This window comes from Lynx rufus, unplaced genomic scaffold (genome assembly GCF_022079265.1).
Source record: "Lynx rufus isolate CCGP_SWC_20201006 ecotype Redwood Valley unplaced genomic scaffold, mLynRuf1.p SCAF_10, whole genome shotgun sequence".
In the NCBI taxonomy this organism is placed as follows: Eukaryota; Metazoa; Chordata; class Mammalia; order Carnivora; family Felidae; genus Lynx; species Lynx rufus.
This window is the reverse complement of record NW_025814824.1, coordinates 86,269,880-86,545,806: the sequence shown is the minus strand read 5'-3', so window position 1 is coordinate 86,545,806 and position 275,927 is coordinate 86,269,880. Positions and strand designations below refer to the sequence as shown.

Sequence of the window (275,927 nt, the reverse complement as noted above, 5' to 3'; positions counted from 1 at the left end):
AGAGCTACGACCTGGGCTTCGGGTTCTGTCCTCTCCCCCTGCTGTGACAGGAGTATCGTGTCTCTGATGGTCCCCCTCTCATTGGAACAGCCACTGCCTCTCACTCGGGTCCTCCCTCGGTTTCATGAGCATCCCCAGGCCTCCATATAAAGGACTGTCCATCAACCGAGTAATTTCCTCCAGGTCTCTCCCCTTCGTAGCCAAATTCCGAAAAGGGGGTCCACATCTGCTGCCTGGATTTCCTCCCCTTCACTGTGCTCGGCATCCTTCCTGGAGGGCTAGATCCACTCCGACCACCAGTGACCCCATGTTAGTCTGTGACATCCCCCTGGACGCACCCTCAGATGCTCTCAGTGTCTGTGATGACCCATTCTCGTACTCCTGCCTCATGCTCCACTTCTGCCATGAGACAACATTGGGCTCTTTGGGACTTGGTCGCGAGCCTTCTCCCCACATATCCTGGGTGGCCTCGTCCTCATCCAGGCTCGCCTCCCAAGCCCCGGTGTATTGCATATGCACCAGCTAACTGCCACCGGATGTCGTAGTGGCACCTCAGATGAAGCCTGTCATGATCTGAGCTCTCAGACGCCCCCTCAGCAATCTGGACCTCCCCTCGTGCCTCGCCCCCTTCCGTGACTGGCATCATCCTGTGACCCTAACCCCAGCCAGAAGCCTGGCAGACATCACTGCCCTTCCTTCTCCAAGCCCCCATCCACATGACCTCAAATCTTGGCAATTCTCCCCTTCTCTCCCTCCCCCACCCCAGTCACCTTCCTGATGCAAAGCCACCATCCTCTCCCCTAAGTCACCAAAAGATTCCTCACCCGCTCCCCCCACCCACCCACTCTGGCTCCCTCCAATGTGACTATGCATGACAACCATGGCCTTTCTAGAACATCTGAACATCTTTCTCATACACATTTAGAATGCTTGTCTGGGTTCTCCACTCCCCTCCCTAAGATGGCCTAAGAGAGCCTGCATGGTCGCTTGTTCGATTCCTTCTCATTCCAGCTACCCTGGCTGGGACTCACTGGCCCTTTGCACTCAGAGGCCCTTTGCACATCCTACTCACATTGGTTCAACATATACTTGTGAAACACTGGTTTGTGCCAGGTACCAAGCCAAGAAATGGACCCAGCCTGGTTCCTGCCCTCCTGGTGGTCCCATTCTGGGGGTGGGGGGGGGGAGAGATATAAGAAATAAATGCACAAGTCAATTTCCTACAGTGTTGAGTGTGATGAAGAAAATTAAAACTAGGTGATGTGAAAAGCATGAGAGTTGGGGACACTTCGAGTCAGTCAAGGTCACAAGAAAGAATAGGGCAAATGAGAGACTAGGGGAAAGGATTTCAAGCAATGGGAACAGCACCTGCAAAAGCCCCAGGTGTGGAAGAATTTTATTCCTAAGGACCAGCGGGGTGGGGGGGGGGGGCGTGTGGCTGTGTGGTGGGTGTAGGGAGAGTGGTTTGAGATGGGCCTGGGGCCATGGCCGGGGCGAGGGGTGTGGATTTTGTTCCAGTGCAGGGGGAAGCCACTGGAGGTTTTAAGCATGAGAGTGACATCATCCGATTTATGCTTTTAAAAGATCACGCTGGCAGCTGTGTTCCTCCCTCTCACCACTGAATCCCCAGGGCCTAGCACTAGCCCTGGCCCAAAGGGAGTGTTCAAAATATGCCCTGAATGAATGCGTGCCCGGACTTCCTGTGTGACCTGGAGATACTCACTTCTCTCTCCGGACCTTAGTTTTCTCACCCGAGAGGCAGGCAGTCGGTGGGGATTTCACGCCAGAGTGGGTGGGCCGGAGTGGATTTAGGTTTCCCGCCTTCCCATGCGGCCCCGAGACCCGAATCCCCCACTTCAGGAGACGGACTGAAGTGGGGGGGGGGGATCTTCCCTCCTGGCGACCTGAAGCAATGCGCGGCGGCCCCGCCCCGGCCTGGACCGAGGTCTGAAGGATGCTGCAGCCCCGGGGGCGGGACCCGCAGGCGATCCCCGGCGCCTCCCGTGCGGATTGGGTGCAGCGGTGACCGGCGCCGCGCTATTGGTCGGTCCAGAAGCAGGGGCGGGGACCCGCTCCTGCAGCGCGGCGGCGGGGACACGGCCAGAGCCCGGGAAGCTGCTGCGGGGGTGATGGCCGCGCCGAGCCCGGGGCCCCGCGAGGTAGGTGCGGACCCAAAAGAGGACAGGAGAGGAAAGGGTTGGGGGTCAGGGTCCAGGCCTCCCCTCCCAGGGTAGCGCGGACACAGACCCCCAATCCAAGTCCCGGAGGGGTCCTGCCCTGGGCGGGGACCAGGACACGCCCCACAGGGGGCCGCAGGTATGCAGGGGAAGTCTGGCGGTTACCCCCAGAGAACTTCCTCAGTTTTCTCATCGCGAAAATGGAGGTGATTATAAAAGCTCCTCCTTCATAGGGCTGTCAGGAAGTCAGACTCTCAGCCAGTGCTGGGCACATGGTGGGTGCCCACTACTAATGGGTCAGCTGCTGCGAGCTCAGCTTCATGCTGACCCTCCGCTCGGCCTGGAGGAACTCCAGTCGAATAGATGCCCCCGTCCCTGGCTTCACAGCTCCTACTATCAAGGGTTCCTGGGCATGGAGCTCAAACTGCCGCGAAGGAGTTATTATAGTTCTCATTTTACAGAGGAGAAAACGAGATGCAGAAAGGTTAGGTGACTTACCTAAGATCACACAGCTGGTGAGAGACAGGTTTGTCTGCGGAAAACATTCTCTACCTACTGATAATAATAACCATCGTTCTATTCTGGGTGCTGACTGCATGCCAGGCACTGGGCGGCCCATCACAACACCCAGTGAGGTGGGTACCAGCATTCTCCCTATTTTGCAACCGAGGAAACGGAGGCAGAGAGTGATAACAGGAGGGCTCACGAGTACCAGAGGTGGGACGCAAACCCAGGTCTTTCCCCTCTGGAATGCTTCTGTGGGCTCACTGCTTCTTGTGTTTCCTGCCACCAGGTCCTGGCCCCCTCCCCAGAGGCTGGATGCAGACCAGCCACCTCGACCTCTGGCCGCCGTGGCCTCCTCTGGCGTCTACGAGACAAGCAGGCTCGCCTTGGCCTGTTTGAGATCGGCCCGGGGCATGAGCTGCACCAGCTGACATGTATGATGCAGGCAGGGCTGTGGGCTGCCACTCAGGTCTCCATGGACCACCCACCCACAGTGAGTGGCTGATCTGTGCCATGCACCTCAACAGTACCAAGGGCAAGACTGCGCCGATGCCCTGTCTTGTTAATACTGCAGGACTGGGGATGAGAGGGCTGTAAGAGGAGGAAATCGGGGGCTTGGGGGTGCAGGGAGGGACATGCTGGGGTGGGGGCTGAGGCCAGGAAGCCACACAGCCCAGTGTGTGTTGGGGAGGTGAAGGCCCCCTTAACCCAGGTGGTTGGCGTGGGATCTAGTTGGGCCTCTTCTTCTTTGGGCCTCAGAGTCCCCATCTGTATAATGGGTAGGGGGGACTGTATTCCCGGGTCTCTGAGGCCCTCCTAGCTCTGCTAGGGTGCATGGCTGAGAAAGGACCCCACCCCCACCCTGCCAGCCTGGCCCATCCTCCCCGGAGCTCAGGCTGGGGCCAGGCTGGCTCAGCAGAAAGGGTCGCCCAACTGCAAGCTCAGCAGCTGGATGGAGCCCGAGCAAGCACGCGTGTTGTTTGTGTGTGTGCACACATGTGCACAGTGTGACCACAGCCCGTAGGCCAAGTCCTGGCACATGGACCTAGAGGTCCAGGAAGAGTGTCGGAGCCCGACAAGAGGTCCTCTAACTCTCATCGCCTGCTGCCAATCGAACATGGCTCCCCAGTACTCAGCATGGCCTCAGGACCTTGCTGGCTCAAGGCCAAGAGCCAGCTGTCCAGCTGCATCCATACCCCATCCTTCCTTTACCTACTGCAACCACTTGGGCCCTCTTGCTCTTCCCGGTGGCCACCAGTGCTGTTCCCCCTGCTGTGAGCACCAGGCACGTCCTCTCCACCACCTTTCAGATTTCAGCTTAGAGGTCACCTCCCCCAGGAAGCCTTCCCTGATCCTGCCTCTCTCACACTGAGTCAGGCAGGTCCCTTGGCTTTAAGGCCATCCCCTTTCACTGGGATGGCCTCCGGCTTCACTTGGCCAACGTGCATCTGGGTGAATGGACCAGGCTCTGAGTTCTGGCGCTGGTTGGCTGGAGCAATCAGACTGTGGAAAGGGGGTGAGGCCAGAGGCAGGGCTCTTGGAGATCCTGGGGCTGAGACTTGCCCTGAACCCCTCCACCCCTCCCTGTAGGGACCACCCACCGAGGAGGATTTCTCCGAGGTCCTGACCCAGGTTCATGAGGTAGGAAGCCCAAGACTGCTGCATGGGAGGGGCGTGTACTGGTGTTCCTTCTCTGTCCTCGGTCTCCCCCTTCGTGCAGTGGGAGTGCTGACTTGCCTCAGGGCCTTGTGGGGAGGATGTGATTACCCTGACCCTCCCACGCTAGGGCCAACTGCACACACCTGGCCCCCGTGGACACTCTTGGGCCTGCTTTTCCTCCCCTGCAGGGCTTCGAGCTGGGCACCCTGGCCGGCCCGGCCTTCGCCTGGCTACGCCACTCCCTAGGCCTGGCTGAGGGAGACTACCAGGCGGCATTAGGCCCAGGTGGCCCCTACCTGCAGTTCCTCAGCACCTCCAAGAGCAAGGCCAGCTTCTTCCTGTCGTGAGCTGGCAGCAGGGGTGGGGAAGGGGTGGGAGTGTTGTTCTTGGGTGAAGGGGGGGGGGAGGCGGAGAAGAGAAACAGGATGGCAAGGTCGGGGAGGGCCAGGGGCAGGTAGGGATCAGACGGAGGAGGAGAGGGAGGACGGGAGGTGACAAGGGTGGAGGTGGGGAGACCTTCAACCTGGGCCTGGGGAGACAGATACACATTCGGGCAGAGGGCCTGATGGGGGCCGCTCCAGCCCTGCCTGACCAGTGACCTCTCCCTCCACCCCAGCCACGATCAACGCTTCTTCCTGAAGACCCAGCGCCGCCGGGAGGTGCGGGCGCTGCTCGCCCACCTGCCCCGCTACGTGCAGCACCTGCAGCGGCACCCGCACTCGCTGCTTGCGCGGTTGCTGGGTACGACCGGCCAGGAACCCGGGACTGCGGGGCTGGGGGAGGGAAGAGAGAGCGGAGGAGGAGGGTAGGGAGTGGGGCGGTTCCCGGGGGGAGGGGGGGTGTAGGGGATCTGAGCCCGAGCGGGGCGGAGGGAACCGATCCGCCGGCCGCGGATAGTTCCGTGGGGGGCGTGTCCTAGATGTTCCTGTAGGGGAAAGGTGGTGTCTGGATGGGCGGGGCCTAAAGGGGGCGGTGTCGACTGACAGTCCCTTGTGGGGAGGGTATGTGGGTGGAGTCACGCCTGAGGACCGCGCATCTCTGGGGCCGCCTAGAGCCGGGCCCAGTCGGGACCTCTACCCAAGCCGCGGGAGAGGTCTGGGGGCGCGGCCTGGAGGGGCGGGCTCGGGAGGCGGTGGACCTCGAGAAGGAGGCGAGGCCTGGCGCCGGGCCTAGGGCGGGATGGGCCCAGGGGTGTCGAGTTTGGGGCCCCTCACCTGGCGCCCTCTCCCCTTCCAGGAGTGCACAGTCTGCGGGTGGCTCGGGGAAAGAAGGTGGGTGAGGCCGAGGCGAGGGGGCCGGGTCAGAGGGGGCGGCTGGAGGGTGAGATCCTGTCCTCCCTCACTCCCTACCCCCGTCCCCAGAAATTCTTCATCATCATGCAGAGCGTCTTCTATCCCGCCGGCCGCATCTCTGAGAGGTGAGTCGCCTCACAGGGCCCCGGCCCCACGCGGGACGTGCCACCTGCAGCACCCATCCCCCCCTAGATAGATGCGAAACTGGAGGCCAGGGAGGAGAAGGGGCATCCCCAAGGTCTCCTAATGGATCAGAGACAGTGCTAGGCACGACCAGCGTCTCTTGAGCACTCAGGATGCACTGGGCACTCGAGTCTTCGCATTCATTGCCTTCTTTATTCCCAGAACGGTTCTGAGGGGCAGGTGTGGTTATCATGCCCATTTTATAGATGAGAAGCTGAGGACAAGGAGGGCCAGCTACTCTGCGAGGAACAGGGATTCGAACCCAGCCTCTTATTTCACATGGCCTCTGTGCCTCCTAACCCCGACTCTGCCTGCAGGGTCTCCATTAGTGCTCCCCTGGGGCCACGGACTTCCTTCAAGCCCTCCTGGTGCTGCTGTCTAGGGTTGGATGCCTGTGTCTGGAACACCTCCAGGGATGACAGGGTGCTAAGAGGCAGGCACAAGCAGGGGTAAAGCCTGAACTGGGCTTCCAAAGGCCTGAGTTCAAATTCCTGCTCTGCCTTCTTTTTTTTCCTTAGTTTATTTATTTGTTAATTTTTAAAAATATTTTATTTATTTTTGAGAGAGAAAGAGTGACAGCGGGGAGGGGCAGAGAGAGAGGGAGACACAGAACCTGAAGCAGGCTTCAGGCTCCAATGTGATGTGGAGCTTGAACCCCCAAGCCTCGAGATCATGACCTGAGCTGAAGTCAGATGTTTAACCGACTGAGCCACCCAGGTGCCCCACCCCCACCCCCGCTCTATTCTTTACTTACTGTGTGGGCAAGTCAAAGAAAACTCTGGGCCTTTTTCTTCATCTGTGACATGGGGACAATAATGGAATGGGTTGTGCTGAGGATTTGAACATCCACCCAGTGGAAGCTCTTGTTTCTTGGTTCCCTGTGTGTGTCAGTCTGTGCCAACCTGAATTCTGTCATCCCCTTTCTTTTTTTTTTTTTTTTTTTAATTTTTTTTTTCAACGTTTATTTATTTTTCTTGGGACAGAGAGAGACAGAGCATGAACGGGGGAGGGGCAGAGAGAGAGGGAGACACAGAATCGGAAACAGGCTCCAGGCTCTGAGCCATCAGCCCAGAGCCCGACGCGGGGCTCGAACTCACGGACCGCGAGATCGTGACCTGGCTGAAGTCGGAGGCCCAACCGACTGCGCCACCCAGGCGCCCTTGTCATCCCCTTTCTGTCATACCCCCTCACAGGTATGATATAAAGGGCTGTGAGGTGAGCCGATGGGTGGAGCCAGCCCCTGAGGGTAGCCCTCTTGTCCTCGTGCTGAAGGACCTCAACTTTCAAGGCAAGACCATCGACCTGGGTGAGCCATGGGGACAGTCAGTGGCTGCTCTTTCTCCATTCCGGGTGAAGTCAGAAGGGTGTCCCTGGCACTGCCCTCTGCCTGAGTCATTAAGAGCCCGGGGTCTAGAGTCAGGCAGAGCAGAGTTCAAATCCTAGCTCCACGACTTACTAACTAGGTGACCAGGGCAAATTACAGATGAGTTTCCTCATCTGTGACGTGGGGCAGTAATGACACCTGCCCTCTTGGGGCAGATATGTGTGGAGCCCTCAGCACCTTGCCTGGCACACGATGAGCACTCAAGCGGGGGCACTGATGCTCTGGCAGGGCCCCAGCGGAGCTGGCTCCTCCACCAGATGGAACTGGACACCGCCTTCCTCCGGGAGCTCAACGTGCTGGATTACAGCCTTCTGATGGCCTTCCAGCGCCTCCACGAGGACGAGAGGGGCCCGGGCAGCAGCCTCATCTTCCGCACAGCCAGGTGGGCCCCCCTACAGGGCAAGGGCAAGAATGAGGTGACGGGAGCCTGAGAGCGATGGGTGGTGAGGTGGGAAGACAGTACAGACAAAGGCTCAGAGACTGGAAAGTGCAGCGTTTGTGTGTCCGTGTGCGCGTGTGTTCCACGTGTAGGGTGAAGGGCTGGAGAAGCCTGGCTGGCAGGGTGGGGGGACACATGCGGACAGCAGCAGAGGACAGAACAGGGGAGATCCAGCTGGACAAGGACTTCGGTGCTGATTTAAAGAATCTGCCCACTTTCCTGAAGGGGTGTGGAGCCATGGGAGATTTCAGAACAGTTTTCAGACCTATTTAATTTTTACTTTAGAAGGAGCCCTTGCCCTTTAACCCAGTAATTCTACTTCTAGGACCCTGGGGTCATCACCATGGGCACCATCATCATGGTGTCCCCCTGCCTTGTAGTAGCAACTGTTCTTTGCATGCTGGCCACGAGCCTCATTAAGGTGGGCTCCTTCCCATTTTAGAGATGCGATAAGTGAGGTTCAGAGACGGGAAGCGAGGTTGTAGAATGGCTTCTGAGGATTCATGTTAGTCCTTGGTTGGTTGCTTTGATTTCAGTCCTCCAAGGCCCACCTTTGTGACTGAACAGGATTAAGTAGGGGTTAAGGAAGGCACATTAAGGAAAGAAGCCCAACCATCTGGTGGGTGGAAAAGAAAAGTGAAAGATGATGTCCTCTCATCTGGCCTCCGAACCCACCCTTTGGAGGAAGACCTTGGGATGGGTGAGGCTTGGGCAGAGCCCAGATTAACGGCTCCCCACAGTCCTGTGGCTGGGCTGACCACATCCTGACCAGAGGGTGAAATTCCTGCCATGGGGCACAGACGGGTCCCCAGCCAAGTCTGCCCATCCAAACTAGGTCAGCTTCTGCCTTGCCCTCTGCCCCCATCTGGGGCTTAGATTACAGCTGTCATTCAACCGGTAAACCCTAGTGTGCATATAGTGGTTGTTGTCATATTGAAATTTGCTAGCTGGTAAGTTGCCACTGTTCCAGCCCCACATCTACCAGTTCCCAGCCCCCCATTCAGAAAAAGACCCCGCCCCGCCCCCTCCCAGCACCGCACCGCACCGCAATGCAAAGGACACTAGCGGTTTGCCCAGTCTCCCACACCACTGGGTTCTGATTGGTCGATGCCTGGGCAGGGCCTGTCTTTCATTGGCTTATTTCCCTCCGCGACACTTCCCCAACTTCCCTCCACCTCCAAGAGGACGAAATAGGGAATTGAACCTGCTTTGGGCTGGGACTGGGACCCAGCCAAAGGCATCTTCGGATTTGGAATACATTTGGAAGGCATCCCATCCCCCAACACACACATCATCTATAAACCGGAATTGGACTTTGTTCACAAGGTTTCTTTCAGCTCTGCCACCCCGAAACCTCCAGAGACGGACGACCCCAAACAGAAGTTTGGGAAATACCCCAACACCAGACTTGCCCAAAGTGACCCGGCGGATAAAATGCAGAGCCAGGGTCTGCGTGACCCAAATGCTCTAGACAACAGAAATGTAACGCGAATCACACATGTGGTTTTAAATTGTCTAGCAGCCTCTTTTAGAGAAGTAAAAAGAAACAGGTAAAACTAATTGTAAGAATATATTTGTTACGCAATACACCCCAAATTTTATCGTTTCATCATCTAATCAATATAAACATTTATGAGGTATTTTACATTCTTTTTCTCATACTGTCTTGGAAATTCAGTCTGTATTTTACTCTTAGAGCGTATCCCAGTTGGGACTGGCCGCAGTTTAATGCTCAACGGCCACATATGGCTAGTGGCTACGTATTGGACAGTGCGACTCTAGACCATCATCCACACTTTACTCGGCCTCCCAGTTCGTCTGACGTCATAGGCCTGGCACACAGGAGTTGTGGGAATGAGCGGAGGAAGCGCAGGGTCAGCGCAGAATCACCGCGGGCGCGCCGGGGCTAGGCTTGCGGGAACCCTTTGGCTGGGGCCCCCCTGGAGGAGACAGTAGCCTCACCCACCTGTCGGCCGCCAGGTCTGTGCGAGGGGTACAGAGCCCGGAGGAGCCGGGATCCCAGAACCGCCGGCTGCTGCCCGACTCCCCCAACGCCTTACACATCCTGGACGGGCCGGAGCAACGCTATTTCCTGGGTCTCGTGGATCTCTCTACGGTCTACGGGCTCCGCAAGCGGCTGGAGCATTTATGGAAGACGCTGCGCTACCCAGGTCGGACCTTCTCCACCGTCAGCCCCGCTCGCTACGCCCGTCGCCTCTGCCAGTGGGTGGAGGCTCATACCGAGTGACCCGCGCCCGTCGCTCTCTCGCATCTGGACAATGGGCACACGCCGGGAACCAGGGTTCCAGTCTGGCCCCGGCGGCGGGCCGGCCTCCCTTCACCTGCTGTTCCTCCCTTTGGCCTCCAGAGGGCAGCATCCCCTAACTAATACCATGACAACACAGCCTCATTTGGTGGTGATGACTGGTTCGGCGTTGTGCCAGGGACTCCCCAACATTAGCTCCATTAATCTTCAAAAAAAAAAAAAATGCTATTATTCTCTTTTTACAGACCATGAATTGGAGGCTCAGGGGGTGAAGGTACTGAGCAAGATCATTCAGCAATAAATGCTGGAACCGGGACTCGACTATGCCTTTTGGACTCAGGAGCCTGTATTCTTACCCAGCAGCTCCCTTAGCCCTGTCTTCATGCTCTGGGGAATGGTGTAGGCTGAAGGCTCCAGCCAAGCCCCTTTGTCGTCCAGATGGGGAAACTGAGGCCCAGAGACTTTAATGGGCTTACCCATGGGTAAGTGGAAAGGCCAGCCCAAGATCCCAGGTCTCCTTACCTCCTGTCCACTGGCCTTTTGGGGTGGTTCCTGTAGCTCCTGCTTCTCTAGGGATGCAGGCAGGAGAAGGGGAGGTTTTGGGGGCGGCTGCATCTCTGGAAGACACTATGTTAGGACCCACCATTGATCTTGAGTAAGTTCTTCCTTCCTCTGGAAGTCTCTCTTCTCATCTGCGAAAGGGGGACAGGGGTTGGTGGTCAGACCAAGGGCCTGGCCGCACAGACAATACCAGCAGCAAAGAAGCACAGTGCGTGCACAGCCCCTGATCATCCCTTCTCCTTCCTCCAGGAACCTCCAGCCTGGCCTCTGACCCTGGCCCAATCCAACCATACCCAAGTGGGCCTCTCCTCTAGAGCTGCTCTGGGGCCTGGCTGTGTGACCAGGACAAGGTGCTAAACCTCTCTGTGCTTCAGTGGTCGAATCTGTAAAATGGAAAGGATGAAAGTGGACTTCGTTAACTCATTAAATATTTATTGAGCACCTACTATGTGGCAGGCCCTCTACTGGGTGGTGGGGACCTGGGGAGCAAGATCCATAGATTCCACAGATTCCACAATTCTCTCCCTCACAGAACTCACAGTCTAGGGAGATATTGTGACAAAAGCGGCCCAGTGTGACAGAGCCTCATGAGGGAGCATGGGGCCATGGTGCTGAGGGAAGGGGCCTCCACCTAACAACTTGACTCTAACGTTTTAACTGAGACCAGAAGAGTCCGATGCAGCCCTGGGAGTCAGGCCAAGGTCATGGCAAAGGTCTGGGGTGAGAGAGAGCGCCTGACACTTGAGAGAGAGAAACATCTCACTGTGGGAGGGACAGTGTGTTGGTGGTGGGATTTTGTGGGCCAGGAGCTGACCCCCCCAGGACTGGAACTTGACCTTGGGAAAGCCCTTCAGCCGATACCAAACATTGCCATTCCACTAGCCTTTAGAGGAAATGAAGAAAAATGGTGGGGAGGGAAGGGAGAGGGAAGGGAAGTTGAATGCCACCGCCCTGGAGTGTGGGCTTCTGGAATGCGTGTACAATTGTCCTCACCCCTAGTTGTCTGGGTGACCTTGGGTGATATTCAACCTCTCTGAACTGGCACAAGCCACAGAGAATTTCTTGTTTGGGCTCAGCAGGAAGTTGAGACATGGAGGCCTTAAGGTCATCACTCAGGAGGTGGGTGGGTTGAGGAAACTGTGGCTGTGGGGCAGCACAGAAGGTTTGGCCCTACATTTCCCCAGGGTCTGGGTCTGACAGGACTGGAGCCTGAGAGTCCTGCACTCATAGATAAGCAGGACTCAGCCCCTCACCTTGCTGGGGTCTCTCACAATGGGCTGAGCCAGAGCCTGGGGCTGGAGAGGGACATGACTTATCCGAGATCTCACAGGGCCCGGGACTCCTGGTTGTCCTAAATTGCTCATTCAACAGACATGATCTAGCACATCGTGCTGGATGATTACTACGAAAAAGACCAGTCAAGGTGAAACTTAGAGGGATGGGCATGCAGTGTCACATAGAGTAGTTGGCCAGGGCCTTTCTGAAGAGGTGACAGTTGAGCTGAATGGCCGGAAGGAGCTGGCTATGTGAATAGAGCAGTCCAGGTAGCGGATACAGCAAGTGCAAAGGTCCTGAGGTAGGAATGAGCTCAGTGTGATTGGGGGTCGGAAGGGTGACCAGGGTGAGCAGATGGCGATTAAGAAGAAAGCAGGAGTTCAGACTGTACAGGGCCTGGTAGGTCAGGATAAAGAGTGGACTTTTGCAAAAACAAAATTGAAGAGCTTTATCTGAGCCTGCAGGACTTCCCGGTGTCAGTTCTACTGTGGATTTATGATTCTCATCTGCTCTGGGAGCCCAGGACATTTGGGCACATCCTTGTTTCCATGTGGCCAGGAGGGTGATGCCTCTTTAGAGAAAGAATCCTCACATCAGGTCACCGGCCATCGTGGGTAATGAATGGATCTGTAGGGAATTTCTCACAACTGTCCCCTTAGGGTTGAGTCTATGAGGAAGAGAAACGTGAAGGATGAAGACTGGGGGTCAGGGGCAGAAGGACTCAGGCTTTGTGTGCCTGGCCTTGTGTGAATGGGAGACCACAGAGAGAGTTTGAACTTGGGCCACCACCCTTGAGCTATGCCCAGACTAGGGTGCAGGGACAAAGTAGGCCCATGCTCAAAGGAGGCCCAGGGACAGGGCTTGCCTCAGCGTGCCCTCCCCGCAATAGGATGGGGAGAGTCATGGCCGACTTGGTTTTGCACTTGAGCAGGTAGCTTTGGGAAGTTGCTGATCTGGGTGTGGATCAGAACGTGGATACCTTGGCATCATGCCCACGTCAGAGCCTTTGAGAAAAAGGTGAATGGAGTTTGAAATGGGGTCTGAGCAGGAACCTAGCCTGGATCCCAGGGGAAGGCCCCATAGAGGGAGGTGGGTGTGGTGGAGGTGGTAAGACCTCCATAGGTAAGACCTTTATGCTGGCCCATAAAGCATTTTATATATATATATATATATATATATATATATATATATATATATACACTTCAGATGGAAAATGTGCCCTCTACTTCACCACAGGCCCACTATTCCCTATTGCCCCATATCTGCTCTTTCGACCCTTTGTGGCTCCTGACCGTGCTAGAGTTTGAAATCCCCAAGGGACCCCATTTGGGCCTTCAAATGGGACACATTGCAGCCTCTGTGGGTGTGCAACACCGAGTTGGTTGGGGTCTGGAGGACACTTTGGGAGGGGGTGCTTGGGAGGTGAAAATAGGTGGCCACTACGTGGCAGTGAGACTGCCCGGGGTTCGAATCCTAACAGTGTCACAGCTGCTCTGCACTGTACCACTGGCAGGTAGGTGCTGTTATTATCCCCACTTCATAGAGGAGAAAAACTGAGGCTCAGGTGTAGGTCACACCACCAGAGACAGTCCAGCTAGGGTCGACAGAGAAAATATAAGACGCCCCGTTACACCGGAACGTCAGATTTTTAATACAATTATACACTGTTTATCTGAAATTCCAATATAACTGAGTGTCCTGTATTTTACTTGCTAAATCTGGCAACCCTACCCGCTTGAAACCCAGGGCTGCTTGACCCCAAGCCCCTGCTTAATTTTCCTACCCACCCCCCCCCCCAATTTCAGAAATGGAGAAACCCAAGTCCGGAAGACTAGGCAGCCACGGAGGCGCCCTGGTTCCCACCCCCGCTAAGCCTTTTCTCTCAGATCCCCGGCAGGAGCTTGGGAGAAACGTGGTTGGGCAGAAAAGGGGAGATGCGGGAGCTCCGACTCCGCCCACGGCCTGCAGGCCTCGCCCCCATCCCGGAGGCCCCGCCGCCAGCCACGCACTTCCCTCCCCAGCCGCGCAGGCGGTGCTCGTAGGTCCCGCCTCCCTCCTCCCGGGCTCCGCCCCCAGCGCGCCCGTCTCCTCCCCGTCCTCGCAGACCCCGCCCCCGCTGCCGGCGGCGCACGTTCGGTTTCCAGTCTCCAGAAGCCGCGGCCGCGGTGCCGCCTCCGCCCCGGGGCTCAGGCTTCCAGCCCGGCCCGCCCGGTTTGCGGGCCATGGAGCTCCGAGCAGTGGATCGAGAACAGCCGGAGCGCCCCAGCCTACCCGTCTGGTTAGCTCCCGGCCGGGGGAAGGGGCGGTGGAATCTGGGAGAGGGGTGGAAATCTCTCGTCCTATCCCGCCTCAGGCCTCTCCGTTTCTCCCGCCCGTAGGGAGGTAGGAAGGATGGGGAGGCAGTCGGGGCTCCAGGCTGCTGGTTGTAACTGACCCAGACTCGATGGGTGACCTTGAGCCGAGGGCTCCCCCTCCCTGCCTCTCTTTCTCCATCTGCACAATGGGGATTGGGTTGGTGTGAGGTTTCCCGAAGGTCACCAGCTCTTTTAGGATGCGGACAGCGCTGTCCGGTGTTTGGGGACTTTAAGGCGTTTGACTCCCGAAAGCCATTTGCCTTGACCCTGGCCCCATACCCTTCCCTGCCTCAGTTTCCCTGGGCAGGTTCCTCAGGGGCCTGGGACCTAGCTCTGAGTTTCTGGATCTTGGCAGGTGCCTGGCTGCCACCCCTTCCCAGCCTGAGCCCTGGAGACAGCAGCCCCCAGGCTGCTGAGCAGCGGCAACAGCATGAAGGCTCCGGTAAGTGGTGGAAGGAGGAAGGCTCTTGGGGAACTTCCGGCCCAGCAGCCTCATAGCCTCTCCCACCCCAGCACTGACTCACTTTTGACCCACTGCTCCTGAGCTGAGAAGGGGAGACTGGCCTCAAAGCCCTGCCTGATCTGGCAGGCTGTGTGCCTTCAGACAAGTGGTGTTCCCTCTCTGGTCTCAGTGCCCTGTGCGCCTCCCCTGTAATGAGGAGATAACAGTACTACCGCTTGTGGGTATCCCCTAGGTCACCCAGGTGAGGCACCCACCTGGGAGGGGGATATGGTGCGAAAGTTCAGTTTAGCTGCCCTCAACTTTATTTAGGAGCTGCTGGTTGTGGGAGAGGACCCTGGATGTTGTGGGGAGTCCACCACCACTGCCTGAATCCGGGTCTCTGGGCCCCTTGTGGGCAGGGGACCAGATGCCGGGCAGAGCCTGAGGCCTCAGGGGCTGAACCCCCTCCCCCGCACAGCTGGCCACAGACAGATTTATTTTTAGAAGCTGATGTGGCTTGTGGGCAGAGAAGGGTGGGCCTCCGGCAGGATATGCCCTGGGAGGGGGGCGGGGGCGGGGAGCTGCTTTTCCCACCTCCGATTTTCAGAGTACCAGCCAGCTGCTGGGTGGGTTCTGCGGGCCAGCTGGGGGACCTCTGCCTTGGGCGGGCTGGGAGAATATTAGAGCCCAGAGAGACACAGATGGTGACCAGGGTGGCCCAGCACATGACGGCAGCCGCAGGTCGTGCCCCCTATCAGGGGGCTCCTCGTTGAAAGGCTTGGTGGGGGCACTCCCTAAGAGGGCCAGCGGGCCCCCGGAGGGCGTCCTGCTTCACGTGGCCTTTGGCGCATGCTTTCTGGAGGTGGGAGCCTCTGAACCAGCAGCTGTCAATTACTGAAACCATTTCTTGAGTGACACTTCCCTCTCTGCCATCCTCCTTACTCACCTGGGCTGCTGATCCGGATCCGGCACCAAGTCAGCTGGGGGAGGGGACAGGGGATGGGCACCCTGGCGGCCTCAGTCCAAGGTCTGAAGGAGGAGGGTTTGCCCTCCTGAGGGGCCACTCTTGCGTCTTCTTGTGCACATTATAGTCTACACAGCACTGTTACCGCTGGCCTCACGGTGAGCTCACAGGTGCTACGGGCCCTGAGTTTTTAGAAGAGGAAGCAGGTCTAGAGGGGTGGAGAGTTGCACCCAGGGCTACAGAGTGCACCTAGGCTTCTGGTTAAGAGTGTGGGCTCTGCAGCCTGGATTGAAGGGCCCATCCTGTTTCCATGCTGTGTGGCCTCGGGTTTTCATCCCGGATCCCTTATCTAGAACATGGGAGGAATAAAAGGGCTTGTCTCCAGGGCCTGAGCAGCCCAGAGGAAGCCCTGGTTAACTCTGGGCTCTGCTGATGTTCTGGAAGCTACCGAGCTGGGGTTTGGACCCACGAGGCTGGAGCATGGCACCCCAGCATAAGCTTCTAGGAGCCCCAGGGACACCCCCCGCACACACCCCATGACTGTTTGTCTCCCCCAGGGTCGGCTCCTGCTTGTCATCCTGTGCTCCTCGGGCTTCTCAGCTGCCTACATCCTGCTGTGCTGCTGGGCCTGCCTGTCCTTCTGCCTGGCCCCCTGCCTGGACCCCCACCCGTCCACCAACTCCAGGCCCACTGTGCCAGGGCCCCTGCACTTCAGCGGATATAGCAGCGTGCCAGATGGGAAGGTGAGCTGGCCGGACAACATGTCGAGACAGGCCGGCCAGGGTGCCCCCTACTCTCTGGGCATAAGTGAGAACCAGGCGCGTGCCAGGCCAGCCTGGACCCCAGGCTTGGCCCCTCTGCTCACCAGCTGTGTGACATTGAGCAGTCACTACACCTCTGTGAGTCCCAAGTTCTAAGAGGAAGTGGATTTATTTTTTTTTTTTATTTTGTAATTTTTTTTTTTTTTTCCAGAGAGAGAGAGAGAGAGTGAGCACGAGCAGGGGGGAGGGACAGAGGAAGAGGGAGAAAGAATCTTAAGCAGGTTCCACACTTAGTGTGGACCCCAGTGTGGGGGCTCAATTCCATCATCCTGGGATCATGACCTGAGCCAAAATCGAGAGTCGGATGCTTAACCAAATAAGCCACCCAGGCGCTCCAGAAATGTTTTTGTTTTTGTTTTTTAATTGAGTAAATATTTTAATTGTATTAAATATTTAATTGTATTTTAATTGAGTAAATATCTCAGCTGGGTGCTGGAGGTAAAATAGGTGAGTCGGCCAGGGTGCTCACCCCTGGAGCTCCCAGTCTGGTGGGGGAGACAGACACCTTCACATCGTGGTGATCTGTGTATCATTCTGTGTATGTATTTTTTTTTTTAATGTTTATTTGTTTTTGAGAGACAGGCGGAGACAGAGTACGAGCAGGAGAGGGGCAGAGAGGGAGGGAGACACAGAACCCGAAGCAGCTCCAGGCTCCGAGCTGTCAGCACAGAGCCTGACGCGGGGCTCGAACCCACGAACTGTGAGATCGTGACGCTTAAGCGCCTGAGCCACCCAGGTGCTCCTGTCTTTAGATGTAACTATGTTTGCACATAAGCCATTCATTCGGCAAGTGTGTATTTGGTGCCTTGGATGCGCCCTGTCTTGTGCTGATGATCGCTGCTGGGGATGGAGATGATAGAGAAAAGTCATGTCAGCCCCAGACCTTTCGTCCTCTCGTGGACGCTGGAGCTCAGGGGTGATGAGGCAGCTTTGGCCCCTGCCCCGTGACGCCCCCCTCCCCATGCTTGCCCTGCCAGGTGCAGATTGGAGTACGTTATACCCCTCACCCTGATTTCAGTGGCCCCCCATGGTAGCTTTCTCAAAGGCATCCCATACTGACACCCAGCACAGAAAGCTCCCGGCTCTGAGTCTGATGGCTCTCTGAGCACAAAGGTCAGAGGGAGGCATGTTCAGGGACCCCGGCTCGGAGGAGACGTATTTTGGGCCTTCATTTCTCTGAGTCTTGGTTGCCTCCTCATCGGTAACTTCTACCGATGAATCAAGAATCTTCTGGTTTCTACCTCTGTAGAGTTGCTCTGCTGATCTAACTGGGTGATCCGTGGCCAGTGTTCACAACAGGTGCCATGTAAATATTTGATCAAGATGTAAAACCACTGGGGGTTTGGCCACATGGGACAAGAGGTGGGGTGGGCCGGGTAGATGCTGTCCCATCTTCCGTGGTGGTGGCCAGCGTTTATTTCAGACACTCGAGCTCATGCGGATATGGGCTCGAGGTGGCCAGATCCTCTGGGTTTCTTCAGAGAAGCCAGAAATCCAGGTTTTGGATATCCGGAAAAAAATCTGATCGCAGTTAAATAGTTTAAAGCCCTTGCGTGGGACAAGCTGAATATCTCCTGGGGCTAGCAGTGACCTCAGATCTGAATAGACCACAGTGGGCAGGATAGGCTCAAACTGTGGGCAGAATAAAGGAATCGTGCTGTCTTTTGGAGGCATGGAAAATGGGCCTGTGAGTCCCTAAATCAACATTAGGTCTGATATAAAATATCTCAGAGAGGAATACAGGACCATCGTAAACCCGTGTCCTCTCGGGAGGGCATGGAGACATGGGGTGGGGAGCAAGTCTTTTTCTGGGACCCCTGAGCCCTGACCGCCAGTGAACATTTGTAGACGTGTTGGCTCAGCTTCAGCTTCTCGGGGGATAATGAGATGGTTGGGCCCTCACTGTCCTCCGGGTCTGGGCTAATCATTCCCCAGGCAGTTTTATTTTATTTTAATTACTATTTAAAAAAATTGTTTTAATGTTTGTTTATTTTTGAGAGAGACCGAGCATGAGTGGGGGAGGGGCAGAGAGAGAGGGAGACACAGAATCCGAAGCAGGCTCCGAGCTCTGAGCTGTCAGCACAGAGCCCAATGGGGCTCAAACTCACGAACCCTGAGATCATGACCTGAGCCGAAGTCAGACACTCAACTGACTGAGCCACCCAGGCGCCCCTAATTATTATGTTTTTATGAGAGAGAGAGAGAGAGAGAGAGCATGCACGTGAGTGGGGGAGAGGGGCAGGGAGAGAGAGGCAGAATCTCAAGCAGGTCCCACGCTCAGTGCAAAGCCCCACTCGGGGGCCCGATCCCACAACCCTGGAATCAGGGCCTGAGCCGAAATCAAGAGTCAGAGGCTCAACCGACTGAGCCACCCAGGCACCCCTCCAGGCATTTTTAATTGAGTCCTCTCACAACCTGGTCAAGTAAATGCTATTTTCATCCCCATTTGACAGATGAGGAAACTGAGGCTCAGAGAGACAGAGGAAGTGGCAGAACCAGGATTCAGGCTCCGAGCCAGACGTTCTCAATGTTGTGAAACCCTAAAGACTAATGACCCTTCTTTTACTTACAAACCGGGCACAACATGAGTGGGGCTCAGGCAGAGGAGGGAGTGGCCTAAGAGTCATTGTGAAGAGCCGAGGTTCATGTTTACTTAACAAGCACATATATGACCCCTGGTACCAGTGTGTGCTAAGTACCGCTTCAAGTGCTTTATAAGTGTTTGCTCACGTAACCGTAATAAAGAACCCACGATGGGGCGCCTGGGTGGCTCAGTCGGTTGGGCGTCCGACTTCAGCTCAGGTCACGATCTCGCGGTCCGTGAGTTCGAGCCCCGCGTCAGGCTCTGGGCTGATGGCTCAGAGCCTGGAGCCTGCTTCTGATTCTGTCTCCCTCTCTCTCTGCCCCTCCCCCGTTCATGCTCTGTCTTTCTCTGTCTCAAAAATAAATAAATGTTAAAAAAATTAAAAAAAAAAAAACAAAACCCACGATGGAGGGCGTATTAGGACCTCAGCAATAGGGAAAAGGGACATGAAGGTGGCCGATGAGGAAGCATGGGGCTCTGAACACAGAGTCTCAGCCCTGCCACTTGCTATCCATGTGACCGTAGGAAAGTCACTCCCCCAGCCCAGCCTCAATTTCCTTACCTGCAAAATGGGTTGACGCCGTGCTTGCAGCTGATACAGGGGCCACGTGAAGGCGGTGGCTGTTACTGGGTGGAGGGACGGGGATGTGGGAGCTGTGTGCTCATGCCTTTCTCTTCCTCTCTGCCTCTCCCTGCAGCCGCTGGTCCGAGAACCATGCCGTAGCTGTGCCGTGGTGTCCAGCTCCGGCCAGATGCTGGGCTCGGGCCTGGGCGCGGAGATCGACAGTGCCGAGTGCGTGCTGCGCATGAACCAGGCACCCACCGTGGGCTTTGAGGCGGACGTGGGCCGGCGCAGCACCCTGCGCGTGGTCTCGCACACGAGTGTGCCCCTGCTGCTGCGCAACTACTCCCACTACTTCCAGCACGCCCGTGACACGCTCTACGTGGTGTGGGGCCAGGGCAGGCACATGGACCGGGCGCTGGGCGGCCGTACCTACCGCACACTGCTGCAGCTCACGAAGATGTACCCGGGCCTGCAGGTCTACACCTTCACGGAGCGCATGATGGCCTACTGCGACCAGGTCTTCCAGGACGAGACGGGCAAGAACCGGTGAGCCTGGGGCCGGCCTGCGGGGGGGTCTCCCTGCTGGCTGGGGACCTGCCTTCTCAAGCCGCTTCTTGTCCATCACGGGTCTGCTCCACCGGGCGCTGGGGTTCAGCAGTGAGGGAGGCAGACGTGCTCCTGCCTCTGATGGGGGACAGAATCAGAGAGACTGTCGTTCGTCGAGTTAGCACATAGATCAAAAAGCCCCTACAGTGGCCGGCCTTACGAGCGCAGGCTAGGGGAGCACTGCCGCGGGGAGCGGTGTGGGGAGCTCTGGCCTCGGGAGGGGATACTCCCTGAGATCTGAATTGGCCTCTGAAGTCCCTGCCAGATGACAGAAGTAACAGTGACGGTAGAAACGGCCCTCTTCCTGCACCAGGCACGGCCTTAAGCCCTCTGGGTTGAGGATCTCCTTTCATCTCACACTCAGACTCCTCCCAGCCTCCTCCTCCACACGCTGGCTCCTCCCACCCCCCACCACAGCTCTGGAAATCCGGCTGCCAGCCTCCAGTTTCCCAGCCAGAAACCTGGGCTTTGTACCCGCCTCCTTTCATTCCATCACCTGCGGCACATGGTGGCCTCTTGACTCTCCTGTGCCCACAGGTGCCACCTGGACCCAAGCCGCCATTACGCCCCAGCCTCCACTGCGCTTGTAGCAGCCCCTTGCTGCCGCCACTCTTGCCCCCCTTGCAGTCTGAGCGCCAACCGCCTGCAACCTGACGGAGGCTTCCCTTCACGTGGAGAATAAAATCCAGGCTCTCGTCCCTCCCCTCCCCTGGCCTGTAAGCCTCCTACGAGGCCCGCCTCCGTGATCTCATCATCTCCCTTCTCTCAACCTGCCAGTCCTCTGGGCCTCCTCACATCTCTACACTGGCTCTCACCTGCAGGGCTCATACATGTTTTCCCTCTGTCTAGAATGTTCTCCTCTCTGCCTCCCTGTGACTGACTCCTTCTTGCTATTCAGGTCTGGATGGGATGTCACCTCATCAGAGAAGCCCTCCATGACCACCCCGTCTGAAGGTGCCCTTCCCTGCCTGACATTCTTTGTCCCCTTTTTGTCTCAGCATTCCTGGCCCTCCCTTGAGAATGTTAGCACTGGCCGTGGCAGGTTCCTGGCCACCCAGTTTGAAAGAGTGAGCCACCCCATAACCCTTCTGTCAAGGTGGATGTGAGTAGCCCTCGTCTGGGAGGGTAACCAGTGCTGGTGCATTGAGAGAGTTGAGCCCTGGGCTGCCCACACAGTCCCTCTCTCCCAGTTGGGTGTGGGGACCAGGGGAGGTGCTGAGCTGACAGTGTTCCCTCCCCATAACTACCTATATAATTCTCCCCATTCCACAGATGGGTCAGCGAGGCTCAGAGAGGTTTGTGAGCAAAGCTGATACCCTAGGGCAGATGTAGGGTTTGAATTGAAGACCAACTTGAATTCAGACAGGGGTCTTCCCCACTCTCACCCGCTGTGCTCGGTAGCCTTACACGATCGTCTGGGGGTTTGCTCAAGCCCCGTGTGGGTGGTGAGGGGCTGAACGAGCCTGGGTTGGCGTCCAGCTGCACCCCTTTCCTGCTGCGGATCTCGGGCTGGCTCTGTCCCCTCCCCAGCCTTCCCCAGGGCCCCCTCTGTAGGGGGTCAAGGGGAGGGCCCTTGGCTGGGAGGATGACCAGCGCTGTGCCTGGAGACAGCTGAGGCTGGGCCCGTCGCACAGCCCCTTCCTTGCTCAGACCCGCGTTGGGGAGGGACGCGGCTGCGCTGACTGTGCCCCTTCCCGCCAGGAGACAGTCCGGCTCCTTCCTCAGCACCGGCTGGTTCACCATGATCCTCGCCCTGGAGCTGTGCGAGGAGATCGTGGTCTACGGAATGGTCAGCGACAGCTACTGCAGGTCAGGCCACCTGGGTCCTGGGCGGGAGGAAAGGCCGGGGCGGGGAGGACCGTGGGCCCCCTGTCCTGGCCTCACCCTGGGGGAGCTTGGGGCACGGGGTGTGTGGGCTTCCCCGTGGGCGGCTGAGGCTCAGACACCCCTGGGGCCCAGGGCCTCCCTTTCCTCATATGTAAAAGAGAGAGCGATCACACCTTCCCCGGAAGGTTGTAGAAACGTTTAGAGAGAGAATAAATCTACCGAGGTGCTCAGAATAAATCTACCGAGCTGCGTCGAAGCTGTTGCCGTTGATATCACAACAGTTCAGTATTATTGTAAGGAACATGTGCACAAGGGACAGGACGAGCCCCGGGCCTTTGTTTTCTGTTCTCTTGGAGCTTGCTTGGTGAGCACGTGGGCCAGATGACAGCCCATGTGCGCCCTCTGCCATGGCCCCGGGCCAGACGGCCAGTGTGCACGGTGCTGATGAGCGGGTGGGGGTGCAGCCGCGGGGACTGACGGGACGCTCACCGGAAGCCCAGAACCCGCAAGGCACTTTGCAATCTTACATCTTTTTGACCCGTGGTCTCAGGTGACCGTCTGCGTTTTACAGACGGGTTATTTATGCTCACAGAGTACGTCTCCAGCCTAGAAGCGGCCAGCTTGCAAGAGCGAGAGCCAGGGTCAAACCCTGGCCCGTGGGATCCGTGGGCTGCCCTGCGCCTCCCCTGTCTGTCCTGACCTTCCCCGGGACCAGGCATGGGGGTGCTCCGGCGGGGAGTCCCTGGTGAGGGGCTGGTCGTGGTAGGTGGCAGGGTGTGGCGGGAGGCAGGCGAGCTTAGGTGCCCCACGCCTGTCCCTCTTCCCCACCCGCAGGGAGGAGAGCCACCCCTCGGTGCCTTACCACTACTTTGAGAAGGGCCGGCTGGACGAATGTCAGATGTACCTGGCCCACGAGCGGGCGCCCCGCAGCGCCCACCGCTTCATCACTGAGAAGGCCGTGTTCTCCCGCTGGGCCAAGAAGAGGCCCATTGTGTTTGCCCACCCATCGTGGAGGACCCAGTAGCCCCATCGCCTAGCCAGCCACAAGGCCCTCACCGGGCCTCTGTTCCACACTCCACCGGAAACATTTAATTTATGGATCCTGTCTCCTGCCACATGCCTAGTGGACCTAAGGTCCCTTCTGGCCCTACCCTGGGGACACTTGGAGCCATCTTAGGCCTCCCGACTTGAGGGGGAGAAGAGGAGGACTGTGGTGACCTTTGCAGCCCTTTCCTGCACCCCACTTTCTGAGTAATCCAAATCTTCATTTTGGGGTTCACCCCCCCTCTGGGTCTGTCCAGTGGCCTTTGCCCCCGGGGCTGATGGCCCCTCAACTCACCAGCATTGTGATCTTCGATCTTTCAACAGCCCCGGTCCTTCTTCACTGTCCCCCCTCCACCTGCCTTTGGTGCCACATTTCCCAGGCTGGAGCTTGGGGTTCGTTGAGCGAAGGGGCCTTTGAACTGTGACTGCCAGGGCCGCCTCTGGAGTGTACGGGTAAACATGGGTTTTCTGGAAGCCTGTCTGAAGTGTGGTCATGTGTCTGGGGGTGGGGATTGGGGCTCCTCTCCCTGCCACAATCCCATAACCTGTTGACTCGAGGGCAGGCTGGGTCCTTGGGCCCCTCCGCGGGCCCTCAGCCGGCTGGACTTCTGGCATTTAACCTGCCCACGTGTTTCTTCCCCAGGAGCCTACCTGCTTCCCCGCCAAGTCAGGAAGCCTCTTCCTCACCAGGCCGGGAAGTCTGGCTCCCTGGCTGCACTTGGCACGGGGAATGCCCCACCTCAGCAGCTTCCAGGGTACCCCTTGTCCTGTACCAGCGGGAGGAGAGGCCAGAGCTTGGGAGGAAATGACTCAGGGTGGGAAGGAAAGTGCCCCACCCCGTGTCACCTCCCTGCTCCGTGGGTTAAATTCCAAGGATCTTGCCAGTTAAATCCCCTGTTAACTCTGAAGTTGGTCACACTGCAAGAAAGGCAGGCAGAGCTTCAGTTTCCTCACCTGTAGGGTGGGAAAAACAGACTCACCAGTAAACAGCAAGGGCCGGTGAACAAGGGTCTGTGGCCACCTTGGGGAGCGGGACAGAGTTAGCACATTTTACAGATAAGGAGAAGCCACTTGGCTGAGCCAGGAGAGCAAGGGGTCTGAGTGCCTGGGCCCTGCACCAGAGGGTTGGGGAGAGCCCGTGAAAGTACTTAACTACCCCTCCCTCCCTTTTTCCTTTCCTTTCCTTTCCTTTCCTTTCCTTTCCTTTCCTTTCCTTTCCTTTCCTTTCCTTTCCTTTCCTTTCCTTTCCTTCCTCCGCTCCCTCTCTCCTTGCCTCCTTCCTTAATCTGGAGACCAGGAAACTAATGAAAAACCAGGACCTCAGGCTGTCAGCTGCGAAGGAGGAGCCCTGGGGTCCTAGCTCCCCCAGCTCCAGGGCTTGGGGCCCACCTCACGGGCATGTGACTTGCGCAGTTGTTTAGGATCTTATTTGTCAACCTGAAATTCTTAACAGTGCTTTGTCATAAGGGGCTGCACACTTGCATTTTGCGCTGCACCCCGCAAACTATGTGGCCAGTTGTGCCACGGAGCCTGGGTGCCAGGGAGCACACTCCCCCCTGCTGCCCCCAGCCTTCTCAGGAGAGCCTGGGGACCTGGCCCCTGGCCCACGGCACTGCTTTATGTGCCCGGCCTCCCCCGCCCCAGTGCCAGGCAGGCCCAGAAGGCTCTGCAAGCGTGGGAGGAGCGGGGAGAGCCCTGAGCTGGGGAAGTAGGAGCAGGCTGGCAGCCGAACGCCAGCTGCCGGCCTGGCAGTGGCCAGTGTCTCTGAGCAGGTATTGGGCAGAGGTAAGGGTGGGATGTAACCTGGCAGGCAGACGGTTGGTGGGGGAACTTCCAGGCTCGGAGGGAGGGCTCTGGAGTGAGACCTGGCCTCCCTCAGGCTCCTGCCGTGGGATCCTGGCAGATTAGTGCCTTCCTCCTGGCCTCAGTTTCCTCATCTGTGAAAGATATTAAAGTAGTCCTCACTGGGGCGCCCAGCTGGCTTGGTAGAGCATGCGACTCTTGACTTCGGGGTTGTAAGTTCAAGCCCCATGTAGGCATGGAGTCTACTTTAAAAAAAAAAAAAAAAAAGTAGTCCCTACCTCATGGGATTGTATGAATTCACCGAGGTGGCCCCAGGGATGGCACTTGATGTGTGGGACTATCATTTTCAATGGGATCTCCCTTGCTCAGCATCGGCCCTGCCCTCCTTGGCCCTGACCAGCTGCCTCCCTGCTCACAGTCTTGTCCTGGGTCTCCAAGGACAGAGTCTGCTGTTTCTGGGGAGATTTGAACTCACACCCCTTCCGAGAGGTTGCCTCCTCCTCCTCCGTCCCCCAGGAGATGCTGGCTCAGCCCCTGGGCCCAGTGCACAGAGGAGCCTCTGTCCTGGTCCTGCCCCCGGGTGGGATGTTTATTGCTGGGTTGGCCTAAATAATGTGTCTTTCTGGGATGGTGACCTGGCAGGCACGGTCCACCAGTTTCTTCCTCCGGGCCAAAGACAATGACCCCTGGCTGCTCTGGTGACTGGTTCTGGGCCTGCTGAAGGCTCTCCGAGGAAGCCTCTTCTCTGCCACTGCAGTTCCAGCAGCTTCCAGGAGGTGAGTTGGGGGCGGGACCTCCCTCCCAGCTCTGAGGAGTGTGGCCGGGTGGGGCACCGTGTGTGCAGCCCCCCCTTCGGGGATCTGTTTTCCTGTCCACACCCCTGCTCCTTTGTCCCCTCGGCAGGCCTGCTGAGGACTCATCTACTTCCTCCTGAGGTCAGAGGGGAAACCAGGTGAGCCTCACAGCCTGGCGGTGTCTTAAGGGGCCTCTTCTCAGAAGGAACTTGGGGCCAGCTACTTCCTGGTTCCAGACCCACTGCCCAGGTCGTGGGAACATGCGCTTGGGAGCAGCTCCTGTGTGCAGGCCCACACCTGCCAGAGACGCTCACTGGCTTCTTCTTTGTCCAGAGGAAAAGAGCCTGGAGTTCCCGGGCTTGACTCCCATACTGGCTGTGCCCAGGACCCAGGAGGGAGAGACCTGGGCAAGTCTTGACCCCTCTCGGGGCCTTGGTTTGGGTCTGTGTAAATTGGGAGCTAGTGTGGCAGGTGAGGGAGTCTCTGAGGGCTCCTTCTAGGGCCCCGCGGAAGGGAAAAATCCCAACAGTGCAAAGATTGCTAAGGGATAAGAAGGGAAGGTGGTCACACTCAGGACCCCCACCCTGGGACAAGAAGGCCTGAAGCAGAGGCCATCTCCCCCACACCATGGATGGGCAGCTCTGTGGGGAGGACCAGCTCCGGGCAGAGTTGGAGAACAGCACCAGAATTGGCCACGGCCACCCGTCCATGAAAGCCCTGCTGTGGGTGTGGGGCAGGCCTTGGGCTTTGGGGCAGAATGACTTGTGGTTATTCAGCAGATAGGCCTGGGGGAATCCCAGCCTGGGCACCTGTGCGCACCCCAAGTGGCACTTTCTCCCTCTGGAGGGTAGTAGTACCCATCGCATAGGTTATTTTAAGGATTCAGTGAGGTGTATCTGCAAAGTACTTATTAGCACAGGAGAAAGCACCTGGCGTGCGACACACTGGAGCTGTTTTTCTTATCCTTGTTATTATTGAAGTGGTTCTTTTGGGGGGGCCCAGGAAAAGGGAAGTCAGCCCTACAGCAGAGCTTCCTGGAATAAGCCTTGGCCCGGCAGGCCTGAGGGGGGAGCTCCAGGTCCGGGTTTGGTCCAGGAACTGGTTCTGCAACACTCTGATCTCCCTAGTCCCTGTCATTGGCCTGGGGCAGGAAGAAGAGCTGGGGACAGGACACCCCCACTCCTGGTAGAGGCTCTAACCGGAGGGGTGACTTTGGGCAAGGGGCTCCTGTTCTCTGAACCCCCATAACCAAGCTTCCCACCCGGCTGCCCTGCTCCCTGCCCTGTGGTTTTGTGTCCTCCTGCTGGCAGGGTGAGAGGTCTGGGGCTGAAGTGGGGTGCGGCTCAGGAAGCGGATGGAGGTGGACACCAGAGGGGCAAGAAGCCTCGAATCCACCTTTGGCCCTCCCCACTGAGCCCCACTGCCTGGTGGGCAGTGTCTACACAACCTGGAGGAAGGACCTTGGGCACGCCCCCCCCCCTTTGGTTTTAATTTAAAACAAAGTGGTATTAACAAATGAGTCCAATGTAAACAGCCTGGAACTTTATGAAGCAGAAAATAAAGGTAGCACCCACCCTTCCTGCCCCACATCCATTCTCCAGGGGGAAACTACTGCCAGTGGTCCAGTGTGGATTCTTCCAGACTTTTTGTGTACGTTTACAAATATATAGGCATAGATAGTTATATACTTTAAAAAAATTTTTTTTAATGTCTATTTTTGAGAGAGACAGATTGCGAGCGGGGGAGGGGCAGAGAGAGAGGGAGACACAGAATCCAAAGCAGGCTCCAGGCTCCGAGCTGTCAGCACAGAGCCCGACACGGGGCTTGAACCCACAAACCACAAGATCATGACCTGAGCCAAAGTCAGATGCTTAACCGACTGAGTCACTCAGGCACCCCCCCCCACCCCGATAGTTGTCTTTTTTTTTTTAAGGAATCATGCTATAGATGCAGTTCATTTTTTTATAAGTTAAAAACTCAGTTTTTAAATATAAAAACATTGTGGCTGTTAATCTTAAAATTTCTGGAAAATACAGTTAAGCCAAAAAAAAAAAAAAAAAGCAGCCCATAATCTCATCATTGCAGAAATAACCACTCTTAACACTTTAATCACTGATAGGCAAAAAAGTATCTCCTTATTTTAATTTGATTATCTCTGTCCTTTTTTCACTTTTTTTAGTGCTTTTTAAAAAAAGTTTATTATTTTTGAGAGAGAGAGAGAGAGAGAGAGGGTGTGCTTGCATGCACGAGCAGGGAAGAGGCAGAGGGAGAGAGAGACAAAATCCCAAGCAGGCTCAGCACAGAGTCCGACTTGGGGCTCAGTCTCACGAATTATGAGATCATGACCTGAACCAAAATCACGAGTCGGACACTGAACCGACGGAGCCACCCAGGCGTCCCTCTTTCTTTCACCTTTTAATTACTGTGCTACATGGGGCACCTGGGTGGCTCCGTCAGTTAAGCGTCCGACTTCAGCTCAGGTCATGATCTCACGGTCCGTGAGTTCGAGCCCCGCGTTGGGCTCTGTGCTGACAGCTCGGAGCCTGGAGCCTGTTTTGGATTCTGTGTCTCCCTCTCTCTCTGACCCTCCCCCGTTCATGCTCTGTCTCTCTCTGTCTCAAAAGTAAATACACATTAAAAAAATTTACTGTGATACATACAAATGGTGGCATAGATCATTCTTGTAAATTATAAAACATAACAATATAGTGAACCTCTCAAAACCCACGTCCCACTTAAAGACCAGAGTGGCACTAGAAATGCCCGCCTCTGTTTCCTCCTTCCCCTTTCCTGCATCCCTGCCTACCCCACAGAGACAACTGTGTTCTTGCTTGTAAAACTTTAATCATTCGGATAGGCAAAAGCTTACCCCCTCCCTGGCTGGGAGAAGTAGCCTGCTGCCAGCTGTATGCTTAATATAGTGTGTAGTTTTGTCTTCTGGGACTTGTCTTTTTCACCGCTCGTGTCTCTAAAACCCATCCATGTCATTGTAGCTTGTTCGTTTTCCCTGCTATATAATATTTCACCGCCGCATATTGCAAAGGAAACAAATCCAGTCTCCTGTTGATGGATATATAGGCTGTTTCCAGTTTGGTGTTATTTCAAGGACTGCCACTCAGGATTTTGTTGTGTACAAGTGAAAGAATTTCTCCAGACTACACACATGCAGGAGGGGAAAGCAAAGTTTTACAATTTCCTTTTCTAGAATGGTTAACTTCTTTAAGTTGCTTTCTTCACTTAAATAGCCTGTAAATATCCTGCACATGCCTTCCTGTCAGCATATGGACCCTGTATCATCCATTTTAGCGGGGCTGTGCCTTTATTTAACCAGGCTCCTAGAATGGTTACTTAAATTGTTATGTTTCGTTATCACATGAAATGATGTCATGTATACCCCAGTACCTATAAGTAACATAACATTTTGAATCCTTAAAACACCCTATGAGGTCGTTCTTCCTGTTTTCCAGAGGCAGAGGAAAGGTAAGTAATGTGCCACGACCCAACATCTGGTGGGGTGGCACACAGCTGGACTTGAATCCACAGGAGGACCGGTGAGTTCACCCACGGTGACTCCTGGATGCAGGGCTCTGGAGGTCCTGGGGAAGGGGGCCCAGAGAGGAACTCAACTGGTTCCAAGCTCAGCGTGCTCCGGGACTCAGTTTCCCCATCCGGGTCGTGGCGGCAGTAAACGGGCCCGACCCACACTGAAGGTTTCCAGAAGGCTGTTGCGGTTTTCATTGCCCCTACCGGCTGCCCAGAGGGGCAAGCGACGCGCCAGCGCGGCCGGGTCCCGGGGTCGCCCGCCCCTCGCCCTTCCCTGCCGGCGCCGCCCGGGGGGCGGAGCTACCCGCGGCCCCTCCAGGCTCCGCCCGCCTCCCCGGCCTGGGCCAGAGCGGCGGCGGCGGCGCTAGGACCCGGCGGGCGTGGGCTGCGGCGGGGCCTGGGCGGCCGGAGCAGCGCGGACCCCGGCTCTCGGCTCCCGGCGCCATGTGAGGGGGCTCGGGGGCCGCGGGGGGCCGGGCGCTCCCCGGGGGAGGTGAGCGGGCGCCGCGCAGAGGCGGGCAGCGGGAGGGGGGGCTCTGCCTGCGCCCCGGGGCGGGGGCAGGGAGTCGCCAGGGATGGGGAAGATGCGGGGCCTCGGGGCTCCTCCAGACCCGCTCGCTCTCGGCGGTGGCGCCTGGAGGTACCGGTCCTCGCGCCCTAGGGCTGCCGCGGGGTTCGCGGGGCCCCCGCCACCGACTACCCCATTAGAGCTCGGGGACCTGCCGCCGTCCTGCCTCCCTCCTCGTCCCAGCTGGCGCTAGGGCTCCGGACCCCCCAGAGTGCGGAAATCGGGGGGCTTAGCGCAAGAGGGGGCGCAGAGAGTGAGTCGTCCCCCACTGGTGGACCCACGGGCTCAGCGCCCTCCCCCATCTAGACGTTAGGAGCCCCCTCCCCCTCCTCCCCGGAGCCCTCCTCCCGAGCGGCTTGTGGGGGCTTCTCGACCCTGCAGGAGGACCCCACCTCCCCCAGCCCCCCGGCCGAGAGAGGCAAAGCCCCCGAACAGAGGGCAGGGTGTGGCCCCCACCCTTAGCCCACGACTGAGCCCTCTTCCTGAACGACCAGCCTCGGGGCTGAGGCCACGCTCCTGGCCCGGTGCTCTGGGCTGCCGCCTCCCCAGCCTTAGCAAGTTGCTCCCCAGCAGGCCTGCTCCCTGGTGCTGGGCCAGGTGCTGGGCACACACTTGGTGGCCTCTGGCCCCTTCCAGCGCGAGGAGATCCTGGAAGGAGATCCTGGCAGGCTCAGCCCTGGGCTGCTCGCTGCAAACAAGCTGTAAACAAGGCTCCCCAGCAGACTCTGGGCAGCTGTGCAAGGAGCTTGGCCTCTCTGAACCTCACTCTCCTTATCTGTGAAATGGGAAGTAAGAGCCCTTCCTTTGCAGCGTGGCCAGGAGGATTGGGTGAGTGCGTGATGCATAGTGTGGCTCCCTGCACGCCTTCCTCGATATTAAAGGGAAGTGGCTAAGCCAGGTGTCCAACAAGGGGCAGCATTTAAGCCGAAGGTGAGGCAGGCCTTCAACAATGAATACCCACAAGACTCACAGCTACTGTCGGGCACTGACCCAGCACTTGCAAGCTCCTTGCTTCCCTTGCCGCAGCTGCTTGAATCCTTTCAACAACCCCGTAAGTCACCTACTCTTATTATTCCCATTTCAGAGATGAGGAAACTGAGGCTCAGAGAGGTCACATGGCTTGCCCGAGGCCCCTCAGCCAGTAAGTGGTGGAACCGGGATTCGCACTGGCACCTGAGATGCTGTATGACCAGGACCTTCCCAGAGCAGGAGTGTGACGGGGCTGACCAGGGGGTCGGTGGTCCTGGCTGAGGTCACTGCTCGGGCAAAGGTGGGAAAGTATTGGGTCGGCCTGGGAACTGGAGCGCTGGGAACTGGACACTGAACCTGTGTCTGGAGCTTGGGGCGTCCGAAGGAAAGGGTAGCAAGAGGGGAGGCTGGACCGAGATGGCCTGGACTGTCAGCCAGAGGGTCGGTGCTCATAAGCGCGACCCTGGGATTCTGGACGCCCGTCTTGCTCTCTCTCCAAAGGGCTGTAAGGCCTAGGACAAGCTGCTTTTCTCTTCTGATGAGCCTCAGTTTCCTGATCTGTGTGGCAGGCACTGTACCCAGTGAGAGTCCCCAGTGCGCCCTGACTGGCCCTCTGGCCTGGGGGAAATCTGAAATCTGAAACCCGGCTTGGGAGGAGGGGGGCTTCCGCGGAGAAGGGGGTGGGGTTGGGCAGTGGGCGGAGTCATGGTCCAACCAATCAGGAGCGGCATGTGGGGGGAGCCTCCTTTGGCCTGTAGTGCCGTGGCTATTCCTGGTGGCTGTGTAGGAGTAAACAGCCGCCAGGTCAAGGGGTGGGGATAGTGGCGGGGCCGGGAGGCCACTGGAGGGGAGGACCGAGCTGGGGAGCCCTGGGCCTCCGTTTCTCTTCTGCACACTCTCCCTCCCTTAGTGCCTTTTGGCCTTGAATCTGCTGGAGGTGGCTGGATGCAAGTACTTACTCCCTTTTGACAGGTGGGGAAATTGAGGTCGGAAACGAGCTAGGGCCTGTGAGGAGGTACCCTCGCAGCTGCAGCTGCTAAGGGCCGACTGGGGCAGGAAGGAAGGGCTGTTACTTGAGGCTCCCCACGTACCCTCTGAGGGTGCGGCTGTGGTTATAGCGGATTGTCCAGTCTGTGCCCTTAACTCCTAAGGGCTTGTTGTTAATTAACTAAGTCATTCAGCGAACCTCCTGCACCCACCTCCACACCTTTGGAGGCACAGTGGAGAATGTGAGTGAGGATGTGTGCCGGCTACACGCTCGGAGAGCTCTCAGCCTAGCGTGAGGGGACACGGAGGAAGTTCCTGGTCTACCCTAGGCTTGGACGCTGAGAGGGCATGAGCAGGGTCCAAGAGGGCAGGGTATTCTAGACAGAGGGACAGTTGATGCAACTTCTGGAGGGCTGCCTGTGCAGAGGAGTTTGGGGACCTATAAGGAATAGTGCTTTATTCCAAGCCCACAGGGACCTAAGTCAGAGTAGGAATATACAGTGGGGCACTTGCTGCGTGGGGGGCAAGCCCCCCAGCTTGGGAGCCAGCTTTAGGCCCTCCAGCTGCCTAGGAGAGCTAATGAGTGGGAAGGTCCCTGCTCAGGAAGCAGAGTGGGAGAGAGAAAGAGAGAGCAAGGAGAGAGGTCAGGCTCTGCACCACCGGGCTGTGTGACCTGAAGGCAGGTTCCTGCCCGTTCCAGGCCTCAGTGTCTCTCTCTGCAAAATGCATATGACCCTGAGCCTTGAAGTCATGGGTGGGTAGGAGAGCTGGCGGGGTGGGGAGGGTGTAGCCTTTGACCAGCTGTGGCCATAACCCTTTCTGTGGCTTGCAGGTGTGACCCCACATCCCTGCCCCCTGGGCCACCTGCAGGACGCCGGCCCCTGCCCCTCAGCAGACGCCGGAGAGAGATGAGTAGCAGCAAAGTAAGTCCCCCTTCATTTCTCGTCCCGATCTCGGCCTTTTATTTACCCAGTGAAATGGGCTCCTTTGGATCTGTGCCCCAGACCCAGACAACCACCAGTGCCTCTTCCCGGCCAGGAAGTGCCTGATGCCCCGGAGGCCCTGGCTGGAGCTCTGCCGTGGCCACTGATCTCTGTGGCTTTGGGCAAGCTCCTACCTCTCTCTGGGCCCATATCCACCTGTGTCTTCCTAGGTTTGACTGGTCCATCTGTGGTAAAGGATTGGCCCATGTGATGGACACAGCACTGGGATGTGCTGGACGGAGGGTACTGCTCTGAGCAGTGGTCAGAGTCAAAGATGACAAAATGTTGTTTGCCTCACTCTGAGGCTGTCAGAGTGATCGATTCGTTCCTGCTTTCCTGAGCACCTACTATGCGCCTGGCCCTGCACACGCCTTTCCTGGGATCCACTGCAGCGAAGCTTTGGAAGAAAGAGCCTGAGGGTTGGGGGTGGTGTGGTGTGGACGTACCAGTGTGGGTCCAACTGAGAGAGAGAAAGCACACAGTAATTTGAACAGGGAAAGTTTAACATAAAGAATCATTAGCTACAGCCGGGCATTGGAGTCACGAGGGATGGGCATTCTGAGAAATACAGGAATAGCCAGTACAAGGAACAGCCACCACCGGCAGGGCCGAGACCCAGGCCTTGCTGGAGAGGGCACAGCTCTGGCCCACCGGGTGGCAGAGAACTCACTGTGGCGGTCTGCTGGTGGAAGTCGTCACAAAACCACTCCCTGGGCTACGGGGAAGGCTGCTCACAGGAGACGACTCCCAGGAGGCACTCGGAGCTCATACAAAACTGCTCCGGGGAAGCTCATGGTCTCTGGGTGTTGTGTGTGGTTGAGTGTATTACACCCGCTGAGCTCTAGAGAGGCTGTGATCATAGAAGGGGCCAGAGACACTCTGCTCCCAAAGTGCCTGAAGGCACGTACAGGAGGAAGCTGCTGGCCACATGCGCTGTGGAAATCATGTGCTCTGGGGGAAGCAAAGGCACCGGGACCAGGCGTCAAAGCCACCAGACGCAGGAAGCCAACTCCTTTTCTCCTGCACTGCCTCTCCAGCGTCCTTTCCTGACAAAGCTTCATCTGCGTTTAGCTGCCAAGGACGTGCATCTAAGGGCCCAGGTCCATTTGCACAGACAGGCAAAAAGGGTGAACTTGGAGCTGAGAAGCGATACATGAATAACCAGCACAGAGGGGCGGTTAGCGCAAGGAGCCAGGATTTCCAGGCCTTGCCTAGCTGTGCCGACCCTGGGCAGATGAATCCCAAGGGACACTTTGGATATCGCTTTCCTGCCCTGGCAGTGACAATGCATCCCACTTTGTCCCATGCATCCCACTTCCTGACCAGATCCGTCCCCTCCAGCTTTAATGAATGATAAACATGACATTGGATTACTGTTTGGGGAAGACCTGGCTCCCCTCCTTTGAATGTCCCACCTGTCTCCAGGCATCCTTCCAGCTGTAGCTGGAGGGGTCCTTCTGACACCCACATCCAGTCCGATCCAGCAAGCGTTCTTTGAGAACCTTCCGTGCTTCTGTGCTCTGGGAGCTGGGATACGGTGGCCATTGAGGCCATCTCGGTCCCAGCCCGCGGAGCTCATGGCCTCACTGGGGGGACAGCAGTTTGAACAGTGTGACCGGCGCTGTGATAGGGGGTACTCCGGGGCCAGACGAGGTGGTATCTGAGCTGGTCTGGAACGAAGAGCGGGAGTGAGCCAGGCGTGGTGGGTGGCAAGGATGAGGCGGGGGCCTGCCGGGCGGCTGGGCGCTCACCAGCCTCTCCCCTCTCCAGGAGCAGCGGTCAGCAGTGTTCGTGATCCTCTTTGCCCTCATCACCATCCTCATCCTCTACAGCTCCAACAGTGCCAATGAGGTCTTCCATTATGGCTCCCTGCGAGGCCGCACCCGCAGGCCTGTCAACCTCAAGAAATGGAGCATCGGCGACGGCTACGTCCCAATTCTTGGCAACAAGGTAGCATGACCACCTCGGGGCGCTCCCTGAGACCGGGCTGGCGGCTGGTCTTTCCCATTGCCCGCCGTCACTGTTCCCTCCTCCTCCTCCTCCTCCTCCTCCTCCTCCTCCTCCCTCTGCTGCCTCCATTCCTTCTAAAGGAAAGGGGGGACCCCAGGAGTCAAGGCCATAGCTTCCAGTGCCTTCAGCCCCTTGTTTGTTTGTTTTTTATTTTTTTCTAAATGTTTATTTCAGTGGGGGGAGGGGCAGAGAGAGAGGGAGACACAGAATCGGAAGCAGGCTCCAGGCTCTGGGCAATCAGCACAGAGCCCGACGCGGGGCTCGAACTCACGAACCGCGAGATCGTGACCTGAGCTGAAGTCAGACGTGTAACCGACTGAGACACCCAGGCGCCCCATTCGGCCCCTTGTTCGCTGTGTGATGTTGCACAAGTGCCCTGTCTCTCTCTGGGCCTCAGTTGTCTTCAGGGTTCCATTTTTAGTGCTGATATCCTACTGCCTCCTGAGTCAGAATTCCTAAGGAGAGATGTCTCTGGTTTTCACGGATCTCCGTCTCTGCTGGGTAGTCCACACAGGGTTTGAGAGCAGAAGGCTCAAGTATTTGACAACACAAAAACAGTCCTAATAATGGCTGCCCTTTGTCAGTTCCCCGCTGTGTGCCGGGCACTGTGATTAGCAGGAATGAGCATACCAACCCTGTAAGGTCAGCATTGTTATTCGCCTTGAAGAGATGGGGAAACCAAGACTCAGGGAGGCAAAGTCACTTGTCCAAGTCCACACGGCAAGGGAGGGGAGGAGCCAGGGTATTTTTTGCCCCAAACCCCTGTAGCTGTAGAGAGCAGCCAGAAATCATTCCTGGGGCTTCTGTTTGCCTTGGGTAGCCGAGAAACGCAGGCTGTATTTCTGGGGTTCACCCCATAATCCTCTGAGCCCTAGATGTTTTCTGGGAGGCCAAGTAGATAATCATTGGCCTGGAATATGAACTCCGCCTCCCAGGAGAAGGTGGTCTCCCAATCCCTGCCTGCCTCCTTCCCCTCCCTCAAACCCCACCCCCCCAGGGGTACCTAGGCAGCTCAGTTGGTTAAGTGGCTAACTTGGGCTCCGTCACAGTTCCTGAGTTCGAGCCCCACATCGGGCTCTCTGCTGTCAATACGGAGCTGGGTTTGGATTTTCTGTCCCCATGTCTCTCTGCCCCTCCCCACCCCCCCCCTCTCAAAAATAAACATTAAAAAAAAATTAAAAACAACAACGACCCCTCCTAAATCCCTCAGGGTCTTTGCACACGTCGTGTGTGTAGAGCCAAAACCAGGGGCTCTGAATGCACCCTTGCTGGGAAAGGGCCCATTGGCAGGTGTTCAGAGACGGATTAACACCTAACTGAGACCCTAAGAATCCTTGAAAGAGAAACACAAATAATGGGACCAGGGAGAAAGTGGAACAGCCTGAGTGTGGGTGACACCAGCCTGACAGGGGAAGCCAGTAGAGCTCGGGAAAGCTGGAAAAGCCATCCGTTGAGGTCCATGGGAGCTGTTGTTAGATCTTGGAGCGAGGGCTCAGAGCAGACTGCCTGGAGGAGGTGGCGCCTGAGCTCACACTTAGAGGGCGAACAGGAATTCCATGGGCAGAAAACAGGCCCCGGAGAACACGTGGTTCCAACTCATTCACCGGTGGGGGAAACAGAGGCCCAGACGGGCTTCCACACTCTTTCCTTTTTGACAGGTGGTGTCTTACGTGTGGATGGTGTGGAGATGTCATGGGAGGTTTCCCTGGGGAGGTTGCCCTCTTAGGAGAACTGGACCAAGCCCGGGGCTCTGTGGCCATATCGACCTGGGTTCATACCCCAGCACTGCACTCCTCTGCTGGGTGACTTTGGGGACATCCCTGCATAACTGTCCTGTCCTCCTGTTCCTTCACTCGGCTCCGGACAAGTGGCCGCCTTTGGCTTCTCAACACACGGTGGCCATTCCCACTTCAGCACCTCTGGTCTTGCTGTTCCCCCGCCTCAGTTATTTTCCTATGTGGTTCCTCTTCATCCTCCTGGTCTCGGCTCCGACAGGCCCCCACTCCTCCTGATCCCTTGCCTCTGTTGTATTGTCTTCGTGGTACGTTTTGCTCACCACCTGGCATCATTTTATCTTTTCCTTGTTCTCTGCCTAACTGTACCTCTTGAAGGCAGGACGGGGCTCTTTTCCTCATAGCTCTGTCCCTGGTATTTAGCCATTAGCCAGCTTGCTGGAAGTGTTTGTTGAATGTCGAGCGAACAGCCTTCAGCTTCCCTGTTTTTAAAATGGGCGAAATAATTCCTGCCTCCTGGAGGCCTGGATATGTACAGAGCCTAGGGCCTGGCACCGAATGGTCGTGATAGTGTTGACTTTCCTTGCTGCCTCCCCCCCAGACGCTGCCCTCCCGGTGCCACCAGTGTGTGATTGTCACCAGCTCTAGCCACCTGCTGGGAACCAAGCTGGGCCCTGAGATCGAGCGAGCCGAGTGCACAATCCGCATGAACGACGCGCCCACCACAGGCTACTCAGCCGACGTAGGCAACAAGACCACATTCCGTGTGGTAGCCCATTCCAGCGTATTCCGTGTGCTGCGGAGGCCTCAGGAATTCGTCAACCGGACCCCCGAAACTGCGTTCATCTTTTGGGGCCCCCCAAACAAGATGCAGAAGCCCCAGGGCAGCCTTGTGCGTGTCATCCAGCGGGCAGGCCTGGTGTTCCCCAACATGGAGGCCTATGCCGTCTCTCCCGGCCGCATGCGCCAATTTGACGACCTCTTCCGGGGTGAGACGGGCAAGGACAGGTACCAGCCTCCTGCCTGCCCCCTCCGGCCGGCCCTGTGCTCCCCATCAGCATTCTCTGCCCAGAGGGCCTGTTGTTCCCGGCATGCACTACTCTGAGGGGGTGGTCACTTCCTGCTGCTCTCTGCTCAGGTTTTCCTAGGGGATTTTCATTGTGTCCAGCCCTTAGCATGGGTCACTTCCAACGTGCTCTGCGTGGTCTCATCTCCCCAGGAAGGCTTCCCAGCCTGCATTGCTCTGAGGGAACAGGGCTCCTAACATGCTCTGCTCCCCGTAGTCTGCCTCTGGAAGGTATTGACTGTACCCAGCATGTCTTGCTTTAGGCACACGGTTGCTCCCAGCATACTCTATCCTAAGGATACGTCTTTCCCAGCATGTCCTTCTCTGGCTAATCTCCCCAGAGAAGCTAGGCCGATGCTATCCAGTAGAAATATAACGCAAGCTGTATGTGTAATTTATATTTTTGTAGTAGCCCAATTAACCCAATACATTCAACATATAGACCCTGTGCTTATTTTGTTTGACTTATCCCTAAATATTTATTTTTATTTTTTTTACGTTTATTTATTTTTGAGAGAGAGGGAAAGACACAGCGTGAGCAGGGGAGGGGCAGAGAGAGAGGGAGACACAGAATCCAAAGCAGGCTCCAGGCTCTGAGCCGTCAGCACAGAGCCCGACGCGGGGCTCGAACTCACGGACCGTGAGATCATGACCTGAGCCGAAGTCAGAAGTTCAGCCGACTGAGCCACCCAGGCGGCCCCTGATTTATCCCTAAATATTTAAAATTTGAGGGTGCTATTGTAAATTGTATTTAAAATTTTGGGGGGTTCCCAACTGTTCATTGCTAGTGGATAGAAATACAATTGGTTTTTGTGGGTTGACCTTATATCCTGTAATCCTGCTAAATTTCCTTATTGGTTCTGGGAAATTTTTCTAGGTTCTTTGGGATTTTCCATATACGTGATCCTGTTGTAAGGACAATTTCCAATATGTATGCATCTTATTTCTTTTTCTTGCCTTATTGCACTGGCTAGGACTGACAATACAAGGTCAAATTGTATTGGAAGTGGTGAGAGTAGACATCTTGCCTTGGTCCTGGTCTTGGTGGGAAAGCATTCAGTCCATCATTGAATATGATGTTAGCTATAGAGTTTTTAGCTGCTCTTTATCAGGTTGAAAAATTTCTCTTTTCTAACTAATTTGCTAAGAGTTTTTATCATTATTGGATATTGAGTTTTATCAAGTGTTTTTATGCATCAATTAATATGATCATGTGGTTTTTCTTAAGACTATTACTATGGTGGATTATACCAATTGATTTTTGAATATTGAATCAGACTTGCATTTCTGGAATAAACTCCACTTGGCTGTGGTGTATTATTCTTTTTTATATACTGCTGAATATGACTTGCTAATATCTTGTTCAGATTTTTGTGTCTGTATTCATGAGAGATCTTGATCTGTAGTTTGGTTTTTGTACTGTTTTTGTATGGTTTTGGTAGTATGGGTAATGCTGGCCTCTGAAAATGTATAGAATTGGTGTTATTTCTTCTTTATTTTATTTTATTAAAATATTTTTTTTAATGTTTATTTTTGAGAGAGAGAGAGAGATAGACAGACAGACAACACAAGCAGGGGAAGGGCAGAGAGAGAGGGAGACACAGAATCTGAAGCAGCTCCAGGCTCTGAGCTGTCAGCACAGAGCCTGATGCAGGGCTCGAACCCTCAGACTGCGAGATCATGACCTGAGCCAAAGTCGGACACTCAACCGACTGAGCCACCCAGGCACCCCGGTGTTATTTCTTCTTTAAATATTTCGTAGAATTTGCCAAACCCTCTGGGTCTGGAGAGTTCTTTTTCAGAAGGTTTTGAACAATGAATTCAATTTCTTAATAGTCACAGACACTTAGGTTAATCTGTTTCATCTTGGCTGTGTTTCAGTAGTTTCTGATTTTCAAGGAATTGGTCCATTTCATTGAAGTTGTGAAATTTACGTATGTGCTTGTTTGTGGTTTTCTTATTGTCCTCATGTCTACAGGATCTGCGATGATGTCCTCTGTTTTATTCTTGATACTGGTAGCTTGTATCTTTGCTTTTTCTTGGTCAGTCTTGTGAGAGGTTTATTTTCTTTCCAAACTTTCCAAAGAACCACCTTCAATCAAATATATCCAAACTATTTTCGGTTCAACATATGATCAGTATCAAAAACTACCAGTGACATTTTCTGTGTTCTTTCTCTCATACTAAAAAAATCCCAGGCATATTTTACACCGACAGCACATTTCAACCACACATCGTGTGCCCACATGTGGCTACTGGCTGCCGTAGTGGACAGCGAAGGCTCCAGGTCCTTGGCTACCTCCCATGCCTTGCTGTGAACCCGTGGTCACTCTCAGCATGACCTTCTCTGATTAGTCTCCCTTTAGGCGTTTGCTCCTAGCATGGGCACAGCTGTTCCTAGCAAGTTCCATCAAGCAAGGCCATGAGTCTAGTGAGCTCATGGTCACTTGCAACCTGCCCTACTGTGACCAGTCTCCCCGGGAGTCTATTCCCAGCGTGCCCTGTTCCTTCAAAGGCGCTCTCTCCACACCCCTCATCTCTGCCCAGACAAGTCCTCTGCCAGCATGCACGTGTTCCCACAGTAGGACTGGGCTGCGGGGTGGGGGGTGGGGTGGTCACTGAAGTTGGGGGAGGGCCCTGATGGCGGGAGGAGTTCTGAGAAACCCCAGGTGGGTTGACCGTTCCTCCCTGCCTGCCTGACCCCTCATCATGCCCCCTCTCTGCCCGCAGGGAAAAGTCCCATTCGTGGTTGAGCACCGGATGGTTCACCATGGTGATTGCAGTGGAGTTGTGTGACCACGTGCACGTCTATGGCATGGTCCCCCCTGACTACTGCAGGTGAGCCCCCACCCCAAACAACGCCCAGTCACTAGCTGCAGCTTGGAACCCAGAAACATTGGCTGGGGGTGCCTTTGAAGCCTCTGTCTTAGGATATTCAGACTGCTCTGCAGAGATCTAAGCTCCTTGGGGCTAGCTGCCTCGGGGGCCTCTCCCCAGCTCAACCATAGTCCAGATTTTGTATATTAATAGTCACTATTATTGAGATGACCACATGAAAAGCCCATGTACCAAGCGTGGCTTCATTCATTATCTCATGTACTCCTCACGGTGACCCACATGGATAGTTGCATTACTCTTTCTGTTTCATAGATGAGAAAAACTGAGGAAGATGTTTTGTGAGCGGCCTAAGGCCCCACAAACAGGAAGCAGTGGGGCCAGGCTCCGGAGCCCATACTTCTTACCGCTACCCTACACTGCCTCCCTCTTCAGGAAAGGAAACGATTGGATCATATTTAACCCCCCCCCCCCGCCCGCCCCGCCGAAATCCTATAGCAAGTCAGGGGCTGGAAAGGGTGAGGGCTGTGCCGGTGCCTGCCCTGCCCTTACAGCCCCTCTCTGCTCTGCCCCAGCCAGCGGCCTCGTCTGCAACGCATGCCCTACCACTACTATGAGCCCAAGGGACCGGATGAGTGTGTCACCTACATCCAGAATGAGCACAGCCGCAAGGGCAACCACCACCGCTTCATCACGGAGAAGAGGGTCTTCTCATCCTGGGCCCAGCTGTATGGAATCACTTTCTCCCACCCCTCGTGGACCTAGGCCGCCCTGCCTGTGGACCCCTCCTAAGGGACACAGGAGAGGCCTCTCTCCTGCCAGCCACTCAACCAAGGGCCGTCTCCTGACCAATCAAGGCTGGTCGGAGCGTCTTCTGGCCAATCAGGGCCTTGTCGGGGGTAGTATCCTCTGGCCAGCCAAGGCCCGGGGGTATCTCTTGACCAATCAGGGATTTGAGCTTCTATGTGGTTAATCAGGGGTGTTGGGGGTATTTCTCGTCCAGTCAGGGTCTGAGCATAGTCAATCAGGGTATTTCTGAAGTTATCTGAGGCTAAGGACATGTGCTTTCCCATGAGTCCTTGGTCCAGAGCCCCAGGATGGACCTCCAGTCACTCCCTGTGGCTGGGACGGTGAGGTCCTGTCCTGAGGAGCTGGGAACTTTGTGTTGCTCCCTCACTTCCCAGAGCCAGAAAGAGAAGCTGCATGGGAGTGGGGCTGTCTGGAGGGCAGGCCAGACCATTTGGGGGGTTGTGGGGGATCCTAGAGGTGGGAGCCAGCATCCGGGTCTTGGCTCTGCCCTGAGTGGCTTTGGACAAAACCCTTGCCCCCTCTCTGGTCGCCCTTCTGCCCGTGTCAGGTTCTAACGTGGAGTCTGAGACCCCCTCCCACTTTCCCCATTGACCTCCTTGGGTCTGTCCTCCCTGAGACTGGACTCCTCCAGCCACCACTTTTGGCTGGGGGGCTCAGCTCCCTGGGGGACTGGGGTTCCCTTCCTCACCTCCTTCTGGAAACTTAAGGGTATTTTTGCGCAAACTCCCACAGAGTTTGGGGGGAATCTAACAGGAAAGGGATAAACCTTCAGCTGTTTTCTTAGTCCCTCCACTCAGCTGCCATTAGTTTGGCTCTTAAAGAGCCAGGCTCCCTTTTCTGCCATCCAGCAGTGAGGATTTCTACCTATTGGAGGAGACTTTGGGGCTGAGAAGGGGGGAATCCCAGCCAAACTGGGGTTTCACATAGCCCCTTTGCAGCTGCTGTAGTTGTCCGAGGGCCTCCCCTCCGCTGGGCCTGGGAGGGCTCTAGGGGGCCAGGAGCTGTGTTGCCTGGGTTCTGTCCCCTCACTCTACATCAGGCACTTTATTGCTGGACCTCAGTGGGGTGGGTTCGCCCCTGCTCTTCCAGAGCCTGGAAGGGAAGACTGGAGGGCTTCCTGGAGGAGGCTGTGGAGTGGGAGGGGTCAGGGGGAGAAGGAAGAGGCCAGCAGCAAGCCTTTGCACATTGGGGTGGGGGCTGGGGACCGGCAACTACCCCAGACTCGGTTTTGTAACGATTTGTACAGAATAAATGCACCTAAGCTCTGGTTCCGTTTCCTGTGTCTCCCAGATCCAGCTTGACTCCCTCTGGCCTGGCTGTGGGCTTCCTCAGGACAGTGCCCACACCCTCCAGCCAGCCTGGAAGTTCATACACAGGATGGCCAGCTCCTTCAACCGGCCAGTGAGTCATGCGTTTTGCAGCTTGGGTGGAGACCTGGCAGCCCCGGAGGTGTGTGGCGTTCCTGGAGCCAAGCCCACCTGGCTTTTCCAGTCCCTCCTCTCCCTTCCTGTGTGACCTCAGGCACATCACTTCCCCTCTCAGAGCCCTGGCTCCCTCATGGGTGCGACAGGTCCAGACACTGCTCTTGAGGTTCTAGGGAGGGGAGGGGCCGTGTGGCAGTTCTGTCCCAGACAGGCCGCAGAGGGTGGTAAGGACTACGAGACAATGACACAGGGCACTCTGAAGAGGTGACGTGCTTCCCTTCCCTTCCCTTCCCTTTGAGGCCTGAAGGAGGAGGAAGAGACCTGCGGAAGTTTGGGGGAGGTGCTTCTAGCAGGGAGGAGTTGGGGGGGTTGGAGAATGACATCTGTCACAGAGAGCAGCTGGGGGGCACTGGAGAGAGAGAGCACATTGAAGGGGAGAGGACAGACGGGGCTCAGAGGTTGACTCTAGGGCCTGGGGACACTGAGGGCAGGGAGTGGAAATTTCCCGCGGGGCCCAGTGGGAAGAAGGCCGCAGGGCTGCAGCCCTGGGAGGGGCCTGGTGAGTCCTGGACCGCACGAGGCAGCCGCCGCCTTCTCGGCAAAAGGGTTTGTTGACTCCAGGTTGGCAGGAGGACGGGGGTCGGTGACTCTGGCAGATTACAACCTGTTTAGGCAGATAAGATGCCCCTGGGAGCGGAGGCCTAACAAAGGGTGACTGTGTAAGACAAGGGCGGGCGGCCTGCTGGGACGGGAGAGAGTGCTCCCCGGGCACAGGGCCAGCTGGGATGGTGGGCCCCAGAGCTGGGAGGCGAGAGCTCGCTCACGGACACGCTCCCGCAACGGGTAGCCGCGTGCTGTGTTAGGTGCCATTGGCGAGGGAGGGGATGTCAGGTGGGAAGAACGGCCGGACGACAGCCTGGTGGGGGCGACCCACAGCCTGCCTCAGTAGACAGTGAGTCCACAGAAGGAAGGAGCGGTGGGAGATGAGACTGCCCGGGGCTGGCTGGGAAAAGGCCACGAGTGCCCGTGAGAGGGGGGCAAAGCCACAGTCGTGTGGCAGCAGCAGGATGGGCAGGAGGCTGGGACCGACCAGGTACAGTAATGGTGGTGATTGGCCTGTCAGAGGGATGGTGACCCCTTGCAAAGTCCTTATGTGGGGAGCCTAAGGCCCCGCATGAGAATGGGGAGATGGGAATACCACCCACTTCCAAGCCCACGCAAAGGCTGCTGGGGATCTGGGTCCGGGCAGAGGTTTCTAGGTAGACTTTCTCCCAGAACACTGAGGCCCTTTTGTCTGCCCACTGGTGGGCATGAAGGGAGGTGCAGTAGGAAAGCATCAGGAGGGGGTGAGTTGTTGGGGGTGGACCCTGGGACCATTCAGCTTCGCATCAGAAGGTAGGACTCGGAGGATGCGGAGGGCAGGAGGCGTGGGGCTCTCAACTCCACAAACTCACCCCCCGAGATGGGACCCAGCAGAGACTGGTCCACACTCGTTGCCAGAACCAACTTCCTAAAGCCACCTCATCACGGTCCTCTTTGCTCTGGAAGCTTCACCGGCTCCCCACTGTGCCAGGACCAAACCTACCTCTTCCTTTGGGGTTCAGGGCCCTCTGACCTCCATTCTTCTTTCCCAGTTACCCCACTGAGGCCCCAACCTCTCACCCCTCCTTGGCGTGGGGCCATCTCTTACCAGCTGTAGACCTGACATGTGCTTCCTGAAGTAGCCACTCCAGCCGTTTCCTGCCGTGTTCGGCCAGTGGGGACAGCCAGGCCCACCTGGGGCAGCTGGGCTATGCGTGGTTCCATCCGTGAGCCTCTGAGGGAAGCCGCCCCAGAGTCCTCCTCTACTCCACCCCCTGCCCCGCCCCGCCCCACCCCAGCAGGCTTGTCTTTCAGCCTTGGAATTCTTTCTTTAACCAAAATATTTTTTAAATATTTTAAAAACTGGTTTTCACGGGGATGCCTGGGTGGCTCAGTCAGTTAAGCGTCTGACTTCAGCTCCGGTCATGATCTCAGGGTCCGTAGGTTCAAGCCCCGTGTCGGGGCTCTGTGCTGACAGCTCAGAGCCTGGAGCCAGTTTCGGATTCTGTGTCTCCCTCTCTCTCTGCCCCTACCCCGCTTGCACTCTCTCTCTCTCTGTCTCTCTCTCAAAAGTAAATAAACATTAAAAAAATATTTTTAAACAAATAAAAACTGGTTTCATTTTATACGTTTTTTGTTTTTGTTTTTTTCTTCATGTTACAAAGTAACATAAGCCATACAAATGTACAAGATAGCATCTCCTGGTCCCATATCCTGTTAACAATCTTCCAGATTTTTCCCTTATGCAATTTTTGCCTGCCCCCCCCCCGCCCCCTTTCCTCCTTCCTCCCTCTCTTCCTTTCTGCCTCCATTTTTCTTTCTTTAAGTTCTAGCTGGGGGAAGAAATCCCAACACTTTAATATCCCAGCATTGGTGAAAAATCCACAGATCATACACGAATGAATAATTAAAACAGGTACTCAAATACGGAAATTCGGTAGGTTGGAGAGCTCGTTGAACTTCCACAAAAGGCAAACTTGTGTTTTCACATAGACTTAAATATGGCTTAGACTTGAATGCAGAAGAAAACAGGTACTTAAAATTGGATTTCTTTCCCCAATTTTTAAGATTATGGAATTTTTTTCATTGTGGCAAAAACCACAGAAGATTTACCACTTATCCGTTTGGGTAGTGTTAGGTACATTTACGTTGTCGTAAAACATCTTCAGAACTTTCTTATCTTTCGTGTCCGAAACTCAAAATCTGCCAAATGGCCAGGTCATGATCTCATCATGGTTTGTGAGTTCGAGTCTTGTGTTGGGCTCTGTGCTGACAGCCTGGAGCCTGCTTCAGATTCTGTGTCCCCTTCTCTCTCTGCCCCTCCCCCACTTGTACTCTGTCTCTCTCTGTGTCTCAAAAATAAGTAAATGTAAAAAAAAAAGCTTTAAAAAATCTGCTAAATGGCAACTCTGAATTTCTCCTCCCTGCCCCACCCCGTTTCCCATTCCGCTTTCTGTTTCTATGAACTTGAATACTCTAGATACTTCACATAAGTAGCATCATACAATATTTGTCCTTTTGGGGACTGATTTCACTTAGCATTGTGTCCTCAAGGTACATCCATATTAAAATTGTTTTATGTGTAAAGTAATAGGTTGTTTTAATACAAAGAAGAAGCAAGCAAGCACGGAAGCTTTTAAGTAAGAAGTGAAAGTCCCAGGGGCGCCTGGCTGGCTCAGTTGGTTAAGTGTCTGACATGTGATTTCAGCTCAGGTCATGATCTCAGGGTTCGTGGGATCAAGCCCCGCATCAGGCTCTGCACTGACAGCTTCGGAGCCTGCTTGGGATTCTCTCTCTATCCCCCTCCCTCTGCACCTTCCCTGCTCCAACTCTCTCTCTCTCAAAACAAATAAATAAACATAAAAAAAAAAACAAGTAAATTTTTTCAAAGTGAAAGCCCCACCCCCACCAGGGAGGGTCAGGTGCACACCCTGGCCCCTCTGTTCTGCTTCATTTCATCAACTTAAAGACACCATCAATTTGATTATAAGACAACACGATTTCAGAGAAGTTAAAAAAAAAAAAAACCACCCTAGGAATAGATTTTACACACACACACGCCCCCGCATGTTTAGAATTATTTTCACTGGGCTCTTTGCCTGTTTCTCTTGCTTCGGCAGACACACGGACCTCTGGCTTCCTTTCTCATGCCGATGCTACCGAGGACCATGACCCCACCCTGCCTGGCTGCACCACCGTCCCTCCCATCAGTCAGGCCCTTCTGGCACCTGACACATTTCGTGCCCACATTTCGTGCCCACATTTCGAGCCCATGTGTACACACTTCGTGCCCACGTGTGGGATTCCTAAAAGTAGGAGGATGTTTAAAATTTTGATTGATGTCAGTTTGCTTTCCCCAAAGGTTGTGCCGGTGCAGTCAGCCACCTACAGCTTTTGAGAGGGCCTTTCAAGCAACTTTGAAGACAGAACCTCTGGCCCAGCACCCATCCCTCCCACAGATGGGGAAACTAAGCTCACAAGAGACAAGGACCTTGTCTCATGTCACAGGTGGCAGAGCTGGGACTAGACCCAGGCCTTAGTATCCTGGCTGTTGTTGCTCAGAAATGACCCACCGGAGGCAGTCTCAGTCTCCTGGTACTCTCGCTCTCTTGCTCCAACACCTTCCATGGCTCCCCAGTGCCTACGAGACACATTCTAAATTCAACTCACCGTCATCTGGGGCTACTACCTTCAAGGTCATGAGTTCTGCCACTGCACGGTCCCGGTCTCTGCCCTGCTGCATTATTGAGCACCTACTGCTATGTGCCGGTCTCCATGAATAAGCATCACTTCTACCTGTTTTGACCGAGAAAAGAGGAAGAATCGAAATAAAAAGCATTTATTGGGGGTCTGAGAATTGCAATTTGGGGAGCACAGATTCAGGGAGCAACCCAAATTGTGTCCCTTTGAGGAATAAAAGCCAGGGGGTCTTTATTAGCAAATTGTAGAAGTATTAGGAAGACCACGCAAGTTGTTTTCCAAACATTATGATTGGAAGAGAGAATGACATTTTACAGTGCATCAATTTTCTAGTACATTACGACACTTACTAGGAAAACATCCAGTTTTTCTCAAGAATGAGGGTGCAACAGTTCTGGGTTCAGTCATATGCCTTTGTCTAGTTTAACAGTTCAGTAGCTCCTGTGTCAAAAGCTGGATGACGTTTTCAGCCGCAAATAAGGTTTCGTGTTCAGGGATTTTTCTCAGGTTCACGCTGGGGACCTCAGGCAAGCTATTTTAAGGGTATGACCCTCACTTTCCTCCGTGCTTAAGGATTCACGGACCCCGTCTGAGCCCCAGCGCTCTGCCCAGTGCCTGACTCAGTGAGTGCTCGTTAATGGGAACTGTCCTTTTTATCAGGATTGGCGGTCCCCCATCTGGGTGCCCACGTCCCATTCAGCATTCTGAATGTCCCACATTCTCACGCTCACCTCACGGGAGCTGCCTGGCAGTTTTGCGGAGGCAGAGCTGATATATATAATCTACACAACCACTAGCTGGGAAATGGGTACATGGATGGTCTTTGGGGGGTCCCGAGAGAGTGCGAGTTCCAGGGGTTCTTGGGCCCCTTCTAACGGAGGGGGGCAGGGAGTTCCAGGTGGGTCTTGGCCCAGGGGTCCCTGGGCAGGATCTGAGGAGGGCAGGTCCTTGGGGGTGGGGAGGACTGTTCTGGCCGGCAAAGCCCCCAGAATCCACGCAATGATTGCCTCCCGCGCTGGGTCTGGCCTCTCTCTGCCAACAACTGGCTGTGGGATTTTACACAAAGAGCCTCTTCTCTCCGGGTCTCAGTTTCCCCAGCTGTCCTACAGGAAGCCGGGTCCTGTTCCCCCGCCGAGATGTGGGCACACCGGAGGTCAGGCAGGAACGGAAAGCCCTCTGCAAACTGTTAAGTGCCGTGCTGTGTGCAGGCACAGCCAGCGGGGGGGATGCGCGGCGGGGAGGCGCCGGCCTTGCTCTGGCTTCCCATCGGGGCTCACCCCGGTCCGGCCCCCCACCCCCCTCCCGGTCCGCTCTCCCTCCCTCCTTCCCCCCTCCCTGCCCTCGCGGAGCGCTGGCTCCCGGCATGCTGCGCGCTGCTGACAGCCTTATAAATAGTCGCCTTTGCGGGCGGCCGGCGAGGACGGGCAGGGCACCACTGGCCCCGGCGCCCGCCGCACCCCTCCCCCAGGTCAGTGTGTGCCCGTGTGCATGTCTGGGCGCGCGGGGGGCGCCTCTGCGGGGCGTGGGGAAGCCGCGCGCGCCCCGGGGGGCGCCAGCCTGTGTGTGTCGGGGCATCCTTGGGGTTTGTGCGGCTGTGTGTTTGTGTCGGTGGTTATGATCCGTGTGTATTTTGGCCTGTCTGTTCTCCCCAGGCTCTGCTCTGGGTGTTTGTGCCATCCTGCGTGTGCCCCTGCGGGGGGGATGTGTGTTGCCGTCCTTCCTAGCCTCCTAGACAGTCGCCCCTTTGTCCCGGCTGGCACTCCCGGGGCTGGGGCTCCAGGTCCCTGCCCTTGGCACGTCCCAGCTGGGGCCCGGGGAAGGGGGCTGTGGCCTGACTCCCTGCCCCGGAGGACCTGGCAGGGGCAGCCTTTGTGATTGGAGGAGCTGTCCTGCCATGTCATTTTGAGCGCTGGGGGGACGGGAAGCCCCCCGGATGATTGGTGAGGGCTCTAAGGGAGCCCTAGGGCCACCTTTTCTGAGCACTGCTCAGAGATCCACTCAGGACTCTCCAGCAGGAGCGGGTCACGGCCTGGGGATACAGGCCCAGAGAGGGGACACCAGGTGCCCAAGGTCACACAGCTGAGCGATGGGCCCTTAGGTCGCTGTCCCCCCGGGCCCCTGTTCCCCAGGCCCCTCGGCAGACCACCCAGTCATGAGAGGAGTCGCTGCAGCCTGGCTCGGGGGCCTTATAAGGTCTGGGTGCTGAGCCTGTAACCCAACTCCGTCCTGGACCCCTGGCCTCTGTGATGCCTCCTCACGACTCATGTTATTTTGGACGAAGGAAGTGGCAGGTGCCAGCAGGACAGAGGGGCTTAGGTTACTGGGAAGAGGCAGGGCAAGGTGGGTTGGAGGCCACTCCTCAGGGTCACTGCAGGCTCTCCCTGGCCTGGGGACCCTCCTCCTCCCTTGCCAGCTGCTGCGGGCCATTGGCAGCGTCTGCCCTTCCCTAAGCACACTCAGCAGGAAAAAGGCTATAACTCATGGCCCATGAGTGGTAGGACGGCCAATAAACCTGCTGAAAGACCTACTGGGTGCCAGGCCTAAAGCAGCAGAAAATGCAACCCTGAGTTTGACCCCAGCCTGGCTCTGGAGCAAGTTTCTCCTTCTCTCCGAGCCTCAAATCCATTCCAAGACAGCTGGGAGGTGGAGTGAGGCCCCCAGCCCTATGCTCAGCCTGGGGCCAGGCCCGGTCTGGTGGGGCACACGGGCCTGCAGTTCCACAGAGAGGTCCGATACCGTGTGGTATGTGCTACGCTGGGGGCGTTCAAAAGAGGCACCTGCCAGTGTGGGAGCGGAGGACGGAGTCCAGGAAGACTTCCTGAAGGAGGTGACACCTGAACTGGGTCCTAAACAATAGCACCTGGGGAGAGGCATCCAGGCATCAGGTGCAACAGTAGCTGGGCCTGGAGGTGGGACGCAGTCATGGTGGGTGAGGAAGCTCCAAGCGGTTCAAGCGGTGGCTGTGAAGGCTGCAGAGGGTGGGGGGGGGGGGGCAGGTTACTGAGCCCTGTCAGCCATGTTAGGGGCCCAGGCTTTATCTTGGGAGCCAAGGAGCCACAAGTGGAAGGGTTTTAAGCAGGTGAGCGATGTGGTCTGATGCTTATCACAGAAAATCCTGCGGACTGCCTGGTGGGGTATGGAGAGACCCACGGGAGGCTGGGGCAGTGGCCAGGTGCCCTGCTTGGAACAAGGAAGTGGTGTTGAGGACACAGACTGCAGAGAGGATCGGGAGCAAGAGGGTTGGGATGTGGGTGTGCAGGGTGGAAGTCGGGTGTGAGAGAAGACAGGGCCTCTGGCTGGGTAATAGGGCACGGAGCTGGGGACGTGGGAAGGTCTTGGGGCCTGTCCAGGGGCTGTAGATTCACAGGGCTGGGGAGGGAGGCCGGGGCTGCCTGGGCAGAGGCAGGGGTCCTGGGAACCTGGGGCCAAAGTGAGAGCGAGGAGTAAAGGGCCTGGGGTTGCGGGCATGCCAGGCGGGAGGAATGCCGTGGCGGGTGTCAAAGGCCAAGGCAAGAGTGGCTGTGATGGTAGCTGGTAGCCTTGGGGAGGGCCGGCGGGGGGGGGGGGGGTGGGGAACGGAGGCCAGAGGTGTGTAGGTGGTAACTGTAGGTGGGAGGGGACGTTGAAGCAGAGTGGGGTCCCCAGAGGGGTCGGGGTGGAGTCACATGCTGAGGAACACGGTCCTCGAGGGGGTGAGGGGGTGGGGGCCATGTGGGGGGTGGTGAGAGCCGGGGATCCCCCATGACAGCTGTACAGGGCTGTGTCCCCCACGAGCAGCTCCTACAGCTTCCTCCCCCTCGGGCCTCCATAATGTCCCTTTGAGCATCCTTGTCCAAACCCCACCCCAGGTGAGATGTATTGCAGCTCAAGTCCCCCCTCTCTGGCCTCCACAAGTCTTTCCTCCTGGCCCCGGGGGAGCATCACCAAGGTGTTGGGCAGACGCCTGTTTTCTGGGACTCACAAAGGGAGCGGCCCAGCAGGTGCTGATGTCACTGTTTCCGTCCCTCAGCACCGCCCTCACCACCTGGCTCCTCCAGCGGGAAAAGGTGGACAGGAGGGGGCTGCCGCCCTTTTGTTACAGGTGAGGCAGCGGACACACACGGAGGAAAGGTGACTTTCCCGAGGTCACCCAACCTGCCGGGGGCCTTCGCTGCCCGGTGCCGCTGGGAGTATCAGGGCCTGGGGCACACCGTGGGGCTGGGCAGGAGCAGAGGCAGGATGGAGGAGAGCCCCCCTCACCGGCCCCACCTGTGCCCTTGTCTTGCAGAGCGCTGACTCGGCTCCCCAGACCTCAGCAGGATGGAAGGTACTGAGTCTCTTCTTTGCTGCTCATTGCCTGGGCCTCGGTGTGCCCATCTGTTAAGGGGGCGTGCTTTCAGGAGACATTCTGGGAAGGGTTGGGGGAGGTTCTGGGGCTGCCAGAGGGGCCCGTCTGGGAGCCTCCGACATCCTCCTCAGGCATCTCACGGGATGCGCCAGCTCCAGGACTAATTTCAGAAGCGATGAGGCCTCCTTGAGGCTCCTGAGGGCCCCACAGCTCACCTCCTACACTGGTATTTATAGAGCTGAATCCCTGCCTCTTTCTAGAAAGGGTGGGCGCTAGCAAGGGGAGGCTAGCCCTGGGGAGAGGCCCCAGGTGTGTAAATGCCAAGCCTAACAAGGACGAGGCAGCGCCCAACGCCTCTGTGGGACTCAGTCTCCCCGTTGTCCAGAGAGGGTGGGTCTTGAGGATGTCTGGGGCCCTCCTGGCTGCTATGGGCTGGGACCTGGAGGGAGACATGGGGCCAGCAGGGAGCCTGGCAGGCCCGCCTCCTGGCGGCATCACGGCCCCATCCTTGGCGTTGTGCCTCAGCCTGGGTGGCCCTTAAAGGAGCCCGCTGCTGCCGCCCGAGCCGGCGGTCACCCTGCCACCCCTCGGGCTCCGAACAGCAGCTGCCGCCGGGCTGTGGCCTCCCCCACCTCCAGGTGGTAGCCGGCCCACGGCAGGCAGCTGATGGGAGCCCTCGGGAGAAGTTGTTCTACAGATAACTCCTCTGGGTTTCCAGCCTCGGGGCCAGAGGGCCCCTGGGAGCTGCCAGGCCTTCGTCAGTGGGGAGGGACAGAGAGCCAGAGAGGGCCGGGGACTCCTTTCCTGAGGTTACGCAGTGAGGACCTTCTTCTCCCCTGAGAAGAGGGGAAGGCCGGGCCGCGTGGGAAGAGGGCCCAGCTTCCGGTTCTGGGTCTGGCGCCCTTGGAGCAGGCCTCAGTTTCCCTCCGTCTGGTGAGGCTGTGGTCCTGCTGAGTTCTAAGGGCGGGGCTGAGGCGGGAGCATCAGCGCACCTCCCACTCTGGGCAAGGGTTCTTTGTGCCCACCGCAGCCGGCTTCCCTGGCAACCGTCTCCGGGGCAACGTATGTTGTGGTTGCCGACTCCACGTTTGAACCGCCCAGGGAAGGCGGGCGATGGGCAGGCCCGGGGTCTGGGAGGGAAAGGGTAGGGGACACAGCAGAACGGGAACCATGGGGGCCTGCTGCGTGAGAAACCTCCACAACACGGAAGACTGTAAGGCCAGAGGTGACCCGCCGTTGCCCAGCCGCCCACAGGGAGGGGCTGCGAGGGTGGGCGTCCGAGCCCCTCAGTGGCTCCAGGCTTTAGAGGGCCCGGCCCAGGCCTGTCCCTCCCGAGGTGCTGTTTGCCAAGCGAGTGACTGAACTCTGCTCCCCTCTTCTCCCCCACAGAGAAGCTGAAGAAAACCAAGATCATCTTTGTGGTGGGTGAGTCCAAGGCAGGCGGGGAAGGCGGCCAGCAGGGAGGCTCTTTGCAGGCGTCGGTGGGAGCCTGGGCCTGGGGTGGCACCCCGGGGCGCTGCCCCTTCTCTGCGGGGTGACCCTATCCCTGCGGCGGCCCCATTTCCTGGGGCTTCTGAACGGGTGGGCGCTTGCAGGAGGGCCCGGCTCGGGGAAGGGCACCCAGTGTGAGAAGATTGTCCAGAAGTACGGCTACACCCACCTCTCCACCGGGGACCTCCTGCGGGCCGAGGTCAGTTCGGGCTCGGCCAGGGGCAAGATGCTGTCGGAAATCATGGAGAAGGGGCAGCTGGTGCCACTGGTGAGTGGGCCCGGTGGGGTGGGGGGTGACGGTGGCCCTGAGTGGGCTCCAGCCAGCAGAGCCCATGACACTCTGCCTTGACCTTCCCTGGCTCCAAACACTCCTGGCTTTGGTCCTCATGGCCCTCGGCAGAAAATTCCTTCTAGAAGCTCCCAGAGCCTCTAGGACCCTGCCCTGCTGACCCCTTTAGCCTCACTCCACCCACTCAACCCCCCTCTCCCCAGCTCTCCGCCCTCCAGCTTCCCTGGCCTTTCTGTCCCGTCCAACTCATTATATTCCTTCCTGCCTGGAATGTTCTTTCCTCCTCAGCTTTCAGACCCTCCTGGCTCCACAGATTTGGGCTCAGACCCCCTAATTTTATCACTCCTTCTCTGCCCATTCAACCTGTGAAATGTTTGGAAATGGATGAACCGGCCTCACCACACTGTGAGCTTCTTGAGAAAGGCCTGCTTTGTTCACAGTGGTGTCCTCAGAGCCCTGGACGGGAGCTGGCGGGGAACAGGGGCTACATCGATATTATTGAATGAATGAATGAATGAATGAATGGGTGAATGAATGATTTAATCAGCCAGTCAAGCCTTCGCATTCAAAGGAAGCTTCCTGGAGAGAGAGGCTTGTTTGGAACTTCTTTATTAGGGCAGAGGCCTAGAAGAAGGCGGAGGGAGAGGGGCTCATGACCCCTCCATCTTTTCCGGTGCCCCCAGGAGACAGTGTTGGACATGCTCCGAGATGCCATGGTGGCCAAGGTTGATACTTCCAAAGGCTTCCTGATCGATGGCTACCCTCGGGAAGTACAGCAGGGAGAGGAGTTTGAGCGGAAGGTAAGTGCAACTTGGTGGGTGCATTTGGGAGCTGTGATGTGGGGTGGTCAGGTGGAAAGAGGGCTGCCACGATGGCCAGAGAGAGTCTGGGGCAAAGAGACACTGATTGTGGGGTTGGGGTGGGGAGAGGGATAAGGAGGGAAACTGGAGAAGACTTTCTGGAAGTCTTTCTAGAAGTTTAGAAGAAAAGTCTAGAAGAGGAGGAAGCACGGGCTGGGGAGCTCACAAACCCGAGCTCAGGTTCCGGCTCAACAGGCCTGAGGCCGATCATCCTGCCTCCCTGACCCTCAGTGTCCCCCCCATTTGCAAAATGGGAAGACACAGTTGGCAGCCGCCTTACGGAGCAGAATGGAGATTAGAGAGAATGTACCCTCCAAAAGTGGGGCTTGGCACCTTACGAACACAGAGGGCCAGGGAGTGCGAGGGACAGGGCTGGAAGGCTCCGGCTGGCATGGGGAGAAGAGAATCTATGGGGCAGGGCAACCAGGATGATGTGGGAGAGGCGATTCAGGCCTGGCTGGAGGCCTCCAGTGTCAGGGAGGGGAGTCCAGTCTCCTTCCGTGGGCCGCGGGGAGTCTGTGAAAGGCCTAGAAAAAGTAGGCCTTGAGGATGATGGCCCCAAGTTGCCTGAACAGCTTCCCACCAGGAAAACAGGGTGGGGGCACCTCTCCCAGACATATGCACACAGGCCCCAAGCACACGCACGTGTGCGTGCACATACACAGCACAAAGCCACAGGCACGTACACACACGCACACAGGCACGCATACGTGTGCACACACGTCTGGCAACGCACATACATGTACGTACATGGACACAGCTCACTGATACACAGGGATATACACATACGCACACACGTGGGCACACACACATACACCCACGCCTCCGGTGTCACAGGTCACACTAGGGAAACAGGGCTGCAAGCAAGTGCAAGGGTGGGGGCTGGGCTCAAGGAGGTTTTCTTGGCAGAGGGACTCCTCCCTGGCCTTGTGGGGAGGACCAGGCATCCCGACAGGCTGGGGCAGGACCGGACCCCCAACCCCCACTTCCCAAGCCTGTGATGCTGGGGCCACCTTTGGGCTTCCATAACTTTGAGCCTCCTCCAGTGGAAGGAGATTGGATTTCCTGACCTTGAAGTGCCCGCAGGACCTCAAGAAAGTGTCTACCCTGCTCTGGGCCTCGGTTGCCCTGTCTTTGAAATGGAAGCGGGCTGGGCTTCCTTCAGACTGGGAGGCCATGGACCCTGTGGTCAGGTGCTAGGCAACCTCAAGGCACGTGCTGTCATGACCCACCCATACCAGCTGTGTGACGTCACCTCTGACCCTCAGGGCCACATCTAGAAAATGAGATTACTAAAAGTCTCCTTCCTTCCTGGGGCTGTTGGGGGCGCCACTGTGGGTGGTGGGCTCAGCGCAAGGGCCCAGCCCTGCCATGGGCTCCAGGGGTCCTGGCAACACGTCTTCTCCGATCTGGACACCAGGGGGCATCAGGGCCTCACCCAAGGAGGACAGGTCAGCCTCCATCCTTGCCCTTCCCGGCTTATTCCAACAACAGTGACGTTATTCAGAACCCCCCAGAGCTCGGCAGCCCGTCACCCCTCAGTCAAGTCCTGTCCAGCCCTGCTGTGTCAGACAGATGCCTTGATGTCCTTAATGGCTCCTGGACTGGCAGGGGAGAGGGACACTAAGTGAATCACCAGAGGCCTCCTGAGACATTCTGGGCAGAGAAGTAAAGGGGACTCAAGAGTGTGCCCCAGGGGGCTGGGGATGGTGGGCGGGGTGGGGTGGGGGGTTGCATCTGGGCAGACTGCCCCAGAGGAATGAGATTTTAGCTCAAATCTGAAGGCAAGTACTTGGGATTGAGGATGAGGATTCTTGGCATGAGCGAAGGCCCGGCTTGGGAGGAGGTTGACGAGAGCCTAGACTTCAGAGAATCGGTGTGACTGAAGCCAGGAGAGCAAAGGAGTGGGAAACACAAGGTGAGGAAGGCGGGAGGCTCTCTCTGAGGGCACTGGAGAGCTATGGGAGAGGTTGGAGCAGAGGAGTAGTTTTAGGAAGGTCCTTTAGGCTGCCCTGGGGAAGGGCTTGATGGTCTGATCTGAGTGGGTCTCAGGTGAGGCCTCAGGCATGGGAGGATGGGGAGGAGATGGCCCCGGGGACGGGAATGGGGCCCCTGTGACTACCACCCCACCCGCAGATCGGACAGCCCACGCTGCTGCTGTATGTGGACGCAGGCCCTGAGACCATGACCCAGCGGCTCCTGAAGCGCGGAGAGACCAGCGGGCGGGTGGATGACAATGAGGAGACCATCAAGAAGCGACTAGAGACCTACTACAAGGCCACGGAACCTGTCATCGCCTTTTATGAGAAACGTGGCATCGTGCGCAAGGTGCGCCCCCTGCAGGCCGCGGGTAGCCCCAGGAATCTGGAGTTTTGCCTGGGTTGGCCAAAATCCCCGTGACCCTGGGCCAGCCCTCCATTCCGGGCCTTGGTTTCCCCGCTGGCTCCGTGATGGGCTGCTGTCCCCTGTGGCTGGGCTCAGAGAGTCAGGCCACACCTCTGGGGGAAGTGAGCCCCTGCCCCAATGAGGCCCGCATGGCCCTCCCCAGCATCTCTGCCCTCCCGGCCGTCTCCCTGCAGGTCAATGCCGAAGGCTCCGTGGACAATGTCTTCTCCCAAGTCTGCACCCACCTGGATGCCCTCAAGTAGCAGCACTGGAGCCCCTTCCCCTGCTGCCCGCCCCCCCCCCCCACCCCACCCCGTGCTGACCTGAGGCTGTCCTGGCCTGAGCTCAACGCCTCCACCCTGCCCGGCTGGAGCACAGACAGAGGAAGCCACTTATCCTGTTTTCATGGACAGCCAAGCACTAAAGGAATTTCCAAGGACATTCGGTTTTATTCCTTTTTCTTTGCTTTCACTGGAGTTGATCCACGTGATGTGGCCTCCAGCAGCCCCTCACCCTCCCAGTCCTCCTCAAGCCCCTCACCCCGCCTCTGCCAGCTGCCCTCCCCTAGTACCAGGGGAAGGAAGACCCAGGGCCCTTCCTCACCCAGGGCATGCTGGGTCTGGGGGTCCCGGGTGACTGAGGCAGGGTCCTTGCTCTCAGGGACTTGTGGTCAGGCAGAGCTGGGCCTTGGCCTGCATTCCTCTGAACCCTTGCTGTGCGGCCTTGGCCCTGACCCCTCATGTCTCTGAGCATGTTTTCTATGCTGAACCCCACTGGGGCCTGTGTGCAGTAGGCAGTGAGGTTATAGGCTGTGGGGGGTTTCCTGGGCAGTGGGGGTGGCACATGTCAGCTGGCTGGGGGGGGCAGTTATTGGCCTCCTGCGTGTAAGAAGTTCTGAGCGTCCGGAAAGGGCATCGAGATGGAAAGGTCCGCGGCACCTCCCTGAGGAGGCGAGACACGAAGGGCCTCCCACCGGTGCCTCCCCGGACGGGTCACAGCCTGCCCTTTCTGAGCCCGTTTCCAAATCTGAGTTAGGGTCCGTGCCCCCTGCACCCCTCCCCTCCCAAGGGTAAGACGAGAACACGCTGAACGGGGGTGTGGGAGGGAGTCACCGGGGCCTGCGGGAGCCGAGACCAGAGCGGCCTTGGGGATGGTGCAGGGCTGGGGTGCTTCGGGGACGCCCCAGAAATCCCTGGGGGGAGAAGCACCTTCCCTTTTCTGTTCTTTCACTCTGTGACCTCCTCACCGAGGAAGGCTCAACTTGGTGCTCACGTGTCCTTAACACCCGTCCTAGTCCCCGCCGACTCCCTTTAGAGCCAAGAGAACCTTCAGCGGGCCACACCTGGCTGGACCGAAACGCGACGTGGGGCTGATTGGGCCCAAGGTGTGTCCCCTTTTATTTATGGCAAGCGTGGCTGGTCTCCCTTCTGCATTAGTTATTTAAACTTTCCTTTAAAATAAACATATTTAAGTTACGAAAGGTGAGTCTATTGAAAGAATAACAGCACAAGTAAAGCCAGCACAGGGGAGGTAGGAGAAGGCAGGCGTCGTGGGGGGATGAGCCTTCTGGCCCCGGGTGGGTGCGGGAGGGCAGGTCTCTGCTGCTGGCCTCTGTTCCCCGTGCCAGCTGGGGTGTGCGGGGGGGGGCCTCGATCTCTCTGTGACCTTCCACCTCCGCCAGAGGGCACATCCGTCCAAGCGGGCTAACACGCGCACACGCACCTAGCGCAGGGCTGCGGGGATCAGCGGGGAAGAGACGCGGAGAAAACACGCCGAAAACGAGCGGCGAAAAACAGACCAAAGATGACGAGACGCTACGGAGATCACCTGACAGAAGCATCTTCGTCATCTGTGTTTTTTTCTAGTTACTGCACCGTCACTCCAGGTGTGTCCCAGGTGAATGACAATCTAGGCTGACCCCCAACTACTGTTCACCGCAGAATCACTTTATGCGCTTAAAACAAGAAGCGGCTTGAAAAAACACGGAAATGTAAAAGCTCCAGTGACCATCACCCGGTCCCTGCTACCACAGACACTCCTTTTGAGGGTGTCCTCTGTGCGTGTTTTCCAGAGCACCGGGCCGTGCTGGCAAGACAGGCTCATAAGCCGCCACCTGCTGGGATGTGCCACCCCACCCCCCGACCTCCAGCAACAGGAGGGGGCCCGTGCTCACAAAACAGATCAGTTTTCAGCAGCTGAGTGCACAGGGGTCCCCTGGTGGCAGCGGGTTCCTTGAGCTGGAGCTCTGGAGCGGGGCCTTGAACATTCCTTAGGAGCTCTCTTCACTGTAAGACAGGGCACGGAAGGGTAGAGGGAACAGCTCTGCCGAGTCACAGAGGCCTGTTGGATGGAATACGGGCGAGAAGGGGGTACAGTAGCAAGAGACAAGCCCGGAGGGGCCAGATTTGCAGGGCCTTGAATGCCGACCCAAGCATCCAGTCTCTCCTCTAGGGGCAATGGGAGTCTCAGAAAGAGGATTTTTGTTTTGTTTTGTTTTCAATGTTTATTTCTGAGAGAGAGAGAGCGTGAGCAGGAGAGGTGCAGAGAGAGAGAGAGGGAGACACAGAATCGGAAGCAGGCTCCAGGCTCTGAGCTGTCAGCACAGAGCCCGACGCGAGGCTCGAACCCACAAACCGTGAGATCATGACCTGAGCCGAAGTCGGACACTCAACCGACTGAGTCACCCGGGTGCCCCATTAATGAAAAATTGTAAACAAATTGAAAATTGGAGGAAATAATACAGTGAACACCAACGTACAGTAATTGTTATCATTTCCCTATATTTCCTCATTACTGTTTTACTTTTGACAACGTATTTACAGTAAATTACAAATGAGAAAAATTCCACCCCTAAAGTATGACTCTAAAAAGCAAGGACATCTTCCTACCTAACCACAACTCAGAGCTTCAATAACACTAAGTTAACACTAATATCATAATATGTAATAGTCCACATGCAACTTGCCCCAATGGTCCCCAAAACGCATCTTTGTTCAAATCAGGGTGCAACCCAGGACCCCACGCCGCAGTCGGGTGCGATATTTGTCAGGCCTCTGTCAACCAGGATGGCCCTGCTCTGGTGATGACACAGGCCTGTGGCGGGACGAGTTGTCCTGCAGAAAACTCCTTCCAGATTCACCCTTTGCTTCCTTCTGGTGTCGTCCCACCTTCTCCTCCATCCCCTAAATTTCTTGGAAACTGGAAGTTAGTTGTAAAGGCATCATAGATTCAGGCTCAGCCTCGGAGACAAGAACACCTAAGGGATGAGGCCCAGGAAGGACTTTAAACCCGGGGAGGGGAGGGGTGGGGATGGTGGGGGCGCCTGGCTGGCTCAGTCGGTTAAGTGTCTCTTGATTTTGGCTCAGGTCATGACCTCGTGGTTCATGAGATCGGGCCCCATGTCGGGCTCTGTGCTGACACGTGCAGAGCCCGCTGGGGATTCTCTCTCTCCCTCTCCCTCAAAATAAATAAACAAACACTAAAAACAACAACAACAGGCAGGGGACCAGAACTGCGTGCACCCAGGCTTTCTGTGCAAGCAAATCTCCTGGGTCTGGTTAAAAAGCTGATTCTGCTTCAGCAGGGCAGGTCCGGGCAGCGAGGCTCAGCTCCTGGTCCGTGGCCCACACTTTGGGTAGCTCAGGGAGAACCTGCTCAGCGGAGGCCTGGACCCTGGGGGTGGGGAGGAGAGAGAGTCTCCGGGGTCAGGGAGCACGAGTGCTCATCCGCTAGCGTGGGCTGGGAGGTGGGTGTGGCACTAGATCCAGACAGGAGACAGTCCCGCTGTCACACTCTTCACGTCTCTAGGGACGCTCCAGGCAACAGCTTTGTCCCAAAGTGCCGGAACATTATGACCAGCCAGAGACCTCAGGGTCTCAGAGAGAGAGTGCTCTGCGGGGGTGGTGGCCTCAGATGCCCCCCCGGCTGGACTGCGCCCCTAAGTCTTGGCCTCAAGGGCCCTGAGGGCCTGGCCGGAGGCGCTGAAGTGGGAGAGGAAGGAAGCGGGGAGCAGAGGAGGCCAAGGCTGCGGCCTCCCAGCCTCGAGAGGGGCCTCGAGTAAACAGGAAGGCCTGGCGGCTCCACAGTGGGGGGGCTTTGCAGGGGTGGGAGGCCAGAGCCCTACTGCACATGTGCAGCCTGTGACCACAGGGCTTCCTCGTTGGGGAAGCTGACCCAGAGAGGCGGTGTGACTTGTCCCAAGCCACACAGCAAAGCGGAGGCACAGGGCTAGACCCTCACCTGCCTCTCCTGCTTTTTCCCTCTTCCTAGGGTTCTGGTTCAGGGTCTCCTGCCTGCGGTGCCCTCCATGGTTCATGGGGTGCTGGGTGAGTCTCTCCCCTTCGTGGGCCTCAGCTTCTCTTTCTATGAACCCTGAGCCCTATAACTTAGAGGTTCTAGGATCCTGGCCCGGTAGAATTCTTTCGCCTCCTAGGTGGTCCTCGTGGGCTCTTCAGACTTCGGGGAGTGGGTTTCATCAGAAAAGCCAACCTGTACTTGGGGAGTGACAGGGAGACTCTGAGGGACTTCTCTCTTCTGGAACACAGCAGCGTCTGGCGGGACCACTGACCCTTGTGACCACCACGTACCCTTGGGGGGTCATTGCCCCCTCATCAGAGACCCTGTCCTTGGGCTCAGAATGCTTCCAGCACCCACCCCCTGGCACCTGAGGATCACAACGTATGCACAGCCCGTTCATTTATCCCCATCAGTACTTAGCCAAACACCTCCCACGGGCCGGGCACTATTGGAAGTGATGGGCGTTTGGTAGCGAACAGAGCAAGGCCCTCGCCCTCATGGAACTTGTGTTCTCGAGAGGGAGACGGACAAAGTAAACACTGTATAGTGTGTCAGATGGAGACCAGTTGCTGACGTGAGGAGGGGGCTATTTTAACGGCAACAGTTGCGGAAGTCCTCACTGACCGTGCGACATTTGATCTGTGGTTTAAGAATGAGGAGCGAGCGCCCTGGGCTTATCTAGGGGAACAGTGTTTCAGAGAGAGGGAATGGCAAGTGCAAAGGCCCTGAGGTGGGCATGTGCTTGGCACATTCAAGGAACAGCACGGGAGGCCAGGGCGGCTGAGTGTGGGGGGCCAGGGGGAGAAGAGCAGAAGATGAGGTTGGAGAGGGGACGGGAAAGCCTCGCTGGCCATTTGAGGGGGCAGAGCAGAAGGGCTGGAATCTGGCTTCACTGTTGCCTCCCTTTACTGTGTGCAGAATGGCCTGGGGTAAGCCGTGGGGGCGGGGTGGGGGGCAGGGAGCTCCATGAGGTGACTACAATATTCTAAGAGGTTCTGGTCCTGACCGGGGCAGTAGCTGTGGGGTAGTGGGAACCCCCCAAACCCTGGGAATTTGGGAGCGCCGCCACCAAGGTTTGCTTGTAGGTTGGACGAGAGGTCTGAGAGTCAAGGTTCACCTCAAAGCTTGAGCAATGAGAGGGGGGCGGAATCGTCACGTTCTGAAGATGGAGACACAGAGGCAGGAGCGCTTGGCAGAGAATCAGCAGAACGTGGTTTTGGACACGGGAAGTCTGAGCTGCTTATTCACAATCCAGGAGCCTGGAGCCTCGTGGGGCGGGGGGGTGGGGGAGAGTTCTGGCTGGAAATAGAAAGCTGGGAGCCATCAGTATATAGATGGTACTTAAAGCCATTTGTCTGGATGAGGGCGCCCAGAACAGCCCTTCTCAAGCTTAATGTGCACATGAGTGCCCTGGAGGTCTCGATAAAATGCAGGTTCTGAGTCAGCAGGTCTGGGTCAGGGCCAGAGAGAAGCTCTCAGGAGATATTAGGGCCGCACTTGACAGGCGGGGATCTAAGGCATCATCTTTTATGGCCAAGACCTGCTGGTGGATAATGAAACCAACAGAGTGGCTTGTGATCAGTGTTTCAAAGAAAACGAGGCAAGATGGACGCGTATCATAAGGGCATATACATATGTTCACAAAACGCTGGAATTGTTTGAGTCCGAGTCCCAGGATTTGTGTGGGGACACAACATCATGGTCCCCAAGGTTTGAGAAAACCTGACCCTGAAGTGAGGGTAAACAGAGAAGGGAAAAGGCCGAGTAAGGATGAGGAGGAACCAGCAAAGAGGCAGATAAGGCGACCAGGGAGATGGGAAGAACACCAGGATGGAATGTTCTAGAAGCTAAGGGAGGAACTACAGGCCCAGATTTGCTTTGCCCCAGCCCTGGTGTCATGTGCACTTGAGTCTCCGTCTCCTCCATTGTAAAATGGAGACGTGGGGCACCTGGGTGGTGCAGTCGGTTAAGCGTCCGACTTCAGCCAGGTCACGATCTCGCGGTCCGGGAGTTCGAGCCCCGTGTCGGACTCTGGGCTGATGGCTCAGAGCCTGGAGCCTGTTTCCGATTCTGTGTCTCCCTCTCTCTCTGCCCCTCCCCCGTTCATGCTCTGTCTCTCTCTGTCCCAAAAATAAATAAACGTTGAAAAAAAAAATTTAAAATGGAGACGTGACAGTCTCAGCCTGTTAGGTGGCAGTAGGTTGGCACTTGGTCCAGGGCCGGGCAAGCTTTGTTCATGGGGGAGCGGTTGCGCTTCTTGTCCCGGGCTTCAAGCTTCTCCAGGCCGGCAGGCTGCCATTCCCTTGTGCAGACGAAGAAACTGAGACCCAGAGCATAGAAAAGTCTTGCCCGAGGCCACCGGAGACCGAGTCTGCACACCCTGACCCCGTCCCGTGCTCTCTTTCCTGTGCACCCACTTTCTCCCTTGTCCTTGCGGGTTTGGCCCGGGTGTTCCAACAGCCCCTGGCTCCCGGCCGATGCTGGAGACAGACAGCCGCCTGGGGGGGTCCCTGGGGATTGCCTAAAATTCCTCCTGTGGCTGGTGGCCAAGGCAGACGTGCTGATCCCTTCCTGCAGCTCGGGCCTTCCCAGCCAGCCAGGAGGAGGAAGCAGCAGAATTTGTGCACCTGCCCATTGCAGGGTTGAGGCGCAGGGGCCTGGCCATTGGCCACATGTCTCTTTGGCGTGTGGCTAGGCGGCACCTGAACGCATTTGTGTCAGTCAGAGCCCCAGCAGGAAACAGATGGCACGCTCCAATGGGATAATTTGAGAATTTAATGGAGGGTCTGTTTACGCAGGTGTAGACAGGGTGTAGGGAAACCACGAGGGACAGGGCAGAGCCCAGGGCTGGCAGCAGTGTGGGCCATGACCACCCTCGGCCTGGAGAGGGCCTGGTCAGCGCCGTGGCCTTCAGCGGAGTGATCCAGCAGGGAAAACGTCCGAGGAATGAATCCTACCCGCCCGGCCCCCTCCGCCTTCCTCTCTGTGATCTGTGCAGGGCTGAGGGGAACGGGAGGCAGCAGATGTGTCCGTCGAGATGGAGAACACATCTGGGGGCAAACGGAGGATGGCTAACCCGAGGTCTGTCCCCAGGTGTGAGACCATATGACCGTCAAGCTTTCCAGGGACAGGCAACCCAGATTGAGGACTGGCTTCTTCCACTGAGGAACAGGAAGCAAGGCCCGCCTCTTTGTACCTCAATTTCCCTATGCCTCCCCAGCCCCCGCCCCTGCCTTATCTTTCTGAATACGTCGGGCTTTCAATAAATAGATCTGAAGGCCCAAAGGGTCCTGGGCTCTGTGCCGGGGACACAGCAGTGCAGAGGCATCAAAATTCCCCCACAAGGGGCTTCCAGTCAAGCGCAGAGACTTAGACAACACAATCCCAGGGTGCTGTGGGAACTTCAGGGTGATCTCCTCGCCACAGCTGGGGGTCCCGATCTCCTCCTTCCTCCACGAGGTCTCTGGGGCCAGGCCTCCAGGCCCTTGCATAACCGCCTATAGGTTTTTCTGTCCCTGGAAGTTTCCTGTAAGTTCTTCCTTGTGTCTGCCTGCAGCCTCTCCTGCTTTCTAGAGAATCCAGTGGGTCTTGTGTATAAAGTGGGTGGAGATGGGTTGTGTAGCGTAGGGAGGAAGTGAGAAGGAGGAAGGTTTGGGGAGAGCCTCCCCTGGGGTCCTTGCTACGGCCTGGGATGGCCATCGCCCTGTGACACCCACAGCCACAGCGACATCTGTCTTCTCCACATTCAGCGGAGGAGGAGGTGAGCTTGGAGCCGGGCAGTCCCGAGGTCTCCACTTTCCAGCTGGGGGTCAGGCAGACTTCAGGGAGCCTTGGGTTCCTCTTCCGTAAATGGTTTGATGTCACTGGCCTCCAGGGGTGGCTGTGAGGATTCAGAGCTGATAAGGTGACCGCCTAGGGCGGAGCCTGGTGCCCTGGGGAGTTCAGCCCCTGGGGCTGGATTAACTAACTGTCCCTGGGGTACAGACTCCTGTTCCGAGGGCCTGGGGAAACCTCGCCGCCACCTTTGGCCTTGTGGTGCCCACCTCCCCATCTCCGCACCCTCCGGGACAGGCAGAGGAGTGGTCACTCTCGGGGTGGCCCCATCTTCCCCATCACAGCCTTCCTGCCTGCTGGGCACGGATGGGTCCCCCATGACCCCACACCTATGCGTCACCAGAAACGGGCCGGGCAGCTGCAGGGGTCTGACAGCGAACCTTCCCCCATCCCCGCCCAAGGAGCCACGCCCACACTCCCCACGCCCCGTGTCAGTTCCTGCAGAGACAACCACACTCCTGCTCTCTCCCTCCAGAGGCCCCCAGGGCTCCTGCCTTCTCCTCCCTCCCGGGGCCTCCGTTTCTCCATCTGTGACCCAGGACAAGTATAAACAGAAAGGCCTCCTGGCCCCATCCCTTCTGTGGGTCCTGCCAGCACACCCCACAATTTGTCTTCTCAAAGCCGGTACCTTCTGCTCCAGAACCCTCCATGACTCCCCCTACCCTTCAGGATCAAGTCCTGGCCTTCAAGCACTGCCCCCCCCACACCGCCCCCCTCAGAGCCTGCCTCTCCAGGCTTCCTGTCCCAACCACACTCCCTGCTTGTCCCGCAAGTTGTCCAACCACTTCCTGCCTCTGTGCCCCTCTCTGCCATGGGTCCCCTGCCCCATGTACCCTCTTTACCCATTTCTTCTACACCCTACCCCCTACTCCCCCAGTCCTTCAAAGGCCAGGCAGCTCAGGCTTTCTTTGAGCTCCTTTGGCCTGACCCTAGGGGCTACCTGTGACTAAAACCACGGGGAGCACACAGTTGGCGTTTACTATTTGCAAGATGAACAAGGAACTGCTCTGGGGATTGTCTCCCAGGCTCAGGGAGCACCGATGGGGGAGCACTTCCTGAGTCAGGCCCAGGCTCAGCGCTGTAGTGCCCTGACCTCCCAAAATCTCACAGCAGGCTGGTGAGGAAGGCACGGCTGTGTCCACTTTACAAACAGGGTAAAGGCTGTGGAGACTTGCTCAAGGCCTCGTAGCTCAGAGCAAGGAGAGCAGGTTTTGAATCCAGGACCATCTGACTTCAGAAAGGACATTACAGGGGCACCTGGGTGGCTCAGTCAGTTAAGCGTCCAACTTCGGCTCAGGTCACGATCTCGCGGTCTGTGAGTTCGAGCCCTGCATAGGGCTGTGTGCTGGCAGCTCGGAGCCTGGAGCCTGCTTCCGATTCTGTGTCTCCCTCTCTCTCTGCTCCTCCCCTGTTCACGCGCTGTGTGTGTGTGTCTCTCTCTCTCAAAAATAAATAAACTTAAAAAGAAAGGACATTACAGAGGGTCCCTCTTTCGTTTGGGGCTATCTCTTGTCCCTGGAGGATTTTCCACCCGTGGAAGGGGGCAGACCCAATGTACCCCTGCCCTCCCTGGGCCCTGAGACCTCAGCCCCAGCTGCCACTTGGGAGAGTGTTCCTTCCCTATCCTGGGCCTCAGTTTCCCTGCCTGCAAAACAGGGAATGACGAGCCAGTGTCAGGCTTATACATAAGGCACTTTTGGTGCTGAGTGACACCTGTGTGAATCCCACCTCCACCATCTTCTTGGGCCGGTTATCTCACCACATCAGGCCTCTGTTTCCTCATCTGCAAAATGGGAACAACGGGGTTCATGGGACTAGGAGCTCCAGCTGAGCCTCCTTGGCCAGGGCCCGACCCCGGAAAGGTCTCCTGGGTAGGCTGTCAGGGTGATTATTTTCATCTGCCGGCTGGGGGCTGCCGGAGGCGCCCCACCAGCCCTGGAGAGGGTGGGATGGGACAGCGGGGTGTGTGGGGGAGACAAGCCTGGAGCCTGGGCCCTCCCACCCCACCGCCTCCTCCCCCCTGCCTCAGGGCCCCCCACCCAGCGACACAGCCCGTGGCACTTCCTCTCCCCGCCTGGCAGGCCGCCTGGCCCGGCCCCTTCTCTAAGGAAGCGCATTTCCTGCCTCCCCGGGCCAGGCTGGATGAGCCGGGAGCTCCCCACCGCTGCCGCTCATACCCTTGCTCCTATCCGCACCCCCGGGCCAGGGCTGTGTCGCAGCTGCCGTCCACGGGAGCCCAGCACCCCCTCCCCGTTCATCCTTCAGCCAGCGACCCCCGGCCCTGCGCCCCTGTGCCCACTTCTCCTGACCCCTCGGCCGCCACCTCAGAAGGCTGGAGCAGGGACGCCGCCGCTCCGGCCGCCTGTTCCCCTTGGGTCCCCGCTCGCGCCCACGCCGGCCCCCACGCCCGCCTGCAGCCCTGCCCCTGGACACCGGATAAGGCCCGGCGCACAGACCCCCAGCTGGACAGCATGGACCGCGGCACGCTTCCCCCCGTTGTCGCCTTGCTGCTGGCCGTCTGCAGCCTCAGACCGACAAGTAGGTGTCCAGGGACCCCGGGTGGGGAGACTTGGCCCCAAGTGTTCCCGGCCTCTGGCCTGGTCCCAAGCTCATGCCCAGTGGGGCCGTCCGAGGGGGTTTGGACAGCCCCAGATGGACACCATAGGGTGACGAACCATCCTGGTTTGGCAGGACGACGAACATTCAGCCCTGAAAGTCTCAAACACGGATGAGTTATTTACCTTTACCTTAACCTTGGCCTCTAGCCTCCCAGCTACGTCCAGTTTCTCCCCAAGAAGCCCGGGTCCCAGAATGCTTGCTGTGCAGCCCTGGGAGAGTCTCCTGCCCTCTCTGAGCCTAAGTTCCTGTCTGAAGAACCTGTGGAAAGGAGGGCGTGTGGATTCCCAGCACTAGGGCACTTGGTTCGCATCTCGTGTGGTTGCTTCCTCGCGGTGTGATGTTGGGGGACTGCGAAGTGGGGGTGGGAATAGAACTCCTCCTGGGCTGTGGCGATGGTCGGTGGTGAGGCCAGTCTTGTAGAGAGAGTTCTCGGGAAGGCTGGAGGGTCCTGTGTTGTTTACTGTGGCTGTATGATTCGCTTTAAATTCCTGCCCCTCGCCTCTCCGGGGCCTGTGAGTGGCTCCCAGAATGCTCTTGAACTTAGCGCTCTCCCTCTGCCTCTACTTACCCCCGCCTCCTTGAAATGCTGCCGGGTGGGGGCACGACCCCGGACTAGGGGTTTTGTGGGAGTTCCTCAGCCCGGGGGTTTTTCCAGGTGGTCTTGGCTCTCGGCCTTCTGAAACTGACCAGATGAGTGGCCGTGAGAAGCTGGGGGCTCCCAACCCCTCATCCCACTCATGTGGGCCTCTCTGTGCCCGCCTAAAACCAGGGGACAGCTCCGGTGGGCACCCCTTCACCCATGGTGCATCTAGGAACTCCCTAGAAGATCTGGGGGTGTGGTGGGGAGAACATAAGGGAAGAGCACAGCAGTGACCCCCCTCCCCACCTGATTCCACCTGTGGCATTTTAAACCCCCTAACCCCTACCACTGCCTCACTGATCACAGAAAACTGTCTCAGACATTAAGTGACCTAGCATGAATTTGACCTCGGGCTTGTGGCTCCTAACCACGTGTACTAAGCAAGCTCCCCCCTCCACCCATGTGGCTCCTAGCAACCCTGCAAGATGGCCGCCTTTATCTCCCCATTTTACAGGAGAGGAAGTAGAGGCTGTGACCTGCCAAGTTCACACAGCCCAGACAGAAGCCTACCCGAGCTGCGCAACGGTCCCCAGGCTGCCCTGTCTTTCTCCCGCCTCCCCCACATTTCTAGCTTGATAACACTCTCTTCTTCGTAATCATCCGAGAAAGATCCATGTAGGCTCTGGTTTTACTGGATGGAAGGCAGGGGTGTGCTGGAAAATAATTAACAACAGGGGTGGAGGGTGTGGGGGATAGCATTTTGTCAATGTCCAGGGTGTAAATGTTCCCACGTGGCTGAATTCAAGCTCCCAACTCCCCAAACTTGAAGTTAGGATGCGAGGTCCAGAAGTGCCTTTGTCTGGCACGCCAAGCATGGGACAGACAGAGATAACCTCAAGAGTGTGGATGTAGTAAAATGGAGTAAAATAAGTAGGAAGTAATGAGTTTTGCTCTTTGTTACCATTTAAAATACATAATTTATTTGTAAGCTTTGTAACGTTTAATTTTTTTAAGATTTTATTTTTTTAATTTTTATTTTTTGAGAGAGCGTGCTCACACGAGGTGGGGGGGGGCAGGAGGGGGAGGGAGAGAGAGAGTCAGTCTTAAACACTCTCCATGTTCAGCGAGGATCCCAACTCGAGGCTTCATCCCATGACTTCGGGTTCCTGATCTGAGCCAAAATCAAGAGTCAGACGCTTAACCGACTGAGCCACCCAGGCGCCCCTAAGATTTTATTTTTATTTATTGTTATTTTTAAAGTTTATTTATGTTGAGAGAGGGAGAGGGTGCGTGCACAAGCAGGGGAGGAACAGAGAGAGGGAGAGAGAGAATCCTAAGCAGGCTCCAGGATGTCAGCACGGAGCCTGATGTGGGGCTCGATCTCACAAATCGTGAGATCGTGACCTGAGTCAAAATCAAGAGTCAAGATGCTTAACCGGCTGAGCTACCCAGGCACCCCTATTTATTTATTTTTAAGTTTATTTGTTTATTTTGACAGAGACAGAGACAGTGTGAGCGGGGGGAGGGGCAGAGAGAGGGGGAGCAGAGAATCCCAACCCCAAGAATCTGACCTGGGGCCCAAACTGGGCTCAAACCTACAACCCCGAGATCAAGATTCACACGCTCCCTCGACTGAGCCAGCCAGGCACCCCAAAATTTAATTTTTAATAATGGCTGTGTTTAACAGCCTGTGGCCCATGGAAGGCGGATGGGGGGCCTGGGTTAAGGTGTAGAACTCAGATCTCCACACTGGGGATGGGGTGGGAGTGACCCTCACATCCTCAATCAGGCCAGAGAGGGTAAAAATGGGTCCAAAACGAGTCCAAGAATGGGTCCAGCCTTCTGGAAACACAGCTTGGCGGAATCTCTCAAAACCGTAATTTGTGTAACAGCTCAGCCTTCAGCTCTATGGAGCTGTTTGCCCAACTCCATAAAGATTTGTCCAACTCCAAAATAAACTGTATGGTCCACAGGTACCTGGAACAAAAACCCAACTGGAAACCACCCAAATGTCCATCAGCCTGGGTCCTATCCAATGAATTATTTTTTTTTTCTATCAAATGAATTATTATGCAGTGCAATACCATGCAGCCAAAACCAAGAAAAAGCTAAATCTATGCGCTGTTGTGGACAGATGTCTGGGACGCAGCATTAGATGTTCAAATGGCCATGACTCCATCTCTGTAAGAATAAAAGAGTAATAGGGGCGCCTGGCTGGCTCAGTCGGTGGAACGTGCGACTCTTGATTTCAGGGTTGTGAGTGTAGAGATGACTTAAAAATAAAATCTTAAAAAAAAAAAAAGAAGAAAACAGTAATAACGCACAGTATGCATGGATAAAATTCCAACATCCCTGCTCTCCGGCACAAGGTTTCTCTAGGCAATTAATTGTCTTACAGACAAGAGTTGGATGCTTGGGGCACCTGGGTGGTTCAGTTGGTTAAGCGTCCGGACTCTTGAGTTCGGCTCAGCTCATGATCTCACAGTTCGTGAGATCGAGCCCCGTGTCAGGCTTTGTGCTGACAGTGCAGCGCCTGCTTGGGATTCTCTCTCTCCCTCTCTCTCTCTCTGCCCCTCTCCCACTCATGCTCTCTCTCTCTGTCTCAAAAATAAGTAAACATTAAAAAAAAAAAAAGAATTGGATGCTTAACTGACTGAGCTCCCCAGGTGCCCCATCATGTAGGTTTTTAAAGAGCAATTTAGTTATATATTCACTTCGGGCTCCTCCTTAAAGAAAATAGATAACGGGAAAAAAATCACTTCCCGAGTTCTTTTATTAATGTAGGCGTTGTTAACATGCTGGTGGGTTGCTTACTAGTTTTTGTCTAGCTTGTTAAGGTAATTTTCATGCAAACGAATCAACATTTGGGAGTCTTGGTTACCCTTCTTATGCCCCAGAAGGTTTCTATGTTGTCATGTAGACTCCATAACCACCCCATCGTGTTTCCAGAATGTTCTTCCCCTTAAATGTGCCATCCCGTCGTTTGGTGAATCTCATTGCTGAATATTCAGGTGGTTTCCCCTTGGAGGCTGGTTATAAATACCACCGCTGCGCACGTTTTTGGTACATGCACCTCTTCCTGTATTTTGGAGTATTTCACTTGGATAGAGTCCCAGAGGCGAGGATGCTGGGATTCGAGGCCCATGTTGGGTGGCTGGGATCAAAGAGTGTTTCCGAAGTGTGGACAAGCCTACACTGAGGGTTGGGACAGAGATGGGACTTGGAGCCCTGTGCTGCCTACCACCTGTGCGGGGATCTGGGGTTCTCTGGAGAGGGGGCTAGTGACGCAGGACAGAGACCACAAATATCCATCCCTTAGAGCCTGCACTCCAGTGCACTTTCCCATTTGCCGGGAGGCAAAAGAGGAGATGTGTGAGCCAGGTGTCAGAGGACGAGACCCTGGGGACATGACCGTGGAGATTCTCTGTCATCTCAGCCAGACAGACAGTGACACTAAGACCCAGCTTTGGGACATCAGCCCCGGAGCCTGAAGAGGACCATCATCTGGGGCGGAGCTGACTTGATCCCTGGGACAGGGACAGGGGTGAAGGGACAAATGTGACTGCTGACATTGACTCAACACTCACTCTGTGCCAGACGCTGAGCTATGCCTGATCTGTCCCATCAGACTCAAACTTCACAAAAGCCCAAAGAAGCAGACACTCCTGTCGCCCCCGTTTGACAGCGGACGAGACTGGGGAACAGGCAGGCGGAGGGATCTGCTCATGCGGACCGCCCAGAAATGAGCAGCTGGAGCTTGAGCCTTGGGTCTAACCACTGTGCGATACTGCCTGAGAGGAGGGGAGATTTGGTTCCCTTCCTGGCCTTACACTGACCCATCCAGCGAGAGTGTAACTGGATCGGTCCCGTCACAAAAGGGCTCTGAGAGTTGAACAGAAGTCGACCAAGAGGTCAAGTAAGGGAAGACCCTTGGTCTGGGAAAGAGCACGGCTGATGCAGGGAATGAGGTGTATTTGGAGAAAAAGCTCACGTCTCCCCAGTGGGCATAAATAATCATGAGAGCAGTTGCCCGGTCTTGAGCAACCCCGCGCATCAGGAGCCCGCTTAGCGGGCAGGCGTCCTCTGACCAACTTTCTCAGCAAGTGGATGAGGAGGGTGTCGTGATTACCGTCATCCCCATTGTGAAGATAGTAACACTGAGGCACGGAAAGGAAGCTGGGAGCTGGCAGAATCGGGACCTGAACGTTGGCATGTATCCCATCCCTGCCCTTGTCAATTCCGTGATAGGTTGTGGAGTGTGGACTTGACCCTGAGGGCGTTGGGCCACGGGAGAGACTGGAGAAGGGAGAAGGGGGCGTTGGGGCGTCACTGGGGGGTGGCTGGGCTGGAAGCTGGGGAATCTGTGAGGCTGTAATTGGACCCTGAAAGGGGCAAAGGGTGGATGGGTGACCGAGGAAGAGGAAATAATCACAACTAGTGTGTTCAGAGTGCTTACGGGGCACCAGGCTCTCCACACGGCTGGGAAGTGGGTGCTGGGTGCGCGAGCCGGCTCGCCCGGGGTACAAATACAGGGCTCTGACACTTAATAGCTGGGCCACCTTGGGCAAACTCTTGCACCTTGCGGATCTCATCTCCCCATGCGTCCTGTGGTTACAATAACGGTACCCACCTGTAGGCCTGCTGCAAGGATCCAACGAATGAAACTCCTGGGCAGCCTCAAAATGGTTCCTGGCTCTCAGTAAGCACGATGAAAGCTGTTTTGCAACCGGGGAAACCGAGGCTCAGAGAAGTTAGGCCTTCGCTCAAGGTGACCATCTTTTTTAAGGGGTAGGGCTGGGGTCTGACCCAGGCTGTCTGACTCTGGAGTTGCTTTTCTCGACCATTATTATTCTCTGTGGCCTTTCAAGGTGCCGGGGTGGCCATCTGGAAAGCGCCGAGGTGGCTCTATGCTCATGGGTGGGGCGGAGGAGGAAGGGGACAGAGGTGGGAAAGTGGCTCCTGGGTCTCTCGCTCAGGCCGGGTCACCCAGGCCCCTAGTGGCGCCTCCTCCAAGCCGGGTCCCGGGAGGCCCTGGCGTTTCCCTTGGTGCCAGGGGATTGTTTTCAGCTCTGTCTGGGCCCGCCTCCGGCTCCGGGAGACAGGCCCGGGCGTCATACTCCCGCCTGTCTCCCCATTCTCGTCTGCGGGGTGGGGGAGCCAGGATTCGAAAAGGCCCCAAAATAAATGGACCTCTTATCTGATCTCCCAGCCTGGCCCGTTATCTGATCATTACATAATGGCCAGGCCTGTGGCCTCTCCCGCTGACGGCATGGAGGAGGTGGCCCCGGGTGGCCCGGCAATCCAGGAGGAACTGGGGTTCCTGGAAGTCTGGGGAGGGGGCAGGGAAAGTCCCAAGGAAAGGAGGAAGGCACCGCGTTAATCTGCAGGCCAGACCCCAGGTCACTGTGGGGAGAGGTGGGTCCAAGGCCCAGCCTGGTTAGCCATGTGCCGTGTGATCTGCTCACGTCCTGCCTCTCCGGGCCTCAGTCTTCCCATCTGTATAGGAAGGGTTTGGACCAAGTCTGTGTTTGCTGATAGGCAGTGGGAGAGAGAGCACTAAGGAGCACTGAGGGGCCTAGTGGGCCACCAGGGGGTGGGACAGCAGGAGGTGGGGTCAGCCCTCCCATCTGCTGGGGAGAGGAGGTCTGCTGGCCTGAGGCACCAGTGACCTCCCTGTCAGAGGTCCCTCACCTGCAGACTGCCCTTTCCACCTCACCCCAACCTCCTCATGCAGTTCGTTCTTCTCCAGTGACAGAAGTCACTCAAATAACTGTAACCAAAAGAAATGCCACATGCCCTGTCTCATAACCTCTACGGGTTATGTGGGTTCTAATTATCGTTCCACAGACGAGGAAAATGAGGTCCAAAGCGGTGAAATCGTTACCAAAGCCACATAGCCAGTAAGCCCGGGCCGGAGATTCAAACCCAGGTCGGCCTGGCTCCAGGGACCTTGCCTTCAATCAAAATGTCATATGACGCTTGCATTCGGATTCTTGCACATAGGACAGGGCCAGGGCAAGGACGTATAAGGTTGGGTCCCCATAGCAGCCAAACGTCCTCGTCCTGAACTTCTCCTTCTCAACGTGCGGCCGGTGGATGGTGTTGCCGTGACCAGGGACGGCCATCTTGAGCCCTTCTCTTCCCCCTGGGGGTCCTGAGCCCAGCAAGGCTGGCTTAGACAAAGACGGTCCAATAGCCTGGGATTCGGAAGAAGCCTCCCTAGCCCCCCTCCTCTGAGCTGGCGACGGCTGGACGTGCGGCCAGTCCCTCCGCGCCCATCTTTGATCTCCAAGAAAACAGGAAATGAGCGCGACAAGATGGAGACACAAACTTCCAAACAGTCTCCCCTTCTCTGTCCTCCTTCCCTCCTCCGGAGCCCCCCCTTCCCCGGCACATTCCTTAGGACGAGGTGTAGGGGCCTCATTTCCTCTTCCTCCTCTGCTGGGTCAGGGTGAAATTCCATTCCCTTCCCTCAGGACCTGCGTTTCCGGGCGGCCCAGCGGCAGGCTCTGCGGCCCAGGCCTACTTCCCAGGGCCGCCCTCTGAACCTGGGCCGCCCTTCTGGCTCCCTCTGTCCCTCGGGGCCAGGAGACTCTCAACCCTCCTTGCCTCGTTCCTCCCAGCCCCCTTGAGGCACGGGAGGGAAGGTTTTCCTCTCCTGATCTCGGGCCTCGTCTCCCTTTGGAGCGAGCCAGCCTGGAGGCTTGCGTGCGTGCATGCGTGAGCCCTTCCGCATAGCAAGGGTCGCCTGATGTAGCAAATGAACATATAGGAGGCTCAGTGAAATTTGAATTTCAGATAAACAATGAAAAAAATTTTAGTGTAAATATGTCCCAGGGTGCCTGGGTGGCTCAGTCGGTTAAGCGTCCAAGTCTTGATTTCGGCTCAGGTCATGATCTCATGGTTCGTGAGTTCAGGCCCTGTATCGGGCTCTGTGCTGACAGCGCAGAGCCTGCTTGGGATTCTGTCTCCCTCTCTCTCTGACCCTCCCCTACTCACTCTCTGTCTCGAAAATAGATAAATAAACATGAAAAAAAATATATGTCCCATTTTATTATATTTAGGATACCCTTATACTTCTAAAAATTAATCATTTTTTAGTCAACTTTAACTGGGCATCCTGCATTTTCTCCGTCAACCCAACCCCTAGTAGCACTGTGAGCTCAGGCAAGAGACTTTTCCTTTCTGAGCCTTAGTTTCTCCATCTGTGGAATGGATATAATGATATCCACCTCGTAGGGTAGCTGCGAGAAGGTAATAAAGCCCTCAGCCGGTGCCAAGCACCCAGTAGGCATTCAGAGAGTGGGAACATTGTCACCACCTTATTCTTATCTGGGGCTCTCTCTGGCTGTGCTTCCCCAACAGGTCTTGCAGAAACTGTCCATTGTGACCTACAGCCTGTGGATGCCGAGGTGACATACGTCACGAGTCGGGTTCCCGAGGGCTGCGTGGCTCAGGTCCCCAATGCTACCCTTCAAGTCCACATTCTCTTCCTGGAGTCCTCAAGGGTAAGCGCCTGCTGGCAGGGCCGGGTGGGGCCCCAGAGAAAGGCCCGGGGCCAAGGGGATGAGGGGGGCCTTCCTTGTGGCTGTCCCTGGAGCAGTGGGTCACATCCTCACCAGGGCCCCTGCCAGGAGGGACACGTGGGCATCTCACAGGGTTGGTAAGGGATGACATTTCTGGGGCCAGCATCACAGAGGTCTGCTGGATGCCACAAGACCCAGGTGGGAGGGGGGTTTGGCCACTGAGTGGAGAAGAACCACGTGAGCAGTGAGACGAACCAGGTGAGCCACCCCCTGTGCACCTGCAACGGTGAGGATCTTGACGCTTCTCGGTGGACTGAGCTCCCCTCCGGGCAGCTTGGGCTTTGAGAAGGGCTTTCCCTCCGTGGAGTCCAAATCCCCCTCCCTGGAATGTCCCTCATTGAACATCTATGACCTGGCCAGGCAGCCCACAGAGATTGGACGGCCGGTGATGCCACCTTGGAGACCAGCGTCCCTCCTGAGACCCCTCCTGAGGTCCAGCGTTAGCTTAAGTCCCTCCTAATGATAATAACACACCGACCGAATGCTTACTATGCACTAAACTCTGTGCCAGACTCTGTGTGAGGCTTCCTGTGTGCTAGGTACTGTTAGAGACCTACTAAGAGCCAGGACCTGAGTTCAACGTCTTATGTGTGTTAAGCCTCCCAAGGGCCCATCTGTCAGAGTCTGTTATTACCCCCACGTTTCAGAGGAGGAAACAGGCCTGGAGAGGCAAAGCAACATGCCCCAGGCCACAGTTCACACTAGATTCTGGGAGCCCCCACGCTAGGCTGTCACCTGGCTCCCCAGTTGGGTGTGTGTTCAGTGGGCATCTGGCCTGCCTGGGCCGGTAGCCACACCTGGCTGATGTGGCCTCAGGTCCTGAAAGCGATTTAGTGGTGTCAGCTCAGTGAACTTGTGGCCAAGCTGCCCCTGAAACTGTTAAGTTGCCCTGCATTTGTGTGGTGATAAGAGGGTGCCCAGACCACCAATATCGGGGGGGGCCTGCTCCCCACCGCCCTGCCTGCCACCGGGACTGCGGGCCTCGATAATCCCCAAGCCAAGATAGCGCCAAGCACATGTTATAGGGTTTTCGTAGCCATTGTAATTTTTTTCAAGTTTGGTGATGATATGGAAAATAAGATTGCCCTCTAGAAGTTCGTTTTGTTTGTTCTGATGATCAGGTCTCTGTACCTCCTCCGGGTGATGGGTGACTGGGCTCCCCCAACCCTAATCTTTCAACGAGGCGCCAGAGTCAGAGAAAAGCCCCCTGCCAAGTGCCCGGGTCTATGGGAAACAGATGTGTAGACAGTCAGCCAGGATCCGGGTGATTGGTGCTTTCTTGGGGAGGGCAGAGCAGGGCAGGGATATTCCAACTGCTGTGGGATTAGGCAGGGCTTCCTGGAGGAAGCAACGACACGAAGGATGGTCAGGAGCTCATGGAGCGAAGGAGGCGTTAGGGAAGAGCAGAGCACAGAGTGAATGCACAGGCAGGTGAGGACCGTGGTTAGGGTCCAAATGTGGTTCGCCGTGGCGGGAGCTTGCTGTCCACCTTTGGGGCAGGGATGGGGGCGGGGGTGAGAAGGCCCTGTCACCATATTAAGGAGTTTGGTCTTTATCCCGTGGGCAGTGACAGTCATCGGAGGGTTTTTAGGGGTACGGTAGAATGCCAGGGTCACTCGTGCCGTCCTAGAGCTCACGGCAACAGAATCTCCCGTCACCCTCTGCCTCTTCCAGAAAACTCAGTCCCTGGGGCGTCTGGCTTTTAATCCGCGAAGCCACGCTGCAAGCCCCAAGACTGCCAGGCATGTGTGTCTGAGGGGGTGGTGGAGACAGCTGGGGCTCAGGAGACTGGCGCTCCAGCCTTGGATGTCACTGACCAGCACCCCACACGGTGCCTGGCCTGCAGAGGGGGCCCCTTCTCCTCACTCTCCAACACACACACCTATTTCTTACATGTTTGTGTCTTTCTTTTTGAGAGAGAGAGAGAGAGAGAGATAGAGAGACAGAATCCCAAGCAGGCTCCACGCTGTCAGCGCAGAGCCCGACGTGGGGCTCGAACTCACGAACTGTGAGATCGTGACCTGAGTCAAAACCAAAAGTCAGATGCTTAACTGACTGAACCACCCAGGAGCCCCTCACACATATTTCTTGGGCTCGGGGACTCACCGAGGAATCACAGAGTGTCAGGATCTGGCCCAGGGCCTGACAGATACCAAATAACTGCTGAGTGAATGAATGATTGAATGAATGAATGAATGAATGCACGCACTGCTGTGTGACCTTGATGCAACAGTGAAGCACGCAGGTTCTGGAACCAGTCTTCAGATTGAACTTCGGCTTCACAGCTCAGGGCAGCACGGCCTTGGGCTACCTCTCTAAGGCCTTGGTTTTCCACGGGAAATACGGGGCCCATAACAGCACCTCCGGGGGCGGTGGGAATCCAGTGGGGTGGGGCAGGCAAATATCGAGTGCAGGCCTGCCCAGTAGCACTGCTTGTTGTTATGATGCCTCCTCTCTGGCCTCCGTGTCTCACCTGTAAAAGTCTTGCCGGGTATGCTATGGTTTCCAGAATATCGTCCCATCAGTCAACTAATTTGATCCCCAAAGGTTATTGCTACCAGGTGGCTGAGGTAGGGGCAGTGAATCCCACCAGACCCCATGCTGTGACCCAGAAGGCCCCTTTCTCCCTGGGGAGGCCCCCAGGGATCGGGTCCTTGATAGCCCCCCCCTCCCCACCGCCCGACAACCAGCCATCGACAGGTGCCTGCTCTGTGCCCAGCCAGCGTTAGGCATTGATGGTGCAGAGAGAAAGCAGACGTGACCCCTGCCATCGAGCCAATCCCAAGCCAGGAGAGGCAGAGGTGGGCATCAGCACCCCGGGTGTTGAGTAATGGGATCGGCAACGTGGGGCTGTGGAGGGAAAGGGGCATTAGTGAAAGGCTCCTGGCGTCTAGCCAGACAGAGAGGGGGGTGAAGGGCATTGCAGGCAGAGGGCCCCACAGGAGCAAAGGCCTAGAGGCCAGAAACATGAGCTGGCAGGGGGCTGGCAGGGGGGGGGGGCGGCTATCTCAGCAACCAGCCCAAGCCCTCCCGACCTGTGGCCGCCTTCTTCAAACCCTGGCACGCAGAAACGGCTGTCCCGTCCACCCCTGCGCAGCGTCTGAATCCTCAGACTTCCTGCGGGTGGACAGCCGATGAGCTGAGGGAGCCAAGCGGCTCGGGGAAGAGAGGTCTGCGGCAGACAGACAAGGGGGCCACTGGGCAGGGGCTCTATCTCACCGGGTCCCCGAAGGGCAGGCCGGAGCCTGGATTCCGGGAGGGGGCCCGGGGTCACATCCTGACCCGCGGAGACAGGAAACCGGCCTGGTGTCTCAGCGATTCCCGTCAGACCGACTGCACCGATCTGTCCTCCTAACAAACCCCAGGCAGCCAGGCAGAGCTGGGGCAGCCGCTGATTCACCCTACTTCTGGGCAAACCCGTGGCCAAAGACACCCCACCCACCCCCAAGCAGACGGAACCTGCTGGGCTCTTGCACTGACTCATTCCTGACCAGAGGGGCAGGCAAGGCTGCTCAGGCAGGGAGAGAGAGAGAATGAGAGCGGGAGGGGCCCTGGGCTACCATCCTGAGAGGCTGTGAAGGGCCGTGGAGGGCAGTGTCACTCTCAGACTCGGGGGCAATGGGGACCCCTGTTCAGGCCCCACAATTAATGGCTCTTCTCTGGCCCTCTTCCAGTTGTGCTCCTCCCCCGGGATAGGGTAGCTGCAGGTCAAAGGGACGTGGAGCCTGTACCCGTCCCCCCGAGTCCGTGCTCTGGGTACCCGGACTCCAGAATTCCCTGCCCTGTGTGTGCTGAGCCCCCTCCTGAGGCTGCATGGGGCTCTTTCCCGTCCCACCCTCCAGCGGGGGCACTGCATGACTAGTAGAAGCCCCTCCAGACCTAAAGGATGGGCACAGTGGCTGTGTGTAGGGGGTGGCCATGGCAGAACTTGGGCATTCGGGCTGCGTTGCCCACATCCGTACTCGTGAAGAGAAGGAGGTAAAAAGAAAGGAGGGTGGGCTGGAAGCCAGGGGCTGCCATTTGTAGTCGTAACCCAGGCCTTACAGATATTAGGGGCAAGTTTGGTGGAAAGGCACAGAATGGGCAGCAGCCAAACAGGCTGAGTGGGGATAGTCTGCTTTCTCCCTGCTGTGTCCCCAGTGTCAAGTTCAGGGTCAGACTGGAAGTAAATATTGGATGGATGGATGGATGGATGGATGGATGGGTGTGTGGATGGATAATGGAAAGAAGGAAGGAAGGAGAAATATACATGCACGTGAACATTTGTTGACTGACCATCCCAAGGGGTTCGTGGTGCCACTTGCTGTCCATCTCTGGTTGTTTAGGGGGTGTTTGCCAAGCTCCTGGAGGAGAGATTTGTGCCCCTTCAAGAGCCCAGAAGCCCCAGGCTGGGCCCAGCACTGGCCTCTCAGATTGGCAAATGGAACTGGGGAAGTGGGGAGAGCATAGGCTGACCAGGGGCCCTCAGCGTCGGAAAGTAGTAGGTCCCTCCTGGGGCGGGGGGGAGGGGGTGTCTGGAAACCCCCTCTGTGTCCACCTGACTAGAGACTATGACTCCTGGAATGCCAAACACTGGGCCGCCCGCCCCCACCCAAGATGGCAGGATGAAATCCAGCAGCCACGCAATACTAGAACATCGCTGAGCCCCACTCCGCACTACACAGAGGGGAAGAGCGAGGCCCAGAGGGGGGATGCCACAGTGAGACGTAGCCAAGGCAATTCCAGCTAATTGCCGCCCACCTCTGATGCCAACCTCCCCAGCCCCAACCCATGGCACTCGGGATGGGCGGGCCAGGAGGAAAAGGCAGGGAACGAAAGCCATCCGCTGCTGCGTATTTAGCTAGGCACTGGCCAGCACACTCTGGAAGCAGAATCTCACTGAGCCCTCAACCAGTCTGTGAAGCGGGCGTTATCGTTCAGCCGATTTCCCGGATCGGGAAATCGAGCCCCAGAGAAGAAGAGTGACTGCCCAGGGTCACAGGTGAACGCCTGAGCCCGCATTTGAAATCAGACCAGTCTGGCTTTGACCTCCCCTTCCCCTGCCAGCCCGCTTGTGCGTATCATCGGAGTCTGCTGGGCTGGACAGAGGGACGGCTGGCTCCAATCTGGCCGGCTCCAGTCTGGCCCTAGGAGGGTGGGGGCTGCAGGCAGCCCCAAGGCTCCACTCCTAGAAGAATTGCTGGAAGCAACTTTCTATAAGTGGCTACTAGTGTTCAGGGCCTCCTCACCGAAATCCCCCCTTCCCGCCACCAACCGCTGGGCCAACAATGGCATCTGTGGGACACTGGCACAAAAATAGAAACTCGGTCTCCCGCCCACCCACTCGGGGAAGGGGCGGGGGTTGGCCCGGTTCGGAGCTGGGAGTGAGGGGCTGGCCGGCCTGCCCACTTCCACGAGGCTCCCCCGAATTCCCAGGATGTCATTCAGAAGACGGGGAACCTGGAGGTGGGGGGCAAGGCAGACCCCTTTCCTTTGCCTCTGGGCTCTGGGCTGGGAAGGAAGAGGGAAGTCCGTGTGCGTATGAGGGACTGCAGGGATGAGTCAGGGTCACGGGATGGAAATGTTTGCTGTGGAAACCCAACCGGTTTTTTCTGGGAACCAGCTGACTTCGGCCAGGTCCGGGAGCTCCGAGACCCCAGGGAGCCCAGCCTTCCCGACTCCCTGAGTTTCCACGCCGCTCACTCGCCGTGTGGCCCTGGCCCGTGGCTCCCCCTCTTTGTGTCTCAGTCCCCAACCGTACAAGGAGGGACGTGGTGGTAACTGAGTGGCGGGTGGAGAGCTGAGTGTGTCGTGACAAATGTCCCGAAGTGTCAGTCTCTTAATGCCCTCACCCTTGGCGTGACCCGACGCTGACCTCCACTTCTCTTTTTTCACTTCCTTTATCCAGAACCCTACCTGGTATTTGTTCCCAGCCCCGTCCTACCAAGTGGGGAGACTGAGGTACAGGGGAGCAGGTACAGTTGCCAAGCAGCGGCAAGAATGAGGGTTCCCAGGGCTCTTTCCTGCCAGCTCCGAGGGTGCCCTCCCAGCTTTTCTGTCGCCTGCCGAGCTCTCGGGCCGTGGATGCCCGGCAAGGGGCAGAGGACAGATCTCATCCCTGCGGATGAGCGTCTCCAAATCACGGGGCCCATCTCTTCGCTGTGTGCGGCCCCAAAGGTCATTCCCTCGGGTGGGGACAGACAGATGGGGCTAGACAGTGGTGTTGTACCCGTAAAATGGGAGAATAAATACCTGATTCTGCTTCACAAGAGCACATGTCGCCTGCTCAGTACAGGGCCAGGCACAGGTTAAGTTGAACCACGTGAAATTACCGATCGTCAGTTGCTTTGTCAACCGTTTCGTCTAGGTCAAGTTTGCCCGTTTAGAGGGTACAGTTAAACGGCGTTCAGTAGCCACACAGAGCTGTGCAAACAGATGTGATTACACACGCATTCAGGGTAAGGAGGCGAGGGCAGGTCCGTTCTCAAAGATTCTGGCGGGTCGGCTGTACCGCGGAGGTGGGTCTCCCTTTGCTCCGGTTAATTTCAAGTAGTCTGCTAATTATACTTCAATTTTTATTTATTTATTTATTTTTTTCTTCTTTTTTAAAATTTTTTTTTAAATTTTTTTAACGTTTGTTTATTTTTGAGACAGAGAGAGACAGAGCATGAACGGGGGAGGGTCAGAGAGAGGGAGACACAGAATCCGAAACAGGTTCCAGGCTCCGAGCTGTCAGCACAGAGCCCGACGCAGGGCTCGAACTCACGGACCGCGAGATCATGACCTGAGCCAAAGTCGGCCTGCTCAACCGACTGAGCCACCCAGGCGCCCCTATGCTTCAATTTTTAAATTAATTAATTAAACAACAATTTCAGATAGAGATCACAATCCCGGAACAAAATGTCAGTTCTGACATTTAGATTTGTATTTCATAGTTTCCCCAAATCTATTAAACCCAGCGTTTAACTTTTAAGGTGTTTAGAATGTATACCTATTTTTTTTAAGTTTTATTTAAGTAATCTCCACATCCAAAGTGAGGCTTGAATTCGCAGCCCTGAGATCAAGAGTCCCATTCTCCACTAAGCCAGGCACCCCTAGGGTGCATAAATATTTTACGAAATTGATTTTAAAAGATATTTCAAAAACCAAAATGTTATAAACCCTTTAGAAAACGCTAATTAAACGAGGGGTGCCTGGGTGGCTCATTCGGCGAAGCATCTGACTCTTGGTTTCGGCTCAGGTCATGATCTCACGGTTCAAGTCCGATCTCACAAGTCCAAGCCCCTCATGGGGCTCTGTGCGGACAGCGTGGAGTCTGCTTGGGATTCTCTCTCTCTCCCTCTCTCTCCGCCCCTCCCCTGCTCGCTCGCGCTCTCTCTCAATAAATCAACTATAAAAGAAAACACAGATCAAAAATGTGATCTTATAAAATATAAATTAGAAATATATATTGCTGTATAAATTCGCACAAAAGTCGTGATTCAAAGATAGCCAACCTCAGTAGCTCACTAAAATGGAAGAGCTACTTGTGAAACGTTGAAAATGAAATCACATTGTTCGCTCTTTTGTTTTAAAGAGCAAAGTCACAAACAAAGAGTGACTATGGTGTCATTATTGACTGACGGAAATACTTCTGGGCAGATTTTTCCAGTGGCTGCAGCGCGCTCTCTGGCTCTGTGACATCAGCTGGGGAAATGGCCAGGAGATAATTGGAAGTGAAATCTAAAACTTTCCACTGATGTCTTCATCTTGAAATACCGCTCTCCCTTTGGAGAAGTATGAGGAGGTTTAAGGGGTTAGGTTTTATCTCCGTGTAGAGACTGCCCGCTTTGGAGAGCGGCTGGAGCTCATTTTCCAGTGAAGTGTTTCCATCCGTCTTTGTCCTCGTGAGTCCTTGGTGGGGCCCCTGAGGCACGTCCCCGCCTCGGTTTCAGCAGCCACCTGTTCACTGGCTCAGAAAGTCTTTGGGCAGGGCTGAGGGTGCTGGTCTTTCAATAGAAGCTTTGCCTTGGGGATCGCCGTGTCCTTTTTCTTCTTGGGAATAAGGAGGTACAGAAGAATGTGGGGCCATAAAGTGAGAGGCGAGGCCTGTCCAAGTGCGTATCCTAGCTCCGTATTTAGTGCTGTGTGATCCTGGGCAAGTGACTTTACCTCTCTGTGCATTTCCTCGTCTATTAAGTGAGAACAATGCTGCCTACCTCTTCAGGTTGTGAGTAGATCAGTCCGTATGCAAAACACTTAGCACAGTCCTGGCACGTAGTAAGCACCACGTAAGTGTTAAGCGTTGTTGTGGATGCGGTTGTGGTTACGAAAGCGTTCTAACTGCATACACCACGGGAGATTAAAACTTTTCATGCAGTAGGTACCTCTCAAGACAAATGATTTCAACTTCCTCGTCTTCTAGCAAAAGGATGGCGTTCCAGCCACAAAAATACGGGCATTTTAGTGCTTCAAGATAGTAAGGCAAACAGGAACACCGCAAGCTGGGAAGGGGCGCGTCCCTCAGCATGGCTGCCTAGGAACAGAGAAGGGGCACAGGGCGCTGTCTAAGTCACACAGATGCTTGCAGGCCTGGTATACAGCAGGTGCTCAATAGAAACAACCACCTTTGATCTACTGGATACAGTTCGGGCTTATTGCCTTTTTAAAAATCTCTTTGGATTCGATGAGACTAATCGCCTTCGTTCACTCAGCAAATATTACCTGAGCATCTCCCGAAGGCCGGGCGCGGCTCTGGGCGCTGGGAGACAGGGGCAGCCCAGTGGGGCAGGGAGAGGGGAGGGGAAGCTGACAGTGAGTCTTTGCTACAGGCTGAGCAAGCCTGACTGCTGCGCGTGTCCCTCTTCTGCCCCCACCCTAGGAGGTGTCAGAGCTGGAGCTGAAAATCCAGAAGTCCACGCAAAATGGCACGTGGCCCCGAGAGGTGCTCCTGGTCCTCAGCGCGAACAAGAACGTGCTCCTGCGGCTACAGGCCCCAGGAATCCCACTCAACATGGCCTTCGTGAGTGTGTTACCTCCAACCTGGGCGGAGGCCCCTGCTGTCCGTCTCTGTGGGCCGGGCTCCCCTGCCCCAGCAGCCCCGCTTCTCCTTTTCATTCTGACGTTACTCACCCGGGCCCTGCCTGGCGAATCCCATGGGGCCCTGATGAGAGAGCCCAAAAGGCGGCAGGGTCTGGGGTAAAGATTCCAAACCCGGACGTGGGAGTCAGGGTGACGGGCAACCCCGGCCAGCTCCAGTCTTCTTGCATCACCTCTGTTTTCCCTTCTGTCCGGTGGCAGGATCGGATTCAGTGACATCCCGTAAAGTAATCTGGTCACTGTCTTTGAAGAAGGTACAAGATCTGTTTGAAAACATTTATGTACAAAGGAAAAGGAAACCTAACAATGTGTTAATAGTGGTTACGGCTGGGAAGTGGGATTGAGAGAGGTATTTATTTGTTCTTTACGCTTTGTTGAATTTGCAACATTTGCTCTCATGAACATGGCCTACACTGGAGAAAAAAAATATGTTTTAAAAACTCAGGTTTTAAGTGTCAGGCACACCCACCAGAGAGGAGGTCAACTGGCTGGGACCCACAGCAAAGGGGGGGGGGTCAGGGCTGGAGGAGGTGGGGTGGCCTGTGGGCACTGCCTCCCCTACTGGAAGGCCCTGGGAGGTGGCCCCCAGATGGGAGCAGCTGCTGTTTACCGCCAGAGAAAGTGGAGGGCAGGGGTGGGGGTGAACAGCAAAGATAACAGGGGGAGAGAGACACAGAAAGAAAAATGGGACTAGGCAGAGGCAGCATGTTGTGGGAGGGACAGACAGACACTCAGAGAAACCACAGAGAGAGGAGGAGGAGGGGAGCTGGGAACCCAGACAGACCCAGATCCAGGGCTGCCTGGGAGATGGGCCCAGAGACGAGAGTGGTTGGGGGTGGGGTGAAGCAGCCAGGCTGGCCCCAGGCACCAGAGGGAGAGGGCCAGCCTGAAAGCCCCGGGAGCCACGGACACCGATCAGGAGGGCAGAGCCCGAACAGCCCCATGTGGTACTTCCCTCTGTTCCCCGTGGGGTAAATCAAGGCCCCGTGGAGAGCCAGGCCTGCCAGGGCTCCTCCTCCCCGCCTTGACTTGCAGCCCCCCCCCCTTCCCCTTCCCGTTCCTGGGCCCTGCAGGCGGGGCCCTGGGTGACGCAGGGAACACGAAAATGCACCCGCCTGGCAGGAAGGTCGCAGTAGTGGCTGGCTCCGGCCAGGCCAGGCCTTCCTCCCTGGAACTAAGAATACTCAAGATGGGGGTGGGGCACTGTCGGAGCTGCTGGCGTCCCAGCCACAGCTACCTGAGCGGGTGGAGGGACTCCACCAGAGGGGCCGCAGCAGGGTTTGGGACTCGGGCCTCTGGGTCTGACCCAGCACCAGGCAATTGACAAACGCCTTGCCCTTTAATCCCTGTTACATGCCCATTTTACAGATGATGACCCTGAGAGTCAGACTGGGTAAAGGTCCCTCCTCTCCTCCAGCTCTAAACCACTGCCCCAGCCCTTCTATCATGGGGGCTGGGATCCTCACCCTGGCGCTCATCACTTTGTTCCCTCGTTTAAGTCCTGCTCCGTTCTAGGTGGACCATTCTGTGGTGTCTTGCCTACCCCCACTGTCAGGCAGTCCCCCTTAGTATCTAGCCTGAAGCCCTTAAGGTGGTATTGTTCCAGAGCGATGCGCCTGGCTTTGAAGATGGAATGCAAAGGAACTCCTGAGTCTGGGGCCCCTCTGAATCCTTTTGGCTTCAACAGAACACCTCCTCCAGGAAGTCTTCCCTGCTTCCTTCCCCTGGCCCACCAGGGTCTCACCTGAGGCATGGGCAGTAGAGCAGTGAGGTGCTAGAGGCCTCCCGATTCCCATCCCTGTCCCTCCAGAGACCTGTCTTGCTCCCTTGCGTCTGTTAAATAACATCCTCCGTCTACCGTTGTTTCAAATGACTTGAGGCATGACTGGCTTCTGGGCGGTAAGATCCCCCAGGGCAGGGACAATCCCTTAGTCTCTCATTCATTCATTCATTTACTCATTTGTTTCTTCTTTCCTTCCTTGCTCCCTTCCCTCGGCACAAAGAGAACCTGCTATGTGCTGGGTATCTGGGTAAACCTGACACGTCAGGATCCCCGGTGCTGGGCCCGGGGCCCGGGCACAAAGTCAGATTAATGTTTCCCAGTGCCTACTATGTGTCTGGCACCATGCGGGGGTGGGCAAGGCACACACTGTACCTCACAGACCCTAGCCACATAATGTCACAAGGGTAGGTTGAATGAGTAACACTATGGAAGGCGGGGGAGGTGGTGTTTGAATGAACAGGTGAATGAACACAGATGCGTGTCCATCCGGCACCCCAGGTACGGGAGGGAGATGGGACAGATCTGGCTCTGGGCAGGGGGTCAATTAGTGGGCTTCAGATTTATCAGGCTCGGGATTCTCAGCCCTGCCTCCTCCAGTTAACCAACTGGCTGCCTCCCCAAGTCACCTCCCAACCTCCTGAATGGAACAGAGGGGGCTCAGGCCCGGAACAGCACTCTGAGCCTCCACGTGTCTTCCCAGGACCCCAAGATGGTCATCTTCCAAGGACACCCAGGAATCAACACCACAAAGCTGCCACCCCTCACCACCAAGAGTCAGCTCCTCAACTGGGCAGATACAAAGGGCCCCATCGCATCTGTCGCTGAGCTGAACGACCCTGAAAGCATCCTCCTCCGTCTGGACCAAGGTCAGCTTCCCCCAGCAGCCTCTTTGGACTCAGGACTCAGCTCTGGAAAAAAAAAATGTGAATTCCTCTGACCCGTTCCTCAGATGTGGACACTAAGGCTCCAAACTGGGATGTGATTTGCCCCAGGTCACATAGAGCAAGTCAGTGCTCTAAGGGGACAGTAATTTTTGACCTAGAAAGCAGCACGTTTACATTGTTTATTGTGCACCTACTATGTGTTCGGTCCTATGCTAGGCATCTGGGGAGTCTGTGCAGACGGACCCAGATCCTGCCATCCTGGAGCCAACACCGTGGTGGGGAGATGAATACATTCCATAATTTCAGGTCCACAGATGAATACATTCCATAATTTCAGGTCATGGTAAATGCCGTAAGAAAGAAGAAAGTTAAAAAAAAAAAAGAAAGAAGAAAGTGAGGTGATGCGCTGGTCATTGCTGGGCTGCACCCCTAACCTGAGCCATGGGTTCATGCCTTTATTACCCCTGTGTTGACAGATGAGGCAACAGGCCGGGGGATTTGCCCCAGGTCACCTGGCAGTAAGTGGTGGAGGGGAGACTTGAACTCCGGTCCTCCCAGGCACCCCACTTCCTTGCCGCTCCACCCTGCCCACCCCACTTTTACTGTGTAGCGGTGCCAGGCTGCTCCAGAGAGGAACTGAGGTGAGCTTGTCCCCACAGCCCCAGGGTCACCGTCCTCCTGCAGTCTGGAACCCCTCATGGACATGGGCCACATGCTCGAATGGAAGCCGCTCACTCCGGCCTCTGTCCGGGGCTGTCGTTTGGAAGGTGTGCCTGGCCACAAGGAAGCACACATCGTGAGGGTCCTGCCAGGCACCCAGGACAGGTAAGCGTGCCTGACCCCGCCCCAGGCCCCCGTCCGCATCAAGCCCCACCCCTGGCTTGTAACAGTATTGTTTCTGCCACCTTATCTCTGGGCCCCGCCCCTTATGGACCTGAGCCCCACCCACTTCCACGCCCATCCCCCCCGGACCTACAGAGACCAGGCGAAAGCCCTCAATCGCCGCCCACCAGACCCCAGGCCTGGTCCCCTCCTGGCCAGTCTCCATCAGGTCCCGCCCAACCCCGCATTCCTGCCCTGCGCTGACGCCGGGGTCTGTCTCCCTGTAGGCCCCGGACAGTGACCGTGAAGGTGGAACTGCGTTGTGCCTCGGGGGATCCGGACGCTGTGCTTATCCTGCAAGGGCCCCCCTATGTGTCCTGGCTCATCGACGCCAACCACAACATGCAGATCTGGGTGAGTCTTGTTCGGCGACGCAGACAGCCCTGCGCGGGCCTCGCAGGGGCTCTCCAAGGAGGGAACCCAAACTCCCCGCATTAGCACCCCAGCCCTGAGCCTTCACACATCCACCTTCTTCCTCTGTGCACTATCTGTTCTTCCTTCAGACCTCCACCCAGATGGCACCTCCTCCGTGAAGCTTTCCATCATCCCTTCGGGAGGCCCCTACCCCAGCCCACAGGGTCAGGGAAGTTTCCTGGAGAAGTGAACCCCAAGCTGATGTGAAGGACAAACAGCAGCCAGGAGATGAGGGGAGGTAGCCCAGGCAGAGAGGAAACCGTAGGAGCAAAGGAGGGTGGCACTGAGGCCTGCCATAACCCTGGCTGGCCTGCGGCGCCCCTGCCAGGCTGCCCCCTGACTGCGGCTGTGGCTCCCTGCTCTCTTGTTAGACCACTGGGGAATACTCCTTCAAGATCTTTCCAGAGAAGAACATCCGCGGCTTTGTGCTCCCTGACACACCCCAAGGCCTGCTGGGGGAGGCCCGGAGACTCAACGCCAGCGTGGTGGCATCGTTCGTGGAGCTCCCGCTGGCCAGTGTCGTCTCGCTGCAGGCCCGCAGCTGCGGTGAGCACCCTCCTCCCTTCCCTCGCCCTCTCCCTGGATCAGTGGCCCCGGGACAGCGAAAGCGTCCCTGGCCGCTGTGTGAACGGGGCCGCTGCGTCAGCCCAGGGGAGCCCTGTCTTCCTGTCCCCTGTCTTCCTTGTGCCCCGCCTGAGGACTGAGCGGCTAGTTACCGAAGCGCTTGGTGCCTGGCGCACAGGGAGCGCTGACTGCCTGCCGGCCTCTGCTGCCCTGCAGGTGGTGACCTGCAGACCTCTCCGGCACCTGTCCAGACCACCCCTCCCAAGGAGAGCTGCAACCAGGAGCTGCTCCTGTCCCTGATCCAGCCCAAGTGCTCCGAAGGCGTCATGACTCTGGTACTCAAGAAAGATCTCATCTCGGTAAGGGCATCCCCACCCCCCAGCCCCAGGGAGCAGAGCTGGTCCTTCCTTTAGGCCAAGAATCTTGGGGGTCCTGTGCGCCTGGGTTGGCTCAGTAGGCTAAGCGTCTGACTTCGGCACAGGTCACGATCTCGCGGTTCGTGGGTTCGAGCCCCGCGTCGGGCTCTGTGCTGACAGCGTAGAGCCTGGCACCTGCTTCGGATTCTGTGTCTCCCTCTCTCTCTGCCCCTCCCCCGCTCATGCTCTGTCTCTGTCTCTGTCTCTCTCTCTCTCAAAAACAAAACGTTTAAAAAAGCAGATAGTAGTTAGTCATCATTAATTAATCCTAAATGCAGGTTGAGCTGAGGGGTCATTTAACAGAATATTTTAAACAACATAATCTCCACCAGATTGAAGAACAAGGCACTTACTATAAAAATAACACTGGATTTTTTTTTTTTAATGTGAAAAACCAGAAAAGAAAATCGCAGTCTTCCTGCCCAAAGACTGTGGCCACCAATATTTTAGTGTGTTTCTCAAACATGTTCTCTGTGGATTTCTTACATGGTGAAATCCTGTCCAATGCACTTGTCTGTCTCCTGCTATATTCACTTCATGTATTTTTAGAACTTTGACGAATGTACTTAATATCACTTTAATGAGCGCATATTCCATCATATTGACATGACATAATTAACCCTTCCTCCCTTGTCAGACATTTAGATTACTTCCAGTTGTGCAACGTTATAAATGCGCAGAAAATATTGTGCATTCTTTACATAGGATTATTTTCTTGGGATAGATTTCCACATTAGTGAGATTTCTGGGTCAAAATGATTGAATATTCTGTTAAGTTTTGATACATGTTGCCAACCTACTTTCCAAAAGATTCTAGTTTTCACTGCTGATTTAGGGGAGCACTTTGACTCTCTCTCCAGACAATGATTTAAGGAAAAAACAAAAACCAAAAAAAAAAAAACCAAAAAACAAAACAAAACACCTTTGCCAGAGCACCTGGCTGGCTCTGTTGGTGAGGCATGTGATTCTTGATCTTGGGGTCGTGAGTTGAAGCCCCACGCTGGGCATAGGGCTTCCTTAAAAAATAAAAATAAAATAGAATTTTAAAAATTCCAAAAACCTTTGCCAACGAGAGGTGGGACATGGTGTTCTTATTTCAATTTTTAATTCTTTGATTAGTAGTATGGGCACGGCTCCATGTGACCTAAGCTCTTTATCAAGGTAGCTCAGTGTTTTTCTTGATGATTTTTATATAAGCATTTTACATTTAAAAAAGGGAGGGGGGGGGCTTTGTCCATTATTCTTACTTGAAATAACCTTGTTCTAAATTCTGGCTACAGTGATTTTTGTGTCTTTGGACATTTTAAAGTTTTGGGTTTTTTTTTTTTTAAGTTTATTTATTTAAAAAAAAATTTTTTTTTTCAACGTTCATTTATTTTTGGGACAGAGAGAGACAGAGCATGAACGGGGGAGGGGCAGAGAGAGAGGGAGACACAGAATCGGAAACAGGCTCCAGGCTCTGAGCCATCAGCCCAGAGCCTGACGCGGGGCTCGAACTCACGGACCGCGAGATCGTGACCTGGCTGAAGTCGGATGCTCAACCGACTGAGCCACCCAGGCGCCCCTTTTTAAGTTTATTTTGAGAGAGTGCAAGCAGGGTAGGGGCAGAGAGAGGGAAGAGAATCCCAAGCAGGCTCTGTGCCGTCAGTGCAGAGCCCAATGTGGGGCTCAAACTCACAAACCGCGAGATCACGACCTGAGCCGAGATCATGACCTGAGCCAAAATCAAGCTTAACCACCTGAGCCCCCAGGCGCCCCTGTTTTTGGACATTTAAAAACACTGGGCCATCCTAGCTGCCCATCTTCCCCTGTGGGATTTCTTCCAGCCTGAGGCAGGAAATCTTTGCCGGGGCCTCGACAAATCACCCATGTTCTCAGGGATTTTGAGAGTGACACTTAAATCTGTAGTTAGGTCCATGTGGAAATTTGGGGGGGGGGGGGGCTGCGGGGTTCAGGGGCAATACGAATCGCCACCTGTCTGCTGCCCCGCTCTTCTCCCCCTCTGCCTCTATCTGGCTGGCATTACTGCTGCCCAACCCAAGGGGTCTGGATGAGTACACTGTAATCCATCAATCTTTGGAACGTTACATGACAATTCAAAAGAATGTGCTAGATCTAGAAATATAGAGAAATATATATTATGATTTATACTTACCAAACTAAGCTACAGGGTGGACAGTATGATGCCATTTGTTAAAAATACAAAAAAAAAAACCAAAACCAAAAAAAAACCCACCTGCACATTTTCTGAGTACAGCATCCATGTAGAAGAAAATACAAAGAAAAGGGTCTGAACAGAATTACCCCAACACAGAGCGTCCTACCCTCTCATTGATTTATGAAATGTGGTCAGCGTGCAGAATTTGAATTCCAGGCCTATGGGTCACTGCGGCTTGACCCAGAGTCATTTTTATTTGGTGGGCTATTATCTCCTAAGATGGCTCTGGGCATCTGGGGGGCAGTAGCAGTCAGGAGTGGCATTCTGGAGGAGTAGATGTGAGTTAGTTGGATTCGGGTGCTCACTCAACTCTAAGACTCCGAGATTCTTTGATCCTACAAGTGTGACTGAAAAATTCTAAGATTGGTTCTTCTAAGAGAGGAGGTGGCGAACGTTGGTCCTCTGTGTTTCTATAAAGTGTTACTACCCCACAGCCCATTCATTCACCTGTTTCTATAGCTGCTTTCAGGCTATGATGGCAAAGTTTGGTAATTACAACTGCGAGCACATGGCCCACGGAATCTGTTTATCTGGCCCTTTATAGGAAAAATTTGCCAACCCCACGTCTAAGAGTCTAGGGTTCTGAGACTGGGTTATGCTGGTGGGATTACACGCCCCTGGGATGTGGGCAATGATTTTATGTAGAACTCAAATTAATGTTTTAAATTTTAATAGTGCTGCATTTATTTGAACTATATATATTAGAAGAAAAACAAATAGTAAATCAAGCTCATGATGTCATAGATATACTTAGGACAAGGCTAAGTACAAAAGTGAGTGTAGTTTTTTTTTTTTTTTAATGTTTATTTACTTTGAGAGAGTGCATGTGTGCATGAGTAGGGGAGGGGCAGGGAGAGAGGGAGAGAGAGTCCCAAGCAGGCTCCACGCTCAGCACAGAGCCTGATACAGGGCTCGATCCCACAACCCTGGGATCATGACCTGAGCCAAAATCAAGAGTCAGATGCTTAACTGAGCCCCAGGAAAAGTCTTAAGACTTAAATGGTGTGGTGTAAGATCTAACAAAAATGAAGACGGGAGAAGCTGATTTGGGAGCCTTGGGTTATGTCAGTCCTTGGTGCTGGGGGTGTGACGGGCAGGCCCCAGAGCCCCATGCCTCCTGACGGTGCCCCCCTCCTCCAATCCTGGCCCAGACTCTGAGGTGCACCATCACAAGCCTGACCTTCTGGGACCCCAGCTGCCAGGCTGAGGACAGAGATGAACAGTTTGTCCTGCGCAGCACCTACTCCAGCTGTGGCACGGAAGTGACAGACAATGTGGTCAGTAATGAGGTAAGAACTAGGATGGGCAGGAAAGGTATCTGGGCCAGCTTAGCTGGTGCCTCCTTGACCTTCCAGGTTGAAGGGCCTTTGGGAGAGTGTGGTGTGGTGCTCAGTAGAAGACAAACTTAGCCATCGGTTGCCTCAGTCTTCCCATCCATTAAATGGGTGGTTTGGGTGGGAAAGTACCCTCTGGGGTACTTTGTGGCTCTGACCTTGGCTCTTTTCCTGCAGGTGGTCATCAACCTCTTGTCGAGTTCATCACCGCAACGGGTGAGATGGATGGTTACCGTGCTAACCCATCTGGTTCAGGGTCCTGGCGCCCCTTCCTGGCCTGGGAGGGAGCAGGCTTCAGAAAACTCAGGCCCCGATCCTGGCAAGCCATGTTATCTTGAGTGTACCTCAGTGTCCCCCAGTACTGTTTGGGGTTACATTCTCAGCCTCTCCAGTCAGAGGATTCTAGTACATACTGGCTGTGTGGCCTTGTACAAATCCACTAAGCTTTCTGGGCCCAGAAGTTATGTCTGTAAACAGGGGTGTAAGAAAGGATCCCCCCCACGGGGGTGCCTGTGAACAGTCACCGAGCAGACACATGGAAAACCATTCACACACGCCTGGCACAGGGCAAGTTCTTGATAAATATTAGCTTTGTTTTTTGTTTTTTTAAGGGGGACAATCAGGGTCAGGCCGCAACTTGGGACCATGGCTCCTACTCCCACCCCCACCCCTTCCTTACCTTCCTAAGCTGGGTGCCTCCCAGACTGACCATCCCCCGCTCCTGTCTCCCACAGAAAAAGGTGCACTGCATCAACATGGAGGGCCTCTCCTTCCAGCTGGGCCTGTATCTCAGCCCGCACTTCCTCCAGGCCTCCAACACCATCGAGCTGGGGCAACAAGGCTTTGTGCAGGTACTGGCCTTGACCTCTCCGCCTGCCCACTCCCGGGATCCTTAGAACCTTCCTTTCCACCATTAGTTCAGAGAAGGTGTGCGAGGAGGCAGCCAGCACGGTGCGTGGGGGAGGGGGAGACACTGGGTGGAAGGTCTTCTCCTCCTCGTTTGCTCCAGGCAGACCCAGGGCGGTCCTTTCGCTGGGGTGGAGCTCCAGAATGAATCTGGCTTATTCCACGAGAGCAAGGGTGAGTAACTGACCATGCCTCATCACTCTCGCCTCCCCCTGCAGGTGAGCATGTCCCCATCGATCCCTGAGCTCATGCTCCAGCTGGACAGCTGCCAACTGGATTTGGGGCCTGACGCGGACACCGTGGAGCTCATCCAGAGCCAGGTAGCCAAGGGCAGCTGTGTAAGCCTGCTGTCCCCAGGCCCTGGTGGTGACATGCGCTTCAGCTTCCTCCTCCGTGGCTACATGGTGCCCACACCCACGACTGGCACCCTCAGCTGCACCATAACCCTGCGCCCGAGGACTTGGTCCCTGGTGAGTGGAGGCTGAGCCAAGCTCAGCTTCAAGGGTGGCTTCGGGCCCGGGATTTCCAGGAAGGGATGTGACAGCCCATGTTATGGGAGCAGCTGGCCAGGGGCAGAACCAGACTGGCGTGTGGCTTCTGGCTACCAAGGGTACTCTTTGTGCCACCCTGCTGCCGTCTGATGGCTTTGCTGTATCTCGGACATTAGTAGGATTTGCTGCTGTCCCCATCCATCCTTCCTTCCATCCATCCATCGTTCCTTTCTTCTATCCATCTCTCCTTTTTTCCATCTACCCATCAATCCTTCCATCTACTCATCCTTCTACCATCCACCCATCTGTTCTTCCATCCATCCGTCTGTCTGGCCCTCCTTCCATCATCCATCATTCCATCCATCCATCCATTTGTCCTTCCACCAATTCATCCACCCACCATCTGTCCTCCCATCTTTCCTTTCTTTCTTCCACCTATCCATCCTTCCTTTCTTCGGCCATTTTTCTTCCCTTCATCTTTCCACCATCCATCCTTCCAATAACCACTCATTCTTCCTTTCTTCCATCCATGCATCCTTCCAGCACCCATCTATGTTCATGCATCCTGCCTTCCACCATCCCACCTAGCCATCCATTCATCAATTGACACTTCTCATCATCCCACCCAGTCATTCATCCGTAGTCCTTCCACCAGCCAGACAGCAGCCTCCTACCATCCCACCCGGTCATCCATCAATCTACCCACCCAGACTTAGCCCTCTTTCCATGCTGTACAGTCACCAATGCCACTACATTAAACAAGTCTCAGCAAAGAGGGGTTAAGATGAAGGACACAAAATTCTGATTTTCTCTTTCACCGTCCAGTGGGGATCCCCGTTCTCAGGCACACAGCTCTGGACACACACACCCCCAGGCCCTGGCACACAGAAGGATCTCCAGGATTAGAAACCTCTCTGGTTGTATGAAGCTAGGAAAGCCTCTGAGCCACTCCTGAGCGGGCCTCTCCACCCTAGACTCAGTGGGCATGGGCCTCTGGGCTGACCTGGCTCATTTCTCCCAGGTGTTGACAAGTGTCACAGATGCAGGCCACAGTGACCCCACAATCCTCACGGGAGTCAGGAGCCTCCCAGGGGACATCCCAGTAGCAGCAAAGGGCCATCCATCCTCCCTCAGTACAGATCTCCCAGGACTTACCCAAAGGCTCCCAGCTAGAAAGTGGTGGGATGGGATCCACAGCCAAGGCCCCAGGGTGCGTTGTGACAGGCCAGGATCACAGAGCCAGGGAACAAGCCCTGAAGCTGCCTCCTGCAAAGACTGCGCCATTCATTCGCCACTCTCTCTTCCTCCTCCAGGAAGTCCACAGGACTATTTCTATGCGTCTGAACATCGTCAGCCCTGGCCTGCCTGGTGAGTCCCTCTAGGGTCCGGGGGCTGAGGCCAGAGTAGGGCCTGCTGGATGGCCCAGAGGGGTGTGGCACAGACATGCAGAGAGGACCCCAGAAAGAGCAGCCCTGGGAGGAGGGCAGAAGGGTCCCCAGAAGCCTAGAGTAGGATTCACGCCGCATCTTCTAGATAGAAAGTCTTTGCTCTTGACTACCCTGTGGACCACATCCCAGGCATTTAGATCTTCCAAATGTCCATGGTTGCTAGCTGACCTTGCTGGGTGTGTGTGTGTGGTGGGGGGGTCCTAGAATCAAATGAGGCAGAAGGCACATTGGGATGGGGCTGGCCCCCCCCATGTGGAGGATGCTCCTTCAGCCCAGCACGCTCCAGGCTCCTTGTTAATTCCCTTTAGGCCCAGGCCCCCACTAGGCAGAGGAGGTCACTGACACTGGGGACAGAGGTCGGGGGGGGGGGGCACCTGCTTCCTTGCCACCCCACCTGGGCCAGGATGGAGCCCCCAACCCCAGCCCATACCAAGAAAGCAGGTCTAATTACCCCACTGCACAGATGGGAGCTTAAAGGTCCAAGAGGAGGCCCATAGTCACACAGGAGGCCAGAGTGTCGATGGAACGAGGCTTGGGAAAACCCAAGAACAGAGTGCCCTGGCCCATCACGACCGTAGTACGGGGCTCAGAGAGGCGCAGGGATTGACCCAAGGTCCCACAGTAGGGTGGGGCAGGCTCTGCACTCCCAGGCCTCACTCACTCTTGGCTCAGATTATACCATCTGTTCTCCCTAAAAACGCATCTCCATCAGCCCTGGAAGGCAGAGGCATGGACCAAAGGCCCGGCTGGGCCCTCTGGGTGAACGGTCAGAACAACCATGGCTTAGTGCCAGGCATGAGTATGATGAATCCATTTGCTAGATGAGGAGACTGAGGTTCGGAGAAGTCAGAGTCAGTGGCAGAGCTGGGGCTGACCTCCCCACCTCCCCAAATCTGTGCTCCTGGCCGGCACAACAGGGTAGGGGGCCAGGGAGGAGGCCACAGTGCTGATTGCGGCCACCCTTCCCTTGCGCGCATAGACAAAGGCCTCGTCCTGCCCGCCGTGCTGGGCATCACCTTTGGCGCCTTCCTTATCGGGGCCCTGCTCACCGCTGCACTCTGGTACATCTACTCGCACACGCGTGAGTATCCCAGGCCCCCGCCATGAGTGCTCAGGACCCCTCTACCACCATCACCTGGGGGAGCCCGGGGAAGCCTCTGGGGGAGCGGGGAGCCCCGGCCGGGGCCCTGACCTCCGCCCCTGCCCCCAGGTCCCCCCGGCAAGCGGGAGCCCGTGGTGGCGGTGGCCGCCCCGGCCTCCTCAGAAAGCAGTAGCACCAACCACAGCATCGGGAGCACCCAGAGCACCCCCTGCTCCACCAGCAGCATGGCGTAGTGCCCCGCCTGGAGACCTGGGGGCCCCCGAGCCAGCCCTCGCCCAGCAAGAGAGACTGAGCAGCCACCAGCTGGGAACCACTGGCCGTGAACTTATCCCGGGACCCCAGCCGCTGCACTCGACCAAGGATGGACCATGCCCTCTGCACCCACCCCTCCTGCCTCCCTCTCAGAGGCCTGCTGCCAGAGGGGGCACCAGCTTGGAACACCTTGGGGTCCCCCCACCCCGCCGAACCTTCAAACCCAGTGGGCCTGGAGTACGGCCGCCCAGGACCACGGAGAGAGAGACCACTGCCCTATAAGTCCACACTGTTGTAGAAACCAAGTCCCTGTAATTTTTAACCCGGATCCAGCACTTGGCGACCTGGGCTGGGTGGGAGGGGAGAAACAGACTCACCTAGGCCAGCTCAGAGCCACCCGGACCTGCTCCCAGCGGCCTCCACACCTGGACTGGCGCTACTCTGGCAAGGAAACAAGAAGCCTAGGGGTGCCCAGCCTGGGAACGGGGGAGCCTAGCTCCTCCCTGCAACTGTCACACGGAGACCCCCGAGGCAGGCAGGCATTAGATGGGGAGTGGCCCAACTGTCTGGCCTGGACCCACCCCCTGTATACTCACCACCAATAAATTAGACCATGAAACGAGTGCTGGGCTGGGCGAAGGGGTGGGAAACCTACAACGGGTGGGGAGGGCACAGCTCTGGGTTCAAATCCTGCACCTGCCACGTGACTGGCTGTGGGACTAAGGGGCGCATCCCATGGCTTTCAGCCAGCCACGGCTCCCTCATCTGTAACAAGGGCTCTGTGGGGAGGTCTGCGGCCGATGGACATCCGTCCAGTGTGCTCATTTCAGACAGCCCAGCGTGGGCTCCTACACAATCCAGTTCCGGTACCCCCTGTAGGCCCCTATTTATGCGCTGAGGGAACTAGAAATCAAGAGGCAAACGTTTGCCGTTTCTTTTTTTAAAAAAGTTAAAGGCTTTAATTGTCTCCAGCCATCCTCTGTCCCTAGGGGGCCCCAGGCGGGAGCCGTCTCTTTCCCAGAAGGCCACTAGGAGGAGGAAATCTATCAACCAGCACCCAGCAGGACCCTAGGCCTGGCCTAAGAAGCTAAGCCTGAGCCAGGAAGCAGGCAGGGTGGGAGGGGAGGTGGGCTGCGTGGTCAGGCCTAACCACGACGGCGGGACAACCAGGAAGCCCTCTGGCTCTCTCAGCCGGGAGGAAGAAGAGGCCAGAGGCACCCTAGGCTCAGAGACAGAGGATGGCCCATCTCAGCCTCCCACCTCCAGCCCTCTCTCTTGCTGCCTAAAGCCTGGGTCCCTGGGCCAGTCTAGACCATCAGAAGAGCAAACAATAAAAGGCACCGAACGTAGCAGTTCGTGGAGAGACGCAGGGCAGGTGTGGGAGGCCCCCCCTTCCACCCCCACTGCCTGGGCTACTGGGACAGGGCCGGCTCCAGCAGCTTCAGGACGCCGCCCACCAGGTGCAGGCTGCCGGTGACCAGCACGTGGATGGCGGCAGCCTCACGGAGCACGCCGGCCCCGCTGCCTGCCACAGGGTGGGCGAAGAGGCCCTGCGGGGGACTGGGTGGCTGAAAGACAGGGTCCCGGCCTTGACTGATCCACAGCAAGGCGTGGGAGATGCAGCTGAAGACGAGGGAGCTGGTGCTACGGGGCTCGGGCGGGTGGGGAGCCAGCAGCGAGGATGTGGGCTCACCAGGCTCCGGGCCGGCCTGCTCCTCGTCCAGGCGGCTCCAGTGCTGTTGGTGTGCAAGGCAGCGGAGCAACACCTGGTCCAGGGTCACCATGAAGTTCTGCTGGTCTGGATGGGCGACAGGGGACACCCGCTGTGCGCGCCTGCTTAACGCCAGGCCCTGTACGCGCACCCCGGGTCCTCGCGCCGGGCAATGCTATGAGGAAACTAAGGTGCAGAAGGGTTCCGTGTCTTGCCCACTGTCCCAGAGCCGGGAGGAAGCAGGGCCAGGCGGTTTAGCTTCAAAGCTGGGGCTTCTGCCCCCCCCCCCCCCCCCCCCCCCCGAGCACATCTCCCCACCCTCGTCTCATTGCCTTCATCTGCAAAGCAGCGTCCATCACGTGGGCCAGCATAAGTAGAAACGCACATCCCTGAACTCTCCCCGGCAGTCGGATGCTGGGGATCTGTATTTTTTTATGCTGCTCTAATTTTTTTTGAACGTGACCCACCGTACTCACCTAGGTGGATACTGTCTGAAACAGAATCCTCATAAAACAGTACCTACTCTTTGTACAGGAGGCACACGCATGTTCTACTTCGTTAAAACAAAGTGTCGCTTTGACACCCACTAAATTGATTTTCAAACCACCAGTGGGTTGTAACGTGCATTTTGAAAACGGTTCTCCCCAGTAATTCTTTTGTCGGTACTGTGGCCACAATATCCAAAATGTATCCAAATCTAGCTCCTACCCCGGACCTCCAATTCAGAAGCCCCCACTGTCACCAACAGAGGAGTCCACCTAAGGGCCTTAAGCAGTGCAATGCCCCCCCGCCCACTCTCAGGGACCATCCTGTCACCTCTTACCTGCATTGCCAACAGTTGAGACCTCTGTCAGGTTAGGGCAGAAAACAGCATAGTCAAACTGACAGGGCTAGAAGGCCGAGAGGAAAAACTTGGTGTCAGAGCCCCGAGAGAGGGCCCCGCCCCCAGGCCCCCACACGTCCCCATCCCTGGAGATGCCCTCACCCAGGCTGCCATAGCACTTCCGTGGCCCATCTATCTCAATATACCCTGCAGGCCGGTGGCCTGGGCAGCGAGACCCCACTGTACAGACAGGGAAACAGAGGCAGGGCGGGGGGCACTTGCTTAAGATCACCCAGCTACTGAGCACGTCTCAAGTCCAGGATGGGGAAAGGCTTTGTCTGCACAACAGGTGAACAGCTTCAGCCTCCTGGTCTGTGAAACAGGAAGTGATCCCTAGGAACCACTTCAGCCCTGACAGCCGAGGGCAGCCTCAGTTTCCCTGAGCAGAGCAGGGCCCCTACCTGCTCTATAACCTGGAAATTCCTTAAACCAAAGTCAATAAGCACGTCACCTTGGTAGCACCCCCGTTTTCTGGAAAGGCAAACTGAATGAAGCCCAGTGAAATGCCACTTTTGTCCAGAGTCACATGCTAATGTCTGAAGAGCCATGACCAGTGAGTCCACGGCTTACGCCTCAGGCTACTACCTAGTCCCTCCTCTAACCCTGGGCGCGAGCCTGACCCGGGAGGACGACGACGGTGACCTGGGACTAGACTTGGCTACGAACGTGTGGGTGCTTTTACGTTTGATCCTCAGTTCGGTTCGCGGGAGCCTCACTTTACAGTTGAGGAAACAGAGGCTCAGGGATGAAGGCACCCCTGGGGACGCGACAGCCAGAAGGTGGGCTAGTCGGCCTGCCGCCCACCCCCCGGCTGGCCCCTCACCTGCAGCAGCTTCAGCAGTGCTGCAGGATCCCGGTCTCCGGTGGAGTTGAAAAGCAGGACAAGCACCTCAGAGCCGCTGGGAGAGGGGAGAGGAGGCCGGTCAGAGACACGTACCTCCCAGGCTTCTTCGCGGGCCCCACCCCATCCTTCCTCCAGAAACTACCCCACTTCCCCCGCGGATCCAGTCCCAGCAGGGTCCCCAGTCCCGCCCCTCTGCCCCCTCTACTGGCCCAGTCTTGACCCTGACCCTGTCCCCTGAGGCCCCGCCCCCCACCGGCCCGGTCCCGCCCACCCTTCCCCGAGGCCCCGCCCCTGCCCGAAGCTCACCGGCTTGGCCTCGGGCGGCGGTGCAGCGCCTGGCGGAACCAGCGCACGCAGGCCTGCATGCTGCTGGCGGTGTGCGCGCCATCCAGGTACCAGGTGAGGGGCCCGCGCCGCAGCACCTGCGTCCGGCCCAGCCACTCCGTGTCCCGAAGCCCTGGAGGGGGCAAGGCAGCCGTCTCCCACCCTAGTCCTCGCACACACCAACCCACCCGCAGGGCCGCCGCTGCTCAGAGTGGGGGGCAGCTGATGAGCCAAGAAGCTTCTTAGCAGCGTTAGGCGGCAGGCACTAGGATCATCTCTTGGGCTGCCTCATCTAACGGAATCTTCCAGGCAGACCTGAGAGGGGACTACCATATATTAGTCCCCTATTACATGGAGGCAGAGAGCCCTAACCCATTGAACAAGCGTGCTGGGATGTGAGGTGCCTAGCTGCAGGACTGTCATGGCCCTGATATGGGGCCTGGCACACAGTGGGCACACTGGAATCACCTGCTAACAGGGTTTGGCGGCTGTGAGCGCCTACTATGTGCTGCAAGTCTTGGGGGGGGGGGGGTGGGGGAAGCAAGAAGCCAGACAAGGTCACCATTCAGGAACCTCATGGTCTTACGAGAATGAAGACGAGAAGGACACTAACAGCAGGTGTCTCTGGCAGGGCACTACATCCCAAACCCACCAGGCCCTGGCCTCAGCCCCCCACTCATGCCACCTCACAGCGGGTCCCATCATCACCTCATTTGGCAGGTGGGAAAACTGAGGCTCGGAGTCCATGAACTCAAAGTCAGGGAAGCTTACTGACTTCAGAGTCCTTTGTCCTGGGCACCACCTCCGATTGCCCCCATCTCTCAAAACAGCAAACTCGAACAGACATCTGAAGGGGCCTGGCTGGGCGGGCAGGTCCAACTCACCATGCCGCATGTGGGTCGTGGGCTGGAACACGGGCGCCAGGGGCATCTGCCGCAAGAGACTGGGCCTGGACACCTTCAGCTCCCCGATGCCTGAGGAGCGAGGGAGGGGGGAGGGCCTGCTGCGTGGGACTGCGAGTGCACGGGACCTTCAGAGGCAGTCTCCACCTGTCCCCTACCCACGAGCCCGCCCGTCCAGCCACTGCCTGCCCACTTACCCCGGTAGTCCTTTTGCTGTAGCCAGCAGCGAGCCAGCTGCAAGGCCAAGGCGGCATTGGACCGCTGGTGCTCTCCCTCCAGGCCCAGGGTCAGCGGCGGCCCCCCTTCCTCCAGGGCTTCCAGTGGTGGGCACAGGTAGAGAGGACACTGCCAAGGAGATGGCCGACCGCGGGTCAGGGGGTGCTGCTGCAGCTGCCTCGGCCAGGAGCTCCCCTCCTTGACGCTGTCGGCCCTTCCATCTTTCCCCATCCACCAGAACCCACCAAGCCCTGTTCCTTGGAGAACCAAGATGTGCTCCAGCTGGACGAGCAGCTGCCCCTCACTGCACAGATGGGCAAACTGAGGCCCAAAAGGATAACGTGCCTCCCCAGTCAGCTGCCAGCCCTGCCCCAGTGCCTCCGGACTCACTGAGATCTGCTGGGCCCGGTCCCTCAGCACGGCCAGGGGACCGTCAGGCTGGAGCACGGTGAAGGCGGGGACGCCACGCTGCGGAGGAGAGGGAGTGGGTGAGACGAGCTGCTGAGGGGCCTCTATCCCCGGGCAGCTCACTCAGCCTCTGTCCGTAGGGCCAATGGGAACCCCTCGAGGGGACACTAAGGCCAGAGGCAGGGCTCTTGCTACAGTCACACACAAAGCCCCACTGACGCCCAAGACCTTATCCCGAGTCAGGACACAGATTACCCTGCCCCAGCCCCGCTTTCCTGAGCCTGGAGGGCCAGGCCCAGATCGTCCATGTACCTCCCCTCCCCAGGGCTGCCTGGTCACCTTGAAGATGCCCCCTTTCTGCCACGCGATCTCCTCCACCGTGTCCCCCAGAATGCTGGTGTGGTCGATGCCAAGAGAGGAGATGCCACACACCGCAGGCTTCCTGCAGAAGACAGGGGGGCCGTGACCGTGTCGCCCCGGCCCTGGGCTCACGGCCACCGTCCTTCTCCCCAAGCAGCTGCCCTCACCTGATGATGTTGGTGCAGTCGTAAGCGCCACCAATGCCCACCTCCACCACTGCCAGGTCCACCTACAAAGGACCAGACGGCATGTCAGGGACCCGGGGCACCCGGCCTGCTGGGGTTCCCCTCAGACACAGGACTCTGGGGGGTGGGCACGTACCTTCTCTTGGAGGAAGACGTGGAAGGCCATGAGCGTGAGGAAGCGGAAGTAGGCGGGCATGGAGACATAGCTGCTGCTGTCCTGTGGACGAGAACACGTCGGCCTGGGGCCCTGCCACCTGTGCTCTGGGGAGGTGGGGTCCCGGGACACACAGCACCCTCCGGGGCTCCCCAGCACCCCTGCCCTGCCCACCCACCAGCCCTCCTGCATGGGCACCTTGGTCTCCTCCAGCCGGTGGTAGAGGGGCCAGAAGTGCTTGGTGAAGAGCTCAGGGCTTATGGGCTGCCCGTTGATGCGGATCCGCTCCCGCACCTGCACCAGGTGGGGAGAGCTGCCGGGACACCTGTAGTCGTCAGGACTCCCTTCCCGAGCCCCTCAGACCCATCCATCTTCAGAGACCCAACTCTGACCATGTCACTGCCCTGCCGATAGCCCTTCTAGGACTTCCCTCTGCCCTGCAGAGTCCCAGGCTCCTCACCCAGCCTCCCAGGCCCTGGTGGGGCTGATGCCACTGGCCTGTGTGTCACCTCTCCCGCATCCCAACAGTTCCCTGTGCCCCAGCCCCTCTGGCCTATTTTGAGTTCCTCCAGCCCAGCCCACCCACCCTCCCCACCACCCGGCTCACTCCACAGGCCTTGACTGAGATGGTGCGTCCTCCAGAAAAGGAGAAAGGACCCCCCCACCCGGCTGATCAGGGATGTGCTCCAGGCTCCAACAGCTCCCTGTGCTCTACCCACCACACACCCATCAGTCACTCTGCTGACATCTGCCCCCGCAATGTCGTCTTCCAGCCCTCGAGGGCAAGGCCCATCTGGGTGGTCAGGCTGCATCCCCAGGCCAGCCCACGAGGCTACGGGGGCCAAAGTCAAAGGCCGGGGTTTGTAGCCCAAAAATTGTTTTAGAAGAGAGACTGTCAGCTCCCATTTGAATCCTGCAAGCCTCTCTCACATTCTGAGTCCTTCTCTGTATTTCTTTATTCTGAACAAAGAACTGTGAAAAGAAGCCGCTTACAGAAAGTCGCTTGATGGAACCGGTAAAATAAAAGGAAGCAAAAATCTTAAGTGCCCCCAACCCAAGGAGCAAATTTTGAGCGACCGAGCATCACATTAACCCCCACTGCTTTACAGATGACCAGCTAAGGAGGGGCAGGTGCAGCCCAGGGAGGAGGGGCCCATTTCTGGGCCACACCCCATCCTCAGGTGTGAGTTTGGGTGCCTGAGTGCAACCACGAAGAGGTGCTACGTCAAGGGCAAATAGCAGATGAGGCAGGCCGGGCAGAAGGGAATCCTTGCCTCGGACTTCACAAACCACCTCATCGTTTATACCCTTCCAAGCTAGGTTTTCTGCTCCCTACTGCAAAGACGTCTGAATTGATAAAGATTTCCCTGTGATTTAAAAGCTGTACACGGAGGGGCGCCTGGGTGGCTCGGTCGGTAAGCGTCCGACTTCAGCTCAGGTCATGATCTCATGGTTCATGAGCTCGAGCCCCGCGTGGGGCTCTGTGCTGACAGCTCGGAGCCTGGAGCCTGCTTCAGATTCTGTGCCTCCCTGGCTCTCTCTGCCCCTCCCCACGTCATGCTCTGTCTCTCAAAAATAAATATTGAAAAAAAATATTTTAATAAATAAAATAAAAACTGTACATGAAATGTAAGTTAATAAAAAGATGCCTGATGAAGCTACATATTTAGCTTACATATTCAAGTCCCTGCCCCTCCCCTAAATTTGTTTCACAACGACAATTAAAGACTGCCACAAACTTGGACAATATGTTAAACTGAGGTCACTAATGCTAATGGGATGCTTACTGCACAAATCCACACTGGGCAGAGAAGACAGGAAGCTGAGCTCCTGCTAGCTGGTTCCATAGCCGCCCCCCCCACCCCCCCACCGCCGAGAGCTAAGGGATCCCAAATTTCGCCACACCTCAGTACCTAAAGAATCCTGTCTTCAGGCCATAGCTTCGGAGAATACGTTCAGTAAAGGCACAAGTGGAACCCTAGAAAGAAAACGTCTTGTTTGGGCAGGCTGGACCCTACCACCCCATCAAGTAGATAGCCGACCCCTGAGTCCCATCCCTCACCTTCCCCTTGGTCCCAGTGACGTGAATGATGTTCAGCTGGTCCAAGTCTTCCACCTGAGACATACAGACAACCATCTCAGCCACAAAACTCCTAGAAAGGGGATGGGGGTGGGGTAGGGGGCCGTCACGGGCCCTGCGCATCCTTACCTGCAGCCCACTCCGTGCCAAGTACAGCTTCATGGCTTCCAGCTGTGCCTGAGGGTCACCCCGCTGGCGCTTTACCTGCTCCAGATAGCCAGCATTGGTCTGCAGGGTGTTCAGTGCGCGCACAGCATCCTGGCAACCACAGTCCCCAGGCAGCAGGTTAAGACTAACCAGGGGTCCACAGAAACAGAGGAACCCCAGGGCATCAATGGCCAAGCCAGGACACTAAGCCTACCAATCAATGCCAGCCCTGTTGCCCCAGCCTAGAGGTTAGGCACGTGTGAGGGAGAAGTGGCATCTTTCCAGCTCTGGCAGCGATGGGAGCCTGAAGCTGATCGGCCCCACCCAGGAATGTCAGGCAAGGCAGGTTCCTTGGAACGGGAGAAGCCTTGCTTCCCGTTCCCAATTCGGGCTTCCGGATCCTCACTCCTTGCACGGGAGCCTTTGCGCTCATTCCCTCCAATGAGGTCCACTGCTATACTGGTCCCTAAACTGGAGGGGGGGGGCGGGTGAGGGGAATCAGGAGCAGAACCACAGAAGGCTGGGGTCTTAGAACTGGAGGAAGTAGAACCAGGAATCCCTGGAGGCTTCCATGCCCAATCCTGAGGATTGGGGTTCCACATTCTGACCCAAAGAAGAGCTGCTTGAAGCAACCAGGTGGGGAAGAGAAGGAGCCTTAAGGAAGACAGGGTATGCGGGGAGTCACCAGTCAGAAAGGTGGGTAGGTACAGCCTCAGGAGAGTCTACACTGGGGGTTAGAGTGGAGATGCTATTTATTTCCCCTTAGGGCTTCAATAACCGGTTGCAGGCTCCACACCCATTAAACTACCATCTGCCTGGCAGGCATCAGGTGTGATCTGTGGAAATCAACCCCTGCAACAGAGCCAGGTGGAAACTTTCCGCTTTCCAGATTCTTGCCTCCACCAATGCCACTGATTCCTGCCTGCCAGAGCTCCAATTCTAGGCACTTGGATCTTCATGCCCTGATTCCTGGAGACTCCAACCCCAGATCTAAACTCCTGGATCACTTGGGACGCCTGACTGGCTCAGTCTAGAGAGCATGTGACTCTTCACCTCGGGGTCATGAGTTCGAGCCTCCCGTTAGGTGTAGAGTTTATTTAAATAAACAATTCAAAATAAATAAATAAACTCCTAGATCTCTCAAGTCTGAACTCCTCGAACTCTTTCTCCTCCCACCGCCCACCTGCTAGTTGGGACTCCGGAGACAATGGACCTCTTTCCCCTATCAGTGGGAGCCGTTTCCCATTCTCTAAGGCGGGGACACCTCAGCCTCAGAATTCCCAGAACCCGCGCGGACCAGGCCCAACTTCCTGGTCCATGTCCCCACCCCCGGGCTCCAGACTGTCCCCGCCCCCGAGTCCCTCACAGCCCGGCTCCCGGTCAGTGACTCAGGCCCGACCCACGTGTCGTCGTACGACCCCCCCCCCCCTCCCCCGCCGGCCCGCCCGATACCTGATACCTGGTACTCCATGCCGGGCTCCTGCGGCGCGGGCCACGCGCTCAACCCTCGCCGAGCCGCTACCCCGGTAGTTGCAACGCGCGCAGAAACCGCCGCCAGGAAAAGAGCGGGTCGCAGGTGGCGGCGTGCCTGCGACATAGTCCCGGTGCCCGCAGCCCCACTTTAGGCCGGGCCGGAGACGCCCCGCCCCGCCTCGCCTCGCCTCGCCCCCGCCGTTCGCCAATCAGCGCTGCCCAGGGAGTCCTCCAGGACCAATAAGAATCCGCAGGATGCCATACTTGTGAGGGGCAGGCGCCGGGGCTGGCCGGAGTGTTTCGCCCCTGTTTGTGAGGGGCACGCTTCCCAGGCTCCCTCTGCAAGCACTGAGAATCTCCAGCACCCGGCCACACCCCCAAAATAGTCCCAGTCTGCAATCCTCAGCCTGGTGCTCTGCCAGAACCAACTATGAGTCCGGATGGAAGACGGAGCTAGCTTACACTTGTGTGGAGGTCATTGAATTCAAGCCCCAAAATGTCGCAGTTTAAAGCAGAGACCGCAGGCTGCAGGTATTTGGCCCCTGCACTCCTGAATCTGACAGCCCGATTGCGAGGCGATAGACCAAACCCCAAGCTCCTACGCTATTGGGGCCCCTACTGTCCCTGGGCAGCCTGGGAAGGCGTCCTGGAAGAAGCGGCATCCTGGCAGAGGCCTGGGGATGAGGCCGAGTCCGCGAGGTAGCGGAGCTGGTCGGGGGAGAGGTTTCCAGGCGTAGGGAGGGAACGCCGTGTTGAAAAGCAAAGGACTGAAGAGGGAAGGGGAGCGGCTGGAGGAGGGCAGGGGTGGGGTGGGAACTAGCCCGAGGGAACTGCATTTCCACTGGGTCGGGCCTGGTTGCTCCGGAATGCCAGATCCAGCAGGATCTTGTAGCCTAAGGAATTTGGATTGAAATTGGACAATAAAATGGTTTTAAAGAAAGATGACAAGATCAGGTTTGCACTTTGGAAGATTTGTGTGGAGAGTGGGTTGGAGAGCCACCCGGGGCGGGGACAGTAATCTGTCCTAGCTGTGGGTGAGGCGGATTTGTCCTGGACTTTTCAGAACTTTTTCCTGTCTACGACCTTCTTGGCCCCAACTGCTACCGTGAAAAAAGTAGCACGGAGATTCTTTTTATAGCTGAAAGGTCCCAGAAAGGTGTGTGGGTTTTGTTTTGTCTTGTTTTGGCTTTTTGGAGGTGGGGGATGGGGCCCTCTAGGGAAGTTCCCACAGACCAAAGAATTTTAAACAACTGAAGGGATTTCAGCACCTCCCTCCCTCTTTCCTGCAGGCATTGGGGCTAAATATTTATCAGAGATTGTTTGATTTTGAAATAAACAAATAACATGTTGGGAAGATTCTGCCATTGGCTGGACTTCTGCTTTTCACATCACTGCTGGGCGCCCCCTCCCTGGCTGGCCTCATGGGAAATAAAGAGGTGCTTTCCTTTCTTGGTCGTCTTCTCCTCTTCCTCTTCCTCCTCCTCCTTCTTCCTTTTCTTCTTCATCAATGAAATGTTCTCTACACAATCATAAAGGAGCTTTAAATGTTTCTCCTTTGGGGCCCCTGGCTGGCTTAGTCTGTAGTGCGCGCAACTCTTGATCTTGGGGTTGCAAGTTTGAATCCCATGTTGGGTGTAGAGATTACTTTAAAAAAATCTTGGGGCGCCCGGGTGGCTCAACCTGTTGAGCCTCCGACTTTGGCTCAGGTCAGGATCTCAGAATTCGTGGGTTTGAGCCCTACATCAGGCTGTGTGCTGGCAGCATGGAGCCTGCTTGGGATTCTCTCCTTCTCCCTCTGCCCCTCACCTGCTCACGTTCTCTCCTCTCAAAATAAATAAATAAACTTAAAAAAAAAAAAAAACTTTTCCTGTTTTTATTTGATTTTTAAGTCCTAGGATTTTTTGGATGGATGCTACATCATCATATCACTCAAATAGTCAGGAGTACAAAAACTGTACGGTGAAAAGCTTCCCTCTCACGCCAGGTCTCCACATCCTAATTACCCTCTCCAAAAGCAACCAGTTAGGTTTCCTGTGATCTCTCCAGAGATCGGTTATACATTTGCAAGCAAATACAAATACAGATTTCCATTTTATACTTGCAGAGAGCAGACTGTAGACACAACTCTGCGTGGTACGTTTTCCACATGCCTTTACATCCTGGGCCTTATTTTGGACGGTGTCAGTACAGAAGAGTTGCCCCACTGGCTAATTTGTTTTTCTTGAAGCTGCCGCAGCACTTCTTGGTATGCAAGTACTACTGTGGATTTGGCCCCGTCTCCTACTGATGGACGTTTAGGTTTCTAATATTTTGCCATCACAAGCAATGTTGCAATGGGTAACATTTTACCCTCATCATTTCTTCCATGTGTGAGCACATCTGACGGATGAATTCCAAGAAGCGCAATGCAATTGCTGGGTCAAAGGTGATTGGCAACTGACACCACACACATTGCCACATTGTCTTCCAAAGGGGCAGGATTCATTTCTACCCCGGGGGCCCCCACAGGGCGTGAGCCAGCCATTTCCTCACCAACACAGACCTTAGCCAACTTTGATCCGCGCCAACTGCATAGGTGGAAAAATGGATTCTCAAGCTAGTTGTTATTTGCATTTATTTCATTTGGAGGATGCTGAGCACTTTTTCTTATAATTAAAAACCATTTGTATGTAGGGGCTGCTAACCTTTGTATCATTGCTTTTTATTTTCAAAGTCACAGATGTGCACAGAAGGAAACAGAAATGTGTCAAGGAGAAAATCAAAGGCATCTTCATCATACACCTGGAGAACAAATGTTGGCCTTTTGGTGCCAGCATGAAAACGTTCTTGCTCTCCAGAAAGAACAATAGAAACAAAGCCATTGTCTGGCCAGAAAAGGGGAGGGGGGGGGAAGGCGTAAGGAAATTGGCAAGTGGGTGGGTGTCCACCCACTGGAGGCAGATTTGCAGGTGTGTGGGGTGGGGAGCAAGGGCAGAGGGATTCTGCTTTAACCCCTACCCTCCCAAAGGGAAAGGATGTCATTCATTCATTCATTCATTCACTCATTCATCTCTGTGCCAAACCCTGGGCTTGGTGCTGGAGACACTGGGTTCAGGGGACAGATGACAGTCCTGTTTGCAGAGCGCCCTGTCCAAGGTGAGAAGACAGTAAAGAAGGAAACTCACAAAGGAAGATATGTATTTGCAAACCCTGATAACCCTGATCAGAGCCAAGCTCACTGCTGTAAGGGGCAGGAGACTGAGGCCCAGAGAGGGACAGAGATAGCTTGGGGTCACACAGTAGGTCAGCAAAGGCCCCATGCTGGGCCCCAGGATGGACCTTCTAAACTCAGATCTGCCTGAGTCGCTGTCCCCTCTCTTGGCCCATCATGCCCTCAAGATTAATGAAGCCCATAAAATCACTGTAGCCCGGCCTCTGCCCACCTCCCGCCTCTTCCATCATTGCAGAGCACCATCCCTGCAGCTGGCAAGGATTTTAGGAATTGGCCTTGGTGTTTTCCACCTCCAAGCTTTTGCTCACATTTACCTTTGCCTGAAATACCTTTCCCCTACACCTTTCTCCTTTGCTTTTTTTTTTTTTTTTTTCAAGTTTTTATTTATTTTGAGAGACAGAGAGAGCACAAGCAGGGGAAAGGCAGAGAGAGAGGAAGAATCCCAAGCAGGATCTGTGCCGTGAACGCAGAGCCCAATGCGGGGCTCAAACTCACCACTGTGAGATGACCTGAGCCAAGACTAAGAGTCAGATGCTCAACTGACTGAGCCACCCAGGTGCCCCTCTCCTTTGCTTTCTTTGAGTGGGTTGCTTTTAGCTAACGTTTATGAAACACCCCTGTACTTGACACTGCAATCTCTTTTCATGCTCTTGAAAATTGTGTGAATTAGAGATCGGTCCCATTTTACAGGTGGAGAAATGGAGGCTCACCTGTCTGGTGACCCTGGCTTCCTGTTGTCAATGCACTGTGTGGCCCTGGGCAGTTTGCTCCTCCTCTCTGATCCTGTCTGACTCTTGTCTCCTCCTTAGTAGGGTGAGAGCTGAAGTGAGCTGTGTCCCAGCCTGTAATTTCTGGGGAAATCTATGGGTGGGTGTTTCACTGAGGACAAGAGTCTCCAAAGGCCACCATACTCCCGAGAGCCTAGACTAGAGGGATCCAGCTGTCCCTTCCGAGGGACCAAGGGAGATTCAAGCTCATTGGCAGGTTTGTGCAGAAGCCTGATAGCCACTCTGGGGTCTGACCCTCAGATAAACATAAGAACTCTTCCACCTCTGAATATCTATTTACATCCTGTGACCTACAAGAAAACACTTTCCTGCAATTTTGGGGGGGTGGGAGAGAAAACTTGCCTTAGACAGAATTCCATATCCTCAGGGGTGTGGCCATGCCAAATCCCCAGCCTGACTCTGGCTACTAAGGTGTTTGCGACTTCGGTTTATTGGGAGGGCACCTGGGCCTTAAAAATAGGCCTCCCTTCGATCCCACAATTCCACTTCTAAAAATGACCTTGTGGCAACAACTGGAACTGCGTCCAGAGCCCCACGTGCCATGTTGATCGCCCTCCATCCTGGGTGGCAGGTTACGAGGTGATGAGGCCCTTCTTCCCGAAACCCTGTGCTCTCTGGGCCTCCCTGACACCTCCCTCCCTGGTTCGGCGTCTTCCTTCTTGCTCGCTGCACCCTCCCCCTTCGGCATCTTCATGTTGGAGGACCCGGGGCTCAGGCTTCTCACTCCAGGGTCCCAGGTCTGGGATGATGTCTGACTGTCAAATGTCCCTCTTCGTTGAGCTGCAGACACGAGCGGCCTCCTGACGTCTCCCCCAGGCTGGACCACAGGTGTCTTAAGCCGGTCCCATCCCTAACACTTGTTCCCTTGTTTCCTCCCTGAAAGCAGCTGGAGCTTCCCAGCCTGGGACACAGCTTCACCATCCAGCCAGCGGCTCTCACTGTGGGGTTTCCCTCTCCCTCACCCCCAAACCCCAGCCATCCACACACCTATCCTCTCTACCCTACGGCCTCCCCATGGCTACTGCCTCCCCTCCAGGCCACCACCGCTGGTCTGCCCCATAGTCTCGATGCTGCTCGCTTGACCCCTACAAGCATTCTCTGTCATTTTTTTTTTTTTTTTTTTGAGAGAGAGAGGTGGGGGGTGCCCCAAGCAGGCTCTGCACTGTCGGCACGGAGCCTGACACAGGGCTCGAATTCACAAACCATGAGATCACGACCTGAGCTGAAATCGAGTTGGATGCTTCACCGACTAAGCCACCCAGGAGCCCTGCATCCTGTCATTTTTTTTTTTTTTTCAACGTTTATTTATTTTTGGGACAGAGAGAGACAGAGCATGAACGGGGGAGGGGCAGAGAGAGAGGGAGACACAGAATCAGAAACAGGCTCCAGGCTCTGAGCCATCAGCCCAGAGCCTGACGCGGGGCTCGAACTCACGGACCGCGAGATCGTGACCTGGCTGAAGTCGGACGCTTAACCGACCGCGCCACCCAGGCGCCCCAACATCCTGTCATTTTTAAAGAAAATCAAGGGCGCCTGGGTGGCTCAGTCGGTTGAGCATCCGACTTCGGCTCAGGTCATGATCTCGCGGTCTGTGAGTTTGAGCCCCGCATCGGGCTCTGTGCTGACAGCTCGGAACCTGGAGCCCTGCTTCCGATTCTGTGTCTCCCCCTCTCTTTGCCCCTCGCCCCGCTCATGCTCGCTCTCTCTCTCTCTCTCTCTGTCAAAAATAAACAAACATCAAAAAAAACGAAGAAGAAAGAAAATCAGATCTCGTCTCTCTTCTGCTTAAACCCATCCAGTGGCTTCCCATTGCATTTAGGATGAAATCCAAGCTTTTGAACTACCCATCTCTTACCATCACCTGCAGCCCCCAGCCCTGCTGGCCTTCTCTGTGGTCCGCAGATACACCAGGCTCACACCCACCTCTGCAAAGGTCCATGTCCAGTGAGCCCTTAGCGTTAAAGGTATTCCTGTGACCCTCACAACAGCTTTTCGAGCACTGTGATGATTCTCATTATACAGATGGGAAACTGAGGCACAGACTGGTTACTCAGCCAGCCGAAGGTCACACAGAAAACGCAGGACAAAGCCTCAGGGCCTTTGCACTGGTGGTTCCCTCTGCCTAGAACGTTCTTCCTCCAAAAGTTCCCACAACCCACTCTCCATCATCCCTCTTGCTCAAATGTCACCTTCTTGCCGCATTCTGCTCGCCATCTGCCCTTTTGTCTAGCAGTTGGGGACACTGAGGCCCAGTAAGGGGCCAGAACTGACCTGGGACCGGGCATGGCTTTACAGATGTTCTTGAGATATTCCTGGGGTCCCCACTCGTGGCCAAGAGGGGCCTTCTGAGAGCACCAGGTGTGTGCTGCGAGGCCATGCGGTGTGCCGGGCCACAGAGAGACTGGTTTCAGTCTGGCCTCCTCCCCAGGGGCCTGGGTGCTCTTTGAGCTGGCTGAGGCCTTCCCTGCTCAGACCTGACGGCAGCTGTTTTAGAGATTTTCAGAGTGGGAAAAAGTGTGTGGAATTTTTTTTTTTCAACTGGTTATCTCTGCAACCGCGATTGTCTTCAGCACCTGCTCCCTGGGGTGTGAGATTTAAGACTCTCCTCCTTGGCGGGTGCTGTGCCGAGCCCATTTGACAGGTGAGGACCTGAGGACCGGAAGTGCAGAATCACCTGCGAAGCTCACCAGCTGGCAAGTAGCACAACAAGGATTCAGCCCAGTCCCAGCGCCATTTGATTCCAGCTGCTGCTGATTTGTTTTTTCAATTTTATTTATTTTTGAAATTTAAAGTAATCTCTACACCCCACGTGGGGCTCAGACTCACCATCCCGAGATCAAGAGTCGCTGAGCCAACCAGGCACCCCCAGAGGCTACTGCTTAGACTCTCTGATCAAGCTTGGGAATCCTGGCTTTTTTTTTTTTTTTTTTTTTTTTTTTTAACTTTAAGTAAACTCTACATGGGGCTCAAACTCATGACTCTGAGATCAAGAGTCGCATGCTCTCCTGACCGAGCCAGCCAGGAGCTCCTGTGACTTGATTTCCTTAAATAATAGTTAACATGAATTCTTTCTAGACATCAGCACTGTGCAGAGATCTTTATGCATGGACCCATTTCTCAGGGGAGGCGACAAAGGGCTAATAGGGAAAGTAGCTTAGTCATTCACAGGGGTCTGTAATGCCAGGCCCCAGATCCAGCGCTAGGCCACCCTTGGACCCTGCCCCCCACCTGCCCTGTGTTCTGTGAGGTGACCTGGTCATTTGATTAATGGGGCTCTAGCCTTGAGCTGACTCTTACTTTAGAAGGAGGCCCTACTGCCACGAGATGCCATGTGAAATGTCAATACCCCACAGCCCCGGGGAGCTGCCCTCAGTTCTCTCTCCCCACCCACACCATGTGACCCTGGGCAAGTCATGTCTCCTCCCTAGGGTCCTTGGCCTCTAAGGGAAGGGGGCCTAGATGACCTCTCAGGAGCTACTGCTCTCAAACCCTGGCATCTGGGGCTGCCCCTCCTCTGCTGCCGGGCAAAAGGTTCCATCGGTCGGGAGGGTCTGGGTAAGAGTGGCCTGGCCTGGTGTGTAGCCCCAGGGGATGCTGACTGATAGCAGCCCTGGCCGTTCTGGCCTAGAATTCAGACTGCCACCCTGAGAGGCAGGGACATCCTGACTTGTTGTGTGCCCATTCAGCAGAAGAGGAAACTGAGGCTTGATGAGGCCAGGCAACTTGTCTAGTGCCTGTCAGGACATGAAATTTGATCTCCCTTGGACTTCTGAAGCCCTAGCCAGGGTTCTCTGGGGCAGGGCTGGAAGGTGGGGGCTGTCCTGGGCCAGTCTCCTCCCTTCTCGGAACCCCATTTTCTCATCTGTAAAATGGGTGTCACACCTCAGAAGGCTGGGATAAGGGACAATGAGGGGGTGCTGGGCCGGGAGCACAGAGCAAGTGCTCCACATGGGAACAGAGGTTAGAAATCCTTAACGGGCTAAGTCCTTAACTGCTCGGAACCACACCTTCCAGATCTAGAAAATGGAGACAACATGGGCACAGAGCCCAGCAGATGGTAAGCACTAGATGAGCTGAGCGTTACCATTATTACTATCATTATTGCAGTGGACAACCCTTCCTTACAGAGCAGTCCTGAGGCGAATCAGGTGAAATCCTGTCATGGATCACATCCACAGTGCCCGGAGCACAGGAAGACCCTTGAGGGGCCTCTGCACCACCCATGGCTGCCGTCAGTTATGCTCTGGAGACCCTCCCCTCTTCCTCAAGTCTCCCGACGACCACAGTGGGCGGGGGCTTCTGTGGAGCCCCCAGCTGGGTTAAAAGGTAGAACTGAGGTCCACAGGGGGGCCCCTGATCACCCCAAGCCTGTAGAACAAGGTTTATGGATAACAAGGTTTTCCCCTGGGGCTGTGACTGATGATGGCCTTGGGCCCCGAGAGATATTTACATACATTACACAAAAGAAAGAAATGGAAGCTTAGAGAGGCAGGCCACTTGCCCGAGGTAAGCAAGCTCTCCTACCTGAAAGGAGGCAGTGTTAGCTGAGAAGAGACTCCCCGATGGGCCCGGCTGCTCCATTGGTTGCTTGCAAGCACGCCTTCTCAGCCACCGGGTTAGGAGGCAGCCAGGGACCTGGTACCTTTCATCCCTGGGCTTCCCACACCCCATCGCGGCTGGGCACAAAGTGACTCATGGCTGGGGGCACTTCGGCCAAGCCTGCCCCGCCCGGGGTTCAGCTGGGCCACAGAAAGGAAGGGGAGTCGGGGGAGGGGGGGTTCCCTCTCCCCACCCCATGACCCGCGCCTCCCCGTGTGCAGGGAGGAAGGTCTTACCTGATAGGTGCCTGCTCTCGTCCTGGGATCTGCCCGGGGAGGGAGCTCTCTGATGAATCTCCCTAGTTAAAGAACAACCTAGCAAAGGTTAAAGGTGAGTGGGCGCGGGGGGGGGGGGGTGTTGCTGAGGGAAGGGGGCACTTGGGAAATTTCCAGACCCTGGGCTGGGCTTCCTGCAGAGCAGAGCTGGCCTTATCTGGCCTCTTATCATCACAGCCCACCTCCCCTTACAGTTCAGGCCCTGCCAGGCTGGGATCCCCGCAGAGCAGGGGCAGGAAGCCCAGGCACCCTTGACCTGAGGAGTCAGAGCCTGCTGAGGGGGAGAGGCTGTGTTTCACCAAATCATCTGCTCAGAAAGGAGCCAGGACACGGACTGAGTTCCTGGCCTGCAGGGTGACACAGAGGGCCTGCCCAAAGTTGCTGGTGAAGGCCTTTCTCACGGATGCCACACGGCCTCTTCAACCACCTGTTTGTGCGGGCTGCCTCCCGGTGGTAGTTGAGACTCACAGATGCCAGGCACTTCTCTAGGTGCCTCAGGGTAATGCCCCGTAACGCCCTGCCCTCAGGTAGCTTCTATGCCAGGCCACGCATCTCCCTCCACAGACAGGAGGACGTGTCCAGCGCACCAGGCTTTGAGGCTGGTTAGTCCAGGCCTCCTCTCTGGGGTGTTCTGTGTTTGGGGAGCTCAGAGCCAGCAGCTGCAGGGCCTGCTTTTTTTTAAGATATGGTTTGACTGCATGAGTAAAATTATTAATCAAGGAAATAGGAGAAAACAGAGAAACACGAGGAACAAAACCATCCAGAAAAACCCTAGGTAACGGTTTCGTGTGATTATTTTTCTTACACAATGATTTCAGGCAACAGATATTTTATAGCCTGCTCTTTCCAGCTGTTGTTTCTGGAACATCTTTCTGTCCCGGCATGCATACGTCCAGTCCACATCCTTTTTCACAACTGCATAGCATTCCATCCAGGCCTGCGCATGCTGCCCGAATGCCAACCAACAGTGTGGGCAGCACCGGTCAGCCTGCTTAGAGGCCTCCACCCCGGCCTGGGAGTCACAGATCTGGACATGTGTTGGAGGTGGAGAAAAGCTGCTCTAATTTTCGGAAGCCCAGGGAGGTTTTTCCCAGCTTTTCCCCCCACGGGGCCGCCCTGAACATCATGGACACACTGGGAGGAGGTAGCAGAGGACGGGTGAGAGCCTTTCAGGTTACAGACCTTGTGTGGCCGCTGTCCACTTGGCCATATGGCCCTCTGTCTACAGGACGAGAATCAACGTGTGTCGTCTCTGTTGGGTCACTCCAGTGTCAGGGCTCTTAGACTATCCAAGACTAGTTGGACCCCTGATCCTTCTTAGTTGTATTTTTTTTTTTTTTGCTTTGTTTTGTTTTTTTTTAGGAGAGCTCCAGCAGAGGGACAGAATCTTAACCAGGCTCCACGCTCAGCGCGATGACCATGAGACCTGAGCCGAAATCAAGAGTCAGACGCCCAACCGACTAAGCCACCCAGGTGCCCCCCAATCCTTCTTCAGTCAGATCTCGTTCTCCCGTAATCGTGCTGCTCCCAGCAGGCCTTTGTCTGAACCACCCACCACTGACACCCACATGGCTATGCCTGGTCAGCCCTCACTCCCATCCATCGTTTGGACTCACCAGCAGTACCTGTCCAAGTGACCACTCCCTCCTCCCCAGAACACCCTCTCCCTTCAGGGCACCTGGGCGGCTCAGTTGGTTAAGCGCCTGACTTCGGCTCAGGTCATGATCTCACGGCTCGTGGGTTCAAGCCCCGCGTCGGCCTCTGTGCTGACAGCTCAGAGCCTGGAGCCTGCTTTGGATTCTGAGTCTCCCTTTCTCTCTGCTCCTCCCCCACTCACATTCTGCCTTCTCTCTCAAAATTAAATAAACATTAAATTTTTTTTTTTTTTTTAAAGAACACCCTCCTCCTCTGATCCCTTCTCACCTCATCGGTTGCTGCTCTTGATTCCCTGAGGACGTCTGAACACTGAAGGGCCCAGGAGGCCGTGGGCTCTGTTCTCCCCTCCTGCCCTGGGCCTTAACAAACCACCGTGCTGGCAGATTCTGGGGGCCCTGAGCTAGCTTTAGACAGACACCTGCCCACTCAACTGGATGTCCATCCGTCACCTCCATATCACCACGCTGACCCACCGGTGGGTTGGCCTGACCTCCCTCGGCCTCCCGTCTCAGGGATGGCAGCCTCGTCGTCCCTCCAGCAAAGCCTGGGACTTTCAACTCCCTTCATTCACACTCACATCCAACCTGAAAATACATCTGCCCTCGCGGCCACCTGTAAATCAACGCACTCGCCACCAGCTATATTAATGACCTGGCCCAACCCCCACCACCTCATGCCCGGATTATTCCAGCAGCTTCGGCCGCTCCCCCTGCTTCCAGCTCTGCCCAAGTTTGTCTCAACATAGTCACTGCGACCTTTTTTTTTTTTTAATGTTTATTTGTTTTTGAGAAAGAGCACGAGCAGGGGAGGGACAGAGAGAGAGAGAGAGAGAGAGAGAGGGAGACACAGAAGCCGAAGCAGGCTCCAGGCTCCGAGCTGTCAGTACAGAGCCCAACACGGGGCTCAAACTCACAGATTGGGAGACCATGACCTGAGCCGAAGTCAGGATGCTTAACCACTTAACCGACTGAGCCACCCAGGTGCCCTGAAGTCACTGCAACGTTTTAAACACGTGTCCCCCTCTGCACAAGCTCTCAAAGCCTCCTGGTCTTGGATCTGGTGCTGGTGCCACTCTCCACCCCCCACCCCAGGTACCCCCTTTCTCTTGAGATTTCTGCTCCCGTGTCACCCGGAGCCCCTCAACTGACCCCTACTCTTTTCCCCTTATCGTTTTCCACACAATTTATCCCATCAGATTAGTTTGAGCCTACTAGAATGTGAGTAGCACGGAGGTGGGAGAAGCCACTGCTTTGTAGCTGTGTTGAGTCTAGAAAAGCCTGGTCCTCGGAAGACACAGACAATACGTGCTGAATGAAGGAACCAAACTATCAGAGAGGTAGGGAGGATTCGTACGGTCCCTGTACGTCAGTGGAAACTTCTGTGAACTGCTGGGTCAGAGAGCATGTGTCTCTTTCAGAGCAGCTTTTTAGCCTTCAGAGAAAAAAACCACACCTCGAACCATGAGACCAGCCCCGGAAATTTTCCCTCATCGGGTCACTCAAAACCTACCAACTCGATAGCCGTTAGGACACCTCAACGTTGTTTCCAAACAGATTTGCTTCCTTCCTAGCTGAGCCGAATAGAAGTTCACGTCCACCTGGAACCTCAGAATGGGACCTCATTTGAAAAGGTCTTTGCACGTGTAGCTGGTTAAGAAGAGATCATACTAAATCCAGGGACTGGTGTCCTCATCGGAGAGACAGTCGCACACAGAAGAAAGATGAGCCGGTTGCAGGTGGAGGCAGGGAGGCAGAGGCTCGAGAGATACATGTACAGGCCAAGAAAGGTCAAGGGCTGGCACCAGATGCTAGGAGACAGGCATGGAACATTCTCTCGCAGAGCCTCGCCGGTGAACCCTGCTGACACCTGGATTTCAGACTTCTAGCTTCTGGAACGGTGACAGAATACACTTCTGTTGTAAACCACCCAGTCTGTGATTCCCCACAGCAGCCCTGAGAACTCAATGTACTAGTCAAGTGGTGGTGTTTTTGTTGTTGTTGTTGTTTTTTTTTTTTTTTTTTTTTTACTTCTACTGGCCTTTTGTGAAGCTGAGATCTGGGTCAATTTCTGCACGGACAGTTCTGGTAAAAGGTTTTGCCGACCTTCCTTTGGGGACCCCCTTCAAAAGGCCTCCTCCTGTGACCAGAATGTAGAAGAATTTGCCTCAAACGTGTCTGTCCTGAGCTTCATGCTCACAGGAAACAGATCCACCAGAACGTGCTTCTCGTCCAAGGATTCCAGCTCCTGTGCCTGCCACTCCAACCGCCACACGGTTCTCTGTCCTCCTGCCCACTCACATCCTAATCCAGGTGGCCGCCACCTCCCCAAGCCCCTGGGGAGCCTTCAACTGCTCTGGTCCTTTCTCTCTCGCCTCTCCCAAGCCACCCACTACTCAGCAGCCTGAGGGCCCTTTGCAAAGTGACAGATCTAACGGTTGTCGTTCTGATTAAGAGCCTTCTGCAGCCTCCTGTGCCTGTGAGTCAAGTTTGAGCGTGTCTGTCAGCCACAGTAGATGGGATCCCTGCTGCAGATGCAGCTTATCGCGGACCCTCCCGGGTTCCCTCTCCAGGGAACTGCGACCCTGTAGCAACTGTCTTCCCTCTTCCTCGGACACTGAGTGGAGAGAACTAAGGGAGCATCATAACCAGTGTTCCAGAAGATACTCAAAAGAAAAACAAAGACGAAAGTCCTCTGCAATTACGTCCGGAAACGTGAACGGGGATAAAGAAAAGAGTCAAGACTCGACAAATCAAACCTCAATGCGCAGGCCCAGCGTGCTGGCCACAGGGTTAAGGGCTGGCGGTCTGAACACAGAACACAGCACACAGCCACTTAGTGGGGGGTGAAAAAAAAAAAAAAGAGTCAACTTTAATCGTAACTGACCAAACTGTGTCCAGGAATGTCTCCAAACAACTGAACAAAAGAAACACGATAAAATTTTCTATTGAAGAAACCAAGTTTTTGCCAGCCCCAGTGCTTCCGAGGGCTGGGCCAAGACCAGCCCATTCCCGAGGCTGGTTCCATCCCCCACGCAAGTTTCTCATCTCGAGAGGCGGGCTGACGAGAGGCCAGGGACCTGTCCCCTGCTCCGGTCACGCTGGGAACGCTTACAAAGTCACTGGTGGGGTGTGCCTCTCCTCCCACCCCATTCCTGTCTGAAAGTAAACGGAGACCCTCTGGTCATCATCTCGAAAGCCAGGGAACCAGAGGAGGCAGCCCCAGTGCCCTCCTGGGCTTTCAGCCAAAGCTTTCCTCCAGTCCACTCAGCTGGCGTTCCCAGTGCCCAGGGTGGGGATCAAATAAAATAAAGCACTAGGGAAAACTCAAATGCCCCATAACCTCCACAACGCAAGTCACACAGCAGGAGAAAAAATAAAACTGCCCTAATGCAAAGCGCCGACAGCCGGCCCTCAGAACACGCGCTCGAACTCCGTCTGGTTGGTGGTGGCGGGATTGCGGCTCTGGTTGGTGGACTGCTGGGTGATCTGGCTGCCCTTCCGGCGCGGCGGCGCCAGGTACTCGAACATGGACGTCAGGTGGGTGGAGAGCATGCCCTTGAGATCCGAGGGCATGGGGTCAGACCAGAAGAAGTCGTGGTTGAGGGCGTCGTCGCTGTCGATGCGCTGTGCGGGATCCAGCACCAGCAACTTGTCGATGAGGTCCAGCGCGTAGGGGTCACGCACATAGGCCTTCAGCCTGTCCTTCACCTTCCGCTTCTGGCCCTTGACCAGGTCCAGTTTCTCAAACAGCTCGTACTTGTCCACGTTTGGCCACACCTGGGCGGGAGGCATGGGGAGAGGACGGCGTCAATTCAGGGGGGTGCGTGGCTTTGTCCACTGGTTGGACACCGGAAGGGACTAAAACTTCTCCTCTCAGATGCTCCCAGACCACCCCTGGAGGACGAACCGGACCTCTCCAAAGCGAAAGCAGCAGTAACTGTGTCCCTGACACACACCAAGCGCCACACCCTTTTACCCAAGTCACCTACGATATTTTCACCAAGCCCGACACAGGCGTAGCTGTCTCACACAGGAGAAAACTCAGCCCTGAGGTGAGGGATTCAAATGCCCTCCCCAAGGCCACAGAACTGCGATGGGGGTGAGATCTGAACACTGCCCGTGTGGCTCTAACGACCACCAGCCCTGTCCCTCCACCAGCCACCTCTCCAGGGCTTTCCTTCCATTCCACTCCCCACTCCTCCCTTGCCAGGAGGACTTCCAGATCTCTGCATCCTGCGGGGACCCTGGGGACCTGCAGCCTGGCCACGCACCTCAGGGGTGATGGAGCCACAGAGCTGGCTGATGAGGGCAAGCTGGTGCTGCTCGGTGTTGCCCTGCATGATAGGGCTGCGGGTCCACATCTCCGCCATGATGCACCCGGCACCCCAGAGGTCAATGGGGGGGCCGTAGTCCCGCTCCCCTGGGAAGAAGAGCGCACCAGGAGGGCCCCTTGAGCCCGAGGGCCTCCTGAGACGCAATGCCCCAGGGCCGGCGGCTCAAGAAGCCCTGGCAGTGGGGGACTGAGGCCGGGTAAGTGCCCAGCCCCTGCCCCCCTCTGCCCGCTCGGGAGTCCTCACCGAGCAACAGCTCCGGGGGCCGGTACCAGAGCGTCACCACACGGTTGGTATAGCGGTTGGGCTGGCTGTTCTTTGCCAGGCTGAAGGCCCGGGCCAGCCCGAAGTCTGCCAGCTTCAGGACCCCGTCGCGGGTGATGAGCACGTTAGCCGCCTTCATGTCCCTGTGCAGGATCTGCAGGAAGCACAAGACGGCTCGATCAGGTTTCCGAGGGCCCTTCAGGCACATCCACCCTGCAGTGGGAGCGGAGGCCAACCCCAGCCTCGGTCTCTTCCCCCACTCTGCCCCCCACCTTGTTTCTGTGGATGTAGTAGAGGCCGTTGAGCAGCATCTGCATGACCTTCTTGATCTCGGACAGCGTGAACTTGACTAAGACGTTGCTCAGCAGCCCCGCAAGGTCATGCTCGCAGAAGTCAAACACTAGGTATATGCTGCCCTTGCAACGGTTATAGGGGGAAGCTAAGACGGGAAGAACGGGCAAGGGGGTGAGAAAAAGAAAGTATAAAACCCCATGTGCAACTTATCTTCCCACAGCCAGCTTCTACCCCTCCAACCCACGGACACTCAGGTATCCGGCTGTGCATTCCTTCACTGGTCAACTATTTGCTGAGTGCCTCCTCCAGGCCGGGTGCTGTGGCAGGCCCCGGGGCAGCAAGAGCTATGACGAAAGGACCCGGGAAAGCAGTCACAGTCGGTAGGTCTGGGTTAAGAAGAGGCAATTTAAGCGTGTCCGCTTCCAACTTTACAAACAAAGCCTTGGGACGGGTAAGCCTCATTTTCCCCATCTGAAGACGGAGACCCGATCCAAACAACTTACCTTTGGTTCGACAGATCTCAATCAAGTTAACCACGTTCTCGTGTTTCAGAAGCTGGAGGATCTTGATTTCCCGCAGGGCTGTGATGGGGAACTGAGTGGGAGAAAGACAGGAGGTGGTCAAAGGTGAGCGAGTGAACTACAGACTCACGATCGAGCCAAGAGCTCCACAGTTAAGGGGCACAGGTTGGGAAAGAGAGTAAGGTGACAGGCTCTGAGATCAGCAGTCTCAGATGTCTTATCTGTAAAATGCGTGTTAAGAGTAGTACGCAACCCTCGAGGAACTGCTTTGAGACGATGAACTGAAACAGTGGTACTTAACACTTCACTGCTAGTCACCGAAGGCTCCACAGTTTCTTCAACCCTTAAATTTAGCTCTATGCCTGTGTTTAACTTACTAGGTGGGAACAAAAACAGCTATTCAAAGACATTTCCTTGCTAAGAATCAGGTCTCTGGGAAGCTGGACTACAGCTAAATTGATGTATGGAAGGGGGGGCTGTTCCTTTACAACCGAGTACCAATCACCCTTTGAAGGCCACTGCATGGAATTTCTTTTTATGCTACGCAAAATAAACGCTAAGGACAGAGTGTTTAAAAGCTTCCTAACTTGAGGAACCGAGGCGCACTCTGCAAGCATGAGCTCCCCCTCCTGGCCCCAACCGTATTTACCTAAAAATGAAATATCAAAGGCTCTAAAACATTTGAACAAAAAAATTGAACTACGAAGTCAAATTCCCTGGAATATGGAAACTCCCAAACTACCACACCTACACTGATTCCCGACGTGAGAGCCCTAGCAGAAGCAGGGTGGAAACCCAACCCCGAGCCGAGAGGAGTCGGCAGGCCCGCCCACCCCGCCCGTACTCACCCCCTCCTTCTCGTTCTCCATCAGCACTTTCTTCAGAGCCACCTTTTTGCCAGTCTTACGGTGCTTTGCCTTAAATACCTCCCTGCAGGCCGAGAAGGGGGACCCAAGAGGTTTCATCAGGCCGTTTCTGCTGGGCCCGCCCCTCCCCCACCTGAGGAGGAGGGCAGAAAAAAGGGATTCCCCGGGCGGGGCTGGGCCGGGTACTCAGGGCACTCGCCTACTCTGCCCGCCCCATCCTCCCGCTATCCGCGGTCCCTCTCCAAGCCTCTACTTCCTTTCCTCGGACTCTTCACCCAGGCTTCTCTTGGAGAGCCCGCTCCCCTCACAAGCTCCTCTCTGCAACCCCTCCCCGCCCCCCATCACGGGCCTCAGGCTCCTCCCAGCCAGCCGGCTCCGTCAGGCCCAGGCGGGCTGCGGCGCGGCCTAGAGAGACCAGGGGACACGTCTGGTGCTCTGTGGCCTCCCGACCACGTTGGGCCCGGCCCTGGGCATCCCGACGTCGGCCCTGAGGGTTGCAGGCCCAGGGCTCCCGGTCCCCCGGGGGTACAGCCTTACCCGAAGGTGCCTTGGCCGATCTTAGCGAGCTTCTCATACTTGGTCACCTCATCACAAAAGGGGCACTCCACCGAGTCGTACTGCTTTGCCATGGCCGCCTCCAGTGCACCGCCGCCGCCGCCGCCGCCCCCAGCCGCCGCCGCCGCCGCCGCTCCCGCTCCGGGTCCCGCCGCCGTGCTCCAGGCCCCTCCGCGGCCGCGCCACTTCCGCCTCCACAGCCACTTCCGTCCTCGCGGCGCCGACCCCGCCTCTTCCGCCCGCCGCCCGCCGCCAGGCCCCCTGGGACTTGTAGTTCCCGGGAGGCCAGGAGGAGCCGGAGCTGCAGAGGCGCCTCCGCCGCCGCCACTGCCCCCGCCTCCGCCGCCGCCACTGCTGGCGGCGGCCCCGATCGGGGGCGCGGGGAGCCGGGGCGCCGGGGCTGGGGCTCGGGGCGGTGCGTCCCGCTGCATCGGCCCGGGCCGCCGCTGCTGCCGAAGCCGCTGCCGCTCTAGCGCCCGATCCGGGGCCAGCCGCAGTGCCCTGCTCCTCCTCCTCCGACGGCGCCGCCTCCGCCGGGCTGCGCGGGGCGGCGGGCGGGGGGGTGGCCCCCGAGCCGCGGCCTGGGGGCTCCCTGGCCGGGCCCGGGCCCGGGGCGGCCGGGCGAGGGGGCGAGACGGAAAGAGCCGACGAGGAGGCGGCCCGAGAGCCCGGGAGGGGGCGCGTTATAAAGGGGGAGGTGCCCCGGCCTCACCCTCCCCTCCCCCTCCGCCCGCCCCCTCCCTCCTCCCTCCCACCCTCCGCGGCCGCACCTGCCGCCGCCGCCGCCGCCGCCGCCGCCGCCGCCTGCCCGCTCGCCCGCTGTCCGCCGGCCGCCCTCGTCGCGTCACCGCCCGCGGCCCCTCCTCCGCCTTCGGAGGTGGGGCCCCGCGCTCCACACCTGGCTGCGGGGCGCCTCGCCGCGTGCCTCAGTTTACCCCCACATGCCAGCTGCTGCGGAGAGCCCTTTTCTCCCTGGCTCAGAGTGCCCCTCCACAGGCGAAGGCGGGAGGCGCCGAGGGAGCGGCCTCCGGTCCTGGGAGGAGAGAACGGCCCCCGCCGCCACCTCCCCGGGCCCCAGCCACCCGCCGTTGACATGGCAACCGACGGCCGCTAGGGGGCGCGGCGACACTGGAGGCGGCGAGAGAGCAACGCCTGGGCCTTCCAGTCCCGGACCCTCTGTTCTCTGGGAGTCAAGGATGAAGCCCACAGGAGCCCGGTCCCCCATCAGCTGTGCCCGAGCTGGTCAACCCCGGGTCAGTAATTACAAAAATAGCTAGTATTTACTCCGAACCCCCTGTGTGCTCAGGAATTGCTGGGCGTTCCTGCTGAATCCTGAATCAACCGCCCAATAGTCAGGATCACTAACCCATTTTACAGAAGAGGATATTGAGACTCAGACAGGTGAGGTCATTTGCCCAAGGTCAGAGTGACAGCGCTGGGACTGGAACCTGGTCTGTCTGAAGAAGATTCTTCTGAGTCAGGCTGCTTACAGTATGGCCAGGGATATAATAATGGTGCCGTTTGAGGCCTGCTGTCATGCCAGGCACCGTGCCCACCACCCATCTTCTCTGACCCTATGCCCCCTTCTCCTACTCCACCCCTTCCCCAGCATCTTCCTGATAATCTTCCCAGCTCACGAGCCTCTTGATCTTTCTTCCAGCTCTACTCAACAATCAGCCCACAGCAAAGCTGTGCTTTCTACCTCCTCTGTCTTCAGGAAAACCCAAATTGTGATATTGGAGGCTCTTTCCAGCTCCCTCCAGGGCTGTGGCTGCAGGACTCTCCCTCCTGTTGTTTCCTAATTCCCTGGACCTTCCTACCTGCAGTGTGGTACCCCTGAATGGCACCCAGTTTCCTGTCTTATCCTCCATGGCTTGGCCTTGCAGGTCTGGTGATCCTGGTGTCCCAAGAGACCCTGTTGGGGGAGGGGGGGAGGCGGAGGCTCAAGGGTCAGCCAAGCAGCAGTGAGCCCCCTCCTGAGGGGAGTGTGAGGCCATCAAGTGTTTTAGGCAGTCAGGAGACATGTCAGGGAATGATCTGGGATCAGCTTCATGGGTACACTGTGGAAGCAGGGAGGCCATTGGCTAAATTGGGGGTGAGAAGGGCAAGGAGGGAAAAAAATAATAACTAGCAATTACAATTTGTTGAGGCAAAATAAATGGTCCAGAGCATACATTCAGCACTTTATGGTAATTAATTCTCACTCAGCTATATGAGATGGCTACTGTTATCACCTCTCTTGTACACATAAGGACACTGAGACTCAGAGGCAACATCCCCTGGCCAGGGTCAAACAGCTGACCGGCAGCCACATTGGGATTTGAACCAGGTCAGTCTGGCACAAACTCCAAGCACTTAGCCATATCAGGGCCCCCACCCGTCTGGGCTGTGGGCAGAGTTAGGCTACAGCCATGACAGAGCACCGCTGGCCTAGGTATTCTGGATGCCCACGGGGGGTATGGGAGGGGATGGTAGTATTCGGGGCCTACCATGGTTTTGGGTGGCCTCCACCATCAGACTCAGGCTGGATGGGTCCCCTGCCTGTTTCCCACGAGCTCTCCTTAAGTCACATCCTGTGGGCAGACGCCTCAGCAGATGTTCCGGTGTTGTCACCTCCACCCCACCACCCCTGCCCTGAACCCCAACATCCGCCAGTCACTTCCCCTCAGAGCTTCGGGCCCTCCGCTCCCCTTGGCAGAAGCAGTAGGGAATTCTTCAGAAGGCCACCTGTGCTGTCCAGGCATGGGGTCCCGGATCATCCAGGTGGAAAGGCGAAGAAACGAGGTCCTCGCTGGAAATGATTTCTCACTGACTGACTTCTGATTTGCTAGCTTGAGGAAAATGTTTCCTGCCTCCACGGATCAGCTAAGCCTGCAAAGCCAGGCACTGGCCAGTTTGTCAGTTTGCTGACTAACCGACTGGACTCTGTGAGAGCCTCTGGTCCCGCTGGCATTTAACAGAGAAACTGAGGCACAGAGTAGAAGAGGGAATCATTGGCCTGCTGTTTGACTCTGGCCTAGACCTTCTGTTTTCCTCCCCTGAGCAGGGATGAGGTGGGGGGGGGGGGTGGGCATAGGGAGGGAAGGAGAAGACAGGCTCATGGGTGGGCTGATCTTGGCTGCTCGTACGTCCCGGGAAGAGAAAGGGGTGCTGGATAGGGAGACACTGGGCAGAGGATCGTAGTGTGATGCTTGCGGCCCTGTAGACCATGGACATTCTGCCCACACCAGCTGGGTGCTGACTCTGTACCCGGCCCTGTGTTGAGACGTGTCATTTCCCTGGGGCTTTACAGCTCCCCTCTTAGGAGGTTGCTGGAATTGGGCCCAACTTACAGAAGAGGGAACTGAGACTCGGGGTGGTGACGTGCCCTGCCCAAGGCCACACATCCAGGAAGCTATAAATCTGGGATTCAGAGCCAGGTCTCTGCTTCCAAAACCCAGGGTCATTCGTCACCAGCCTCAGTACCAGACAAGTGGATGGAGCCGGGGAAAGCCTAAGACCTATGGCAGGCGTGGGGCCAATACACATGTGGAAGGCAAATTCTCCTCTGAGGGGGCATGAGGTCTGTTTGGAACATGCAAGCGAAGACGCAAGTGAATGTAATATGGGTAATACTCGCAGTATAACTTTTATTTCACTGCCACGGGACCGTGTGAGGGATGTTGTATTGGTCTCATTTTACTGAAGGGAGAAAACGAGGCTCAGAGAGGTACCACGACTTGCCCAAGATCACGCACGTGGGGTCTGCATGATCCCGTGTGCCTGGGGCCAATGCCTTCGACTGTGACGTCGAGACCCAACGGTACCTGGCCAAACTGGGGGCAAGGGAGTCACAGATGGGGGGGAAAGGGGCAGGAGGGAGGGGACAGAAACCAGAGGAGGGTTCCCTGGGGCACCATGGCTCAGTCTGGACCCGGAGCCCCGACCGCACAGAGGCAAAACTTCCAGCCGGTGGAGGGAAGAGCAGCATTCTGGGTGTGGGTCCAGCCCAAGCCGAAGCCCGGAGGCGCGAAAGCACTTGTGTGTTCAGGGCTGTGGAGTGCGGGCCGCTCTGGGCCGGCCTCCAACGCAGGCTGAGGAGGGCCTGGGGGACAGCCACCCGCCGGCAGGTCCCCAGCCGCACTCCCAACGGCCACTCAAGGCAGCACAAAGGGGGCTCTGAGCTCAGTGGAGCCGCCACACTGAGCCCCATTCATTCTCCCAGGGACGGGCAATTGCGCCGGCGCCCGGGGCCAACGGCGGCAGCACGGGCCTAGCTAGCACTCTCGCTGTACCTGCAGCAACACGGCCTCCCTGTGGCCGGGGCTCCCAGCTCTCCCACCACGTGCCCTCCCCTGGGGTCTTCTTGGCCTATGCCAATCCGCCCCTGGCCTGAACCACCCCCATCCCTCAGCGACCACCACCACGGCGGGGAGGGGGGGCTGCTGAGGCCACAGTGCACTAGCCTGGGCTCACATTTTCTCATTTCATCCTCCCAGCAACCCCTGGAACTGGGAGCTACTCTGACCCTGTTTCACAGATAGAAACTGAGACCCAAAGTGGTACAGGGTCTGGGGCAGTGTCACACAGTGAGGCGGGAGTGACAGAAACCCAGCATTTAGCCCAAGTCCCTGGGACTGCCTCCTGGGAGAGAAGCCAAGGGGAACCACCCGCTGCCTTCCACGAGGAAGACCCCTCACTCCCGCCAGGCCACCGGCCCTATTCTCTCTTCTGACAACTGGAGGAGGGAGGGGGCACCGGCTTGGGAGCTAGGACACCTGGGGGTCTCGTCTCTGCTCCTCCTGAGCCTCAGTTACCTCATCTGTGAAATGGGACAGTACCAGCATTCGCCTCACAGGTCGGTCGTAGGGACTCAACGGACAACCTGTGGAGGTTTTCACCTCCATGCCTGGCTTGTGGTCAGGGCTCAGTAGAGGGACCTTCTCTTCCCAACTCCGTGACCGAGAAACCTCATTCTTTCATGTGAGCTTTGAACACTGTTCCCATCCAGGTCTGTCTGTGAGCAGGACTCTGATGTCTTGATCTCTCAGGCTGTGTCCCTTTTCCCCTCAGGGCCTCGGTTTCCCTCTCAACCCATTAAGAAGGTTCAGTCAGATGCTTCCCCCACCAGGGCCCATCATCCAGTTGCCAGGGGGCTTCTGGAGCCGTAGGAGTGGAAGTTAGGACCTCAGCCTCCACAGCTGGACAAGTAGGCCCTAATGCCAGGGAAGGTGACTTTCGGGGAGCCTCAGTTTCCACATCTGTAAAATGGGGGCAAGAGAAACAACACCTACCTCTTAGGACGGAAGGACTGCGCTTTCTGGCCGGAATGAACTAACTGATCAGAAGACGTTAGTCATCATCATTTTTGCTGAGGATGCAGGAGGGGCCCCATCTGCCCTTGGACTCCCTCTCTCATAGGCTCGGTTGCCAGCCTGGGGGCCAGGATGATAATGTCCAATCGTGCTGGAGCCTCTGTGAGTTCATTGTGTATCTTGCATTTGTGCCCATTCTTGAGATCAGTTGACTGGGGCTTCAGAGGCAGGAGTAACTTATGCGCAGTACACAGAGCTGGGATTTGAAACCCCTGGCCTTGTGGCCACCCCAACCCCTGCAGCTGCTGACAGCCTCCACAGGTGTCTGGGACAATCTGTGTAGGGAAGTTTCATTTCCTCATCTCTGTCCTGCCCGTGTGACACACACACGCACACACGTAGGCTGGAAAAGCATCAGACTGTGGGCTGAGGGGTCTAGAAGGGTGAGATGTAGCCCTGTCTGTGCCACCAACCTGCCAGATGACCTGGGGCACTCCCTCTGCCCATCTGTGCTCCAGATCCCCCCATCCCTGTATAAAGGGTGTGGTGGACCAAATTGCCACCGTGTCCCCCTGGATTAAAAAGGAATGATCATGCCTTGGTGGGCACCGATTCTGTGCCAGGCTTCACACCGAACTGGACCCTGTGAGGTGGGCATTGCAAATACCCCCTGCTCACAGTGAGGAAACTGAGGCTCAGGGAAGTCAGTGGCCTAGCCAGGATTACACGGTGACAAAGTAGCCAGCCAAGATTTGAACTTGGGTTTGGGTGGTCCCCAGGGCCACGGGCCTAACCACAGCACTCTTCACTGCTCCCAGTCCTTCCCCAGGCACCGAGGCTTAGAAGAAACTGCCCTGTGGGCTGGCCTGGCTCCCAGCACCCTTCCAGCCGCTGGCCAGACCCCCTGACAGCTGTCAGCGGGTCCCCCCCACAGCCCCCACCCAGTGGGCTCCATTCCCAGGGCCTGTGGTTTGTCCCCCCAGGCCCTCCGGGTCCCATGGGCTTGTGGTCTGCCCCCTGCCCCCCCTCCCCCCCATAGCCAAGGTCAAGGAGGCAGCCCATGGGGGCCCGGAGTGGGGGAGGCCCTGGCCCGCCCCCGTGGAGAGGATGGGGAGGGTGGAGCTGTGGGAGTTTCACTGGTTTAAAAATACACAGAGGAAGCGAGCGGCAAGAGGGTGCAAGAAAGGGGAAGGGGAGGTGAGGGAAGAACCTCAACGTTGATGTCCGGAGTCGAGAGCGGCCACTTGCCCGCTGGCCAGGGGCTTTACACGACCCACCAAGATGACGGAGGGACCCAAGAAAGCCAGCAGAAAGTTCAGTGAGTGCAGGGTGCCCTTTGCACTGCCCTTCATCTCTCTGTCTGTCCATCCGTCTCAGTCTCTCTCTGCATTGCTTCTTTATCACTGTCTGGTTTCTGTTTCTCTTTCTGTCCATCTCTATCCCTCTCTGGAGTTCTCTGCTTCTGGGTTTCCTTGTCGCCTTCCCTCTGTCACTCTGGCCCCATAGCTCTCTCTGTCTCTAGCTGGTTTGGTTCTCCATCTCTGCTCTGCCAGTCTCTGTTTCTCTGTCTCACCATTTGTGGGTGTGACCATCTCTGGTTTCCTTGGACCTCATGGGGCCGGGCAAGGGAGGACCTCCACATGCTCCACGCCCTGCCCCTGGAATTGGTTCACACGGGGGCTCAGTTGGAAGTTACTGGGGCCGGAGTGGGTATGGGTGCACCAGGAGAAGCTGCCCCATGTCCCCACCAGCAGTGACGCTGGGACCCAGGGCAGCTCGATGAGGGGTCACCCTGACCAAGGCTCTGTTTCCCCAAGTCAGTCTCCTCCGGGTCTCAGCCAACTTTTGCTTCCCCTGAGCCCTTCAACTTGACCGTTGACAGCACGGGGGGGGGGTGGTGGGTGGGGGTGTGCAGGGCCAGGATTAAGATGCATTCCACAGATGAAAATACTGGGCCCCAGAGACATGCTTTGGATCATATGGGGCTGCCCAGCAGGGCTCAATCCCATGTTCCTGGACTCACCTCGGTTTCCCTCCCTGTCCCACTACTGTTTCCTCCAGATCCCCCAGTGCCCAGGAGACAGCGGTTCTTGGCCCTCCTCCTGGCAATTGGCACAATTCTGCCCAGAGGTATAGCTTTCTTAGAGCAGAGCCTCAGAACTTTCTGACAGTGTTTGTCAGGAGGCAGAGGCTAAGACAGTCGAGGGTGGGCAGGGCTGGGGGGAAAGCCCCAGAACACTGACCCCAGCAGTCCAGAGCCCTGAGCCCCTCATCAGGGCTCAGCCTTGCTGTGTGACCCTGGGCAAGTCCCTCCCCTCTCTGGGCCTCAGTTTCCTCTCTCATCAATGGGGGCATCGTGGTGAGGACCTGAGGAGGCAGAGGGTACCTAGGAAGTGGAAAATGCCAGAGTTTTTCCTTTTCACTCGCCTGGAGGCCATAGGGTTGTCAGAGGGTGGCGGCTTAGAGGAGGGACAGTCCCACAGCTGGGGGCAAGGAGGAGGGAACTCACAGGCACCCCTGCGGAAACGAGGAGATGGTATCACCCAAGCCCTGCCGCCTGAGTCCCCACCGTGGGCTCAGCTGACAGGAAGGACAGAACCTCAGAGAGTGGGCCCCCCAGGCTCCCAACAACCCCCTTCTCATTTCATCCCCTGTCCCTGGTGCTCAAACAGCCCCTCCTCACTCACCCCACCCCACGACCACACAAACATGCTTCACCTGCCCACGATGCCACCTCGCGCGGGTCTTTCCACAGCTCTGACCTCCGCTTCGTTATCTGCAGAAAAGGGAAATTAAGCTTGTGTCATTGAGTTATGCTGGGAACTCAGTGATGTAATGCATGAAGCATAGCTGACCAATGCGGAGGCGTTCACTGCAATCATCGTCATTGCCTTCATAACTTCTCCAGGATATTCTGGGTGCCAGGCACCATATTAAGTCTGTTATTTACATGCTTTCCTTCAGTTCTGCTGTCCATAGGAGGTGGGCACTACAATCTCTATTTTGCTAATGTGGAGAATGGGGCTCAGAAGGGTCAAGTGACTTGCCGAAAGTCACACAGCAAGGATGTGGAAGAGCAGGGACGGTCGCTCAGGTCTGTGTGACTCTAGAGCTGCGTGTTGTTCTACGGGAACAAAGGGAGTGTCAGAGAAGCCCTGACCCTCCTTGAACCCTCAGTCAGAAGAACGACATGTATTTTTTATTATTGCTGCTGGCATTAACTCATGTCTTCCCCTTGCCCTCCCTCCCCCCACTTCCTCTGCCAGAGTTCTTCAAGTTCAAGGGCCTCGGGAGTCTCTCCAACCTCCCTCGGTCTTTCACTCTGAAACGGTCCTCAGCCTCCCTCAGTATCCGGTCCCACCTGGAGCGAGACACCTTTGAGGCTACACAGGATGACATGATGACTGTCCCACAAAGCCCCCCAGCCTATGCCCGCTCCAGTGACATGTACAGCCACATGGGCACCATGCCTCGCCACAGCACCAAGAAGGCTCGTGATCAGCAGGCTACCCGGGAGACCAAGGAGGTGGGCTCTGAATCCCACCTGGTGCCCCAAGATCTGCCCAACCCTCCAGGCCTGGAGGCCGCCAAGGAGGTGGTGGTGGGGACCAATGCCCCCCTGGAGGACACCCCAGCAGTGGGACCCAACCCTTCCGTAATGGGCCCCAAGGGAGAGCCTGAGGATCCCAGCGCAGACAGAAAAGAAGAAACAGCTCCCAGGAATGTGCCTCCGGAAAGGTAGGTGCCCACAGTGGGGTGGGGGTGAGAGTGGAATCTGCGGGAAGGGTGTCTCCAACCTCCTGCCAATAGAGCCTGGAGAGGAGCCCCCCCCCCACACACAAAACACACTTCTAGGGGGAATAAAAACTCTACACATGAACCAAGTGCTTACTACAGACCAGGCACTATGCTTGGTCTTTCACTTGCAATTAATTCTCAACAAAACAAAACAAAAACAACTGGGGAGGAGATTCTGTCATTTCCATATGACGGATGAGGAACCGAAGATTCAGAGAGGCAAAGTCATCTGCCCCAGGCAGGTTGCACATCTGTCAAATGACACAGGGGAGATTTGAACTCGCCCTAGGCAGCCTCCAGGAGCCGGCTGGGCCCCAAGCCCAATCGCTGGATCCCTGCCCAGGACCCCCACACCCAAATCACCTTTAGTTCTACTGGACAACACTGCTCCCCCTGGTTGCCACTTCACTTGGTTATAGGGTGAGCTGAGTTCATGCAAAAATACACATAGCGATGATATGACCCTAGCACCCATTCTACTGGGTGTCAAAACATATGTTACTCACCGAACGCTCTGTAAAAGCATTTATTGTTATATCATGAGACCCATCTTACAGATGGGGAGACTGAGACTCAGGCAAGGTGGTAGAGCTGGATTTGAGCAGAAACTGCCCGCCTCCAATGGCGGCACACTCATCTCTCACATTGTACCCACCACCCTCTAAGCTGTACAGCTGTGTGCTTCGTGCCCTCGGGAGACCCCTCAATCTCAACCACAGGAGTCTCCAGCTTTTCAACCCTCAGGCCCTGGGTCTAAACCACACTGGTCAGATGTACTTATTGAAATAAAGAGGGGAAAAAACCCCAGCTGAGCAAAAGTAACTCTAGGGCCAGTTCTGAGACCTCTCTGGAATGGCTTTGCCCTGAGACACCAAGCACAGTTTCTGTGTGCTGGGGTAATTGAGTCTAGACCTCTGTTCCATGGGGAGCAAGACTTTGTAAAGTTTCAGAATGAATCTAGTCCAGACTCTGCCTCTTACTGACTGCATGACCTTGGATAAATCTGTTTCCTTTTCTGAGCGTCCGTTTGCTCAGCTGATAAATGGCATAATGATAGCACCTACCTTGTAGGGCATGATGAGAATCAAGAGTCACATACAGGACTTTTAAAATCTTAGCACAGTGGAAACACAGTAAATGTTTTTCCATCATCCCTGGCTGTTCCAGGCTGCTGTCTTGTGCCGTCCCCTCCTTAGTTCAGCCTCATTTGAGGGTGGAAGAGCAAGGATCGTATGCAGGGGAGAAGGCCTGATAGGTTCTGGGGCGTTCTGAGGCAGCCTAGGGTCTGAGACGTGCCTTGTGAGTTTGCAGGAAAGGGGCGGGTGGAGCGGCGTGTCTGGGGGCGTGGCCCTTTCAGGCTGCCAGGCGGACTGCTGAGGGAAGGTGGTGTTGGAACGGGGCGGGTCAAGGCAGAGGGGTGTGTCCGGGGGGCGTGGCCTTCCCGGCCTTGGACGCTAACAGATGGGGGGAGGGGGAGGAGCGAGACAGGAGGCGGAAGGGCGTTCCCGAGGCGGGGCGTGTCCTTCCTAGCGGGAGGTGTAGGCTGTGGGGCGGCCCCCGGCAGAGGGCGAGGGGCGTGCCCGGGGCGTGGTCTACAGGTCAGGCTCCGCCCCCGGAGTACAGCTCTGCGCTTCAGAGCTCCCTGGCCTGAGAAAGGCGGGAGCCCTCGGGCTGAGGAGGTACCCAGGCTTCAGGCAGCGACTGCGGGGGAACCATGACTGCAGTGGGACGAAGATGTCCGTCACTGGGACCCAGAGGGTGAGTGACCGAGCTGGGCCTGAGGAGGGCATGCGGGGATGGCAATGGTTTGAGGGGAAATCGGTGCCCCTGGGGCAACCAACATACCAGGATGCCCGTTAGCATCAGGGACTTTTAAACTTTCTTTTGGTGTAATTCTGTCCCTGCCTTGCCCTCGCACAGGCTGGGTATTTACTTCTCACAACAGCCCCGGAAGAGGGGCACGTTTATCATCCCCATTTTACAGATGAGTAAAGGGAGATTATTTGCCCGGTTCTCCACAGTAGTGAAGGTTAGTTAGACCCAGGGTTTAACTCCACCTTCCTGGACCATGCCCTTAAAGGCTGGGCAGGCTGTTCCCCTCCCACAGGGCCAGGGCCTCTGGGAAGGATGGTCCTGAGAAACCTTGAGAATGCCAAGTCTAGGACCCAGCCTTCCTCCTCTGTGGGCAGGGGCCCTGGTGGTCCTGGCAGTGCCTCCAGCATCAGGCCTGGCCTAGAGCTGGTGGAGGAAATAGAGAGACTGCCCTCCATCCCCCAATCATCCAGAGTGTCCAATGGTCCTGAGGTGGGGTCAGGTTAGCAGATCAGATTGAGCCCCCTCCTGGTGTCCTGAGACCCAGTGTCCCCACTTGCCCTCCAAGCCAAGCAGGAGGCTAGAAATGAAATGTTTCTTTCAGGAGTCCCTGAAGCCCAGCCCTGTGTCCCAGAGTCAGGAGAGCTGCTTTGCCTGTGTGATCTCAGATTTGCCCTGCCCTACTCTGGGCCTTAAATCTCCCCAGCAGCCCAGATGGGTCTGGGATGATCTCTGAGGGTACATCCAACCTGGGGAGGAGGGCATTTGAGAATTGCCACTGAACAAGACTGGGGCCCCATTCCCCAGTGTCCCAAGGGGGTCATCTCAGTGGCTGCTCAGGGAGTGGTCTAAGCTGGGGTAGATGGTGTCCCTCCCTTACCCCCTGGGAGGCAGGGTGCACCTGGAGCAGAAGGAAGGAAGGGGAAGAGGTGAAACTGCAGGAGTTTCCTGGTGCCCTGTTCTCTGCTGAGATCGTGGGGGATGAGGAGGAAGGAGGGAGGAGGGGCCGGGAGCAGAGGGGGTGAAGAGCCCTTAGCGCCCAGAAAGGACAGCACCAGCCTAGCCTCACCCTACCCCTAGCACCTCAGCCTTCTGCAGGGAAATAGCAGGTCCAGAGAGCCCTGACGACCCTCCTCTGCAGTCTCTGTTAAGGAGGAGGAAGGGGAGGCCCAGTGAAGGAAAGGAGGCCCCAACACCTTCCATCCAGACCCATGCCCACACACAGGAACTTTTAGGCCAGGGTCCTAGAAGAGGGGGTCAAGATCTGGCTCATAACTGGCCAGTCCCTGCTTGAAGCACCCAATGGGTGCCACCTACCACACAGGCCGTGTGAAAGGAAACTTCTTTTTGCTTCATTTTACCGGTGAAAAGACCAGGATTCAGAGGCGGGAAGGGATTTCCCTGGGGTCACAGAGAGATGAGGTGTCAGAGCCTAGACTTGATCCCAAGTCACTAGACCACATTTTACCTCCTGCAAATAAAAATCTCAAAGCCATTTCTACCGTTATTGAAATGACTTCCCATAAGCCCCTGGAAGACAGATAATGGGAGCCCACTTTACAGATGAAGACATTGAGGTTTTGTGAGGTTACTAACCTGCTCGAGATGACACATTTAGTTGTTTCACTCATTTTAATATTTACTGTGATGCAACTATGCCCTAGATACTCTTCCAAGTTTTGGGGAGACAGCAGTGAGCACAGCAGACAAAACCCTGCTATCATGGAGCCTCCGTTCCAGTGTGGGGGGAGACATGATAAGACAACAAGTTATATGGTTCAGCAGAAGAGAAAAGTGCTGGGAGAAATACTGAAACCAACCAGGGGTATGCCTGGTGGTAGCAGTTTAGGAAGGTAAGCCAGGAAAAAGGTCACCTTGAGGTGATGTTTGAACAAAGGGATGTGGGAACAAACCCTCTCGATATCTGGGGAAGAGTGTACCAGGCCAAGGGAACAGCAGGTACAAAGGCCCTGAGGTAGGAGGGTCCTTGGCATGTTTGAGGAGCAGCTGGGACCCACAGTGGCTGCAGGAGAATAAGATGGGGGGCCGGGGGGGAGGGTGGAGTGGTGGGAGGCGAGGCCAGAGAGGAAATGAGTTCAGATAATGGAAACCCTGGAAGGCCCGGCAAGGACTGGGCTTTGATTCAGCGAGAAGCAGCCATTGCTGGCCTTGAGCAGAGGAGGGCCTCATTCTGACTTATGTTTTACGAGGACCTCTCCTTTGAGGAGGGTTTGAATGCACTTCTACTCATTGTAAAGTGTCACACCCAAGCGTCCTTCCCTCCCTGCCAGATCACAGAGACCCAGACCCCTCCACCCCCCACTCCCACAGCTGTTCAGAAGGAGATTGGGAGAAGGTGCACCCCATAGGGCAGCCAGGGGCACCCTGCATGGCGGGTGCCCCAGCCCTGGTGCCAAGCACTGAGAACAGGCCAAGAACCCCCCCCCCCCCCCGCAACTCTCCACCCCATCCCATTTCCTTTTGGAATGTTGATTCTGGTCCAAGAATTTCCAGCACTCCCCAGAGTCCCACGACCCTCTCTCGGCCCTTGCAGAGTGACGTCAGCTGCTGGGCATCTGGTAGTGATTACCCACCAGGGGAGGGGGCTGTGGTGGGCCCAGCCTGTTCGGCCTGGTCAGGCTCTGGGCGGCTGGTCCTTGTCTTCCGAAGGGGCCCAGCTGCTCCCAGCTCTCATTTCCTGTGGAGACTTTCTCACAGTCCTCGAGACCCCCGGATGCCTCAGGCTGTGGGAACTGCACTGGCTCAGGAAGGACGGGCTGTACCCCCACCCCCAGCTGGAGCCACATGCCCCGAAACCCTCAGGGGACCTTGCGTGCGGAATCCTGGACCTATGTGGAGTAGAGCTGGGGAGGAAGTTGGATACCTCACCGACTGGACGACATTGAGCAACTCCCTTGCCCTCTCTGACCCTCAGTTTCCCCATCTGTAAACTGGGGACAATAATAGCACCTGCTTCACAGGGTCATCTTGAGGACTAGCTGAGGTCCCGGGTTTGGCCCAGGGAAGAACCAGCACACAGGAGCTGCTCTAGCTACCACCGCGCCCATGTTCTAGAAGAGTTCACTGAGGCCCAATGAGGGGGACTTGCCCAGGGTCACACTGCTTCCTCCCGCTCAGCGGAGGGCCCTCTCCAGAGCCAAAGAGGGTCCTCTCTCCTCCCATCCCTGCTCCATTTCTTCTTCTTGACATAGCTTTTGGGCTCCTAGTCGGGTTGAAATATTATTTCTCTTTGCCCTCCCCTCCCCACCTTCTCCTCATCTCTACCCCGGAGTGGTCCCCTTTTCCCAGGGGAGCCTGCCTCCTGCAAGGAACAAAGCAGATCTAGTCCGAGCAGCTGTGAGTCCTGGATCAAGTCACAAACTTCAGTGTTTTCCATTATCAAGGGCATGGCGGTCAGTGCTCCATACATGCCCTCCCCTTTTGCGTATCAGTTAGTAGCTCTCAGGGCTCAGAATCCTCAGCTCTGCGCTGGGAAGAATGGCCTCCCTCTGCCCTATCCTCACAGGGCTGGTACCCTTTCTGGACACCTGCCGGCAAGCTCACCGCTGTCCAGAAGACTGAGGGCACAGAATGGTGGAGAAGGAGCGGGGATGCCTTCAGGACAGTGGTGGCCCATCTTACAGGAGGCAGGGCAGGGCAGGGCAGGGCAGGGGCTAAAGCCAACAGCCTTCCTGGCAGAGAACCCCAAAGGCCCCATAGCAGGGTAGGCAGGGAAAGGCAGGGATTTCTGTCCCTGCGCCTGGGTGGCTCAGTCGGTTAAGTGTCCAACTCTTGATCTCAGCTTAGGTCTTGATCTCAGGGTCATGAGTTCAAGCCCCACGTTGGGCTCTGCACTGTGAAGCCTACTTAAAAAAAAAAAAACAAATAAAAACCTAAGGAGCACAGAGCAGTGTTGCTTCTCTGCCGGGGTGAGTGACGATTGGAGCAAAGGGTGGAAAGAATCTCAGGCCTCAGGAGGGGCAGGATGGGAGATCTCCATGGCTGGGAGCTTGGGCAGCACGAGGAGGCACACGAGGAGGGTCTGGGAACTCTGCACCCTTCCTTCTCAGGATCCTCGTGGCCTCTCCGGGAAGACAGTTTTGTCCTTTTTCCAGGAGAGGCCCTTGGACATCAGAGAGGTGAAGGCGGGGGAAAGCAGAGAAGCAGGAGGCAGAGGTCGGGGAAGTGTCCACTTGAGGCCACGTGGCCAGGCCTGGAGGTCCAAGGGAGCCAACTGGGGGTCAGAGAGAGGGTAGATGGGCCACAGGCCTGTCTGCAGAGGGCAAGGCTGCCCATGGCAAGGGAGGGCCAGGGTGGAAGGGGACTGCAGCTGGTATCTACTGCCCCTCCTCCAGGATCCCTCGGGAGCCTTGCCCTTTCTCCTGGGCCGGGTCGGAGGCCCTGAAGGTAGAGCTCAGATCTGGACCCGTGTTGGGGAACTAAAGGATCATGGGCTCTAATAACTGCTCATTAGTCCAATTAATTAAGCTAATGTATGCAATAAGCGGTATCAGTTATCAGAACAAATCAGTTAATACAGGCAATTAAAAGGGCTGGTTATTTGAATAATTAATGTGGCTGATTAATGGGACTGATTTAGCTCAATTGTCAGTATTATTTATTAATTGATTTCACCACAAATATTAGAGAGGAAGTGCCTTTTTAAGTCCATAAAATAAAAAAAAAAAATTAATTAACGGAGCTGAGTTTTTGAAAATGGAAGCTTTGATTCCTGAATTTGATCATAACAATGGGAGGGAGAATGTTCTAGAAATCTCCAAGCAAACTGAGATCTGAAAACCAAGTAGAAATTTCTCTGGCCTAAGGGAGAGAGGACGTTCCAAGCAGAGGGAACATCCTGTGCAAAGGCCCTGAGGCTGGAGGAGGCAGAGGTCTTTGGAGGAAGTGCAGGCAGGCTGGAGAGCAAGGAGGAGAGAGGAGGGATGGCTGACCGTGCCAGTCACAGAGAACTGAGCCATGAGAACCAGACTTTGTGCCCAGGGTTGCATGGAGATGCTGTGTGACATTCGTTCACTCCAAAAAATCTTTATGGGGTGCCTGGCACTGTTCTAAGCAGATCCCAAGCCCTGTCCTTGTGGAGCTTATGTTCTAGTAAGAGAAGATAGACGATGCATGGCAGGTCACATGAAGTCCCACAGACAAAAACTAACCAGGGAAGGGAGGTAGGGAATGTGGAGTGGGTCACACTTTCAGATGGGTGGCAAGGGAAGGCCTCACTGGGAAGGGGACATTTTAGTAAAGATCTGATGGAGGGCAGCGAGAGAGCTCAGTGGTATCGGGAGGGAAAGTATTCCAGCAGAGGAGGGACAGAAAGTGCAAAGGCCCTGGGGTGCCTGGGTGGCTCGGTTAAGCCCCGCGCATCTGGCTCTGTGCTGACAGGGCAGAGCCTGCTTGGGATTCTCTCTCCCTCTCTCTCTGCCCCTCCCCCCATCTCAAAAGTAAATAAATACATTTAAAACATTTTTAAAAAGAAAGTGCAAAGACCCTGAGGTGGGGACAAAATCCAGCAAGAAGCCCAGCATGGCTGCAGCAGCATGAGTGAGGGGAGCAGGTTAGGACATGGGATGGGGAGGTGGTGAGGACCCACTCTATAAGACTGTTAGGAGGACTTTGGCCCTTACTCTGAGTGACACTGGGGGGCCACTCCTGCGGGTTGAAGCACAGGAAATCCCAAGATCTGACTTCCACTTTAACGGGAATGCGCTGGTTGCTGGAGTGAGAACAAGTCACAGAAGACACAGAGGCAGGGAGGCCAGTGCTGAGGTGGTGGCCGCAGTCCAGGCGGGTGATGGCAGTGGATCGGAGGCAGACGTTACGTTTGGGAAACCCTAGAGTCTTGTAGAGGGGCAGGGTGAGGTGATGGGGACTGAGTGTGGCCCAGCTTCTTGGGTCTCGGCCTCTGCCCTGAGCTCCCCTGTTGGCTCGGACCCCCCAGTCCACTTGATCCTTGGTGCAGGCACCCCCTTCTCCAAGGCTCTCCTCCCTCGCCAGAGCCCAAGGGGAAGTAGACAGGAAGGAGGGAGGAAGCACTGGGGCGATCCCAGTGTCCTGTCCAATCTTTTCCCAGCAGCGAGCGGATTTCCGGGACTGAATAGCCGGAAACTCTGGGATGGGACACCTCACCCGGGAAAAGCTGGCAGAGGTGAGCGGGGAGGAGGGGTCCCCACTCCAGCTGGCTCCCACAGCTGCTGGACGGAGGGAACCAAATTGGCTTTGGAAAACGGCTGTGGCTGTGGCTGGGGTGCAGCTTGAGAGGCTATGTTTTTTGTTTTGTTTTGAAGTTTATTTATTTTGAGAGAGAGAGAGAGAGAGAGAGAGAACAAGCAGGGGAGGGGCAGAGAGAGAGGGAGAGACAGACTCTTAAGCAGGCTCCATACTGTCAGTGCAGAGTACGACACGGGACTCAAACTCGTCAACCGTGAGACCACGACCTGAGCCGAAACCAAGATTTGGACGCTTAAACGACTGAGCCCCCCAGGCGCCCCGAGAGACTATGTTTTTAAGTCAGGAAGGACTCTGCAAGAGGGAAGGTTAGCAGTGGGGATGCTGGAATGTCAGAAGAGGGAGGCCTGTCATACAACCTGTCACCGAGGAGCCCTGTGGCCTCAGGAGCAGGGGGGGGAACCCTGTGTGGATTTCTGCCCTGGGAATGCACACCTTACCCATGATATTTTAAGCTCAGATTTTGTGTGTTGTCTTAAATTAAATGTATTTTATTAAATTTATTACATTTACACGCCAGGCACTGTGCTGGGAGCTTCGCCACGAACGAGGCAAAGTCAGTGCCCTCATGAAGGTGTCGGGTAATTAACGGGCCACAAATAGATGTAAAATGATCATTGCAGGCAGAGGCTGAGGAAGATAAAGCAGGGTTGAGGACAGGGAGTGAAGGACCAGGGAGGGTGGTCCGGGAAGGCTTCTCTGAGGAGGCGTGTTAAACAGAGTCCTAAATAAACGAGGGGGAGGGGCAAGCTGCATGGAGATCCGGAGGAAGGGCATTCCAGGCAGAGGGAATATGCTCCTGGTAGCAAGAGTGAGCCAATGTGGCTGGGGCGGAATGAGGGACAGAATAAATGAGGGAGGCAGGTTGGGGGTCAGCAAGGTGGGTGGTTGGGGGCCTCCAGGCTACACAAGGCCTTGTAGGTTGGGGAACGTATGACCTGCTTTATGCTAGTTTAAAAAAAAAAAAATTTAATGTCTATTCATTTTGGAGAGAGACAGAGAGACTGAGACAGAGCGTGAGTGAGGAAGGGCCAGAGAGGGAGACACAGAACCCAAAGCAGGCTCCAGGCTCTGAGCTGTCGGCACAGAGCCCGATGCGGGCCTCGAACTCACACACTGCTAGATCGTGACCTGAGCCGAAGCCAGACGCTCAACCGACTGAGCCACCCCGGCGCCCCTGTGGCTGTTTTTTTCTGGCATAATGAGGGCACCTCTTTACCCTCACAAGGGAAGAAAAGTTCTGGTTTGGGTGAAAAATGACATGCCCAGCCATTTGCAAGTCACAGAGAGGTGTTTACATCTTGTTCCATGAGAGGAGGGAGCCCAGGGCGGGTGGGGGTGCTGTGTGCACCTGTGACCGGCTTAGGTTTTCACCTGAGTGCCACTGGGGGTGGGGGGGAAGCTGAGAGCCTGTGAGAACAGACAGAGAGCCAGCGAGAAGGCTGCCGTGGGCTCCACAGAGGACCCGGGGCTCCTGGATGAAGCGAGCGTTGCCCCTTGGAGAGAAGTGGTCAGGATCTATTTTGAAGGCAGAGTCGCAGGATTTCCTGACGGGTTGGGTGTGGGGTGTGAGTGGAAGAAGACGCACAGATGACTGCAGATTTTTTCTTGCCAAACAAAGCAACAAGGGTGCAGCTGACATCAACTGAGATGGGAAACGGATGTGGGGAGCAGGGGTGTGGCCGCAGGGGGCGGGTAGCAACAGTCCTGCTTTGGATAAGACAAGTCCAAGATGACTTCAGACATCCAAGGGGCCACGCTAAGGAGACAGGTGGGTTTGTGAGGCTGGTGTTAAAGGGGCAGTTCCAGGCTGCATCAGAGAAGAGATGGCATTTAAGGTCAAGGACCCGGGGGAGGTGGCTCACAGCGTCCCCTACAAGGAAGGTTAGTATCTGTCTGGCACCTGGGAGAGCTAGCCACTCCTGGCCTCTGGCCTCTCCAGGTCCCATCCCAGCCACCCTGAAGGCTGGGGGATCCATTCCACAGCCAACAGTCACCAGCAACAGCACCACATTGTGTTGCTGAGCCGGCCACTCTGCACAGGAAGAGAGTGCAGGGTCTTGGTGGGGGGAGAGGAGGCTGAGCCCCAGCCTGGGGCCACCAGCATTTGGAGTGGAGAGGGATGAGAACACTTGGATGCTCCGAAGCTGGGTGAAGACAGTGATCTGGGAAGTATGGAACGTTTATCAGCTCCTGGAGTCCTGGTGACAACCCAGGGAGGCAGAGGCTGCCATTATCCCCAGTTCTCAGGTAGGAACCCCCCCTCCCCAGCCCACCACTGCCCCAGAGAGGTAAGGGGATTTGTGTGGGGTCGCACAGCTGGAGAGTGAGCGCTGTCAGCCGCAATGCCCCCCTCCTGGCTTCAGGATTAGCCCTCTGGGGCCTTGAGGGCCAGATGCTGGCACCAGGCAGGTGAGCTGGGGATCCAGGTAGGGCTGGGCACACTCAGCTCTCTTCTCTCCTTCCAGGGCTGCTGGAGAACCAGAGGCTGGCGGGGACTACGTGAAGGTAAGAGGGGCTGGGCAGGGGACACTGGACAGCTCAGAGCCTGTTCCATGAAGGGCAGAGTTCTTTTCTGAGCCTTGTTGGGAGCGGGACCTCACTGCCTGTTCCCAGGAGGAGAGGGTCCCGGGGTCGGTGCGGAGCTTGGGCTCTGGTTTCACTCCCGAGGACCTTCTTCCCATGCCATTGTCTCCCAGCCCCAAACACAGGACACCCCACTGTTTGTTACCACCAGACCCCACCCACCTGCCAGCTGGACAGGGCCCGGAGGATGTCTCCCTACACAGACCGCGGAGCCCCAATCCCACGCGGTCTCTGAGCATGTGCTGATGTTGAGAGGTGGGAGCAAGAAAAGGTGCCTCAGTTTTCATCACAGATCATGGATGCAGCTCATGTTTGCCACACACTTAATTTGTCCCGGGCGCTGGGAATGTTGAGAATGCAGTTTTGAGACGATGATGATAACGAGAGTAACTTTACGTCTTGGGTGCCTACTGTGTGCAGAGCCCTGTGCTGGCTGCCAGCACCGGAAGGGAGACAGTTATGAGCTCTGTACGTGAAGGAGGTCTTTGACTTCTTCCCTCATCGCTGGGCAGGGAAGGTCTTCCTGTGTACCCATCTACGCTTGGGAAACTTGGGGCCCAGAGAGGCACAGTGATTTTGCCCACAGCCACACACCGCTACCACGGGGCAGAACTGAGATTGCAGTTCAAATTTGAGAGGCAGAGACTGAGCGAGGGAGGAGCAGACAGAGAGGGAGGCACAGAATCCGAAGCAGGCTCCAGGCTCTGAGCTGTCGGCACAGAGCCTGACGCGAGGCTCGAACTCACGAACCGTGAGATCGTGACCTGAGCCGAAGCAGGATGCTTAACCGACTGAGCCACCCAGGCGCCCCTGCTATCCAATTTTATCTGATGCCAAGGCCACGGACAAAGTCCTTGGCCATCCGCCTCCGGGAGCACCCGCGCTGGGCCGGGCTGCCTGCTGAGTACGGAGCGTACAGCAGAGGCAGGAGGTCCAGGTCTTGTGTTCAAAGGGTTCCTGGTCCACATGGGGACCAGGACAAAATCATACAGAGTGGTTTGGGCTTTTGTTTTGTAATCCAGCAGACCCAAATTTTAGTCCCAGATCTGCCACTTACTTGCTACATGACTTTGGGTATGTGGGTCACCTCTCTGAGCCTCAGTGTTCACCTATGTGGTAGCAGAGGCTCCTCCCACCTAGGATCGCTGTGGGCTCAATGAGTCCATCCCCGTAAGTAGGGTTGCTGGGCCTGGAATAGAGCAGGCTGGCCTGGCTCCTGACCTCAGGAACATTCCATCATCTGAGATGTTGCCTATAAAACTCTGTGTTCGTGACTAGCGAAGGAAGCTATTGGAGCTCAGGACGTAGGGGAGCTTGGGAGGTGGGGAGCGGGAGATCGAGGAAGGCTTTCTGGAGGAGGAAGCGTTGAAGCCAAGCCATTGGGGTTGACCAGGAATGTTCACCACAATCCTGTCCCCAGAGGAAAAGCTGAGAAGGAGCAAAGATAAGCAGAGATAGGCACTTGAGTGATCCAAGCAGAGGCAAGAGTGTGGGCAAGGGTCAGAAGGCAAGCTGGGTGAGCCCAGAAAGTGCAGCCCCGGGCTGCAGCAAGTTGAACTGTAGCTGCTCTGGGAATCTCGCCCTGGCTCCTTATCTAGAGCCCTTGCACCGCAGAGGGACAGAGGCCTTAGGGAGAACTGGCACCAAAGCCAGTGGGTAGGACCCACAGGGCACACATTTCAGCAGCCCACAATTCTCAGTCACCTGGCAAGGTGGTGAGATCCCCATCACTGGTGGTAGTAAGATCCCTGTGAGGATTATTAACTTTGTATTTTTCCTTTAGTGTATGGGGCTAAAAAAATGTATTTTAAAATATTATAAAAGAAATAATACCTGCTGGCTGGAACTGATTAAACGGTTCTCTAACGGGTGCGGTCAAAAGAACATTAGGTTTAGCTTCAAGCCTCAGACGGTGGTAAAATCAATAGCCAGTTACCAAAAGTCCGTTCCTGCCCCGAGGCACCAGCTTAAGGAACTCCAGGGTTCTCAGACCCTGATGTGAATACTTTGATTCTAAAGCAAGGGTTCCCAAGTTCCAAGACCATAAAACTCCAAGCTCCCTGCTCAGAGCTTCAGATGTGTTTGCAGAAAAGAATCAAACAACTGAAGCCCGGCGAGGTGGACTCACATCCCTAATGTCACACAGCCTGTCACAAGGATTTGTACCTTAGGCCTGACTGATGCAGAGTCGGCGATGACTCTCTTTAATCGCAGCACAAAAAGCCCCAGCAATAAGCTTGAAAATAGTAGCATGCATTTACTGAGCACTTACTTCATGCCTGGCAACTTAACGTGCATCAACTCAGCCGAGGCTCAGAAGGGTTGTACGAGGTCAGCACAGGTATGTTTTCCAGATGAGTGAACCTGGGCTCCAAGAGGAGGGGATGGTGGGGTGGAGGTGGGGGCACTGCTAGGTGAACCCAGGTTGGTGCCCTAAGCATTGAGCCTTACTGGCTCTCTGCACCCCCAGAGTCTGTCAGATCAGCATCCGGTGATAATTCTCAGCAGAGTCCCTGATTCCGAGTCAGAGGGGAGAAATCCTGGGCTCTGGGAGGTTTCCCCGAGGCCACAAAGGATTTGGTCAAACGCGTACAGGGGTTTGTTTCCGGCTTTGGATACGATTTAATTCAAAGTCTTTGCCCGCCCCGGGTCAGCGAACGGTACAGGGTACGGCGCGTAGGGGAGGCAGGACCCCCCACCCCCTCCCGAGCCCAGGCATCCCCACCCCATCCCGCTGCCCCTCCGTGGCCGCCCCCCTAGGCTGGTCCTCTGCTCCGCATCCCCCGACTCCAGGCAGCCCTGCGGGGCTGGAGCGCGCGGGGCGAGGGGCGGGGAGCGGGGGGCGGGCGGAGGGAGGAACAATGGCCCCCTCCCCTCCCCTGGCCGGCCGGAGGGTGGGGTCTCCCCGCCCCGCCTCCCCGCTCCTCCCCCGCCAAGGCGATGAGGTAATCGCGCCGCCGAGAGGCACGCGCAGCCGGTGCCCAGCCCGGTCGGTCCCCGCGCCCCTGCCCCGCCGGCCGCCGCCCCCCGCACCGGCCCGGCCCCGGACGCCCGGCCCCACCATGACCGAGCGGTGCAGCCTGTGGAGCGCCCTGTCGGCCGCCGCCTGCTGCTTCTACCGCGGCTCCTTCGTGCAGGTGCAGGTGAGGGGGCGGCTCGGTCCCCGCCAGGCGCTCCGGGCTGGGACCCCGGCCGCTCCGCCCCGGGCCCCGGGGACCGCGAGCCTCAGCCCGGGGGCGCCTCGCAGGGTCTGGCGGGGCCGGGGCTGCGGGAGGGGGCGGGGTCGCCCCAGCCTCACCTCTGGGCGCCCAGTCGCTCCGCAGGGTGAGGGTCCGGGCTGCCGCTCCCGGGACTCGGGGCTGCGGGACTGTCGTTCGGGTCCTGCCTTCTCAGGAGGAGCTGAGCTGGGGCACTGGGTACCGGGAGCTGCGGTCCCCCGGCGTCCTGCCGGTCCTCCAGCGAGCGCTCCGGCCCCTGCGGCTGACCGGGGCAGGCTGGCTCCCCATTGTACCGGGGGCTCTGGGCTGGGGTCCGAAGGCTGAGTGAGGGGCGCGAAGCTGAAGGGATGCTGCGGGTGCCGGGGCTGGGGCCAGGGAGCCCGCCACCCTCCCGCCCTCTAGGTGGACTAGGGCGGGCTCGGGGCGCGGGGCTCCCAGCCCAGCCGGCCGGGCGGTGCGGGACCGCGCCGCGGCGGTGAAAGGGTTAAACGGAAGGGGGTGGAGGGGAGGACCCGGACCCCGCCTCTCTGCGGAGCATCATCTGGGGATGGCCTTGCTTGGGGTTGCCAGACCGTAGGAAGCTGGAGGGGGGGCTTGCTGGGCTCGGGCTGGGGTTTAGGGGTCAAGACCCTGACCGAGGGTCTCTGCGCTTTTGCCTCCGGAGACCCCTGGGGGACGGCGGGCGCGTCACCTCTGCGCTCCGCGAGGCTCACACACACGCTCCGAGCCCGCCTGAATGACGGCCCCGCCGGCGGCGGAGCGCAGCATCCCCGCACTGGCCAATGAGGCGCGCGCAGGCGGGGAGGCGGTGAGATCATCTCTGGCCAATAGGGGTGCGCCGAGCTCAAGGATGCTGCATTCGCGCCCCAGCCCGCAACGCCCCCCCCGCCCCCCACCCCCAGTTTTGGGAGCTGGGGACCCCCAAGTCGAGAGTGAGGAGGAGGGCACAAGGACCCGAGGGCTCCCCACCCTCAGTATGTGGGAGGACAAAGTTGGTTACCCCAGATTCTTTCCGTGACCATTGAAAAAGTGGATCCCAGTACCCCACCCCCACCCCCTTTACAGATGAGGCTACTCAGGCTCAGAGAGGGAAAATGACTAGCGCAAGGTCACACAGTGGCGGGCAGAGTCTGGTGGCCAGGTTCTTTACCACACAACCCGCTCCCCTTCGTTGCCCCATGTCCGTCTTGCTCCAGTTGCGGAACTGGGGTGAGTTCTCAGTTACATGCTTTTTATCAAGGAGAACTCCAGAAGGCTGGGGTACTGTTGTCCTCTCCCCTGTGACTCGCAGTCTTCCCTCCCCAGGGTGTGGGGTGATGTAAGGAGGGAGACCAAGGACCCCAAAGAATAGGGAACTCCATACAGAAGCGTAGGTATCTGAGGGGACCCCCACCCCAGTTCAGTGCTTGGCCTAACTGCCCTTTGGGGGTATCAGTTTCTACCCGGGGTGGAGGAGGATGTACAGAATTCCCATCCCCAGAACCTGTCTTTTCCTGAGCACCTGTACCATCACTGACCCCCACCATCTGTCCCAGAGCCCTACACACTTCTCAATGCCCAGGTTTTCATGTGCCCATCACTAAGCTGCTCCTGCTCCTGCCTTTCTCACCTTGGAGAGTATCTCATTGTCCTCCCAGGATCCCCATCTCAAATCCTCTCTGACCCCTCCACCCTCTTTCCCCATACCCGGTCAAAGGCTACATAAACAAACACCCTTTCCCCAGTCCCCACCCTTGTGCCCCACCCTCCCCTGCCTTTGCCTGGAAAGCACTAAGCCACTTTCCACACAGCAGACTGAATCTTGAAAAGCCCTCTGTGGCCTCCAGCCCCCCACGGCAGCCTGACAGCCCTGCCCCACCTGCCCCCATCATTCTTGACCCTTTGAAACTTTCCCCCACCCCAGGACCTTGGCTCTGCCACTTTCTTCCCAGAAGCTCTTCTCTGCCCACCTGTCTGCCTGTCTGCCTGTCTGCACCCTGCCTTGATGCTTTTGCTGGGCTCATCCAGTCCTTCTGCAGGCCTCCGTGGAAACATCACCTCTTTAGGGAGTCTACTCCCTGACTAGATGAGGAGGGACTCTCTTAGCTCCCAGAGCTCTCTGTGCATCTCTAAACATTCAGAAAACCTGGAATTGCATGGCTCCTCTAAGGCAGAAGTCACCCGTCCTGATGACCTTGGGGCCTCAGCCCCTAGCACGGGACCTGTCCCAGAATGGGGGCTTAATCATTGTTGAAATAATGAAGTCAGAGACTCTAGATATCGCTGAAGCTGGGAATTAGAGTGTCTTGGGAGCAGTGTGGGTTGGGATAAACTGAGGCAGTGTGGGAGCAGAAGGGTGGGGAATGGAGCTGCAGAGTTAGGCTCTGAGATCTTTGAGAAGTCTTAAAAGGCAGGGAGTGGACTGGAGGACCCTTGGACCCAGTGAGTAGGGGGTCCTGGGGAAAGACTGTCACCTGGACCGAAGCCAGGCCCTCTAGTGTCCCTTTCATCTGTCCTGGCCAGTTCAGGGTCAGTCTACCTATCCTAGAGCAGTCATCTTTGGGGCCTGGAGTTGGGGGAAGGGAGAGAAAGTAATTTCACATGTCCTCACAGTGACAAGGACATCTATGGGTCCTCTGGAGTATTATCTCCTTTCATCCTTGGAATCCAATGAGGCAGGTTCTGTCATTAAGCCCATTTTGCAGAGGAGGAAACTGAGGCCCAGAGAACTCACATGGCACAGCCAGGACTGGGCAGGGCTTCATGGTGGGGGTGCACCTGGCGGCAGGAACTCCCCTCCCTCTGCTCTTAGGTATTCAACCCTGGGCCACAGTAACCAGGAAACCAGGAGTCTCTCTCTTTGGCAGGTGGGAGGGGGGTAGTCCTGGGCATTAACTCCACTGAGTGCCCTTTGGCTTCTCTGCTTGGCCACAGTTTCCCCATCTGGCCAGGATTGCTTGAGACGGCAAGGTAGAAAGGGCTTTGGGAATTGTAAAGGACAGCAGAGATGTCTGTGTGGGGGCCTCTGCTTCCCTGTTTATAGCTGCCTCCTCCAGCCTTCCACTGTATAATTCAGCATCCCAGAATGTATCCTCGTCCACCCAGCCCTAAGTTTTTGTCCATGCCTTTTCCTGCGTACCTGCTGCCTTACCTCCCAGATCCACCTGTAGAAATCCTCCCTCTCCCAAGGCAAGATCTGTTCGGTGTTTTTGGTGCAGAATGAGTGTTTTGTTGTTTCCACGCCCTCCAGGAAGGCTTCCTGGACCACTCTACCTCGCCTACACTTTATCTTCTGCCTCCTAAAAGCCGCTCGGGTCTTTGCCGCTGTCCAGTACGGTGGTGCTGACCTTATTCTGCTCAAATGTTCATGTCGCTTTTGCTTCCCCTCCTAGACTAGGAGCTTCCTTGAGGGCAGGGACTGGTTTGTTTATTGCCTCATTTACTCCTGGCACATAGCACAGGGTCTGGAACATAGTAGGACTGATTGAGATTTCCTTATTCCTGCTGGTCTAGGGACTCACGGGTGAGGACCTTTCTGGCACCTGTGCCTAAGTCTTCCCAGGGTCCAAGGATGAAAGCAGCTCACCTGGGGTGGGGAGGGGGTGGCAGAGAAGAAGGAAGGGGGCTTCAGACTGGAAGCCAACTCTTTGCTGTCTCCTGCCCAGTTCTCCAAGGAGAAGTACATCCTGGACTCCTCACCCGAGAAACTGCACAAGGAGTTGGAGGAGGAACTCAAACTCAGCAGCACAGATCTCCGCAGCCATGCCTGGTACCATGGCCGCATCCCCCGTGAGGTGAGTGGACCCTGGGTGGGACTTCAGCCCTAGATGCTTCCATCCACCACCTTGGCCAGCCCTGCCCAGATAGGCTCTGACCCATTGCTTGGTAGATTCAATCTGAGTGGATGGCAACGAGGTCTAGCTCTGTCATTTACTGACTGTGTGACCTTGTACAAGTCACTTCACCTCTCTGAGCCTGTTTCTTCATCTAAGAGATGGAGAATAATGATTGTAGCTACCTTAAAGTGTTGTTGTGGGAATTAAAGTGCTTAAACTTGATGTCTGATATGCGGTAAACTCCATGTTATTATTAATGTTGTTATTACTATTACTTTTAAATGTTATTCCTATGGGGCTATACATTGGCCTCTCGTGCATTTGGCTAGTGAGTGTCAATGCCAAGGATTCTCAGTTTTGGCACAGTTGAGTTTCTGGGCTGAGGCACAGACAGGCTGATAGTCACCTATTCCCTCTCTCACCATGCTCTCAGTCTTTGTCAAGCATCAACTCTGCCAGGCCCTGTGCTGGGCACCAAGAATGCAGAGAGAAAAGGGGTGGTCGCTTCCCCGGAGGGCTGGTAGTCCGAGGTGGGGGCTGACGGGTAGGCAGTCAGAGCCCAGTGGAGGAAGTGCAAGAATGGAGTGCCCAGCAGGGAATGTGGGTGAGCCCTGAGGAGGGGGCACTGATGAGAGAGGCCAGTGAAAGATGGATAAGAGTTCATCAGGTGGGCAGGGTGGGAAGGTTGGTCCAGGCAGAAAAAGCAGCCGGAGGGTATGAAGGCCCAGAGCCATGTGAGAACACAGGGTCCTTGGAGGAATGAGGATTGGGAATTCACTCTGTCCATCTCAGGCCCTAAGAAGGAGCAGGTCTGAGACCTGAGTTTCAGATCGTGTGACCGCCAGTGCCCCCAGACTCAGTGTCCCTGTAACACACATTCCAGGGTGTTATTCCTCCCATTCCTGAGCCTCTGTGCACCAGACCCAGGGCCTGTGACTGCATCGCCCCCTTGAATCTGGGTCACTGCTTCCCCCCTCCCAAACTTTAGATATCTCTGTTCACTGTGTCCCCCAGATCCTGGATCTGGCCCTCTCCTGCCCCTGCCCTACTCCAGCCTGACCACTGCCTCCCACAGGTATCAGAGACCCTGGTGCAGCGCAATGGCGACTTCCTCATCCGGGACTCACTCACCAGCCTGGGTGACTATGTCCTCACCTGCCGCTGGCGCAACCAGGCCTTGCACTTCAAGATCAACAAGGTCGTGGTGAAGGCGGGTGAGAGCTACACCCACATCCAGTACCTGTTTGAGCAGGAGAGCTTCGACCACGTGCCCGCCCTCGTGCGGTACCACGTGGGCAGTCGCAAGGCTGTGTCCGAACAGAGCGGGGCCATCATCTACTGCCCCGTCAATCGCACCTTCCCGCTGCGCTACCTGGAGGCCTGCTATGGCTTGGGCCAGGGCAGTGGCAAGGCTGCTGGCCCCGCCAGCCCCTCGGGCCCCAAGGGCAGCCACATGAAGCGGCGCAGCGTCACCATGACTGACGGGCTCACCGCCGACAAGGTCACCCGTAGCGATGGCTGCCCCACCAGGTAAGCGAGGACCCCACCCTAGGCCTCCGTCTCCCCATTTGTCAAGTCGGGGTATCAGTCATCAGAGTGCTAGTGAGGGACAGAAGGCCCGGCCACACTGAACTGGGCGGAATTATTGTCCTGGAGCCTCAGTGTCCTTCCTGCAGCGAGGAAGAGGAAGGGCGAGCGAAGGGTTTGCAGGCAGCCAGGTGCCGGTTGCAGCCTCAGCTCTGCCATGACTAGCTGAGCTCTCTGGGCCCTGCCCCTCCTCCTTTCTCACGACCACGTTCCTGCCCATAAAGGGCCCCTACTCAGCCCCCTGGCCTAGGGGGACCCCTGGCTGCCGTCCTGTCCCTGCCACCGCTGCTACCCCTCCCCACCCACCTGCCTAGGGTAAGGCGGGCATCAGAGCGGAGGGCTTTGCAGTGTGCAAACCACTGCACAGGGCATGGGACGTCCCGACAACATTTTGGTGACACCTGGTTGCTTCTGGGGCGGCGTGAGACGAGGCCGGGAAAAGCCACAGCAGCGACTCATTCCTGAGACCCCAGTGTGCACCCTGCCCTGTGCTGAGTGCTCTCTGTGCCCAGGCTCGTCAACTCCCATGTCCACAGGAGCTGGCTCCTGTGTACACACCCACGTTACAGATGAGGAGATAGGTTTAGAGAGGCGAAGCCACTTGCTGGAGAAGGGTGAGACCGAGGTTCAAATCCAGGTCCGCGACTCCAAAGTCTATACCCCTAATTCCTATGGCCTCCCCGGCCTTTGGCAAAGAGACCTGCCGTCCTGTGCCACCAGCACCTGCATGGGTCCCATCTCCCTAGGCCTGCGCTGGGTGCCATCAGCCAAGAAATTGCTGGTTGGAAACCCTTTGGGCAGTAGCCGCTTTGCCTGTGGTTTAGAACCAGTGACCGTAATTGTGCCAGGATCTGGCATTCTGAACATAGTGTGGGAGCAGTGAGGAGGTACCAGGCTGGGGGGCGTAGTTCCCTTAGGCTCCCCATCCTCTCTGCTAGGCCTACTTCCCAGACAGTTCTCCAAGTGGGGGCAAGGTTCTCCGGGAAGAGAGCAGTTGTGTGGGTGGTGGACTGCACAAACACTTCCTCCTCTGGGCTTCGGGTTTGTATTTGCCAATCGGGGGGTTGGACTCTACAATCCCCAAGCCTTTTCTGCCTCTGAAGTTCAGTCAATCTAGGATGGAGGGAGAGGTGACAGTCCTAAGGCCAGCTGAGGACTCTGCCCTCTGGGCTTTCTGCTCACGAAGGTGTCTGCTCCACAGCACATCACTGCCCCACCCCCGGGAATCCATCCGCAACTGTGCCCTCAGCATGGACCAGATCCCAGACCTGCACTCGCCCATGTCTCCCATCTCTGAGAGTCCCAGCTCCCCCGCCTACAGTACTGGTATGGCCACTGGAGGGGGAGGGCCAGGTGGGGGGGATCTAGTGGGAGTGACCTTGTATGTGCACGTGTGCTCCGTCTTTGATGACTTCCGTTACAGTGTGTGAGTGTGTGTGTTTCTACCTCTTTGCTGAGAATGATGCCCTGTAAGAATTTACACTAAAAACCAGCCAGCAGAACTACTGATATTGACACACAAAACATATCCGTGGCTCATTCATTCAGCAGTGATTTGTTGAGCCCTTACTGGGCACTAGGCACTGTGCATGAAGAGGTTTCCAGTGCATTCTCCAGAATGCAGTGAAGCCTGTTAAAGGCTCGCTGTGTTACTGAACCTGGCCTCAAATGCTGGGAAGTGGGCTTACACAGCAATACTCAGCCCCCACGGGTCAAGCACCTTTCACATGTAGGGTGTCCTACCGGGCCCTGCATTGGCTGGGACTTAACGCATCCTTGCTTCCAAATGGCTGGCTCAGACAGGCTAGTCTTGTGCCTTTTTCTTTCTTTCTTTCTTTCTTTCTTTCTTTCTTTCTTTCTTTCTTTCTTTCTTTCTTCCTTTTAAATAGGCTTGAATTTTTTTAGAGCAGTTTCAGGGTCATAGCAAAATTGAGCAGCAAGTACAGAGCACTGTGCCTTTTTTTTTTTTTTTGATATAAAGAAAATTCCTGTTGCAGACACATGCCACTACTTCGTTTCTGAAGGTAAAAAACGAGTGTTTTCCACGGGCCATAGTGCATATTGTCCACGTGGCAGGCAAAGTGTGCAGGGAGGCGGGCGTTCTGGAAGGAACCTTTGCCTGCGGGGGCTCTGGTGCAGTGTGGTCTACACAGGGTGTCACAAATCCCTCCCTAAGCACAGGCCCGTGGACTTGTCATCACTACAAACTTCCCTGCAAAACAACTCCCCTGAGGGCAAAAGTTAAAATTCCTTGCCACAGATTATTTATTGGGCATTTTCTAAGCAACATGGCAGTGTAAAGCATCCAGGGTTGAGGACTTAAACCCCAGCCGTATCCCTTGCTGGGTAGGAGAGCTCAGGCAGATCAATTCACCTCCCTGAGCCTCAGTGTTTTCGTGGTAGAATGAGGATCATGAAAATACTTGCTTCCCAGGATGTTAGGGTTAAGTGGACTGATGTGCAAAGAAGGATCTTGCAGGGAGTAAGAGCTCAATATACATCACCTCTAATTTTGGATGGTGGTTTTGCTGTGGCTGACCAGGGTATTGCCAGCATGGCACCAGCTCCTGGCACATGTGTCCTCAATGAATCGTTAGTGCTAATTCCCTGAGAAATAATTCCACACAGTGAACTCCCAGCAAGGGCTCATTAGCATCCCTGAGTCATGGAAATCTCCAAGTAGTTCAGTGGTTCCCCAAGGCTGCAGCAGCCTTAGGGTAGGAGCGTGTGAATTCCTGGGGTCCAGACGACTTAAGAGCCTCATAGAGGCCCGGTCAGTTTGCCGGAGCCTGTTGGGCCCGGCCTGGGTGCAGGGAGGTGGGGGCATCACCCCTGTAGGGTGGATGGAGCCTGTCCTTTGGGAAGAGGGTAGAACCTCACTGGATGGGGAGCCCTGGTAACTAGTTCTCTCCCTTTATCTCCCCGCAGTGACCCGTGTCCACGCCGCCCCTGCAGCTCCCTCTGCCACAGCGCTGCCTGCCTCCCCTGTCACCCGCCGCTCCAGTGAACCCCAGCTGTGTCCTGGAAGTGCCCCAAAGCCCCCTGGGGAATCGGACAAGGGCCCTTATGCCAGTCCCTCCCACACGCTCTGCAAGGCCTCCCCATCACCGTCGCTTAGCAGCTACAGTGACCCGGACTCTGGCCATTACTGCCAGCTCCAGCCTCCTGTCCGTGGCAGCCGAGAGTGGGCAGCGGCTGAGGCCTCCAGCCGGCAGGCCAGGAGCTACGGGGAGAGGCTAAAGGAACTGTCAGAAAATGGGGCCCCCGAGGGGGACTGGGGCAGGGCCTTCACGGTCCCCATTGTGGAAGCCACCTCTTCCTTCAACCCAGCCACCTTCCAGTCCCTACTGATCCCCAAGGATAACCGGCCTCTGGAGGTGGGCCTCCTGCGCAAGGTCAAGGAGCTGCTAGCAGAGGTGGATGCCCGGACGCTGGCCCGGCACGTCACCAAAGTTGACTGCCTGGTAGGTGCTGGGTGAGCACCAGGGCAGAGAGAACACCTCTGTCCTCTGGCTTTGGGACAGAGGTCGGGGTGGTGAGGAGCTGGCCCCTAAATTCCCCAAGTATAGCTAGTGGGCCTGGATTCTGGCTTCACAGCTGTCCTTTACTTGCTGTGTGACTCTGGGCTGATCACTTTACCTCTCCGCGCCTTCATTTTCTCCTTTTAAACAAAAAACAAGATAGTCTTGCTTCCTCCAGTTTGGCACTAGAACTGGGCAGTGGGGAAAGTTCGCGGTGTATGGCTCCCTGGGGCACTTTTTCAGCTTGCTAAGAGTCAGCCTGGCTGTTCCCGGGAATGTAAAATGTAGAAGCCAAGACTACCAGCCCCCATGCCCCCTAGTGGACAAAATAAGCAAAACTCATAACCTAGACTCCTAAATTGTCAATGCCTGGGCCTTTGCTTGAATGAATCTTGACCATCTAAGGACCCAGACTCTCTCTGCACCTCAGTTTCTCCCTCTGAAGTTTTTTTTTTTGGGGGGGGGCACTGATTACTTCATTTGGAGGCCACATTGGTCTCTGAGCTCAGGAAGCAAGAAAAGGGGGGTAGAGATATTGCCCTGTGGAGAGGGCTAGGCGTGAAGGGAGCATCTCTGGGTTCTCGGCCCAGTGTGTGACCTTGGACAAGCCCTTTCCCTCCCTGGGTCTGAGATTTGCCTTCTGGAATAAGAGTATCCTGGTCACCTCTAGCACAGATCAAACACCTCTGGGCATTTTCCCGTTTGTCCCTCATTTCCGTGAAAATGAGGTTCATTTGCTCCGTGGCAGAGGGTTAGAGCTGGAATTCAAACCCGGCCTCCCAGCCACGCTGCCCTCCTAGATAAAGCTCTCTGACTCCCAGATGGCTTGGGCCAGCCGCGACAGGAAATTAATCAGCCCTCTGGGCGTCCTTGCAGGTTGCTAGGATACTGGGCGTTACCAAGGAGATGCAGACCCTAATGGGAGTCCGCTGGGGCATGGAGCTGCTCACCCTCCCCCATGGCCGGCAGCTACGACTAGACCTGCTGGAAAGGTAAGGCAAGCACCGGCGCTCCAGGACTCGAGGAGGGTGGGGGGAACCCTGGGCTACCTCGCGGCCCTTTTGCTTGGCTGGTTAGCCAATCAGAGTCTCTCAGCCCTGCTCCCATGGATTCTGGCTACGCCCTCTATCCATTCTCGGGGTCCAGCTCCAAGCAATTCTGGTTTCCCAAAAGACTGAGTCCTCTTATCTCCGGCTTCATCTTTTGCGCCCTCTTGACCAATCACACTCCACGAGCCTTGGCCCCGCCCATCAGCTCCAGCTACTCTTTTTTCCCAAATCTGTTCAGCCGGGTGAATTCCGCTGATCGATCACAAGCCCCTCAGCCTGGCGCTCAAAAGCCTCTGGCCCCACCCCCGACTTATACTGACCAATCAGAAGCCCTTGGGCTTGCTTTCCCTCGCTCTGGCCACGCCCCCAATCTCATTGACCCTTTCCAATCTGTCACTTTGGGCTCGGCCCCCTCCGCTCCTCGGCGCCCAACCACAAGCAGTGACAGGACCCCTCCCCTCTGACCTGGCGGCTCTGACAGGTTCCACACCATGTCCATCATGCTGGCCGTGGACATCCTGGGCTGCACGGGCTCCGCCGAGGAGCGGGCAGCGCTTCTGCACAAGACCATCCAGCTGGCGGCGGAACTTCGGGGGACCATGGGCAACATGTTCAGCTTCGCTGCAGTCATGGGCGCCCTGGATATGGCTCAGGTACAGAGGGGTGCATCTCGAGCTGGGCTTCAGGCAGTCGCTGTTTGGAGGAGCCCTGGGATACGATCCTTTGCGATGACTGTACATTGAATCAGGAAGAACTTTGTGACTTTTAGGCAGCATTTGTGCAAAGGTAACTGTGAGAACTGAGTCCGAGTCTTTCCCCTTCTTGGGGCTTCAGTTTACCCACCTGTAAAATGAGTGACAAATATTAAATGAATTTCAAGAATAAATATAAAATGGCTATCATTTAGCAAGCACTTAATATATGCTAGGTGCTACACTGAGTACTTTACAAGCACTGATTCCTCAAAACAATCTTGTGAAGGAAGTGCCTCTATTGTCCCATTTTACTTCTGGAGAAACGGAGGCACAGCAGTACTTGCCCGAGGTCACACAGTCAGAGACTGAAAAAGTTGGGATTTGAAGCAGATCTGTTTAATTTCAGAGCCCAAACCTCATCCACACTCTACACTTGCTCTCCTGTGCCGAGTCAGTAGGAACAACAGGGTCCTAGAGGCCGTGGTTCAATTCCCAGCTCTGCCACTTAATTTTGGAATGACCTTGGGCAAGTCATTTCCCTATCTGAGCCTCAGTTCCCTCATCCGTAAAATGAGTTGTTGCAAGGGCTTCAAGAGAGACTGTGAAACGCAGCCAGCACTGTCCCTGATACGTGAATGGTGACCGTGATAATAATTATTATCCCATATCTGGGTGTCCACTCAGCAGGGTGGCCTGTGGCCCGTGCAGGCCCCTTTCCTGGCTGGTCGCTTACAGTCTGATCTCCCCAGATTGCCCGGCTGGAGCAGACATGGGTGACCCTTCGGCAGCGACACACAGAGGGTGCCATCCTCTACGAGAAGAAGCTCAAGCCATTTCTCAAGAGCCTCAACGAGGGCAAAGGTACTTCCCCCGCCTTGCTGTGTAACCTTGGACAGGCTCTAGCCCTCTCTGGGCCGGCAAAGACCCTCGCAATATGGATGATGAGAGCTTGACTGAGCTCAGTGTGGGCTCTTCTCCCTGTGCTCACTTTCTGCACCTGGCGACTGTGTGTGCCGCAGCCAGGGCCAGGCTCGGCCCTCTGGGCTGTGCCGAGGCTGCAGTGGGTTCAGCTGGAGGAATCCACAAGGAGGGGCTTGCCTTGGGAGTCGGGAGCCTTGGGGGCTCAGTCAGGGACCCCAGGAAGACCCTCCCCCTGCTGCACCTGTTACCTGGGACCAGAGCGGATGGTGGGGCCTCCAAGGTCTCTAAGCACCTGCCTCCCTCCCTGCAGAAGGCCCGCCGCTGAGCAACACCACGTTTCCCCATGTGCTGCCGCTCATCACTCTGCTAGAATGTGACTCGGCCCCCGCTGAGGGCCCTGAGCCCTGGGGCAGCACAGAGCACGGTGTGGAGGTGATCCTGGCCCACCTGGAGGCTGCCCGAACAGTGGCACACCACGGAGGCCTGTATCACACCAACGCTGAGGTCAAGCTGCAAGGTGAGTCACCGATCGAATGGCGGGGGCGGGGGTGGCGAGAAAGTCACTGGTCCTGCCAGCCGGGCCTCCCTCCACCGGACTTGCTCTCCCCTTTCCTCCAAACGTCCACTTGCGTTTCTCCATCCCTCTTGCCTGCTCCACTCCCTCTTTTTTTTTTTTTTTTTTTTTCTTACCCGTTTTTCACTCACTTATCAGTTCAACTGTTAGCAGAAGGCATCCGGTGCGGGTGGAGGGATAGAGATGATTCAAAGAGCACCAAAGCTGTGTATCTTTCTCTGAGCCTCAGTCTTCCCATCTGTGAAGTAGATATCCTAACAGGGCTGCTTTACAAGGTTGTTTGCAAAGCAATCTTTTACTGCCTCAGGCATGATTTAAGTCATGAAACTTCACTGTAGATAAACTGGAAATTACAGCTGAGCAAAAAGGAAATAAAAACAAAAATCACCCACAGTTATCCAGAGGCAAGTGGGGAGAATATTTTGGTGTTTGTTTTTCCTGCCTTTTTCTTTTTCAGAGAGAACAATTTTTTTTTTTTTTTTTACTTAGCAAAAACTTACTCGCAAAATGTATTCGTTTCTTAGAAAGAACTTTGGAGCTTACAGAAAAATACAAAAAGGAGAAGAAAAATGCCCCCAAATTAAATTTTTTTTTTTCAACGTTTATTTATTTTTGGGACAGAGAGAGACAGAGCATGAACGGGGGAGGGGCAGAGAGAGAGGGAGACACAGAACCGGAAACAGGCTCCAGGCTCTGAGCCATCAGCCCAGAGCCCGACGCGGGGCTCGAACTCACGGACCGCAAGATCGTGACCTGGCTGAAGTCGGACGCTTAACCGACTGCGCCACCCAGGCGCCCCAAATGCCCCCAAATTAACATTAATATTTTTATCTTCTAGTGATTTAAAAATTATACATGGCACACGTGGTCATGTTCATCAGTAAATCTTGCTCGATTCCTGGTGGAGCTGGGGGAGGTGCCTTAGGAATAAGGCCCGGGAGCCCCAGGCCTTCCCCAGTTGGATGGTGGTCCCCTGACCTCTGTGCCCTGCCTTGCAGGGTTCCAGGCCCGGCCAGAGCTCCTGGAGGTGTTCAGCACTGAGTTCCAGATGCGCCTCCTCTGGGGCAGCCAGGGCGCCAGCAGCAACCAGGCCCGGCGCTATGAGAAGTTCGACAAGGTCCTCACTGCCCTGTCCCACAAACTGGAGCCTGCTGTCCGCTCCAGCGAGCTGTGACCCCCACGGACCCCTCCCCTCTGCAGCTGCGGGCAGCAACAGGGACAGAGGGGGCACAGACCTTTCCCCAGAGCACCCCAGAGACACTGTGATCAGCCCAAGAATGTTCTGGGCCCAAACCAGGATCTCCGTTGCACTTCCAGGGTCCTGCATGGGCCCTGGGCTCCGTCCCACCTGCTACATGCCTGCCAAGTCTCCCTTCAGGAAGAACCGAAACCCTCTCCCTCCCTCCAGCTTCTGCTTCTCCCCTTCCTGCTGAGGTGCCCTGTGCTCGAGCCAGGAGAGAGCCTTCACACCTCCTCACTCTTCTCGGGGCACCTGCCGGACACCAAGGCCTCCACCTGGTTGTAAATATGTCTGTCTGTTCTGTAAATAGATGTACAGAAGCCATGTTCGTTCTTTCATATAATAAACTTTTATGACTCTTTCTTCTGTCTCTCAGGGGGCCCTGGGGTGGAAGGAAGCATCTTTTCTCAGATGAAAAGGGGAAAAAGTGATTCAACGGTAAATACTTAGCCCCTGGGACATTTCAGATTCTACCAGGAGCCAGAGTTACAGCCAATACTAAAATCCAGTCCCAGGGGCACCTGGGGGGCTCATTCGGTTGAGTGTCAGGCTCTTGATTTCACCTCAGGTCATGATCTCGTGGTTCGTGGGTTCGAGCCCCAAATATAAATAAAACCCAGTCCCAGTCCTGGAGGAGCTCACAGACCAGTGGTGGAGATACATGGCTAATTCCAACCAGTGGGAGAAATCCTGGGCAGCCCCTACTAAGGGGAAGCCCAGCTAAGTTTCTCACAAAAGCACTACCAAGCATTTCAGATGTTTGGGGTGGAAGGGTGCTTTTTTTTTCCTTTTTAGAGAGAAAGTGCAAGTGAGCAAGGATCAGAGAGAGAGAATCCCACAACGGACCGAGAGAGAGGTAGAGGGAGAGAGACAGAAAGAGAGACAGAGAGAGAGAGAGAGAGAGAGAGAGAGAGAGGCGGGGCACACCCACTCATGCTCACCTGATATGGTACTCGAACTCAGAAACTCTGAGATCATGCCCTTAGCCGGAGCTGAAGTCAGATGCTCAATGACTGAGCCACCTAGGCACCCAGGCTTTTTGAAATTTCGGATTCCAATTCCCTCTGGAAAATTGAGAACTGGAAGTAGAAGGTACTCCCCCTGGGTCACTGCCGCAGAATGAGGAAGGCTGGAACCTGGGTGTCCTGACTTGAACTTCTTTGAAGTGGCCCCAGAAGGCTTTGTGTGTGTACATGTGTGTGTGTGTGTGTGTGTGTGTGTGCATGTGCACATGAGTAGGGTAGCTGGGGCAGGGAATCTCTAAGAAGGGCCCTGAAAGCAGTTGTTTTGATTCCATGGATAGGGGAGGTAGGCAATATGGATCAAAACGATTCCTGGCCAGGCTGGACACCTGTGGAGCCTGTTCACTGAATACAAAACTTCTGGGGTCCTTTGCCTTCTAAATCCTTTGACCAAGAGAGGCTGGCTAACATAGTGCATTAGATCTTTGGCAGCAGCTTGACTCGGGTGGCCTTGGACAAGAGGCTTAATCCCTTGGATCCCAATTTCCTCCTCAATGAAATGCGGACAATAACAAGATCAGTTCCTCAGGACTGATGTTCAAGCACTTAGGGCACAGTAGCTGCTAGGTAGGGGACTGCCATGTTTCATACATAATAGATTGTCAATAATCATTTATCGATTACTGAGTCAAAACACTTTGCCTGTATCTCATTGAAATATCACCATCTCTTATTTTAAGTTTATTTATTTTGAGAGAGAAAAAGAGAGAGAGAAATAGAGTGAGAGAGAGAGAGAGAGAGAGAGAGAGAGAGAGAGGTGGAGGGACAGAGAGAGGAGAGAGAATCCTAAGTAGGGTCCGCACTGTTAGTGAGATCATGACCTGAGCCAAAATCAAGATTCCGACGCTTAACCCACTAAGCCACCCAGGCGGCCCAAAATATCACTATTTCTCTTCCTGACAGGCACTGTTATGATCTATAAGGCACCTAACACTAATGGCACGTAGTAGGTGCTCACCAAAAGCTATATTACTGAGCGCTCTTTTATCGTGTGAAAGAAAAAAAGAGCACGGAAAGGGCTCTTTGCAAGTTTTAAGGTGCCGCACAAGTTTTTGCTACAATTGTTACGTCACCCTTTGTGGCATAAACCTTTATTATTCTTTCGGCACGATTATGGTCTCCTAGTTACCGTGGCCATGGAAACGTGGCCCGCCGTCCTGGATTGGGCGGTTCGCGGGCTCCCTCTAGAGGCTATCTTGCGGTTCTGCTGCCGGAAGGCGGCGCGGGCCTCTCAGAGGGGAGCCGGGAGTTGTAGTCTACGGACAGTGGCTGCCACGGAGTGATGCACGCCGGGAATTGTGGTTCTAGGGAGGGGCGGTTGGCCCAGACCCGGCTCCGGCCTCACCCGTATGGCGGCTGCGACACGCGGCTGCCGGCCCTGGGGCTCGCTCCTCGGGTTGCTGGGGTTGGTCTCGGCCGCGGCCGCCGCCTGGGACCTGACTTCGCTGCATTGCCACTTCGGCGCCTTCTGCGAATGTGACTTCCAGCCTGATTTCCAAGGTGAGGAGCCGCAGGAGCGGGGGGGCCGGCGGACCGGGGAGCCTTTGCACCCAAGGGTTGCGCCAGGGCCAGACCTGGAGGGTAGAACCGAGGGCCGGGGCCGCGACACTCGGACTTCCGGATGGCTGGGGCCGGAAGTGGGCCCGGCGTTGCGGGACTGAGAGCCTGGAGCTCCGGACTTGGGGCGTAGGTTTGAGGAAGCCTTTTTGGGGTCCAGGGAGAGCCCTGCCAGGATGGAGAGAGGCATTTGACAGCAGGGCCTTGGGGGGAAGATTGGGCTTCCACAGGGGAGAAGCCTGCCTCGGGCGTGGTCAGGAGCCTTGGGCCAGCCCTGCTGACAGCTCACACCCACTTGGAGTTGAGCTGAGTCAGGTCTCAGGGTGGCAGCTGTAGCCGGAGACCCCAAGGGCCCCACTCCCTTTCTACAGAAGGGGAACGTAAAAATGTCCCGGAACACAGGGAACCCTCGACCGGGTTTCCAGATAGAACTCCTCCCCACCCCCTTCCGTGACAAGCTTGTGTGTGTCCTCAGCTCTGATTCTGCCCTTCTTATGGCCCTAGGTCTGGAGTGTGACCTGGCCCAGCACCTTGCCGGCCAGCACTTGGCCAAGGCGCTGGTGGTGAAGGCACTGAAGGCCTTCGTGCAGAACCCAGCCCCCACCAAGCCACTGGTCCTCTCCCTGCATGGCTGGACAGGCACTGGCAAGTCCTATGTCAGCTCCCTGCTGGCGCGCTACCTTTTCCGGGGTGGTCTCCGCAGCCCTCATGTACACCACTTTTCCCCCGTCATCCACTTCCCCCACCCCGGCCACGTGGAGCGCTACAAGGTAGGCTGGTGGCATCCTGGGCCACCATTCACCTGCATGTTGGGGTGCCAGACCCTAGGGAGTGAATGAATCCTCAGTCCAGAGAGGGAGAGTCACTTGCTCCAAGCTACACAGCCAGTTGGAGCCCCAGCCCTCAGGACCCATCATGACCAGAGCTTGAGATGGTGCCATTCTACCTGGCAGGGAGTTCTTGCTTTAAATCCTGGCGGGGCGGGGGAGGGGCAGTAATGGTACCTTCCTGCCAAGGTTGTTGCCAGGGACACGGGATCATATAGTTGCAGGTATTATTTGTTGAGCACTTACCTTTGCCAGACAGTCTGCGTCATCTTCTTTCTGCAAAGCATAGTCCCAATTTGAGGCTTAGAGGAAGCATTCAGTAAATAGTCGCTCTTACTACTACTATTGTTGATTGCAAGGTACTTTGCAGGCTCATCTGTTTCAGCTGTCAATATTACTGGGAAGGTTCAGGGGGCATAAAGCAACCTTCCCCTTTTATGGAAAGTAGGAAGGATCGGAGAATGAGTCCTGATCAGGCTGACGTAAGGCCTGGGTTGGAGTCTCTGTGAGCCTGCTGACTTGCTCTGTGAGCTTGAATAAGTCCCTCGCTTCTCAGGGCCACAGTTTTGCCCGCAGCCCCATGAAAGGATTAGTTCTTTCTGGGAGACCATGCCCTCCTGGGAAGGGGATTAGTTTTGGCCTTGGGAAGAAGTCTGGGGTTAGAGAAGCATCTCCCTCAGATTCCTGCCTCTCCCCTGCAGAAGGATCTTAAGAGCTGGGTCCAGGGGAACCTCACTGCCTGCAGCCGCTCCCTCTTCCTCTTTGACGAGATGGACAAGCTGGCCCCAGGCCTGATGGAGGTCCTGCGACCTTTCCTGGGCTCCTCTTGGGTTGTGTTCGGGACCAACTATCGCAAAGCCATCTTCATCTTCATCAGGTGGGTCCAGCTCTGCAGCAGGATGGTATGGGGACACCTGTCCAAGGTCTCAGCTATCCAGTCTTGGCCTGCGGTCCCATAGCAGAATACCTTTCCTCCCCCCACCCCCAGGCCCAGTTGGGCTTTTCCAAAGCCCCTTACACTCTCACTGTGACACTGTTATTCACATTTTGACATTTTCAAAGCCCATTCCAGGCTCAGTCTTTGGGATCTTCACTGTTTGTTTGTGGAAGCCTGCTAGGTTAAGGGGCTTCCCTCTTTTGTGGCCAGGAGGACACAGACCTGGGAAAAACAGGACTGGAATTCTAGTCCCACCTCTAAGAGTCCTAGCTATGTTTCCTTGGGCAAATCACTTCACCTCTCTGAACTCCCATCTCCTTTTCTGCACAGCAGGGCCAATATCAATGCCTCACTGTCCTCCTAGAGGCCGGGGGAGGGAAAGTCAGTTAAGGGACCCAAAAGTGTTTTGTAAACTCTAAAGTGCGTGGCACATATAGGTGAATTTCCAGGGGTCATGGTTGTAGACACAGGCGCTGGAGAGGGGAAGTGGTGCCTGTGCTATGTTTTCAGTGCGTTTTTTGGCTCCTGCTGGTACTGAGCTGGGTCCCCAGGCTCAGGTTGTGTTAGGTGGCACGTGGGAAGCAGGGGCCATCCTGCCCCTCCTGAGCCTGCGTCCCCCATGGTTTCAGCAACACTGGTGGTGAGCAGATCAACCAGGTGGCACTGGAGGCGTGGCGCAGCCGCCGGGACCGTGAGGAGATCCGCCTACAGGAACTGGAGCTGGTCATCTCCCAGGCTGTGCTGGACAACCCGCACCGTGAGTTCCGCTCAGGAGGCCCCCCCCTGGGGTAACTTCAGCAGGTTGGGCTTCACCCAGGGCTGGGTCTGATGCTTTGCCCACCGACCTGGTACTTCTCAGCCCACACTTTGGCGCTCCGGGGCTGTCCCTGAGCCCAACATAGACCCTTCCCCCATTGTCCCTTCCTGCAGATGGCTTCTGGCGCTCAGGCATCATGGAAGAGCATCTCCTAGACGTGCTGGTGCCTTTCCTCCCACTGCAGCGGCACCATGTGCGGCACTGCGTGCTCAACGAGCTGGCCCAGCTGGGCCTGGAGCCAAGGGATGAGGTCGTCCAGGCTGTGCTGGACAGCACCACCTTCTTCCCTGAGGACGAGCAGCTCTTTTCCTCCAATGGCTGCAAAACTGTGGCTTCCAGGATTGCCTTCTTCCTCTGACTCTCTAGATGGCACCCTTGCCCTCCTGGCCAGGCTGTGCAGGAGAGCCCTGGGGCCTCTTCAGTGGGGACTCTTTTCCTGAGCCTCCTGGAGAGTGAGACCCAGAGTCCAAAGTGAAGATGAGGAGGCATGTTGGCCAGGCCAGGGGCCAGGGGGCCAGGGCAGGCCCTGGCCTCTTAACTGCTCTCAGGGCATCTTGGCCTTTGCTTCCTTCCCTAGGGAAACCACTGGTGACCCCAGAACTTCAGTGAGCCTTGACCTTGCCCTCCAGCTTGAGCCTTCTTAAAATGTGAATTGTAACTCAGGGACTGTGGCTCATGGCTGCTCCCTCCCTCTTCAGTCTTACTCTTGGCCCCTTGGTCTGGCACCGTATTCTCAATCCTCCATTCCATACCCTATGTCCCAGTATCGTAAAGCCAAGCTGAGACTTCTCAGTCTCCGTGAACAGACGGACACAAGCTGCCACTTGGGCCTAGTTTTTAAAGTTTTTAATTTTATAAGAGAACAAATACAATAAACTTAGCCATGGGACCAGAGGAATGTTGGCTGAGGTATCGAATTGCTCTGGAAGGAGGCTAGTTTGCTGAGTGCCAGTGAGCGTGTGTGTATGGGGGGAGGGGGTTAGAATCTCTTCCATACCCAGCAAGAAGTGAGGGGCTGAAGGGTCCCTCCGGAGAACAATGTAACTGCTAGGGCTGGAGTCCTGGCCAGCCTTGATTTTTCTGGCTGGGGTTTTCTGAGACTTAGGCTCAGGCCCTGGTTACTTCAGTCTTGCTGGAACCTGGGCTCGTGCTCTGGCTCAAACTCTGGGCAGCATCAGTCTTGCTGGGCTTCTGGCATTGGCCCTGAGTGGCCTCAGTGCTGCTGGGGCTCCAACTTGGATCATAGAAATCCTTGGTCTTGCTGGGACTTCGGATCAGTCCCCAGCACTGGCCCTGGGTGGCAGCCTTACTGGGTCCCCAGCTATGGCCATGGGCAACCTTGGTCTTTCTGAACCTCTGCCTTGGGCCCCTAGTGGCCTTGGTTTTGTTAGGCTTTCGTCGTGCGCATCGGGTGGCCTCTGTCTCGCTGGAACTACCGCTCTGGCCCTGGGCAGCCTCCGTCTTGCTGGGCCTCTGGCCCTGGCCCTGGGCGGCCTTCATCTCGCTGGGCCTCCGGCTCTGGCCTTGGGCGGCCGCGGTCTGGCTGGGCCTCCGGCTCTGGCCCCGGGCGGCCTCGTTTTCTCTGGGCCTGTGGCTCAATTTTAGGTCTTCCCCGTTCTCCAACAGGTCTGAGGATTGAGTCTTCAGCAGTGAGGAGACTGAGGATGTCACAGCAGTGCCCGAGGTGCTCTTGTATTCCTGGCAGGTAGTGGACATCTCTGTCTCTGAGGTGGACAGGGTCCTGACTGGGAAGGATGTGCCAAGGGTACCTGTCAGGCTGCCCTTCGCAGACAGCTCCAGGAAAAGGAGGTGTCCGTCTCACCCTTGCCTATGCCCCAGAGGCCTTGCGTGGCCAAGGGGAAGGTCTGCCAGACGACACCAGCCCAGCCCTCCTCGGCAACCCAAGCCCTGCAGGCGGGCCAGGGCTGTAGGCTAAGCGGGAGACGGTGAGGACCCCCCTCGTGCAGCCCTCACTGAGGGTTCACCCACACCCCTTGCAGAGCGAGGATCCTCACTCCTGCTTTAGAGTCACACAGCTGTAAGAAGCAGAGCCCAGAAGCATCTACGGGCCAGAGAGTCTCTGACCCCTGACCTTGGCCCACTCTGCCGCTTTAGTGTACTCAGGGCCGGCAGGAGCGCTGGGGACTTACAGCCCAAGATGCAGCCTGAAGACGTCTGGCTGAGGTAGCTGTTGGACAGGGACCTCACCTTGCTGGCTGCGGCCTTCGGCTTCTCCTCCTAGGGCAGAGACAGGCAAGGCAGTCACCGGCTGTGGGAGGCCGTGGGCCAGTGGCACAGCTCTGGAAGGAAGACCAGCAGCTTAGAGTTCCTCAAGGGTCCCCACTTGGGGCTGGGTGGGACACGGACAGGCTAAGACTGGCCAGGAAGGGGAGTGGGCAGACCAGACTGGCATGGCACTCTGAGAAAGGGAGTGTTTGGGCAGCTGCTTGGGCCTCAGTTTCAAAAGGCAAATGAGTTCAAGTGTGGGACAGGCTTCTGTAAACGGTAAAGTGCTGTGCCCTGGGGAATAGCTAGTGAAGAATGGAGGAATGTTTTTACACTTTACATGCCTCTCCCATTTCATCCTCCCACATATCTGGGAGGGAACTACCCTCTCATGGTCCAGAAACCCAGGCTATGGGTGCCGCAGCAGCCTGCCCGGGACACGCAGCTAAGAAAGCAGAGAGGCGGGGCTTGAATCCGGGCCTGCAGGACGCCACAGCCAGGCGTGTGGCTGCTGGACCCCTCCGACCCACTCAACGCCTGCAGGCTGAGGGGAATGGGAGTGAGGACGGGCAGGCGCTAGCTCTACTTCGCCCCGAGGGAGGGAGCTCACGATGACTTCAGAGGGCACACAAATCAAAGTTCTGCATTTGTGTGTTGCAGCGTGAGCTAAAAAACTAGCGCTGGCTGTTGCCGTTTATGGCAAGGGATGCTCGTGGTCCGTTTCCTCATTCGTAACGTTTCCTCTGAGCACAAGTGTACTCGCATCAGCAGGGGAGCGGACAAATCGTGGGGCTTCCACAGGATGGAATTCTCTACAGCGATGAGAATGAGCGGTCAGCTTAGATGCATCTCACCAACAAGCTTAGTGAAAGGAGTCAGACAAGCGGGCACACTGTATCTGTCCACGGGCGTGAACAGACATGTTCATTTGTGATGTCAGCAGTCAGGACAGCCTTGGGGGTGCACTGGGCTAGGGGAGGGACCTGGCAGGGGGCCTGGGAATGTGGTCTTTCAAAAGATAATGGTGTCGTGGGTGTATTCAGTTTGTGAAAATTCATCAGCTCGCTCCCTTAGGATTTGTGTACTTTTCTATATTTACATTACATTCAATAAAAAAGTTTTTTGAACTGGATTGCAGAATTAAGAAAATCCTGGCACAGCCAGCACACACAGAATTTATGAAGGTGAGTGTGGCCAAGTGTGGGAAGGCCTCCTTGTGAGGGGCCCACATCCTCGTGTGCCCTTCCTCAGGGGTGTACCCCTTACTGGTACCATCCCCATCTCAGAGCAGAATGTCCCCAGCCCGAGTCACACAGCTGAGTGGCGGCAGAGCCAGACCCGGATGCCAGCCTCCAGCCAATCTGCATCCCTCAGCCCTGGCTTGGGGTACGCTCCCCCCAGACCTCCAGGCCCTAGGCCCCAGCATGTGGCACACTCACCTGTTTTTCCTCTTTCTTGGGGGCCTCAGCTTCTTCCTTTGGACCTTCTGGCTTTCCCTCCAGGGTCTGGGGGGTGGTGGCCTTGAGCTCTTCAGAGGTCTCGGCCAAAGGCTGTTCCTGCTTCCACCTGAGCTGCAGGGCCCGAGCCTTGTGGCGCTCTCGCTCCCGCTCCCTGAGCTGCCTGCCAAGCCATGGCCCCAGAGCGCTGGGTAAGCCCCCCCCCCCCCCCCACCAGACTCAGCCCACCAGCCCCGGGGGCTGGAGAATGGCCTGAGGAGGCAGTGGGGTAGGAGGAGTCTTGACCCCCGGCCATTTCCCGCTCCTGGCCCGAGGTCCCCACTTGAGGAACTTACCCCACGATGCCTTGAGGGACGCCAGCCTGCGGGCTGCTCTCCGACACCCGATCCAGCTGCAACCTGGCCAGGTGGGCCGCCTGGCTGCCCAGCACCTCCTCCACCGACATGCCCGGGAAGAGGTTGGTCATCAGTGGGAGCAGCTGCCAGGAAAGAGCCGGGTGTGGGCCAGGGCAGGGGGCGAAGGGTGTGGCGCTGCCCTGCCCTTGCAGAGCCCTTCTCAGAGCTGACATGGAAAGCATTTACAAACTGCGGTTTTTAGAGGGCCAGACCTTCTTGCTCCAGAACTGGGAGGAGCCTGTGAGGAGGCCTACCGGAAGAGAGCACACTGACCCCGACCTGGCCAGCCAACTGCAGGTGCTGGAGCCAGCCTGTGGGGGGTTGGCCTCTAAGTGTGTGCCCTGGGGCAAGGGAACTGACCTCTCTGAACCCTACCCTCTTCACCTGCAAATTGGGGGTGATAATAATGTTACCTGTCTCATGGGGTGCTGAAGAGGGGAAACGGCAATGCAAGTTGAAGTGGCTAGAACAGGACCTGGCACACTGTAAGTGCTTGGCATTGGCCGCTGTTAGATATTCTAGGAAACCAGACTGCTGGGAACAGGGGGTATCTTTAAGCAACAGTGGGTATTGATTCTGGAGCCCGCCCTCCTGGCCCAGCAGGAACCCACCTTAGGTTGTTTGGGGTTGAGGAGCAGGACGGTGGCAACATCCAGGCGGGCCCCCAGAATGTTCTGCAGGAGCTGCCGGCTCCTGGCACGGTGCAGGTAGTACTGGGCCTTCCGGGGGTTGTGCTGGATGGCCACTGAGAAGTGGCTCTCTGCCTTATGGAACTGCCTGCAGGACACAGTGGGTCACAGGCTGCTGTGAGCTGGGCCCTCTGGAGGGAAATAGCAATTGCTGGGCCCCACTGGGGAGTCTGGGGAAAATCAGGCTGGTCTCTGCTCCCCCAACTCCACCATGCCCCTCTGCTCTTCTAACAGTAACACTCTTAATGGCCCCAACACTTAAATGCTAGTATAAGACCCCAATATAAGTGAATGTTTTTTTTTTTAAATAAAGCTTATTTATTTTGAGAGAGAGGGAGGGGGAGAAAGTGGGGGGGAGGGGAGGGGCAGAGAGAGAGAATCCCAAGCAGACTCCTTGCTATCAGCCTGTCAGCACAGATCCCAATGTGGGGCTCCATCTCGAGAACCGTAGGATCAAGATCTGAGCCCAGGGGCGCCTGGGTGGCTCAGCTGGTTGGGCATCCGACTTCAGCTCAGGTCATGATCTCGCGGTTCACGAGTTCGAGCCCCACGTTGGGTTCTGTGCTGACAGCTCAGAGCCTGGAGCCTGCTTCAGATTCTGTGTCTCCCTCTCTCTTTGCCCCTCCCCTGCTCATGCTTTGTCTCTGTCTCTGTCTCTCTCTCAGAGATAAATAACATTAACAACAACAACAAAAAAGACCTGAGCCAAAATCAAATCAGACACTTAACTGACTGAGCCACCCCGGCACCCCTCTAAGTGAATGTTTTTAATATCTACGAGTAAGGAAGACCCTTCTGAGAATGTCACAAACCCAAGAGCTAAAAAGGAGAAAATTAATTTGACTACGATTTAATCCCAAGTTACCGAGTAGCAAAACCACCACAAAGGAAAGCTAATAAATAGGAGAAATATATTTTCCCACAGAGGCAGACGATAATTTTCCCAGCCTACAAAGAACTCTGTAACAACAACAAAAAGTTTTAAAGAGCAATTTATCATTTAAAAAAAAAAATCTGGTTGGGACCAGCCATAATGATGAACACGCACAAAATGGCAGTGCACTAGCCATTTAAACTTGCAGCATAAATGAACTCAAGAGTGTTTCTTTGCCTACTGCATTAGCAGAGTTGAAAATAGTCTTAAAAAATAAAAAGAAAGAAAAGAAAAGAAAACAGTCTTAACACCTGGCACTAGGGAGATTGGGAAAACGAAGACTCCTTTCCTGGGGGAAGTTTACAGCAGCTTACTATTTGTGGAGAACAATTGGATATTATGGTTTTCTTTCTTTGTTTTTTTTTTTAAGTTTATTTCTTTTGAAAGGGAGAGGCAGCACTAGTGGGGAGGGGCACAGAGAGGGAGAGAGAATCCCAAGTAGCCTCTGCACTATCAGCATGAAGCCAAGGAGGTGGGGCTCAATCTCACAAACCGTTGAGATCAAGACCTGAGCTGAAATCAAGAGTTGGACACTCAACTGACTTGACCCACCCAGGTGTCCCAAGATATTGTTTTAAAATGTTAAATGTTCACACCCTTTAACACAACAATTTGGCTTCCAGCAATCTAACTGTGGCATTCCTAGTATAATGCATGAAAATGTATATCTTGGGTGTTCATTACGTTATGTATAAAACAAACAAACAAAAAAATCCCAGAAAACAGCCCAAATATTCATCAGTAGAAAGTTGTCTAAGGAAATGAATTGTGGTACTTCCATAGAATGGAATACCATGCAAATAATAAAGAAGAATGATATAGTCGCATATATAATAAGATCGGAAGTCAAAAGACAGTTTAACGTTATTTCATTTTGTAAAATGGTACTACTTGTTAATATATACATAGGAGGGGCGCCTGGGTGGCTCAGTCCGTTAGGGCTCTGATGGTGATCAGATGGTGATCTCACAGTTCCTGAGTTTAAGCCCCACACGGAACACTGGAGATGTTTTATAAAAAGTGCAATTACCATAACAATATTCCGGAAAAAGTGACTAATTTTTCACAAAAACTTGCCTGGGAGAGCAGAGGATCTCGACCCAGGGTCCCAGCAGGCGGCCTCGAGCCATGCCCCGCCCCCCAGCGCCACGGGGTCCCGCCCACAAGTCACGCACCTGCTCCTATGCTCGCAGAAGCCCATCTTCTCTTGCAGCAGGCCCATGCGGATGTTGGCACCCTCGTCCTGTGGGCTCAGTGCCAGCGCCTGCTGGTAGTCCGCTTCCGCAAAGGTCAGGTTGCCCAGCTGAAAGAAACAATCTGGGGCCCAGGGACCCGGGGGCAGGGGGCTGAGTGGGTCCTCAAGCCCAGTGCCCAGGAGGCCCAGCCCCGCTTCCCCACCCCCAGGGGATCCTGAGACTGGTGGCTACGAACTCCCGTGGGCGGTGGAGGGCACCTGCCGGTGGTGGAGGGTGCCTGCCGAGGTTTGCCTTGCCTCGGGGCACCTTTTACCAGTAGCCTGATTCTCAGCAGTTTGAATAGACTGTAGCCCTTGTCTAAGGCAGCACTTCCCAAAGTGTGTCCCCAGGGCACTGAGGCTCTCTCCCTCCTCCCGTCCTCCCTCCTTGAGGGGCCTCAGGTGCCCAGCTCCGGACTTAGAGGGGCAGGGGCAGCCGGCGCTCACCCCCACGGTTGATGTACAGGCCTTTCTCCTGCTGCTCGTCCCTGAGGGCTTTGTTGAGCAGCAGCACCCCCTCCTGGTAGGCACCCTGCATGTAGCAGTGCACCGCGAAGTCGTTGTAGGCCAGCAGCAGCTGCCGCTGCGCCTGCTGCGCGATGTCCTCCTGGCGCTCGCTCATCATGTCCAGCGCCTTCAGGATGTCCTCCACAGCCGCGTCAAACTCCCAGAGGCGGCGGTACATGATGCCCCTGCGGGGGAGGGGCATGAGGGCCAAGGCACCCCCACCAACCGGGGTGGCCAGCCAGACTGTTGGCCACTCTGGACCATCTTGACCGGGGGAGGTGGCATGAGGGCCCCCCTCCTCGGCCTCTAGCTTAGATGTGGGGCGGGCTCTGGGTTACCACTTGGATAACCTGCTGGTCACTGGTAGTTTCGTTTTACTCAAAAATAGCTTCCACCTTTGTTTTTGGGAAGCAGGTGCACGCCAACCTCTATGCAAAAGGCCTTTTTGTATGTGGGGCGGATGTTTTACCCCACTGTTTATATGCACAAACCTAGGTTCAAGGAACTTAAACGGCCCCAAATCGTGTACTGAGTCCTGGGCGGGGGGAAGATTCAAACCCAAGCCTGTCCACTGAGCTGGGCTGAGCCTGCCAGCATGGATGCTCAGCAGGCCTGGGGGGCCAGAATTCCCAGGTTAACTGAGGCGGCTGCCTGCCCCTCCTCTAAGGGCGAGAGCAGCTACAACCTTCTCCCCAGCTTTGACCCTAATGGGTTGTAGGGAAAGATTATTAGAGGCTACATGGGGAAACTGAGGCCTGGGGAGGATCAAGGCCTCTCCTGAGTCCACACAGCACGATCCAAGATGGGCACCTCCCCACCCAGTACCGGAAAAGAAAGAGGCCTGGATCCAGAGGGTTGTTCTCGATGGCACAGTTGATGCGCCGCAGAGCGTAATGAAGCTTGCCCTGCACGGCTAGGATCCCGGCATCTTGGCGAGCCTGCTGGGCTTGGTCCACCATCATCTTGAGCAGCACCTTGGCCTGTGGGTGCTTGGGGTCCAACAGCAAGGCTCTGTGCAGGTCTCGATAGCAGAGGCTGGGCTGCAGGGGGCCAAGGATGACATCAGGGCTGCAGGCTCAGCTGAGCTCCGACCTGTCCCGTGGTGAAAGCACACCTCCAGGCCTATAGGGGCCTTTCTCTGGGCAGGCAGGCACCGTGTCCCCCATCCTCAGTGCCCCTGCATTGCTATTCCGCCTTTTGTTTTTTGCCTCATGAAGGAAGCAGGGAGCATTATGGGAAAATCCCATCCCAGGCCCCATCCCTGCTGGTCCTTCTCCAGATGTGACCTCAGGTGAGCCAGGTCAGCCTGAGTGGTTTCCGCCGTAGAATGGGGCTGCAGATGCCTCCTCCTTCGAGAACTTCTTCAAAGCTCACTCGAGGTGGGTGGAGGGTGTGTCCTCCTGACCGTGACTGTCATTTCCTCCCTATCCTCCCACGCACATGCCTTCCCCAACTCCCCTGACCTTTAAGCCCAAGACCGCTCTGGCAAGGAACAGATACAGACCTGGGCACAAACAGAAAACATCCCCAGGCAAATACCTTCCACTGGGTAAGCAAATCTGTCAGTGAGTCAACAAACAGTTTTAGCAAGTATTATGTGGCCTGTAGGGTAATTGGTTGGAGGGTGAGCACAGCAAACAGTGTGGACACCAGGTGCGAGTGGAAGTCAGGAGGAGGAAGATGGCAGAGGCAAGGGACAGGGCTTTGGAGCAGGTGGGCTTGGGTTCAAAGGCAGCACCAATGAGAGCTGGCTGTGTGACCTTGGACAGGCCCTCTGGACCCAGCTCCTCATCTGTGAAAAGAGGACAATGGGTTGTATCTAAAGGGGGTTACCTCGAGTCTTAAAGACAAGCATGGGTCAAGTGCTTTGAAGGTGTGTACATATGACAGAGGTGGAGGTGACAGGAGGGGCTGAACTCCCACAGTCAGCAATTACTGATAATTACAATAATTATGAGTCTCCTGCCTCGGGAGGAGACTCTCTCACTGAGTCACTGTGGGGCCCAGAAGCCCAGACCCCAGCACGGAGAGGCTCAGGTTTCCGGCTACCCCCAGGATGCACCACCTGGTGACTGAGGTGAACCCACCCAGCCCTTCCTTCGTCCCCCCGAGTTCCCCCACTCCCATGCACCAGGCCAAGCAGGAACACCAGGCATTGTTCTGGATCCTTCCCTTTCCCTCAAGCCCTCTCACGTCCGTCTCTGTTCCTGATTTCCAAAGGACTGTGGGACTTGCCCCTTTCCTGCCACCCCCATGGCCACCCTCCCTTCTACCTTCCTCTCCAACTGGACGGCACCCAGGCTCCTGGCCTCCCGACCTGCCCCTCCAGCCCAAACTCCACCTGGGAGCCAAAAGGATCTTTTGAAAGCCCACTGCCCCAGGGAGCTCCCCTTTGAGGCTCCTGCTTCCCCAGGAAGAAGTCAGGGTCCTCTTCAGTTCACAAGACCCTGCCTGATGCCCTCTCATACCTGCAGTCCCCTCCTCTCTTGTGACCCCAAGTCTCCCTTGCCCCCAAGCTGTTCCCTATACTGTCTGGCCCCATGCCCAGCGCAGGGCTCCTAAAATGTTCACTGAGGCAAATAAGGAGAGAAAGGGGGTGCCTAGGTGGCTCAGTTGGTTAAGCATCCGACTCTTGGTTTTAGCTCAGGTCATGATCTCACATTATGTGAGTTCGAGCCCTACGTCAGGCTCTGCACCTAGGCGGAGCCTGCTTGGGATTCTGCCCTTCCCCTGCTCATGCTCTCTCTCCCTCTTAAAATAAATAAATAAGCATTTAAAAAAAAATAAGGAGACAAAGGAAGGGAGGAAGGGCTGCCTTATCTAATGGATCATTGGGTGCCCCCACACTCGTGAAACCATTCTTTGTGTAATTATCTGCTTAAGGACGTCTCCCCTGGGCTGTGAGTTCCATAAGGGCAGGGATGGCATAGGTTTCTCACCCTGGGGTTTCTGAGGGCCGACACAGGCCTGGCACAGAGCCAGAGCTGAGTGACAACAGGACAACTATGCTGAGTGGTCAGTGACGGCTGGGGACTCTGCCCGGAGAGGACAGTGTCGCCACCACATGGACAGCTTAGCGGCCTCTTGTAATCACAGGGTATGCTGGGGGCACCCAGGCAGGGGGAGGGCCACCCTCGCCCTGCCCTCCCTGCTCTACCTTCTGGAAGAAGTTGTAGAGCCTGGCCCGGAGGATGTAGACGTCGGCATTGGTCGTGCCAAGCTGCACCTCCTTGGTGACGAGCGAGAGGCAGTCCTGGTGCCGTTTGAGGGCCAGGAGACAGGCCATGCTGAGGGTAGGGGGCAGAGGCACTCTGTCTGCCGGGCGAGAGGGGCAGGAAGGGGCTGCCAGGGGAACAAGGACACATGCCGGGCACTCACCGTCGGTAACGGAAGCTGGCTTTCTCGGGCTGGAGTGCAGAGGCTTGCGAGAAGATTTTCAGGGCATCCAGGAAGGCACGCTGCTCGAGCAGGCACTGGCCCTGGGGACACAGGGGGGAGTCACTCCTGCTTGAAACCCAGCAGCACCTATCAGTTGCAGGGGGCACCACTGGGGCAGGAGGGAAGAGAAACAAGAGACAGGGACACAGCCCTTCAGATCTAGGAGAAAATTCAGGGGACAGAGACACAGAGATGGAGAGACAGGGACAGAGATGGAAAGAGATACAGGGCTAGGGAGACACAGCAAGAGAATTATACAGTTGACAAAAACACAATACAGGGGCACCTGGGTGGCTCAGCGTCAGTTGGTTAAGGGTCCGACTTTGGCTCTGGTCATGATCTCATGGTTTGTGAGTTCAAGTCCTGCATCAGGCTCTGCCCTGACCATGCAGAGCCTGCTTGGGATTCTCTGTCTCCCCCTCTCTCTCTGCCCCTTCCTTGTTCATGCTCTCTCTCTCTCTCTCTCTCTCTCAAACATAAATAAACATTACAAAAGAGAGGGACAGCAATACAGAAACAGGAACAGAGAGAAATGCAAGTCTTGGACTTTGTTGGTATTTTGTGACTTAATACTTTTGTCTTGAACTGTGAATGGGGAATGCTCTTACCTTTTTAGTGCTTGAGCCTTTCTAGATGCTAGGTTTATGTGGCCCAGTACAGTAGCCACCAGCTTCGTGTGGCTGTACAAATTTAAATTAATGAATTAAGTAATACCAAAAAATTAGTTCCCCGGTCACACTGTATCTCAAAGGCTCATCAGTCCCAGGTAATCATTGTAATCAGACCACTGTAATCATTGCAGAAAGCTCTCATTGGGCGATGTTGCAAAACACTTTACCCAGCTCTGGAGGTGGGAGAGGCCACGAGAAGGGCAGCAGGTACAGATGGGACAAGAAGGTCCCTAGAGAGGCGGAGCTGGTCCCTGGAGCAACGAAAACCCCCACAGCTGAAGGGAGAGCCAACAGGCTTGGGTGTGAGGCGGGCGCCCTGGGTGGGCCTGCGGCAGCCCCAGGCACCTGCAGGTAAAGGACGAAGGTAAGCCGCTCCAGGTATTTGGTGTTCTCCGGCTGGAAGGAGTAGGCCCTTCGCAGGTTCAGGGCGGCCGAGGAGAAGTCACAGAGCTGGATGTAGGCCTCGGCGCGTAAAGCATAGAAGTCTACCTGAGGGAGAGAGGACCCAAGCTGTGTCCCCTCCCCACCGTCCGCTGAGGCCTGATGCTCAGTTACCAGAAGGGACCGAGAGAAGGGGCCTGGCAGGTTCAACGGTGAGGGCAAAGTGTGTGTCAGCAACCGCCCATGCCCACCGCTCACCAGCTGGGAGTTCAGATGGAGGGCGCGGGAAAAGTACAGCACGGCCATCTCCCAGTCCTCTCTCTCCAAGCACTGCTGGCCTTGGTGATAGCTGTGGGGGGGGGGTGGGCAGGAAGCAGAGGGGCTGGCCCTGACTTTGGCCAGCCCAGAGCATACAGCTGCAGCTGCAGGTGGGTTGGGAGGAGGGAGGCTTGGGTGGAGAGACAGGGTTGGGCAGGTAGACAGACACCCAGGGAGAGGAGGCTGGCCTTCTTGGAGCTCATCCAGGCCACCATCTTCATCTGCTGATGTGGGAGAGCCCTGTTGTACAGTTGAGTTCACCGAAGCCCAGAGAGGGAGAGTAACCAACCCAAAGCTGTAGGGCATGTCACTGGCTGTGCAGAGTAGGAACCTGGGACCCTGGGACAAGGTAGTCACTCACTACTCCCTGACTTTGAGGGGCACTGTTAATCCCGTGGCCTTTGGCTTTACATCATCAATGTTCTGGAACACCTGGCTGGTCCCAAAGATGCGCTGTAGGGTCCCTTTGGGACTGGATTCACCCATGGCTTTGAGACGTGCTGTGAGGGAGCCGGGTCAAGTTTCAGAGCATCCTAGAACCAAGGGACAGCAAGTTGGGGGGAGGCCTCAGAGATGACCTCTGCTCCACTGACACACTATCCTCAGGTGTTTTACAGGATGGACGAGGGCTGGAAATGAGGCTGGTAGGAGGCCTCCAGAACAATTTGGGTCCTGGTGGCGCTCCTAGCCCCCTTCCCCTTAGGGATGTTCCAATTTCTCTCCAGTCCTGCTTCTCTCCCTCTCCTATGGTCAAAGTCAAGGGCCAGGGTTCTCGTACACACACTGCCCTCTGCTCTCCTCCTGGTTCCCCTCAGTTCCAGATCCATCTCCTGACACCCAACACTCTGATGTGTCCAGCTGAGGCCCCGCCCCAAGCTGCAGGCCCAGGAGGTCCTGCAGCCCCTCTGGTTATCCTGTGGGACTCTCATGCCCAGCAGGCCAAATTGAGCACTTCCTGCCCCAGGCTTTCCCACCTCGGGGAGTCCACCTCCGGTCCTGTCTGCCTCACTTCCTTAAGATCTCTTAGATCCCTTCTCTTCTCTCATCCTCTCGTCTGGGTCGACGCCATCTCTGTCCGGTCACCAGCTCCGACCACCTCTCCGAACTCCCCACCGGACACAGGTCCCAAGCCCTCAGTTCTCTATGCAGCGGCCAGGGACTTTAATGAATTGCACAACTGATCCTGCCTCTCCTCTCCTGTGCTTAAAACCCTTCCTGAGAACTCAGCCTTGGTCTCTTCCCTCCCGACCCTCTCACGCACCTCTCTGGAGTTTGTTTTGAATTCCCTTCCGGGAGGACCTCCCGAGGCCCACCCCTGACGTTGCTAGGCACCATCTCCAGGACGCCCACAGGCTCCGCCCCTCTGGCCACGCCTCCGGGGTCCCTGGGTTGTTAGAGCCGGGAAGAGGTTAGCAAACTTATGGCGGGGGAGGCTGAGGTACGTCAGGGAGAGGACTTGTCAGGTTTCCGCAACCAGGCAGGGCCACAGCAGGGGCCAGAGCAAGCCTCCCTCCTCCCAATCCGGAGGTCATGCAAGGGTTCCGCAAGTCCACAAGAAACCCCACAGGAACACTGTGACGCGGCGCCGCGGAATGAGTGGAGGCTCGGGCTCAGCCACCGCCCCGCTACTTCCGCTCCTTAGGAGCATGGCGGCCCGTGGCCCGCCCGGGGATTGGACGCTGGGGACGGATGGCCACTGCGATTGGTCGAGGCCTGACTGACGTCAGGGCGCGGGGCCTACACCGTGAAAGGGGGCGACATGCGGACAGATGGCTGCCGGCGAGCTACGCTGTGGTTGAGACGCGCCATGAGCGTGCTCACTTTGGAACCCCGGCCCGCGGGGAAGCGGTGGCTGGTGAGTGGCGTCGGGGGCGGCGGCGCGACGGCGTGGGGGCTCCTGGGCCCTAGCTAGCTCCTGTTCTGCCATTGTCTCCAGACACCATCCCCCAAATTCCTTGTCTCGGTTATCTTATCTGGAAAATGGGGCCAGTATTCTGACGGGCTGTAAGCTTCCAGGAACTCTGCTCCTGCTCCAGGCGCTCTGCCCACTCAGCTCCCGGGGCACTCAGCCTTCTGGCGTCTCCGGGGTTTCTGGCCCCCCTTCCTCACTCTACCCTGCCTTCCGTTTCCCTTTCTCCGGTTTGGGTCCCAGGGGGCGCTGTAAGCCAGAGGGCGGCGAGCGATGTCGCACCTCAGTTTCCCCGGTGCCGCCCGCAGGTGGCCGGTCTGGGGAACCCTGGACTGCCCGGCACGCGGCACAGCGTGGGCTTGGCGGTGCTGGGGCACCTGGCGCGGCGTCTGGGTGTGGCGGACACCTGGGCGCGCGACCGGCGCTGCGCGGCCGACCTCGCCGTGGCCTCGCTCGAGGATGCCCAGCTGGTCCTGCTTCGGCCCCGGCGGCTCATGAACGCCAGCGGGCGCAGCGTGGCCCGGGCCGGTGAGTCAAGGGCACCAGAGATGGGCCGGCCGGGAGGGCGTAGGGGCCAGAGAAGGGGTTGTGGGGCGGCGGTAGATCTCTTCACCTCCAGGTGCCTGTTGAGCTGCAATTGTTGCCTCTGGCCTCGGGTACTTAAGGGAGTCTCAGTTTCTTTATATGTGAAATGGGGTCAATTGCGGCCCCTCCTCACGAGAGCCGTGAGTCGGGACAACGCCCTCTGGGCAGATGGGCAGTAACCGGGGCCACCATTTCCCTGTGCCAAGCGGAGCTGTTTGGGCTGACTGCTGAGGAGGTCTACCTGGTGCATGATGAGCTGGACAAGCCCCTGGGGAAAGTGGCTCTGAAGCTGGGGGGAAGCGCCAGGTGAGGCCCTGAGCAGGTCAAGGTGGGCTAGGGAGGACAGCCTCCCAGTTGGAGTGGGGGTAGGAGTGCCGATCCCAGTCTCGGCAGGGAAGAGGGGTGCTCTGACCCCAGCCTGGGCTGGGAGGGGTGAAGGGTGCTGACCCAGGGAAGCACTAATTGTCCCTCCCATATCCCTTGAAGGGGCCACAACGGAGTCCGTTCCTGCATTAGCTGTCTCAACTCCCATGTGAGTCTGCCCCTTTGCCCTGCCCTGGGTGTGGTGGGCCAACATGGGGGCCTCCCGCACCGGGCATCAAAACTCCCTGGGTCCCCCTCTGGCTCCCCCACAGGCAATGCCGAGGCTGCGGATAGGCATCGGGCGCCCCGCCCACCCTGATACAGTGCAGGCCCATGTGCTGGGCTCTTTCTCCGCCGCTGAGCAGGAACTGCTGCCTCTGTTGCTGGAGCGAGCCACCGACATGCTCCTGGACCACATCCGGGAACGAAGCCAGCGGCCCTCGTTAGGCCCTGACCTCAGTGAATTCCTGCCTCCCTAACCATGCCCACACATCAGCCAGGTTCACAGAGGTGCCGTGCCAACCTGTGGTATCCACTTTTTATAGACCTCTTCTCTGGGCTGCCCCAGGCCACCTATAGATTAAAGAGAGGGCACTATGGCCACAATGGTCCACTTCTGGGATGGGGATTGGTCTTCTCTCTGTGTTTTACTTGGAAAGTAGAGAAACTCCAGGAAGACTAAACTTTTTGAACCTTTTCGGAGAACCAGAGGTGTGAATCTGTAAAATTAAAGATGCGGCATGGAAGCCGAGGCCTCCTCAGGGGATTCCCACGCTTCCCCTGCCAGCGGAGGAGGGGCCGACAGGGTCTAGCAAGCCCCCCTCCCAGGTGATGCGTGGGCGTGCCTTAGCCCACAGTGAGGCCTTGCCACCCTTTTCTTTGGCCCATTTTACAGATGGGGAGATGGAGGCTTAGAGGGCTCCATGCGGCTGCACTATGGCAGAGCTACATGATCTGTTCCCAGGGCTGGCTGCCATCTTGCCGTGCCTGGGGCCCTGGCACGCTTACCTCAGGGCTGCTGTGCACCCGGAAGGTTCCCACACGGGTGGTGTGTGAGAGCAGCCTGAGGTCCTTGGGGTTAGGTGGGATGTGGGCCCGTCGAGGCACCAGGCCCAGGTCCCCTGGCTGGTAGGGTGTGATGCTGGATGGCGGCTGACGCAGAGACCCCACCTTGGGTAGCTGGGTGCCAGGCTGGCTGTGGAGAGAGGACTGGCATCACCACCTGCGTTTCCTAGTTGAGGACGCTGAGGTTCAGAGAGGCTTTGGGAAGCCAGGGTTGTGGCCCAGGGTCAGCTGAGAACAGCCCTTGGACAAACAAATTCCACAGCTGCTTCTGAGGTCATACAGGGTCACTCACTCACCTGCCCTTGGGTGGGCTGTGGGCCTGGCTCTCCTGATCGAGATACACAGCCAGCCGGGGGCTGAGGACCACGGCTGAGCTGAGCACGGCCAGCACTTGGTGCAGCATCTCCTTGAGCTGCAGCTGGAACACGACATCAGAGTCGCTGTCCTCCTCATCAGGTTGCATCTGCCGGTCGAGGGTGGGGATGGGCCCGCGGAGATCAGGCTCATAGTGACCCCGACACCCACCTCTGGGAAACACCCCAGAGCCCCTTTTCTCCAAGTTTACCCTGGCTGTGGTGGGATACCCATTCTCCAAATGAGAAGCCTGAGGCACAAGGCCTTCCAGGGCCTCAGAGAGGGACTCCAGCAACTTGGAGACCTTCAAGGGATCTCTGAAGTACAGAAATCAGGAAAGGACTTGCCAGGAGTCTCTCGGGGGGAAAGGCAGCGGGGTGGGTGTTGGGGGGGCTCTGGCCCTGGCCCAGCCTTCTCCGGGTGTCCTGGTTATCTCCAAGCAGTGTCTGACGTTGGCTCACTCCCCCCGCCCCTTTCACCTACTTTCTGTCACCTGTAGAACGTCCTGTAGGATGAAGGTGGCCTGGGCCAGGGCTGCCTCCAGATTTGCCCGAACCTTCTGCTCTTCAGTCAGCTCCCGCTGTAGCTGTTGTGCCTCAGCCTGCTGCCTCTCCAGCTGCAGGTTCAGCTGGTCTCTCTGACTCCTGGGCCCAGGACCAGGAGGAGTCAGCCACCTCCCTGCACTCGGCTGTTTCTCTCTAGCCCCCAGGAGCCCTCATCCAGCCCCAGGCCTCGATGCCCCTTGGGAAAGGGGAAGTCACCGGCCGGAGTCAGGTGGCCCAAAGGGGATGGCCTCAAGCTGGGCCCCCCTCGCTCCCGCCGCGTGCCCCTCCGCAGGGCGCACCTCAGCGTCTGTGTGTCCTGCTGCAGCTGCCCGAGGCCCTGCTCCAGTTGGCTCAGCTGGAGGCGTAGCTGCTCGGCCTCCACTGTGCCCCGCTGCTGCTCGCGGCACTTCTCGGTCAGCATGAGGATGATCTGCGGGTGCGGGCAGGTGGCCATACCCTGGCCCCTCCGTGGGCCCTCAGCCTGCCCCCCCTCCCCCAGCTCCAGACTCCCCCAGAGCTCACCCCCTTGTACAGACAGGCCAGCCAAGGCACTGGGGGCCCAGCACCATCTCTGGGCAGAGCCCCAGTGGTCCGGGGCAGGTCCCGCTTCAACAAGTTATGGGGGCTTTCGACCAAATAAATAAAAACCAGAGGTGCGCCCAGCACCCAGGACCCCCCACAAAGGACCCTGTCCCGTTGCTGCTGCCTCCCTCATGAGTTGGCTCCAGCCCGGGACCCAACCCTGCCGGGCTGTGTTTGCCCTGAAGCAGCACCCCTAGGGTTCCTGCCTGCTTTATGCACCAAATGCCCTGTGACAAGGTCCCGGCAGGCACACCTTACGGTGGCCTCTGCTATGCCTGGCCATGACCTTCTGGGCGTTCTCCAATAGATCCAGCTGTTTGCACAGCTCGTCTCGGGTGCCCTTTAGCTGCTCGTTCTCCTGTAGCAGCTGTGCGCCTTGCCGGGATATCTTGGACAGCTGCAGGGTGACCGTGTTGTTCTCCACGATGGCCCGCTTTGTCGTGTCCCACATCTGGCTAGTGGCCACCTTTCGGTACTCAGTGGCCACCAGGTTCACGCGTTGGATGATCTCCTTCCTCAGTCTAGTCATGGGTGGGAACGAGGGGGTATCAGGCGGAGTGGGCATGGGCATTGCCCTCCCGTGTGGGGTTGCCCAGGGTGCTTAGGGCCACCTCTATGCTCTATCTCCCAAAAGGGGCAGGGCTCCAGGTAGAGCCCCTGTAGACCCTTTGGCATTTTGATCCATATCAATGTACTATTCCCTATTAAACAAATGTAACTTAAGTCATGAAAAGTGGCAAGAGGAAGTCCAAGGATTTCCAGTCCCATGTGAGGGCTAGAGCTGGGAGCTTATCTATTTTTTCCACCCCTCCTAACATCACCAGCCAGGATTCTGAGGAGCAGCAGGATGGGGAGTCCCTGAGCTAGTGCAGTCCCCCCAGTTTGAAGCTGAGGCTCAGAGGCCTGAGCTTGGCGTGGCCTCAGCACCCAACCTGCCCACCTGTCCTTGTCCAGCACGGACTTCTTCTCGAGGTTGTACACGTAGTCCTTGTAGTCACTCTCCTGCTTCTGTAGCTGGTCTTCCAGTGTCGTGAACTTCTCTGTGAGCTCCTCTTTCTGCAGCCGGAACTCTTCCAAAGCCGCCAGCTTCCCCCCTGCCCCACCGCAGGGCACGGGCCCGGTGAGGGGCCGCCTTGGGAGGGCAGCGATAGCCTTGCGCGATGCCCCTCCCTCCCCACTTCCTCCAAGTCTTCCTGCCCTCCCTGTGCTTCTCAATCCAGTAAGGCCAGACCCCTGTCCCTACGAGATGCTATGCTCCGTCCTGCCCTTATTCATTGTCTTCATCTGAAACGCCGTCTCTTCCCCACCACTAATCTTATGAAGCCTCATTCACGTTTCGCCTCTTTGGAAACGCCTCCCTTGACCTCTATTTTCTGGAAAGTGACAGTGACAACAGCCATTGAACTTGAACAACTTCTCTGGGCCAGGCACTACTGCTGTCCTTAAGCCTCAAAAAAAACCAATAACCAAAAACCAAAAAAAAAAAAAACAAAACGCCAGCTGGGTGACCTTGGGCAAGACACTGCAACTCCTTGAAGTGCTTCCTCACCTACAGATGGGGCAGGGGTTGATAGTATTTCCTGCCTCGGACGATGGCTGGGACAATTACGGAAGGTAATGTGTGGGAAGCAGCACATAGCTGCTGTTACTCAAGGTAGACGTATCATCCCCATTTCCCAGCTGAGAAACCTGAAGGTCTAGGAGAAGTGCTTGCCTAAGGCCACAGAGTTAATGGTAGAGCTGGGATTAGAGCCCGAAGAGCAAGAGCGTTGGGTTCCCTGCCCCCGTGGTGTGTGCCCCAGACTCGCCTGCCAGTCCCCTCCTCACCAAGGATGATGTTCTCCGTGGTGAGCTGGTCCCTGGTCTCCTGGAACTCATGGCGCACCTGGGCTAGCTGTGCCTCAAAGGCGTCCTTTTCTACCTCCTTGGCCAGCTGCAGGCTTTGCAGCTGCTCGTTGAGTTCAGTGATCTCATCTACCTTCTGGTTGAGTGTGCGCTTGAGGAAGGCCACGATCTCCTTCTTGTTGTTGGCCAGCTGCTCAAACTCCTGGCGGAACAGCTTCTCCTGCACGGCTAGTTCATCCCACTTCCGCTGGTACCTGAGGGGGGTGCAGGGCAGAGGTCTAGAGAGTGAGCAAGCCAGGCCTCCACGCAGCTGGGCCTGCTCCCCTGGGTCTTCCCATAGGGGGGCATTCGAGGTTCCTCCCTGGGAATCCAGCCTCATCTCCCACTGTGCCCCCTGATCTGCACACGACCGTAGCCAAATGCCTGTGCTCAATGCTGTACATCCATTACATCACCAGAATGTAAGCTCCACCAGCCAGAGCCTTTGTTACACTCACAGCTGTGTCCCCAACACCTAGGACAGTGCATGGTACATAGTAGGTACCTGGTGTGTATTCATTGAATCTGTGAGGAAGTGGGTACTATGATAATTATGCCCATTTTGCAGATGAGGAAATGTAGGCTCAGAGGGTTGAAGAAACTCCTGGTGGTGAAATCAGAATTTGAACCCAAATCAGTCTGATCCCAAAGTCAGGGTTCTTAACCACAATGTTTACTGTTGCAGTCGGCCAGCTCTGCACCCTCCCTGACGCGTCCATGCTTTGCGATCCGAAACCTTTGCACCTGCTGTCTTCCTTACCCTCGTCTGCCCGGTGAACCCTGGTGGGCCTCCTCAGTGGAGCCTTCTTGAACCTAAGCCCCATTTGTGACCCTCTTTTTGGTGCCCTCCTGTTAAGTGGGCCCTTGTTTAGTCAAGACCCGAGGTCATATGTGTCTTACCCACTTGGCAGACCTCTGACTTCTGTATTCTTGGGGTCTGACCATGGGGCTCGGCAAACAGTAAGCACTTGACAACTGTCTTCCAAATGCATTTTTCCCAAATACATTCCATCTGGTTTCTCAGCTTGAGGGAAACGTGAATTTTTAGAGAGTATTATATAAATGATTTACTGGTTTCCAGTGGAATAATTTGTAGAAGTTGTTTGGAAAGCTGCTTTACTTCATTATTTATTCAACATCTTTGTTTTAATATTTATTTTGGGGAGAGTACAAGTCGGGGAGGGGCAGAGAGAGGGGGACAGAGGATCTGAAGTGGGCTCTGCACTGACGGGCTGCCAGCAGCAAGCCGGATCGGGGTTCAAAGTCACGAACTGTGGGATCGTGACCTGAGCTGAAGTCGGACGCTCAACTGATAGCCACCCAGGTGCCCCTATTCAACAAACATCTTCTGAAGGGCTGCTGCTTACAGGGCATTGGGGAGTGCAGAGCCGAATGACTTGCTTTGTGGAGGAGGGAGCAGTTTGGCACAGGGAGGTCAGGAGGGCCAGGGCTCCCATCCTGGCACCTCCTCTTCCTGGGAGTGACTTCCCTCTCTGAGCCTCAGTCCCTCCGCCTGTACAATGGGGATGGTCAGGACGTCTCTCCTGGGACTGTTTCAAGGACACAGTGAAGCGCCAGCACAGGACCCACCTGTGGGACTCAACGTTGGCCGTGAGTATCTGCAACATCATCTGGGGAAGAACTGCCTGACGGTCATGAAAGGGGTTATTTATTTATTTATTTATTAGAAAGGGGTTTGTCTTTTAAGGGTCACCCTGAGACTGGGCTAGTGCATCATAACTAGGAAGAAAGTAGTTTTAAAATAAGAAAAATAAGCAAGTGAGCATGTCTCAGAAGAGGTACAGACCCTTCCCACACACAGTTCCATCTATGTCATGCAGCCCTGGGGAGACAACCCTCCTTTACATTTGGGGAAACTGAGGCCCAGCGTGAAAAAACACCTGGGCTCAGCAGGTGGGTATGTCAGTGGTGTACACAGTGCAGGGAATCGTAGCGCAGGCGTCATGGGAGTGGGAGAGGTGGTGGGAGAAGGGACATGTATTCTACCCACCTGCCAGGGGGCTGCCATTTTCAGTTCATCCCACCGATTGAAGTCTGTCCTTTTATAAAGCACGTGATCCCATGGTGCAGGAGTGAGGCAGGCACGAGCGGTGCTTGCCTGGGGCAGGGTTGCCAGTTTAGCATTAGGGCCCCAGGACTCTGGGAGCTGAGATGGGTGAGGTCAAATTGTGAAGCCTCTCAGTGTTACTTAGGAGGAAACTGAGGCTGGAGTCTAGAGGCCAGAACACAGGCCTCGGACCCCCGGAGCGAGCCTGCACAGCAGTCAGCTCTGAGCAGGGCTTCTGACCCAACAGGACCACCCTGACTGCCTACCCACCGGGCCAGCCTGTCCTCCAGGTCTCGGATCTGGATGTGGTAGAATTCTCGCATCTCCTCGCCTAAAGTCGTTTCCACAGGCTTGCTGGCCATGCTGGCATCCTTCTTGCCCCCTTTCTTCTTCTTGACCTCGGGCTCCTTGGTCCCCTTAGTTGCCTTCTTTTTGGGAGCCATGGCTGGTGGCAACCACTGCCCCAGGGCCCCTTTAAGAAGCCAGGTGGTTGCTAAGGAAGTTGGTCCCATACATAGCAACAAACTCAGGGAGTGAGGCAGATCTTAAAGGGACCCTGCCCTCTTCCTGGCAAGGTTGGGCACTAGCAACCAGCCTCCCCCTCCGAGGCCAAGCACCGACAGAGGCTGTAAGCTGGATTGTCCCAGATCGTGGCATCTAAAAAATCAGGATGCCAGGCTCTTGGGGCACTTTTTTGGACTCTGGGGAGACCTCTCCTTCCCCCGGGTGGAAATGTTACAGTGGGTGAGCCCTAGAAACCACTGCCTTGCCTCACTGTGCCAATCAGAGAGGGGGACTTCCCCAGAGTCCCCCAGAACGAGAAGACAGTCACCTGGCTCCCAGGCCAAGGAACCTCTCTCCTGAGGCCTCTGAGACCATGCTGGGATCTCAGGATGACCCTGTTCAGAGACTGGCTCCGTGTTCCACAAGGCTCAGTGGAAATGCTCCATCTGCCCCAAAGTGTCTGTTAATTGTTCCAAAGGCATACAGTGAATAGAGAAACATTCAGGAAAATCTACTAAATCCCTGCAAGAATGAGGGTGGTATTTGAGCAGTGACCCACCCCCTTATCTGCTGGAGTTGTGTTACTTTATTTTGAGACAGAGAGAGAGAGAGAGAGAGACACAGAGCATGTGGGTGGGGGAGGGGCAGAGTGGGAGAGAGAATCCCAAGCAGGCTCCGCACAGTGCAGAGTCCGACATGGGGCTTGAATCCCGCTGTGAAATCACCACCTGAGCAGAAATCAAGAGTCGATGCTCAACCAACAGTCACCCTGACGCCCCACTGCTGAGGTTTAAGAAAAAATATGTATTTGTTCTTTGCCCCTGGTTTCTGGCAGAGGACCTAAAACCCTCCAAATTTCCTAAATGAGACAGTATCTTTTGTTATTCATAACAAATCTCTTGCTGTGCCTGAGTTTATGCTAATGAAGGGACTGTGGGTGGGGGACAGCCTCAGGATGGGGGGCTAGTCACCAGAAAGACCAAGCACATAGAGGGTTGGAACTTTCCACAGAACCCACTCCTGCCCCAAACCTCTGGGGAGGAGAGAGGGGGTGGATATTGAGATCACCAGGGGCCAAGGACTTCACCAATCAGGTGGTATGCCTGGAGGAGGCAGGGAAGTTCTGGGCCACCCCCTGCCCCATGCATCTCCCATTTGGTTGTACCCGAGTTGTATCCTTGATAATAAAACAGTAAGTAAAGTGCTTTTCTGAGTTCTGTAAGTTGTTCTATGAATTATCAAACCTGAGGACAGGGGTCTTGGGAACTCCGGAATTTGTAGTCAGCTGGGCAGAAGTATGGGTAGGTGAGGTACCCCATTGGTGGCTGGCATCTGAAGGGGCACAGTTTCATGGGATTGAGCCCTTGACCTATGGGGTCTGCACTGAGTAGGTGGTGTCAGAAATGACTTGAGCCATCGGACACCCCAGTTGGTGTTGGAGATTTGGAGAAATGGTGTAGAAAAGTGACATGTATTTGGTGTCAAAAAAAAAACACCAAAAACCCAAAACAAACGCATCCACTCCCCATCCTCGGTTCTGTGCTATAGATGTTTAAGCTGGGGTGCACCATTCTGAGCAAGTGGGGGCATCCTTACCCTCCAGCTCCTAGTCTGGGGCCACAGCTTCATCCTGGGAAGGGCAGGCTGCTGGCCTTTCTCATCCTCCTCTCTGGTCCTATGTGGCAAAATCTCGTTTCAAGCAGGCGCAGCAGACAAGACTTCCCACACGGGCCCACTTGCAAGGTGGAAGCTTAGTCCAGGCGGTGGCAAGCTGGGAATACTTGGACCTTGATGGCCCCCACCGCGGTTGGCCCATAGGATGGGGGTTCCCCACCCGCGGGAGCAAGCTGAGAAGACCAGGGGCTGCCATCTCCTAGTTCTCACTTGTAGAGCACGGTCACTCCGGGAAAAGTAGGTCTGGCTCCCAGCTTGGGTGCAGTGGTTCATGGGTTCCACTCTGGGGAAAAACAGGCAGGGAAGGACAAGGAGCTCCACGGTTCTGCCCCGGGGAGCTGACTTTATTTGTATCAGAACTTCAAAAACTCCCGTGTGTAAGGGCGTTGTCCAAACCAATGGAGATCTCGGTAGAGAGCAATTAAGAGGAGTGGCTTCAGAAAACAACCATTTGGGGGCGCCTGGGTGGCTCAGTCGGCAAAGCATCTGACTTTGGCTCAGGTCATGATCTTGAGGTTTGCTCAAGGTTTGCTTCCCCATCTGTCAGTGGGGTTAATAATGACATCTAGCTCCTAGAATTGAGAAGATTCAGCAAAATAGATAGAAAACACTCATGCCTGCCATAATAATTGCTCAATACTTAGTAGCTAGTTAGAATTATTACCTATATATTTTTTGATTCAGTAAAGCACTAGTTTAAACCACTGATTCCTTTTGTGATTGCGGATATAAGGTTAACACAACAGTAACCATCCTCTGCCTCATGGGTGGCCACCATCCTAATTTTTAAAAACTATTTATTTTACATTTTATTTTTGATAGAGAGCACAAGGCAGGGGGAGGGACCGAGAGAGAAGGAGACACAGAATCCGAAGCAGGGTCCAGGCTCCGAGCTGTCAGCACAGAGCCCGACGCGGGGGTCAAACCCACAAACCGCGAGATCATGACCTGAGCCGAAGTTGGACGCTCCACCGACTGAGCCACCCACGTGCCCCTATTTATTTTTTGAGAGACACAGAGAGAGCTCAAGCGGGATTGAGGGGTAAGAGGGGACAGAGAGATGGACACGGAGAATCCCAAGCATGCTCCACACCATCCGCGCAGAGCCTGACACGGGGCTTGAACTCAGAACCGGGAGATCGTGATCTGAGCAGAAATCAAGAGTCGGACGCTTAACCAACTGAGCCACCCAGGAGGCCCCCTAATTTTGGTTGATGTATCATTCTCGTGCAAGCATTTGCACATTTACAACATACGTATCCATAGCATCATGTAGCTCCCTATGCAGTTTTAAAACCTTACATAAATGCATCATTCGTATGTGTCCTTCTGCAACTTCATCTTTTCACTCGACACCGTTCTGGAGATTTATTCACGTGGACAGGTGTAGGGCACCCATCTGTAAGTGCCAGAGTAGCCGCAGGTTACCCCTTCTCTAGCTGACGGACCTGTGCTTCCCCCGCTAGTGCATGGGCATGTTTATTCTTCTCCCCACAGACGTGGCTGGGGATCAGCAGCAGCACCATCAGCACCGATCGAGTGCTGCCTGTACTTACCACGGGCCAGCCCAGCATCACCCGTCCACAGGCGTCCCTCGCAGGAGGGGACAAAGTCCCTCATCAGGGTCCGGTAGGACAAGACCGAGTGGATTCCACCCAGGCCTGCCCGAGGCCGAGGTCTGTGCTCCTAGTCACTCTGCCATTCTGTCTCTCAGGAGCGAACGCCTGGTATCACACTGAGATGGGTGTACAGGCCCCTTGGCAGGGCCTGGTTGAGACCCGCCTCTCCCACCCCCACCCAGCCTAGACCCGGCCCCCTGGAAAGGCAGAGTGACCGGCTACGGCCCTTGACCTGTCTTAGTTTAGGATTGCTCAGTTACTGGCTCAGCATCGTCTGCTTTGGTTTCAGAACCGCCCGTCCCTCCAAGAACATTTAACACCACTGGAGGCTTTTTGGAGGAGCGGCCCACAGGCTCCATCTGTGCCGTGTAAACACAAAAGAACCAGGACTCTTGCCAGGAGCATAAAATGGGCCAGGTCTCTGCCTCGGTGCGGGGGAGGGGGGGCGGTGGAACGGAGACAGGTGGCAGAAACCCTGGGTCAGAGCAGGTCAGAAACAATCAGGAAGAGACTAACAAGCCACTACTATGGGCCTGGAGGGTATGCGTAGCCCTGGAAGGAAGGAGCCAACAGCATTCACTTTGTTTTAACGTAAACTCAGTTTAGAACAATTTAGAATTATTTATTTTAGTTTATTATTTTAAGAGAGAGAGGAGAGAGAGAGAGAGAATATCCCAGGCAGGCTCTGCACTGTCAGCACAGAGCCTGATGTGGGGCTCCAACTCAACAAACCATGAGATCATGACCCGAGCCGAAGTCGGACACACAAGCGACTAAGCCACCCAGGTGCCCCCAGAACAATTTAGAATTTAAACATTCTGATCTTGGATCTCATTCCAGGGTTTGGCTACTGGGGCAGCAACTGCCGCCCTAAGACGATGAGTGTCTGATGCCCCCCCAGCTGGAGTGGGCTTTGTGGGTTAACTGCATCGCTCTTGGCCGCGGCTTCCTCGCCTGTAAAACTGGGAGGGGGCTCACCCAAGAGACACAGCACGTGAGGGGTCTGGCGTGGAGCAGGAACTCAGTAAATGGTCACTGGCATCATTACCTATCAGGCAAGTCTCACCAGCAGCCAGCTGGGTCGAGGAGGTAGAACTTCCACCAACTGGCCTCCAGTTGTTAGGAGTCTTCATGCCTTGAAGATCAGGATTTGAATGAGGCGGTCACTGGGGACCAAAGACTAGAATCAGAAGTTCCTAAAGAATCCCACTCCCCTGTGCCTCCTATGCCAGCAAGTTTCCGGTGTGACCCCAACCCTAACTCAAGGGTCTACTCCCCATGCTGGGCCAAACCCATCTCCGTCTGCCCGGGTTCTGAACCGGCTCCCAGAGCAGCAGGACACACCCCCCCATCTGATTGGGAGAGCTCATGAGGCCAGAGGGTGTGGCAGCAGGAAGAGAGGAGAACGGGAGGGTTGATAAATTGACCTCCTCACACGCCCTAAATACACTGCCAGTGAGCAGGCAGCATCTGCAAGATGGAGGCCTGCAGTCTCGAAGCTACAGTCTCGGAGCTAGAGAGACACTCCAGGTAAGGAGAGAGAAGACGAGGAAGAGCTCCCTTGTCCACAAGCTGAGTCCTGTTGCTGCCCGGGGCCCAAGACAAGCTTCGTGGACTGTCCTAAAATGTGAGACAGTTACAGATCTTTTTTTTTTTTAATGTTTATTTTTGAGAGAGCCAGCACAAGTGGGAGAGGGGCAGAGAGGGGGACAGAGGATCCAAAGTGGGCTCTGTGCCGACAGCAGAGAACTCGACGCGGGCCTCAAATTCGTGAACTGTAAGATCATGACCTGAGCCGAAGTCAGATGCTTAACCGACTGAGCCACCAGGCGCCCCAGCTGTTACAGATCTTACTACGAGTGATGCTGACTGGGGATCCAGAAGACTCCAGGCCACGGCCGGGGTGGCGGTCTCATCTGCAACGGACCACGGCAGAAGCCTTTCTCCTTCGACTCCTCCCAAAGTGAAACCAAACCAGGAGACGGCCCGGACACCGTGAATGGGTGCGGATCGATTTATTTATTAGACTGAGTGCTTTAGTACAGAACGGTACAGAGATGATACATGTTTGTGCTTCAATACTTTCCAACACTGAGATTCTGATAATTTCAAGGTAAACAAGTTTCAAGACAGACTAGCTTTTTTAAAATATTCTTTTGATAAATTATTTTTATATAAATAACAGAGAGAGGAAACCCAACATGTTTGACAAACAAGGCCCCGAACTGTGGGCCCTGTCTGGTCAAGGGGAGGGGACAGAACAAGCAGGGACAGCAGGAGACGAACCAGTGCGAGCACCTACAGTTCTGTCCTAAGGAAACAAGGTATCTTAAGGGGGGAGAAGGGAGACAGAAGAGGCCTGAAAACTAATGCGAGTGAGCAGGGGAGATTTCAAAGCCTTGAGAAAACACCACAAAGCATCCAACGGGGAGGGCGAGGAGCGCGCTCTGAAAGGAAAGCGGGCGGCCGCGTGGAACTAGCACTCACCACGTCTGCAAGGACATCACGAGACAGTAATATGCACACGGTTGGCAGGGGTTAAAGGGCAGCGGGGGGGGGCTGGGCAGGGGACATTTTTGTGACTTCCACTGTCATTGTATTTCATGACCACAGCAGCAGCACACGTGGTGCGCTCACCATCGGAGAACGGAGTTGCTGCTGAGTCTAGAGGATGACGAGACACCCTTTCTGCATTTGCTTCTTTCGTTTTTGCTCTAGAGCTAAGTGTTATACAGAGAATAAAATGATCATTTTCTCTTACAACCACGACGACAAATGACCCCACGCTACACAAAATAGAGTATCATGAAGTATCTTAAACTGAGGATGATCTGAACAGAGTCTGCATAAATTCAACAGGCTGTTCTCCTGGCGGTTTGAAGTCTTAGGCGCACAGACCCTTCTCTGCAAGAAAGGGCCCTCTGCCCAGGGGCCTGCATTACCCGTCCCATCCTCGTCCGTTCCTGGCCCTCGAGCACCATCCATGCTGACCCCACCGAGAAACAGAGGTTCGGTAGGGGTGGTGGTGCCCGGGAAAGGAAAGGTCTGGCCAAAAACCCCAGCCTAACTGCTTCTCCAAGAGACAAAGGTCCTGGCGGGAGCTTGCTCCTCGCTTGCTGGGGCCCTGTGACTCAGGCCCCAAGACTACTTCCCTTGGGATCACAGCGCTGTGGACGCGGGCCAGGGAAGGAGCGGTGACAGGCCACACGCCAGCCAGCACCCAGCCTGACTTCACGGACCTCCAGCCCCTCCCACGGCCCCTGGGAAGGACGAGCCACCGGGGAAGCCAAAGAGGTCACTTCCAGCTCGGACCTCACACGATGTCACCTGATATTCACCGCCAAGTGTATCTGGACGAGAGCAGGCTGAGGGGTAGATAAGGACTGGCGTGGAGACCACAGATTAATCCTCAGTTTGAAATACTCCAGGAACAGACATCTCTGGGATTCCCGAAAAGAACAGGAACAACCCAAAAGAGATTTTGTAAAACACCCAAACGTCTACCTTCCCATACTCAAGCAATCTGCGCATGTCACACTGGGCTATGTACAAGGTCAGGGAATCATAGTAATGGGGAGAAGGTGTCCACTCATTCTAGACAGTTCCACAACTTCTCCAGCAGTATGTCCCTTACACAGGAACTTCTCCCCTTAGGACACATATAGAGGATACTCTTTTTAAAAAACACAATGCATTATTTTCTCTTGTTTCACACAGGAAGAGGGCATCATTAAACACGAGAACGCAGCGGCGACAGTGCCGTCCAGGGCGTGCAGAGCTGGGGGAGGCAGTGGAGGGACAGGGTCAGCAAAGTAACCGAGGCGGGCAGCAGCAGGGGCTGCGGAGCACTGTGGGAATAGGGTTCGTTTTTTGGAGGGGTGGCTTATTTGTTTAACTGCTTATTTCTTCATCTGTTTTATTCAGTTTCTTCAGCGTGTCCAGCAGTTTCTGTGGGGTGAGAATGTGCGTGGATCCTGGGGGGCAGAAAAGACAGTGAGCTTGCTGGCTCCAGGCTCTACCGCATTTCCTTTCCTGCCCTTCAGTTCCCAGATCTGCATCTGTTCCCCCGCCCCCACCCTGGTCTGGGTCTAGTGGAAGCAGGGAGGGGGGTGGGGATTGGGTGCTGGGTCCACATCACAACAGGCCTGGGAGGCACCTGGGGACCGTGGATAAACAAAACACATCCTCTGACTTAGGCATGGTCCCAGGCTGTACCAAGGAAGGAGCCCGCCCGCCTCTCCATCTGGGCTCAGTGCCATCTGCCAGGGGACGGGGCGGCTGCGTTTCTGATTCTCTCTTGCACTCGAGGCGAAGCCAGCCGGGGAGAGAAATTCCAAACCATATGGCAGGGGAAGGCTGGGGAGGGGGTGGGGTCGGTAGGGGGCTGTGTATGGAAAGGATGGCGCCTGCTAGGGAGGAAGTGATGGGCAGGGCACCCTGGGGAAGCCACTGACCTCTGGGAGCCAGCCGGCTGGTGCTGCCCTGATGGGCGGGACCTCAGGTGTGAAAGGGAAAGGGCCAGGGTACCTGAGGCCTTACCTTGCAGAGACCGCACATTGTAAGAGATTAGAAATGCTTGCAAAAAATTTAAGCTAATGGAATTAGATATACTTCTACTGCAAAAATTAAAAAAAAAAAATTAAAAAATAAATGAAGTCCTTTTTCATAAGGAGAGAGAGAGAGAGAGAGAGAGAGAGAATCTAATAAGTGCAGTAAAAAAAGATGCATGGACCGTGTGGTTTGGACATGGACTTTACTCAAACAGAACAGAAGTGACTGGTGCGTGAACATGAGGCCTGTACACATGCAGCAGTGGGCTTCAAAGAAAGAGGTCCCGGTGGGAGAGAAGAACTGAACAAAAGAGATCCGTACTTGAAAATGTGCCTCCCTGGAGGTGCAGGCGAGGGAATGGGGACAGAAACCACCAGGGTGCCAGACTGCCACCCTGACGGTAGGCAAAAGGCTTTGGCTGGCTTGTCGGGGGTGATTCCGAATACCAGGGTCCCTATGCCTTTGACCACTGTGTGCTCAGCTGACGCGTGACTGCTGGGACTGCAGGCCTTGAACCTTCCCGGTCAAGTCTGGACCGGCAGAAAGCTTGTGAAGCCCTCTCTAGCATGAGAGGCTTCGCTTCTTCCAACCTCCTGTCCTCCAGCATTCAAGCTCTAGCCACCCTGTCACTGTCCTGAGGAACCAGTCCGCGGCTACTTCCCAGAGGTGCTGAGCTTATAGCCTCCACCAGCCCCTGCGCTCTAAAGCCAACCCATTGCTCTGCAGACCCGAGGCTCCTTCAGCAAAGGCCACGCGGCCTTCAGCAGTATGTCCCTGGGCATTTTTACAGGACCACCTTCCCCCAAGGTACACTCATTTCTCTGACCTCACTGATTGTCCTACTGGTCCTAAAATAAGGTCAAAGTCTACTCCCCAAATGAGAAAACAGGAATAAACGTTGCCAAATTCTGAACAGTGAACCACTGCCAGAATGAGGGCCTTCCCAACCTCAATTCCATGCAGCCTGCGCATCTACACCCGGAAAGACAGCTGGGTACTCTGTGCAGAATCAATTTGGGGGTTTTCCAGGTAAAGGCAACACGCCGGAGAAACCATCCCTAATGCCCTCCCGCAGCCATCTAGCTGAGTTCCAGGAAATGAGACAGTAGACTCGACTGAGAGGAAAAATCAAAAGGGAGCCTCTGAGCAGATACCCACCCCAAGCTGCTCCTGACCCCTGCTTGCAGGCAAATCCACGGCCTGAGGGAGGCCAAAAAGAGATCAAGGAATCCATGCTCTAGAATTTCTATCACCTGACGGCTGACCATCTGGTGGTCCCAGTCTGACTGAAAGAAGAAAACTTCCAGGGCCAAGTATCTTTGCGACAGGCTCAGGAACTCCTGGACCCTAACTCACTGGGTGTCTTTAAAGGATTCAGACCAGCTGTTGTTGATCCGAATCCCCTGAGAGCCAATTCTTGCCACTGAGTCATCTGTACTGTTTTAATGTCCTGGTCAAGGTTTTCACCACCACAAATACCGCGAACGGAGCTGGGTGCGTTTGGGATACACATATCGCAAACCCACATTTAGAACCCACAGGGGGCCCACGTCGGTTCTCCAGAACCGCAACGGAGGGTCCATCCCTCTTATGCTACATGACTGCAAGACTGAGAAATGTGAGTGGGTGTCTCCAAAAACAAAGTCACCCAAAGGGCTGTCAAAGCTGTGGGCCAGAGCTCTGCCTGGACAAAATCCTTCCTCTCTGACAGAATCTGAAAATCAGGTCAGCTGTCTAGGCATCCCTGGGTTTGGCCGACACAGACCTACGGACTCCGAAGACCTGGGGGGGGGGGCGGGCACCAGGGAGGGTGTACATTCAAGAGCAACCCAGGAGAGTCTGCTGATCTGCCAGGTTTTGGAAACACGCTCCTGGCCAGCCCACGTCCTGAAGGTGGGAGAATGAAGCCCAGAGCGGCAGGGGGCACGTTCGCAGCCCTTTGGTGGCACGGCCGGGCCCAGATGTCATGCCGTCGGTCTCGCTTCTGGACACCCGGCCCCAGGAGGGGACATGCAAGTGAGTGCTCAAATAGCAGCTGGGCAATGGGTTGGTTCTGGGTACAGATTCAAATCTGAGTCCCACTGAAACATGAGACTTGTCTGACTCCAACTGGGAATAAAGTGAAATATTCAATATAAAAAAAACAAACCCTTTTTCTGAAGTGCAAGTGCTGTGTATGGCTCTTCCACCGGCTTCCAATAGCCTCTTGGACATTCCCTCAAGGCTGGTACTTTTAACACAACCCTCCCCCAGAGCTTGGGGTGAGAACCTAAAGCAAAGACTTCACTTCTGGACAACATGGAGGCGACTGATTAATGCAATGGAAGTGAGGCTTGGGGACACCTGTGCACTCCGGCTGCCCAGCCGGCCCCCTTCACCCGGCACCTGGGGGAGAGAGGAGCCGGAGGATCAGTGGGCGCTGGCACCCACGCGGGGAGACGGCAAGGGATGCTCTCGTTCACTGACGAGCAGGAAAACTCATCTCCTAGAAGCTAAGTTGCTGCAGACAACTGCAGACATCGACTCTGGGCGGAGACAACCCGTCCTGCTCCCGGCCCACACTGTCCTAGTCTCTGGTCACCGGACAATCACAACAGAAGGAGGCAAGTCAGATTTTCATCTGTCTTCTGACCTCCCTGGGATTAGGGCTCCGTGCCTTGCTTTTTCCTAAAGGAACTCTCTAAAACACGACACTGCCCCAAAAAGCATTTCAGAAGCCACGAGTACACAACTCGAGTATTTGTGTTCTTTGCTCAGATGGCAGCCGAGAACCTATGCTGACTGAGCACAAAACAAAGAACACCAGCCTGCAAAGGACAGGCTGCTTCTGGGGCAGGGGATCGCAGAGTGAATCCTAGCTGGAGCCCCCGGGCTCTGGGTTTGCAGGTCTTTCAGACCCTGCAAGTGGTCTGCCACCACCAAAGCCTGGACTGAACATCTTTCCTTCCGTAAGTCTGAAAATACATCCTGCAGCAAATGCCGATCACCTCCCTGCCATCTGCACACAGAACCAGATGTCTCTGATTACCAAGCAACCAAGGTGCTTCTAAACAATGGCTGTGTTCTTCACAATTGCTTTTATCCACCGCCCATTGGCGGCACTGTCTAGAGGGAGGCAGCGCAGGGTCACGGCCAGCCTGCCCCGCACCGTGGTGACCCACGTGCTGCTTCTCCCCTCACCAGTGCCCCGGGGGAGCCGTCTCTCGGCCACAGGAAGGAGAGGAGACAAAGCGCACAGTTGCCTGTCCTGACCTTTAGAGCGAGTCCCGTTTTGGATGGAGCACGTTCTCTTTATACAAACAAGCATGCTTCCGGTGCCCACCCCCCCCCCCCCCGCCCCGTCATGGCTCTGACAGCCCAGTCCCCTGAGGTATACCAGAGAGCACAGGTGCACGAGGGCAGGACCGCAAGCACTGAGGCACCCGATCCGAGTTGCTGAATTAGATGGTCAGAGCTCAGGACCTGGGGCCCTGCGATCCAGGACCCAGCCCCCCCGCATTCTGCATTCTGTGCCCTGGTTGGGGGGCGGGGGAAGGACCTCCTGCAGTCCCACACGTGCTCCTGGCAGGACCGGGGCAAGAGTCTAGGCCTCCCGACTGTTCCAGGTGACTCATGCTCTCTGACTCACCAGGCCACATGTCAGTCTGGGCGGGAGAGGGCAGGGACGTCGTCGGTGAAGTACATGAGGGCAGGTGCACAGAGTGTGGCCTCCTCACAGGCTGTGTGAGGAAACTACAGAATAACTAATGCTACAATGGAGTTCTTCAGTATGCGTCTGCCACTTAACACTTCACAGGAGGTTCCCGGGACATGTGAGGGACGCAAGAGAGGGGAAGGGATGAGGATGAGAATAAAGTCTGGATAATCCACCAGACAGATGCCGGTTCCTGGGTAACAGGTAAAGGCACAAGCGTGGTGGGAGAGAGAAGACGCTCTTTCGAACAGCACACCGCGTTAAGAACAGATTTTTACCCAAAGGTTCTCAGATCTCACTAACAGACTTCAGTGAGAGAGAGGGGTGTGATAACTCAACCCTGGAAAAAAACCCACAGGAGAATGAAAATAAAAGCAACTACTGAGAGAGTAAATGACTACGAAGGGCCATCTGCCCCGGATGAACACGAGACACGAGATTTCCACTGGTGGCCGGAGTTCATCAAGTACGTGGTGGCTCGTGACCCTGTCACCCCTTAGCAACAGTTCCCTGGGACGAGTGCCTGCCCCGGAAAAAAGGAATTTACGTGTCTAACTACCACTGACGTGGAGTCTATCCTGACGCACTCCAATGAGCCTTCCCCACGACCATCAGGTGCCCATGGATCTCTCCACTGGAGTTCTGCCTTCTTGGACAGGACAGTCCCTTGAACGCCTACTGGCCTCACTCACAACTTCCCACACCATGTCACGAGCGGGACGCTATGCGTTCCCTGCCTGGTGCCCACAGATACACCCCGGGCCGGTAGGCCTGCGTGCCGTGCCTCCGGCATCCCTCGGCTTCCAGTCCCTCCGAAGGACTGGTCATAGCAGTCGTGATCATTTTTGGTTTACAACCCAGGGGGCTGCACTGCCTGACTGAGCAGCAGGTGACCCAGGGCACGAGTGAGCTGGCAGGCCGGGGCCCAGAGGCTCTCGCGGCAGGGTCTGTGAAGGCAGCATCGGACACATTTTCAATCGGTGTTAAGAACTGCAAGCATTTTCTTGTTGAAAGGAAATCAAATAAATAAACTGAAAAGGGAAAAATAAAGAAAAAGAGTGACGGAATAATCAAAGAAAACCCTTCAGAGTGGAAGAGTTTCTTTTCTGTAATAAGCTGCTTTTACTTTGTTTCTTTGGCTCTCACTCCATTGTTGGAGCCTGATCCTCAAAAGATACCCTAGAGGCCTCCCTGAAGTCGGGGTGTCTCAGGTCCATGAGAAATTTGGTGGGAGTAAGAATGTGAGTAGAACCTGCGGGAGAACAGAGGCCAGCTGACTGCTTGAACAAAGGTACGTTACAGGAACATGCCAAGTTAGGCCTACGTTTTATGCAGCCAATGAGGTATGAGAAAGCAAGACGCGAGCACGCGCACGTGCACACGCACACAGGCCGCAAGGACAGCCGGCATGCACCAAGCGGGTGAGGCCACACTGCGGACGTCAGCTGTCTGCGCAAGGCCCCTCCGTGGATCTGCACGGGCACCGTTATCTCCCCAGGGTTCCACCCCCCAACAGGGAACTGCAAGTCAGGACCAAAGCTGAAGAGGGAAATTTACACCAAAGCCTGGCTGTGACAGCTTCGGCCCCGCAAAGCTGTGTTTGAGCTGAGAGTTCTCCGACACGTGCATGCAACATACACACGAGCAGGGGACAGAGAGAGCTTTATCCCAGCGTCTATGTAACAAAAAGGAAAAAACGATACGGGGAGAAAGGGTGACCCGCCGGGGAAGCTCCAGGGAGTGGGGAGGGGAGGGAGAGGATATCCAATCTCTCCACTGAATGGTGTGGTATCTAGAAAGGGGGTTGACAGTAACAGGTCCATCTTGACCCAACCAGGAATGGCCACGTGGACTGGTCTGCAGGACCTGCTCACTCTGAGAGCGCCGGGCACACTGGAATTTGGTCACCCCGAAGTAGGGGTGTAAAACTGACACATCTTCTAGAGATCAGGGGAAAGGCCAGGGCAGTACGTGCTCATAGCCTTGGGTCAGTCAATGTCAAGAGGCAGCCCCAGGCAGGTGCAAATCCATTTTGTTAAGGGCAAGACGGGGCAAAAGGAAGGCGTCTGGAGAAAGCGTGATTTTCCTCAGCTCACTCTTCCCCTTCCAGCCCTAGAAACTGGAAGCTCCTACAGGCAGGAAAAAGGTATAAAATCTTCCGCTGCATTAAGTCAGGTCTAACGAGTTGCTTCCTTTCTTCTGGAAAACCAGCAGGAAATACCAGAAAGGGTACATAGCAGACCTAGGAGTCGTAGGAACCGGAATTGACGGGGAACCCTCAGCAGAGTCCAGGAGTCAGGCCCGTGTGTTTCGGGCAGTATCTGCCCACACACTGTGTCTGTCTATCTGCAACTGACAGGTAAAGGAGGGGGCGATAATTTACCTTCCATTCACTGAGCGTCTTCTGAACAGGAGGCCCAATGCCAGCAAAGAGACAAGTCCCACCTCGGGCCTAGTACAAAGCTGTAAGCGGGTATTCACAACCCCATTTGGCCGGGTAAGGAAATCGCAACATGGAGAGGTGGGGTGCTTGCTCAAGGTAACCCACTTGGCAGTGGCCGAGCAAGAATGGGAGCCTGGGTCTGTCGGTGTCTGTGATCAGGCACTTCCCACCGTTTGCAGCTGCCTCTCACCATGAGACACAGTGCAGACACGAGGAAAGAACCCTTCGCCCCTTTGCTGCCGTCCCCGAACGTGTCTAGAGACTATGTTTTGCAGGGGCAATGGAGAAGTGAAGACAGAATGAAACACCAAAGCATGGAATGGATCGAAATGCGATGAAGCAGCCCCTTCCCTCTAGAACACATGCCCCCACTCACCTATTAGCACTTCCCACTTTCCATTGGCTTGGGTCACCTCATAAGCACAACGCATCTCGTTCAGGCTCACGCCCCCAAGGATGAAAATAATGAGGCGGGGACCACTGCGGTACTCCCCTGGGGCCTTATTCTTATGCCAGTGCCCATAGCGGGCGCTGGGGGGGGGGGGGGGGAGGAAGGGGGAAGAGAGACAGAGAGAGAGAGAGAGAGAGAGATATTAATTATGTTTATCTGCACTCAGAGGACTTATCACTTCATACCTCAATGACTTGTTTACACATTCGCTCTGTACACCAGTGACCAAAACAGAGTAGTAGTAAGTGTTGGTTGAACTGAACTGCTGTGCCAATTATCAAGTGCTTGGGCTACCCATGCTGTGACCTCGTCACTCTCTTGGAAGCATGTAGGTGACAGGCAGGCTCAAGTCAGCTTTCAAGTGTGACATGTCACCTTCCACAGCTTTGCCCCTCGTGATGGTCGTCAGCTTCCGCCCTCCAGCGTACAGGTTTCTAGGCTTGTCTGGGACACTCTGCTGGCAGTGAGCGGTGACGATGGAGTCAAGGCCCGTCTTCAGGCTGGTACACCCTGATTCACGCAGCGAGCACCTCACCTGATCAGGGCCTCCCCCAGCACCAAGGTGCCAACCCTCGGCAAGATTCAGCCATGCCCACCGAGAGCTCGCGGTTTAACTGGGGTGGGCGGGGAGAAGGAAGGTCAGGATTGTGCTGCGATGGAGGGGCTCAGTGCCACAGGGACATGCACGCCTTCTAGCGTCATCTGGGCATCATTGGAAAAGTCTTCCCAGAAGACGTGACACTGAGCTGCCCCCTGAAAGACAGGCATTTCGGTGGTGGGACAGTTCCCAAAGGTGTCTCCTCTGCCCCTGGGCGTCTGTTAGTAGGTCTTCACCTTGTCCTCAGGAACAATGAGAAATGGGTTGCTTCCAGGTTAAGAAAATGGGGAAAAGAAAACAAAAATCAAAGCAAAACAAGGAGGCCAAGTCTCTAGCGAAATCTCTGCCCTTCTCCCTGACTACGACAGCATTAAAGTCACTTTCCAAAATCCTGAAGGTACCAGGGGTGCACATGGGCCAACACAGAGTCATCTGACAGTGTGCCATCGTCACCAGCCTGGCCAGGGCAACACTGGGGATTTCATATTTTGCTCCAATGTTGGCAATAAACATTTGGCCTCTACTGGCATCAGAGGGGCTGCATAATGCCACAGGTGCCACAGACCTTTGGCCTGGGCCCAAGGGAAGGTCTAAAAGTGAGCCCAGCAGGCCGGGCGTGGGGGACAAAGATGGGTGGGCACAGCAGGAGCAGGGGATAGAGAGGTACATGTGGAGGGTTCATCCTGGGAACTGCCAGCTACTCCGGTGCCCCGGGATGCCCTCTTTGGAGCTAGTGGCGCTCCTGTTCCAAGCTCAAATGTTCATTCAGCCTTGAAATGTTCTCAGGAGCCACGTCAAGCTCTTGCTGACAGACAAAAACCGAGTAGCACCTGGCTCTGAGGTTGCCACCTCAGGAAAAGTAACTGATGCCACTGTGGGCCAGGGAACAGCCTGGACCACACCGATGAGGGAGGCCAACGAGAGTCTAGGGGCAAAATGCCTTCCAATGCCATCGCAGGGCACAGCAGGAAGGTTTCCAGATGCGTGGCAAAGAGGGGAACAAGAGGAAAAGCTTTTGAAAACAGACCCTGGAAGGCACCACAGGCAACTAAGAAAACCCACAGTGTTGGAGAACCAGGGACAGAAGTATGGATTGCTGTCTACTCACATCTCAAAGCTGAGAAATGTCTGAGTGTCACCAGGTACGTGAGCCTGCTTGGGATTCTCTCTCTCTCTCTCTCTCTCTCTCTCTCTCTCTCTCAAAATAATTAAATAAACTTAAAAAAATATTTATTTATTTTTGAAAGGGCACAAGTGGGGGAGGGACAGAGAGAGAGGGGAACAGAGGATCCGAAGTTGGCTCTGCACTGACAGCAGTGAGCCTGATGTGGGGGGCTTGAACTCACGAATTGTAAGATCATGACCTGAGCCAAAGTCGGACACTCAACCGACTGAGCCACCCAGGCGCCCCAAATAAATAAACTTAAAAAAAAAAAAGGCGTACAATTCAATGCTTATTAGTATAGTCACAGAATTGCAAACCATCACCACAATCAATTTTAGACTATTTCATCACCCCAAAAAGAAGCCCTATACCCTTTAGCAGTCCCTTCCCATTCCCCCACCCCACCCCCATTCCCAGCCCCTGGAAACCACTAATCTACTTCCTATCTCTACAGATTTGCCCATTCTGGACATTTCAAACAAATGAAATCACACAACATGTGGACTTTTGTGACTAGCTTCTTGCACTTAGTGCAATGTTTCCAAGCTTCATCCATGGAACACGTGTCAGTATTTCATTCCTTTGGTTGGATAATATTCCATTGTATGAGTATGCCATGTTCTGTTTATCCATTCATCAGCTGATGGACATTTAGGTTGTTTCCACTTTTGAGCTATTATGAGTAATGCTGCTAGGAACACTGGTGTAGTGCGATGTTAAAACAGGGTAGTTAGAGAAGACGGGGCAAAGTAACAGTTGATTTTAAAGGCCTGAAGGAGATAAGAGGCAAGTCCTGAAAATGTACGGGGACAGATCGTTTGAGGCAGAGGGTAAAGCCAAGTGCAAAGGTCCTGAGGCAGAAGTATGCCTGACACGGGCAGAGGAGGCGGCTAGCGTGGCAGAAGTGGAGAGAAAAACGGGAGGAGTAAGGGATGAGTCAGAGAGGAGTGGGAAGCTGGAGAGTGAAGGGCCTCATGGGCTGCTCCAAGCACCAGGCCTGCACTCTGGCTGTGGCGAGAAGCCGGGGGAGGGTTCTTGTGGATGCTGTGTCACACCAGGACCACCGTGCGGCTGACAACCACCCAGCGACGGTCCCCCTTCTCCCACTTGCTTGCTCTGGACTCCCACTCACCTGACCGCGGTGGTGCTAAAGGAGGCAGAGGAGCGGGTGGAGATATACGGGTAGTGCTTGGTATCGAGTTTGTCTTCAATAGTGTCCTGGAAAGAAAAGAGACAGATACTAGGCTTGCCTTTTGTTTGGGAAGGGCTGACAGAACCAAGGCGAGATGATTCAAGGAACAAGTCACTTGGCAAAGCGACATGGCCAAATCTGCAACAACCAGAGCTCCTTTGCCCTGTTGCCTGCTGCAGGGGCCTAAAATGGCACTCAGCATGGACATGGAGAAAAGTCCGTAGGTCTGCTCATGAAGAAGACCTTAACGACCTTGCAGTTAAAAAACAAACAAACAAACAAACAAACAAAAACTGCAATGGGGCACCTGGCTGGCTTAATCAGAAGAGCATGTGACTTTTAATTTTAGGGTTGTGAGTTCGAGTCACATGTTGGGTATAGAAATTACTAAATAAACTCTATTAAAAAAATTTTTTTTTAATCTTAATTTGAGAGAGAGAGAGAGAGAGAGCACGCATGAGCAGGGGTGGGGCAGAGAGAGGGAGAAAGAGAATCCTAAGGAGGCTCCGCACTGCCAGCACGGAGCCTGACACGGGGCTCAAGCTCACAAACAGTGAGATCATGACCTGAGCTGAAACCAAGAGTTGGGTGCTTAACTGACTGAGACACCGGCAGCCCCAGTAAATAAACCTTAAAAATAACAAGGGGCACCTGGGTGGTTGAGGACCGACTTCAGCTCAGGTCATGATCTTGTAGTTCATGAATTCGAGCCCCACATCAGGCTTACTGCTGTCAGCCTGTCAGCACAGAGCCTGCTTCAGATCTTCTGTCCCCTTCTCTCTGCCCCTAGCCCACCTGTGCTCTCCCCCAAATAAAAAATAAATAACAAAACACGAGGCGCCTGGGTGGCTCAGTCGGTTAAGTGTCCGACTCTTGATCTCGGCTCAGGTCATGATCTCATGGCCGTGAGCTCAAGCCCCACGTCGGGCTCTGTGCTGAGTGTGGAGCCTGCTTAGGATTCCTGTTCTCTCTTCCCTGCGAGCGCTCACTCTTTCTCTCAAAATAAACAAATAAGACCAAAAAAGTGCATTAATTTTTCTTGCTTCCCTTCCAATTTTTTTCTTTTCTTTTACATCTATGTGAGGTTATAAATGTTGCATTCCAATAAATTCCTGACACTTGCCACCAGTTTTGTAGAAACTCGGCACAGGCATTGTCTCTCATGCAAGACAAGACTTTACATCCTCAGTTTTCCAAGGGTCTAATCATCTAGTGGGTGGATGCCAGCTAGGCACCTCCCGCTGCCTAGAAATCTCCACTCCTCTTAGCAGCTACCATGTGAAGCCTACGCACATGTCTCTCCAGGGGACTGCGGAGCGGGGTAGGAAAAGGGAGCAGAGAACAAAGGAGCGAATGAGACAGAGGGGTGGGCTTTAATTACATTACAAAGAAATCCAATTGGTTTCTAGATGTCTCATGTTCACCCATCCTTTGGTTTGTGGGTTTTAAAAATAGGAAGCTGACTCACTATATATATTTAAAATACACTTATTTTAACTCATAATTCAGCAGAACACCTGGACTGCGTGGATTGACAAAGGAATTCTGGGACAGCCCCTTCGTTGTCCGGACCCCAGTCTTGTCCGCCTGTGGACAGCAGGAGCTGGACAGGGTGCCTCTAAGACCCACCCTGGAGATCCAGTGGGGCAGGATTCTAAGCAGGGTTTCTTCATGCTATAGGCGAGGAGCAGAGGGACACCTCACATTCACAAATACAAAACACCTGCTATGCCCAGAGGACACATCAGCTGAGGGCACAGGCCAAGGTATAAAGAGCTGACTCCAAACACTGAGCAGATACATATACGTAAAGGGCATCTCCGATACATGCTACAGGAGTCCAGGGCGGCTCCGTGGTGCTGGGCGGTCAGACGGGGGCGGTGTATGCAAACGGTGAGACCTGACGGGGACTTTGAAGGAAGGCAGGGCTCAGAAGTGGAAGGGGACAGCACTGCAGGCAAGGGATGGATGTGAACAGAACAGCAGAGGCAGAAACATGCCTGGCAGGGCGGGGTCCCTGACTGACAGGGAGGCTTAGGGAGGGGCTGGCTCGGGTGAATCCTGAAAGCCCCTCCATACCCGCACCCTTAGTGTGGTGTTTGTGACTCATGTGACCTGCAGATGCTGGGATCTGTTTGGTTCTTTGGATACGGCACCACTGAGGGGTCTCTCCTATGGGGCTAAGTCATATGGATCATGGGGTTCTGCATCTAGCGGCCTCTGGGGGCTGTTCTTCCTAAACCCTCAGGACAAGGCTATGGGGCCTAAATGAGCCCCGAGACTGGGTACAGATCCTCAGGGACAGATAACCCCAGGCTGTCACCATCACCCCACATCAGGTGAAGCTGGAGGCCTCTGGGCCTGTAAGTGAAGAGCTCTGGGCCCGGGCTGTCCCACACACATCCTCACACCCCTCCCTCGCTGACCTCCATGATGTCTTTAATGATCGGAGTCCACCGTGAGAGCTGGTAGGTCTGCTCACTGATGCGCTCCTTCCGCTCTGGCTTGCTCCTGCGGCGCAGGGTGGACTGAATACAAACACACGCAAAATTAGACAGAGTCATGGGTCACCTGGGCCCCGGCGACCTTGCTGGCCTCTGGAAATCGCTCCAGAGCACTCCCTTCAGAGAGTCAGCGCTAGCAGAGGCTAAGTGGGAGAGGTTTTCCTGGAAAAGTCCAGCATGTGCCCCTTGGAGCAAACTCGGTTCTTTAAAGCCATGGAAAATGGCAAATGCGGGTCAAACACAGAAGCACCATTAAAAAAAAAAAATCCTGGTAGTTAAAAAAAAAGTTTTGTTTTTGATTACAGGAGAAAAGGCAGCTTTGTGTAGGACTTGGTCTTTGCTTCTGCTTCAACAGTCTGGGGTGCATCGGTAAGCCATCTCCATTCCCATTTGGGTCCCTCTTGAACAAGGGTCAAAAAACACCAAACCACCCGTTACAGGTCTCAGGTCTGGGCTCTGGGACAAAGTTTCTGACTCTGAGATTCCAAAAGAAGCGCATTTGCAACTCTAGCTTTATAGCACTGCTGAGTGAGAGACTCCTCACAGGAAGCAGGTGCACGGGAAGGTTCCTAGCAGAGAGCTCCAAAGAGTGCTCGGGCCTCTTCCTCAAGTTCTGGAGTCCTCTGGCCCCCAGCCTCTTCTGGAGCGCACTGCATGGTCAGGCTTCCCTGCCCTGGCCTGGCTCAGTGACAAACCAAGTGGCAAACCCGCTTGATGCTAAGCGCTGTGCTCCCGCTCTCACAGAAGATGCTGGGCCCAGGTGTGCAAAGACACGGCCAGACTGAGCTCAAGACATGGGGGACGAAGCTGGCGTGGGCTGGGGCTGGCTCAACGCAGATTTAATGACTCTGTGCAACTCCTGGATGTGCACGTCTTGGTTCTGGGAGTTTCACTTCTATTTTACTACATCTATCCCTTTATTCCTCTGATTTTATGTTTTCTCTTCCTCAATGTTGAGTGTATGTATCTTAAGCCACCTTAAGTAATTCAGGGGAGAACAGATAAGACATGCCAGCTTCCCTTCTGCCTCTCCCTCCCCACATGCAAGACTGGCCCCTTACGTCAGTGACGATGGGCACCCCCAGGTGTGCCATGTTGGTGATGATCTCGCTGTCCTCTGGGGGGATCTGGGCATGCTGGATCAGTTTATTCAGGTTCTCCTCAGTGATGCCTGAGAGAACAAAACCCCTGTCACCACACCCAGCCACTGCACATCACACACTCAGAAGCAGAGCCAATCGCTTGAGGGGGGATGGTGCCCCTTCTCCTCCTCAGGATTAGTAGAAATGAGTCTTCACCGACCGCATCAACTTTACTGGAAGATGAAGACAAAATCAAGATTTCCATTCCACTCAAGCCACTCTGTCCCAGGCTGTGACCTTCAGCAACTGCCCCATCGTGGTCTGTATTTCCATCCGTCTTCTGCTTCCCAGCCATTTCTGCCCACCCCTGCCCACATCAAAGTCAAGAGTCTCCGTGTCCATCTGCACAGTGGATGGTAACCCAACTGTGATGTGGGTAAAAATCAGTTATTTAAAGGTGGAGAGTACTAACGTGATGCAAGTTAAAGCACCTGGCGGACAAGCCCTCACAAACTGGCTTTGCTGTCAGTGGGCTCTCCCTGCCCCCACCCGTCCTCTTCCATAGACGCCTCACCTTTCTTAACTCTTGAATTCAATTCTAGTTCCAACTGATTTACCTTCATTTCCCCAATGTCAAGAGCCCCTGGGATCTCCTTACTAAATAATACGCCTTTCCGTGTCTCCTAAACTTTCCTACTTTGTCTTCTCTCTCTCCCTCACTTCACTTGCCCAAGAGAGCACCTATCCCTTCTTCTCCAGCCCGTCGTTCCTACCGTTCTTCAAAAAGATGTAGAGAAGGATGATGCGGATTTTGTCATAAGTGCTGACATTTGCATCCAGCAGAATGGGGACGATGGCTCTCATAGGGTCCTTGATCTTCTCCCCTTCGGCATCCGTGCCCATGGCCAGGTCCTGCAGAAAACACACCATATTGGCCCCACTCCAGTGACAGTCTGGACGGATGGTAACAATTAGACGATTGTAGACCATAGATAGGATTGGTCGCTTCACTAGGGAAGGTCCTTTCTGCTCCCACAATGCACCAATCTGCACTGGCGTCACTAGCACTACGTTCCGTGGCGCCAGTGAGAAATGATGACAGCCCCGGGGTTCAATTTGCAAAAAACAGAAACCATCGTTGATTTTTTTGCCATCTTGTCTGAAAGTAGGCTGCTCCCTTCGGGTGAGTGTCCGTGCACCTGGGCCACGTCCTCAGGTCAAGCCTCCGTTCCGGTGGGGCCTCTAGAGGTACAGAGCTCTGCTGAGGGATCGCGGCCGAGTCAGTGGCACGTCCCGCACATGAAGAGCTTTGGCATCTTAAGGGGCGCCTGCCTAGCTAGACTCTCCCCATTGTGCTTCCCTTTGGCTCTGAAGGACACGCCTTTTGAGTTTTAACTACTCTGCATTTTTTAACCTGTTTTTAATTTTCCAACCCACTTTTTTTTTTTAATGTTTATTTTTCAAGGAGAGACAGAGGGTGAATGGCTCTGAGAGAGACGGGCAGAGAGAGAGGGAGCCACAGAATCCAAAGCAGGCTCCAGGCTCTGAGCTGTCAGCAGAGTTCAATGCAGGGCCCAAACGCACGAGCCGTAAGATCATGACCTGAGCTGAAGTCGATGCCCAACCAACTGAGCCACCCAAGCGCCCCTCCAACCACTTTTAAGATGAGTAGGAAAAAAAGGGCTCTAGAACCTGCAAACCCAACCCAGGCAGATGAAGGAGGAGAGAAGGGCTGGCCAAAGAAGGAAGAGGAGAGAGAGCACAATGACAGCCCCACTTCCCAACTCAGGCAAGAGTCAGACCGGCTGTCGACAGGCTGGAGAAGGCACATCATCAGCCTCAGCAAATCAACAACCATTCTACTCTGTTCTCAGAGACCAGAGGCTGCAACTCCCTTGGGAACCCACACAGGGCTCGCCTGAAGGTTCCCTTTTTCTCTAAGATCCCACGAGTCCATAACCATCAGGACCTTGAGGTTACCCAGGTCTGTCTGGGTCAAGGAAGGTGGGTGCCCCCAGGCCTTCTCACCTCTCAGAGCCACTGCCAGCCTCAACAGCCGTTTGTTTAGCCGGACCCAAATCTAATACTCTCTAAAGGTCAAATTAAACATAACCGGTTCAACAAATACCACGGAGCAATTCTGAAAAAAATGTACACTTCCAAGGATTCATCCCAACTTCACTTTTACTGATGTAGGGATAACCTGTTTTCTGGACAGTCAAGTTCTTTTGGAGAGGACCTTGCACCTGTCAAGATCAGCTGTGAGACTGATGGGTTTTTAGGGGGCCACTGCCCCTTAGAAGAGAGCCAAGAAATCAGGACAGGTCTGACAAACCTAAGCTGGCTCGTCACATCACACCGGACGGTGTAGATCTTAGCTTCACACCAAGGACTTGAGTTGTTCATTCCTGCTGAGGCTTCACATTCAAATGCCCTCCCTTCCCATGGAAGCAGAGCCTAGCTGAGTGAAGTTCTCGCTTGGAGAACGGAGGGCCAGGATTAGTGACTCCACACAACACTCCTGGAAACTATGGCAGCATTGTTATTTCCCTTTGCAGATGAGGAAAGCAAAGCAGAAACAGGCACATCAAACAAACCAGTGACAGAGACAGAGTTCAAACCGCAAACTGCTGACTTTCAGTCCTACTTATGATCAGGGAGGCTGTGGTGAGTTTCTGACATGCTACTACCCTAGTTTCTCTCATCTAGGTTTCCAAAACCGGTGTGGCCACCACAGGAGGAAAATACACTCGGAATATAAACCTCAGCCAGCCCTGTCAGTGTAGGGCTCAGAGTTCCAGACATCTCTCTTCAGACACTCCGGGGAGCCTGTGGAGAGTCAGACATGCAAAATCCAAACAGCACAGCATTCCAGACCAGTCTAATCCCTACCATTGAGAGCGGAAGTGCATTGGCTCCAGAGTTGGGACAACATGATCTAGCAGACTTCCCCATCTCTCTATCCTATGATTCTGCAGGATGTTCAAAGTCACATGTTAAAATTCAGCTGGGTCAACGGGGATGGCAGAAAGAGAAGGAAAAGGTCCTACCTGCTCCACTCGGCAGAGTTTATCCACGGTGCCTTGGTAATGCTTCATGCAGTCCTCGGCCAGGTGCAGGTGGGTTGAATACTAGGAAAAAGCAGAGTTTATGATCCAGAAATCACTCACGGACGCATGAAGCATAAACTGAGCACCTACTATGTATAAACACTGTGCAATGCACCAGGGAGTCTCCAGCCTCGTAAAGGAGGTAAAACAGGCATTGAAGCAGAACACAAACATGGCAGAACACGCCAGAAAGTTCTGTGTCAGGAGAGGTAGGGGCAAACCGCATTCCAAAGGAGTCAAGCAGATGAAGGAATCCTGTATGGGGGTAGGGTGGCATAATGGTTCCACAATGTGTCCACAAATCCTTTGTTACCCCTCCTTCTAGGAGGTGGAGCTTAATTCCCCTCTCCTTGAGCGTGGGCTGGATTCAGTGACTTGCTTCTAAAGGAGAGTGTGGAGGACATGATGTAGGACACCCCAGGTCAGGACAGAAAAGGCACAGTGACTTCCTCCTGGCTCTCTCCCTCGGTCACTCACACTCGTGCAGTCCAGCTGCCACGCCGTAAGAATACTTAAGCAGCCCAGGGGAGAGGCTCGTGAGGTGAGGAATTGAAGGATAAAGAGAGAAAACAGATGAAGAGGAGAAAAGAAAGTCATAGGAAATAAGTTGTCGGTCCAGTCTTTCAGCTTTTCCTAATAAAACCAGAAGTTGATTAAAAACCTGTGATTTCAGTGGATCAGTCAGTGCAGTGGGGCTCTGAGAGGTCTTACTGAAGTTGATTACAGTCAAGATTCAAATCAATCATTTGGGATTGTCATACCTTGCTGAGCTCTTTCTGGTACTGGGGCATTTTCTTTAGCATCTGGGACAGGTCCCGCATGGTGGTCTATAAGGGAAAGGAAAACATATGGTCTCACTCTAATGGCCCTGACCTAAGAGGCTGTGCAAGGGTGGCAGGTCCAGGGCAGGACAGCAGCCAGCACCAGACTTCCCAAGTGCACGCTCGGAAACTCTCAAAATCAATCTGTTAAACCTGAGATCACTGTGGGTTTAGACTTCCAGGCCTCTGGCTCAAAAAATTATTGATTCAAATACCATGACTATCTTCTAGGTAGGGAACTGAACTCCGAAGTGTCGCAATTATGTTTTATTTATTGGACTAGAAAGTTACTGAGAGCATAATTCTTGCCAGGAAAGAGCAATTTTTCTTCTCCACACTGTTCTTCTGCATACTCAGCTCAAGCAGTCTTGAAACTGAGTTCACATTTCATCCCAGCAGAAGGGCTGCAGTTGTGTAGACAGGTAGAAAGAAGGAGCAAGGTGGGAAAGGGCCGGGATGTGCATCCTGACAGGTCACAGGGGTCTGTTTACTTGGTAACCATGTGACTCACCTAATCCCTCTCTATCCAACAAAAATTTGTTGAATTACTACTACACGCCAGGTTAGGTGCCGGAGATATAAGACAAAAAACAAAAACAAACAAACAAACAAACAAACAAGAAATTCTTGTCTTTGTGGAGCTACCATCTAGCAGAGGAGTCATTCCGACTGAGAGGATTAGTGTTCTTCGAGGGAATCAGGAGTGTGGGTGCACAGTGGAGGGGTACCTCATTAGTCCAGGGAGGAGCAGGGAGGATTTCCCTGAGAAAACGATGCCTGAGCCAAAGTACCAGGACTTGACAAGGCAAGCCCCAGGCAAGGAACTCAGGCATGGATGGAGCAAGGCCGTGGGTGCCAGAGAGTGGGGGGCAGACCTGAGAGTCTGGGGGGCCTGATAGCCCAATGCTATAAGGTGTGTCTACGGGTGGGGCTGGATGCTGCTGGGAACAGAAAGTCACCAGATGGTTTTAAGCAAGGGAGTGACACAATCAGAGGTGCATTTCCCTTGACTAAGATGGCTAAGCTACCTCCGATGAACAGTCAGGATAAGGAAAGGACCAGGCAAGTTGAGTTCTAATTCCACCACAAGCTAAAAAAGGTTTCAGGGTTCTTCTGGCTTAAGCTGACGCATGATCTAAAACCGTAAATATCAATCCTCAGAGTAACAAAATGAAGATCTCTATGAACATCAAAAGACAGGGGCACCCGATCTCAATCCTGAATACAAAAACAAGACAAAACAGTATTAGATGAAGCAGGGACGATGACCCCCTGGCTCACTAATCCTGTGCCAAGGAAGCGTCCTGCCGGCCGGCTCCCAGAGGGAAGACCGGGATTAGCCTAAAGGGCACTGGAGCTCTAGGATGCATTTACCTTCTCTCCGGTATTCATTCTCTTGCTGGAAGAAAAATCTTTCAGAGAACGGGTGACTTCCCTGGAAGACAGAAGGAGGCAACTAAGTTTCACAGCAACACCAAGTCCTATACTAGTGGCGCAAGATTCTTCCTTTAGGAATACATGGTGACTTTTCCTGCCACGAAGGTATGTACTTACAGTGATTTTTGAAGAGGAGAGAGAGGGATACATTGTTTTCCTAATATTCTGTTTTTTTAATGTTTATTTGAGAGAGAGAGAAAGAGCAAGAGGCAGAGAGAGAGGGAGACAGAGACTCCCAAGCAGGCTCCATGCTGTGAGCACGGAACCTGATGCAGGGCTCAATATCATGAACATAAGATGATGACCTGAGCCAAAAGCAAGAGTCGGATGCTTAGGCCACTGAGCAACCCAGGTGCCCCTCCTAACCAATATTCTCAACCAGGGTCTCCAGAGGAGGTGTACAGGATGGTTCAAGAGAAGGAATTATTAGTACTTCTATTTATGTTTATTTTACTCCATCTTTTTCAAATTTGTGTTTTTGTATATACTGTAAAAAATATATATATATTAGAATAAACTAGTAAATTCATAAACAAACTCACATATTGGAAATGTGAATCAACATTTTCCTAAGGTTGAGTGATCCAAAAAGTTTGGGGACTACTTTTCTGAACTGAACTATCCAAGGCTGTCTTATTTTCTTGCTTCCTTGTGAATTTCCTAAGACTATCACCAACTCAATGAAACAGCCAGAAAATATCTTTTTGCAAAAGTAGAATTGTTCTCGATAGCATAAAGGTCTTATAAAATAGTCTGTTGTTATGGGGCGCCTGGGTGGCTCAGTAGGTTGAGCATGTGACTCTTGATTTTGGCTCAGGTCACGATCCCAGGGTTGTGCGATTGTGTCCGGCTCTGAGCTGAGCGTGGACTCTGCTTGAGATATTTTCTCCCTCTCTCCCTCTCTCTCTCTCTCTCTCTCTCTCTCTCTCTCTCTCATTAAAAACAACAACAACAACAACATTCAGGTGTTACAAACATTTTGAAACATTTTGAGAGCAAGGCACAGATTCAATAGGCACAGATTCAAGGCACAGCTCTTCCTTAGAAATTTTAGGTAAGACAAAAGAGGAAGAAGATTACACACTGGCTATATAAAAGAAAATCAAATTGATGTAGTAGAATCTGGGCGTTTCAATGGAAGGAATCGGCTTTAAATGTTCAGTGTTGATAAAGCATTTCCTGAGAGCTACAGATGTTTTCGAAAAATCCTAAGAGCAACCTGAACACAGAATGGATCTTCTCACTCAGTGAAGTTGGTGTCACTCGAGCTGAGATCAGAAGGGAGTCATCATCACTGGTTAGCATGTTGGCAAATTCATCTACTGACCAGCTCTGTGCAAGTGCCCAGAACGTGCACATTAGCAACTGCCATCTGGGGAAAGGTTTCACCCTGTACTACGGAGTGAGCCCTGGAGCTGGGGCGGCAGGGGTGGCTGAGGTCTGGCTGAGGTCCCTGGGGAGGGATGGAGCAAAGGGATCTTACTGGGACACCTCCGCGATGTGCTTGTGGCGCAGCGCTATCCAGAGGTCATCATCCTCGTCCAGGAGCACTTCCTTCACCCGGGCCTCTCCAATGCCGCTAGTCTCGTACCTAGAGAGGATACGTCCCCACAAAATGTACCCAATTCCCTCTGATTTGTAACAGATAAGAGCTTATAGTCCTCAGCAGACAGATGTCACACGGAGGATTTTACCACAGGCCCCCTGACCATCCGATGGGGCATGGTCCGTATCAGGTCTGCTGTATCAGCACTGACACGGTGCAGTTTCTCGGGAAGGTAGAGACCCAGAGTTCTAATCAAAGGCAATGGACTTGAAGCTGTTTTAAAATCTTCAGGGTTAGCTAGTACGTGCTCAAGTTAGGTTAAAGGTGGGTTCAGAACGACTCGTAAGGGAAAAGCAAAGATCACGTTTACTCCTCCCTGGGAAGGACTGGGATACCATCCGCAAATGTGTGGTACCTAAATTTTCAGTTTTAAAATCGGCTGCCTGCAACAGGTCCTCAGCGTATTTTTACATGTGAAATCACGAACATCTAAAGGAAAGCAAGAATTACAGGCACCAACGGGGAAGAAAACTGAGATTCAGTCATATTTTTAGAACCTTCATTTTGAAACCACTACCTTTATGATTAAAATATGTTATAAAATAAAGGATAAAATAAAAGACATGAAAATAATACAGTCTGTTTCCAAAAAAACAAATACTCGTTTTTAGAAATTAAGTTTCGGATGACTATTACCAAGAAAAATGTTTATTATAATGAAGAAAACAGCTCTTCTACAAATAAAGGTCAGTAAGAAACTGCTGGTGACATATTTTATCATCATCATATTTCACGATCTATAACTAAGAAGTCTGAACCCTGAATAAGATATGCATCCGTTTGCATGCACAGACAGACACACACGCGCACACACACACACGCGCGCACACCAACATATCAACACCTCCAAGCAGGCTCTGAGCTGAGGTGATGTGAGCCGTGAACTAAAGTTCTAAAGCTCTTGTTCCCCCACAAGGGGCACCAGTTCCTGGCTGCTAATGCCAAGTGGACTTGGGGAACCCACAGAAAAGCTTGCAGGCTTATTAGCAAGACTGTATCAACATACCCGCATTCCCTAGGATGAAAGAGGTGCGTTTGGTTTGTCTGCAAAGCCACACTGGGTGTGTACACTTACTTGTATACATCATTTTCAATGGGCAGCAGGTCGTAACTCATAGCCTGAAAGGTCAATTCATGAAGCACGGGGGAGCTGGGGTCAAAGCCGCGGTCCAGGATCAGGAGCTGGGAGCGCGCCTTGTCTGGGCCCTGGAAGGATGGACACAGGGGAAGACTTTCACAAGCCACCCATACAACTCCAGCCTCTCCCACTGGCGTGGCTGTCCCCCCTGTAAAAGTAGCCCCAGGAAGTGAACTCTGAGATAAAACCTACTAAAATAGCACTGACTAGTCCATTTGCTGCTTGACGAGAACACCAGTCACACCATGCAAAAATCCAATGTGTCTATCTCATAATGAGCATCCTTTCAAGCAGGTCCAAAACTGTGGCTGGGCTCCAAGGTGAGCTTATGAAAGAGAGTACCATCTGGGTTCGGGTACAAACAGGGTGACCCACCATCCAGTCGGCCTGGGACCAAGGGGGTTCCCAGGACCTGGGATTTGCAGTGATGGAACAGCTCTGTCTGGATTGCTGTGGTGGTTCTATGAATCTACACATGTGATATAATTGCACAGAACTGAACACACGTGCGAGCACGTGTACAAACTAGTGAAGTGGGATTAAGGGCTGGAGATGGTACTGGTGTTGATTTTCCGGTTTAGGTACTGTACTACTGAGGGGGTTCCCAGGACACAGGACCTTCAGTGCTAACACTGGAAAGTCCCAGCAAACAGAAACAGGTTGGTCACGGCGGCTACACTGAGCAAAATCTCTATCATCCTGCCCAAGGGCCTGAGCATCTCCCTGGAGGCCAATGTGCAGGAACAGTGGCACCAGGCACTTTCTGTGAGCAACAGAACCAAGCTGTCCCCAGGAATGCCATATAAACACTATGGTCAATCGGCAAGAGAACCACGTGGACCAAGTCCAGACTTACCTCGCCCATTGTTGGGTCATCGGCTTTGTAGGCGTCGAGCTTGTCCTGGATTAGCTGAGCCAGCAAAGCATTGTCCTTATATTCCCTGACAAAGGAGGAGTGACATAGGGTGAACTGCCCGTGCACCCAACTGCTGGCACTGACTGCCTCAGGGAGGAAGGCCAAACAGTGCAAGGAGGGTCAAGGGAGACGAGGTTCACCTGAACTGTTCTTCTACACTGAGAATATAGTCATGTATTACATATATAATTTCAAGTGACAAATAAAATAAAAAGATTTGCTCAGTGCCTGGAACATAAATGATTTCCTAATTCCTTAAAAACAACAACAACAACAACAACAACAACAACAACAACAACAACAACAACTAGGGGTGTCCAGGTGGCTCAGTCGGTTAAGAGTCGGACTCTTTTTTTTTTTTTTCTTTTATCTTTATTTATTTTTGAGACAGAGAGAGACAGAGTGAGAGCAGGGAAGGGACAGAGAGAGAGAGGGAGACACAGAATCTGAAGCAGGCTCCAGTCTCTGATCTGTCAGCACAGAACCTGATGCGGGGTCGAACTCACAAACCATGAGATCATGACCTGAGCTGAAGTCCACCGCTTAACCAACTGAGCCACCCAGGCACCCCTAAGTGTCAGACTCTTGATTTCAGCTCACGCTGGGCTTCGTGCTGACAGAGTGGAGCCTCCTTGGGATTCTCTCTCCCTCTCTCTCTGCTCCTTCCCTACTCACTTGCTCACTCTCAAAATAAATAAACCTAAAAAAAAAAAAAACCAACAACTATCTAGATGAAAACAGAAGTAATCTTTCCAACTGGCTTCAGAAAAATGACCACCTTTCAACAGAGGGTACCGGCCATCCACCATTTTCCCGTGATCAGCCTGTCCGAGCCTGACCCACCTGATTCTCTCACTTCCCACAATTCAAATTTCCTTTGATCTTGTTTTGTTTTGTTGCAGGGGATACATATTTTTTTAAGTTTATTTATTTTAAGAGAGAGAGAACACAAGCAAGGGAGGAGCAGAGAGAGAGGGAGAGAGAGAATCCCAAGCAGGCTCTGCGCTGTCAGCACAGAGCCCGACAGGGGGTGTCGAACCCATGAACTGTGAGATCATGACCTAAGCTGAAATCAAGAGTCTGGTGCTTAACTGACAGAGCCACCAGGCGCCTCTGCTGGCGGAGCCAGAAAGGTACAAGTGAGACCCTGTGGGCCTTTCCCCTTGGCCAGGCCTGACAGCACTTCCTGGGGCCCCTCCCGATTGTACAGAGTGTGGCTGCTGCCACCTGGCCAGGCGCAGCGCTAAAGCAGCTCTGTTCCCAGCCCCATTCCTCCCAAATGAACTCCAAGCTCCCCTTACCCTGTCAGAAGCTATGGCCTAGCCCCCCATTTCTGAACTTCCACAGACTTTTGTCAGGAAACATCAAGAATAGAGGGAGGTATTCTTCCATGGCTGCACATTCCAGCAGACAAGGAGGCAGGCAGGACAGGGGGCCATGCTGATCCTCAGCACTCCTCCTACAGTGGCCACCCCTTCTGGGTCTCCTTGCCTGACTGCTGCTCTCACTCCCACAGCACTGCACTCGCTCCCCTGTGCAAATCCCCCAAAGGTTCCCAGGGAGAACCACTGACCGACACAATCCCAAACCTGGCATCCGGGGCCTCTAGGAGCAGCTTCATCTTGCCCCACTGCCCTACACAGACACTGTGCCAGACTGCCAACCCTCCTCAAACTCATCCTTTGTTTTCCCAACTCCAAATATTTGCGCATCCCAATGGCAAGGGCCAACTGTCTACACAAAATGCCCTGTACTCCTCATTGGTCTATTGGAATCTGAACCTGCCCTTCAAGACCTAGCCTAAATGTCACCTCTGGTCTCTCAGCTCCAAGGGGTCTCCCCACTTGGGATGCCCTAGCCCTCAGCTTATACTGCCCTCAAGCACTGGTCTTGCAGGGCCGCAGTTTGGGTGTGCACAGCTTACACACACACGTGTTGGTAAGCATGCTACCTACCCTTCCAGATCAGGGCTCCTAAGGACAGGGACTGTGTCTTCAGGATAAGTACACAGCAGGTAAGTAATAACGTGAATGACTTATAGAATCTGGGGAATATGTCCTTTGGAGAACTGTCCTTGTATTTTATCTTACTCTGGGACACCTTCTGCAAAGATAGTGTTTGTTTTTAAAGGTTGGAAAGAGCTAAAAAAAAAAACCAAAAAACAAAAAAACCCCACAGGAAACCTGGGTTGTGGTTACACAGGGGTTCAAATTTAGCTATTAAGTAACTGAATATATATATTTCATGACCTTTTCTGTATGCACTATATTTCACAATAAAATTTAGAGAATATCAAAAACGCTGGAAGAATTATAAATGCAAGAACACTCAAATCTTAACCCTCTTAGGACAACTGCCAGAGGAATCTCAGGGCAAAAGGAAGCTCCTCGCCCAGTGGACACACGAGAGGCCACTGAAGGCAGACTGGCCCGCTGCCTTACCCCCGATACCGCACAGCCGGGTACTCCTTCAGGGTGGCACACAGCGTTGCAATCTGCTCTGCCAGGCGCTCCAGTATAGGGTTCTTCATCTGAGCCTTGTGGGGACTATAGAAGCTCTGGAAAGAGTCAGCAGAGTCCAAGGAATACACCTGAAAAGGAAAAGAAATAAGGGGAAAAAAAAAAAAATATATATATATATACACACATATATATATATCATGTTAGCGTGCAAAATGGTGAGCTCTCGGGAGTTTTCTCCAACCTTGGTAGTGAGTCTGTAGAACATGTTTTCATTTATTCTACAAATATGTGCTGGGTGTCTGCTGCAGACCAGGCACTGTGCTAAACACTTGGGAACTATCGGTGACCAAAACATGACTGTCCTCGAGGAGTTTGCAGTCTTACAGGAGAAGGTACACAATAAACAATAAACATAATGACAAGTAAATTACATGATATGTGAGAAACTGGTAAGTGTGTGAGAACACAACTCAGCAGGGGAAGAAGTCCTGGGGGACTGGACAGGGAGGACACCAGGCCTCCTTGAAAAGGTGATGTTGGAGCAAGGGCTTAAAGGAGGTGAGGACCAGTAGGGGGCTTTCACATGGAAGGAACGGCTAATGCCAAGGCTCTGCGGCAGGCATGTCCCCAGACTGTCTGATGAACAATGAGGCCAGAAGAACAGGAGGGGAGGGTAGCGTAAACCCTCATAGGCCATTGTAAGTTTTTATAAAGTAAGGGACAAGCTGGAAATTATCTGTGACTGTGAGCAAATAAAGATTTTTATGGATTGAATAATTTCCTATCCTTATAATAAATATGTTGTATTTTTCTTCTTATTCTAGCAGTTTAACATCTCCTCTTAAATTACCTAGCTTATCAGCTATCAGTATTTTCTCAAAGTCTCACTTATATAAACTACCCTGATCTTCTACAAAACCTGAGGTTAAAAACAAATTTATCACTTTTTCAAAATACATGAAATGTAATATTGGTTGAATACACTCTCTGTGTGAGCCCAATCCAGGTGGGCTCACACAGAGAAAAAAAAATTCCTGCCTTCAAGCTAGGAACAGGCTTTATGTCAAGCACTAAGGGAAAGACACTGTCTTTAAACGTTCATGCTATACTGGGGCGCCTGGGTGGCTCAGTCGGTTAAGAGACCAATTCTTGATCTCGGCTCTCACAGCTTGTGAGTCTGAGTCCCCGTGTCCGGCTCTGCACTGACAGCACAGAGCCTGCGTGGGATTCTCTCTTCCTCTCTCTGACCCAGTCCCCGCCGCCCATCAAAATAAATAAACTTAAAAAAAAAAAAAGTTCACACTGAATGTTCTCCATCCCTCCTTACTTAAGAACAGGTCACTCTCTGGTGTCTAGAAGCTGATCTATAAAGACGCAATACGCCAGTCATCTTTTACCTTTTGCAAAATGCCTAGGAGTCCTGTTATTTTTGCTTCTTGTTTGCCGGGAGAAGACACGTTAACCAATCTTGCAAAACTAAGATAAAAATTTTGTATACTCTCTCACAATCAGCTTCACCTTTTCTAGCTTAACAGTTTTCCCAAGGGGAGAGGTTTGTGGCGGCGCTCTGGCATCTGAAGTGTTAACAGCCAATGACGAAGGCTACCATCTGCTCCTCCAGCAGAGTGTGAGCGGAGGTTATCTCTGCGAAAACCAGTCTCCTGTGCAGCAGATGGGTGTTGTCTGATCCCTTCCCCTGCTCTCCTTCCCTGCTCATTTTGGACTGGCTACCTTTTGGGTATTCAAGGAGTCAGCCAGCAGGAGTGAACGCTGCGAGCAAGGATGAAATGCATACAAAGAAAGGTGTGAGGGCTGACAAAAAAAAAGTCAGAAATAACCGGAGAGTAAGATGAGGGCATCGGGCAGACCCCTGAGGAACTCTGCTTCCATTCCATCAACATCCACTTATGCACGTCATTCGGCAATTCTGAATACACAATCTTCCTCCCCACCTCTCCTCACTACACACACCCCTCTCAGGATTTGCCAGGGTTCCTGATTGAGCAGCGAGGATCCAGATTTTCCATGCACACCCCACTCAGCCTCACCTGGGACTCATAGGGGAGAAATGCAATGTTGATTTCCGTCAGAGTCTTGATGACTTTGGCTGCTCGTGATTTCACCAGCTCATTAAACAGGGCATCTGGACAAGCTGCAAGAATATGACAAAAGACAGCAGGCTTTCCTGTCCGCTTGCTGCTTCATTTCAGCAGCTGCACACGTCTGGTGGGGTTTTTATTTTATTAGGATTTCAAGAAGGCAACTGGAGTGTTTGTCCCATCCTAAGATATCCACTGACTATAAGGTATAAAGGGAATGTAAAGCCACCTAAAAGGCCCTCCACATATAACAGAGAAACAAATGGCAATAAGATTGAGATTTGAGAGCTAATAAACTACTTTCTGATATCAGGGAAAGGAAAAAAAAAACCCGTAAGAGATTAAGAAGGGGATAAGAAAAGGGCCTATGATACGAACAAACACCACACATCTGACATGTTAATGAAAAATATAAGGAAGAAAATTGAAACCGGCGGGAAAGGCAGTACAGGCAGTTCTCCTGGACCCTTGAAGGAAGTCAGCCGCACACGAGACCCACCTGTGGGGAAACCAGGACTGCCAAGGGCTCTCCCGAGCCAAACATATGGCTTCGGATTCCCAGAAATGCTTTTTTGGTTTATTATTACTAATGTCACGTTCCTGCTCTGTTTTTCACCCAAATTCAGATAGTAAACAATTATTCTTCGTAAGAACCCTTCCTCCTTTTCTCAGTGGCGAGTTGTGTGGGACTTTCCCTAAAGAGAGGAACGGAGGGTGCACTGTTGTTGCTGAACTCACTAGCTAGCCAGCTCGGCCACCCCTCTCTTTGCTATTAACAAAGAGTGACCAAGACGCTTCTGCATGAGGCTCCCTGTGCAAAAAACCTCCACAAAGTAAGAAAATGAATCCCAGGATGATGACGCAGGTTCTGTCTGCTACAATCACCACTGGATTGGACTATCTTTGTAGCTGAAAACCTGATGGAAATACACTACAGTTTACGGTGATATCTGGAAGTCTATACAGTGAAACATCAAAGCTAGCATCGGACATTTCTTCTCAGCACTCAGCCCTCTAGTCCTTAGAAGAGGTGCTATTTTTCATCAGGAAGGACGGCATGACTGAGTAGGTTTGTATTTGCGTGTGTTTATTTTTCTCTCTTAGGCAATTTATCTTCTGAAGAGAAAATAAAAGATCAGGAGAAACGTGGCAAGAACCATTTCTTCCCTATTGACCAGCCTTGCTGTGCAGAGACGCTAACCTGGAAGGACAGGGGTGGGAACTGCCAGCCCTACTTACAGTCAGTGAAGAAGACGTGAGCAGCCCGGTACTTAGCGGTCGGTGGGTCCTTAAAGTCACTGATGAGAGAGTGGACAGACTGTAGAGGGGGGAGAAAAGGAAGGAACTGAATCCAATTCTGCCAGCAAATGTGGACCTATATCTGAACTGGGTTAAATCCAAGCTGCCTGGACAAAACAGCAGGGGATTTTTTTAATGTAGAATTCATGTTTGGCCACAACAGAATTCTGAAGCCTTAAAAGTAGGACTGTTTCAGAGTTTAGATGAACAAAATCCTCCTTAGCTCATTCCAGAAGACCGCATCAGTTCTTTGGAGCCACTATAACTTGGGTTCCTGAGAAGATATTCACAAAAGAGGAAAGTGGTCAAAAACCTTCCAGGAAACTCACATTGATGAAGTGCTGGCAATTTAGTTGCATCTGCAAAAACTCAGCTGTAAGCCAGTTTTCAAAAGTGAAAAGAAAGGAATGGAAAACTGGCAGGAATTTATACAGATTAAGAGACCTAAGGCAACTATCAAACAAAAGCAAGGAGGTGAATCTGGTCTGGACACCGGTTTGAACCAATCCCCCCCTAAAATGATAAGACAGGTCAATTTTGCCATAACCTGGATACTGACAAAACAGACCCAAAATTATAGAATGCCAGAGTTGCGGAGATGAGTCCCTACTCAGACACAGAGGGTCTCCTCCCCGGAGAGGGACTGCATGTGGGGGAAACTGGAGAGACCCGGACCCAGCCTTCTGGACAGCAGCTGTGTTTGAGAGAGCTTAATGCACCCCGACTGCACACTGTACCCCTCCTTCCGTGTCTGTGGACTGCACGCTTAATCAGAGCAGTGTGTTAAATGCGCGCTTAACCTAGAAATGTCAGATGCTCTGCACCAAGCCAGCACGTGCAACCTTAGCCAAAGCTCTTCTGGGGGCGGGACTTACCTTCTCAGACGGAGTGATGAGATACACAGCCTCCAGGCTGGGCAGCGGCTCTCTGCGCTTGTTGATGTCTTCCACAACTAGACGACAAACAGCAGCCCACAGTCAGTAAGAAAACATAAGTGGTGACCATAAAACTAGAAACAATCTAGACAGGCCACCTTCAGACTGCTGCAGGTAAAAAGCTATGGGGTGTGGGGTGGGAATCATTTGCCCCTTCCCTGCAAGGACCACATTCCACGGTCTCACAAGGCTCGAGATGTTAGAAAACCCGGAATTTTATCACACTAAGTATCTCCCATTTCAGTTTAAGTAACGTCTTTGATCTCTTGATTAAAAATGGAAAATCCTTGGGGCGCCTGGGTGGCTCAGTAGTCGGGTAAGCGTCCAACTTCAGCTCAGGTCATGATCTCGTGATCTGTGAGTTTGAGCACTGCATTAGGCTCTGTGCTGACAGCTCAGGGCCTGGAGCCTGCTCCAGAGTCTGTGTCTCCTTCCCTCTCTGTCCCTCCCCTGCTCGTGCTGTGTCTCTTTCTGTCTCTCAAAAATGAATAAATGTTTGGGGTGCCTGGATGGCTTGGTCGGTTAAGTGACCTGACTTTGGTTCAGGTCATGATCTCACTGCTTGTGAGTTTGAGCCCTGCATCAGGATCTGGGCCAACAGCTCAGAGCCTGGAGCCCACCTCGATTCTAGGTCTCCCTCTCTCTCTGCCCCTCCCCCGCTCATTCTCTCTCTCTCCCTCTCTCTCAAATAAACATAAAAAAATTCATTAAAAAAATGAATAAATGTTAAATTTTTTTTTTATTAAAAAAAATTTTTAGGGGGTGCCTGGGTGGTTCAGTTGGTTAATAAGCCTCTGACTTCAGCTCAGGCCATGATCTCACAGTTTGTGGGTTCGAGCCCCGCTCAGGCTCTGTGCTGGTAGCTCAGAACCTGGAGCCTGCTTTGGATTCTGTGTCTCCCTCTCTCTCTGCCGTTCCCTGACTTGTGTTCTCTCTCAAAAATAAATAAACATTAAAAAAATTTTTTTTTAATTTTTAATGGAAAATCCTACCTCATTCTGCCTCTTCATTTTTTTTTTTTCTCATCTGTCCTAAATAATCCCAATTCCTTTAGAATTTCCAGGTTGAGTTTATCAACAATTGGGTAGCTTCCATCATTTTCTTTTGTATATCGCATGAAGATATTCTAAACATGCCGTCTACATACTACTGTGCTTCTCAAAGGTTAAATATTATATTTTGTTAAACCATGGGCATTTGGTTTGTTTCTTTTATTTATGTCAGCTACTTCACCTGGAAAGAAGAGCTTCTGGGATAATCCTCATCTTACCAGCCACCTGATAAAGCTTAAGACGTGCCACCTCACTGTACTGTCTTCTAGCGAAGAGAGAACGGCACAATCACTTGGTGCTATCTTCCCATGCAGATGGTTTAAGCAAATCAAAGAAAGCATCACTGTAGGATGATACCTTGTAACATTTATAAAGACTTTTCAAATATTGTGATCATCCAAAGATATTTGAACATCCAAATAATGTCCAAATACCAAAATCCTTCAACCATCGACTTTACCAGTGGCTGTAGACTTCTGAATTTCATAGGCCCATAATACTTCACCCCCAGACGTTTTGGGGGTTCAGTGCAGGACTGCTAACCTTTCAATTCTGCCAAGTAAGGACCTTTTTTAGAACCCACGTTTGAGGGTAGGGAAAAGTCTGTGTGCAGTAGGGAGAGAGCTGAACCCTCATCTACCACAGGAAGCCAACAGATAACATCCACCATCGATGAATCCGAAGATAACAGTGTAGGTTTCCATCTAGAAATATCAAAAGAATAACCAGAAGAAAGAGTAGACCCTGAGGGAGAAGAGAGTGGGGCAGGGTGCTGCTGCTTGTTCATTAGAAGCTCCTTAGCTCATCTGGCTTTTTCTCCCCTTAACTTTCGCTTCGGTAGAGAAAAAAATAGCTTTAAAAATTCAATGAAGAAAATAACTTTGGGGTGCCCGGATGGCTCAATTAGTTAAGCATCTCACTTTGGCTCAGGTCATGATCTTGTGTGAGTTCAAGCCCTGCATCGGGCTCTGTGCTGACAGCTCAGAGCCTGGAGCCTGCTTCGGATTCTGCCTCCCTCTCCCTCTGCCCCTCCCTCTCTTGTGCTATGTCTCTGTCTCTCAAAAATAAATAAACATTAAAAAAAATTTTTAAAAATAGCTTTGCAAGCTCAAAACAGGGGCAATGCCTGGTCTTAGATCACTGAATGACAAAAAGTCACACTAAAAGCTATGTATTCTCATTTATAGGACTATGTTTCTGATGACAGATTACCTGGATTTGGAAAAAGTTTTTAAAAATGAAGGACTCACAAGGTGTGATTATACCTCCCCAAATTATTACATTAGGTATGCATATGTATATATTTCACTTACATTTAATCAATAAGAAAGCCCACAATATATTATTACCATAATTTCACAATTTGAAAATATTTTAACACCAAATAATAGGAACAACATAATCTTAGAATAAAGGACAAACCTTTGAATGAAATTCATTTAGCTTAACGAAATCTCAACGCTTTTAGTTTTTCCTCCTGTAATTGTGATTTGGTAATAATTTTGACAAAGACCAGCAACAGTCTGTGAACCACACATCTCCAAGGAAAAAAACTAGGAAATGCATTGAAACAGATGTATTATTAAAACAGGTGTGGGGGTGCCTGGGTGGCGCAGTCGGTTAAGCGTCCGACTTCAGCCAGGTCACGATCTCGCGGTCCGTGAGTTCGAGCCCCGCGTCAGGCTCTGGGCTGATGGCTCAGAGCCTGGAGCCTGTTTCCGATTCTGTGTCTCCCTCTCTCTCTGCCCCTCCCCCGTTCATGCTCTGTCTCTCTCTGTCCCAAAAATAAACGTTGAAAAAAAAAAATTAAAAAAAAAAAAAAACAGGTGTGTTCCATCCAACATTTTTTTTTTTTTTACAGGAAAAACAAGTTAACTTCCTTGTTTGAAACAATAGCTCGTAAGAGAATGCTTTTCAATCAATGCTGTTTCAAAGATTAAAACCATGATCCCTCTTGGAGTGCCTCGGTGGCTCAGTCAGTTAAGTGTCTGACTTTAGCTCAGGTCATGATCTCGCAGTTCATGGGTTCGAGCCCTGCATCGGGCTCTGTCCAGCTCAGAGCCTGGAGCCTGCTTCAGATTCTGTGTCTCCCTCTCTCTCTGCCCCTGCCCTGCTTACACTCTGTCTCTCTCTCTCTCCTTCAAAACTAAATAAACATTAGGGGCGCCCGGGTGGCTCAGTCGGTTGGGCGTCCGACTTCCGCTCAGGTCATGATCTCGCAGCTCATGAGTTTGAGTCCCACGTTGGGCTCTGTGCTGACAGCTCGGGCCTGGAGCCTGCTTCAGATTCTGTGTCTCCCTCTCTCTGCTCCTCCCCCACTCTTTTTCTCTGTCTCAAAAATAAACATTAAATAAATAAATAAATAAATAAATAAACAAACATTAAAAAAATTTTTTTTAAAGCCTATTTGTTGTGAAACTGTAACACACATTCCAAAGAGTGAATAAAACATAAACATACAAATAATTACAGGCACCTCCGTGGGTCACCACTCTGTGGGTGAGGTACCTGGGTGCCTCAGTGGGTTAAGTAACGGACTCTTGATTTTGGCTAAGGTCATGATCTCGTGGTTAGTGGCTTCGAGCCCCGAATCGGGCTCCACGCTGACAGTGCTGAAACTGTTTGGAATTCTCTTTCTCCCTCTCTCTCTGCCCCTCCCGTGCACTCTGTCTCTCTCTCTCAACATAAATAAGCCAACTTAAAACAAAAAAAAGTAAAGGCCTGCATAAGCGTCACCTCAGTTAGGAAACAGAACTGGCCAGCACTCACAGAAATGCACTTGCTACGTGCTCACTCCCCTCCTTCCAAAGGGAAGCACCATCCTGACTTGAATGTGACCATGTCTCTTCATGGTTTTACCATGTACACTGCATTTCGAAACAGCATAGCTTAGTTCTGCCTAGTTTTGAACTTTATATAAATTGAAGCACACTGTAAATATTGTTTCTTCCGCTCAACATTACTCACTAGATCTATGCATGTGCTTGTGAGCAGTCAGAGTTCATTCATTCTCGTTGCTATACAGTATTCTGCTATGTGACTATACCATAACTTATTTAACCATCCTACTCTTCACGGGTGTTTTAGTTGTTTCCAATCTGGGGCTATGTTAACAATGCTCTGTGAACATCCGTGCACGTGCATTCTGGGCACACAAGCCTGAGGATGTCGAGGACACACGTCTAACCATCTGGCTTATAGAGCACACACACTTCAATTCTACTAGACACTGTCTGTGTTTTTCAAAGTAACTGCATCAGTGGACACCCCGTCATATAGGAGTTCCTATTTTTCTACATCTTATCTGTCACTTGGCATTATCAGAATTTTAATATTCCAATCTGATGAGTGTATAGCAAGATCTCATTCTGGTTTTAACCAACTAATGTGGGCGGGCAATTTCTCATGTATTTATTGGCCATTTGGATTTCTTCTGTTAGGTGACTGTTTGGGTCTTTTGTGCGTTGTTTCCATTGGTGGCCTGCCTTTTCCCCCCTTGATTTAACCTTCCTTTCGGCATCCTTTACCGGATATTTAATGATCATCTAGTACTGCATCTGCTGCTAGGAATTTAGTGATGAACAAGAAAGCCTTGGGTCTCTCTCAAGAATTTGCAGTCTTACTACGCCTGTTGTTGGAAGAATCTGAAGTCAAGTGAGATAATAACAAACAGGGAGGAGGAAAGCTTGCCGCAAGGAGAAGGCCTGACCGTCACTCAAGGACAGAGAGAGCTGCACTCACTTGTTATCCCCTCGGTCATGATGTCTGTCATCTTACAGCAGGAGGACAACATCCTCATGCTCAGCTGATCGACCACCAGCACCTGGAAGCAGAAAGAACAGCTTACAGCCTACATGGGACCTGCTACGATTCTCTCATCAGCTTATGATGTCAGACTTCAAAAAGCGCCCCAGAAATACAGAATATTAAGTTATATATATTTCTGATGGGCCAGAAGTTTGCTGAGATACATGCTAGCTTTTATCTCCCACACCACACCCAGACCTAACCTTCTAGGAGTTAGAGTTTGTTCTTGGTAACTTGACTTAACTGTATCAACTTAAAAAAATTAAGGTTTTTCCATGATAAAGAAAATGACTACTCATAGAAAAGCAAGAAAGCAGGCAAGAAAGACTGACTCATCTACAGCACCCACACTCAGAGAAACCTGTATTGGAGATTATTTTTTTACAAGAAGGAACACCCGTGCTACATAAATGGCATGGAAGGTGAGGCCTTTGTTGTCAATATCATTAGGATGTACCGGCAGGGGTGCTGTCTGGGAGCATACTCTACCTCAGTCCACACTGGGAGAACGAGAAGATACCAGGCTTGGTCTAAAAGCTTCATCCCTGCAATTCGTCAGCTAACTTCCCATCTCCATTCAGCCCACAGTTGAAAGAAGAAGCTGGGATCTAAAATAAGGCTACTTCTCTTCCTCTTTAATGATACAAACTGAGGTAACAGGAGCCAGACACAATGTGGAGCGGAAAGCTCTAAGAACCAATTAGTTTTCACTTTGAGTCAACTTTCTCAAGATCAAAGTTCACCAGTCCGTAAATCTATTCCTGATGGGAAGGGTAAGAGAGAAAGAGGACATGTATAAAGAGTTCCTGCCAGATGGCCTCCACCCTGGGTGATAAGGATGAGATGTGCTGGCTAAAACAGAATCTCACAGGGCTGAAGAGGAGACCAAAATCCTTCTGTACTAAGCAGCTCTGTCGTTCCTGGACCAAGTGAACTTGAAAATGTGTGGGCTCCTGACTGTGGGACAACTTAGGGGCAAGAATGATTGGCATAAATCCTCCAAAGACACACAGGGAAATTCAAGTAAAACTGCATGTTCCCCTGGCCAGCATAATGCCCAATCTCAGACAACCAAGGGACTTTCAGAACGGAGCACAGCACCCTTTCCCACTTGAATCACCCACTCCGGTAACTGAGGATGTAATCAATCTGACTGGCTTAAGCATTTGCCTCCAGCGTTTCTCTCACTGTTCTATGAATAAACAAGCTTCCTTTTTTGGTCTTATGTAGTTACAGATAAATGGGGATGGACCAGTTGCCTGGGCTCCATGGAGATGCTTCAGGGCCACCAGAGGGGCTTCCTTCTTTCTCACCCATAGCAAGTAGAATAATTTCACCTTCTTCTGCTTTATAGAAGGGGTGCTGGGTTAAGATTTTGTTTGAATAAAAGAACTCCTCTGGTAAGTGTCCCACCAGGTGATCTTTAAGAGAAGCTTATGGCCAGATTTCTTAACCAGGACTACATAATAATGAGGCACAGTGGATCACCTTTTTCTGTACTCTCTGGACACAGCAAAGTCTTTGATTTCCTACTTATATACCTTTCCTCCAACTCCACTTTCTTAAACCTTCACCATTCTTCTATTTTCACATGAATGTCAAGGCCATTAATTGTGCTTCTTCTACTTACCTTCCACTCCCCCTTCTTCTTTACCTTCTTTATCACATCATGCATGATCTCTAAAAAAGGAGAGAGGAAAAAAACAAAGTAAGGAAGGAAGCAGGGAAGGAGGGAGGAAAACTTAAAGTAATGTCAAGGACTTTCAACAACTGCCTATTATGCTAGACTAGGTCATTTCTCCCCAGCAGGCTTTGTTTTCTTTGTCATGCAATTCAACCAATCTGTTTACTGAGCCATAATCAAATTACCACAAACTGTTCCTGTTCCTTTATTCTTAATTTTTTTTTTTCTTAAGTAAGCTCAAGGCCCAACATGGGGCTGGAATTCACGACTCTGAGATCAAGAGTCACATGCTCTACTGACTGAGCCAGTCAGGCACCTGTCTTCCTGTTCCTTTAATTTGGCAGTTCTCAAACTTTTTGGTTTCAGGACTTTACACTCTTAAAAATTTAGGACTCCAAAGAGTGTTTGTTACGTAAATATCAATAGATGTTTACCATATTAGAAATTAAACTGAGGGGCACCTGGGTGGCTTAGTTGGTTAAGCATCTGACTCTTAGTTATGGCTCAAGTCATGACCTTGAGTTTCATGGGTTCAAGCCTGACACTGGACTCTGCGCTGACAATGCGGAGCCTGCTTGGGATTCTCTGTCTCTCCACCCCTCTCCCGCTTGTACTAAGAAATAAACTTAAAAAAAAAAAAAAAGAAATTAAGCTGAGAATTTTTTTAACTATCCACTAATTCATTTAAAATAACAAGAGGGGTGGGGTGCCTGGGTGGCTCGTAATCATCCAACTTGGGGATTCAAGTCATGATCTCATGGCTCATGAGTTCGAGCCCCGCACTGGACTCTGTGCTGACAGCTCAGAGCCCGGAGCCTGCTTCGAATTCTGTGTCTCCTTCTCTCTCTGCCCCTCCCCTGCTCATGCTCTGTCTCTCTTTCAAAAGTAAATAAACATTAAAAAATAAAATAAAATAAAATATGGGGCGCCTGGGTGGCTCAGTTGGTTAAGCGTCCGACTTCAGCTCATGTTGTTATCTCACAGTTTGTGAATTTGAGCCCTGCGTCGGGCTCTGTGCTAACAGCTCGGAGCCTGGAGCCTGCTTTGGATTCTGTGTCTCCTTCTCTCTCTGCCCCTCCCCGACTTGTGCTCTGTCTCTGTCTCTCAAAAATAAATAAATGTAAAAAAAAATAAAAGTAATAAAATAAAATAACAAAAGGGGTGCCTGGCTGGCTCAGTCAGTAGAGCATGCTGACTCCTGATCTCCAGGTTAAAGCCCCATGTTGGGTATAGAGCTTACTTTAAACAAACAAACAAAACCATTATATGTTAACAGAGATAGCATTTTAATTAAACGTAACTAGACTGTCTAAAATAAAACAATTTTTAGTGAGAATATTGGTGGGGTTTTTTTGTTTTTTTTTTTTTTTTTTTTTTTACATTTTCACAATTCTCTTTAATGTCTGGCTTCCTAAAAAAACAACTGGGTTCTCCTACCTGCTTCTGCAATCTGTTATGGAGCATACAGCATATGGAAAACTACTGTATACTTGTGAGAGAGTAAGAGGGAAGGCAAATAACATCTTAGTCTTATTATGAAGACAGCTTTGCTCAAGGACTCCCCACCGGATCTCAGGTTTGAGAACCACTGCCTTAAATGAAGTAGTTAAGAGGCTATGACAATCCCTCGGGCCACATGAGCCTCCCCTCAAGCTCCAAAAACAGATGTGAAAGGCAGTTGTGATGACTTTCTAACCCTGAGTACATCCGTGGGATGCCCCCAACCAAAATCACCATTTTGATAAGCCACAGTTCCTATAAACGCCACACCACACACAGGTCTACCCAGCCATGGAGTCTTCACAGCAAATACCACTTTCGCCATTCTTTCTAAATCCAGGTGATACACAGGCCTGGAAGGACTCAAAGGTGAGCAGTTGTCACCAACAAGCATGTTTCAAACATTTAGGTCATTCTCTAGAGCACAATGGTTCTGAATTCTGCTTTTTATGATCTTCAATAGTCTGATTTATCATAAAAGTTTCCTAAAATCTTTAAAAACTTTTTACTTGATTATAAAAAGCCACACACAAAAATGAACTATTGGGACCTCATTAAAACAAAAAGCTTCTGGGGCGCCTGGGTGGCGCAGTCGGTTAAGCGTCCGACTTCAGCCAGGTCACGATCTCGCGGTCCGTGAGTTCGAGCCCCGCGTCAGGCTCTGGGCTGATGGCTCAGAGCCTGGAGCCTGCTTCCGATTCTGTGTCTCCCTCTCTCTCTGCCCCTCCCCCATTCATGCTGTGTCTCTCTCTGTCCCCAAAATAAATAAACATTAAAAAAAAAAAATTGAAAAAAAAAAAAAACAAAACAAAAAGCTTCTGCACAGCAAAAGAAACAATCAGCAAAACTAAAAGGCAACTGAAGGAATGGGAGAAGATATTTGCAAATGACATACCAGATAAAGGGTTAGTATCCAAAATCTATAAAGAACTTATCAGACTCAACACCCAAAAAACAAATAACCCAGTGAAGAAATGGGCAAAAGACATGAACTGACACTTCTCCAAAGAAGACATCCAGGTGGCCAACTGACACATGAAAAAATACTCAACATCACTCATCATCAGGGAAATACAAATCAAAACCACAATGAGATACCACCTCACACCTGTCAGAATGGCAAACATTAACAACTCAGGCAACAACAATGTTGGTGAGGATGCGGAGAAAGAGGATCTCTTCTGCACTGCTGGTGGGAATGCAAACCGGTGCAGCCACTCTGGAAAACAGTATGAAGGCTCCTCAAAAAATTAAAAATAGAACTACCCTACGACCTAGCAATTGCACTACTAAGTATTTATCCAAGGGATACAGGGATGCTGTTTCGAAGGGGCACTTGCACCCCAATGTTTATAGCAGCACTATCAACAATAGCCAAAGTATGGAAAGAGCCTGAACGTCCACTGACGGATGAATGGATAAACAAGATGTGGTATATGGGGCGCCTGGGTGGCTCAGTCAGTTGAGCATCTGACTTCGGCTCACGTCATGATCTCGTGGTTCACGAGATCGAGCCCCGCGTCGGGCTCTGTGCTGATAGCTCGGAGCCTGGAGCCTGCTTTGGATTCTGTGTCTTCCTCTCTCTCTGCCCCTTCCCTGCTCATGCTCTGTCTCTCTCAAAAATAAATAAACATTAAAAAAAAAAAGAATATGTGGTATATATATATATATATATATATATATATATACACACATACATATATGTATTCAAAGGACTATTAGCAATCAAAAAGAATGAAATCTTGCCATTTGCAACTACTACACGGATGGAACTAGAGGGTATTACACTAAGCGAAATTAGTCAGAGAAAGACAAATATCCTATGATTTCACTCATATGAGGACTTTAAGAGACAAAACAGATGAACATAAGGGAAGGGAAGCAAAAAATAAAAACAGGGAGGGGGACAAAACATAAGAGACTCTTAAATATAGAGAACAAACAGAGGGTTGCTGGAGAGGTTATGGGAGGCGGGATGGGCTAAATGGGTAAGGGGCATTAAGGAATCTACTCCTGAAATCATTGTTGCACTATATGCTAACTAACTTGGATGCAAATTAAAAAATAAATTTAAAAAAGAAAAATTAAAAAAAGAAAAAAAAGCCACACACAGCAGTAAGCATGGAAAACACAAAAAAGTATAAAGAAGAAAATATCATGTATTACTTGTGCACATAAAAAAAAAACAAAAAGAAAAATCACCTGTAATCTTGCCAACTTGAAGTACATAATTAGCATTTTAGTTTATTTCCTGCTAGCTTTTTCTATGCACCTCAACATAGTTAAGATCATGCTGTATAATTTTGTATTATGCTTTTTTCATGAATAAGCTCATTGCCCCATACTAATAGAAATGTTTCCTGATTTTAAATGCCTGCATAATAGTCCCTAGTTTAGTCAACAATTTCCCCAATGGCCATTTAGATTATTTCCCATATTTCAGTGTGGTGAAAAATCGGTAACAAATACATCCAATAATAAGGCAGTGGTTAAGTCAATTAGGTTATGTTAATATAATGGAATACAATGTACTCATTAGAAATAATGATATAGTAACATATCCATTCATTGATCCAGTCTTAACATTCGATAACACTAGCTGAGTAACCACTGTTTGCCCTGCAGTGGACCAGGCACCAGGAAGGATACACAGAAGATACGGTGCAGCTCCCATGGCACTTACACCCTGGTGGAGGAAGCAGACGTTGAATAGAGGGCAATCTCAGCTTCTCATAAGTTCTCTCTGAGTTAAATAAACAAAGACTATGAGAGAAAAAAACAGGTGTGGACAGCTACCTTTACCAGGGGGCCAGGCAAGGCCTCTCTGAGGAAGTGAACCTCACAAGGAAGATGCCAGCCATTCAAAAGCTGGGAAGAAAGAGCAGGCACAAAGGCTTGGGCTGGAAAAAGGAAAAAGAACTTGACATCTTCTTGGAAGTGGAGACGGTATAAGCTGAGGTTGGAGGCCAGATCATATAGGGCCTTGACAGGGAATATGATTTTATCCGAAGCACACTGGAAAGCCACTGAAGGCAGAAATATGCTCTGAAATGCTGTAGAGGGGAGACTGGAAGGGATGAGAATGAAAGCAGGGCGCAGAGCTAGGAGGCCTCTGCAATCAGCTAACCATGATTGGTGGCAGGGGTCATAGCAAGAAGCAGATGGATTTGATACACATTTTGGAAGTAAAATCAACAGGGCTAGCTGCTGAATTGGTTGTGGGGGGTGTGAGGAAGGGGAAGAGAGACATAACTCCTGGGTTTTGGGCTCAAGCAAAGAAACTGATGTGAGACATTTGGAGATATTGAGAGAAAAGATTTAAAGGGAGAACTGATTTGTAGGAGAATATCGAGAGTACTTTTTTTTTTATGTTTATTTTTGAGAGAGACACAGAAACAGAGCAAGAGCACGGGAGGGGCAGCGGCAGAGACGGAGCACAAGCGAAAAAGGGGCAGAGAGAGAGAGACACACACAGAATCCCAAGGAGGCTCCAGGCTCTGAGCTGTCAGCACAGAACCCAATGTGGGGCTCAAACTCACAAGTGGTGAGATCATAACCTGAGCCGAAGTCGGATGCTCAACCGACTGAGCCACCCAGGTGAACCAAGAGTCCTTTTTTGATTAAAGATTGAGGGGCACCTGGGTGGCTCAGTCGGTTGAGCATCTGACTTCAGCTCAGGTCATGATCTCCTGGTTCGTGAATTCGAGCCCCATATCGGGCTCACTGCTGTCAGTGCAGAACCTGCTTCGGATCCTCTGGCCCCCTCTCTCAGCCCCTCCCCTGCTTGCGCTCTCTCAAAATTAAATAAACATTTAAAAAAAGTTATTTAAAAAAAAAGACTGAGAAGGCTAAGAGATATCTGAAGGTTGATATGAGCAGGTAGCTGGAGGTGGCTCTGGAGCTTGGAAGAGTGACTTCAGCTGGAGGTAAAAATCTGGACTTCAATCCTTCTTGCTTGGTTACTCCCATTCCGAAATTCTCAGGAGATATATTTGTCCTGGGTATTGTTAACGGCTGATTCTAATGCTGCCCTACATTTTTCTAATCCAATACCAAAAAGGAAACAAGGATTAGAGCCCATTTTAGCATTAAGAATCAAGTAGCTTGGGCTACTTCCTCACAAATAATCCCTGGCAATCACATTTCATCTCTCTTGTAAGTTCTCTTTGTATGGAAAGAAACAACAAAACCTTCTGAGGCTGGTCCAACCAGCAGGTCTTGTTTCTACACACCAAACCGTGCATCAATAGCAACATGTCCACCCCATCACCCACCCAGTTTATATAGATGGGACAGAAGACACTAGGGCAGCTTCAACTTCTCTATAATCATGAAGACCACAGCCCTGGTGGACTCTGCTTCCCGCATGGACAAGGGGTTAAGCAAATAGGTTCCTTCTCAACCACATGCTCTAGGTCCTGCGTGACTCCCAAACTCAAGGAAAATAGCAAGTATCTAAGATTATCTGGGATATCTTCATCACATGCACCCAACATACCAACTGGAGTTGGTTCCAAAGCACTGGCTCTAGGGATAGCTGCAAGCCCTTTCCCCACTTGTGAAGCCCTGCCCTTATAGCCCTGGCACCCATTACTGCCTTTCACAGTGACATGTGTCAGGACACTTAAGGCCATGGAACACCAAAATATCGGAAACAGCACGACTAATATTAGCTGGGCTGGAAGTTTGGGGGAGAAATGTGAGCATTACCAAAGACCTTAAAACTATGGGGGATTCAAATATCCTAATGCTCTGCCCCGAACAGGTGCACCGTAAGTCCCGTGCCACCAGATCAGAAGAAGTGCCACCATATTCTACAGAGAGATTTAAGGGAGTCTGAACTCAGGCCACAGCTGCCCTCCTCTTTACCAACCCAAAGTACAGGGAGCTTCCAGAATCATTCTGGCTGAATAGTAGCAGTTCTTCTAAAAGACACCCTCTTGAATATAGAGGTTAGTTACTCAAGCAAAGGTCACCTCCACCTCTCACAATTAAAAAACAAAAAGTGCCACGCGAAGTTCTAAAGTTAGAGCAGGGAAACTTCAGGTTCAGGCATTTGCTGACTGTGTGAACTTGGGCAAGCTTAACATGTTTCAGGCTTCAGTTTTCTCACCCGCAAAATTAGAAGTATAATACTCTAATGACCCGTTATAAAGATCAGTGAGATACAATGGTTAGTAAGTGCCTGGCATTCCATAAAAGGCACCTATTATGGTGTCACTATAAAGTATGTTGTTCATACAGACAAGGAATTATTTCCTTATGAAAATTATGACATGTCGCTTCCACTAATAAAGATCGTTAACATAATGTAAAAACCTATTAGGAAGAAGTACAGGGGCGCCTGGGTTGCTCAGTCAGTTAAGCATCTGGCTCAGGTCACGATCTCACAGTTTGTGAGATCAAGCCCCACATCAGGCTCTGCACTGACAGTGTGGAGCCTGCTTGGGATTCTCTCTCTCCCTCTCCCTCTCTGCTCCTCCTCCACTGGCCTCTTCTCTCTCTCCTCTGTCTCTCTCAAATTAAATAAATAAACATTAAAAAAAAAGTACATATTCAAAATACAGTTTTAGAATAATCACGAAAATACTAGATAGCAAACTCTACAGGTACTTCACCCAAAACTTTACAACTACTCTGACCCCTGACAAACATGTGATGTTTTAGAATAATGGCAAGAACATGCCAATGTATACAATGTAAATCTTTTTTTTTTTTTTTACCTTTATTTATTTTTGAGAGACAGAGAGACAGGACACAAGTGGGGGAGGGGCAGAGAGAGAAGGAGACACAGGATCTGAAGCAGGCTCCAGGCTTTGAGCTGTTAGCACAGAGCCCGATGCAGGACTTGAACTCACAAACTGTGAGATCATGACCTGAGCCGAAGTTGGACGCCTAGCCGACTGAGTTACCCAGACGCCCCTACAATATAGATCTTAAGTGTATATACAAAATTGAACAGAAGACTCCTTCTACCCCTTCTGAGGAGACAGAGAGTCCTCAGGGTTTTTTTTTTTCTTTCTTTTTTTTAAATGTTTATTTATTTTTGAGAGAGAGAGAGAGGCAGAGGGAGAGGGAGACACAGAATCCAAAGCAGGTTCCAGGCTCGGAGCTGTCAGCACAGAGCCCGACGCGGGGCTTGAACTCATGAACCGTGAGATCATGACCTGAAGTCAAAAGCATAAGTGACTGAGCCACCCAGGTGCCCTGAGACCTCTGTGTATCTACAAACAGAGGCATTAAAACCGAAAACACAAGTAGGGGCCCACAGGTATTTAATGTCACAACGCAGACACACACAACTATATTTTTAAATTGCCGTTACTTAACGTTGTTCTGCAAATTCATTTAGACAAGAAAACAAAACGAGGTATCACATTGGTAAGAAGGACACAGAATATCTGCCTGCAGCAATCCTGGGAATCACAGTCAAACGTTTAGTAGGGTGGCAGGTACAAAGTAAATACCTAAGAGCCAACAGGACTTTTACGTGGCCGCACAGTAGCCCGACCCCAGGGAGACGGCCCCACCCTTCACCACTGTCTGTTGGGCTGGGACCCCACCCGGGGCCGATTCCACGTGCCGCTGGCAATTCTGCTCTGAGGCGACAAGTCGATTCCTCTTTGCTGCCAGCATTTCAGATACCTGAAGATGGCAACCACCTCCCTTTGTCTCGCTCTGAGTCGAAGGGTCTCCTGGCTAAACAGCCACACCTCCCAGAGTGGAATGAGTTTAAGGTGAAACGACACATAAGACAATGGTTCAAATACTTGAAAACAAGTCTTCCAAGTACTGTCAAAATCTCCCCTTAGAAATACTCATTTATACATAAACTGTTGGCAATCTAATGACAAATTACAATGTATCTACAAATTTTTGCCCTTATGTTGTTCTTTTTTTATTATTATTATTTACTTCTGAGAGACAGAGACAGAGCGTGAGTGGGGGAGGGGCAGAGAGAGGGAGACACAGAATCTGAAGCAGGCTCCAGGCTCTGAACTGTCAGCACTGAGCCCGACGTGGGGCTTGAACTCACAAATGGTGAGATCATGACCTGAGCTGAAGTTAGACGCTTAACCGACTGAGCCACGCCCGCCTTTGTGTTGTTCTTAATAATACAGAAGTAGCACATTTTTGTTGAAAATTTCAAATAGAAGTATAAATACAAAGTGAAATTTTTCTCCTTACCCCCACTCTTGAGGGGAGACACCCACTAACAAGTTTAGCAGGCACCCTCACAGATCCTTTTTTCTAGGCACATTCAAGTGTGTATGGGAATGTATGCACATACATTCATGGCTCCTCAGCTGAGGCCTGAGTAACTTTCCATGATTCTACTTCTTTGGGGTTTAAGAACTCATATATTGGAAAGAACCTTACAGATCATTTAAGACCAGGGTGTAGGTCCCTCTTTTTGGGACCGAGATACTCCCTGCAAAACACAGCCATCTGGAGTAGACAAGGCCACTAAATGGTCACTCCAGAGTGAGCAGAAATGGGTCTCTCTCTGGACCCCAACGAAATGATCTTCCCACTACACATATAGTCTCTTGAGCTCTAGCCTGGACTGGGCTCTGAAACTGAAGCCAGGTGTGCTTTTCTCTGTTTCATTTCAATGATCACCTTGACATACTAGAGCAATCATTCAGATGGGTTTTGGAGCCAGATCCTCCACTTACTGTGGACCTTGGGCAAGTTATCAAATCTGTGTCAGTTTCCCCATCTTTTTTTTTTTTTAATTTTTTTAATGTTTATTTTTATTTTTGAGGGAGACAGAGACAGAATGTGAGTGGGTTAGGGGCAGAGAGAGAGGGAGACACAGAATCCAAAGCAGGCTTCAGGCTCTGAGCTGTCAGCACAGAGACCGACGTGGGGCTCGAACTCACGAGCTGTGAGATCGTGACCTGAGCTGAAGTCGGACAACCGACTGAGCCACCCAGGCGTCCCAAGTTTCCCCATCTTTAAAATGGGAATGACCACACATGCTCCAGAGAGTTATTGCAGGGATTAAACAAATTCATGTGTGTAAAGCACTCAGTTCAATACTTAAAACTTTTGGTTTTTACCATCACCATCATCATCTACTTCAGATGGTATTTGACCTTCCTAAGAAGGAAGAACCCAGTTATTTCCAATCGGTTTCTTATTGCTCCTCCACGGGGTTTGTGATGTCTCCTGTTTTCCAGTTTGTTTCCCTGCATACATATTCTTTCATCCACTCAACAATGATGACTTACTGAACACCTGCTATGAGTCAGACATCTTTCCAGACGCTGGAAAGACCACGGTGAACAAGTAAACAAGATTCCTGCTCTTAAGGCGCTTACACCTGGAGGTGTAGGGGCAGAGAGAGCAATGACACAAGGAAGTAAACAAGACAATTACAGACAGTGGTATGTGCTCAAAGGAAATTAAAAAGGCTAATCAACAAGAGTGTGATGGGGATTTGGGAGAACGTCCTCTGAAGAGGTGACCAGGGAGACCAACACTACGAAGTTCTGGGGGGAAGAGTTTTCCAGGCATAGGAAGAGCAGACGCAAAATCCTCAAGTCAGGATTAAGAGTGGGACAGTCCAGGAATAAAGAGAAAGCAATTATGGGGAGACCCAACAAGCTCAGTGAGGGACAGAATGGCTCAGGAGGCACTTGAAGAGGTCGCCCCAGAGTCTCACTTGGTCTTTAAAGCAGTAACTCCTCACCAAGGACTCCACAAGTCACGCATAGTATGCTGCTCCTGGAACACTAAGCCTCATTCATTCACCTTCAAACATGACAATTTCCTCCCATCCCTGCACCCTCAACTCCCACCCGTCTCTGGGATCTGGCATAAAATAACGATCTGGCAAGTGCCTATAGAATGAATGAACCCCCGAGTGGCATGACTGAGCAGTGCCTGCTGGGAGTGAAAGAAGCGGTTCTGTTCATAGTGCATCTCGTGACTGAGTAAGGTGATTTTACCCAGGAGCTCTCTGCAACCACCTACACACCCCCTCCCAGGGCCGCCACTCTCCTGACATCCCCCAAGATTCAGAACTCCCAATTCAAAGAGCACTGTCAGATGAAAACAGTCTCAGGGACTCTTTCACCAGGACTGCTAGGGAGAGAGAACTCTTTATTCTTGAGGAACATGACAAGTAAACTATGGCTATTCTGGCTAGTCCCAAGTTTGCAAGCCAGAAAGACCTAGAAATGTCCTTCCCTAACTCTCCTCACTCAAATGCAGTGAGGAGTGTGGGTATTACGTGGATGTATATATAGATAGATACAAAAGCTCAAGTCCAAAGTTTCTTCTCTATAGCATTTCTCTGTAAGTTAATTTTTAACCAGCGTTGGAGACATCACAACCTAGCCAAAATACTTTTAAAAGCTCATATTAAAGAAAAAGCTCAATCAATAATTCAGTCTCAATTTCTAAAACGTGCCCACAATAGTAGTATCTAACACTCATTTAAGAGTTACTATATGGAATACACGGTCTTAGACATTTTACATGCATCGTCTCATTTAAAGCTCACTCTGCCCCTCTGATATTAATTATTATAATCACTCCCATTTTACAAAGAAGAAACTGAGGCCAAGAGAAGTTAAGTGTCTAGCACCTGCACAACAGAATGCACAGAACCACAGGAAGCCTATTCAGAACATACATATTTTTAAGTATAAATCAATCCTTGACCTCAAGGAACTCACAGTCCATTTGGGGAAATAAGACAGTACACCTGAAGCATAAAATAAAAGTCATCAGAACCCTCCTGCACTGCTAATGGGAGTGTAAAATGGCATATCTGCTTTGGAAAACAGTCTGGAAGTTCCTCAAACCACTAAACGTAGAATTACCATATGATCCAGATTCCACTCCAAGGTATATACCCAAGATAAATGAAAACCGAGGTCTACACAAAAACTTACACATGAATGTTCATAGCAGCATTATTTATGAGAGCCAAACGAGTGGAAACAACTCAAACAGCCACCACCCAATGAATGGATAAATAAACGTGGTATATTCAGACAATGGAATATTCAGCCATGAAGAGGAATGAAATACTGATACATGCTACAACACAGATGAATCTTTAATACACACTAAGTCAAAGAAGCCAGTCACAAAGGACCACAAATTGTATGAATTCCATTTATACAAAGTGTCCAGAATCGGCAAATCGGTAGAGATAGAGAGTAGATCAATATTCTCCTAGGGCAGGGGGATGGGGGAGCTGGGGGTGATGTCAAAGGAGCAATGGAGCTTCTTTTGGGGGTAATGCAAGTGTCCTAAATTTGACTGTGATAACGGAGGTACAATTCTGTGAATATACTAAAAGCCATTGAAATGCACTTTAAATGGGTGAATGGCAGGGCATCTGGGTAGCTCAGTTGGTTAAACATCCGACTTCCGCTCAGGTCGTGATCTCCAGGTTCACAGGTTCAAGCCCTGCATCGGGCTCTGTGCTGACAGCTCAGAGTGTGGAGACTGTTTCAGATTTTGTGTCTCCCTCTCTCTTTGCTCCTCCCCTGCTCGTGCTCTGTCTCTCTCTCTCTCTCTCTCTTAAATAAATAAATAAATAAATAAATAAATAAATAAATAAAACAAAAACATTAAACAAAAATTTAAGTGGATGAATGGTATGGTGTGTGAATATATCTCAAGAAAGCTGTTTTTTAAAAAGTCAGAAAATTTTAGATGGAAATTTCAAACTCAAAAAACAAACACTGTTTTGTTTAATATGGAATTGTTCTATAGTCTTCATCTGAAGACAGCTAACCTGGCTCACTCCTATAGACCATCAGTTACCTAAAATTATAATTTACTATAATTCTGTATATGAATTGTACTTTGTGAAAGTGAGAGACCAAAATAGAGACCACAGACTGTTAGCCACTGGGCAAGAATGAGGTACTGCTCCCTGTAACGGCTGTTCAATTATAACTGCTTACCCTGGGAATGTTCCTATTTAGATTTGCTTTTTGGGTGGTGAGGAGTGGGAGGGAAGGGAAGGCCCAATTGTTGGGAGTCGTCACAAGCTTTAGAACATTCCGAGACTGGTGAACAATGTAGTCAATGACTTGACTACACTGTCCTTATAAGCACACCCACAGATTGCATAAGACTCAAATGTCCAACGTTATGACATCCAACACTTGGGCCTCTGCCAATGTCTGAGAGGAAAGCATGACGATAAATAAATGCCTGATGTCCGAGAAACCAAATCCTAACCTCAGTACATGAAGATGCCAGATGGAGTTACAGAAAGGACTATTCACTGTCTCTTTCACAGGGGTTTCTCATTTTCTATCTTATTTTCCCCACTCAGCTTCCTAAGGTTTAGAGTCAAAAGGTCAAGGAGCTAGAAAGTCTCTAAAGCAAAGCCTCACAGATCTTGGAATTCTGATTAACAGAAAGGAAATCTCAAAGGGAGGACAGAACAAGGTTAGAAATAGGAGTTCCTGGCTCTGCTCTGGATGCTGTCACCTCACCTCAGCTCCAAAGAAGCTATTTTCTTCTTTCTAAGGCTGCTTTCAACACAATATCCCTTGGATTAAAGGAAATGTGAGGTTACAAAAGACACACAAATAGAAAAATCAATTAAAAATGGAAACCAAAGGTGGCTCAGTCGATTGGGCGTCCGACTTCGGCTTAGGTCATGATCTCACAGTTCGTGGGTTCGAGCCCCACATGGGGCTCTCCACTCTCAGCACAGAGCCCACTTCAGATCTTGTGTCTCCCTCTCTCTCTGCTTCTCCCTCCCCTGCTCTCTCAAAAGTAAATGAAAGCATTAAAAAAAAAAAATGGAAACCAAGGGGTGCCTGGGTGCTCAGTCAGTTGAGCATCTGACTCTTGATTTAGACTCAGGTCATGATCCCAAGGTCATGAGATCAAGCCCCACATTGGGCTCTGTGCTGATCATGAAGCCTGCTTAAGATCCTCCCCCCCCCACCTTAACCTCTCCCCACACTTGCTGTCACTCGTTCTCTCAAAAAAAAAAAAAAAAAGGAAACCAAAACAATTTATATCTTCTTAAAATCAATAGTTTATGTAGTAAATACTATTCAGTTATATTAATGTTTTGAAACAAAAACACCAAAGACACAAAGTGGTGAAATGGAAATTAATATTCTAGGACAGAGCACTATGATTACCTCATAACCATTGTTGAATAAGACATTTTTAAAAGGACTCAAGAATGAGGGCCATTCTTATACAAAATAATGATATTATCTGGGCACCTGGGTGGCTCAGTCAGTTAAGCCTCTGACTTTTGGTTTTGGCTCAGGTCATGATCTCATGGTTCATGGGCTCGAGCCACACATTGGGCTCCACACTGACAGTGCAGATCCTGCTTGGAATTCTCTCTCTCTCCTTCTCTCTGACTCTCTCCTGCTCACGGTTCTCTCTCAAAATAAATAAATAAACTTAAAAAAAAAAAGACAGTGATACTATCATGCAGTTATTTGGGAAGTGTTTTATATTTGCTAAAGGAGAAGGAAGGAAGGAAGGAGAAAAAAGAGAGAGAAGGGGAAGAAAGAAAGAAAGAAAACACACTGCCCATATATATATATATATATATATATATATATACATACATATATACATATATATCATGAACAGCAGCAGATCTCATCTGTTAATGTCTCATTTACTCTGCCAGCCTGTATTGGTTTTTCTGCAAAAAGCCTGTCCTCCTCCTAATACACACTATGATGTCTGCAGTAATTCTTCCTTGAACTGCAAGGACCTAGAACAGGTATCTAACTTGATCTTGGCAGGAACCCAAGATGGGGCAAGTATCTTAAATTCGTAGGTGCAGAATTTAATGGCTCCAAATGACATTTCTCGATTTAAATGGGAGTTTCCCTCCCAGTAAGGATTAAGGATCGGAGAAAACATACTTTGGAAAGAAGGAAAAAGAATAGAATGTTTCAATGAATTCCAGAAACCCAGAGCAGACACAAGATCATCTAGCCTAGTGGTTCTTAGTGGGGAGTGATTGTGTCACCAGGGGACATTCAGCAATGTCTGGAGACATTTTTGACTGTCATGACTGGAGGGTGCTATGGGTATCCAGTAGGGAGAGGCCAGGGATGCTGTCAAACATCCTACAATGCACAGGCTCACCCAGCCCAAAAACGTCAATAGTGCTGAGGTTGGGGGCAGCTGGGTGGCTCAGTAGGTTAAGTGTCCAACTTCGGCTCAGGTCATGATCTCATGGTGTGTGAGTTTGAGCCCTGCATTGGTCTCCACGCTGACAGTGCAGAGCCTGCTTCTGATCCTGTCTCCCTCTGCCCCTCCCGCAGTGGTGCACACGTTCTCACTCTCTCAAAACATAAACATTTTTTTAAAGTAAAAAAACAAAACAAAACAACAACAGCAAAAACCAGTGGTAAGTGCTAAGGTTGAGAAACCCTGATCTAGTCCATTTTTATAAAGAAACTGAACCCACCAGAGATAAGTGACTTGTCTATGACAGTGATGGTAGGAATCACCTTATCTTCAAGTCCAAGACTCTCACCAGCCCAATCTGTTCTGTTCTAAGATTTAACCTGCTTCAGGGTCTTCAGGTCTGAGATAGTAAAATATATTTAGTCTCGGGGCACCTGGGTGGCTCAGTCAGTTGAGCATCCAACTCTTGGTTTCAGCACGGTTCGTGGGATTGAGCCCTGCGTTGGGCTCTGTGCTGGCAGTGCGGAGCTTGTTTGGGATTCTCTCTCTCTGCCCCTCCTCCACTCACTCTCTCTCAAAACAATAAACTTAAAAAAAAAAAAAAAGCTTTGTTAAAAAAATAATAAAAAATAAAAATAAAAAATGTTTAGTCTCACACAAGTATGGCAAGACCATAAACTCAAGCCCCTTCCGGAACCACCAATACAGCTAATGTCCAGGTGTCAAACTGATGTAAGACAAAAGCCTCAGGGAAGCTTCGAGAAGGAGGAAACCTCCCTGCACCACCACTCCCAGCCCCCAACACATAAAAAGGTCTAATTCCAGGAGCGCTGCTTCCTTTTCCCAAATCCATGTAACTGGTTACAATTATATACCAGGAAAAGAAAACATCCTCCAGGGGTTTGGGCCCAGCATCAGGCACAGGAAGAAGGTGGAGCTCCCAGAAGAAACACTGAAAATCCAAAAGAAACAGCTGAGTTTACACTAACTTTCACTGAATATGCAGACTGGGTGTTTTCCTCAAGTCAGTCTTCCATTGCCTGCAGAAAAGATGCTGCTTGCTTTACATCTAAGAGTTGGTTTGTTAGTTCTGGAGTGCTACTATTGTTTTCCATTTCCTCGGCCTGACCAGTCCATTTCCCACTTTGCTCTGTTATTTCACAGCACCTTACATCTGAGCTCTTGGCTCATCATTTCCTGTCTGACAGTGATTTGAATTGTTTTCTCTGTATGAGTCTTCTTCCAGAATAAATTCTTTACCTCAGTCTATGTGCCATATTTCTATCATTTTTTCCTTATCAAAGTTTCTCTCCCATGTAGTTGTTATCCGCCCCCCTCCCCCTTTTCTGCTTAAATCACCTAGACAGGGGCAATTCTCTCTGGTGGTCTGTTTAGATAAAAATGTACTCTCTTTGCCCCCTCCCCATGTTCCTAGGTATTATCTGAATACTGCCCTCAGAACACCAGTTGGTTGTGTATTGGGATAGTGGTCTTTGTCCAGCCTTCACTTAGGGAAGGGTGGGTGGTGGAGAACTGACTGGGGAAATTTGTCTCTCCATATTGTATAACGTAGCTCCATGCCAAAGACCACTCCACTGAAGAAGTATGTTGGGGTCCAGGAGGGAATACCCAGTATCAGAAGAAATGATCTTAGGTTTAACTTCATTCCCTGCTTCAGAGTGAGCTAATGAGCTCATTCAGAATGAAATTTTTTGGATTTGGGGCGTCCCAAATGTTGTTGGTTTTTTTTCCCCACCTGTTTGTTTAGTCAGGCTTTTGTTTGCTGCCCAGTTAGCCCTAGAACTTTCGAAGACTGTTTCCATTCTCTCAGCAAGAAAGGAAAGGGGAAAAAAAAAAGTGGCCCAAAGAGCCAGTCATTTTGCTATGTTAAGAAACTAGGGTGTGGTGGTCCCCAGCTTCTGGCTGCTGGCCACTCCCCCTCCTTCCTTCCTGGAATTCAGTTCTTATAGATGATACAGTCTTATTTTTGTTAATTTTTTATTTTTTATTTATTTATTTTTTCAACATTTATTTATTTTTGGGACAGAGAGAGACAGAGCATGAACAGGCGAGGGGCAGAGAGAGAGGGAGACACAGAATCGGAAACAGGCTCCAGGCTCTGAGCCATCAGCCCAGAGCCCGACGCGGGGCTCGAACTCACGGACCGCGAGATCATGACCTGGCTGAAGTCGGACGCCCAACCGACTGCGCCACCCAGGCGCCCCAATTTTTTATTTTTTTTAAGTTTACTTATTTATTTATACTGAGAGAGAGAGAGAGAGCACAAGCAGGTGAGGGGCAGAGAAAGAGGGAGAGAGAATCCCAAGCAGGCCCTGCATTGCCAGCACAGAGCCCAACATGACATGAGGTTCAAACCCACGAACTGTGAGATCATGACCTGAACCAAAACCAAGAGTTGGATGCTCAACCAACTGAGCCACCCAGGCACCCCTGACAGTCTTGTTTTTAAATTCTGAGTCTGTGGTCTTCCTTTCTTTTTAAGATTTTACTTTTTGGGGGGCACCTGGGTGGCTCAGTCGGTTAAGTGTCCGACTTCAGCTCAGGTCATGATCTCGCGGTTCATGGGTTTGAGCCCCACATGGGACTCTGCACTGACAGCTCAGAGCCTGGAGCCTGCTTCAGATTCTGTCTCTCCCTCTCTCTCTGCCCCTCCCTGCTTGCACACACATACTCTCTCTCTCTCTCAAAAATAAACATTAAAATTAATTAATTAAATAAAATAAAAATATTTTATATATTTTTTAAGTAATCTCCATACCCAATGTAGCGCTCAATCTTACAACCTCAAGATCAAGAGTCATATGGTCCACCAACTGAGCCAGCCAGGTGCCCCTGTAGTCTTATTTTCTACAGTAGACGTGGGGTAAGTGACTTAGCAGGTCTAGGAAAGCTGAATCCATCTGAAGTGGAATCTTAAACCAAAAGTAGGAAATACTGAAAACCAACCAAATGTGCAAAATAGAATCCTCAACGGTTTGAGGAACTGGAAGAACCAGGTACCTCTAACACTTAAAAGAAGGTGGGTGGGGGCGAGTATAAGGCATGTTGGTAGAAAGGGACTTGGGAAACAGTTATACCCTAGATCCCGTCTACCACTTCCCATCACTGGGTGATTATCCTTCTCCCAACATGGCAGAACAATGAAAGTTTCCTCTCCAGAGAGTGTAGAGTCTACAGGGTCCCTGGACTGGGAGACCTAAGCCACAGCTCAGAGTGTGAGTCTAATACTGAAAACAGAGGGACTCAATGACCATGTGTGCAGCCTGCTGAAGACTACCCTCCACACCTCTGGCCCTCTCCATCCACTCATCTGCCAGCATTCTGGCAGCCAGACATTCATCCTCCAAGCAGGAGAGACTTCTCTGGAAAATCAAGCCCAAGAAGAAAAATCTAAAGACACTGTCATTGGGGATTCCCTAACAGCCCACCCAGTTCAGCCCCACCCGTAAGGCCAGAGTTCCAATCAGCATTTAAGTCTCTCTTCTTCATCACAAGCAGCCAGAGAGGATCTGCCACCCATCTAAGGAAAGTTCCTACATGGAAAATAGAGACCAAAGCAACAAAACCTGGAGGAAACAGACGATGCAGGGAATTTTTTATTTTTATTTTGTTTAAAGAGAGAGACACCACATCCATGAAACAAGAATAGAAGGCTATTAAAAAAAAAATTAAAACACAGTATCAGAAATGTTTAAGAAACATGACAGCAGAAATTTAAAAGTAAATAGAAGGGTTAGGAAATCTGGAACACACAGCAAAGAGTCAAAGAGATAAATAACTGAAAAGATAAGAAAATTGGAGGACCAATCCAAGAGGTTCAACATCTAAATAGCATTAACTCCATAAAGAAAAAACTGAGAGGGAATCATTGTGAAATTATTTTTAAAATGTTCCCAGTAGTAAATGGCATAAGTTGCCAGACTGGAAGGTCCACTGAACGTCTAGCACAGGGATCACCAAACTATGGCCTGTGGGCCAAATTCAGCCTGCAGTCTGTTTTCGTGTAGACCTTAAGCTAAGAATGGCTTTTACACTTTCAAAGAGGTGGGGAAAAAAAGAAAGAAGATATGGCACGGATCATATGTGGACCACAAAAAACAAAGTATTTACTAGGTGGCCCTTTATAGAGAAAGTTGTCTGACCCTCGTCCAGCACAATGGATAAGGACAAACAGATACCAAGGCAAATCACTATGAAAGTTCACAGCACTGAGGAGAGAGTGGAAGTTTTTGAGGGGAAGATATGAGACACATACTAAAGGATCAGGAATCAAAGGCAAAACTAGAAACGAGAGGACAATGGAGCAATCTTCAAAATTCTGAAGGAGAATATTTCCAATGTAAGATTCTCTGTTCCTCCAAACCATCAATTAAGTACGAGAGTAAAATAAGGATATTTTCTGACGTGCAAGGCCTCCAAAAAACCACCTCCCTTTTTCCAGAAGCTCCTGGGAGGTGAGCTCCACCCAAACAGGAGAGTAAACCAAGAAACGAAGATATGAAATACGGAAGACAGGATGATTCAAAACAAGAGAGGTGAGGGGTGCCTGGCTGGCTCAGTAGACGGGAGTGTGCAACTCTTGATCTTGGGGTTGTGAGTTCAAGCCCCACGTTGAGGTTACTTAAAAAAAAGTAAAGCTTAAGAAAAAAAAATCCCTCCCAGACACCATGAATTTGGGGTGCCCGGCTGGCTCAGTCAGTAGAGCATGCAACTCTGGATCTTGGGGTCATGAGTTTAAGCCCCACACTGGGTGCAGAGATTACATAAATACATAATAAAAAAACAAGAGAGGCGAAAAAAAATCCTGGGAGGATGGTGAACAGAAGGAAGCCGAGTAAGTGGTGTACCAGAGGGAAGATAACCAGTCTCAGAATGATGTGGGTTTATATTCACTCACTCAGTCCATGTGCCTGGTGCCCTTCATTCCATCATGGAGAGGCAGGTTCCCCTGCGGTATTGTTTCATATAGGGCAAATGTGCTGCTGATGAATTCTCTCCACTTTTTTTTTTTTTAATATCTGAAAGTGTTTATTTTGCCTTGTTACTGAAGGATACAGCATATTCTCTGGAGTGTAGCATTCTAGGTTAATATTTTATATCTCTCAGTCCTTCAAAGTTACTGCTCGACTGCCTTTTAGCTTACATTGTTCCTGGCAAGAGATGTGCACCACCTTTATCTCTGCTCTGTATACAGCGTGTCTTTTCTCTTTGGTTAATTAAAACTTTGGGGGCACCTGGGTGGCTCAGTCGGTTGAGCATCCGTTCGTGAGTTCTTGAGTTCGAGCCCCACATAGGGCTCACTGTGGTCGGCGTAGAGCCTGCTTCCAATCCTCTGTCTCCCTCTCTGCCACTCCCCTGCTCACACTCTCTCTCTTAAAAATAAGTAAGACATTAAAAAATTTTTCTTTTTATAACTTTTTTAAAGCAATTTAGTTATAACGTGTCTTGGTGCAGAGTTCCTCATGTTGCTTATGCTTGGGGTTCACTGAACTTCTTGGATCTGAGAGTTTATAGTTTTCATCAAATTTGGAAATAGTTCCAAATACCCTCCCCCGTTCTTCTCCCCCCCCCACCCCCACATTCTTCTCTCTTTTAGGGACTTCAATTATATAAATTGCACTCCTTGAAGTTGTCCCACAGCTCACTGATGTTTTCTGTTTTTCTCCTCAGTCTTTTTTGTTTCACTTTGGACAGTTTCTACCGCTATGTCTCCAAGTTCGCTATTTTTCTCTTCTGCAATGTCTAATCCCCTAACCCTTCAGTAAAAAAAAAAAGAGAGAGAGAGAGAGAGAGAGAGAGAGATAAAAACAAAGATAGCAAGAGGTTAAGAATTGTTAAATCCAGGCAGGAGGTAGCAGGTGATTTATATTGTTCTTTCAACTTTTCAGCATGTTGGACTTATTTTTAAGTTTATTTATTTATTTAGAGAGAGAGAACAAACAGGGGAGGGGCAGAGAGAGGGGGGGACTGAGGATCCAAAGCAGGCTCTGTGCTGACAGCAGAGAGTCCGATGGGGAGCTTGAACTCACAAACCATGAGATCATGACCTGAGCCCAATTTGGAAAGTCGGGACGCTTAACCAACTGAGCCACCCAGGCGCCCCTGTTGGATATTTTTAATAAGAGATTGGAGGCAGGGAAAGAATGGGTATTACCACCATGAGAAACTGACCAGATCTTTCAGTCTCAGTTAAAGCCTGGAAAAGGTTATTTCTCTAACTTGAATTTCAAAGTTCCTTAAAGGATAAGTAGGGATGGGGGAGAGGGGGACACAGAGGGAGAGACACCCAGCACACAACCAAAACAGTAAAGTTCAAGGTAACTCACCCTAGGATTATCTGAGGGAAAGCAAACTGGAAACTTCAGTAGCCACATGATTGCCTCATCTTAAAAACCTGAAGCACTTTTACCCAAAACATGATTAGGTCTGTAGGCTGAGTAATTTTTAAGGGGTCTGCCTCACAGGAGTCTATTGTGGAAAGCCTAGAGTGTGAAATTAACATAGAGCAGAGGGAGACTCTTGCTCAACTGCAATGTTTTATTTTCTCAAATCCTTAGCAACTAGTACCAACAATATTGATGTGTCCGGAGACCCGTAAGAGGCCTCTCTCCTTCCTCTCCTGGTTACATCAGTGCTCGAGAAGATGGGTGAAAAGGAACTATGAGAGAAGAGGGTCACCAAGGTTTGCTTTGCCCTGTCACTCTCAGTGATGGGGACTCCGAAAACCATCTAAGCCTAAAAGGTCTTCCTTTTCCCCCTCAGTTGCCAAACAGAAGCAGCTTTGTTCCTACTGCCATTAAAGGAAGTTCATGAGGATCATCTGTGACTGGATTAGAATGTACTGGAAAGTCCTGAGCAACATCTAAGCACAGTATAAGCGGCCTTTCCTCCCTCACTTTTGTAACACTGCTACTGGCTTATACCTGTCACTGTGAAAATCTACGCTGGCACAGACGTGAAAATGATACCGTCTGTCCCCAACAGCCACAGAGAAGGGAAAAAATCTGCCGCCAACTTTCATCCAACAAACTAGTATAATCTGACTTCCTGCTCTGGGTGGGAGTCTGGATGATGCTTCTAAGATTGTTCCCAGAGCCCAGATTCTACACTTGGATGCCATCTTGACATGGCCTAAATCCCAACTCCTCAGAGCTTTGCATTTTGACTGACTATAACCATATCCTTACTTCCTCCTCAAAACAATCCTGAACAATAAAGTTCATACAGACACAGAGTGACTTTAAGACACAGAGAGAAAACCTTTGGGAAAGTATCCAGGTCCCAGGCCTCCCAGTCTGGAGAGCAAAGACTCACTCCTAAATGCAGATTCCTGGTTGCCAGCTCAAGCCTGCTTTCAGACAATTTGAGGACGGGCCCCGTGACTGACAAAATCATAGACCCTGCTCTGCTAGATTCACCTTCCCATCTCTGACTCTCAAACCTGCTGGCTGCTCTTCCTATGTCCATTTGTAACGTCAGCGTCCCTTGGGGGGACCCCCAGGCCCTCTTCTCTCCTACACCCTCTCCTCTGTGATCTGACCCGATCCCCCAGCTTCAGTCACCTGATGACGCCACAATCCAAATGTCCAGCCCAGACCTTCGGGGCACATCTGCCCACTGCCTACTGGCCATCTCCCTTACATGGTCCATAGGCACCTGAAAAGCAATGCCTATAAAAGCATACGTCCCCCAGCGAACTTGTTTTTCCTCCTTTCGTATGGTACAACCTTCCAACTGGCTGACCAAGCCAGAAAACAGAATCTTTCCCAACTCCTTTTCCTCATCCTGCACATTCAAGCAATCACCATGACCTGACACTTCTTCCCCCGCAGTCTTCTTTGTGTGATTTTCTTCTCTCCACCCACTGCTACTTCTCCTTCCCTGGCAGAGCAAACCATGCTCACCTCCACTGTTCCCAGCCTGAGCCACCACAGCAGCTTCCTAATGGAATCCTCTGCCCTCAGTCTCCCTCCCTCCCACCACCCTCCATGCAGCAACCAGAGATCTTTCTAAACTAAATCCTAACCAAGTCTCCCCCTGACTTAAAACCTTCAGTGGTGTCCCACGGCTCCTGGAATAAAGATAACGGTCCTTCACAAGGGTAAGAGAGCCCCAAGCATCTCTCCCTCACTCCCCAGCTCCAGCTATATTGAGCCCTTCTCTCTTATTCTCTTGCCAAGCTGAGACATTCACCTACTTGACTTACTCTCCCTCAGGCCCCACCATCCTTCTCCTGGCTAACTCCTCCTCCTCCTCCTCCAGGTCTCCCTCAGCCTCCCTCATTCCCCAGGGCTTGTTGGAGGCTCTGCCATGTGCTCCAGTATCATCACACCATACTGCCTCTCTCAGGGCACTTATCCTGATGTGCTACCATTGCCTGTTCGAATCCCACTAGGACCAGATCTACTTGTACACCATTGTATCCACTGCCCTTAGCACAGCCTCTGGCACATAGGAGACTACACGGTTGAATGAGTTGAATGAGACTACATGGTTGAATACTGGTTGAATGAGTGAACACACTTGGTCCTAGAATCCTCTGAGGCATGCTGACATGGAAACAAGCCGTGATATATGGTCATCTCGGAAATCTTCCAAACAAGGAATTACTGCTGGAAAGTCTGATTTAAGTCTGTATCTTCACACCTAGGCTCCAGGAATTTTTTAAAAATTTGTTGTTGTTTTTTTCTACTTTTCTCTAGCTCTGATTTTGTTGTTGTCATTGTTCCCAAGGATTAATAGGTTTTCCTAATGTGATAAATACTTGATATCTCACTCACTTCCTACAAGGTCAGCTTTTAGGCCAGATAATTAATAGACATTTAAAGTGAAATACCATGGGGCACCCGGCTGGCTCAGTTGGTAGAGCATGTGATTCTTGATCTCGGAGTCATGAGTTTGGGCCCCACACTGGGTACAGAGTTTACTTATAAATATGTAAACAAATAAATAAAGTGGAATGTCAGTGGCATGTAAGAAACAGGAAAATTTAAAAAAAGGAATACTGGAAATCTGCCCTAGGAAAGCTTACAATCCGAGCCATCAGTAGTTACTCTTGCTTCAGAGCCGCAGAGACATAGATTAAACTCAGATCGGTGTGTATCAGAAGCAAATTGCTTTGTTTTAACCAATGCAAACTCTCCCAAAGGGCATCAGAATGGACAACATCTGGCTGTTGTCTAGTAATTATTAGATCCTGTGTCTATCAAAAGCATAGTGATTCATTTCCTGGACTCTCCTAATAACTTATTCACTAACTTTAAACAGTAAACTATTCTCTGTAGTTATATCTGTAAAGTAATAATAACCCTTTAGAGTAATTCTTTAATTCTTCCAAGCAATTTTTTTGTATATTATTTAATGTGACCCTTGAAAGAACTCTGTGCTGCTGGGAACAGCATTCCTAATTTAAAAATAAGTTTAATATGATGTCCAGGTCATCTAGCCGCTAAGCTTGAGAACTGGGACTATTAGCTGGACGTTCTGACTTCTGGTCCAGAACTTCTTCCACTTGCCCAATACTGCCTCTCACTGATTTTTTTAAATTTTGTTTTAATTTAAAAAAAACATGTGGAGGGAAGAAGGTAAGTAAAACTCACACTTCTTAAAATTCAGATGAAATCTTGGATACCTCACCCTAACTTCAGTGGTAGGAACAGCCCTGCAGAGAAGCAACTGATTGAAGCAATGAAAAAAATCAAGCTGGGAGGGGAGGGGGCGCCAGGGTAGCTCAGTCGGTTAAGTGTCTGACTTGATATTAGCTCAAGTCACGATCTCATGGTTTGTGAGATGGAGCCCCTCGTAGGGCTCTGCACTGACAGCGTGGAGGCTGCTTGGGATTCTCTCTCTCTGCTCCTCTCCCATTTACACACTCTCTCTCTCTCAACATAAATAAACATTAAAAAAAAAAAAAAAGATCAAGCTGGGGATTCTCCAAGACTTCTCATACAGGCAAGCCATGGGACTAGGGTTCAAATTTTATGGCTATTGAGTTGCCAATGATAACTATAAAATTTGGCCTGACCACTCCACTAAATAAAAGATACTTCGTCAGCTGCCAAACACCTGTTCGTCTAAGAGATGCTGTGTGCCAAAAAAAAAAAGCCAGAGGGAAAAATCTTTCAGTGCACACTCAGTAAGTCCTTTTTGGATCCTGTGGCAGATATACGCTCTCTTATGCCTAATGCATAACACATGGATGTTACCTGAGTCCCAAATCATGTCTTATGGAAATTTTGGCCCAATTTAAACTGCTTATAACCCCATCATAAGAATGACATCTAGTTCAAAACAAAGGAGGATTATATTTAGAAATAAATGGCAAGTCAAAGCTGTACTCAGATGAAAATTCATATCCCTCGATACTTTTACAAGGAAAAACATTAACCAACCGTTTTATTCAAGAAATTAGAATAAGAACACACATGTACACAACACAAAGGAAAAAAAAGATTTTTTAAAACAGACAATTAAAATAGACAAGTCTCTAGCATGTATTTCCATGAAAATAATAACACAGGGTAAAGTGAGAAAGGGAATCATAATTACAAGTGCAGGAGCTATTTTCTAAATTATACAAATTTAATGTATAGTCAATAAATTAAAATCTTTTAGGTTGAAAGGCTTGTTTTAATTTTTGAGAAAGAGAGTGTGAGGGGGAGAGGGGGCAGAGAGAGTGGGAGAGAGAGAGAATCCCAAGCAGGCTCTGTACTGTCAGCACAGAGCCCGACTCAGGGCTTGAACTCATGAACAGTGAGATCATGACCTGAGCCAAAGTCGGACGCTTAACCAACTGAGCCACCGAGGCGCCCCATAAGGCCTGTTTTATAAGGAAATGCAAATTGCCAAAACTGACTGAAGAAGTAGACAACTGGAACAAACATATCAAAAGCCTGTCAAGTATTTATCCTTTCTCCTCAAATTCAAAGTTTTATAGGTAAATCACTTCTGACAGTCAAGGAAGGGAATTCCTATGTTATTTCATCTATTTGGGAACATACAAAAAAAATGGAAACTTCCCATTTCATTTAATAAGAGAAATTCTGATATCGAAAACCTGACAAAGAGTTAAGAGAGAAAAAATTCACATACACATATGTAAAATATGGTGTTCAATTGTTCATTCCAAATATGTATTGAGTGCCTACTATGTACCAGGACTGTTTTAGGCGCTAGGGATACAGCAGTGAACAAAATAGTCTATGCTCTCATAGAGCTCACATTTGGCTAATGGAAGCAAGGATAAACAAACAAACGGGTAAGTATGAAATGTCAGCTAGTGACAGTTCAGCATAGTAAGGGAGGGAACAGGAAAGTTTCCATTTTATATAAAGTTGTGAAAGAAGACCTCACTGGCAAGGTGGTATTTGACTAGAGACTTAAAGGAATTAAGGGAACAAGCATATTTCAGACATAGGGAATGAAAAATACAAAGCCCTGGGATGGGAATATACATGAAATGTTCAAAGAAGAGCCAGAGGCTCCAATATTAATAAATGTAGATGCATAAACAATAAGCAGAATTTTACAATACAGAAAAAGGATAATACATAATAACAAAGTTCATTTCAGAATTGCAATGATATCCAATATTAGAATTAATGAGATTACATTAATAGATTAAATAAGAACACCTATACGATCATCTCAAAAGAAACTGAAAAAGTAGTTAATACTAATTTAAAAAACAAATTCTTAGTAACCTGGAACTAAAAGGAAGTAGTTCAAATATCACTTCCTGAGGGAAGCTTTCTCTAACCTCCCCTGGTTTATGCCAGGCCTCCCTGTTAACAGTGTAAGCCTCCCTGCTTATACTGTCCTGTACCATTCCTTTGTAATTTTTTTAATCATAACTATAACTAAACTAATTTTTGGTCTAAGTGTAAGACAACAACATTAGAATCCTTAAAAAAGTGAGGAGTTTAGAGGGGCCTGGCTGCCTCACTGGTAGAGCATGCAACTCTTGGCCTCAGGGTAGTGAGTTTGACCCCACACTGGGCATGAAGCCTACTAAAAATAAAAAATAGGGGCGCCTGGGTGGCTCAGTCGGTTGAGCGTCCGACTTTGGCTCAGGTCATGATCTTGTGGTTTGTGAGTTCGAGCCCCGCATTGGGCTCTGTGCTGACAGCTCAGAACCTGGAGCCTGCTTCGGATTCTGTGTCTCCCACTCTCTCTGCCCCTCCCCTGCTCATGCTCTGTGTCTCTTTGTCTCTCAATAACAAATAAACATTAAAAAAATTTTTTTAATAAAAAATAAATGAGGAGTTTAAATTTTTTTTAATGTTTATTTATTTTTGAGAGAGATAGAAACAGAGTGTGAGCAGGGGAGGGGCAGAGAGAGGAGACACAGAATCCGAAGCAGGCTCCAGGCTCTGAGCTGTCAGCACAGAGCCCAATGTGGGGCTTGAACTCACGAACCACGAGATCATGACCTGAGCCGAAGTCAGACGCTTAACCAACTGAGCCACCCAGGTGCCCCAAGTAAGTGAGGAGTTTAAAAAACATGACACCTTTAGGGACACCTGGGTGACTCAATCAATTAAGCATCCAACTCTTGGTTTCGGCTCAGGTCATGATCTCACAGCCTTGTGGGTTCAAGCCCCATATTGGGCTCTGTGCTGGCAGTGCAGAGCCTGCTTGGAATTCTCTCTCTCCCTCTCTCTCTGTCCCTCCCCTTCTTGTGCTGTCTCTGTCTCTCTCAAAATAAATTTTAAAAATTAAAAGAAATTAAAAATTAAAAGTACGACACTTTCAATTAATAAACTGGGAATAAAGACCTAATGGGACCACTCAGCAACAATAACTTTTAAATTTTATTTTTTTTTAAGTTTATTTATTTTGAGAGAGAGACAGAGACAGAGTAGGGGAGAGGCAGAGAGAGGGAGAGACAGAATCCCAAGCAGGCTCTGTGCTGCCAACACAGAGCCTGACGCAGGGCTCAAACTCAACAAACCATGAGATCATGACCTGAGACAAGATCAAGAGTCAGATGCTTAACCAACTGAACCACCCAGGTGCCCCAATAACTTTTAAATTTTAATGAATTGTCTAAAAGGACATAGAATCACAACCATCACAAGAAAAATGTAGTTTTTAATCAAAAGTATACAGAAAAATAGAAAGTAGATGATTACAGAAATAGATCAACTGGTCAGATTTATGTACATACTTATCATTTACTGAAGATTTCCACTTTCACATTTAAAAGAGTAAAACTAATAACTTCAAATGAAGATAATATGTAGATTAAAAATGTAATTATAACAATCTAATTTAAAAATGGACAAAGGGGGCACCCGGGTTGCTCAGTTGGATAAGCGTCCAAATTCAGCTCAGGTCATGATCTCACAGTCCATGAGTCTGAGGCCCGCAGCAGGTTCTGACAGCTCAGAGCCTGGAGCCTGCTTCGAATTCTGTCTCCCTCTCTCTCTGCCCCTCTCCTGCTCATGCTCTGTCTTTCTCTGTGTCTCAAAAATAAGTAACGTTAAAAAAAAAATTTTTTTTAATGGACAAAGGATCTGTGTAGATATCTTTTCAAAGATGTACAAATGGCCCAATAAGCACATGAAAAAAAAATGCTTATCAACAGCCATCATGGAAACGCAAATCAAAACCACAATGGAGGGGCACATGGGTGGCTCAGTCGGTTAAGTGTCCAACTCCTGATTTTGGCTCAGGTCATGATCTCAGGGTTCATGGTTGGACTCCATGCTGGCAGTGTAGAGCCTGTTTGGGATTCTCTCTCTTTCTCTCTCTGCCCCTCCCCTGCTTGCGCTCACTCACACGCGCACGCTCCCTCTCTCTCTCAAAATAAATAAATAAATTTAAACAGTTTGGCAATTCCTCAAAGAGTTAAATATAGAGTTACCATATGACCCAGCAATTCTATTACCTAGGTATCTACCTAAGAGAATTGAAATGACATGTTAAAAAAATAAAAAGAGTAAAATAAATGTAACATAAATTGGTCTATTCCATGAATGTGGTATATTGCTCCATTTATTTAAGCCTTTTCGATTTCTTTCATCAGTATTTTACAGCTTTCAGCATACAGATCTAAAATATATTCCATTAGATTTATACCTAAGTCTCTCGTGTGTCTTTTTTTTTTCACTCAACTGTAAATGGTCCTATTTTAAATTTCAATTTCTATACAAATTTTTGTAAACTGACTTTGTATTCTGCAACCCTGCTAAACTATATGTAATTCTCATCAGAGGGTTGCTCCCTTATTTGTAAAGCTAGGAATTATGATTTTCACATTGCAATATAGCTAAGAAACTAAAACTTTAAAAGTAAATTTGTTAAAATGCTAATTCTTCCCAAACTGATTTATAGATTCAACACAATTCCAATGAAAATCCCAGAAAGATTTTTCAAATAGAAATAGATAAGCTAATTCTATAATTTATATGGAAAAGCAAATGAACCAAAAGAACAAAAACAATTATGAAAAAGAAGAAAAAAGTTGGAGAACTCACAATACCTGGTTTCCAGTCTTACTTTAAAGCTACAATAATTGAGACAGAGTGGATGTTGGTGAAAACATACATATAGATCAATGAAACAGAACAGGAAGTCCAGAAATGGACACACCCATGTATGGCCAACTGATTTTCATCAAAGAACAAAGACAATTCAATGGAAAAATGGATTTTTAAAAAATGGGAAAAAGAGCAGTCTTTTCAACAAACGGGGCCAGAACTGAACATTCACATACAAAAAAATTCACACACACACACACACACACACACACACACAAACGAACCTAACTCACATGATATACAAAAATTAACTCAAAATGGATGAAAGACTAAATATAATGCCTAAAACTATAAAACTTCTAAAAGAAAACACAGAAAATATATAAAACACAGAAAGTCTTTTTGAACTTGGGGTAGGCAAAGATATCTTCAATAGGATACTGAAAACACAATCCATTAAAGATGGACTTCATCAAAATTTAGAACTTCTTTTCTGAAAACTACTGTTCATAAAATGAAAAGACAAGACATAACTTGTGTGAAAATCATATAATTGATAAAGGACTTGCACCCAGAATATATAAAGACCTCTCAAAACTCAATCATAAGAAAATAACGCAATAAAAAATATGCAAAAGATTTGGGCATTTCAACAAAGATATAGAGATGACAATAAAGGCATGAAAAAATGCCTCTCACCATCATCAATCGTTAGCAAAATGCAAATTAAAATCATGAGATACCATGGGGCACCTGGGCGGCTCAACTGGTTAAGCATCCAGCTCTTGATCTCGGCTCAGGTCATGATCTCATGGTTTGTGAGATCAAGCTCAGCACTGGGCTCTCTGCTGACAGAGCAGAGACTGCTTGGGATTCTCTCTCTCCCACTCTCTCTCTCTGAGCTTCCCCTGCTCACATTCTTTCCTTCTCAAAATAAACTTAAAACAAAGCCATGAGATACCAATACCTATCAGAAGGGCTACAATTTTACAAACTTGTAAGACCATGCACTAACAAGGATGCTGGTAGGAATGCAAAATGGTATAGCTACTTTGGAAAACAATTTGACAGTTTCTTATAAAGTTAACATACACCTATCATATGACCCATTAATTCCACTCCTGGGGATTTATATATCCAAGTGATCTGTTCACATAGAAACCCGTGTGTGAATGTTTGCAGAAGCATTCGCAATTGTCCAAAGTACAAATTACTAAGACGTCCTTCGGCTGGCAAAGGGATAAACCAAGTGGTGCATCGGCACAAAAGAACAGCAGTCAGCAATGAGAAGGGACGAACTACAGATACACGCGACATGATGACTCTCAGGCATTATATACTAACATTAAAGAGGTCATATTCAGAAAGCTCCGTACTGTATGATTCCACTGAAGTGCCATTCTGGAAAAGGCAAAACTGCAGAGACAGAGAACAGTTCAGTGTTTGCCCAAGGCTGGGTGTGGAAGGAGAGGCCGACAGAAAGGGCAGCACGAGGGAATTTGAGGGGGTAATGACACTATTCTGTATTTTGGGTATGGCGGTGGTTACATGACCGTAGGTAACGGCTGAAATGTGAAAAACTGCTCACTAAAAAGGGTAAATATGACTGCATGCAAATTATACCTTGATTTTAAGACTGGGAAAAATACATGTATAATATATCTCAAAATATACTTGTTATTTGTACGCTAACCAAAGTTTCTACAGAAAAAAGAGAAGTGTGAGAACAAAGACTGCTTCTTTCTAGGCGTCCTCTCAACTTCCGACACATCCTATGAATCATGGCCCCATCTGAAAAACGTATGTACTTAATGTACAAATCAAAACTGCATTCTTTTCCAGAGGAATGTGATTCTTATAAACAAACATGAGGAGAAATCACTAACAGCTAGGAAACAACAAGAAAGACAAATAGTACATTTTGAACTCCTTACATCGTTGTAACACTGACGAAACTTCAGGGAACAGAAATAACCCTGGATTACAACTCAGATTTATATGATTGAGACATTATTTATTACCATAAAATAGATATAAAATGCCACACACAAAAAATTATCCTTTCTCTTACATTCTCTTTGTAAAGAGTACAAAACGAGTATATTTTATAGAAAAAAAATAAAGAAAAAAGGGTAAAAAGACATGAGTAGAACTGGAAACAGAAGTAGGGTCAGATTACAAACCTGTCCATAGGCTCTTAAGGTCGATTCTCCCATTTTCCAGTTTATTTGCACCTCTCAAGAAATTTATCCGAGGGGCGCCTGGGTGGCTCAGTCAGTTAAGTATCTGACTCTTGATTTCAGCTCAGGGCATGATCTTGCAGTCCGTGAGTTCGAGCCCCGTGTGGGGCTCTGTGCTGACAGCTCAGAGCCTGGAGCCTGCTTTGGATTCTGCGTCTCCCTCTCTCTCTCTGCCCCTCCCCCATTCGTGCGCACGCGTTCTCTCTCTCTCTCTCTCTCTCTCTTCTCTCTCTCTCAAAAATAAACATAAAAAAAAAAGAAATTTATCTAAGACTCTGCTTTCTCCCCCAAAACTGTGGCCCCACAGGACAGAGCTAGTCAATCTCTTCTCATAATCCTCTAATACTTACTGACCCACTTTGTGGATCTTTTCATGATGAGAATATTTATTGAAGTTACTGGATGCCAAGAACTGTGCTAAGTGCTATACCTGCACTAATTCATTGAACACTCATAGAACCCCACAAAGGTAAGTGCTATTGTTACTCACTTTATATTTTAAAAAATTGAGGCACAAAAACGTTCAATTATTTGCCAAAGTCACATGGCTAATAAGTGGTGAACCAGAATTTTATCCCAGGTAGTCTAATTCCAAGAGCCCAGTCTCTAAATTGCTACATATAAAGATTAAGTTATTCATTCAACATCTATTGAGTACCAAGCACTAATTCATTCCTACACTAATGATAGACATAAGAACAACCAGGTTCGGAGTGCCTGGGGTGGCTCAGTTGATTGAGTGTCAGACTCTTGATCTAGGCTCAGGTCATGAGCTCACAGTTCATGGGATCGAGCCCCAGGCATGGGGGCTCTGTGCCAAGGCTGCTTGGGCTTCTCTCTCTCCCCGCCTCTCTCTGCCCCTCCCCCACTCACGCACACACTCGCTCAAACTAAATAAACTTAAAAACAAAAGAGTAAGACCAGGTTTTACTCTACCCTCCAAGAACTTCTGGTCTAGCTGGGCAAGGCTAACAACAAAGAAGTATAAAACACTGAGTATATCCTGTGTGGGGGAAGTGACAGGGGGGTGACAGGGAAAACTTGGGGTTAGCAGAGAAAGCTCCTCAGCATTGTCTATGTCCATCACAACAACATGAGTGTCCCATATTTTAGTCTCCCATGGTTCTAGCAGGCTGTGAACAAACACTGCTGAATGAACAGCTTAAAGTTGACCTACCTCCTCTACTTCTGTTGTGCCTGTACCTACTGCCGCTCTAAAACTTAACTCAAAAAGATGCGACAAGAATGGGTCGCCTGGATGGCTCAGTCGGTTAAGCTTCCCACTTCGGCTCAGGTCATGATCTCATGGACGTTGAGTTCGAGCCCCGCGTCGGGCTCTGTGCTGACAGCTCGGAGCCTGGAGCCTGCTTCTGATTCTGTGTTTCCCTCTCTTTCTGCCCCTTTCCCACTAGCACTCGGTCTCTCTCTCTCTCTCTCTCTCTCTCTCTCAAAAATATACATTAAAAAAAAAATGTGACAAGAAGCCAAAAACTACATTTATCTTGCTGTCCACTGTATATCCTTCACTCATTCATTTAATAAACATTTACTGATGGCTGACTGTGAGTCAGCCACTGCTCTTGGCATGGAGTACAGTGGTGAACATGTAAGATAAAGACCCTGCTCTCCTGGAAGTCACATTCGAGTGGATGAAACAATCAAAGAAATGCAAAAACCCCCACACGAACAAAACAAAAAACTGAACCAGATCTTTCAATTCATTTCAAATGCTACAAGAAAATAAAATGAGGAAATATGATCATCAACAATATCAGGTGTTAATTTAAATTGGGAAGACCAGGCTGTGTAGGGGACATGTTGGTTTAAAAAAATCTTTATTTTATTTTATTTTTAGAGAAAGAAACACTAAAAACCTCATTCAAAATTGGGAGCCAGAATTAACCTGTGTCATTTACAAAGAATTGCAATTATATTTTTTCCCAAAATTTATACACGGCTCAATTGTGCTGGGGCGCCTGGGTGACTCAGTCAGTGAAGTGTCCGACTTCGGCTCAGGTCATGATTTCACAGTTCGTGGGTTTGATCCCCACATCAGGCTCTGTGCTGACAGCTTACTTCAGATTTGGTGTCTCCCTCTCTCTCTTCCCCTTCCCGGTTCACACTCTCTCTCAAAAATAAACATTTTTAAAAATTTTTTTAAAAAGAAAAAAAGAAAAAGAACAGATGCTGTTCACACATTCACCAATTTTATATAAAACTGATTTGATTTTCATAAGCAGTGGCTTTGCTTTACTTCAGTAAAGAAATTTTGGCCATACTGGGGCGCCTGGGTGGCTCAGCTGGTTGAGCGTCTGACTTTGGCTCAGGTCATGATCTCACGGTCCGTGAGTTCGAGCCCCGAGTCGGGTTCTGTGCCGACAGCTTGGACCCTGGCGCCTACTTCTGATTCTGTGTCTCCCTCTCTCTCTGTCCCTCCCCTGCTCGCTCTCTGTCTTTCTATCAAAATTTAATAAACATTAAAAACAATTTTAAGACATTTTGGCCATATTGCATTCATGATTTTTTTTTTTTTTTTTTTTTAGCCTCTATGCTGCTTCTAAAAAAGGGAACGGCTACTAAGGAGCTACCTGCATGAACAAAGGTCCTGGCAAAAGGATGCAAAAACTTGCTTCTATAACACTTAGGGTTTTTGTCTCAAAGGCACAATATTCAAATCCAACATTTGAAAGAATGTAACATGTATGAAAGAATGTAACATTCTGTATTTCAAAACCCTTTAAAATGGCTTCTGGAAGGAAATTGTATGTATAGAGTAACAAAGGTAGTTATTTTTTACAAACGTTGCAAGTAAATGGACATGAGATTTTAAAAAATTAATTAACACTGATTTTGGCAAGTCATTTAACTGCTATGAGCCTCCATTTCTTTCCCACAGGTAAAATGACATTAGAGGATCCCTCATGGGTCCTCTTCCAGCCCTAAATGCCTTGATTCTCCTAAGGAAATAGAATGTATATGATTCAGAAACTTTATGCATGAGGAAGGCAGGTGTTATTGTGGGCACTTTTTAAACAGTGCTCATTTGGGGTTCAGTTTTTATGACAATTTTCTTCTGATGCTATAGGTGAGGTAAGGGTGTAAAACAAGTGAGAATATTTCCTATATACCAACAGAAAATATGGGGAAGAAAAACAGTTATGATGTTCAGAAGGAACGCTACCCGGCCTTAAATGCTGGACGGGAGAGCCCTATAATAATAGAATCACTGGAAAGGAAACCGTAATTTCCACTTTTATTCTATTTCCTTTTTTATCCTCTCCTGCAGAGAAAAGTCCAGCTTTAATTTTCTAAATCCGAAAGAGGTACCGAAAGTCACGGAAATCCCTACACGTTTTTTATTAAAGACAGGGCCAAAATATTGAAGAGGCACTATCTGCCTACACCAATCATCAATCTTCCTTAGCGCCGAGGACGCCGTTTCCAAATATTATCACCACCAGCCCTCACTCCGCTGCAGCCGACACTCACCAACATCCATTTTTAAAAATCCATTTACGCTGAGCCTTTCATCCAAACCCATCAACAACCGTTTCCCTGCAACCGTGGTTTGGACTGCCCGAAACGTCCAGCCAAGCAAGGGCTGAGTCCTGCCAACAGGGAGACTGCAGACTGCGGTGCTGGGCAGGGCAGGGCCGCTCCTCCCGCCGCACGCCAAAGCTTTCCGCCTCTCCCGAGTGATTTAAGAGGGTTCGGGACCCAGATAAGACCCCGCCCTTGCAGCCACGACCCCGGAACGGGAGGAGGAGAGAGGCGGCCTCAGCCCTGCAGAGCCAAGCCTTTGGAAAAACAGGCAGCTCCTCCCCAGCGGCCAGCGGCGGCCCAGGCTGGGCGAGCGGCGCGTCGGAGCCGGTGCGCGCCCAGCGGCTCCCAGGTGGGTCTCCGCAGCCGGGGACCGCGGCCCGGGCTCCCGGAGGGGGTGGGGGTGGCGGCGCGGGCCGCGATCTCGCCCGTCACGATTCACCCAGCAGAGTGGGAAAGAGGGAGGGACTGGAGGCAGAAAACGGAATGGAATCAGGGAGCTCGGGGAATAAAGAAGGAAGGGGAGAAGGGAAGGGGGGGAGGTGATGGGAGTGAAGAACGGGGGTGCAGGGGAGGGTGATGGGTGAGGAAGGGGAGGGTGATGGGCTGCAGGGGATACAGGCGAGGCGAAGGGGAGGGATGGGGTGCTCGGGGTGAAGGGGGAGGAAGAAGGAATGGCGTGAAGGGGGATGGGGTGAAAGAGAAATGGGGGCGAGGAGGGAGCGATGGGGTGAAGGGGGATGCGAGTAAAGAGGGAAGAGAGGAGTGGGGATGAAGAGGAGGGATGGGTGAAAGAGGATGGGGTGAACAGGGGAGGGGTGGGATGCAGGGGGAGGAATGCGGGAAGCGGAGAGCGGGGGAAGCAGGGAAGCGGGCGCGGGCCGCTGGAGGCCAGGAGGGACTTCCCTGCGAGGAGGGCGGCGCCGAAATAACGGGACCCTCCCAGCCCGGAGCCCCCGGTCGGGCGGGGCGAGCCGCCGGCGTGGAGGCCAGGCGCCGCGGCAGGTACGGCGCCCCACTCCTGCCGGGCAGCCGCAGCTCTCGCCTGCGGGAGGACCCCGACTCCACTTACTCTCTCCGACCACGGCTTTGAGGCCAATCGGGGCCATCGTGCTGCGCGACTCTTCGGGCACCGAGTCTCCTCAAGCGACGCCCGCGGACACGGCGCCTCCCCAGGTCAGCGCGCTCTGCTGGCCGCAGCCCTCCGCTCCGCAGCCTCGCTCGGGCTCGACTGAAGCGCGGACTCGGCGCGGAGGCGCGACGCGAACCAGAGTGAGGCTGCCGACCTGCCGGCGCGCGCGCGCGCGCGCGGGCGGGGCCGGCCGGGGGCGGGGCCTCGTGCCAGCCGTCCCCGTCACCCGCGCGCCTCCGCCAATCGCACTGCGGCCCGGGGGCTCGGCCCCGCCCGCCGAGATGCGGCTGGGCGCGAGGCGGTTCCTGGCTGGCGCGAAAGCCGCGCCCTCCCCCTCACCTCACGCGCCGCGCGCACCCGGCCAGTCGCGCGCTCCCAGGGCGCAGGGTCCTAAAGTCTCCGTCGCCGCCTCCGCACCTGGCCACGGGCTACTGACGAGCTCCGTCGTCCTGAAACCGCGTTATGTCCTGTCTTTCCTCTTTCTGGGAACCCTCCATTTCCCCCCTTGCCCACATTAGGAACTCAGAGCCTCCTAACCACAACATAACTGGAGGTTTATCGACGTTATCTTTGCTCCCGGTACCTATATCCACATAGCCACCATTCACTGAGCTCTTGTGTGTCAGGCTCCATGCTGAGCGTCTGACTGCATCATCTCATCAAATCCCCAGTAATTAAGCATTGTTTTTAATCTCCGTTCTCAGATGGAAAAAAAACAAAACCTGAGGCTACGAGAATTGAGCACTAGAGTTGCTCTCAGGCTGTGTAATAGTCACTGACAAATATTTACTGGTCTCCCACCACTACTACATACAAGCTACTATTCTGGGCATTGGAGCTGCAGCCATGTACAATACAGACACCTATCCAAGTCTCTGGGCACTCAAAGGCTAGAAAATTCTTTTTTTTTTTTTTTAAATAAGACTTCACTTTTTAATGTTTATTTAATTTGTGAGAGAGTGAGAGAGAGAGAGAGACAGCGAGTGGGTGAGGGGCAGAGAGAGAGGGAGACACAGAATCCCAAGCAGGCTCCAGGCTCTGAGCTGTCGTCGGCACAGACCCTGAGATCATGACCTGAGCGGAAGTCGATGCTTAACCAACTGAGCCACCCAGGCGCCCCATAAGACTTCATTTATTTTATTTTATTTTATTTTATTTTATTTTCAACGTTTATTTATTTTTGGGACAGAGAGAGACAGAGCATGAACGGGGGAAGGGCAGAGAGAGAGGGAGACACAGAATCGGAAACAGGCTCCAGGCTCTCAGCCATCAGCCCAGAGCCTGACGTGGGGCTCGAACTCACGGACCGCGAGATCGTGACCTGGCTGAAGTCAGACGCTTAACCGACTGCGCCACTCAGGCGCCCCAAGACTTCATTTTTAAATAATGTCCACACCCAATGTGGGGCTCCAACTCACAACCCTGAGATCAAGAGTCGCATGCTCTATGGACTAAGCCAGCCAGGCACCCTGCAAAGACTAGAAATTTCTAAGTGCCAAATCTGATAGGAACATGCTGCAGGACGTCTCGGGTCTCAGCATCTCCTTACAGGAGTCCATGTTACCAAAGTGATCCCAGGTCAGTTTTGGGTGGACTTTCTTTGTTGATGAGGGAGGTTACTTTTCAAATGTGGCACAGGACTCACCTCTGACCTCAAAGAAAAGCGAATGAGTTGAGCCAATTAAAAACCAAAAAGGACAGAAGAGCTAATGTTCATAAAATCAGTGAATACTCATTAAAATTTTGGAACAACTCTGTGAGCTAAGTCCTCTTAATATTATTAAAAATAGGGGGCCTGGGTGGCTCAGTTGGTTAAGTGACTGACTCTTGATTTCAGCTCAGGTCATGATCTCACAGTTGTTGAGTTCAAGCCCGGCATCCGGCTCCTCGCTGCCAGTGTGGAGCCTGCTCAAGATTGTCTCTCTCCCCCTCCCCCCCCCCCCAAAATAAATAAACTTAAAAAAAAAAAAGGTAATAATATTTACAGATGAAGATATTGAGATTCAGATAAGTGCTTTCCTAGTAAGTGACAAAGACCCAATTCCAGAATCTCAATTCTGAATCATTATTTTATACTGAGCAACAGCTAAAGAAGCTGAGGCCAAAGGAGGACTTTGCAGAGGTCCCGCACAATGAACAATGGCAGAGCCAGGACAACAGGCCACACTTCGAGTTCTGCTATCAGCCCCAGGGCAGGAAGATGTGACCACCTTCTCATTCCCACCCCAATCTACCCCAACAGAACTTTCACATGCCTATCATTTTACAGTCTAGGCTCTGCCTTTTACCCAAGGTATTAATAGTCTCAGGGTGCATTCAGAGGAGGAGATAATTTGTAACTGTGAGGGAGCCGAGGATGCACTTTAATGCTGCATGCGCCCCCACCCCCACCCCTACCCCTTAGCCAGCAGAGACTGTCCTCAAGGAGCCAGTATTCTAGCTGAGGAAACAAGACAGGAATCAAGAAGTCAGACACAGCATTGAGTCACTGTCCTAATAAGTGCTGAAGCAGGACAGGGGCTGTGAGAATGAGTGACAGAGCACCTGACTCAGTGGACCTGGTGTGGTACAGTCAGGGCAGGCCTCCTTACATGAGTAACAAGGAGCAAGAGAGTGCTGGGAAAGTGTCCCAGAAAATGCAAAAACCAAGTGCCAGAAAAGAGTGTGGCTTTTCCAGGATCGGAGAGGGGACCTGTGTGACTGGAGGAGAGTCTGACGGGCAGGATAGAGAAGAAAACCCCCAGGAGTAGACCTCACTGCAGGGCTCCAGGACATTTTGGTAGCCTGGAATCTGTGTGGGGACTTCCTCAGAGGTCACAGGCAAAAAATATATATATAGCAGCTTGTTATTTTCTGCAGAAGGAAGGACAAAAAAAGAAATCTTTTCCTGTAGATGTGTACCTGAGATGTTCACTAGGGATGGCAAAAATCAGAACGGATGTTATTCTAAATAGGATGGTTGAAAAAGCAGGTGGGGTGACAGTCTGTGAACTCACTCAGGAACCCAACCCCGGAGTGGTAGATTGGAATCTTCCTGGATGTGGAATCCAAGACCTGGCATGAGAACTCTTTGACATCTCTGAGCCTTGCTTTCCAAGTCTGTGAAACAAAGACAGGAAAACTTCTTGGCCTCAGAGAGGCCAGCAAGATGACCTACACGCTAAGGTAAAATCCCCCTTTGCTCTGTATACCTTATTTGCATATACATTTGATACATCCCAGGCACCACGCAAAGGGCTCTCATGAATTTTCACTATAGCCCCATGAGGTCAGTGCTCGCATTATTTAATTTTCCTCGTGCATAGGGAGGTCAAGTCACTTGCCCAAGGTCACGTGGCTCTAAGCGCAGACCCGGGACTCGTGCTCTGACTTCCTGATGCCCAGGGAAGAACGTCCAACACCCAGTCGCGGTCCCAGTGTCATGACCTAAGGAGAAGGGTTGGCTGTGTAGACTGTTTGCTGGAAGAGTAGCAACAAACGGAACTTGGATCTCTAGGGAATACGTAAGCAGCCAGCCCAGCCTGAGCGCGGGGCGGGGCTGCGGCCGCAGGAAGCGCTGGGATGGTCCGCTGCCCGGCAGGTGCGCTTGCAGCTGCGCATGCGCGGCCTGCAGGCTCTGCAGAGCCCTGGTGCGGACCAGCCGCTGGGGGTAGGCAGAGTCCTGTGATTTACGCACGGGTCATGTGACGGCAGAGAGCCTGTTTGTGGCTTGGCCACTGCACCAACAGGAGATAAGCAGGTGGGGGGATGGATGCAGAGTGGAGCGCTGGAGGTTTGGGATAAGGACGGGGAACAGCGTGGAGTGACCAAAGGAGGGGAGAGAGGGACCGACGAGCCAGAATAGGCAATGGGGCAGACCAAGTTGAGACGGAAGAAATGGGGTACAGTTGCTGCCACGAAACCTGGTTATACTGTGGATCCAGTGGCTTGGGTCCCCCGCATACCCAGGGCCTGTTGGAGAGCCCTGGGTCCAGAGTCCAGGCCTCTTCTCCGACGGTCTCCGAGCTTGCACCTACCTCCCTTCTTTTAAGCTGCATCATCAGCTGCATTTTTCCATGTTAACCCCCACCCGTTCTCATGAACACTGGGCATTTAGATTCCCCTACATTATTTTATTTATTAAAAAATTTTTTTTCTTAATGTTTTTATTTTGTTTCTGAGAGAGACAAGGGTGTGAGCAGGGGAGGGGCAGAGAAAGGGGGAGACCACAGAATCTGAAGCAGACTCCAGGTTCTGAGCTGTCGACACAGAGCCTGACAAGGGGCTCGAACTCAAGGATTCTGAGATCATGACCTGAGCTGAAGTCCCATGCTTAACCCATTGAGCCACCCAGGCACCCTGTGGTTTCTGCTACATTCTTTTAGAAGCAGTTTCTAGGGGCACCTGGGTGGCTCAGTCGGTTAAGCATCCGACTTCAGCTCAGGTCATGATCTCACACTCTGCGGTCGAGCCCGTCATGGGGCTCTGTGCAGACAGCTCGGAGCCTGGAGCCCGTCTCAGATTCTGTGTCTCCCTCTCTCTCTGCCCCTCCCCTGCTCATGCTCTGTCTCTCTCTGCCTCAAAAATAAATAAAAACATTTTTAAAAATGTAAAAAAAAAGCAGTTTCTAAAGAATTAAACAAAATAATATTTACAAGATTTTTTACCTAGGACTGGGAACCTAGTCAGGACCCAGTGCATGTTAGCTATTAATATCCTTAAAAGTGACATAACATGAGGCTGTGCCTTGCCTCTTTTGCTGCTGTGGATTCATTGGCAGAGAATGAAAAAGTAATTGTCTCCATTGCAGCCACCCACCGTCCCAGCACCTACAAAGAGCCGCTGGGCTTGGAGTTCTTGAGTTTGGTAGATCCTTGCCCCCCAAGAGTGAGTTAACAGATTTTTGTATTTGAGGTCAGAAAATAATATCAAAAGGGCTTTGTTTCCAAAGTCTAGGCCAGGGTCTCAAATTCAAAGGACTGTAGAGGCCATGCAGAGGTGAGGACACCACAGATAAGACAACTGCAGACCATATACCTTGCCCAGAGGGGAGTCCTTACTCAGCTCCAATCAATAGTTTCCATGCGGCGACCTAGAATCTTGACTGTAGGAATTGTGACATCTCCCAATGGTTAAGTATCACAGTGGACTAAAAAATAATCTTTAGGGGTGCCTAGGTGGCGCATTGGTTTGGTCATGCAACTCTTGATTTCGGATCAGGTCACGATCTCATGGTTGGTGAGTTCAAGCCCTACATCAGGCTCTGTGCTGATAGCATGGAGCCTGCTTGGGATTTTCTCTGTTTGCTCCCCGCCCCCCGCTCATGTTTTCTCTCTCTCTCTCTCTCTCTCTCTCTCTCTCTCTCTCTCAGAATAAAAATAAATTAAAAAAAAAAAAAGATTAGGGGCACCTGGGTGGCTCAGTCGGTTAAGCAGCTGACTTCAGCTCAGGTCACGATCTCATGGTCTGTGAGTTCGAGCCCTGCGTTGGGCTCTGTGCTGACAGCTCAGAGCCTGGAGCCTTGATTCCGATTCTGTGTCTCCGTCTCTCTCTGCCCCTCTTCCCCTGCTTGCCCTCTGTCTCGCCCTTTTTCAAAAATAATAAACATTAAAAAATTTTTAATAAATAAATAAGAAAGAAAGATTATTTTTTTAATAACACCACATTGGCCAAACATCAGAGGGACACATCCGGCCCCCAAGCCACCTGCATCCAAACTCTGAGGGACTAATACCTCTTCCCAAAGGGGAAAGGTTGGATTCTGCCATGCAACAGGTTCCCAGAGAGGCACTGGATTTTACCCGGCTCACATAGAGTCCCATTGGGGGCAAGGCTCTGGACAGGGGCAGCGGTGGTGTGAATGCTTCCCACACAGTCTTGACGGTCAAGAAAGAGTCCCTCTGCTCAGCCTGGCTCTGCGGCAGAGATTAGGGCCAGCCACTTTTGAATGAACTGGGGAACCCTTCAGAGGAAGCCTCCATGGACAGCTGATAGGGGCAGTTCAGACTTGCCTGGACTGTGAAAACCGTAGGAACAAGGAAAGAGCTACTCCCAAATGCCAGATACGAGAAGTCCCAGTGACCTCAGCCAGTGGGGGCTTAAAGCTGGTTTTATTCTGATTTAGAAAAATAAAGAAATGTGGCATTTTTTACATTGTGGATATCAGAGAACAATTTGTATCTTTAACACTTTACGCTTTACGTTAAATTGTCGTAAGATCCCAGAGGAAGGAATTTTCATTCCAACTGGGGAAATAGTTTTGTTTAGGTGTGTTTTGCTTCTGGCCAGTTTGGCCAGAAAGATTCGTGGAAGAAGCAGCATTTGAGCTGAGTCCAGAAGCTGAGGAGAGAAAGATCGAATCCAATCAAAGAAAAGAGCATAGACCCATGGTTCCCAAACTGTGTGCTCAGGCACCCTGGGGTGCCACAGCAAATTAACAGGAGCATAGTAAAATATTTTAAATTCTGGAGAGAAACAATGTCATCTGTTGGACACTGTGAAAACTAGTAGCTGGAAATAGTTAACAATTTCAGCATTAAACTTTACTACATTCTTTTCTATGACATTGTATCTTTGTAAATGTGGGTTTTCATCAATTGATGCGACAAGAAGCAAATAACTCCTGTAAATCAAGGTGGAACAGGAAATGAGAGTTGAAGTCCGATGTCCCATGTGATTGCAAGGTCTGAGAAGATGCACAGATACCATTAGTGAGTAATGGTGGTTACTTAAGAATTATTTATTTTTATTACTTTTTTACGTTTGTTTATTTTGAGAGAGAGAATCCCAGGCAGGGGCAGAGCCACACACGGGGCTCACGAATTGTGTGATCATAACCTGAGTGGAAATCAGGAATCAGACACTTAACCATCTGAGCTACCCAGGCGCCCCCTAAGAATTATTTTAAAATAGGGGCGCCTGGGTGGCTCAGTCGGTTAAGCGTCCGACTTCAGCTCAGGTCATGATCTCGGCGTCTGTGAGTTCAAGCCCCGCGTCCAGCTCTGTGCTGACAGCTCAGAGTCTGGAGCCCGTTTCGGATTCTGTTTCCCAATCTCTCTGCCCTCCCCCACTCATGCTCTGTCTCTCAAAAATAAATAAACATTAAAAAATAATAAAAAATAAGGATTATCTTTTCTTTCTCTCCCTCTCTTCTGCACCTCCCCTGCCTCTAAAAAAAAGGGGGTAGGGACTGAGCAAAAGGAGCAGACACCGAAGGAGGCAGAAGGGAAAAGGCCAGAGAAGTATGGGTGAGCCAGGAGTGCACAAAGCCAGGAGACCAACACCACATCATGCTGCAAAGCTCCAGTAAAAATGAAAAACTTCCAGGGCACCTGGGTGGCTCAATTGGTTAAATATACAACTCTTGGTTTGGGTTCAGGTTATGATCTCACGGTTCGTGGGATCAAGCCCCATGTCAGGCTCTGAGATGACAGCACAGAGCCTGCTTGAGATTCTCTCTCTCCCTTTCTCTCTGCCTCTCTCCTGCTCATGAACAGTCACATGCGCACATACACTCAAGAGCTCACTCTCTGTCTCTCACCCCCTCAAAATAAATAAACTTAAAAAAAAAAAGGAGGGGTGCCTGGGTGGCTCATTCTGTTAAGTATCCGACTTGGGCTCAGGTCATGATCTCACAGTTCCTGGGTTCAAGCCACGCATTGGGCTCTGCGCTGACAGCTCAGAGACTGGAGTCTGCTTCCAATTCTGTGTCTCCCTCTCTCTGCCTCTCCCCTGCTTGTGCTGTCTGTCTGTCTGTCTCTCTCTCAAAAATAAAAATAATAATAATAATATTAAAAAAAGGAAAACTGTAGTGGTTGTGGCAGTTGAAAAGTCACTGGTGACCTGGGATGTTTGTCACTGTGCAGAAAGGTGAGGACTAATTCCAAGCCTGCAAAAAGGTATGGACTTATTCTTCTGGAAGAAAGATGAAAAAAGAAAAAAAAAGAACAGCTAGAACCACAGATCAGGATCAAAGTCACTTTTTTGAATAGAGGAGAGCCTCTCTTAAAAAAAAAATTTTTTTTAAGTTTATTTATTTACTTTGAGAGATAGAGAGAGCTTGCAGGGTAGAGACAGAGAGAGGGGAGAGAGACAATGCCAAGCAGGCTTCAGCCTGACTCGGGGCTCACACTCACAAACCATGAGATCATGACCTGAGCCGAAATCGCGTCGGATGCTTAACCGACTAAGCCATCCAGGCGCCCAGAACCTCTCTTTTTTTAAACAAAACATTTTAAAAACACAGAAAACTAATAAAGCAAATTCCCATGTGCCCCTTCCCCAAGAATAAACAGTTAATGTTTTGTTTCAGAATTTTGTTTGTTTATAGAAAAATAGATCCGGTTATATAATGTGGAATCCTTTTCCTCCTGAAACCCCGCTAAAGAAATAGCAGGGGAACTATAAGAAGTTAAAATCCACAAGGACACAAAGAACGGAAAAAGGAGGGAATGGGAGATGAGCGACAAAAGTCTGGAAGATGAACAGCACGTAATTCATGACTGCGGAGAAAAGAGGAAGTGGAAACATGAATCTTCAAAAAGAGACCAGCGGACTCAACCACAGGACCTTGGAGCGGCTCAGGATTCATTGGTACCACGTCCTTCCAAAGGTAGGAGTGAGGGACGGGGCTGAAAATGAGGACTGGTAAAGAAAAGGAGCAGTCCTGCCACCAGGTCCCCTCCCTCACCCTGCATAGCCAGGTGGCTACCCCTCCCCCAGCAGAATAGTGTTGAGGAGGGGGGGGGAGGGGGAGGGAGGAGGGGGAACAGGAGGGGGAATAAGAAGATGAGGACAACAACTAGCATATGTGGGACATACTATAGGTCAATCACTATTCCAAGCTCTTCACATTTATCAATTCATTGAACCCTAATGGTCACCTGTGAGTTATTTACTATTATTATCCCCATTTTACAGATGAGGAAGCCAAGCCGTTCGTCCGAGCTCTCACAGCCAACAAGAGAAAGGATCCAAACCATGCCATGTGGTGACGAGGGACCGTAGAATACAGTACTCTGTGGTTTGGACTTCATTTCTCTCTCCATGAGACCCATGGAAGGTTTTCAAATATGGGAGAGACATTTATTTATTTAT

General features: G+C 53.2%; 13 protein-coding genes across 22 annotated transcripts; 8 read left to right on the top strand and 5 right to left on the bottom strand.

Moving 5' to 3' along the window:
• The first annotated feature begins 2,129 nt into the window (after positions 1–2,129).
• On the top strand, positions 2,130–10,145 carry PIP5KL1 (phosphatidylinositol-4-phosphate 5-kinase like 1). The gene is made up of 10 exons (XM_047100031.1): positions 2,130–2,159; positions 2,971–3,174; positions 4,272–4,322; positions 4,529–4,683; positions 4,957–5,081; positions 5,577–5,611; positions 5,702–5,757; positions 7,009–7,121; positions 7,428–7,581; positions 9,619–10,145. The coding sequence occupies exons 1-10, from the start codon at positions 2,130–2,132 to the stop codon at positions 9,884–9,886; spliced, it is 1,191 nt and encodes a 396-aa protein (XP_046955987.1). The 3' UTR covers positions 9,887–10,145.
• Positions 10,146–13,930: 3,785 nt separating this feature from the next.
• On the top strand, positions 13,931–27,251 carry ST6GALNAC4 (ST6 N-acetylgalactosaminide alpha-2,6-sialyltransferase 4). Of its 2 annotated transcripts, XR_006960494.1 has the most exons (8): positions 13,931–14,018; positions 14,450–14,536; positions 16,058–16,243; positions 19,604–20,016; positions 21,778–21,885; positions 22,738–23,400; positions 25,393–25,526; positions 25,654–27,251. XR_006960494.1 is itself a non-coding variant. In XM_047070062.1 (6 exons), the coding sequence occupies exons 2-6, from the start codon at positions 14,525–14,527 to the stop codon at positions 22,925–22,927; spliced, it is 909 nt and encodes a 302-aa protein (XP_046926018.1). In that variant the 5' UTR covers positions 13,931–14,018; positions 14,450–14,524; the 3' UTR covers positions 22,928–23,426. The 2 variants fall into 2 exon arrangements, 1 of the variants encoding a protein (XP_046926018.1); XM_047070062.1 differs by lacking the exons at positions 25,393–25,526; positions 25,654–27,251 and having other exon boundaries at positions 22,738–23,426.
• A 2,241-nt stretch (positions 27,252–29,492) lies between these two features.
• ST6GALNAC6 (ST6 N-acetylgalactosaminide alpha-2,6-sialyltransferase 6) lies at positions 29,493–42,314 on the top strand. Of its 3 annotated transcripts, none has more exons than XM_047070043.1 (7): positions 29,493–29,580; positions 30,740–30,796; positions 32,444–32,534; positions 34,365–34,544; positions 36,939–37,345; positions 40,134–40,241; positions 40,814–41,090. In XM_047070043.1, exons 2-7 carry the CDS (start codon positions 30,771–30,773, stop codon positions 41,001–41,003), a joined length of 1,002 nt encoding a protein of 333 aa, XP_046925999.1. In that variant the 5' UTR covers positions 29,493–29,580; positions 30,740–30,770; the 3' UTR covers positions 41,004–41,090. The 3 variants fall into 3 exon arrangements, with proteins under 3 accessions (XP_046925999.1, XP_046926008.1, XP_046925993.1); XM_047070052.1 differs by lacking the exon at positions 40,814–41,090 and adding an exon at positions 40,554–40,687; XM_047070037.1 differs by lacking the exon at positions 30,740–30,796 and having other exon boundaries at positions 40,818–42,314.
• A 5,842-nt stretch (positions 42,315–48,156) lies between these two features.
• On the top strand, positions 48,157–56,839 carry AK1 (adenylate kinase 1). The gene is made up of 7 exons (XM_047100022.1): positions 48,157–48,221; positions 51,021–51,059; positions 52,470–52,505; positions 52,676–52,839; positions 53,544–53,660; positions 55,857–56,048; positions 56,300–56,839. The coding sequence occupies exons 2-7, from the start codon at positions 51,053–51,055 to the stop codon at positions 56,366–56,368; spliced, it is 585 nt and encodes a 194-aa protein (XP_046955978.1). The 5' UTR covers positions 48,157–48,221; positions 51,021–51,052; the 3' UTR covers positions 56,369–56,839.
• A 9,542-nt stretch (positions 56,840–66,381) lies between these two features.
• Positions 66,382–97,364, top strand: ENG (endoglin). The gene is made up of 15 exons (XM_047070008.1): positions 66,382–66,773; positions 74,800–74,942; positions 83,860–84,000; positions 86,561–86,726; positions 87,404–87,569; positions 87,854–87,980; positions 88,412–88,586; positions 88,821–88,963; positions 92,390–92,527; positions 92,750–92,788; positions 93,307–93,423; positions 93,697–93,948; positions 95,283–95,337; positions 96,397–96,498; positions 96,628–97,364. Exons 1-15 carry the CDS (start codon positions 66,707–66,709, stop codon positions 96,750–96,752), a joined length of 1,956 nt encoding a protein of 651 aa, XP_046925964.1. The 5' UTR covers positions 66,382–66,706; the 3' UTR covers positions 96,753–97,364.
• Positions 97,365–97,392: 28 nt separating this feature from the next.
• FPGS (folylpolyglutamate synthase) lies at positions 97,393–116,704 on the bottom strand. Of its 2 annotated transcripts, none has more exons than XM_047070025.1 (15): positions 114,982–116,704; positions 104,968–105,096; positions 104,821–104,874; positions 104,672–104,736; positions 102,957–103,071; positions 102,741–102,821; positions 102,587–102,648; positions 102,399–102,501; positions 102,042–102,119; positions 101,633–101,780; positions 101,418–101,507; positions 100,516–100,666; positions 100,189–100,264; positions 99,306–99,372; positions 97,393–98,569 (listed from the first exon to the last, which is right to left on the bottom strand). In XM_047070025.1, the coding sequence occupies exons 1-15, from the start codon at positions 115,126–115,128 to the stop codon at positions 98,184–98,186; spliced, it is 1,752 nt and encodes a 583-aa protein (XP_046925981.1). In that variant the 5' UTR covers positions 115,129–116,704; the 3' UTR covers positions 97,393–98,183. The 2 variants fall into 2 exon arrangements, with proteins under 2 accessions (XP_046925981.1, XP_046925973.1); XM_047070017.1 differs by lacking the exon at positions 114,982–116,704 and adding an exon at positions 106,445–106,593.
• A 3,115-nt stretch (positions 116,705–119,819) lies between these two features.
• On the bottom strand, positions 119,820–123,920 carry CDK9 (cyclin dependent kinase 9). The gene is made up of 7 exons (XM_047069995.1): positions 123,800–123,920; positions 123,245–123,326; positions 122,379–122,469; positions 121,854–122,020; positions 121,564–121,735; positions 121,258–121,406; positions 119,820–120,763 (listed from the first exon to the last, which is right to left on the bottom strand). The coding sequence occupies exons 1-7, from the start codon at positions 123,889–123,891 to the stop codon at positions 120,398–120,400; spliced, it is 1,119 nt and encodes a 372-aa protein (XP_046925951.1). The 5' UTR covers positions 123,892–123,920; the 3' UTR covers positions 119,820–120,397.
• Positions 123,921–130,233: 6,313 nt separating this feature from the next.
• On the top strand, positions 130,234–160,532 carry SH2D3C (SH2 domain containing 3C). 5 transcript variants are annotated; one of them, XM_047069975.1, is made up of 13 exons: positions 132,764–132,849; positions 134,533–134,667; positions 136,386–136,574; positions 143,433–143,472; positions 150,413–150,541; positions 151,659–152,113; positions 153,372–153,496; positions 155,099–155,634; positions 156,568–156,683; positions 157,222–157,393; positions 158,185–158,296; positions 158,667–158,873; positions 159,929–160,532. In XM_047069975.1, the coding sequence occupies exons 2-13, from the start codon at positions 134,624–134,626 to the stop codon at positions 160,102–160,104; spliced, it is 2,301 nt and encodes a 766-aa protein (XP_046925931.1). In that variant the 5' UTR covers positions 132,764–132,849; positions 134,533–134,623; the 3' UTR covers positions 160,105–160,532. The 5 variants fall into 5 exon arrangements, with proteins under 5 accessions (XP_046925928.1, XP_046925931.1, XP_046925932.1 ...); XM_047069972.1 differs by lacking the exons at positions 134,533–134,667; positions 136,386–136,574 and adding an exon at positions 130,234–130,429 and having other exon boundaries at positions 132,378–132,849; XM_047069976.1 differs by lacking the exon at positions 136,386–136,574.
• Positions 160,533–161,998: 1,466 nt separating this feature from the next.
• TOR2A (torsin family 2 member A) lies at positions 161,999–168,688 on the top strand. 2 transcript variants are annotated; one of them, XM_047069963.1, is made up of 5 exons: positions 161,999–162,692; positions 163,254–163,519; positions 164,278–164,453; positions 165,143–165,270; positions 165,444–168,688. In XM_047069963.1, the coding sequence occupies exons 1-5, from the start codon at positions 162,542–162,544 to the stop codon at positions 165,686–165,688; spliced, it is 966 nt and encodes a 321-aa protein (XP_046925919.1). In that variant the 5' UTR covers positions 161,999–162,541; the 3' UTR covers positions 165,689–168,688. The 2 variants fall into 2 exon arrangements, with proteins under 2 accessions (XP_046925919.1, XP_046925927.1); XM_047069971.1 differs by lacking the exon at positions 165,143–165,270 and having other exon boundaries at positions 165,444–165,579.
• TTC16 (tetratricopeptide repeat domain 16) lies at positions 166,162–177,894 on the bottom strand. The gene is given in 13 exon segments (XM_047069952.1): positions 166,162–167,075; positions 167,481–167,568; positions 168,996–169,176; positions 169,349–169,491; positions 170,020–170,185; positions 172,207–172,348; positions 172,713–172,957; positions 173,598–173,812; positions 175,930–176,059; positions 176,151–176,251; positions 177,227–177,366; positions 177,521–177,626; positions 177,628–177,894. Coding segments are annotated over 13 exon segments (2,469 nt in total). The 5' UTR covers positions 177,802–177,894; the 3' UTR covers positions 166,162–166,437.
• Positions 177,895–179,278: 1,384 nt separating this feature from the next.
• On the top strand, positions 179,279–181,135 carry PTRH1 (peptidyl-tRNA hydrolase 1 homolog). Its single transcript, XM_047069920.1, has 5 exons — positions 179,279–179,435; positions 179,798–180,017; positions 180,281–180,380; positions 180,561–180,606; positions 180,710–181,135. The coding sequence occupies exons 1-5, from the start codon at positions 179,340–179,342 to the stop codon at positions 180,914–180,916; spliced, it is 669 nt and encodes a 222-aa protein (XP_046925876.1). The 5' UTR covers positions 179,279–179,339; the 3' UTR covers positions 180,917–181,135.
• CFAP157 (cilia and flagella associated protein 157) lies at positions 181,085–187,393 on the bottom strand. Its single transcript, XM_047069936.1, has 9 exons — positions 187,206–187,393; positions 184,811–185,082; positions 183,924–184,077; positions 183,237–183,504; positions 182,701–182,831; positions 182,350–182,500; positions 181,799–181,965; positions 181,446–181,632; positions 181,085–181,156 (listed from the first exon to the last, which is right to left on the bottom strand). The coding sequence occupies exons 1-9, from the start codon at positions 187,376–187,378 to the stop codon at positions 181,085–181,087; spliced, it is 1,575 nt and encodes a 524-aa protein (XP_046925892.1). The 5' UTR covers positions 187,379–187,393.
• Positions 187,394–192,623: 5,230 nt separating this feature from the next.
• Positions 192,624–266,934, bottom strand: STXBP1 (syntaxin binding protein 1). Its single transcript, XM_047069904.1, has 19 exons — positions 266,793–266,934; positions 230,725–230,774; positions 229,029–229,110; positions 224,176–224,252; positions 223,241–223,319; positions 221,951–222,054; positions 219,882–220,030; positions 217,381–217,465; positions 216,462–216,592; positions 215,264–215,371; positions 213,718–213,778; positions 212,284–212,349; positions 211,463–211,543; positions 209,186–209,324; positions 208,392–208,501; positions 207,253–207,354; positions 204,767–204,852; positions 201,797–201,951; positions 192,624–194,706 (listed from the first exon to the last, which is right to left on the bottom strand). Exons 1-19 carry the CDS (start codon positions 266,827–266,829, stop codon positions 194,624–194,626), a joined length of 1,785 nt encoding a protein of 594 aa, XP_046925860.1. The 5' UTR covers positions 266,830–266,934; the 3' UTR covers positions 192,624–194,623.
• Positions 266,935–275,927: the final 8,993 nt, after the last annotated feature.

Coding starts and splice junctions, on each gene's coding strand:
- CFAP157 (XM_047069936.1), bottom strand. CDS start 187,378: ATGGCTCCCAAAAAGAAGGCAACTAAGGGGACCAAGGAGCCCGAGGTC. Junction 182,501..182,700: donor CAGGACACACAGACGCTGAG/GTGCGCCCTGCG, acceptor TCCTGGGCCCAG/GAGTCAGAGAGACCAGCTGA. Junction 181,633..181,798: donor CACAGCCCACCCAAGGGCAG/GTGAGTGAGTGA, acceptor CTCTCTCCACAG/CCAGCCTGGCACCCAGCTAC.
- FPGS (XM_047070025.1), bottom strand. CDS start 115,128: ATGGGGTGTGGGAAGCCCAGGGATGAAAGGTACCAGGTCCCTGGCTGC. Junction 102,822..102,956: donor ACCGGCTGGAGGAGACCAAG/GTGCCCATGCAG, acceptor TCTCGTCCACAG/GACAGCAGCAGCTATGTCTC. Junction 102,120..102,398: donor AGAAAGGGGGCATCTTCAAG/GTGACCAGGCAG, acceptor TCTCCTCCGCAG/CGTGGCGTCCCCGCCTTCAC.
- SH2D3C (XM_047069972.1), top strand. CDS start 130,393: ATGACGGAGGGACCCAAGAAAGCCAGCAGAAAGTTCA. Junction 153,497..155,098: donor CTCCCCCGCCTACAGTACTG/GTATGGCCACTG, acceptor ATCTCCCCGCAG/TGACCCGTGTCCACGCCGCC. Junction 157,394..158,184: donor GCGCCCTGGATATGGCTCAG/GTACAGAGGGGT, acceptor TGATCTCCCCAG/ATTGCCCGGCTGGAGCAGAC.
- CDK9 (XM_047069995.1), bottom strand. CDS start 123,891: ATGGCAAAGCAGTACGACTCGGTGGAGTGCCCCTTTTGTGATGAGGTG. Junction 122,470..123,244: donor TGGAGAACGAGAAGGAGGGG/GTGAGTACGGGC, acceptor TCTCCCACTCAG/TTCCCCATCACAGCCCTGCG. Junction 120,764..121,257: donor GTGGCTCCATCACCCCTGAG/GTGCGTGGCCAG, acceptor CCTCCCGCCCAG/GTGTGGCCAAACGTGGACAA.
- ENG (XM_047070008.1), top strand. CDS start 66,707: ATGGACCGCGGCACGCTTCCCCCCGTTGTCGCCTTGCTGCTGGCCGTC. Junction 84,001..86,560: donor TCCCACTCAACATGGCCTTC/GTGAGTGTGTTA, acceptor GTGTCTTCCCAG/GACCCCAAGATGGTCATCTT. Junction 86,727..87,403: donor CCTCCTCCGTCTGGACCAAG/GTCAGCTTCCCC, acceptor TTGTCCCCACAG/CCCCAGGGTCACCGTCCTCC.
- PTRH1 (XM_047069920.1), top strand. CDS start 179,340: ATGCGGACAGATGGCTGCCGGCGAGCTACGCTGTGGTTGAGACGCGCC. Junction 180,381..180,560: donor AAGCTGGGGGGAAGCGCCAG/GTGAGGCCCTGA, acceptor TATCCCTTGAAG/GGGCCACAACGGAGTCCGTT. Junction 180,607..180,709: donor TTAGCTGTCTCAACTCCCAT/GTGAGTCTGCCC, acceptor GCTCCCCCACAG/GCAATGCCGAGGCTGCGGAT.
- STXBP1 (XM_047069904.1), bottom strand. CDS start 266,829: ATGGCCCCGATTGGCCTCAAAGCCGTGGTCGGAGAGA. Junction 222,055..223,240: donor TCACGTCTTCTTCACTGACT/GTAAGTAGGGCT, acceptor ATATTCTTGCAG/CTTGTCCAGATGCCCTGTTT. Junction 215,372..216,461: donor ATTGAAAATGATGTATACAA/GTAAGTGTACAC, acceptor TATCCTCTCTAG/GTACGAGACTAGCGGCATTG.
- ST6GALNAC6 (XM_047070037.1), top strand. Junction 37,346..40,133: donor GGTGAGACGGGCAAGGACAG/GTACCAGCCTCC, acceptor CTCTGCCCGCAG/GGAAAAGTCCCATTCGTGGT. Junction 40,242..40,817: donor GTCCCCCCTGACTACTGCAG/GTGAGCCCCCAC, acceptor TGCCCCAGCCAG/CGGCCTCGTCTGCAACGCAT.
- PIP5KL1 (XM_047100031.1), top strand. CDS start 2,130: ATGGCCGCGCCGAGCCCGGGGCCCCGCGAG. Junction 5,082..5,576: donor GCTGCTTGCGCGGTTGCTGG/GTACGACCGGCC, acceptor CTCCCCTTCCAG/GAGTGCACAGTCTGCGGGTG. Junction 7,122..7,427: donor AGGCAAGACCATCGACCTGG/GTGAGCCATGGG, acceptor ATGCTCTGGCAG/GGCCCCAGCGGAGCTGGCTC.
- TOR2A (XM_047069963.1), top strand. CDS start 162,542: ATGGCGGCTGCGACACGCGGCTGCCGGCCCTGGGGCTCGCTCCTCGGG. Junction 163,520..164,277: donor GCCACGTGGAGCGCTACAAG/GTAGGCTGGTGG, acceptor TCTCCCCTGCAG/AAGGATCTTAAGAGCTGGGT. Junction 165,271..165,443: donor TGTGCTGGACAACCCGCACC/GTGAGTTCCGCT, acceptor CCCTTCCTGCAG/ATGGCTTCTGGCGCTCAGGC.
- ST6GALNAC4 (XM_047070062.1), top strand. Junction 16,244..19,603: donor GCAGCGTGCCAGATGGGAAG/GTGAGCTGGCCG, acceptor CTCTCCCTGCAG/CCGCTGGTCCGAGAACCATG. Junction 20,017..21,777: donor GACGAGACGGGCAAGAACCG/GTGAGCCTGGGG, acceptor CCTTCCCGCCAG/GAGACAGTCCGGCTCCTTCC.
- AK1 (XM_047100022.1), top strand. Junction 52,840..53,543: donor AGGGGCAGCTGGTGCCACTG/GTGAGTGGGCCC, acceptor CGGTGCCCCCAG/GAGACAGTGTTGGACATGCT. Junction 53,661..55,856: donor GAGAGGAGTTTGAGCGGAAG/GTAAGTGCAACT, acceptor CCCCACCCGCAG/ATCGGACAGCCCACGCTGCT.